The sequence below is a fragment of the Syngnathus typhle genome, linkage group LG1 (genome assembly GCF_033458585.1).
Source record: "Syngnathus typhle isolate RoL2023-S1 ecotype Sweden linkage group LG1, RoL_Styp_1.0, whole genome shotgun sequence".
NCBI classification, from domain to species: Eukaryota; Metazoa; Chordata; class Actinopteri; order Syngnathiformes; family Syngnathidae; genus Syngnathus; species Syngnathus typhle.
In genome coordinates, this window is record NC_083738.1 from 9,171,667 (window position 1) to 9,450,000 (window position 278,334).

At 39.8% G+C, this 278,334-nt stretch overlaps 11 protein-coding genes and 1 long non-coding RNA gene across 23 annotated transcripts in view; 8 read left to right on the top strand and 4 right to left on the bottom strand.

Moving 5' to 3' along the window:
* myot (myotilin) overlaps nucleotides 1–6,153 on the top strand; it is a 15,666-nt gene extending 9,513 nt beyond the window's left edge. For all 4 annotated transcript variants that reach the window (XM_061279483.1, XM_061279499.1, XM_061279490.1 and 1 more), the window contains 8 exons: nucleotides 794–944; nucleotides 1,037–1,138; nucleotides 1,976–2,013; nucleotides 2,635–2,773; nucleotides 2,898–3,105; nucleotides 3,411–3,576; nucleotides 3,721–3,854; nucleotides 4,939–6,153. In XM_061279483.1, the coding sequence (XP_061135467.1) occupies nucleotides 794–944; nucleotides 1,037–1,138; nucleotides 1,976–2,013; nucleotides 2,635–2,773; nucleotides 2,898–3,105; nucleotides 3,411–3,576; nucleotides 3,721–3,854; nucleotides 4,939–5,081 (1,081 nt within the window). In that variant the 3' untranslated portion in view covers nucleotides 5,082–6,153. The remainder of the gene's footprint in view (nucleotides 1–793; nucleotides 945–1,036; nucleotides 1,139–1,975; nucleotides 2,014–2,634; nucleotides 2,774–2,897; nucleotides 3,106–3,410; nucleotides 3,577–3,720; nucleotides 3,855–4,938) is intronic.
* A 116-nt stretch (nucleotides 6,154–6,269) lies between these two features.
* Nucleotides 6,270–11,089, bottom strand: hdac3 (histone deacetylase 3). The gene is made up of 15 exons (XM_061279520.1): nucleotides 10,904–11,089; nucleotides 10,477–10,559; nucleotides 10,198–10,340; nucleotides 9,889–9,970; nucleotides 9,717–9,773; nucleotides 9,434–9,489; nucleotides 9,215–9,348; nucleotides 8,788–8,868; nucleotides 8,625–8,698; nucleotides 8,363–8,427; nucleotides 8,205–8,294; nucleotides 7,963–8,021; nucleotides 7,711–7,790; nucleotides 7,452–7,609; nucleotides 6,270–7,372 (listed from the first exon to the last, which is right to left on the bottom strand). The coding sequence occupies exons 1-15, from the start codon at nucleotides 10,956–10,958 to the stop codon at nucleotides 7,303–7,305; spliced, it is 1,287 nt and encodes a 428-aa protein (XP_061135504.1). The 5' UTR covers nucleotides 10,959–11,089; the 3' UTR covers nucleotides 6,270–7,302.
* Nucleotides 11,090–13,344: 2,255 nt separating this feature from the next.
* LOC133159034 (immunoglobulin lambda-1 light chain-like) lies at nucleotides 13,345–15,906 on the top strand. The gene is made up of 4 exons (XM_061286177.1): nucleotides 13,345–13,504; nucleotides 13,582–13,913; nucleotides 14,590–14,623; nucleotides 15,461–15,906. The coding sequence occupies exons 1-4, from the start codon at nucleotides 13,465–13,467 to the stop codon at nucleotides 15,778–15,780; spliced, it is 726 nt and encodes a 241-aa protein (XP_061142161.1). The 5' UTR covers nucleotides 13,345–13,464; the 3' UTR covers nucleotides 15,781–15,906.
* Nucleotides 15,907–19,052: 3,146 nt separating this feature from the next.
* On the top strand, nucleotides 19,053–36,214 carry si:ch211-159i8.4 (matrix-remodeling-associated protein 5). Its single transcript, XM_061288036.1, has 17 exons — nucleotides 19,053–19,348; nucleotides 20,697–20,823; nucleotides 21,026–21,162; nucleotides 24,834–24,963; nucleotides 26,283–26,521; nucleotides 26,785–26,936; nucleotides 27,607–30,540; nucleotides 30,672–30,892; nucleotides 31,100–31,370; nucleotides 31,441–31,584; nucleotides 31,761–32,279; nucleotides 32,372–32,543; nucleotides 32,642–32,902; nucleotides 33,035–33,161; nucleotides 33,335–33,415; nucleotides 33,514–34,660; nucleotides 34,744–36,214. Exons 2-17 carry the CDS (start codon nucleotides 20,734–20,736, stop codon nucleotides 35,295–35,297), a joined length of 7,179 nt encoding a protein of 2,392 aa, XP_061144020.1. The 5' UTR covers nucleotides 19,053–19,348; nucleotides 20,697–20,733; the 3' UTR covers nucleotides 35,298–36,214.
* Nucleotides 36,215–39,119: 2,905 nt separating this feature from the next.
* rab33a (RAB33A, member RAS oncogene family) lies at nucleotides 39,120–44,645 on the top strand. The gene is made up of 4 exons (XM_061276488.1): nucleotides 39,120–39,574; nucleotides 41,814–41,954; nucleotides 42,697–42,777; nucleotides 42,975–44,645. The coding sequence occupies exons 1-4, from the start codon at nucleotides 39,215–39,217 to the stop codon at nucleotides 43,197–43,199; spliced, it is 807 nt and encodes a 268-aa protein (XP_061132472.1). The 5' UTR covers nucleotides 39,120–39,214; the 3' UTR covers nucleotides 43,200–44,645.
* Nucleotides 39,940–46,726, bottom strand: LOC133152679 (uncharacterized). The gene is made up of 3 exons (XR_009714176.1): nucleotides 46,598–46,726; nucleotides 42,966–43,035; nucleotides 39,940–41,936 (listed from the first exon to the last, which is right to left on the bottom strand). It is a non-coding gene; the product is annotated as an uncharacterized LOC133152679 (long non-coding RNA).
* Nucleotides 45,951–60,414, top strand: fmr1 (fragile X messenger ribonucleoprotein 1). The gene is made up of 15 exons (XM_061276477.1): nucleotides 45,951–46,376; nucleotides 48,569–48,621; nucleotides 48,824–48,917; nucleotides 49,080–49,151; nucleotides 50,136–50,284; nucleotides 51,434–51,527; nucleotides 51,689–51,805; nucleotides 51,933–52,103; nucleotides 52,463–52,541; nucleotides 53,200–53,345; nucleotides 53,600–53,686; nucleotides 53,834–54,059; nucleotides 54,200–54,392; nucleotides 54,903–54,984; nucleotides 56,449–60,414. Exons 1-15 carry the CDS (start codon nucleotides 46,326–46,328, stop codon nucleotides 56,632–56,634), a joined length of 1,800 nt encoding a protein of 599 aa, XP_061132461.1. The 5' UTR covers nucleotides 45,951–46,325; the 3' UTR covers nucleotides 56,635–60,414.
* Nucleotides 60,415–64,440: 4,026 nt separating this feature from the next.
* On the top strand, nucleotides 64,441–178,349 carry aff2 (AF4/FMR2 family, member 2). Of its 4 annotated transcripts, none has more exons than XM_061287507.1 (26): nucleotides 64,441–64,678; nucleotides 105,494–105,614; nucleotides 110,189–110,837; nucleotides 111,826–112,214; nucleotides 133,284–133,328; nucleotides 136,678–136,764; nucleotides 137,306–137,342; nucleotides 138,421–138,481; nucleotides 140,529–140,583; nucleotides 147,239–147,276; nucleotides 156,539–156,656; nucleotides 157,703–157,808; nucleotides 157,914–158,064; nucleotides 158,235–158,453; nucleotides 160,013–160,217; nucleotides 161,725–162,786; nucleotides 163,203–163,318; nucleotides 166,074–166,290; nucleotides 167,461–167,570; nucleotides 167,929–167,992; nucleotides 168,413–168,549; nucleotides 169,410–169,481; nucleotides 170,354–170,447; nucleotides 172,451–172,506; nucleotides 173,905–174,122; nucleotides 175,721–178,349. In XM_061287507.1, the coding sequence occupies exons 1-26, from the start codon at nucleotides 64,626–64,628 to the stop codon at nucleotides 175,840–175,842; spliced, it is 4,602 nt and encodes a 1,533-aa protein (XP_061143491.1). In that variant the 5' UTR covers nucleotides 64,441–64,625; the 3' UTR covers nucleotides 175,843–178,349. The 4 variants fall into 4 exon arrangements, with proteins under 4 accessions (XP_061143491.1, XP_061143509.1, XP_061143500.1 ...); XM_061287525.1 differs by having other exon boundaries at nucleotides 172,454–172,506; XM_061287516.1 differs by having other exon boundaries at nucleotides 160,016–160,217.
* Nucleotides 178,350–184,048: 5,699 nt separating this feature from the next.
* On the bottom strand, nucleotides 184,049–191,571 carry ids (iduronate 2-sulfatase). The gene is made up of 13 exons (XM_061290072.1): nucleotides 191,271–191,571; nucleotides 190,855–190,991; nucleotides 190,599–190,776; nucleotides 190,382–190,470; nucleotides 189,704–189,904; nucleotides 188,659–188,829; nucleotides 188,453–188,579; nucleotides 187,755–187,925; nucleotides 187,409–187,515; nucleotides 185,741–185,854; nucleotides 184,573–184,683; nucleotides 184,326–184,448; nucleotides 184,049–184,245 (listed from the first exon to the last, which is right to left on the bottom strand). Exons 1-13 carry the CDS (start codon nucleotides 191,368–191,370, stop codon nucleotides 184,177–184,179), a joined length of 1,698 nt encoding a protein of 565 aa, XP_061146056.1. The 5' UTR covers nucleotides 191,371–191,571; the 3' UTR covers nucleotides 184,049–184,176.
* Nucleotides 191,572–191,884: 313 nt separating this feature from the next.
* On the top strand, nucleotides 191,885–193,896 carry dcps (decapping enzyme, scavenger). The gene is made up of 6 exons (XM_061279939.1): nucleotides 191,885–192,132; nucleotides 192,498–192,648; nucleotides 192,725–192,870; nucleotides 192,941–193,054; nucleotides 193,205–193,315; nucleotides 193,376–193,896. The coding sequence occupies exons 1-6, from the start codon at nucleotides 191,929–191,931 to the stop codon at nucleotides 193,640–193,642; spliced, it is 993 nt and encodes a 330-aa protein (XP_061135923.1). The 5' UTR covers nucleotides 191,885–191,928; the 3' UTR covers nucleotides 193,643–193,896.
* Nucleotides 193,897–197,996: 4,100 nt separating this feature from the next.
* On the top strand, nucleotides 197,997–237,284 carry zgc:66433 (uncharacterized protein LOC321250 homolog). 6 transcript variants are annotated; one of them, XM_061275730.1, is made up of 17 exons: nucleotides 198,016–198,117; nucleotides 213,588–213,637; nucleotides 216,505–216,587; nucleotides 221,334–221,496; nucleotides 222,426–222,552; nucleotides 224,037–224,177; nucleotides 224,263–224,322; nucleotides 226,909–227,055; nucleotides 227,856–227,955; nucleotides 228,031–228,244; nucleotides 228,329–228,797; nucleotides 228,903–230,241; nucleotides 230,677–230,774; nucleotides 231,433–231,586; nucleotides 231,685–231,803; nucleotides 231,965–232,058; nucleotides 235,487–237,284. In XM_061275730.1, the coding sequence occupies exons 2-17, from the start codon at nucleotides 213,588–213,590 to the stop codon at nucleotides 235,984–235,986; spliced, it is 3,858 nt and encodes a 1,285-aa protein (XP_061131714.1). In that variant the 5' UTR covers nucleotides 198,016–198,117; the 3' UTR covers nucleotides 235,987–237,284. The 6 variants fall into 6 exon arrangements, with proteins under 6 accessions (XP_061131694.1, XP_061131714.1, XP_061131721.1 ...); XM_061275737.1 differs by having other exon boundaries at nucleotides 198,023–198,117; nucleotides 213,484–213,637; XM_061275702.1 differs by lacking the exon at nucleotides 198,016–198,117 and adding an exon at nucleotides 207,783–208,325.
* A 29,113-nt stretch (nucleotides 237,285–266,397) lies between these two features.
* The window catches only part of apln (apelin), a 21,316-nt gene continuing 9,379 nt past the window's right edge, over nucleotides 266,398–278,334 (bottom strand). Inside the window, exons 2-3 of the mRNA XM_061284429.1 lie at nucleotides 270,339–270,511; nucleotides 266,398–267,761 (exon numbers count right to left, since the gene is read on the bottom strand). Of these exons, the coding sequence (XP_061140413.1) occupies nucleotides 270,345–270,511 (167 nt within the window). The 3' untranslated portion in view covers nucleotides 266,398–267,761; nucleotides 270,339–270,344. The remainder of the gene's footprint in view (nucleotides 267,762–270,338; nucleotides 270,512–278,334) is intronic.

Below are 278,334 nucleotides of genomic sequence, written 5' to 3' on the forward strand. Positions count from 1 at the left end.
AACATGAGCAAATTAAATTCTACTATATGTACTGTATTTTATATTTTGGCTAGAATGGGTAGCATTTTGCCAACCTGTGGTACAAATATTGCAATATTTCTCATTAACATTGTAAATTGTAGTTCAAACTGGCTGTCTGTTTTTTTTTTTGCAGTTTCAGTGTTTTTGTCTTTTCTGTTTGCTCGCATTCAAAGTATTTTTATTTTACGTTAAAGAACCATAAGTAATTGTTTTTCTTTTTTCTTAAACTGTCACATTCATTATTTTAAATGTGTATCACAGTTAAGGTGTAAAAATTTTTTTTGGGGGGGAGAATTCAAATTTTCTTCATGAGCCCGTTGTATTTGTTATACTTGCCATTTCTTAAATTCCTTTATTTAAATCAGCAGTGACATGTACAGGAGTGAAAAAGTAGAATTATTGGTTCACGAAGCAAATTTGAAGCATCATGTTACCATTCCTATAAATTGAGGTTGACCTCCAAGGGTCAACTATATTTCAAAATCTTTGTCTGCTAGCATTCTAGTTGGGGTCTGAATTTCTTGTGCCCCCCTTTGGGGACTGCCAAATGAGAAGGTCCTATGCCTCCATTGCTTCACGACCTAGCAACTACAAATCCTGTCTATCGAAGTTAGAGCACACAAATTCCACGGAATTAAATAAATCAAACAGATTAACAATGCATAAAATGTTACTTGATGTTTTCTTGGGACTGACTGGGAGCCCTGATGACTGGTTTATCAAAAAACATATCATCTTATTCACAAACTTTCAATTTTTTTGTCTATCCCAGTCTTCCTAAGCCTGTTCCCAAGAAAGCTGTAGCTTCTCGGCCGTCTTCCTCTCGCTCCACAGATGAAGAGATCCAGGGGTCCAAAGATGCTCTCATCCAGGATCTGGAAAAGAAGCTACGGTCAAAAGAAGTGAAGAGAAGAAATAGCCAGGTATGTGCCCGTGTTATTTTTCTCCCAAAAGTAAATAAATAAACTGAATGCACATCAACATAGTATCAATTCATGTATGATTATTTGGACAGAAACTTTCTTATGAGGAGCGCATGGCTCGAAGGCTGCTGGGCCCAGACAATGCAAACTCCGTGTTTGACCAAGACAGTCTTTCAGACTCGCAACTTGACCAGGTGATGTCAACCTTTCTTAAAAGGTTTAAATTGCACAGTGTAGTGCAGCAGTTATGGGAAGACAAAAAAGGTCTGATAAAAATTAATAATCACTTATCAACTACAATATTGAAAGCACAATTAATAATAATAATAATAATAATAATAATAATAATAATAATAATAATAATAATAATAATTATTATTATTATTATTATTATTATTATTATTATTATTATTATATAGTATTTGAAGGAATAAAATTGTGGAACTTGATGAGAATTTTCTATTCGCCATTCAGTACAATTTCCAATTCACTGCTAGAATTATCACTGGCAATGTTACTAAAAGAAAACATGTATTTGAATCTCAGACATGTTTCTATTCGAAACTCCTATCTGAGCTATTGTACCATATAGGATAGTAAGGTAGAACCAAATGAAGCATTATTTCACGAAAGACTTGCATACAATGATGTGGTGTCTTTTAAGCTTTCACCATACAAGTGCTTCAAGTAAATGTTTTCTTTTCTATTATAAAGCTTATGATATTGTGAGAAGCCAATATCGACATCACAATTACATTTTGATAAATTGCTCAATGTTAATGTACACGATATTCAAACCCCCATCAGCTTTCATTGTGCCAGTAAGCGGCTGATTGATGAGCTGGTTTCAGTTTACCTCTCCTGGCCTCCTGCATGCTACATATTCTCTGAAAATAGCACCATGGTGACAACAAGAGTGTTTTTTTTTTCAGATTATGTGCACATACAAACAAATCACGCTCTTGCCTTGTTGGTTTTCATTTTTATAAAAGCCTGCACTGAACTGATCTGTTTTGTTCTATTTATTACAGCCAGATTCACCAGAAGGAAGACACACTGGTGGGCTATGGTAAATATATGTATTGTAAAATAAATGTTTGGAAACTATTTTTGTTTGTTTTGGGATAAGATGGGATCGAATGATGGATTCAGTTCAGTTGCGTATGACAAGGGCACAGAGAAAGTTAAGGGCAAAGTATATTGAGCTAAAAAACTCCCGAGAAATGGCAAGACACTGAAAAGATTGGCAATGGTTCTTTTTGGGCCAAGTCGCAGCTCAAGAGTGAATGTGAATAGCAATGGTAGTGTTGAGCTCAATTAAAGGTCAGCCATGTGATAATGAATGAATGAATTTCATTCTTGGATATTTTTTAAGGCACACACGCACGCACGCACACACATTGGTAGAAGGCGACATAGGGCTTTTGAATTTGCAAAATAGGGTCAGCTGGATGAATCATCTGATGTGGTATGTGTGGCACGTGAACTAACAAAATGAAACTCTTATGAATCCAACTTTTTTTTTTTTCCCTAACAAACAATAACAAACTTTTGGGTGTATAATTTCCAGAGCGAGAAGTGTTACAAATGAGGGCACGGTTGTGTGTTGTGAGTCGTAGACAGGTAAAATCTACTTACTGTGTGTTGAATCACAGCGGGAATAAATAAATGTTCAGTCGCTCTCTTGCAGGGGGAAGCACCACTGTGGGACAGATGAACGAGGGAATGAGGGATCAGCTATCCAGGAGAAATGTTATGCCCCTCGCTTCATGCAGGTCCCTCAAGACCTCACTGTGGAGGAGGGCCGCTTCTGCAGAATTGACTTCAAGGTGAGACACGCAAACACAAAATGGGGCATACTGGACAGATATGTCTGTCAATTAAAGGTTGAGAGATGTTTTCTTTTAAGCTGCAGATATATTCCGACTTAAAATGGTCTTCACTTGCATTCAGGTTGGAGGACTCCCTACACCAGATATCTGCTGGTATTTGGATGGGAAAGCCATACGTCCAGACGACTACCACAAGATGCTGGTTTGTGAGAAAGGGATGCACTCATTCATCATAGAGATTATCACGGTGCACCATGCTGGCGTGTACGAGTGTGTTGCCAGAAACCGGGCAGGAGAAAGCCGATTTACCCTGAGGCTTGATGTCATAGGTAATCATATTATTCATGGCAAAGTCAACACTGATTAAAAAAATAAATAAAATAAAACGATATTCCTGATCCAAAGACTGAGAAACATCCAGAAAATAACATTGATATGTTCTGTTGATTGGGGGGTTCAAAAGAAATATTATGCATTTGTTCATGGTATTATTGTATATTTGTTTCCGTGGAATTTGTTTTGTACCCTCTGACTCTTTCGCTGACTGAAAGTTATTGATTAAAACTGCTCATGTCTACCATCTTGCCTTAAAGCAACGTGTAGTAATGTTATGTCAATTATTTTCCCTCTGCAGCCCAGGAAGCTCTCCGCCCACCCACTTTTGTTCAAAAGATGTCAAACTTCAGAGCTCTTGAAGGCGACACCGTGAGGTTAGAGTGCAAAGTGGATGCGTCACCTCCCCCTCAACTCTTTTGGAAGAAAGATAAAGAAATGCTACGCATAGATCCAACAAAAATGAGGTGAGCTGAGTCACTACCAATTCTCGCTAGAGTTCAAACCAGATACAAACTTTCCTAGTAGACGTATTGTTTCAAATCAATCTCGGTGTTTGCACGTTCATCTATGTAACGTTTACTACTATGTCCTCTTGTCCATTGCTGCAGCCTGTACCAAGACGGCTCTGGCAGGCAGTGCTTGTTGATAGACAGGGTGTCCAAGTCCGACGCAGGGTGGTACACGCTCTCGGCTATCAATGAGGCTGGCATGTCGACATGCAACGCCAGACTGGATATAAGCTGTAAGTCCACCAAGCCTTCTTCCTCTCTCAGTTCTCCACCGGAGAACCCCAGTAGACGGTGAAATCTAACAACCGATGGCGGCTGTCCAGCACTTAACGCCAGACTAAACCCAATTCTAGAGCCTGAAAGGCATCAAATAAGTGTATTAAGTACCGTATTTTACGGACTATAAGGCACACCTAAAAACCTAAGATCTTCTCAAAAGCCGACAGTGCGCCTTATATATGGACTAAATCCCTAAATTCAAACTGGCCCGAAGCATTGTGTCATGAAATCAAGCATAAGTGGCCTGCTGAAGACTATGAATCATGAATCAAAAAGACTATGGATCATGATTTTGTGATTATAAAGTAATTTGTTGCATCTGAAGTCGAAATAAAAAAGATAAAATGGAGAATGATTTGATTTGGATTAAAAATCTGACATGATGCATTAATGGTGCGCCTTATAGTCCGGTGCGCCTTTATATATGGACAAAGTTTTAAAATGGGCCATTCATTGAAGGTGCGCCTTATAGTCCGGAAAATACGGTAATATCATTCCACCATCAAACAGAAACCTGATGAGCATGTGAGCTGTTGCTCTGTATCACAACCAGCTGCATGTGGACCACAAATGCATACGATTAGGAGAGAGGCTGCTCACTGGACAAAATTTGGGGGTTGACGTCCTCTTTAATCATACTGGTCTCGTGTTGTTAATGAGTATGAGAAGTATTAAAGTTTTGCCATGTCTAGTTATGTCAGTGGCTTTGGTGTTTGTATATATGTAAATACTTTATTTGGCAGTAGTAAAAGGAAAGCTGCAGTACTCAGTCATCATAAATTACGTTTAATATTTTCAGGCCGTATTGTGTGCATACTGTACGTGTCCATGTAAGTGACAGTGGAGGCATGTTGTGGAGGACAAGTTATTTTCAGGCACCTGGCATGAAGGGAATGTTAACCCCTTCACTGAAGGACTACTTATCTGTTGGTTGCACTTGAATTTTTTTTTTAATCTTGTTTTTAAATGACTAGAGTCTTCATGTTAAGAGAATTCCAATTGATGTGTTTAGTCCTTCTTTTTTAATGTCCTTTCCAGGCCGACCAGTTCAACCCATGAAGACGGCCCCTCCTGGCTCCAAGGCGTTGAAAGTGCTGTCCTCTCTGAGCCACGTGCCGGCAGTGACAGTAGATCCCCACGCCCAGCACACTGCCCCCCTGTATGAGAGCGAGGAACTGTAGATGCTTCCAAAACACATACATACACACACACTCATGCACTCACAAGCATGCACGCACATACACACAACCACATACACACACACACACAACTCAGAACTGTCAAACCACTCGCGCAGTATTTTAGAAACGTATGTATCGAAGTAAACCAAAGATTGTTTAGCTAACATGCGTGCTCGTCCTCACTTCGCTGACTCTTTAAAATCTTCAGTCTTTGTTGTTTATGTTGACTGCATTTACGGTTTCAGGCAACAGAGGTAATGTTGGAAGGAAGCATGTAATCCGCCGCCCTAGCTGTCATGGCATCTTTCAGTAAGGTGCGTTGAGGTCGGTCGCTTACTGAGTGTATTAATAGTTGTGTAGTGACAATTGCCTCATTTGTCCTAGTAGCTCAACAAACACAAAGTGTACCCGGAAACCCGGTCTCATAAGTCAGCATGGTATCATGAAGCACATATTGCATGGAATGTCTTGAAATGTTGACGTCAGTCCTTTGTCAAGCTTAAAGATATCCTCTGTCAGAAATGTGAACTTTGGACTCACTCACTACAGGAGCTACCCCTCAGTTCAACATCAATGGAAGAGAATACAGTACTGCACTTTAGTCCTCCCACCAGTCTTGTGACTGACTCAACCCCCTGTTGCACGCACCACCATCCAACATACAGTATTGTTTGTGTTTAAAGTTGAGTGCTAATATGGAGTGCATGTGAATGACTTCATTTTAAGATATTAATTATCTACGTATGTTGCATCTATTGCCCTGCTATCAAACATTGTGATATTCATTCTCATTGAGTCAACACAGGTAACTTGAGCTAACAATTAGACGTTCCCTATTTGGAAGCTCAAAAGGCCATATGCCCAACACCTTTTTAATAAAGTGGAGGTAAATTTTCCATTACAATAAGACTTGTCGCTATATAACTCTTGATTTGAATCCTGTATGTTTTGCATTTGAACAGCAATTAATGAAATGTTAGGCTGCAAGGTATTTGCTTCAAACCCTGTTTGTTGTGTCAGTTGTTTAAGCATACTAATGGAAGAATGTGGAATAAACACAATATCAACTCGGCTTTGCGTCCTCTGTTGTCAACTGTTATGTTGGGCTGATGCCCTCCATCAGGAAGTAATTGGCGTAAGGTGGAGTGGTGCCAGGCCCATCCTTAGATTTGATGAAAATCAAGACGATTGATCATGTTCCGTTTATTTTAAAAAATGTTGCAAAAATATCAAAAGCACAAGAACCTGACTAAAAACATTAGATTACATTAGCCAACCAAATTACACAGTATACAAACATCGGATCACTGATTTATTTAAACTGCTGTAAATCTGCAGTCCTTCCATATACAGCACAGGTGTCAAACTGCAGTCCTCGGGGCCGCATTCCAACATGTTTTCCAAGATTCCCCCGTTAAGTGCACCTGTGTCAAAAGTTAGGCTCCGGCAGAACGTGAAAATGAACTCAACTTTTCACGCAGGTGTGGTTAACGAGGGTAACTTGGAAAACATTGGAACGCGGCCCCCGTTCCCTCATTAAGTGCACCTGTGGGAAAAGTTAGGCTCCTGCAGAACGTGAAATTGAACTCAACTTTTCACGCAGGTGTGCATAACGAGGGTAACTTGGAAAACATATTGGAACACCCTCATGAAGTGCATCTGCGTGAAAAGGACTGGAGTTCGACACCCCTGATATACAGTATACTATAATAGTATATTATACAATGACAAACATACATGTTCACTTGTACAACAGTGAATAATCCAGAAAGAAATGGAAATTTATGTACAACCAATTTGAACCGAAAGGCAAATGCAAAATGTTTCTTTCAAAGGCTATTGACAGTCGAATGGGTTTGGATTACAAATGCAGTTCACATACTAAAACGTGCTTTGAACAGCATCTTGTGCATGAACCGTCAGATGAACTAACATTTTCATCGGCAACTGCTCATTGTGAAGGTTGTGGAAATAAAAAAAAAAAAAGAAGCATGTCAGGTAGGTGACTATCACTAATATTGTACCAACATTTAATAAAATACTATGAGCAAACTGCAGATGACTTCTTGTAAACAAACGCACACATAACATTTCGACCAGGAATATTGTTTTGAAATGTCCAGATGCTCTGTGTGTCCATCATAATTGTCAGTGACCTAATAAAAAGAAAAGGGCAGGAAGCCAACAGCTCGTTCGAAATTGTTCAAGTCCTTCTAGCAGGTCAAATTTCCACATCGCTTTCTTTATCGTTGTCATGATCACCGTCGTAGAACTCGTTGGTTGCTTCCGGCCTGTGAAAAGGAATTAAACTTCAAACGGCTAGCTGATGGATATTTGTCATTGTCGTAATTGAATTATGTGTAATCGAACCTTGTGTAGTTTTCTTCGCCGCCTCTCTCATCCGGATCTGGTTCATCAGTGCGTTCGTAGCTCAGCATGTCCGAGGGCACGTCGTGGATCTGAACACTGGGTGCGTGGTTCAGCATCTTCAAGTTTTCAAACACCGTCTGACGGATCTGCTCCAAATACTGCACCCGTCAACACATCCAAAGGAATGTGGTTACATGTGAAAGGTGTGCTTTGAGATGGTCATCAACACCAGAACACAGCAACTACACTGGATTTTTACCTGTCGCGAGTTCTGGTTTTCTATTCTGGTGCTGACATCAGGATGCAGCGTGAAGTCTGGAGCAAAGTACTCAAAATACTCTGGAAGGATACAAGGCAATGTTTGACATGATGTAAAAGTACAGTACTGTACAATGATCCACAAGTGCTGACTACAAAATGTATTGTCCACTAGATGGCGTCCAAGATTCAAGAATACCGTCAACATGCATTGCCGTTGTAATTTTAGAGAAAGGAGGTTGGAGTAACTCACCACTGTAAGGCAGCTCGTCGCTGATAGACTCATCCAATAACAGAGACGTCTCAAAGGTCCTATAATGCAATAACGCAAAGCAAGTCTAAGCAAACTTAAAACTGCTTTGTAAGGTGTCTAAGAAGTATTGTGTATTATTATTATTATTATTATTATAACAGCATATCATGGTATTCTCCAAAAAAGCAGGTAAATATTTTGGGGGGCATGGTGCCAAGAGTGTGGATGCGCATGCAATTTACCAGCATCGAGCCACATTCCGGACTGTGTATCCGCCTCCTCCCAGGACCAACAGAGGAATTTTGAAGCTCTTGACAAACTCGACGCACTCGCTGCACAAGGAGACAAAACTTCAAGAATATAACGATATGCAATGGGGTCAAAAAACAAGACTACAAACCCGTGTCCTCGTATGCTGAGGTTGAAGCAGCCCAACCTGTCACAGCCCAGAGAGTCTGCTCCACACTGAAAGATAGAACGTGTCCGTGTTGCTTGCGCTTCAGCAAATGTAACACAATTTGGGCACTAGTACATAAACTTGATGTTTTCATCAACTGTCTTAGTGATGACGGACTTAAATTAAGGGTTAAGTGTATTATTATTTTTTTTTTAGAATACTAGATTTTGGTAACGTTGAGCGATGCTAACAAATGTTTGCGTACCTGTAGAACAATGCAAGTAGGCTGATAGAAATCCACCACCTGCTTAATAACTGGCTGGAATAGCTGCCTGTAACCTAACACACACACACACACACACACACACAGTCAGAGTGCACGTGTAAAACAGTCAGTGATTTACACTGCGGGACTGCGCCTAACTCACTCTGGTCATCAATGCCGTCCCTGAGAGGGACATTGAGGCAGTAGTAGCGGCCGCTCTCCGCTCCGACCTCATACATGTCACCTTCAGCAACACACACATAAAGGCCATTAATGCTCGCTTGTAGAGAGAGACGAGCTAACGGTCTCAAAGCAGCGTATTGACCTTGTGATGACTTTTTTCCATTTGTCCAGTCACACAAATTTGAGAGAAATATGGAGTCTTCTCATTCTAAATATGGGCTTTGAATGAAATATTTCAATAAACAGATGTAAATAGATTGACTTAAAGCTTTTTCCAAGTGGTTCAGAAGGTTGTAGAGTGTCTTTTAACTCATCAGGGACAAAACGGTCCTGCTAACACCCGCCCCCCACCACGCCATGGACAATGCATTTAATCATTTCTCAGAACGCTTAAAAGGAGCGCTCACCTGTGCCAGGGAAAAAGTAATTGCCATATTTGTGGAAGGACACGGTCATGACACGGTCGGTAAGGTAGAAGGCTTCTTGCACGCCGTCGCCGTGGTGAATGTCTATGTCGATGTACAGAACCCTGGGGTGGTATCTAATACGCACACGCACGAGTCAAAGAGTGTATGTCGATTGCTCTGGTGGAGCCATAGGTAAGATCTCGTTGTGCGTCATCTTACTTGAGAAGCTCCAGTATACTGATGACTATGTCGTTGACGTAACAAAATCCCGACGCCTGCAAACAACACAAAACAACTTTGCACTGTAATCAGCCACTACATGACTAAGAAACAATAAAAACAACTAAGGAAAACACAAGAGCATTAAAGAAATTCTGTCGATACATTGTCATATTAATTCCATAATACCAATAACTATGTTTTGTGAATTGAATGACTCTCTGCTAGTGGCGGTGAAAAAGCAGAATGCCAGACCAGCTTTTATGCGAACGTGTATTCTCACCTCAAACTTTTTGGCGTGGTGTAATCCTCCAGCCCAGTTGATGGCAATGTCACAAATCTGCAAGAAAACGAAGGACGACTATCAATAAATACAATCGAACGACATAGATAAATGCCCAAATAATGTATATTTATAAATTTCATTGAAGACAAAATGTGTCAGTATGTGTTACCTTGTGATTGAGTTGTGTGGCGCCCTGTAACGAGGCTCCCGTATATCTGGAGCAGAACTCAAAAAGACCTGGAAAGACCGGACTGAGACACACAAACTTTTTATGAAAATAATTATGAAAATAATTATCGATGCATAGTACAGCAGTCACCCAAATTCCAAAAAACATGCATGATAGGCCAATTGTCCACCCCCAATTGTTCATAGGCACGATTGTGAGGAAGAATGCCTGTATAGCAATATATTTGAATGATTTGTCCTTCATGTGAAATGCTCAAGAAAGTGAATGGACAGCTATGCGAAGACTCACCAGTCATCTCCTACATTGAAAGTATTGAGGCTCTTGGTGAAGCCCTGCATGTTGTTGGGGCTGACCTTCTGCAGGAAGTCAATGTAGTCTTCAGAATGGAAGCGACACATGTCGTGCTGTGATGCTTTGTATGGTTTAAACACCTGCAAAAATATCAAGAATGCTGTCACTCATGAACTGCATGCAGTTATATAATCAAGTTATCCACAGTTGACATATAGTGTCAACATTGTGACGAGGTGCATTTTATGTTGTGGCTTGTTATTGTGTTGACCTCACCATCATTTTCTTATAGAGTCCATAGTGCAGTACCAAGCTGTGAGTCAGGGACAATCGGTGAGGCTTCATAGGATGACCAGCACCTAAGTTCACAAAACACGCTAACATTATTTCCATCGTATTGTATGTATATATGTAACCGGGGTTAGGGATTTGATTCTACCTTTGTAAACAGATGCACATTTTTCAAAATTCTAATTCAACTTGGCAGATAGAGTGCCAAATATGAAGCATTGATACCTTACATTATTGCAAATACGCCTCAGTGGAAAAAGCGAATGTCGAGCTTCACATTTAAATAGACGAATTAATAACTACAGAAACGTTCCCTGTAGTATATACTAAAGTGTTGTTGGTTTTATATGATAAAGAATATCAGCGTTTGGATTCTGTAGGCCCAATTGCGAACACACATTTCGTTACTTACCGTAATGGAAGTTCCCTACGTCAGGGTCATAGAAATACGACGTCCTGTTCGTCATTGTGAGAGATGTGTTGTTTCACTGGATTTGTAGCCGCTGAAACTGCTATAAAAACGACATTTTGTCTTTCAGTTAGCAGAGGTAGCCGCTGCCATGGTAAAACCGGAATCGGAAACGTCATCAGACAGCGACAGTCATGGCAGAGAAGGGCGGGGGGAGTCTGGAGAGCGAATGTAGGAAATGTTGATTTTAGTATAATAATAATAATAATAATAATAATAATAATAATAATAATAATAATAATAATAATAATAATAATAATAATAATAATAATAATAATAATAATAATAATAATAATAATAATATTAAAAGGAGCTACACACAAAATAATTTCCCTTTGGTTAAATTGTACTGTGCTTGTACTGAGAAGAAAAATGATCACTGGACCTGTCATCAATGCCATTCATATGATATATACACTACCGTTCAAAAGTTTGGGGTCACAAAATTGTTTGGGTGACCCGAAACTTTTGAACGGTAGTGTAAATATTATTATAATAAAATATTATGAATTAAATATTATAAATGATATCTTATATTTGTATAAGATTATATATAATCTATGAATATAAGTATACATATATATTATAAGATTTTTTACACAGAAGATTATATATATAATCTATAAATAATTATCTAAATAAACATATACTGTTCAAAAGTTGGGGGTCACCCAAACAATTTTGTGACCCCAAACTTTTGAACGGTAGTGTATCTCCATCCATTTTCTGCATGTACCGTTTGTCCCCACACGGATCGTGGGCGTGCTATCCCAGCAGTCATTGGGCTGTAGGCGGGGGACACCATGAACCGGTTGCCAGCTAATATGATAATATACTATGATAACAGCTATGTATGATAATATTAAAAATAATATTAAAAATAATTTCTCACAATAATCACTTTTAATCAACATTCACACAGAAACGTGTTTGAAATGTTCATATATTTTCGGTATTTTTAAAGTGTGCTGGACATTATGATTAAACACACTGTTTTTGGTGTGCGCAAATCATTGTCAAGGCAAAATTCTATCTTCCCTCTACTGTGCAAAAAATAAGAATGTTTGTAACATGAGGACCACAATTAGTGTTGGTATTATTCTTTTAATAGTTTCTAGAATGTTTGGAAAAGTCACTAAATTAAAAGACAAGTCGCTGATTTTGCTCGCTTGCGCTGCCGACACATGAACATCAGAATACATGCGGCAAATATTTGGCTCTTCATTTTGTGTTCATAAAGGCCATAAAGACCACTCGTGTGACTGATGGTTGATAAAAATGAGCAGAAAATAACAACTTCGTGCTCATTCCAGAACCAGACCAAAATTGATAGGTCCTGTCTTCTGTAGTTATATATCTAACGTCAATAAGTTGTAAACTAAATAATGGTTTATAGTTTAAAATAATAAAAAACATAAAATAGAATAATCTCCACAGGTAAAGAAAGAAGAAAGTGAAAGATGCCACTGCTGTCCAATCTAATGTTTTTTTTTTAATTTTGTTTCTGTGTGTGGATTTTAATCACATCTAAGTTTTGAGATAAGATGAAAGACGTCACCGAAACTGAGGCTCTGCGCTTGGCTAATGAAGCATCCACGCTCTTCTGCCCCAGGATGCACCTGCAGGACCTTTTCCTCTCTCTGCACATTGGCTCCATGCAAATGAGGCAGGGCAAGTTTCACTTTACTCAAATCACATACCTAGCCCAGGGACAAGTAGTAACGTAACTCACCAGAGAATATTCTGGTGAGCAGATGAGGACAGAGAAGATGCAATGTGTCTATGAACAAACATCCATACATGTAAAGTCAGTTTAAGATGGGCATATCAGCAAGATACTTGCTATAAAATGGGCAAATAATCATTGAAAGTTTTAAGAAGGTTGTTTGGGGAAGGGGCGACCTCAAAAACAACACACACCCTTGAACAAAGGTTCTTGCTTGGAATGGACAATTACTTTTATGTCATTACTATGATTTTTCAAAATAAAATGTTGACGTATTAGTGTACGTGTGATTTAGCTACCTCAAACATCTCTCCGGACAAATAGGAATCTTGTTTTGACAATTTACCGATACCTATACTAAATCACTGGGATGGTTGAGTATTTAGAAACAAATGTATGATTTTATTCTACAAGAAACTTAAATACCTAAGTAATGGGATTCTTTTTTTTTTAACAAATCAGAATCACTGTCAGTCACTTTGCACAAGCAAAACATGCCTGTAGCGGTCTGCCCTCATTAACACCTTTAAATTTCTGCATTCTGCTGTGAATTCATTTTTTAACTTTTTAAATGTTAAGAGGTAGATAAGGTCCAAAACGTCCCCACTGAGGGCCCACATTCTAAATGAGTAGCCTAGCTGTCTCTGGATGAATGATCACTGACGCATAAAGCTCCCTAGCACTTCCTCCCTGGTGCATTTAAAAGCTGCAGGCCCCTTCGACTAGCCTTGCTTCGTCGACTCGCTTGCCTGACATTTCCCCGCTGCTCACAGACACCATGTTGGGGACCCTCTGCCTTCTCGTCAGCGCTCTGACTTGTGAGACCCTCTCTGGCGATTCTCCTCTAATTTCAAGTCAGGTGACAGCACCTTGATGATTTTCTTCCTTTTGACAGATGGTGATGCAGCCATTGTGGTTACCCAGACACCGGCGGTCCTGACAGTGTCTGAAGGACAACAAGTTCTTTTTGACTGCAACTTTCAGAGGGATGACGGCTATAATGTCTATTTTTATAAACAAATACCTGGCAACGCTCCAGAGTTTATTCTGTATTATTACCGTACGCACTCCTCGCCTACCTTTGGAGCACAATTCCAATCTTCCTCAAGTCGCTTTGATGTTAAAGTGTCCTCTCCTGTAAACTACCAGTTCATCATTAAGCAGGCAAAGTCAGGAGACTCTGCTGAGTATTATTGTAACACATTGGACAAAACTGCTCAGGGACTTGTAGCACAGTGATTTATTGAGTGTCAGAAACTGCTCATTCTTACTTCTGCTTTTTGTCTAGCCAACATGCTCCGGATCTGCCTCACTTGTTGGATTATTACGCTCATGGTTCTGGGCCTGTTGGTCTTGAGTTAGCAACAAGGTCTGCATTCCAGGGTGTTCTCTGCTTCCATGAGGAGCAGGATTCAGGCCCAGTTCATCCATGACGCTAATGAAGACAAACGCTATAGAAATGGACGAATGGATGGCTGAACGCTCCATTTCAAAGAGACACCTGTTGAGTATGTCCAAAAACAATGTATCTTAATCATATCTCTTTTACCTCAAAAGCTGGACGAATTTATCCAGATCCAATCCAGGTGGAGATTTTAAACAGAACATGGAAATCTTATGTTCAGAGCCTCAAAGTGTTGTTGTTTCTACATGGCCAAGATGCTGCTCTTCCAAGATTCACCTTCCTCTTGACAGACGTCTCTGTCACCATGATCATTTTGACTAATATGTTGATTTCCACCACCATTGGAAAGGAGATGAGAGACAAATGAGTGAATATGGCCATCCAGAAGTATTCGAAATTAAAGGCCAATGTCATGAAAAGGCCTGGTGGGAACATTGCAGACGAGTCTTCAGCGTCATCAGTTTTTGTACGACTGCGAGCACAATCGAAATCGCTGTGGTATTCGGAGGAGGAACCAAGGTGTTTGTGACAAGTAAGTCTTTTAAATTCATCTTATTTCCCAATCTACTCAAATTCCCCGTTGAGTACATTTTCAAAATATTTTTTTTATTTTATCTTTGCACTTTTGCTATTTATTCCAGTATTTGTCAGTGATACACACCAAGTCTTGTGAGACTGATAGTAAAGCACAGTTTTTCTTTCAAAATCATTTTTGGTTTATGTTTAAATTTATCTTTTGGATAGTCTATATCTTTTATTTATTTATTTATTTTGTTTGGTCACTTTTGAAGTACACAAATGTGTTGATTCTTTTCAGTTTATCTTTTACTGACAGTAAGCACAGTTTTTTGATCAAAATCAAACTTAATTTATTTTTAAATTGATCTTTTTAATAGTCTATATCTTCTTTTTTTTTGTTTGGTCGCTTTTGAGGTATGTATTGATATTTTTTCAGTTGATGTTTTACTTTGACAATTTTCATTTTAGTTTTCAATTTTCATTTAGATAGACAGACCGACCGACAGATATATTTATGACTAAATGTCAGTAGGATTATTATGATTATTACGTCAATATGATTCAGAGCGCCTCTGCAACACTGCCAACTGTTCCGATTAAGATTTTAGCAACTAAAATTCAGCATGAATTAATACAAGCTTTTTTTTTTTTTTTTTTTGCTGTTCAGTTCAGTTTACAATTGCAGTAAATTAGCGCAAGGGATCACAAATGTTAGGTCGGGGGATGTTTCTTGTAGTAAATTAATATGTTGTGTTATTCTCCGTTAATTCAAAATATACAGTATGTGTTGTCTAGAATTCGAGTATGTGTGGGCAAAGCTAACCCAAGCAAATGGATTTTTACTCTTCAGGCGATGACCTCCCTGCCCCCGTGGTGACAGTCTTTCCCCCGGCCAGCGCCGAGCTCCAGTCCGAAAAGGCCACCCTGGTCTGTGTGTCTACACAGTCGTCCCCATATGCAGACGTCACATGGCTGACTCGCGGCCTTCCGGTGAGCGGCGCCGTCAAGACCGGCCCCGCCATGCGACAAGCGGACCAAACTTACACAATCAGCAGTTATTTGACGGTGGAGACATCCAACTGGAATGCGGATGCCACTTACACCTGTAAAGTGTCTTTGGGCTCCAAGTCTGCTGAAAACACCATCAGAAAGTCAACGTGTGCGACCTAGATGGTCCACATTTACGTTGTGTGGGCTAATCATGCCATAGCAATCATGTATTTGCATGCTTGGAGGGTTTTCTTTCAACTTTATACTTGCTAGCTTAGAATTCTTCAATAAAAAATTGTCATCAAAGTTTTTTGGCCTGGTAATTACATTTGAATTTCAGTACTTATTAATTCTTCCCCTCGCTGCTGTGTGTCAAAATTGTTGTGTCGTGTAGTTTCAATGGGTGGTAGAATCATGGATCTTCAAGTGAGCACTCATGAGAAGAAGAGTTTGTGGCTGGGGATGGAAGTCCTCATACATAAACTAGTTAAGACAGAATAACATGACTGTGCACTGAACTTCCAGTGAACAGAATCACAATAAACACATGACATTGCCATACAGTACAATGTCAAAACAAAAATATTTGCAGATGGATGATGTGGGATAAGATGCCATTGGCACACACTGTTTCAGAATGCACATACGTGCTCAGATTACAGCTGTAGTGAACATTGTCAAAACAGGATGCACAATCTTGTCATCACTTCAAATGACTGTACATACAGTTCACTTGAAAATTCAAATGTGGAGATATAGCATCTGACTCTGTTTTTGTGCAGTTATGGTAAAATCTAGTGTTTTGCGTCATTGTGGGTGTGATCAAAACTGACTTGATTCACCTTTTGATTCACCACGGCTCCTCTCGTTCCCTTAAAATTGACATGTGAGAGGCGCAGTCGTTGACATGGTGGAAGAAGAAGCTTATTTATTTATTTATTTATTTATTTATTTATTTATTTATTTATTTATTTATTTATTTATTTATTTATTTATTTATTTATTTATTTATTTGTTTGTTTGTTTGTTTGTTTGTTTGTTTGGTTGTTTGTTTGTTTGTTTGTTTGTTTGTTTGTTTATTTATTTATTTATTTATTTATTTATTTATTTATTTATTTATTTATTTATTTATTTGTTTATTTATTTATTTATTTATGAAATGACATTATGTTTTTCAGGTATTCAAATTTGGCAGTTTTATAAATAACATTCTTCAAGGTGGTGTCAGATTTAGAAGACATTTATTTTCAATTACACAGGGACAATGAGCATGTGGTGCATTGCACACTCGCTTATTATTCACACTTGCGACACCACACCAGCACATCCTTTATACTTCTTTTGCACAGGCATTTTTAGATTTACATTTGTTTCTGTTAGGCAAAATCAGTTTACAAAGAATGTATTAAGAGGCTTTGCAATTGGCAGCGTTCATGGTTATTATTATGGTGAGATGACAACTGACATGCATGTATGCCTGTCTTTATGCCCTCTGTGTGTGCGTGTGTGTGTGTGTCTGTGCACGTGCGTGTGTATACAAGGCAGGTGTGGACAGAGAGTGTTGAGTGATGTACAGTTGTCTTCTGTTTAATATAGACCTGAGGATTAAAAGAATTATTAATGAAAGAATTCAAGAAAGGGCGGCTCGGTGGCGCACTTGGGTAGCACGTCCGCCTCACAGTTAGGAGGGTGCGGGTTCGATTCCACCTCCCTGTGTGGAGTTTGCATGTTCTCCCCCGGGCCCGCGTGGGTTTTCTCCGGGCACTCCGGTTTCCTCCCACATCCCAAAAACATGCTTGGTAGGCTGATTGAACACTCCAAATTGTCCCTAGGTGTGAGTGCGAGTGCAAATGGTTATTTGTCTCTGTGTGCCCTGCGATTGGCAACCGGTTCAGGGTGTCCCCCGCCTACTGCCCGATGACGGCTGGGATAGGCTCCAGCACGCCCGCGACCCCAGTGGGGACTAAGCGGTACAGAAAATGGATGGATGGATAATTCAAGAAATCTGGCATACATATAATGAAATAGGCCATTTCTCAACAATGTGCTTGTGTTTTCATGATGTTTGGTATCGGTGAGTGAATAAGAGCGTGCATTATTAAAGTACCGAGTATGTGCTGCAATGCATTTTCAACATCAACTGTAAACATTTTTTTTAATCTAAATATAACTTGATGTCCCTATAAGTGAAAACATCAAATACTGATGATCAGACGAAATTTTAATATTTCTACTCAAAATCGATCTGAGTCACTATTCTGGATCTTTTTACAGTATGAAATTTTTTACCCAGCAAAATTACCCCAGTTATTTTGAAGCAAATCATGGAATGGGGTTTAAAACCTTGCAGAATAGTAAATGGTATCTTTTTTAATACACTGTAGTTAGTTGGAGCAAAGTTTCAATTTTAAGTGAATCAACAGGCTTCCAGATAATGTTTTGAGAGCTTTAACCAGTGTTGGTGTCCAGTGTGGTCTTTCCCCTCCAAAAGTGAAATGGTTGCAGACAAAAGGCCTATTCAGATTTGTTTGGAGCTTGACAAATAAACAGGTCAGCAGCTTACGTAAGTGTTTCCATATGGTGCTAACAAGATCAAACGCTATGATTTGAGCCTGCATTTATTTAATGCCAGCAACCTTGCTATGGAGAGAGCCGTTCCTTTGGATTTTTATGAGATGCAACTAGCCAAACCCAGGTATTCATTATGCAGTAGCGGAGCTACACTGCAAACTACCTAGTGGGATCAAATCCAACAGTTGAAAAAAAGAAATAAACTATCAACCACAATAATAAAAATATTGCTGAATGAATACACTACCTCAAAACAAAGCATTATTATGGTATCATGAAGTCAACATCATTTTTGGGGATTTGTTTGGCAATTGGTTGTCCTCAGGATCTGTCCCACAGCACCAGCTCAGCTATACTCTTCTTTATCACCACGTAGGACCTCTCCAATAGTGGGGGAAGAGAGGAGAAGTGGCAGTAAAATAGGCTCAAATCCAGACGTCATGCTTTGAGGCAGGGCAAGAGAATAGTTGTGACGAGGTTTAACCAAATGCGAGAGTGTAAAACAAATCTTGGGGATTAATGAAAGCCAAAAATGTGATACATGTGATGTTGTGGCTTGTGTGCAATATTGTAAGATTTTGTTAACCTGACTCTCCTCATTAATAAGTTTTGGCCAGGCATCGTTAATCACAAAAATAAACTTTGCATATTGGAAATGATTCTGGGAGCAAGGGAAAATATTTTCATGAGAAACAATGTCTGAGATTCCAACAGTTGGCCAACAACAAGCTGGGAGAGTAAAAAGAAAGAAAAAAAAGAATGGAAAATAATGCCCTAATGTTTCCAGCAGACTGATGTGGAGAGAAGAAGGGGAGTTTTGGGGAGGTGGAGGAAAGGAGCGTAGGTGTAGGAGGGGATGGAGAAGTGCAGCATTCCTGTCTGAACACACCAAATGGGACCAGAAAGGAGGAAAGAAACTAATCTCAAATCCAGATGCTTTGAGGACCAACAGAGGGTCAAACTAATCCAAACACACTCACAGAGCTCCATCCCTTCTTGTGTTCTCTGAGGTTTTTCTCAGACTGCAACAAGTCAGCAGAGCGGACTAACTCATCAACTGGATATTTTATGCTTGCTTGCGTCTTGCGAAACTTTCAAAGACGCAGTCAAAGCTCCAGGACTTTGTTTCGGGTCTCCATTTGAAATAGCCTGCGCTGTCCAGTAGAGGAATTTACAAGTGAGTGTGTATTCAACCTGATTTTATTCATCCATATAATTTAATAATGCAATCATAGAAACCTTTGAATTGTCACTTGTTTTCTATATGAGAAAAAAAAATACTAAATTGGTTCTGAAAAGGATTTAGAAGCACAATTTTGTGTACCCATTTTATAATAATTGGTTTGTGATGGAATATCGGAATATCTGAATTTACATTCTCGTAAAGGTGATTCTTGCTCAGACAGGTTTATGAGGACTTATGAGATCATTTCAACATAAGATGTAATGTAAACTAGCATTGTCATGTTTGAAATCACAGCGTGCCGGCCTCACCTTAAATATTCAGGCAACATAACTTTTTTTGTATAAATATTTGATCAGACCAGGACTTAGACCAGGATTTTGGAGTGTAGGCTTCCCTATTTTTGACTCTCCTGGGATTCCTCATGGTCGCCCTCAGCTCCCTGGAAGCATAAAACTGGTCCACAAATGAGCTCAGCTCAGTCTCTACAGTCAGCTGCACCCTGTGTGGCCCTGTTAACACCTACCAGGAAGTACCAGGCTGAAGTGGGTGCACTGCACAGGAATGTAAATGTGTCAGTATCAATAATCATCAAGATGGGGGTCATTTCTAAAGCATTTCTATATATTCCATTCCTAAAGATTTTACGTAATTCCAGCAGATATCTAAGATTTTGTTTCACCTACAATACGCCTGTGAGCAATAACACTCAGGTGAGAAAGTTAAAATCAAATGGATCCATGTTAATTGTCAATGCTCGACCAGTCATGTTCCTTGTAAACACATGTACGTTGTGTTTACTGTTACAAAGGAGTGAATGTTTTTGAAATCTTGATTTCTGAAAATCTTAGTGTCCGGTCGAATTGCGCAAGAATCTTCTCACCTGTTGTTTTTGTGTATCCTTTTACTTTTTATTTCAACATGGCCATCATATCTGATCACATTTTGTTCTGTCCAAACTGGCAACCTGTATCCTGCACTCTGTTTTTACTGTCTTCTGCGACTTCCGTCCTCTCCCACTGTCTCCAACCTGGTGAAGTCATTAGTGAGGGAGACCATGTAGAAATGTAGCTTTGACCTCGTAAGACAATTCCAGACCACTTTATAGTGGAGACAAGTTGGATTTTTTTATTGCTCTTTAAAGTTACGGTAGTATCAAAATTGTCCTAGAAGTATTTGAGGTGAGGTTGAAGACGGTGAAGTTTCACCTTGTCAAATACGGAGTAAGCAGAAGCAATTTTGTTGTAAATGCTGATATTGAAGACTTTAATAATACATGTTTGGATTGTGTACAGAACTGTTATTAAGGATAATGTTAATCAATTACACATTTTTTTTGCAGATGCATTAATGGCGTGAGCATCCTCAGTGATTCAGTTATGGCGTTGTGGTGGTGCATAAAGATCTTCTGTAGGTTGGCTGCAGTGTGCTTTCTTCCCCTTCTCCTCTCATCACTACTATGCCTCATGGTAAATAGCTTAATTACATAAACTGTTTCAATAAAGTTCAACTTGCTTGATGTTCAATTAAAATTAACAGTCAGGCACCGAGACTGAAGTTTTCATAAATGCATGTCCTTTTACATTGCCAAGCTCATTTGACGCTTGTTCTATGATTTAACTTTTGGTGTATTGATGGACAATGTGAGCTGTCATGTCTCCCCTATTGCAGACCTCCCCTGCACATGCTGAACTCTCCTGTCCTCAGACTTGTAGCTGTCCAAGCGTTAAAGATGTTCACTGTACATTCAGACATCTCACAGCTGTACCCAAAACATTTCCCAAGGACACAGAGAGACTCAACCTGGGGTAAGACTTGGACATTAAAAATTTTCTCTTCTGGGAAATCTAAACAGGGCAACTGAAATACTTTGGAATCTGCAGTGGGTTATATCAAAGAAACTATCATTACATTTATGACATTTATTTAATGAAGATGCCTTTTTTGGGTGTATGTAAAAATTTAAATGGTGTATGTACGTGTCTCAACATGTGAGACCATAAAACATTACAGTTTCTCTATTCTTATTAAAGTTCGTGGCATTTTTAAACCCTCATTATATTTGACATATAATCAGGAAGATAATCAAACCACAACTCACTGTGCATTTAATATGCAAACTTTTGTTTGAAAGCCAGGAGCTAAAGGTTTAGCACCAGCATGTGCTTCCAAACTGACTCTGAAGTGGGGAAAGCGCCTAATCACTTCCATGTGGGTCTTTGCGTAGTGGATGAAGGTTTCAGCACAGTGGTCTCATACAGTAGACAAATAATACTGTTTCAAAGTTTCAGCACAATGGTCTCATACAGTAGATAAATAACCCTGTAATTAGAAGCCGTACAAATATAAAAGACCAAAACCTCTATCAAACACCGTATGTTGACTAAAAACAATTACCATGAAAAACGACAAGGCTAAAAATCCTGTCATGCATCATGTTTTTGTTGGTTTAAACATCTGTTAGTGAGCTGCTCTCTGGTTGATGGAGAGTAGTATCGTTCATAAAATGGCCAGGAGCTAAAAAGAGAGAACAATCTCCCTCTTGGAGATATCAATCCAGGCACACTCATGGTATGTGAGTGATTCAAATGATCAGGATCATTATCCAGCTTCTGCAGATCTTGATGATTATCATTCTGATTAGAGGTGTTGCACCAGGGAGACATAGAAAATATGCACCGGACCCTAGGGACCGGAATCAGTGTCTATGGGGTGTAAATTGTTAGCTTTAGCTTCCAAAAGAAAATTCCTTAGGGTCTTCATAACATGTGGGGACTATAGTGATGAACTGAGGTCCTTGGGTAGAGAATGAAATAACGTATCCCAAGGACCAGTTAATATGGGGGTTATGTAAGTTCCGCCAAATAAAATGAGATTGTAGTTCATGGTGTTAAAAATAATTCACTCAGAAATGCTAATGTTGGGAGAGATTGTGTGTCCCATAATAACTGCTGTCCACTGCATTAACTTTATTTTCTGCATTCACTGAAACATTTCTAAAGTAAACTTGCCTCATGACGATAGACCTTATAAAAATCATAACTAGAATCAGAATCATTAATATGGAAAGTACAATTAGAAAAAGCCTATCTTTGGGTAAAACATGGGCAGGATTTTCCATTCTCAAGTTCTGACATGCCACCACTCACTCTGTGGACAGAACTTGCCGTGACCAACAGTACAGTTACTCTATGGGCCAAGGTGTCTGCAAAAGAAGCATGACATTCCTCTGGAGGAGATTTCAGTTCTGCACAGTTGCATAGGGTCCTCAGCAGTAGCAACAACAGGTGGCAGCAGCTGCTCCGCCATTGGTTGGTACACAATGGGGAATTGCTGTCCATCTAGTGACCCGCTCTCCCTCTCCTTCCATCCCCCCTCCCCTCTCTCTCAACAGCTAGGGTTTAGTAAAATGGAAGGCAGTCAGTAATGGCAACAGTATCAAAATAATGATGGAAAAAACTGATGACGAGAGAATGAGACAAGGTTTATTACCCGATGTAATCGTGAATGTCAAGGAACAGGTGTGCGGAGGCACAATGGAGGCAGGTGAGCACAAGAAAGAGGGGAGGGCAGGACACGCACGTGGGCAAGGCAAGTTCATTTGTAGAGCACGGTTCGTACATAAGTGCTTTACAGCTTTGTAAAATTACAAGAGGGAAAAATCCTTTATCACATCGTTTAATAGCAATGAGTGAAAATAAAACTTCTAAATAAATAAATAAAAGTCCTATCTGCAAGAGATAACTCCTTGAGGTTTTCAGAAGCCGAGATGGTTCTGATCTGATCTGACAGGGAGAATAAACTGGCTCATGTTCACCTGCCAACAGTGACACATACTATATGTGTGTCATATGTAAAGTTGTGGTAGCTGTAAACTGCATATTAATTGGCCTAAAATTGTACAGACTGAACAACAGAGGACTCAGGATAGATCCCTGGGCAACGACACAAGTTATGGCCAATTGGTCTGACTTGGTTACAGTTCGACATTTATACCAATCATATTATTTTTAGACAGGAGAAAGTCAGTAAGTTGTTGCTATACAACTTTGCCTTAAGTATGGCAGGTTTAAGATGATATTTGAGTACTATGGCATAGAAAACTGCTCTTCTCTTTTAAGGCCTTTGAAATGTTTCATTCTCAAGAGGCATATTGATGAGTTTTACAAGCAAACTGCTCAGCACACACTAGAAATGTGGTACATAACTCATCGAGGCAGAACGTCGTTTGATTCACACTGCAAATGACTCAAACTGTACTTTTACTGAAGGAGTCATGTAAGGAGATAACACTTGCAACAAATATAAAGAGATATGGAGAGGCCCTAAGTTTCTCATGCTAGCAAAGCTGAGGTTCCCTCAGGTTCATTTACCAGTGAATGACTCTCATGTTAAGTAAGTATTTCATGGTAATTGTATGTCATTAATTTGTGCTGTGTGCGTGTTTACGTGGTGCAGAGTACAATTCTACAGGAATCATGAGAGCACATCAGCAGACCAGACATTTGGAGGGAGACCAGACCTTCAGGGAACTGACATAATGGAGTTTTCAAAACACCAGACCACCCACTTATCCATAGTTCAAACGCACAGCTTTGGTATACATTCATACGAGGCATATTCTGTGGGTTGTATTTACATTGTTGGACGGTTTTGTTTACTTTTATTATAGTTGCACTTTGTTATAGAAATACATCAATAAATAAATTCAGCTTTTAATATTTATCCTCCCACTTAATAATGTTGAGGCTCTTATAGAGAGCAGCCGTAATAATAACAACATAGGACCAAATACGTTATTTTCAGTGTGTCAGGAATTAACTGTGAATTTGGCCCAGAAACTACATGGGTTATCCTATTTACTTTACTCTTTCGGTACTTTTTGTCATTAATAATGTTGGTAAAAGTGTCAAACCTCCGTTTGCTTGCAGCATATCTTTGTGAGAGCAACAGAGATACAGTATTTACCTGCAAGAAAAGGGAATTGTAGACGTGTCCGGGAGGCAGTATTGCTGTCTCCATTGAACGGGAGGGAGCAAGCCATCTCCTGTTTCTCGTTTAAAAATTGGCAATTACATAGTAGTAAACTTACTGGACAGTATCATTTCTTCTCAGTACACTCAAAGTTCTTCTTCTTTGATTTGGGGGTGTTGTTCTGTGTTGTATTCAGCATGACTCTTGGAAAGATATACTTATTTTAATGTGCTGAAAGTTGGAGAATACACAGGTTTTTCAATAGCTCTTTGTATTTGAATTGTTGGTATGATTATGAGTCAAAGATTTATTCACACGTACTCCTGCTGCTTTACAGCATATTACCGTCATTAACATGAGGCACAACAGGCCAACATAGAAATGGTTTTCACTATTTGTAGTGGCGAATATCTATGGTGGTAAAGTGGATGGCCATATGCGGCCCACACTCGGAGTGCCCCTTCTATCCTACCAACAGGTAAACATTTTGCTCTCTTGCTTACAGATATAATAGCTTGACTGAGGTGGAGGCATCAGACTTCAGGACTCTATGGCAACTAGAAATGCTCTTGATGCATGGTAACGACATAAGCGTAGTCCACTCAGGAGCATTTTACAGCTTGCGGTCACTACAGGTGCTGTATATATGAGTGTGTTACACCATTACTCTTGTTATCAGAAACCACCCATTGTACCGTATTTTCCGCACTATAAGGCGCACCGGATTATAAGGCGCACCTTCAATGAATGGCCCATTTTAAAACTTTGTTCATATATAAGGCGCACCGGATTATAAGGCACATAGAATAAATAACCCAACCTTGCTCAAACGTTAATGCAATCACAATATAGTAACACTCGAAAGAGTGAAAACAATAACAATATAATAATAATAATAATAATAATAAATTATATTTATAACGCACTTTACATTTGGGGTAATCTCAAAGTGCTACATGGCAGATAAAAAACAAGAAAACAAAACAAGGACAAGTTTAGAACAACTGGACGACAACCAAGATATGAGAGAAATTACGGAAATGCTAGGGTAAAGAGGTGAGTTTTAAGTCCAGTTTTGAAAGAGTCAGTGGATTGGGGTGCTCTTAGGTGGTCGGGGAGGGAGTTCCATAGTGTAGGGGCTGTATGGCAGAAGGCCCGGTCGCCCATGGTGCGCAGCTTGGTTTTAGGAACGTGGAGAAGGTGTGAATTGGATGAGCGGAGGCTTCGGGTGGCAGGTTTTGGGGCAAGGAGTTCTTTGAGATATGGGGGAGCATGTCCAAGGATACAATGGTGAGTGAGGAGGGCGATCTTATAATCAATTCGGAATTTGATGGGGAGCCAGTGCAGAGAACGGAGGATGGGTGTGATGTGATTGCTTTTCCGCACCCCCATCAGGATCCTAGCAGCGCTGTTTTGAATGTACTGAAGCCTATGGAGGCTCTTGCTAGGGATCCCGATGAGGAGTGCGTTACAATAGTCTATCCTTGAGGAGACAAAGGCGTGGACAAGTTATATATCAGCAACTCAACGTTGCTCAAACGTTAATATCACACAACACACAAAATAAACACGTAAAGCTTACTTTAATAAGTTAGTCCTCATCCACGAATCCATATTGGTCCCATATATAAGGCGCAATGTCGGCTTTTGAGAAAATTGGAGGTTTTTAGGTGCGCCTTATAGTGCGGAAAATACGGTAATTGATAATAACGTCAAGGAGTAATATATATATATGTATAGGTACACCTAGATCTCGATTTTACTCGCTTCGACACACATGCAAACGCACGCACGCACACACACACGCATGCACGCACACACACACGCACACACACAGACACACACACAAGCAAAGTTTATCCAGAGATTAAATTGAAATAAGACTGTCTGAACATTTTGTGAACTTTGTTTAATGGAGTACTTTTTGAGTAACATGAATTTTGTATTTTTTCAGATATTGAAACTGAGTTATAACAAGCTAACAATAGTGAAACCTGGACTGTTTGAGGGTCTAGTGGGTCTGGTTCGCCTGCATCTGGACCACAACCTCATCAGCTTTATCGAGCCATATTCTTTTACGGGTTTGACTTCACTCAAACTACTACAACTGGAAGGGAATCTTCTCAAAGAGATCCATCCTCATACTTTCATTACAGTGTCACTTCTAGGAAACTTTTGGACCTCTGGCCTCAAGTAAGTAAACAAAAACAGACAATACCTGCGCTTGGTGTGTTTTTGTTTTTGAAGGTACAATATCAAAATGTCTCTTTATTGGTATTAAGTAATCCCTATAGTTCATGTCAAGCAATTACAAAATGTATTTTGTTAGCGTCACTATGGTTTTTTTACACACAAATATTTGAAACAAGGAAACTTGTGCCAAACACAGTTTCCGGCCACTTTGCATTTCCATGGCCTTTAAAGTTCTTGCCTGTTTTCATTTATTTTTGTCTCAGGCATTTACACCTTTCAGATAATATGTTGGAACAGCTCCCTGCGACTGTACTGTACACATCGCCTAGACTGGAAATTCTCTCTCTTCATGGTAACCCCTGGACCTGTGATTGTCAACTTCACTGGTTGATACAGTGGAGCGCAACACACAAAGGTATCGTATAAAAAGATATTCACAACCCTCATTGGACTCGCATTGGACTGAAATAGCTCAGCCTGCAAGTTTTTGTATTTCAACACAAAACATTATAGGTGACTATGAAGTTATTTTGATGAACTTGTTTACGCTTACATACATGAATCACAAATCGACTGAATTAAACTGACCCAAACTTGAGTAAATATTCAATTGCCCACTGATTTTTAACTATATTACTGAATATGAAGCAGAAATATGTCAGCAACCACTAACAACAAAAAATAATTTAAAAACAAACAAAAAGAATTTGTTTTTCACACATGATTGAGTAGATTAAAATATTAGTTGCACTACATTTTAGGGGGAAAATGCCACTATTAGTCTGGAGTTCTGTTTACCAAAAGTACTAAATTCACAAAACCAAAGCTTGATAAAGGTTGCAAGAGCAACAATGCAAAAATATTGGAACCCAAGAATCTTGAAAGTACAACCTGCATAAGTTGTTTCATCCCTCACCTTTGTTTTGAAACTAATTTAATTATTACTCATAATTGTTGTTGGATTAATTGTGGATGGATGGATGGATGGACGGACGGACGGACGGACAGACCTATTTTCCTCCATTACATTTAACAATAATAGATACTTTAAAAAGTTAATTGATCTCACCTCTTCTTGTTTCCAGGTGTCATAAAGTGTAAAAAGGACCGTGAGACAAGCACAACAGAGGTTTGTCTTCAGTGTTTCTCTCCCCAATCCCTGAACGGCACCATGTTGCTTGGATTAAGTGAAGATCAGCTTGCCTGTGAAAGACCAGCTCTTCGCTCTTCTCTCAAACTGTGGGACAACCCTGTGTGGGCTGAATCTGACACAGAGCCTGACCTCCCATATACCCGAGACTTTGAAAAGCCCTTAGGCCACCTAAGTTTCGTTCTCTCAGATATTCATGGAAATAATGCTCATGTGGACTGTGATATGCGCCACCCAGGAGACAGTTCTCATATAAACTGGACAGTGAATCCACGATCAGTTCAAGACCTTACTGTCAATGTATCATTAGCAACCATCCTGGAGTGTGAGATTGATCGGGAAAAATTGCAAAATCTTTGGCAACTGGTTGCGTATTACTATGAAAGTCCTGCTATCTTGGAACGAGGGCAAGAAAGAGCGAACACTAGCAGAAAAACATATCAATATGCTCAAGTTGCAAATGAAAATTCTCCTTATTTCACAGACTTAAAAGGATATTTGGTGGCAGAACCAGCATGGCTGCTTCAACACAGTGTCACATTAAAGCTTAATAGACAACAAACAACAACCAAGAAACTGGTTATGGATTTTACAACCATAATCACCCAAAATATCAGCAGCCAGAGAGGGCAGCAGGATGCCACTGACCTTTCTTCCTCTTGGGCAATGATTCACCGTGGTACTGCATGGCGGGTCAATTCTGTTCTTGAAGGGTCAAAGGTTAATTTAAAATGTAGTGTTGTCACTCCAGGACAGGAGGTAAAAGTGGACTGGATGCTTCCAGATTTGTCCATTGTGGAAGGTGTGTCTGAAAAACTCAAAATTGATGAGAAAGGGGATCTTCTGATCATGAATACATCACAATCTGACTCTGGTCTCTATCACTGTATGATCAGAACAAAAGCAGGGGTGGATTTGGTGTCTTTGAGGCTTACTGTTAAAGAACGATCACCAAGCCCTACCACTTTCAATGGACAGAAAATTACTGTTGGAAAGGGAGGTTCGATCTCGCTCCCATGTGAGGTGACATCAGCACAGCCCAGTCAAACTGTGTGGTACATGCCCACAAACAAAGTACTTCTTCCCACACAAAAGACAAGAAAAGCAGCAGTCATGGAAAATGGTACTTTGGTGGTGAGGAAGTTGATGGAAGAAGATTCAGGGGAATACAGTTGTTTGGCCTCAAATCTCTATGGAGTTGACATGCTGTCACACGTGGTGGAAGTGACAGGGGAAAAGGTCTCTGAAAACTCTGAAGTACAGACAGAAACAGAGCAGCTAATCTTAAACGCTGAAACAGAAGAGGGTTCGGCGGGAGATTACCAAGAAATTACTCGCCCTTTTGCGACACAGGTTTCTACGGTCGGAACCCAGCGAAGGAATCCTGGTTTGTTTCCAAACAAAGGCCCAAAGAAAGATTTTAAACGAAAACCCACTATTGTTGCGAAGACATTGGATCCAAATTACTGGGCACAAGTTTTGGCTCAAGCCAATGCTAAATTACCCATTGCACAGGCCTCAGAATTGGCGCTACCATATTCTACCACTGTGATTGCCCCAGCCAGTTTTCCCAACCCTGCAGCAACTGTTTCTTCCTACACAACTGCGAACAATGAACCAATTACAACTATTTCTGCGTATGCAGCAAAAGAAACACAACCCAGAACTTCACAGACTCCATTTGACAGAAGTACAGTGACGTCCCTTAACCATGTAAGTAGAATTACAAAAAAAACCAATGGAGAAACTTCAGTCATCAGAACGCAAGTTGAAAAAGTAGAAAACCGGCAACATGGATTAGGTAACAGGAAATATGTTCCTGGTCACTCAAACCGAAGAAGACCACCTTTTAGACGAAGAAAACCACCTATGAGAAGAATTCGTCCTGACGCCAAATCATTTTTTCATTCATCTACTATGCTCAAATCTACTTTTATCCCACCAACGGCCACAATTATTACTACCACCACCTCTAGTTGGACAATACCCGAAGAAACTATTGTCAACAGTTACAATCAGACAGAGAAAGTTAGCGGTAATGAGCACGGTAGAAGCACGCACAAAAGAAAAGAATCCAACTCTGAAAGTCATCTTACAGTTCTGGATCATTCAGCTTCTCAATTATTAAAAGACATAGAAGCCAAATTAGAGAATTTGTCAGAAACACATGTTTTACCTCATCCAAAAACAACTATTCCTCCAAAGATAGAAGCCATTTCTCTTCACAATGAAAGGACTGATGTGAAAATAGAGCAAGTGAATGCAAATCAAAATATATCAGCAGGGAGGGATGTGGAAGTTATGAGAGGAAAAAGTGAGATGGAGAGAGGGTTAAAACCAATTAGAGAACAAGAAACCCAAACAATAAACACAGAGCTTCAGATGGTGAGGGAATCATCTAAGAACGAGTTGGTCACAAAGAGTTACGATACATGGCATAACATACTTTCAACATCCCAGACACCAAAGCCAACCATTCAACCATCCATGGAACAAAATACACAAACCCATGTCTCTTCAATCAAAGAGACCTTCAAAACGTTTCACTTCAACAGAGAAAATACCAAAGATGACAACATTCATACGGACACTGAAGAGGTGGATAAAGCAGGAGCAAAGCCTGAAAAGCCTTATATTCCCACCGCTCCAATTCACCCCTGGTTACACTGGCACAACCAAAGAAAAGAGCAACCAAACTCTGCTCAGGTGCCACAAATACATCAAGACAGAAATCCAGAAAAGCTGGGAGATATCAGTCGGCCACCACTGCCTCCCCGCATTCCACCAACTTCCTACTGGCCTTCAAACCATCACTACCCTATCTATCCTCGTTGGCAGAGGCCAGAGTCTTTTCCACCTCCCAAGCAAGGTAGGTAAACATGTTTGTGATTGACCATACAGTAAATGTTTTAATGTAAGTCATGCCAATTTAACTGGATCATACATATCGTACTGGATTGGTGGTACGTGTCTAGGCCACAGGTTTTCTCTCTCTTCCAGATGCTGTGCCCACACGTGAAACCAGGCTTTTCCCACGTGGAAGGGCTCAAAGCCCAGTTAGCACCAACAATCCAGATATCACAGCTAAAACAGTGGAACCCACAAGCAACATTATCAAGCCAACAATGATTAATTCTTCCCAACAAAAAAATCCTTTTGATGTCAGGACGCAAGTCAGAGATCAACTGTTACTATCAAAGCTGAGAAACAGATACAGACAGGTAGGCTACAAGTGTGGTGGTTAGCGGGTGTAAAAATGATTGCTTAGTCCCATGCATAAAATAATTAGCATGCATATTACATCACGTCTCATCATCATTCTCACTATTGCGGCAACAACAAATACAATGGTACTTTGGCACAGTGATCACAATGAAGCATAAATCCCAGGGTTTTACTAATTGTTCTGTCCATGTACATTTTTTCAGGCATATATTGATCGTCTTTCTCAGCTAGGAAAATTAGTGACACTCAAACCGCTCATAAACCACAACAATCCTCAGAACCCCATTCAACCCAGTGCCATACCCCTCACCAGACCTTTCCACCTCAGACCAGTTCCGACACGCTCCTCTGCCCAACTAAGTACAAACCTAGCCAAATCAACAGCATCTTCCGCCTCTGGTTTTAATCTGACCCCACACTCTCCCCATCCTACCACCTCAGGATTACAACATGGGGATCAGTGGCATGTTCGAGGTATGCATCTAAATTTTCTTCATTATATTGAACAATGTATCAAGTATTTTAATTGAAGTGATGCTGTTAGGAGCTGGTGCTGGTGGGGCCAAATCCCGTATCACTACAGTGAACAAAGCCAGTGTGTCAGTCCTGGCAGAGGGTGATGCTGTCCTACATTGTAAAGCAACAGGGAATCCCGAGCCAAGCATCACATGGACAAAAGTATCCACAGGTAGAATTAGGAAATGATAAAGAAATGAGTACAGCAGCATAATTTGAAGTAATTTGCAATCTCCTAAATTTGAGAATGTTGACATTTTATGCAACTTTAAATTAATGTGAACAATGGGCTCTTCTCCATGTGGTCCACTCGTTGATTTCCTTCCTTTATTTGTTTTCTCTCCGCAGGTGCCACCATTCCAGCCAACACCAAGCATGGTTCTCGGTTTGAAGTCTTCCAAGATGGAACTTTTGTAATTAAAACAGTCCAGCTACAGGATAGAGGCCAGTATCTCTGCACTGCCCAGAATAAGTTTGGATCAGATCGCATGGTTATTACCTTAGCAGTTCAAACTGAGGCCCCCAAGATCCAACCTCCCAGGTCGACAGAGATACCAAATTATTTAGGAAAAACTGTGACACTTGACTGCCTTGCTTCTGGAAAACCCCCAGCTCAAATTTCCTGGATTCTACCGGATGGAACTTTTGTTCGAGAAATTGGGACCATTCATACTCCTATCTCTCATATGTCTCTACTTGAGAATGGGACACTGCAAATACGGTCAACCAATTTCTCCAGTAAAGGAGACTATAAATGCATTGCAAGTAATGCAGCTGGTGCGGATACAATTACTTATCATCTTCATGTTGCAGCTTTGCCTCCAAGCATCAGTGAAGCTGCAAGTGACACTGTGATCATTCCGACAGGTATTGCATGCAAAACAAATGTCCTATCACTTGTAGCTTGGTGAGTAGAAAATATTCTATATACAATTTATCATCTAATTATATCTGCCTAGGGAGGAATGTATATGTTCATTGCTCCACGAAGGGAGAACCTTTGCCCACTTTGAAGTGGACACTGCCATCAGGGATCCATGTCAAACCATCACAGTTTTTGGGACATAAGCTCTTTGTCTTTCCTAATGGGACACTATATTTCAAGAATGTCTCACCATCTGATGCAGGGAGGTATGGGATGGATGTATTTCTTAGTAGACATACTGTACAAATTATGTCAAGACATTTATATATTCATCATGTTATTGTCCGTTTTGCCCTCCAACCAGGTACGAGTGTTTGGCCACAAACACGGTGGGCATTGCAAAAAGAACCGTCCGTCTTGAAGTGCGGGCAGATTCCTCCTCACATATCCGTTATCCTCCTCTTCCTTTCCCTGCTACTCATCATCATGCAGTGCCATCTCGCCAGCACTCGGTTTCTGCTATGTATGGTTCTGCTGTCTACTTACACTGTCCAGAATCAATTGGCTCCCCAAGGGGGACCTTCTGGCAGCTGCCCTCTAAAACTATCATGGAGCATCACTACAGGTTAAAAAAATACCTAGTGGGAAACCTGATGAATCAATACGAGAGCGTTAAAATCATAACATTTTTAAATGCTATTAGACTTGAGTAAATTTTGTAATCTTTAGATAATTTCTTCTTTCCATCTGCCTCCAGTCCAGAGAGACCTATTAAAGCTTTCCGGAATGGGACTCTGAGGATACTTCAGCTAACAGAGCTGGATGGTGGAAATTATCTGTGCTTCTTTCAGCGACCGAATGGAGAGGACATGGAGGTCTTTCGGGTATGATTAGGACAGAGATTATATCTACTAAAACTGTGTCGTGTATTTGTTGGTAATTACCTGTATTTTTCCTATATCCACTCAACAATCAAACATGTATCAGCGGCAGTAGACAATGTGAAGAAAAAAATTAGATCTCATCACTCTTTCATTCATTACATATGTATGTATAGGTGGATGTCTTGATGACCCCGCCTAGAATTGAGCATGTGAGAACAACGCAACCGAGAGTAAACTTTGGAGAAAAAGTCCAGGTACTATCTAGATGGAACAGGTTGTCGTACTGTGGTTGAGGAGCATCAAGGGAAAATAACGAATGAATATTCAAATATGTGTGTTGTGTCTCTCTTAGGTTGATTGTGTTGCAACTGGCCTCCCAGATCCAGAAGTCTCCTGGAGTCTACCTGATGGAACGCTTATCAACAATGCCCTTCAGTCTGATGACAGTGGCGATAACAACCATCGCTATGTTATTTTTGGCAATGGAACATTACTTCTTCAGCAGATGGACAAAAAAGATGAGGGTGACTACACTTGCTTTGCCAAGAATAAACTAGGTAAAGATGAGAGAAAAGTTAGTGTCAAGGTTGGCCCGAATCCCCCAAGAATTAGTTTCAAATTTCAATCTCTGGTCACAGTGAAGTATGGAGCAGTAGCTCAACTAAGTTGTCAAGCTACTGGTGAACCTACACCACAAATCATTTGGATCTCACCGCAGAATGATGCGATTCCAATGTCATCAAACAAATTTGAGGTCATGCAAAATGGCATGTTAATAGTTAAAAAAGTAACACTAGCTGATGAAGGGAAATATGCCTGTGTGGCACGAAATTTTGCCGGTGACGACATAAAAAATGTGATTCTTGAGGTTGAATCCAGGGAACCTTTTATCAATGGCAACGAAGGCAAGAGTGCCAAAAAGGTGGTAGGCATTTCTTATCAAACTGTATTATTAGATTGCAAGGTTGAAGGGAAACCTGAGCCAAGGGTTTGGTGGGTTACTCCTTACGGCCAATCACTACAACTTTCCTATCTCAGTGGTCGCTTTCAAGTACATCAAAATGGTAGTTTGGAAGTGAGAGGAGTGAGAAAAACAGATGAAGGACAATACATGTGTCTGGCCAAAAACCATCTCGGTGAAGCATCCCTATCAGTTGAATTGGACGTGGCATCAATAGCCGAGAAACCAAGTTTTGCTGTTCCTAATATTGAACTCCTATCAATTAAACATAATGGTGGAGAATTGCAACTGCAGTGCACTGCCCGTGGAAAACCAAGCCCAGAGTATGTATGGTTGCTACCTAATGGGACGATACTTATGCCTGGTGTTAGACTACAACGCTTTGCCCATCATCATAATAATGGGACTTTGTGGATCTCGCAACTGGCTGCAAGTGATAAGGGAGTTTACAGGTGCTTAGCAAAGAATGTGGCTGGTCAAGCAGAGAAGCGTTATGCACTGGAAGCAGGAAGGAAGCCAGTGATCAGAGGGTCAACAGGTAGGTACAGCATATTTTTCACTTTTTATTCATTATCTTTGGGTCAGATGTTCTTGTAGTGCTGTTGTATTTTCATTTTACAGGAAGAATAAAAATCACCTATGGCCAAACTCTCAACTTACATTGTACTGTTGATGGCTGGCCGCAGGCTTCGATCACATGGACCCTGCCCAATGGCTTCACTTTGGATAAACCTCAGTCTATTGGTCGAGTTACATTTCTTGCCAATGGGACCCTCCAAATGAGACAGATTGCAACTTTCGACAAAGGGACATACATCTGCAAAGCCTCCAACGCTTTTGGCACATCAGCGTTATCGTACCCTATCACAGTAATGGTTCATCCACCACGGATCACTAGTATGCTGTCCTCCATTACCAGAGTGAACAGAGGATCACCTGTTAAGTTAAATTGTATTGCTACAGGTGTACCCAAGCCAGAAATCTCCTGGACTTTACCTGGCCGTACTACGCTGGTTCCACATAACCGCTACATAGTTCAAGGAGGGATCCACATGACAGAGGAGGGTAGCTTGGTCATACAGAATCCAGTGCTCATGAACTCTGGTATTTACAAATGCAATGCCAAAAATGCTCTTGGAACAGATTTTAAATCTACATACCTACAAGTGATCTGAGGGACATGTTGACACATTTCCTATTCCGGAAACATGGGGTTAAGAAATGCTCTTAATAGTCAAAGCTGGATAAGGATTTGTCCATAAGTTACTGTCCTATACTATACATATAAAGATGGCCTAGAGACAAGCCACTGTAACGAGGCAGCTTCATTCTTGATATTTTTTTCCTCAAGTCATTATGGCTTTGTACACCTACAAATGCATCTTGATTCACAAGGCAACTTCTCAGTTTTGGTTACATGTTCTAGATTTGCATCTGTTTTTTTTTTCCAACAAAATTCATTTTAAGTGAAAGCTGTATTGTAAGAATGGACACGCCTTGTAAGAACAGGGACCCGTTTGATGTAACAGAAGTGGGGAAAATTCTGAGCTCTTTTGTAAATGAAGAAAATAAAAAACTTATATATAGTGGCATAAAAAGTATTTGCCCACATTTAAATTTTTTAATACGTTGTGGGATAGTTTTGCTGCTTTCATAAAGTGTCATGATCTGTTTTGATTTAGAATTTAGTTTTCATTGAATCCTTTTGGGTCGGTGTCTCTGTCACCTAGTCTGTGATCCCATGTGTAACCCGACTAGCTCCTCCAACCTTTTGTGTCTTGTCCAGATGCTCCTTGTGGTCTTGTCAGCTTGTATTGAGTTCCTCATTTCCTTTCAGTCCTTGTGGGTTCATTGCTGTGCTGTGTTTTACTACTTTGAGTTTTGTTTTCATCACTACTTTGCTCGTGTTTATTTTAAATAAATGTTGTTTGATCTACCTTGCTCTTTCTGCTTCCCTGCATTTGGGTCCTCGTAATCATGCACCCCTGATATAAACTGTCTATGTTTAATTTGAATATCATTGTCAGATGTTTGCCTTTGCTTGGTGATTTTAAACATTAATGTGGAAAAACTATTAAAAAAAAGTTGAGAAGAGGGCAAATTTTTTACATCCCTAAAGCACTCACACAAACACACACACACACACAAACCCTTTAAATCATCAATATTCTCCTCAAAGACAGTGGCAGCACAAAGTTACAGTAGTAGCTTTGCATGTGTGTTTAAATTATCTATCTATATTTTAATGAAGAATAACCGAATAACCCTTTTACAAAGCAGAACTCTGAATGAAAGTGCAAAACTTAAGAGGAGCATCATATTTGTGTTTATTTCTCCATTGGTAGTTAGCAAGCTACTTCCTGGTTTACGGACTGTGCGATCATGAATCTGGAGCATGAGCCATTCCCTTAAGGCATAGGTGTCAAACTCAAGGCCCTGGGCCAGGTACGGCCTGCCAAATCATTTTATGTGGCCCGCAAAGACAAATTGCGCATCGACTTTATGTGTCAATACTAAATTAAAAACTGAGTTCACTTTTAAAATTTTTTAGATATTACTATCATTTTTTATTACCATTTATTACCCTCTGAGTGTGGGGGGGGGGGGGGATACCAGGCGGATGCGTGTGACCCCAGGGAACATATTTATTAGGATACAATGTTATGCTGGGGCGTACTTATTACATTTTTAGAGACAAATGATACTATTTTTAGTCACTGAGGAGAATTGGGGGGTGGGGGGGGACATGAAATGTTTTGTTCTTCCTGGGGAGGCATAACAGGAAATAATTGAGAAGCACTGCCTTCTGTCTTTCTGTCGCATACTACCTTAAATGGTAAAAATAAATCCCTACGCATTATTCATGTACTGGGTTCATACATTGTGCATACTCAATTAAAAAAAAAATCTTTCATTTTTTTCAATTTTGTGCTTTTTCTTACTGACTTGTTATGTATTTGCTTGTAGATGATAAATGTCTGTTACTCATCAGCAATACAGTCGTACGCATGTCTTATCTTTTCCTTTAGCACCACTTAGAGGTTAATGTTTGTAGTTCAACCAAAATAATTTCTTCTTGTTTACTGACCACATAGTCCACATATTTGATTAAATAATTGTATTACCACACTGACTTTGTGTTTATTAGTATCTAGAAGTGTAATTATATATAATTCCTATGAAAGTATTTGTATATATAAGTATAAGAAAGTATATATATATATATATATATATAATATATATATACCAACTAAGTGTTTCAATAAATAAGAGCAAAATAAATCAAAGTGATGTGTTGTGCCCAATGTGTGTTCAATTTAACTGTTAGTTTTGACCAGAATGTGAATGTCTCCCACTGTCTCATTTTCAGACAAATAAGTCTTTGACCAAGGAAGAAGGGAGCTTTGTCAGACAAAAATGTTAGGCCTGTTCTTCACAGCTTGTGTGTGTGTGCATGTGTGTGCGCGCGTGTGTGTGTGTGCGTGTGTGTTACTGGGAGATTATGTTTGTCGCTTTGAGAAAGAACGAGTCTGTGCAAAAGAGACTGTGTCTGTCTGAGGGATTGTTCACAAATCGTGTGTGTGTGTATATATAATAAAGACAGCGCCATCTCAACAAAAAAGGAGGCACAGTATTTGGTAGTGTGTTTTTGCTATTAAATCCAAGTGTCTGTCAGAATGGAGGCAAAGCGGCTTAAATGTCTGCCAACATTTTTTTAGGCCTACATTTTTGTAAATGCTGAGTGACAGATTTTCTGTCTTATATTGATACAGCATTTGCTTTCAAATTGTAGTCTACATCCTTGTCCTTTTTTTTAATATGTGATGTATGCATAACATGGAAGATATAATCAGATATACGTACGATAAATGTCTAGAGGTCATCATTAAATCAGTAATCTAATACTGAGAACCTGGAATTCAATTGATATAGGCAATTATTTTTCACATTGATACCTGTCTAAAAGGAGCCTAAATGACATAAAAGTAAGGTTCAATGAATTTGTACCTCCTCCAGTTTTTGGTAGCACTTTGAGGCACAGACTGGTTAGTGTGTATCACCAATGGCTCAGTTTATCTCAAAGAGAAGCAAACAATTTTAATATAACCTTTGACCAGACAGCTCCTGTGCAGTTTTGATAATCTGTATAGGGAGTGTTACTGAATTAGAAAGCGCTTTGTCTTAATCAGGTCTGGAATGTGACGAAATAGCACTCTTAAGCATTAAGGCTTAAGGTTGCTTCATGGAATGTGATGATATAGGCAGCTAACGGATCACATGAGAATAGTGTGAAAACTGTTTTTGCACATTCACAATCTTTTATGTCTACTTGGCCAGAGAGTCAAAATTATATCATCAATAATATAATTGCATAGTGCCTATTGCTTGATTTGATAATTCACAAAAGGAAAACACATAGGGCACTACACTCACTGGACAATATATTAAGAGCTACACAATTAAATAGTTTATCCAATTATGCGCAGTTAGTTTGAATTTTTTTGGTAGTTTTCTGTATAATGTGTTTTATCTAACATTTGGTTAGCTGCATGAAGAAGTAGAAGAGCGCTGCGATAAAGTGTAGTTCTGCACCACACAGAAACATCAATATTTCAAATTTGGTTTGTTTGTGTGATTATTATCTTTGTAAATGATGTAAAAGCCCACAAGTAGCAGCTCCTGCAGGCTGCATGATCTCGTCTGATAGTGCAGATGTTCCTAATAATGGGATCAATAAACACATGAGTTCATTATTATTATTATTATTATTATTATTATTATTATTATTATTATTATTATTATTATTATTATTATTATTATTATTATTATTATTATTATTATTATTATTATTATTATTGTTATATTGTAAAATGCTGTATTCCGCTCATGTTTTATTCCATAAGATCTTATTTATGAGCTCGTGTGTTTTTAAATGTTTCCCAGCTGACAGAGAATCTCCAGAGAAGTCTCCTCCTTCTTTGCTCCGTTCTCTTCCGTTCTTTCTCCTCCCTTCACACAGACCAGTCACCCATTTGTCCATCTCTACTCTACACTCACGCATCCCGATTATCGCATCGCCGCCTCCGTCATAATGACCAACGATTCCCCGGAGGAGGAGAGCCGAGGAAGGAGGGTGACTCGGCCGAGCCGAGCAGACGACAATGTCACCATCCTGACATCATCCATGGATGTTTACAGAAGCCGGAGCCGAGCCAGCAGCAGCAACGACGCTGTCGCCAGCTTCACATCCTCCGCGGACCTGAGCACCTCCTCCCTGGAACTGAGCATCCAGACGCGAATCTTTAAGATAATCGTTATTGGGGACTCCAACGTAGGGAAGACGTGCCTCACCTTTCGCTTCACTGGCGGAAGCTTTCCTGACCAGACTGAGGCCACAATCGGCGTGGACTTCAGGGAGAAGGCAGTGGAAATTGAAGGAGAGACGATCAAGGTAACATTTTAAGCTTGTCTGCATGTGAATCGGAGGTGTTTCCTTGTCCCCTCCCCCTCATCCACAACCGTACTGATTTTATAGCATCACTGACGCTTTTCCCCAGATGTCTTCTCTGTTGTCAAAGGCAACAATGACTATTTGTTTCCGTCAAAATTGGTATTATAAATCGGCACAAATTTGCCATTTTTGTCATTGGTTAATAAATAAGACAGTATAAATTATCGGGGAAGCTTTAAGAGGTGAGGTCACTAGATAGAGTAGATTGTAAATCCCATTGAGTATGACAGATCAAGATTAACAACACAATCTCAGGCTGAGGTTTCGATCATCAGGGTGTCCTGTGGGAAATCATCAAATTCCACTTTATTTGTCCAAAAAATATGTAATATTTATTAATATGTCTTTCATAATTTTTCTATGCGAGTGTCGTGTGATTACAGGAAGAACGATTCCATTCGATAGCAGGCCCAATAAATCTTTGTATTGATATTCTCTTATAGTCATGTACAACAGAATAAGTTATGATTTACTGCAAGTATATCGGCTTTGTGTTCAATTTGACAAAGATTGCACAATTAGTGAGTAAGTGAGTGAGTGAGTGAGTGAGTGAGTGAGTGAGTGAGTGAGTGAGTGAGTGAGTGAGTGAGTGAGTGAGTGAGTGAGTGAGTGAGTGAGTGAGTGAGTGAGTGAGTGAGTACATTTTGATGAGATTAGCATTATTTTAGTATTTATAAAATCATGACAATTTTTGTGCTAATACAAAAATGGATGACTTGGCTCAAGAAAAGTTAGCAATCACACCTCTAGGGAACAGAACTATTATTTATCATCACATAAAACAAGACTTTTGGGAAAACCTCAGTGGATATAAAAAGCTGTAGATCGAGAAAAGTAGATGTACAAGGACTGTACAAAATGTCGTGGAAGAATGGTGACATTTTCCTCAATCCCTCAATGTAGTATACAGTCAACAAATAATAGAGTCAGCGGTGTCAAACTCATTTTTACCACGGGCAGCTTCTCAGAGGACCGTTACCATGGTGACACCAAATAAATGTATTATTATCCACCAGTATTATTACATATACATACATAACAAAGTGAAGGATTACTAGTTTTGCAATTAGACATATAGTATGTTCAATTACTGTAAAAAAGGTAACAAATTATTTATTATACATGCCAAGATTTAGGTCGTTTTTAGCAAGGATTGTGGAAGTTGACATAATTTTATTTTCTCGGGCCACATACAATGGTATGGTGGGACGGATCTGGCCCCTGGGCTTGGGACCTGACATGGGCATCAATTTTTTCTATATATAGTGCACTTGAGTGATTAAACCTAAGCTACAGACTCAATAACACCTCTGCCAATGTTGGTAGCCTCAATGCTGATGTTTTCACTATGTTGTGAGACTTCATAGGATTTATTTTGAAGATCCAGAATTCTAGATTATACCATACGCACTGACTGCATTGCAGGGGCTAACTTGAACATTATGTTTTATGTCTGGATCTCGTAAGGAATGTCTTCACAACTCATATGTCAATATACTTTATTTATAATAGAAACCTATTGGAGGAGCGGCACGGTGACACACTGATTAGCATGTCCGCCCCACAGTTCAGAGGGTGCGGGTTCGATTCCATGTCCGGCCCTCCCTGTGTGGAGTTTGCATGTTCTCCCCGTGCCTGTGTGGGTTTTCTCCAGGCACTCCGGTTTCCTCCCACATCCCCAAAACATCCATGGTAGGCTGACTGAGCATCCCAGCTTGCCCCTTTGTGTGAGTGTGAGTGCGAATGGTTGTTCGTCTGGCAACCGGTTCAGGGTGTCCCCCGCCTACTGCCCGATGACTGATGGGATAGGCTCCAGCACCCCAGTGGTGTCAAGTGGTACAGAAAATGGATGGATGGATGGATGGATGGATGGATGGATGGATGGATGGATGGATGGATGGATGGATGGATGGATGGATGGATGGATGGATGGATGGATGGATGGATGGATGGATGGATGGATGGACCTATTGGAGGGACTAACACCCTTTTTTGTTTTGATGACGGTATTCACTAACACATCAGTGTACTAAGATGGAGTGGTCAGAATCAGAATTGTCACTCCTATACTTGTCAGTTTTGTCTATATAAAACATAACAATATAATAATAATCTGACAACCACACATTTGTCACCTAACATATTCATCAGAAAAAAAGACTTACTATCTAATCTTCAGGTGCAGGTATGGGACACAGCTGGCCAGGAGCGATTTCGGAAATCCATGGTGGAACACTACTACCGTAATGTCCATGCAGTCGTGTTTGTTTATGATGTCACAAAAATGGCTTCCTTCCGCAACCTGCAAACATGGATAGAGGTGAGTTAAATATCCATCTATCCGTCTGTCCATCCATCCATCTGTGCGTCCGTCTGTCCATCTGTCCATCAGAACAGTTTATCAATTAATATAATTTGTTTAGCCAAATCTCCTCATCTGTCCATCTGTTTCCATCATTTCCATCTCTACTCGGATGTACAGGGTTGCTTACTCATTGTTGTTGACATGCTAATAATTCAAACAACTAGTGTGAGTTTTCCAACTAAAATACAACAGATGTCATTATGATGTGGTAGAAGGGAGTGGTGGCGGGTCTGTTTTTTGAATGTGTCATAGCAAATCTGTTTTGAACTGTTTGACATTGTTTTCTCTCTCTACATCCTACTGGAAAATAGTTGACAGAATATGACCATGGTAGCTTTTTAACTCTCTAGAAGATCCATAATTTTCACCTCGTTTTGATGCCAGAAAAATAATCCAAATATGTTAATAAATTCATGAAATAGTCAATTCATGAAAAACTTTCTACTAAACACAATATGTTATCAATATTTTCACAATTTCAAGGTTTATTTCATGCTGCGGGTTTACTGATCATATCATTATTGTTATTTAATTCCACTGATATATGTATTTTAGTCAATTTCCTCACTGATACACAACTATATAGTTGGTGACCAAACTTTGTGAAACATTGATAACAAATAAAAGTGTTTTCTGATTAATGCTTGCTAAATCCTAGAATTTGTTTGGATATTCAAAGTGTTTCCTTTTACTGCAGGAGTGTAACGGTCATCGAGTTTCAGCATCAGTACCTCGAGTCCTAGTGGGGAACAAGTGTGACTTAGTGGACCAAGTACAGGTCAGTAGACTTAATCATTCTGTACAACAGAGGGCTTAATAATAGATAAAAATCTGAATCGTTAAAAGTAATTGTTACAGATTCTGACTGACTGTTGATTGGTCACAATCGCAATGAAGGCAACATAGAATGCTCGGGAAGTACATATTGAGAACAAGCGATATGAGATAATGAGTCATAATAATTACTTTCTCCAGGTGCCATCCAACATGGCGTTGAAGTTTGCCGACTCCCACAACATGCTGCTGTTTGAGACATCTGCAAAGGACCCAAGAGAGAGTCAGAATGTGGACTCAATTTTCATGTCACTGGCCTGTCGACTGAAAGCCCAAAAATCTCTCCTCTACAGAGATGTGGAACGAGAGGACGGGAGAGTACGACTCACACAGGAGACTGAGACAAAGAGCAATTGTCTTTGTTGAGGACAAGAGCAACTGGTAGAAGTAATGGAATGGAATGGAACATCTAAACAACGGTGCATGTCGAGGCGAGTGAGGAGAGTGATGACGGGCGTGTAGTCTTCATGTGTTTTTAGTGGTTCAGGAGCAAGATGATGCTTATGGCTTAGACTGAAAGCAACATATCTGATGGAAGAGGAGGAAAGGCTCTGGGCTTTAGCACACGATTAGAGGGAAAATGTGCTCATGACGGATCGAAGGAAAGACGAACAGTTATTATGAGTTCTGAAATCAGTCTGCTTTGTTTTACTGTATGAGTAATTGTAAGGTTACGGAACTTCCTCAACCAGTGGCCCTCTCTGCTCGAGATGGTGCCTAGTTGTGAAGTTAGTCGAGGGGTTTAAAAAAAAAAAATGCTAGAGAAAGGAATTGCAGAATGTAAAAATAAATAAATAATAATGATTTGATGTCTGCTGAGAAGGCATAAGCGCACTTCACTGAAGAGACATGAAAAAAGTTAGTAAGGAATTGGAAATAGCTTTTCGGACTGCTTTTATTCCACACAAGGCAGTAATATATAGAAAAATATAATATAAAATATATAACATATGTATACAGTATTGTAATGCAGTCTTTTAATCAAATATAATTATGTGTGAAATCATAAAATTGTACAAGAGGAATAATGAAAAACATTTGTACAAGTAAAGGCCTCCTCCAAATCACAACCTTACCCTTAATCAACTTCTGCTCTGAAATTGAGTAATTAAACTGCTGGTCACCCACTATAAGAGCAAGTATGGACTAGTCCAGATCACTTGATAAAAGGCTCTTTACTGGCTCTTTACATATCCTTATCAAATTAGTGTTCTCTAAATTGTTTTGACCTAAAAATCAGAGTTTGCCCTTTTCTTCATACTACCTTTGCCTTAACAATGCATCTTGGAGTTTGATGAACCAGTCAACAGACAGACACTTGCGGAGCTAGAGGGTGAACTGAGGGGACAGCCCCCCCCCCCTCCACCTCGGATGGAACTGCCGCCCCCCATTTTTTCCAATTTTTCCAGAAATTTCCACCTGGGTACAATAGTCATTTTTTACCAGCATTTTTTGATGAATATTTTGGGGTTTGAAAAAAAAACGTTAGTACCCCTGAGATACCCTTGACCCTTCCGTGACCCACCCCCTCCCCTCGAGGAGAAAATTCCTAGCTCCGCCAGTAATGACAGAAGCTACAGGGTGAATTTAATTCTGGTCTTTTAAAAATATGACTTGTGTAGAATCACTGTGAACTCATTATTAAAAGGGAAACATCACACATTATTGACAGTTAATGTGTGTAACACTAGAAAAAAAACATTAGTAGAATTGTCACCGCATAACCATGAGGGAAATGTGTTCTGTATTCTGTTAAGGATGATGTACGGTATATATACTGTTTAATAAATATCCTTCTAGTGCTCTTCCTAAGTACTGTGGCTTATCCCCTTTTGCCTTCACCCAATGAAACGAGAGGACAGGAATTCTTGCATTTTCATCCCATTCTCTATTAAAGTGTATGCAATCTACACTTGTTTCATTTCCCCCATTTACCCAAAGGACAGCTGAAAATTGTACAGACAAGATTACAGAAATGATGATCACTATTTATTGCCCAAACACATGTAATATGCTTGACATTGAGATAGCTGCCACATTGAGTTATGGGTCAAGAGACACGATGTAGTTCATATGGAGATCATTCAGATCAATGAGTGTTTGTGCGAGTCCTTCAAGATGGTAGTCAGGATTTATTATAAACGGAGTGAGTCACAGCAGCACTGACTTCTGCTACCTTCATATTTGTTGCTCTTCAGTTTACTGTTAACATGCACATCCATCATTTAGCTGCACATAAGTAAGACAAATCCGACTTGAGAAGTTACCTCCAAGCAATGTAGAACATAATATAATTGTATTCTCATTGCATTGAATCGACCCCTCTAGCTGAATTGTTGGTGTGGAAATCCAGGTAGATTATTTATCCTCTAAGGTAGATAAACAACCAAGCCAATGATGCCAAAAATGGCTGTGTCTTGGCTTTCAAGGTGCCTTCAAAAACATTGTCACAAGTTGAATCCATACCAACTCTGCGTGAACTGCTACAGTGACAGCCAGAACAGTCCAGTCCAATTTATTCAATGCACTTCAAATACTGAATGATTATTTCAGAATTGTATTGGTAATGATTGCTGGCATTCAGTATCTGATATGTAATAAAGAATTATAGTACTGTTTACCACACAATGCATCTGTAATTCAACTAATCATTTAATTAGCTGACTGAATATTTTACATTTTACCTGGTTCCAATACATATTTCTAAAAATCCCCAAATTCAATGTTCAGCCCATCTGCCAACCTTGGGTGAAAGAACCTGCTCAGAATCCACAACTGAGGACCAGGTGGATTGGAAAACACTTTAAAGGCCATTTGATTTTTCTTCAATTAGACTTTAAAGCTGACATCATAATGTTTACTCACATATTTAAATGTATTTATACTGTGATCAGTTCCTTCTGTGACTCCCACCAAGACATTAATAGGCAGCTATTAATGGCACCATAATCTCTTATCAATGAGTGAGACTGATAGACAGCCCCATAAATAAATAAATTATATATATATATATATATATGTTTATTTATTTATTTATTTTTTAGGGGGGTGGATCGGGCATTAGTAGGGGTAACCTAAGGACAGCAGCATCAGCCTTTCCTGAATGTGAGCAGCCTAGGAGATCAGTAGAGGAAGAAACCAGAGACGTCACAGAGAAGCAAGCAGCAGTAGCTAGCTGCCTGATCACTAATCACACATAAACTACCTACTACGAGCTAACCCTGCTGCGTTCTACATGCTTCATCTTTGATTTAGCGAAAATTCAAATTTGTATACCAGACTTCAACCGAATAGCGATTTAACAAACTGGGTGCACGAGGGATCGTTTTACGGTTCCGAATATTTGTTGCACCCCTCGTCTTGCATCCTGCTGGCAGCCTATTTTAGCTAGCAAGAACACTCTACCTTGGCTAGCGTTAAGCTAGCCAGCTAGCTAGCTACTCCTGTCGCTAACGGTGGTTAGCTAGCTAGCGAGCTGTGCTAACTTGCGTCATGGATGAACTACTAGTGGAAGTGAGGGGAACAAGTGGTGCCTTTTATAAGGTAGGTTGTTTCCCCTAACACCCCCCCCCCCTTCTTCTCTCTCCATCTCTATTCAAGTCAACATACTTACACGGCAACTATACAAGCCAAGCTAGCCATTCATATTGGACTCGCGTTGATTGAGGTACCTGCTCTGGCCTCCGCTGGCCGGGATGTAGACGCAGAAAAATTGTAAACAAAGCTAAAACTGTGACGATTTGAGATCTCATGCTGGATCATACCTTGGCAGAACTGAAGTAGGAACAGCGGCATTGTTGAATTGAATGTAATGAATATCAGCGAAGCAGTCGTTGATCGGCCCGTTCATTACTATCATTCTTATTTGGGTTGGTCTTCATCTTAAGTTATTTGGCATTCGTTTTATGTCGGAATTCCCAAGGTTGCTATTGTGTTTGGTTGAAAGTGGTACCTGGTAATATGGTGACATCTGTTGAGTGGTACTATGACCAGGTGGTTGCTTCCATACTGTATTGTGATTGCTGGGAATTAATTCATACCAAAGCAAACAAGTTACAATGTCGTCCCTGGAATGGATCTTTCTAGCTTTTTCAATGTACACAAATGGCCAATTGTGAACACCATTGGCTGTCTTAGGTAACACTTATAATTTACAATAGTAATAAACAGTGGTTATAGTACATCTCCCTCACAAGTGGATTTCTTGTTTCACAAATATCTCATGTAGAGTTTGTACATTTGTATACATAATTGTTGGTATCCTCTGTCAATGGAAAATGTAACCGCAGAAATAACTAAGATCTGACTAAATAAAAGCTGAGAATTGAATGAAAATTTCCCAATTAAAGTCAGACATTGAAATGTGATCGAATTGTGGTTCGATAGAATACACTCACTCACTCACTCACTCACTCACTCACTCACTCACTCACTCACTCACTCACTCACTCACTCACTCACTCACTCACTCCTTTTTATCAGTTGCTGCCACACACGTACTAGGATTTAGATCAGAGGTCATCAAAGGCTACTTCAGGATAGTCCACTGTTTTCCATTCTTGGGCTGTCTTCTTTTCTTGGTATGCTTAATTTATGTGTTTCTGATCATAAAGCAGATGTGTCTTGCCCAAAAAGTCACATTTTTGTCTTGTCTGCACATTGGAAATTCTCCCGGAAGCTTTGTGGGTTGTCAGCATGCTGTTTGGTAAATTCCAATCTCATATTTGATTGTTCATTTATGATTTATTTTCAACAGCGATGTCCTCTTAGGGTATCTTCCATGAAGTCCACTCTGGCTCAGACGACAACGGATTGTGCAACCTGACTCGGTCCCTTCACCCTTTGAGTTCACCTTCACAAGTTTTATGCAGTTGTTCTGGCCTGTTTTGTTATAAATTTTCAATTTGTCAAGTTTTCTCTTGTGGCCATGACTTAAATTTCCAAATAGTATCTGTAGTTGTTCGCACAGGGACTTCAAGCTGCTTAGTGATGGGCGTATATCCTTTACCTTTGACTGCATTGTCTGAAGTTATTTCTAATATACTGAGACAACGGTTTCTTTCACTTTCTCTGGGATATTTTTAGTGTAGTCAGCAAATATTACAAGTTCCTGACACCCTGTAAATAGTGGAACTGATATATGGGGGGGGGGGGGGGTGGCGCTGGGAAATAATCATTTTTGTCCAGGTCTGTTTCATGAGTGTTTTTATATATATAATTCTGTTGAACCACAATTAAAAACAAATGTCAGATTTTCATCGGTGAGTTTTTTTTGTATTTTTGTTCACAATTACTTTTGACAAATTATTTCTATGACCACTATGGCTTTTTTCTTTTTTTAACAGAGGGGCACTAACAGTTTTGTACATGCGTTTACTTGACCATTTAATAGACTAGGTCAAGGAAAATACTTTCTGCCCATTGGCAATTTTAGATTGCTCCCCTTTCGCCTTTATGTTTGGCTACCTTGCATTTGTTAGTCACAGTTTGTTAGGCTTGTGCCATCCTGCAGCAAGCCAAGTTTTTCTGGTGTCCTTCAGGGCATGACATGCAGTCCTACTTTGAACATTTGATAGGTACAGTACAAAACCATAGGATTTACAGTTTAAGAGTGAGCTGAACTGCCCAAACAGATTTAATCGGTTTTGGGGCACACAAAACATTTTAGTCTAATGTTTGCCATCAGAATGTTAACATTTTGTGTTTCTTATTGTTTTTGTACTTGCTTCTTTTAGGCATTTGTGAAGGATGTCCATGAAGGTTCAATTACAGTTGCATTTGAAAACAAGTAAGTTATACAATGTTTATTTCCAATCGTGCTTTCACAACAGCTGTCGCTGTAAAAAAGCGCTTTACAAAACCATATAACATAAAATAACAATACAACGGAACACATCGCATACAAAACATATCAGCTTTGCCACATTATAGACTAGCTACAATACAGCACCTATTGATGACATTAATGGTGTGCTGTGCTTCCATACCAGTTGGCAGCCAGAGCGCCAGATCCCATTCCAGGATGTGCGATTTCCTCCTCCAACAGGGTTCTGTAAAGAGATAAATGAGAGTGATGAGGTTGAGGTGGGATTCTTTTAATTTCATGTTTCCTAAACATCTGACAAAAAGAAAAAAAAACTTGAACAATGATGGCATGTTTCAGTTTTTTTCAGTTGCACTTACATTTTATATTTATATTTTGTTCATGTTTCTGCTGAGTAAAATTTGCTGTGTGGGTTTTGGCAGGTGTATTCCAGGGCGAATGACAAGGAGCCATGTGGATGGTGGCTGGCCAAAGTTCGCATGGTCAAAGGAGAGGTAGGACTCAGTCCAAACCGTTTCACTTTTGTTTCTGTGTTTCTGCTTAGGTTTCCATTTACAGTATGCCGTTTGAGCTGTTGAGTGGGTGGGACTTGCCTATACCTTTTGTTTTTCATGAATTATTAAGAGAAACTTTGTTTATCGACAGGCAGTTCACCTTTTATTTCAACTGTGAAGTTTTATAGTGAATCACAAATGATCTATCATATCTATTCTTTTATAACTTTAAAAAAGAATGATCAGTAGCTTAGCTATAGTCGTAATAGTTTGTGCTGGGGTTGTTCCCTGGGAATCTACTGAATCTACCGGTGCCTTGTTTACCATGTAACAATAAAAAGATATGCTCTAATCTTTTAATTGCACACATCGCCAATTGCAGCCAATTGTGGCACTAACCAATGTTGACAGCTACGGTTGTTTTGAACTGACTGGACACTATTTTCTGTCCGTGAAATCTGGAGTCCATTGGTTCCAAATCTGTTAAATCAAAGTTCCGCGATAGCAAATGTCCTGGTAGTCACTTTGTGTGGTAGTAATCGGTCATTGATCACTCAGTCTGAGTAGTTTACTGCACTCAGAACGGCAATGTAAAATTTTCAGCACGTGAGGTTTGATTTGAGTAGATCTTTCAAATGACCATGAAAACACACACCAATTTCATAGGAATTTTCGAAATCTGATTATTTCCTTTCCAAATTCATTCTCATTCCCTGACGGAGGGTCTATGCATTGTAAACTTGCAGCCACGTGGAGGTGTACAAGATCTGCTAGATACTCATTTTGAATCTTGAATTACAATCTGAAAACCTTTTTACGCATACTAAGTCATTGTAATGTGTTTCCATTGATTCACCCCAATGTGTTTTATCAGGATGATTCACAATTATAAAAAAACAACTTAAATGCACTTTTGATGGATGTTTCAATGCCGTTCATTTGTACTTGTTGATTTATGTTTTTTGTTGTTTTGTGTGTCTGAAGTTTTATGTTATAGAGTATGCTGCTTGTGACGCGACATTAAACGAGATTGTCACGCTGGAGCGGTTACGACCGATCAATCCCAACAAACCAGCCACCAAAACTACCTTCCTCAAGATCAGACTCGACGTCCCTGATGATCTACGACAGATGTAAGTGTCCCAATGGCTTCCATGGACAGAATGGTGTCTCAAATGATCTGTCATACTTTTGGTAGCAATGCATTCAAATCCTGCCTCATCCACATAGTTTGAGACTTCAATCACAGGCAAAAGAGCAACTGTATTTGTCATGTGACTTAAAGTACTACACGCATCGACCCAGGGTTTTACTCTGGGTTTGACACGAGCCGACGCATCATGGTTGACAGCGCCATCACTACTGCAGTCCAAATACACATGTGAAAAAGTGTGAACCTTCCCAGTAGCTTTCACCTGTTTCGCCAATCAAAAGTATTCCTATACTATAGCGCAGCAGCTTATTCTGGAGATCAAAAACAGAACGACATACAAGAATTGCAGTCTAGCTGGTTTTCGTTAGGACACAGGCCAAAATTGTGATTGTTTATTTATTTATTTATTTATTTGATTCTTGAATTTTTGCCCATGGCAAGGCTTCCTTAATAATAATAATAATTCATTAGATTTGTATAGCGCTTTTAAAGAACCCAAAGACGCTTACAGGGAACAAGGCAAAGACATACATGAGGGGGGGGGGGGGAGGAAACAATCGGATAAACTTAAGAAGAGGAAACCAGTTATGGGTAGGGGAGGTCATAAGCTTGGGAGAAGAGGTAAGTTTTTAGACGGGACTTAAATATGGAGAGTGTGGGTGAGTCACAGACAGACTGGGGGAGAGCGTTCCAGAGTCGGGGTGATGTGTAGGAGAAGACTCTGTCACTGAAGGATTTGAGTTTGACCTTTGGGACTGTCAGACGTGAAGTATTGGAGGATCGGAGGGGACGGTTGGGGCAGTAGGGGACAAGGAGGTCGGATAGGTTATTGGGAGCCAGGTGGTGAAGGGCTTTGAAGGTGAGGAGTATCTTGAAGATGATACGCTCCTTCATGGGGAGCCAGTGAAGAGAGTGGAGAACTGGAGTGATGTGTTCACGGGACCGAGTGTGGGTAAGGAGGCGGGCAGCAGAGTTTTGGACTAGTTGAGGTCTATGGAGTGAGTGAGCAGTGATGATAATGATTGTGCCCAAAACAATTTAATTGTGATTGGTAAAACACACATTTTCCTTGGATTTTTAAAGAAAGCAGAATGGTCTAATAATATGATTGTTGACTCCTTGATATCAGGTGCTCTAAGGAATCGGCGCACAAAGATTTCAAGAAGGCTGTGGGAGCGTTCAGTGTCACCTATGACTCTGAGAAGAAGCAGCTGGTCATCTTGGTTCGTGTTGCTTTTTCAAGATTGTAGATACAATATTTTTATTATACTTGTTTAGCAACAATCAGTATGCACTGCAAGAGTGGAAACTTTTTATTTGACTACATTCAACTTGTCTGCACCTACCCCACTGATGTAAGATGAACTTTGAATCGTTTTAACAGTCGGTGAATGAGGTCACAGCGAAGCGGGCCAACATGATGAGTGACATGCACTTCAGGAGCCTCCGCACCAAACTGTCTCTCATGCTGAGAAATGAAGAGGCCAGCAGGCAACTGGAGGTACGCACGCACATACACCACACACATACACAAGAGTCCAAGAGTTAATATTCCAACAATAATTTAATTATTTCTGTCCATCAAAAGTACAAGTCCAACCCATTCACTGTGATTGTGTTGCTTGCAGAGTTCCCGACAACTGGCATCACGGTTCCATGAACAATTTGTAGTGCGTGATGATTTAATGGGACTCGCCATTGGGACTCATGGGGCCAATATTCAGCAAGCGCGTAAAGTCCCTGGAGTCACTAATATAGACCTGGATGAAGAGACATGCACCTTCCATATTTATGGAGAGGTATGATAGCCCAACTGTTCCCAATGACCTCGCAATAGATAGCTGCAGCTACCCTAGTTTGGTATTTATTCACGTTTAATACATCTCAAATCTTTCTACTGTATTTTATTATATTGTTACTTGACATAACCAGACAATCCCCTAAAAGCCTGATGATATATCATATGTTTACATTATTTCTCTTGAGGTTTAGCCACTAGTCTGCAGAACAAGTTTCATACCTCCGTCTGCCAATAAAAAAATGTGCAGGGAGAGAAAGGTTTTTGGGGGCCTTGTTATTCTGTTGTTCCAAAATAGTTCCTCATATACTACTTTAGAAGTTCCAAAGAACATATTGACATATTTGGTGTTTATTCAAGGACCAAGAAGCTGTCCGTATTGCTCGCAGTTTCCTGGAGTTTTCCGAAGATATCATCAAAGTTCCCCGGAACTTAGTAGGTGAGTAATCCACTCCACCAATAAGACTGTGGGGCCTGTGGAAGTGTTTTTTTTTTTTTTTTTTTTTTAATTGTTGGCGATGAGTATTTTGGATTCTTTTTTGTGTATAGAAGAATGAGTAATTGTGCTTAAATTGACTCACAATCAAGTGCAGAACTCTAAACTCTGCAGCTCAGCAACGATTATGAAACGATCAGGAAGCAGCTTCACTTTAAATAACTTAAGTAGATTGCGTACCAATTTCTTATACAGTTTTTTTTTTTTGCTATCTGCGTAAGTGAGTAACCAAATTCTGACACAGACAGTGGCGATCCACCAAAAAGTTTTCTATTTTTCTATACAGTACAGTAAAGCTGCAAAACTCTACTTATGCCGGAGTGAAACGTTTCAGCTCACCTTAATATACAGTGGATCCCTGCATGCTCACAGTTTGGCACAAGAGAATAATTAACCAAAACCACTGTGCATAGATGAATGGAAAAAAGTGGTGTGTTCCTAGTGTCAAGCCCCTCGTGGACCACAGGCAATGTCAGAAGTGTCTCTACTAAGAAAAAAAGAACTGGACAGTTGCTCAGTGGTGCAAAGTTCACAGTAAATTATACATTTGAGATGCAGTTTTATAGATTCTCTTTTGTAATAATAATATTTTTCCCTTTAGGCAAAGTGATTGGGAAGAGTGGTAAACTGATCCAAGAAGTGGTTGATAAGTCTGGTGTGGTGCGGGTTCGTATTGAACCAGAAAATGACAAAAAGCCTTCGGTGGCATCCTCATCAGCGGCAGCGGCAGTCTCCGCAACGGATGATGTAAGTCAGAACGAATATGTCTACTGTAAATAGGTCAATGTTTAAGACAATTATTGCTAAAGTTATAGTTTATTAAATATGGGGCTTTGTGATTGATAAGAAACACAAATGAACCGAGGGCAGACATATGCTACTATGGGGAAATGCACTTGTCTTTTCTGTAGGCATACTCAAGCCTGACAAAGTAAGCCTTAAGGTTGTGTACAGTTTTGAGAAATGCTTGAATAGTTCTATTTTGCATCTGTTTGTCATAGGGAATGGTGCCCTTTGTATTTGTGGGGACCAAGGAAAGCATCTCAAATGCAACGGTATTGCTGGACTATCACCTCAACTACCTTAAGGTACATGAGAAATTGCATACTCAAGTGTTTGCGGTACAGTTATTCAGTACACCAATCTCACATGAGGTGACACCCTTGCAAAGTCGTGTTGTTCTGCAAATATGACATGGTTATTCAATGTTGCAACATTGCTCTCAATCACTGTAGGAGGTGGACCAACTTCGTTTGGAGCGTCTCCAGATTGACGAACAGCTGAGACAGATAGGAGGCGGCGGCGGTGCAGGAGGAACGGGGCCACGAAATCTTAAAGACAAAAGCTACGTGTTTGATAATGGCACGGGCCTTGGAAGAGGAACAGGAGGAGGGAAACCTTATGGGGGAGGAGGAAGAGGTGCTCGAGGGCGAAGAGGCGGCGGTGCCGCTTTTGCCTCAGGTGCGGCTTCATGCGTGTGCGTGTCATCTGCAAAAGTCACATAATTCAGCACTATACTGGAAGCATTGCATATGTCGTTCATCCACGATATGAATATTTTTTAGTCCTAATAATAACCCTTGTGGCATTGCTCACTCTAGGAACGAACTCAGAGGCATCCAATGCTTCAGAAACTGAGTCAGACCACCGGGACGAGCTCAGCGATTGGTCCCTGGCTCCCACAGAAGAGCTAATGACAGGAGGTGGGACATTACCGAGAAGGACAGATGGAAGGAGGAGACCGGGTGGGGCAGGACTTCGAGGGCGAGGTGGAAGAGGAAGAGGAGCATATAAAGGAAAGTAGTTTAAATTTAGCTGAAAACATAACGGTCGAAAAAAGCAATACAATAAATAACAGCGATGGATCACGTCTTAAGGTGCAACACAAGCCTTGTTTTATGGCCTCGCATTGCCTGTCAACCAAGATGGAGCGAAAGCTTGCGTACGAGTCAAGCACGGACAGTTTGCCATTCGGAAGAGAGTTCCACATTGATGGGCAGCAAAGTTGAACGCTCCTTTCCCTTGTTCAGTCCGGACACGTGGAACATTTAGGTGAATGATATTGGAGCGCAAGGCATAGCAGCTTTTAGTTCTTTGCAGGAGAACATTTAAGAAGAGCCTTATAAACCAGAGACAGCCAGTGCATGTACCTGCGGGTACTCATGAGCAGATCCATTCAAAATCGAGTGACTCCGCTCTGACATGGGTGCTAGCAATGTGATTGGTACATCGCTAAGGACATTCTTCAATGTTGGCATATATAGGTAATAAGTGTCTATGAGAATAACTTGAACTGTCCCATTTAGGTGACGATGTGCAGTGGAGCGACCCAAGGCCTCGTCATATTAGAGAGCCCAAGACAAGAGCACAGGAAGACACCTTACAGGTACTGTCCTTTATACATACCAAGGGTGTGCTGACTGCACTGTAGTATAAGTAGATGATGTGGTTTTTAAGAAATGAAAACTCTAAATTGCCCAAATATGTCATGATTGACTTTTGGTCACAGGGTTTACCCTACTTCTATTTCTAAATCTGCTGGAATAACAGGTTAGTTGCTTGAAAAATGTTGAATAAAATTACGCTATGAAATGCATATTAGGTAGTTCTGTTAGTGTTGAGAAGACTTATTTATTGACCATGTCTTGGTTTAATGACCCAAAACATCTATTTGTTTTAATGCATTTTTTGTGCGAATAGAAAGTCAGGTATTCACCGCGTTATTGTTACACTAATAACAGAACTATCTACCTGTAAAGAATGCTCAGCTAAGCCTTCCAATTCATTTCTAATTCATTGACCAGCACTTGTATAGCTGGAGCTTGAGAGAAAATCAGTCGTTTCTGCATCATACAAGAAGGTTACGTTTGCTCCCCTTTTTGTTACTACAAAAATATTATTCAACAAAACCTACCCCACAAATTTTCACTCAACAGTACTGGTGCAGTATGGGCTACAAAAGAATCCATTAAATTATTGACTGGAGTAAGAATAGTTGGCTTTCTGTGGAGCCATTCTAACACCATGTAAATGAGATGCAATATATTTGTGCTGGTGATTAAAGGGATGTCATTTCTTTTCCAGGTTCCAGGTAAATTAATTCATTATGGCTTAGCCTTCATTGGTTTTTATTTCATTTGAATGCATACTAAAAGCTCATTAACTACACGTTTCTTTGGAGTCCCTCCTCCACGTGGTCCAGGTAGGCATATTTGGAGAGATATCACTGCTTGGGATTGAGAAGTATGTGAAAAAACAAAATGCGATGATTAAATAACAGATAGCAAATCATTTACATTATGGGATGCGGCGGCCATTCAAAGCAACAAAGACACCTGAAGTCTACCGCCAAAGATTTTTATGCGGTAAGGCCTTCCGGGCAAAATATGTGCTAACAATACAAAACATGCGTCTTTGACTTTTTTTTTTTTTTTTACACATCCACAAAGATGGCAACTCTTCAGCCGTCCGCACTTTAATGTCCCTGTGTGCATGTACCTATGGTAATGACGATAAAGCCACTCGGTTTCCAGAAGTCCCGGCTTAATTAATTTAAATAATGAAGTTCTAAGGGCGTTCATCCTTGATAAATGAATTTAAACAGATTTTTCCAGACCATTTCTTGAATTCTTGATTTAATGGATTGGTAGGCAGAGTCTGGCTGCTTTAGTCTTCAAAATAAAAGGCCTTGTTTAATTAACACCTGCAATAATGTATGCCTATCAAGTTGGAAACTACCAGAAAGTTTTTTTTTGTTTGTTTTTTTTTTAGGGGGAGAAATGAACATGGATCAAAATGTCACACTCATTAGTTGCTGTGTGACACTCTACTTGCTTCTCTGACCCCACAGATTCGCGTGGATGGGAACAACGAACGTAGTGTGCAGCATGGAGGGAGAGGTGGAGGGCCTTCATCACAGGGTGGGCACAGTGCCGGCGGCGACGGCCCACTACGCCACCAGCAGCGGCCCGTTAGAGACCGAGGAATGAAGAAAGAGAAGCAGGACGCTCCCCCTCTGGTGAATGGAGTGTCGTAGATTCATCACTGGAGGACCTTCTCACATTCAGAAATGAACCCACACTCTACTCTTCATACACAAATAACCGCTCATTAACTATCCACAGATTTTCCTTTCTCGCTCCCCCCCTCCCCCTTTTCCGTTTTTGCCAATTGCTACATTAGACAGGAGCTTCCATCAGCATGCAACTCTGTAGGGTGTAATTGTAGTGTGAAGGGCGCTGCCAGTGTGCTACGTCTGTGTACCCCTCAGTGTAGTACAGCGAGCTGGCCTGGGACCGAAAGGATGTACAGTATAGTAAGAAAGCAAGTTTCAAGTTTCTTAATGTAAAAGAAGGCTCTTGTCCAGCAAATTCATACTTCAATCTCAAAACGCATCCGACGTTCAATTACATGTATCACTTTTCTCCATTAGCTTGCAAAGCAACTTGGATGCTGCACATGCTATCCTTCACTTTATACCGTGAGGTTTCATACTTAACCTTCAACTTGCTCCGTTTGTGTTTTGAAACTGCTCCTTTAACCAACATGGTTAGGGTACAGTGAGTTCAAGTCGTGACAGGAGTGCTGGTAGCACTCTGGCCCAAACAATGTGTAGTCCATAACCCTAGAAATGGCAAGATGACAAAGCATGTGTGCAAAGTCACCAGCTAGGGCAAGGTGACACGGGTGGGCAACACCATACATGACATCAATACCATTTTGTCAACAAATAATAATAATAATGAGGCGCACTCAGTTTAAACCCTAACCCAAGTACTTTATATAAAAGAAAAAACTAATTGAATTAAAGGAGACGTTCTTTACTATTTAATGTATAGCAAATTCAACAAAAACGATTGTACATTTGTAGTCATGACCCAACGCTTACAGCTTTTAAGGACCATGGTTCTCCCAGTAAGTTTTTATGGAAGAAAATGGTGCCTGTAATGCAGTGCTACTTCTCTGGCTGGCTGGCTGGCTGACTGACTGATCACATTCAACTTTCAGTCATTCTGTTCCTGTGATATCTTTTATAAATCATGTCCTGTTCTGGAATCATGCAGCCTACAATTTTGCTTCTTGGTGTGTTTTGGTGACTCAAGTGGAGCTCCATTACTTGCATTTACAAAGAAAAAGAAACAAAAAACTTTCGTACCTGTCACTGAAAGAGTAACCTAATGGATTTAAGGCAGAGCATAAAATTCATGTGGCTCATCGTGTTGAGTCAAATCTACAACCCCTCTGAGGCTGATTCTTTCTGGCCTTTTTTTTTTTTTAATGAACCCCTGACTGATTTGTAATTTTGTTTCCGCTTTTTAGGTCTGTGCAACACACTTGTGTGCCACACTAAATATATACAAATCGCGCACTCACAACTTAGTTTCTGAGGCCAGTAGTCCTTTCAATTGTGCTTGCTTTTACACAAGTGTGAATTAATTATGATTCTTTTTCACTAACCTTTAGATGTCACATTGCAGCCAGGCTGCGTTTGTAAAGTTAGCATTTCCTACAATACATCAACAACGTGGTTTGAGTACAATTAACCGTTTTACTTTCCATAAACATCAACAGAATGAAGTTTTGTGTTAAAAAAATAAAATAAATGAGAGGGTGGCATACTGTATATAATGATGTGATAATTTGTTTGGAGGAAGGAATTGTACTGTTTCAAATGTGCACTTATCGTTATTTTCTTTCTTTTGTTGCCGTTTGATATCAGTTAAATGCTAGCTCTCCTGTTAATAAACTTGCTGTCAAAAAAGTATGCTCCATAGCACATTAATAGTGAGTGACATTGATAGTGAATGTCCATAGCACTGCTACAGAAGTCCAAAACTAGTGTTATTACACAGAGGAAGAATTTCATGTGAAATAATCAGTACGTAATTGTTGTATACTGTAGTGTCTCAAGGAAGAAAACTATTACTGCAGTCCAATTGCCATTTTCCATAATACAGTGCCCTAAAATTAGATTGACTTGCAATTGTCACAGTGTTTTAGGTGTACAGTAGGTTTTTCATTTAAAATAAATGAAGGGCTTAACGTTTTCGGCGATAGTCGAGGAGAAAAAAAAAAAACATCGAACCTGCTTTCAATTTTTAACCTTTGACAAATGAGACCAGTTTGCGTTCCTGAATTTAATCTTGTTATACACATGAAATCCTTTCATTTGTAATTGTTCTCATATGCACAAAATCCTTGGTGTATCATTTAAGATAGCTAATGGAGAAATTACAAATCTTGACCAATTAAAAAAAAACAAAAATAAACACTTTTACTAAATGTTGAGCCCGAATCAAATAATTGTGAAAGTGTTTCTCTTCTTTTCTGGTTGTTCCAGTGTAGAAACCTCAAGTATCTGTCTATTTTGTCATTTATCAACCAGGAGAATATTATAGTTCATTCTAACAAAACAATTTTTTATTGTTTTTATATACATATATATTATACACCCCCCAGGAGTAGTAAAAGGGAGGATTAGGCTGAGATGCTATTAGTGTTAAATTGGATACGAGTTCCAGTTTAGAAAAATAAAATGAACCAGTTTAAAAGTTGAAGTCAACCTTTCAACAACAAGGACTTGTGTGCATTGTAGTGTTAATAGCGGTTAATACTAACAAATCGTGTTGCAAAAATCCAAGTTTGTACTATAATAGAAAATGTGCATTGAGGAGCTGGGGAAACTGTTGCATGCTGCCCATGTGGAATCGATGCGATGGAATTAACTGTGCTGATGAACGTGTCATCATTCTAACACAAGAAACAGACAAAATAGAAACAAAACTGTTGAGATGAGTTCATGTGACCATGGCCAACTGAAAGAATTTTTAGAAAGGAATGCTAACAATCACAACTCAATTTTACAAAAAGTTTGGTTCGTGTGTTGATTGAGTAGACTCTGTGAAATCAGTACTAAAACACGACTTCAAAAGCTGTTTGGATTGAACCCTTTGAAGGCTTTCCCCGCTGAAATGTGTTATTTACAGAATGAATGTTGTACGTACGTAATTTTTTCCTATATGACTAATACCTCTCCTTCAGTGACAGCTTGGATCATGTTCTGGCTGTCCCCTTCTAATAAAACGAATGCGAATATTTTCACTGGACTATTAACTTGATGTGACTTTTATCATGGGGGAAATGTTGGTGCTAGATTTTCCATGAATGTTAAATTGAGTTGATGGTCTAAACAGGATTGAACATGGTCGTTTAAAACCTTTAATAATTTTTATGCGTGTAGGTGATGTCTACCCGCTAGCTGTGTCTCCTAATCGGAACATTCTGAGGAGTGCCATTTTCCCCCATGCCACACAATCTCAGAAGATGAATGTTAGTTACGGTTTTAGGAACTAAATATACAAATATCTATGATTTAAATGTGTGATTTTGCTCATTTTAAAATGACAGTATAACAGATAAGAACCTGACTTGCATCCCTCACTCAGAATTTCAATCCATTTGGGATTGCAACATGTTTTCAACCCAAGATGACCAACTTTGACTTTTTCTTGATTGCCACTCCGCGGCAAATGTTTCTTCTCTTATTCCAGAACAAATGTTAACGTGACACAGTGTTGGCAGAAAGGCAAGATGCAAAGAAAAAATCTGTACATACTTAAAAACCAGGGTATAGTCTAAAAAGCTGTAAATCTTGTGAGCACTTTTGAGCGTTGTTTTTTTTTTTTTTCTCTCTCTCTCTTCCTTTGTAAATACTACTTACTAGCATTTAAAGTGTCCGGGTTTACATGTCTGGTTATAGTGCAATATATTTTGTATGCAAGCAGTTTCAATAAACAAAAAAATGATCTTCTGATAAGTCTTGTCTCATATTTTTAAGTGTGATCTGTAGATTTGCATTTTCAACAATACGTTCTTGGTTTTTTTTCTTTTTACTTGCCAGTCCATTCGCTGAGCTGTGGTCGTGTTGGTTGCTAAAAATGTTATATTGGCTGACAGTTCAACAGCTGTAAACAAATCACTCGCCACCTTCCTCGCTCTCTGTTCTCCTTTTTTGTCTCGGTCTCAGTCAGTAAAGGATAGAACGAGAAGCAGCCTGTCTTCAGGATCTTAAAAAGTCCTCTTGATCAGATGAATATATTGCAGATAATGCTGAGTCAAAACTACCAGAAGTAAAAAAAAACAAAAACAAAGCCTAATTGTCTGACTAAAAGTAACAACTATTTAATGTAACACAAGATTAACTTTTGATTATATATCAATAAAAACACCTTGAATAATGTCCCTTTTTAATGAGGAATGTGGCCTATTGGTAATGTGTAAATGCTGAAGAGTCAATGGCTCCAAAATGTCCATCTCGATTTCGGCCCACTTGAACTTCTGAAAACGATTCCCTTTTCCATAGATGAATTAAAATGCCAAGAAATGAGCAGCCTACGTGCAGCTAAGGTGCAGGTTCTGTCATGAAACGGGAGTCTGTCATTGACTGATTGACAAGGTCAATCAGTACTGACCTGCCAAGTGACAATTCCGGCGATGGACAAAAACCCGCTTTTGTTGATGCTTAGTACGTCAGTTTCTTGAAGTTGTCCATCTTTTGCCACTGTGTCAGACTGTCAAATTGTCAGCACCTCTGTTTATTGACCTCAGCTGACCTCTGGTGGGACGGTGCACATTGTTGTGTCACAGCACAGCACTAGTAATGTTCTGGACACCGTTTTCTATATACTTGAACCTCGTAAGGATAAGTAGTTCGGATGATGGATGGATTGATATACTTGAACAATGTATTGAGTTGAAAGGTTTTCTCATAAGGTTTGTTGCAAAATTACGCTCCCTCCCCAAATATTTTCTAATGCGTGCTGAACGCATTCATTTAAAAACAATTTCAGTGTCACACTGCTATGAATAAAAAAAAAAAAAAACTGCAGTATTGAGTAGAAACCACATGGGGGACTCGTGGTGCTGTCTCTTCATGTCTTCTGTCTCCATTTGAAACTTTCACGTCCTAATATTTATTATTGCTGCATTACCTCTATATTGCTATAAATAATAGTCGGTAAAATTATGAAAACCTGCAATGATTGTGTTGGGATTAGTTAAATTGAAATCGAGAGTTTTAATCATACCCTTGTCATAATGATATCTTATCTCAATGTCTTTCAGACCCGTTTTATCATTTTATGCACCAGTAACTCATCCCTGCAATTTCTACATTAAAATCTCATCTCATTGCTTCTCTCTCTCTCTCTCTCTCTCTCTCTCTCTCTCTCTCTCTCTCTCTCTCTCTCTCTCTCTCTCTCTCTCTCTCTCTCTCTCTCTCTCTCTCTCTCTCTCTCTCTCTCTCTCTCTCTCTCTCTCTCTCTCTCTCTCTCTCTCTCTCTCTCTCTCTCTCTCTCCACTCTGTCTTTCAAGGTCTGACCTAGTTTTGGACAGCCACCACATCATTCACACACACACACACACACACACACACACACACACACACACACACACACACACACACACGCACACACACACACAAACACGCACGCACACACGTACACACACACACACATTTTATGCGTAAAACACAATGGGGGTGATATAAGTGTGTGTAACATGTGTAATCTAAATTATATTTGATATCAATGAACTGACTGTATTGTATCAAGGTGATGGCCACAATGCTTATGGTCATTCCCATGGCACTCTGAGGTTAAATGACACAATTCATCTGAATATAGAGGACAAAGCAGCAGAGATCTGAATTCCTAAATTCCGCCGTGTTAAATAAGATATTGTTGTCTCCCCTCATCCTCTCTGTTGGAGCCTGCTGTTTGTACTTGCAGAGTGTGATGCAGAGTAGTGCTGGCATGTTGCCCTAGACCACATACACACACACACACACACACACACACACAGACACACAGACACACAGACACACAGACACACACATTCTCTCCCTTTTTGGATGTACGCACACAGTGTTCGCCGCACTGCCTGCAGGCTGCAGCACTTCCTCAAATGTTATTTTGTGCTCCATTTTGACGTGTGTGTGTTGATCTGTTGTCGTCTTAAAATCATGCAAGCTTTTGCGTGGGAGACAGTGATGTCACACAAAGAAGCCACAGTTAGCGCGCCCGCCACCACACATGCTGAGTGAGACGTTTGGACCATCTGGTCAATCATTTCTCAAGGCAAGGCGTAAACAGTAAAACGTGCTGCTGGGCACGTGTCGTGGCAAGTGCATGATGGCAGTGGAGTCGAGATGGTCATCCACAAACATTTAATGACACACTTGTTTTTGGCCTGCTCTGAGATGAAGGGGAACTTACAAGCTTGTAGACATGGAAAAATGAGCAGAGTTGTCGAAGAGAGCTAATGGCATTCAGTATAGGAGTAAATGTGCAAAAGGCGGACAAATTCAATGGCAGCTCAGTGGGACGTGAGAAGCTCATCAACCTACAGTTCAGTGGTCTTGACTTTATATTATATCATAGATTATTATTATATCACGTTATAGGCTTCTCATTTCCCGATTAATATGATGTAAAAGTTTGAATGAGGCTTAATCAGAGCAGACACAGGACATTAAAAGCATTCACGTTATGGATACAGATATGACGAGCTCCGGCTATATCAAGAAAAAAAATGCTTTTACAAAGAAAAGAATACCTTTTTTTATGACAAATAATCAGAAAGGAATGTGTTTATTTTGGGGTCTACATTTTAACAAACTTAAATCATGCCATGAATAGACTAGCACAGTTTTCCCTTTTCTTCACATTGAGAGTCAGCAATTTTCCCAGTGGTTGACCTTTCACTCAGTGTAACCTGGCTCTCCATGAGCATGCTTTATTTGGACCTCCAGGGAGCCACCATGACCTCCACTTGCAGCAGCCACAGAGGGAGCCTGCTGCTCTCGTTACTCTCGGGGGCCCTCTGGTGGCCAAAGTTTCCCGAGCTTGGAGGAGCTTGCCGTTTTGCTCCAACTCAACTTCCGTGGTGCCCCTTCTGGCCGGAGGTGGCAAAGTATTCACACATGGCGCAAGTACAGGAACCTGTCAAAGGAAATACTTCACTTTAAAATAAATTTGTTCAAATCTCCCATGGCTAAGCTAATGCTGTGCAAAGACTGTCTCTTTCAGACGAAGAAGTATATTTTGACAAAGTAAGAAGTTGAAAGTACAGATCTTTATTCAAATGTAGGGAAAACATGTTGAACACCTGAAACTATCTGGAAAAACAAACAAACAAACAAACAAACAAACAAACAAACAAACAAACGTAACCACATATTGACCACATTATATGGATCATTATTATGTTGGCATATTTCAACAGGCTGGTTTGAATTAAAATAATTCATATCATGAACCGAACTTCTACACAGAATCAAACAAATCATAAGATGTAGAAAATATCTTAGAGGGTGTCTGTTTGAAGTGTGGTAGTCGTGAGGGGTTCTGGGACTCCGATTTTTAAAATGCTCATTGTGACTGCCACTGAGTTGAGCAGGACGAACAAAGCATCTTCTCATTTCCCTCGATAGGCTTTTATACTTAGTGTCACTACTTTGAATCTGAAAGCTTCATTTACTTTTCCTCCCAACGTGGTGACTATCTACAAAAAAAAAAAAAAAAATCACCTTTTATGAATGTGTGTAAATATGAGGTGACTCATCAGAGTATTAGGGTGTAATCCTCACAGTTAATAACAGTGCGTCCAGATAAAGGTACAACAATTTAATTGTTTTTTATTAAACCTTCTGTTCATGAGTCTTTAAAAAGGAGACGTTTTTGTTGTCTTTTTTTTGCAGTTTGAGTCAGGGCTCGCGTGTGTGTGCGCGCGCGCGTCTCCTCTCCCCTCCCCTCCCCTCCCTCCTCTGCCTTGCTGTCAGCTTGCCTCGACCACGTAGCAGATTCCTGGCAGAGGCAGTGCTTGGGTCTACTCTCCTTCTCACTCCCTCTCTCGCTGGCTGTGTCTCACGCACACACGCGTACACCGCGTGTGTCACTTGCCCATGTAGAACCACGTAGCACCAGCATTGGATTCTGATCAGCCTCACAAAGCCAGCAGGAGCCTGTCATGGATCTTTTCGAACTGGACTTTTTCCGAGACTGGGAGCTTGAACAACCATGGTGAGTTATATCGTCAGTCCCCCCCCCCCCCCCTGTCTGTATGCCTTTGGATTTAAATTTGCACACGAAAGCGCCTCAATGTAAGACTTGCAATTTTACGAGTGATGGAGATGAAGCCAAAAGTAGGCTCCGCTTAGCTTAGTCTCTTCCTTTGTGTCACTGATACAATTGCATGCGTTCCAACACGCGTGCAACACCGGCTTTTGGAGTCTTCTTGTGCAATGATGGAATGTTGGATATGGTGACATTATGGCCAGCACAGATTATTAACACAATCACGCGCACGGATTGTTAACAGGTAACAAGAAGTTCCACAGTGTGTGCTTGCTGTGGCATCACACTGTTGACAGAGTTGGAAGCGCGTCTGGGTGTACATTCATGCAGGCGGACCGAAACAGTCAAGTTGCAATGGAAGGATGAATGGGCATCGTTTGTGGTCTGAGTTGCTGTAGCCTTGAGCGTCCAGCGAGTTGTACAGCGGGGTTGGAAATAATCCATTATGCTCGAGAAGTAATTGCAACTATAATGCAAAGATTTCAGATTTATCAGCACGTGAATATTTGCAGTGTGAGAATATTACGCTAGACTCTCATCGGACATCACATGTATCAAATGTATCACCCCCCCCCCCCCCCCCCAAAAAAATATATACATACATATCCATCCATCCGTTTTCTGAACCGCTTAGTCCCCACGGGGGTCGCGGGAGTGCTGGAGCCTATCCCTGCCGTCATCGGGCAGTAGGCGGTGGACACCCTGAACCGGTTGCCAGCCAATCGCAGGGCACACAGAGACAAACAACCATTTGCACTCGCACTCACACCTAGGGACAATTTGGAGTCCCAAGCATGGTTTTTGGGATGTGGGAGAAAACCGGAGTGCCCGGAGAAAACCCACGCGGGCCCGGGGAGAACATACAAACTCCACACAGGGAGGGCCGGAGGTGGAATCGAACCCGCACCCTCCTAACTGTGGGGCAGACGTGCTCTCTCTCTCTCTCTCTCTCTCTCTCTCTCTCTCTCTCTCTCTCTCTCTCTCTCTCTCTCTCTCTCTCTCTCTCTCTCTCTCTCTCTCTCTCTCTCTCTCTCTCTCTCTCTTCATGTTATATATTATATTTATTTTATTTTACTCACCATACATAGTAAATGATTATTTTTTACAAAAGGCAAAAAATAGAATTTTTGATACAGCTATTGAATTGGATCATTTGTCGTGGACTAAGCTACTAAACGTTGTGCCTTTTGTGTTCATGGTCATAAATCCTAGAGTGTTTGACGAAACAAAAAATCTGATCATATCAACAAACAAGCAATTAGAATTTACTGTTTTTTTTCCTCTGAAATTTTGCTTACATTAATTAATAGATAATCTATTACACGTGATGCAATAGCACATTGTCTGACATGATTTCTCCGTGTTTTTTGTAGACTGTAGAACGAATAATTTAGTGTGATCAAAACTTGTATAGGCTCCTGCTAGGACAGTATTACATTCTAGACAACAACCGGTCTTGGTTGTTGTTGGACAAGAAAAAACCCAAAAAGCAGTTTAGCATGGCAAGACCAAGTCTAGGCAGTGATTTAAGTGTATGCATGCTCAGCAAACGCTAAGAAATGAAATACATTTTTTTTTTTAAAGAATATCACTCAGCTGGATTTGTGCCCGTAAAATGTGTTAAGGAATATTTCCCACTCCCTAAATAGAAATTTTTTTTTGGGCAAACTTAAAACATTGCACATCAGGTTCAAGGGCTTTAATATCGGCTCTCACTTGCTCCAAATCAATATCTTTTAGTTCCGCCTCTCCGTTTGCACATGAATATAGCAAAAGACATAAGGAAACGGTTAACAATGACATCCAAAATTGGGCAAGCTCAAAAAGTAGTGGCTTGGCTGTAGTTTTTGATAGCAAATTTTTTTATCGGTTAGTCAAGAGCTTCGTGGAAGGAGCATCATATTCTAAATCAGCACATCTCAGGTCAGCCATGTGTTACAGCGGGGGCCGGGGCCACAATAACTTGGCAACAGTGGTGCTGTTTTGGCGTTGTGTTCTATAGCTGGAAAATCTCAGCAGGGTAAAATGACATGCATACACATAGTGCCATGGAAGGCCCTGGAGCAAGGTACTTAACCCCCCACTGCTGGAGCGGAGCAGCTCAGGGCTGAACAACAAGCTCAGGGTGTCTACATGTTGCCCTCGCTCTGCCACCAGTCCATCACACAGTGGCTGACAGCTGCTCCTGATGGGGAAACGGGGCTGGCACAGACAACGGCTTTATTCTTGGAAAGAGAATATGGAAATGTGCACAAATGAGCGGTCTGAATAATGAACCCCGCTCGGGTGTTAACGTGTGGGTTAAAGTGTGTCAATCACAAGCGCACGATTGCTTGTGCACCGTGTGACATGACAGTATGGACAGATCACAGTCATGAGTCACCGTTTCTGCATGGTACTCCATTGAAATGTCCTTGCCAGAGAAGAGCAGGAAATGAAATTCAAAGCATAGTACAAGTCTCTTTAAAACAGTGTATTTATGAAGCTTTATTTCACCAGTTAAGCCAATTGAAAATCTAACACTAGCTGGTGTTTACATACTGCACACAGATGATTTAGCCACAAAGTTTATTTTTTTTCAATGCACCTCCAGCTGCGGAATGGGGTTGCCCCAATGGAAGTGGACTGAAACGTTGGAAGTTAAAAGTGGTAGTTTGCATGGATATAGAGTGGCACTGCTTTATACGTACCGATACAGTTCTGCCTTGACTTATGAGTATAGATCATGACCATGCTTGAAACTCAAACTTGTGTATCATTAATTAATGTTACCTGTTGAAATGAATGGGGATGTCATTAATCCCTTCCAGCCCCCCCACCACAAAAAAACAACAACATATAAGCGATGATAGGTTGAAGTACCACTGTAATTTGTTTGCCTTGTTTTACATTGTCATGACATGTTTCAAACTCAAGGCCCGGGGGCCAGATACGGCCCGCCACATCATTTTATGTGGCCCGTGAAGACAAATTGTGCATCAAATTTGTGTGTCATTACTAGAATTGCAAATTGTCTTCACTTTTAATTATATATATTTTTAAATATTTGACCAGTTTTTACAGGTCTGATTTGAAAACGAGTTATTTGTCAGGATGTTTTGTAGCTTTTACTGTATATAATATGAGCTGCTCATACATTTATTTGGGTTGACAGTCATAATGGCCCTCCGAAAGAAGCTATGACTACAATGCGGCCTGCAAAAAAAATGAGTTTGTATATAAAAGACTGGTGGACTTCATTGGTAAATGTGTGAACTGTATCTCACTTTTGCCTATTACGAACAGACATTTAAATGAAAGTAAGTGCCTTTAACATCAACAGAAGACTTACAAGATTTCACACCTAATTGTTGCAGCAAAGCATTCGGAGTATGAATCAATAGACGTGAGTAAAACACATCAGAATTATTTGATGCTTGCCTGCTGTGCGAGACACGACACTCTCCTGAGATGGGATGGTAAGGGTTACAAAGCATTAAAGGTTCAGATGACAATGATGTTCATCAAAACATCCCGGCCATAGGCAGTAATGTGTTTGATCATGGGGCAAAAAAAAAACAGCACAAAGAGGATGATGATAGCTATTCTTTGTTTTACCTGATGCTGCTGTCACAACAGCCATGGTGGTTTTGTCACCTGAAGCGTCAAGTTTAGTATCCGCATTTTGCAACCACTCAGCTGAATGAAACACAAATCACATCAGTTCAATTGAAAGCACGAGCCAGTTATAAACAGTTAATTTGAATCGGTCATGATAAAAGTGCCCCGGTTTCCATTGATGCAATTAACTTTTTGCCAGTCAAGGCTGAAGACTGAATGATGGAAGCATATCGTTGCTGTCCAATAAACTGGAATGCATCTCCTCCATGATCTGTTCAAGTTGAAGTTATTTATTTTTATTTTACCGGGGGAAAAAGTACAATCTATGAATGTTGCTATTGCCCTTTATTGATGGGGGCAGTAATTCATGGACTGATCAGGTTGGCAGAGCACTACATTACCACAATGACTGACATTACCTGCTAATGTGGTATGCACAATGCATGCATATAAACACAAACAATGCATGGATATAATCGCCTGTAATGTATGTAGCTCTAATTGATTACAGACACTCGCTTAGCTGTTTACGCTCTTGACACATTAGAAGTGTCCGGGGTTAAAGAAACAATTTACCAGAGCTGCAGTTCCCACATTAATGATGTGAAAATTATGGAACTCAGGGAAATACAAATGAGCGCAGAATGTTTCTTGGCAACCTTGTCAACTATCAATGAGCACCATTATGAGCACTGTATTCTGATTAAAATAATCGTATTGGATTTATTAAAAAGTGAAAGCAAAATTACACGCTCCATCAAAGTAGCCTGTAGATGAGTCTTACACATGCCGGTAATCACGTCTACTGCCTCTTTGGTGCCACAACTTGAAAGTCCGCAAGAAGGATGTGTAAGAAATTGACTCAAGCGCAAACGAGATAATATGCCCCATAGCAGCAAACCGTATTTAATTGTCTAGAGACATTTTCAATGGGGCAATTTCAAACACAAAAATATCAGTTATCAAATGCACAAGTCATTTAGAAAAGCCTTTGTGCAACTAGCGCTTTAGCATGCGACATTATACAGTTCAAACTAAAATGAAGACATCTCCAGAGGCAACAAATATGTCTTTCATTAGATATTCATTTTGACATTTCACCAAAACCCTCTTCTGTTTGGGTGCATGGCCCATTTCAGTCCACTTTTGTGTTTTTCCATCCATGACTCAAAACGGAGCCACTTACAGTACTCCAGTGGCCATATGTCACACAGTGCCTAGAGCCTACACTGAGCAAGACTTACAACCACCCTATGTGAAGCTTTTCATCACCAAGCGGTGAGTATAAAAGCAGCCGGAATGGTCAACTCTATTAAATGTTGATTCATGTTTTCATCAATTACAGTGAAAGTCTTTGGATCAATTATTCCCCAACCTCTATTGAGCCGAGGCACATTTTTTAAGCTCGGAAAATCTCACGACACAAAATCGTCACAAAACGTCTGTAACATTACCGCTATATTTTGCTAGTTGCTCTGTCAGACTATAAACTGCCTTAATAGACAGATAGGCACATAGACAGATTACTTATGAGTAAACCATTTTTCTGACCAGTTAAATCAAATTTTATAAGTGAAAAATAAAATTGCACCGCGCAGTAAATCAATTGACCAGCATGATGGAACCAATGGAGTTCAGCATAAAAGTTCCATCGTGTGTACATTAGTACAGGTCAGCATTTAAGACTACATGGGATTATAATTCACAAACTGGTTCAATTTAGAATAAATATAGACATTGTTCAGTGTTCATTATTTTGATCACTATCCAAACCAATGATTGTAAATTGAGCTGCTTCTTACTGAGCCTAGCCTTGAGTAATGTCTTTTACCTCGTTCAGTATTAAAAGGAAAGACTGAGATGAGAAAGTGTTTCCCAATTACTTGATTTCTGTGGAAAGAAGTCAGTATAACTTTGTTGTTCGTGATCCCCTCCCCTCATCTCACTCCTTGTTTTATTGTCTTGCAATGGGATCCGAAAGCTTTGTATGATTGCGAGAGGACTTCCATTTTATGTAACCTGCTGCTGACATTATGTATCTGGCTAATTTTAGCACGGGAATCGGGCGGAGGGGGCAAAGGATGCTAATTGATGCTGGTTGGGATGGTCTGTGCAAAAGAAGTAGGTAATTAGAGAATTGATGTCATATCAACTCGCTATGAATTCCCAGCTGGGCATTTCACAGCCTAAACGTGTATATCTGCATGAAAACACCCTGATTACTGTTATTATTATTGCTTGATTGAATTATTTGCCTCATCTTTTGCACATTTATTAGTGAGAGTCGAAAAACATATTTTACTGTCTACAGCCCTAAAAGTGAAGCGATAAAGCTATACTACTTCAACACGGAGTTCATTTAGAATGCATGTATTCAGTGTTCAGCCTCACATTCCTACATTCAATCTGCCTTTCGACACTCCCGAGCTCTCAATCAGCACAGTCACACGTGCAAGCTTCAAATCATTCATCACATTGAGATCTGCACCCCCGCTTCGTGATCACTCTCCGTTTGCCAAAACAGCTCCACTTGATGCTACTTCACACTCACATCTACAGCGACTCAGAGGCTGTGAAAGGAAGCTGTGCCTCATCCCGTAACTGCCAAGGATCCCAAGACAAGACCAAAAGAAAGTTCTTTTAGGAAGGAAAAAAAAAATGGTCTCATACATATGGCCTCGCATCACCTGGAGTCCATCTGGAACGAAAATGTGAAAACCACATAGTTTTATGAATACACCCCTGTGGACAAAAATACTATATGCACACATGATATCTGCAGAAATGATGGCTGACAATTCCAACTTTATGCTACCAAGCATCCATTCTTTACAAACGTTTTCCTTCCAAATTTGGGGGATTGGAGTCCATTCATGAAGTCAAAATCGTCGCTAAATTTGAGTGAGAGGCTCACAAGATATGCACAGGTTCATCCCACACGTGTTCAATGGGGTTAAAGTAAGGCTTCCTCGCACTTTCTTACACGTCAAACTCCAACTCTGCCACAATGCCACTGCCAGAAAAACAACTGTCCGTTCACTTTAGAGGACTTCTGTCCACATAGAGCACAACTCACCTGCCTGATTAATACAGGAGTCAGATCTCAAGGATAAAGGAAGTGTATGGACACATAATAAGAGCCTTTCTCAGCATGTTGCCATCTCTGAGGGCCTCTTTACTGGCACGAGGCAAATTTGAACTGAATGTTAATGCCGGCATGCGAGCATAATTGCAATGAAAAGGCTAACAAAGTGCTGATATGGATGAACCGTGAACTCGTGATGCCAACAGAAATGTCACATCATTTATAGTTTTGAAGGCATTTATTTGGATGTAGTATGTTAATTTTGACCGTTTTATATCTGTAAGAGTCCCTGTATTGTTTTCAAGAAACACTTTGTTGTATGAATACAGCACAGGATCCATGTACCGTAATTTTCGGACTATAAGTCGCAGTTTTTTTCATAGTTTGGGTGGGGGGGCGACTTATACTCAGGAGCGACTTATATACATATATATGTTTTTTTTCACTTTTTTTGGGCATTTTATGGCTGGTGCGACTTATACTCCGGTGCGACTTATAGTCCGAAAATTACGGTATATTATTTACCAATATTGCATTTCATTTTCATGAATTAATTGCCTGGCCCAGCCAATCAGAATTACTGAGAAGACGGCACCATTTGTCTCTCCCAATGAAAAGCGCTGTAGTATCGGCGCTCGCATAGCACCTGCACACACAGATTTCCTGTCCCCAAAATGTCTCTGCTTATGCCTGTCCTCCATTATGGCCTGCTATTGTCTGCCTTTAGGTCATCTTAATTCCATTCTGGCCACATGACAAATACAGTTGTTACTGCAGCATTTGGAAAATACTAGGCAAAGCGTCAACCACAATAACAATGCAACATTTTTCCTGTCTCAAAAACAGACCTCATAACTCAACGCCATTCATCTACGTTTAATATTGTAAAACAACAACAACATGTCATACACTTAGCAGGATTAAAAAAAAAAACAGTTCCACAAAACTGCTCGAGTGGTGCATGAGACTAAATAGAAGGGGAAATGTCAGAATTTGAAAAAGGTGTTGCTATATTTATCTTTTTGTTCGTTCGTTCTTTTTTTTTTCTTTCCTTTGTTTGTAATTTCATTCATTCATTCAACCGTTTAGCTAAATTAAACCACAAAAAAATCACAATAGTGCAGCATAACTAAAACAACAAGTAATAATAGTGGCCTAACAACGGATGATTCAAAATAGAAGTATTTTGCACAGTATTGGCCAAAATTGACTTCAATTAGCAGTGTGCAATGTCATTTCAATTAGCAGAGTGCAATGTCGTCATCGTCATCATTTACACCTCAGCAGGAAAGACCATCATGTTTTGTGTCTCATGTTCTGAGAACAAGCGTGTCTCCCTGAAGGAATTCACACACTGTTAGTTGCACAATAGCGTCAAAGCACAGCGATAGGCGAAGTAGATCTGTAGACCTGTAGCTTTTGGAGTGTTACCATTTAAACTGCTTTATTTTTCTATTTGGAACATTTACTCTTCGACTGTTGTGAGATAAACATGAATAATGCATTCTCAGAATGATTATGATCAGTAAGTAACAGTTAAGGAAGGAACAATGCAGGTTATTGACTGTAATTAGAATAAATCAAGTGACTCCAGTAATCATGTATTTATAGTTTGCTAAAGTACCATCACAATTGGATTTTATTGTATTCCAATGTTCTTTCAAATAAATAGAGAAAAAAAAAGCATCTTATTCACCATAACAGCAAATTAGTACCTTTGCCTGACTGCTGGTCGAGTGATGGTCTAAATGGCTGTCTGTCTATATGTGCCCTGCGACTCACTGGTGATCAGTCCACGGTGTAGTCTGCCTTTCACCCAGAGTCACCTGGGACAGCCTCCAGCTCTCTGCAGCCGTGAACAGGATAAGACGTTTAGACAATGAATGAATAATTCAACATAACTCATCGTGAGACTGCACAGTGGCTTAGTGAGTTACCTTTAAAATGATCCCAACTAATGATGTGGAACACTCTGATGAACAAAGGATAAGGACCTGTTTAAATCATTTGTACAGACTGACATAGTATATTTGTTGATGTAAAAAAATGTATTTGCGTTTTTAACTGACGGGACTTGAGGTCTTGTATTTGTGGCAAACAACACATAGTACGAACATCATAACTTTTGGAGTCACTGTTTTTCACAGCTAGTTTTATTTTAGTGTGTAATTACTGCTCCACCATTTTGATAGCTTTGGAGTAGACACAAAGTGCCATTGGGAGAGCTCATAATTTGACCCACATTCACATGCCTCAAAGAGGGAAAATCAAAGTGTAAGGACCAAGTAAGAAGCTCCGATGGACAAAACACACAATGAGCACAATATTAAAGAAAACACCCTCCTAATGGCTTATCTTAAATTAGGGACGAAGGTGACTTTGCCATAAACACGTGGGTGAATTAAAAATGATCAAATTCTGTTTATCAGCAATCTTCTGATTAGTTCATTCTTTAAGATTAAGTTTGCACTCATGTCATCTGTATGTCTTTTATATACCCACTCTGCGGTATGAATGCTGCTGGAAAACTGAATTTCCTCCTACCTACCTACCTACCTACCTACCTACCTACCTACCTACCTACCTACCTACCTACCTACCTACCTACCTACCTACCTGCCTACCTGCCTACCTGCCTACCTGCCTACCTGCCTACCTGCCTACCTACCTACCTACCTACCTACCTACCTACCTACCTACCTACCTACCTACCTACCTACCTACCTACCTACCTACCTACCTACCTACCTACCTACCTACCTACTCTAATCAGATCATTGCTTATAAACACAATTTGTTTTGTGGCATCAACCTAATAGAGCATATTTATATATTTTGCAAAGTATTTATAGGGTTTGTAAATCATTTGATGCAAATAATTGAGTGTTGAAATGAAATTGGAAATACACATTGTGACTTGAATTGAATAACTGTAGTCTGTAATTATTTGCTTCACTTCTGCTTTAGTCTCTGAAATAAAGTGGTTGCTTTTCAAAAGTAAGATCATCCACATGTGTCTTTGTCATACACTTTGTCATACACAAAATTTATGACATTTTTCAGGGAGGGCGGAATGTTGGATGCTTCCTGTCACCATATGAATAAAAAGTACAGACTTCTTGATCAATTTCCTACAAATGTAGCATGATTGTTAAACCAGAAAATGAGTATAATTGTGTGTAAGAGATAAAAATACAGTTGTGATATGTAGAATTTAGATCAACTAGCCAAAATTATAGTATTGGGCAGAGGACTTGGACCTGAATTTAGCCCAAATCCTGCACAAAACCAGAATGTTGTGGATATTTTGGAAATTCTGGTAATTCATCTTTGATAGTCTTTCAAATTGGTCTTTTAAACTGTAATTGTTGTAAAATGAGAATGCAACTAAAACGGTAAATCCCTACTATAATATTCATTGATTTCCATCCAAATATTATCCAGGTATTTTTAGAGGCAGCATAATAATATTTAGCGTTCAGATTTGCTTTTTTAGGCTCGCTTACGACTGTTTGTGCTTTGCAATCCTAACAAAGTGGACACACAGTGTTGCGATTAGTATTCTGACTGTGAGGCCCTTCTAATTCAATCTCCTCATTATGAGCCTTGATAAGGACTCATTGGATGAGGAAATAACAGTGTGCCTGTTCTGTCGGAGGTGCTCCCACTATTTAGGGTGGCCAACCCACTCGTAATGTTTGCCCATGGACAAAAACTGTTCTAGATTTCCAAAATTTGGCTATTGAAGATCAAATTTAAAGTTATTGCTGAAAATCTGGCAAACGTACAAGACGCTGGATACAAAATGAACTCAGAACAAGAGAGTTGTTAGTGTGCGTGTCAAACAAATCCAATCAAAAAGCAGATCACTCACAAATACAAAAGTCTCCTACTGTACTGTTTGACTCCACCACTTTAGAAGAAACACACAGGGAGCTCGAGAGCCCCACAAGACTAAACAGCGCGCTTCAAATTAAACCAAAATAATAAAAGTGAATGTGAATGCGGCAAGACAGCAAAAGAAAAGCGGCAGTGACACAGAGATGGCGAGAGGCTAATGACGTAGCTTTTCTAGATGGAGCCAATTTACTGTGAGGTTTCCAAAGGTCATCTCCTACACGGAGGCCTGTCTGTGACAAATTACATTATTTACACCGGCTAGAAAGAGTCGGAGAAAGACGGAGAGTCTGAGAGGAGAGGGCTGCAGGGGATGGGGGTGATATTTGACACTAATTGTTTCACACGGTTAACATAAGAGCCCTCAAGACATTGGTCAGAATTCTCCTAATGATGCTTCTAACAAACACCAGAGCCACATTTCTGACAATGGATCACAGTGTCCTACACACTGCCAAGATGTTGCCATTCTAGAATCCAACATTTAAATTCTGGACTGCACTTTATTGCACTCCAAACTTTTTCTATTGCAAGGACCTTATTAAAACTTTGTTATTCACCGCTAGATATTTTCTCTGGGGAATACACACTGACCTGAGGGACTTAATGATTCCCAATAATTCAGACTAAAGACAAGAGGAAGGGTCTAATTAGTATACATAGAAAAAGAAACACGCTTAAGCCTCGAAAAGTCAAACTCTACAGAGACGAGAATCTAATTAAATGATGCGCATTGTTTGATTGACAGATGCTCTTTGCTAGCGTAACACAGAGACTGCTTGATTGATTGACAGATGATCCCTGACAGCGTAAAACAAAGTTGGAAGAGAAAATGAACCGAACCAATACTTGTATTTGGGCAAGCTTTGGTGTTTGTTTTACATTATATTTTGTGTTGCAACATCACACATTGTTGTTTACATTTTTTTTGCTTTATTTGTTTCAAAATGTATGGCTAGAAAGGATCAAATGAAATCTTTTTTACTCCCTTGAAGGTGCGAACCCGCATCCCTGAAGACCAGCTATATACAGTGTGTATTAGTGCACGCGAGTGTGTGTGCGTGCGTATGTGTGTGTCCTGTGGGCTATGCAGAGAAGGAAGAGCTAAAGGGATTAGTTGTTAAATGGTTTGGGATTGTGGGTTTTACAGAAATATTAATATTTTGGAAAGTCCCGAATGAATACAGCATGATATTGTATTAACATCCTCCTGTAGTGCCTTGAACAGAAACACAATTTGCGAACAAATATATAAAGCATCATGAACAGCATTTCTTAGAAGGTGTATGATGCATTTGTATATATTTTTTGTGACAGTGTAAAATAGTTCATAAATGTTATTGCATCATCAATGTGCTAATGATGAAATGCAGCAGCTCCCATCATCATCAGAAACTCTGCAGCTAAACTAACTCGTGACGTCTTCATTCTGCTTGTACAACTTTGGGCAGCCACTCAAGACACCTAACTATTTGTATACAACCATTGAAAATGAAAATTTCCATGATATGTACCTTTCGTTTATATAATTACATATTGGTCGGACTGCTTTGTGAATGAAATATAATCCGTGACCATGATAAAAAGGTTGAAAAACATAAGCAAATTTTAAATGAAATATAATGTTATTGCCCGTTATTCTATTGGCATATTTATGATTGTTGTGCTGTGCTATTATTCTCTCTTAAGCGCTCATATTTATGCGCTCATGAATATTTTCTATCAACCGTGTAAAAAGAGGCAATCGACTGTGAAAGTGAAAGGAAACACTAATGGTTCAACTCTAGTTGCTTCACCCTTTTTCTTTCCGTCCACGTTTTCCCATCCTAGTCTTTATTGGAGTTGACCTCTGAGTTTCACAAATTTAACCTAAGGAGAGATACAAACATGCATTGACATGAGAGAAAATAACAAACCATGTCTGCTTGACGATTTAAACATTTCACTTTGACATTCATTGGTCAAAGAAAAACTTATAGCAACCAATGTTTCTATAGTTACCATGAGAAAGTAACATTGTTACTTTACTCATTACTTGCTTTAAAAACTAGATTGCAAGTTAGTTTCAGCAGCCGTCGACAACCCGACATAAAAACATAAAAATGACAACTAGCTTTGCCAATACTTTATGTAATGATGACGATTTATTAAAATAAACAAAGCCTTTTTTTTTTTATCTTATATAAAAAATATTTTTTCCCTCAAAAAACGTGACTTTCTGCATTTCACTGAACATAAATGAATATAAACTTAAAACTTTTTTTTACCTGACAAATGTTTGTACTGTATACTGTTGTTTTGTCTCGGGTTTTGCTCTGTTCTTTTTTCTCTCTGTGCTCTCTAAAACACTGTCCAACATTTTCAATCTAATGATGAAGTAGAATGTTAGGGTTTAACGAATTACAAAAAAGTTTTTAGGATTGTATCATCAGAGTTTCATTGTGACAAAAATGTGGTACGTAAAATACTACCACAAGTTATAGGAGAGCGTGTCAAAATTCCCACACAGTATTAATGCATAGTCCCTAAAGACTCATTAAATGCCTATATACTACGTATGTAGCATTTGAATTTGTTAAACTATGAAACCATGAAATCATGCAGTATTTTTTCAAGCACACTACTTGTCTACTACAACTACAGTATATCCTATTATAAACGGCTTTAATTACTCTATTCTTGTAACGTTACTTCATAAGGTAATCCATCTGATCTCGTAATAGTTTGATTAATTTATTGGCTATACAGCTTTATTTCCTAGCTGCATTTACAACTTACTTCTGTTTTACTTTCATTGTGTCCCAATACTGATCTAGCGCAATTACTTAAGATTTGAGTTCAAATTGATGCATGTGACTCTTAGCCACAGCATTAATACTAATTTTGTAACGTAACTATTTGTGGCAGTAAATTGACAATCTGTCTGAGCCAAAGCTGACTGTTTATATGCAGCGGCAGAGTTTATGTTCTTCAGATGGGAATAAGTATGTGTGAATGTGCATTTTATTATCTTCTTTTCACATTTGCACTACATTACAAGCCGTATCCAGTTTCACTAGCCGCATCTATCCCAAAAGCCCCTATTGAATTCGATCCCATATTGAGTAAATAGGACGAGCACACAATAGTAATATGAGACTCATCGATCGGTCACAGCCAATCGAGCTGAAAATGAGCCAATTGTTGCCATTGCTACATCCTCCGTAAACCCATCAACGTTACAAATGTTGATTATCACACATTAAAAATGTCATGTGATTTGTCTTATTTTTGACATGGAGAAACTATTTAACAAGAATGAGTCCAGTTTGTCATCAAGCAATTCATTTGCTACTCTGATGCTTCCCATCCTCTGCCTTTTTTATTAGCATTCCATATGCTTTCTGGAAATTTGACTTCGTGGCTCCCTTTCTTTGCCTTCACATTGTGTGTCAGCGTGTCTGTGCAGGGCTTTACTGTGGTCAACATCATGATCTGAGTTTCGATTTAAATCAATTTGCGTCCATGGAAAGCTTTTTTTTTATGTTGGATTATGAATCAAAGAATTTTAAATTTATCAAATTAAATTAAACACTCACCGATCGACCAGCATACAATCAGAATTTGTAAGGTTAAAGCTATAAAGATGTCGTAATAATTTTATAATAGAAGACCTAAAGTAAAGCAAAAAATACCAAAGGAATTTACTAAATACAGAATTTTTCATGGACAATTTATTTGAACCAAAGTTATGTAACAACGGAGAATTTTTACAATAGAGAAAGTTCCCACTGAATCATCTCTGTGCTTCCTCCCTCTTACTATTGCGCTGTACACTTCAAAACAATTTCCACTTTGAATGTTTCAGATAAGGGAAAGACATCAACTGGCTCATTAAAAATCTCTGGAACCACATCCACATGGAAATGATCACTAGACACCAATACCAAGAGAAAATATGTACCACGACTGTCATTGCTGACATTTCTGACATATGTTGCTACATAATGCTCAGTTTCATCTGACATTTTCAGAGAAATAGTTCTTTAACAATATATTTATTATTGTATTATTGTTCACCATGATGCCTCTTTTGCACTGAATTTCAAGAGAATGAAGAGGAGTCAGCTGTGTTCAATCACACGACTCTTTGAAAATGGCAAAGTGCAATTAAACAGGGAGAATGGGCACAAAAATAGGGTCCCAAATGGTTAGTCTATTCAAAGCCATGAAAAATATGACTGCCCATTCACATCACTCACTGAAAAAAAAATCTTCGTCAACCACACATGTCTGTCCAGTCATACTGTATACGCACACACGCACAATATAACGTGAAAAAGTACCAAGGACCTCTGTAATCTACCCTTATTTAATTAACAAAGGCTTTAAATTCACATTTAAATAGTTAAACTGAGTATACTGTATTTTTTTTATTTTTTATTCTCTTATTATGCAGTGCATTAGCATTCCGTGTAAACCACAGTAGGCCCATGCAAATTTTATGCACGACCTTGTTAAGGCTACTTTTCAATCAGGTGTAGGTACAAAAAAGTACAAATACAAAGCAAATGCATTCTGAAAGACTTTAGGCAGTATAGACTTAATAAAACATTTGGAAAAATATTCGTGTTCGATGTCAGTGGAAATCTCAACAAACAGAACCGTGCTTATGATCAGGATGCAAGGGTGAGGATGGTGAGCTCTTTTATTTGTGGAGTTAAGACAACAGATGGACAGTATTTTTTCCCCTTGTTGTTGGTGTAAGATAAAGTGTAGCGGTTCCCAACCTTTTTTGCGCCACGGACCGGTTACATGTCAGACAATATTTTCATGGACCGGCCTTTATATAAATATATACATAAATAATACATTTATAATAAAAACAAAAATTAAGTATTTGCTCCGTAGCTTTCCGGGCTCGACTGGGGAAACATGTTACGTCAGGGGTCCCCAACCCCCGGTCCGGGGACCGGTACTGGTCCGTGGGTCACTTGGTATCGGGCCGCCAAGCCGCACCGAAAAACAATTTCTTTTTTTTTTATTGACGATCAATTAATTCAGGTCAAGACGCTCGTCCCGGTCACTTGACGTTTCCCCAGTCGGGCCCGCAAAGCTAGCAAAAATGAGTAAGAATTTATTTTGAAAAATATAGAAATAAATTGCCGATTCTATCCCAATTACATCCGTCGGTACAGGTCAAGACACTCGTCTCGGTCACGTGACATGTCACCCCAGTCGAGCCCGAGAAGCAAGCAAATATGAGCAAGAAACAGAGATGTTTGGAAAGCTTCTTCGGAAAGGGAAAAAAGCCCAAAGAGGAGACGGAAGAAGAAGAGGCTACGACTTCTAAGAAAGCAAAAGCTGCATTTAAAAGAACATTTCTGGAGTCCTACTTCAAATATGGATTTATTGCTACAGGTGACTCTGATGCTCCAAGCCCACTCTGCATAATATGTGATGACAGGCTAGCTAACGAGGCAATGAAGCCTTCAAAACTGCTTCGGCACATGGAGAACAAGCATCCTGTATTAAAAGACAAACGTTAACCACTTCGGGTGTCATTGTCTCCAATTACGCCTAGATGGGACCAGCTCGTTTCTAAGAATTAAGCTCAGTGCGCCCACCAATTCAACGTAATGGTGACTTTTATTTTTATGTCGTTTATACTTCTTTTTATGCCAGTTGTATCATTTTATTTTATTGTATTTATATATTTATTATAAATGTATTATTTATTTATATACATGTATTATTTATTTATATAAAGGCCGGTCCGCGAAAATATTTCTGACACGTAACCGGTCCGTGGCGCAAAAAAAGTTGGGGACCACTGTGTTACGTGACCGGGACGAGCGTCTTGACCTGAATTACCGGTCCGCGGCGCGGTGGTTGGGGACCTCTGCTGTAGGGGATGCATGTGCTTGATAAGTGTAATCCTTGTTGCTCTGCAGCTAAGTAAGTAAACAAAAAACAAATCTTAGTTGTGCCTCATTAAGCAGCAGATGGATGACTGTGGTTTGGGGAGGATTGGCTGTAACCTGTAAGACTTCACATCAAGCTTGCTCAGAAAATGGCAAACAGAGGGCTCGATCAATATGCTAAGTGTGTGTGTGTATGTCTGTGTGTGTGTGTGTGAGTGTGCACACTTGGATTATGTGTGTCTGTGCATCTTTAACCTCACGCGTTGTGTGTACACAGTATATATCGATCCTGAGGTGCTGTCTTGTGTATCTGATGGTCGGCTGTTTTCTACTTTCATTAACTTTGCCTCGGACCCTCTAACGATGACAGATGACTGAAGTGTGATTCATCAGCGCCTTTTTTTTTCCCCCCACAAGGACATTTTTCACCTGTCTTGACATTTTGAGCAACGTGCAGATATTCTTCCTTCTCGTTTCAACTATCTGCAGTACGTAGAGAGCACATTTAAGAGAGGGCTCGATTTTTGTGGAGAGTTGTGTAAAAACATGTGCAACATGATTTTCGTGCCAGAACATGTCCAGTTTACTGTATTTGTGGAGCATCTGGTGTAACATGATTTTGGTGAATTTGGACAAGGTGCAGGCAGACCTCTGCGCTCTGCAGACAGGTGCGGTGAATCTCATCGTATTTCGTTCATAAATCCTGACAACAGCGTACCTCAAACCCTTTGTATTATTTTAGAAATAAATTCACCAGACACATCTTTTTTATCACGGCATTTCAATAGTAAAATAAACCAGGAAACAAGTAAAAGACGATCACTGAAATGTAATTGCATGCGCTATGTCATGATGATTGTCAGCTGCTCAAAACTGGTCAAACTAGGGCTGCGTATGGTATGTCTTTGCTTTGATTATTGTTTTGATAATTTTAATACTTAATCGTCTTTTTTGGGGGGGAATCAGATGCCATTGATATTTGCACTGTTAAAGTTCATACACACTCCCTAATCGAATGAAGGACAGTGAATATTCAGTGGTGTGTTGCTTTAAAGGGAATGAGAGGAGCCGTTTCTATTGGCCAGATAACAAGCTGGCTGTGTTCACCCCCACAATGGCGCAGACGTTCCAGTCTACCTGCGCCCTATACGAAAACTACCAAGAGATAAAAAAACTCCACCCATGCACACATTTAGAAGGCACTCTGTGCTAGATTTGCACCGGACGTAAAAATAGAGCCCATATATTCATTGCAGGTGAGCATGCAGTACATCCATCCAGATAGTGCATCCAGTGCACACAGAGTTCATTTAAAGATGCTTTCCTTCTCTATGATGTTGCGCGATGTTTCTCTCAATTGATCTCAGTTCTCATCCAAATAAAGAATATCTTTGTTTGTCTTTACCTCACTCGTTTCGCATCGCCTCCCGAAATAATTAAGCTGTGTGATCGATGGTTTGTCACACTCAGCCTCACGAAATGACAAACTCTTTGCTGCTCATCGACTGATTCCCTCTAACAAGGAATGGCAATATTGTGTGTTTGTGCCAATCAATGCCAGCAACAAATGCACTTAGATTGCTTGGTGTTAGATCTGTTGTCATGCTTAGTTTGGATTAACTGAGAGCTGGTTTTGCTCTTTTTCTCTCATCTGTAGCAAAAAAAAAAATCTACAGTACCGAGAGACTATATGAGGACACCTTACAGAATGATACACACACACACACACAGATATAATAAGCGCGTTAGATTAATTGAAGACTAAATTATCCAGCAATGTGGAAAATGGATGGATGAAGTAGTTTTCTCTTTTTATCTAACATATGGTGCATTTTGCAGCTACCAGAAGCTTCTTGTGAATTTTCCAGCCTAAAGATTCAAGAGAGTTGCGTTGACCTAACGTAATATTTATAGCACTGTCATTAGAATAATCAGAATAAAATTAGTTTTACGTCATTTGCACATCATTAGATGCGTAACAGACACCTCCTGGTCCTCAAGGGAAAATTGCCAAACAGCAGGAGGTAAATACAAAGTAAAATGGATAATAAATGTCGAGACAAACGATAGTCTAACTCTTTCGGGGCTTGAACCTCAGAAGGAAAGTAAACCAGGTCATCTTGTTAATGTTACTGTAAATAGCATTAAAGATAAACAGAAAGCCCAACTTACATCTCCCACATGTTTACTGAACAGAATGTTTTCCATTGACTTTCCATTGTGTTTTCTCTGCTCCTTTCTTCTCCTCAAAGTCAGTCCCACATAGTGTACTTAATCACAAGATGAAATGCTCGTTCTCCGAGTAAGTCATTGAACAGAAGTCGTCTGGCCTGACTAGTATAAATATAATTTCCTCATTCACCTTTGGCAGAGCTATGCTGTTTTTACTAAGCTTGTGTCCTTGGTGTTGTAATGAATCAATCTTGTTTTGTTTAGCTTGCCTTAAATTCTGGAGCTTTATAGACATTCATTGCCTATTCACACTGTAAAATCCTGTGCACAAGTGTCAAAGCAATAAAATATTAATAGTTTTCTACTCATTCATATTTGTAAGGAATCCAAAAGGTATGATAATCAGAAACAAATCCAACCTCTGCTATGAACACATTATGACCTTGTTTATTTTTCTTTTTTCCATTCAAAAAGTGAAGTCAAAAAAACTATATCTGCAATGAGGTTTTAATCCTTGGAGCAAGGTTGGCTCTTTTTCGTCTTGATGCATTGCGAACCTCCTCACAAATGGGAGGCCAATGCCTGCCTGGTGTATTGACCGGCTGCCTCAGTCCGACTAAACGCTAGCAGTGTTATTTCACTGTGGAGGCGAGTGTGTCAGAGTGTAAACGCCACATCACCACGAGACAGCCTGGGCCTGCGAGGGGATGACAGCTGAAAACCTATTCCCGGTCACATCTGACGTTTTCACTCTGCCAGACCAAGAGGACTGCATGAATCAGCTGAAGAAAATCATTCTTTCCCAAGTGTAAAGAGCTGGAGTTTGTGTGTGGGGCCTTGATGCCTTGCCATGTGGGGAAAACTGGCCTTGAAAACATAGGCTGCCCTCTCCTCGAGCTCTAATTCTTAGATGCAGCAAAGACAGAAAAAGCATCAAAGAACAAGAACATACACTTATGTGTAATCTGATGGGATCCATCAAGTTCTTGTTTGCATGACTTAAGCCACATTACTGTGTCTGGCTTTGTTTAAACTGTTCACTCCATTTTTTTTACTTCATATTTATGGATGAAATATATATTACACCAGGTAAAGAAATTCGTTTTTGATAACTAGTGGGTGCTAATTGCTATGAAGGCTTCCCATGTTATTCACATTGTTCAATGCTTTATTTAGAAATTGAAATGTGGTATTTAAATCGTATGCTCAGCTAACATGAAGTAATTAGATATCTTAAAGGAAAACATACTGATATTATGCTTCTCTATATATTAAAACAATAACCAGGTGCTTTAATAACCCATCAGTGAAATTCTTTCAAAATAAATTTGTTTCACTCACACTTGATGCTGGGCCAGGCACATGACTATTTGTACAAAAGAAGGTCAATTTTCCATAATAAAATATGTCCCATTTGAGATTTTCTAAATGAACAATTATGCAAAGTATTCTCTTCTAAAATTAGTCAATAGATGGTACCTTGTTTGCTTATCTGGAACTAGCATATGAGCATGGTATATGCACCAAAAATGTCCAGCTGTTGGCTAGCAAACAGTGCAGTGTCTCTAATTTCTCCTGTACTTTCTGGTTCCACCACCAAGTCTCCTTCTTCCCTTTCCTACCAGAAGACATTGCAAGTACTCTCTTGCCTGTCTCTCAGATCATCTTGGCTTTAGATGTCCAGTCTTCTGGAGGCTGCTCCTGCCAACGGAGAGAATGTCTCACCACTTCCTGAAAACTCACACAACACTCCTTTCTCAGCTTCCACCACATGTTTCTCTGCTTTGTCTTTGTCTTACTCACCCCCACCCACCCAAAAGAGTTATTTTACACATCACCATCCTATGCTGTCTAGCTACCTCCCCCTTAAAGTCCAGACAAGATGTAATCCACATGTGTGCTTCTACCTCTGCTCTTGTAGGTCACCCGATGTTCCAGCCTCTTCTGGAAGAAAATGTTCATTACAGCTTTTTCCACCCTTCTGGCCAAGTCCACCTCCATCTGTCACTCAGTTAATGTTCTTTATACCAGATTTGGCCATCACATTTTTATGATCCCCTTGTTACCTTCACATACATGCCCATTACAAAAAGTTTCTCCTCCAGGACCTACACAGTTTACATTTGACCTTCTGAGCAAAACCACTAATTACATAGAACACAACACCCTCAATTTTTACTCTCATCATTTGATTGGACACTTTTCCCCTCCAGGACATTCTTAATCAACTCTTCCTTTAAGAAATAAAAACGACTCTGGTTCTCTTTCTATATAGTACACCTTTTCAAAGCAATTTGATCCCTGCCCCATCATGTCAACTTCCTCATTTATTCTGTCAGAGTCCCAACTTTCAAACTCTGTGCTTTCCTCTTCTCATTCAAACCTTGATCCCGCTGTTTGACTGAAGATATTCTACTTCATAATACACCACAACAAAGAGAATGTAATTATTTCTTCCGTGAACGTAATTTACGCCAACACTTGTCCTAATGGCCTCTCGCCTTCAGCGTTTCGTAATCACAGATGAACTCCCCTGTCACGTTTGCTGGCAGTTCCACAAAGTCTATAAGCACTTTTGTTTTGGATGCTTTCGCACAGAGGTGATTGCTTTTCCTCCAGGAGCCAGAGCTCAGGCGCCTCATAAGGCGTCCAGGATTACGATGTCGTTCGAGTGTTGGAGAGAGAACGTAGCTGTCATATGTATGCATGGTAAACAGCCCCACTGATGTAAGTGAGCCCAGAGGAGTTTTGGGGGAGCTAGATCTCATTGTGGTCTACCGTTTAGAGCGCTCATTGTAACTGACCTGGTGTTAGGGTAGAAGCGATGCCCTGGACGATCTGATGCTTAATATTCATTTGCTGCTGTTTGTGCTACATAACCTGAAAAAAATGTGGTGATGCACCACTAACACACACCTTCGCTTGCTCAAAGCCACCGGCTTTGTGTCACAGCCTCTCTAAGAAGGTCATCACTGCAGATGTCGATGCCATCAGGCCACATTGCTCTTGTCAGGGATCAGATTAATGACTGGTGATATTCATGCACCTGTAAGTGGTGATGAGAGTGCATACAAAGATCTCTGATGGCTGTTGACAGTTCTGACACTTTCCAAAAGCCTAGAAGCTTTTGCAGTGCAGTCATGCGTGCTCTTTTAGGAAAGGTTAACCACCTGCTTGGATGCTGCCGTCTCGAGCCAAAAGAACCCGGCTGATTACTGATATGAATGTGTAGAGTCCTTCCCAAAATTTGACCAAATCCATTCTACTACTGAAGGTTAGAAAGCATTTTAGAATAGAACAGAGGAATACAATGACCTTTATTGTCATTTTTACTCGTATATTTTAAGACACTTACTTTGTGTATGTTTTAACGATGACACACTGTAGTGTCATTTATTTGTGTTTTTTCATCTTAGTGTTATATATGCTATTTTCAGTTCAGGCAGCTCTTTGACAGTCAGGTTTGGCATTAATCAATAACAGGCAACACATTTGCAAGACAGACACTTTTTTGTAAGTTATCACATAATTGAATCCATTCTGGCAAATTGCTTTAGCAATACAGGCGCCACTGTAACTCTGGTGAGATTTGATTCCAGTCCAAATTAATTCTGAAATTCAATTAGCAATTTGTTATGAATTTAAAAAAATAGCCAGCCAATAAGAAGAAGACAAAAGAAAGACATGAGTTAAACCTATCCATTTAAAATCTGTTTGCAGATTTTTATTTGTTGATTTGGACAAATGCTTTTTGTGCTTTTGTCTCAATGATAATTTAGAGTCTGGCTTTTTTAAGAACCTGAATCACTCCTATATGACGCCAAATGATCTCAATGTGCGTCATCGTGATTTTACTTGTGGACGCAAGGAGAAACCAGCAGCAACCAAAACAAAAAAAAAGAGCACTCAATGAAAGCGTATAGTACATCCTCCAAGGAATTTGTCACCATCGATATTAATGAGTCAACGACTGCAGCTTTGGGGCTGCTTTTCAGTCTTGGTTTGACTGTTCCACTGCAGTCGTGGAAGCTGTAAACTTTTTCCAAACTGCCAAACAAATATAAAAGAAAATAATAGGTCAGCTTACAGGGCCCCTAACTTTTTTTCTAGGACCACAGTGGCCCCTAACCTGAAATCTTTGAGACGCGAGTACCGTAATGTTTGGACTATAAGTCGCGTTTTTTTTCATAGTTTGGGTGGGGGGGCGACTTATACTCAGGAGCGACTTATATACATATATATGTTTTTTTTTTACTTTTCGGGGCATTTTATGGCTGGTGCGATTTATACTCCGGTGCGATTTATAGTCCGAAAATTACGGTAGATAATCTAAGGAGACACACTATTACCGTATTCTCCGGACTATAAGGCGCCCCTAAAAACCTAAAATCTTCTCAAAAGTCGACAGTGCGCCTTATATATGGACTAAATTCCTAAATTCAAACTGGCCCGAAGCATTGTGTCATGAAATCAAGCATAAGTGGCCAGCTGAAGACTATGAATCATGAATCAAAAAGACTATGGATCATTATTTTGTGATTATAAAGTCATTTGTTGCATCTGAAGTTGAAATAAAAAAGATAAAATGGAGAATGATTTGATTTGGATTAAAAATCTGACAAGATGCATTAATGGTGCGCCTTATAGTCCGGTGCGCCTTATATAAGGATTAAGTTTTAAAATGGGCCATTCATTGAAGGTGCGCCTTATAAGGCGGAAAATACGGTACTAAATGTTTCCACCAGTTTTCACAATATTACTGCTGTGCGTCGCAGAGGTTTGTCAGCAACAAAAAACATTCAAGTATAAAAGAAATCCCAAAATCTGCAAATGTACACACATGCGAAAATGTAGGAGACAGAAAATGTACTTAACCCAGTGCTTCTCAAATAGTGGGGCGCGCCCCCCAAGGGGGGCACGGTGCTATTCCTGGGGGGGCGCGTGTGACCCTGGGGAACAGGCTTTTTTTTTGGCAGTACTAGAATAAAGTGTAATTGCGCGTTTACTACAGCAGGGGGCAGTGGCGCTCTCATTGTTACTTCTGTCACGTTTGCGACAGTGCAACATTTTACGACTTACAAGACAAGTTAGGATAGTCACGGTGGGGAGGGGGGGCGCGAATAGTTTTCTTCTTGCTAGGGGGGGGCGTAACAGAAAATAATTGAGAAGCACTGACTTAACCCATCTCATCAAATTGCCACCATTTAGGGGTCATGTCAACTCATCAACAAATGACAGTTTGCATTTTCAAAATGATTAACACAATTATAAAGTATAAAGAATGATAGAAAAGAAAGATGTTTGTAAAGCCAGATACAGCAGGACTGGATCCTTGTCTGCAATAATGAGCTCTATGCTTGTATGTCTATGGTCCGTTTTTGCACCACTTATCCATTTCACATCAAGCGATATTTCGCTTAACCTTATTAGATGAGTGTTATGTAATTTCCCTGCCAAATAAAAGATGCTACTTTAAATCATGTCATAACATAAACACTTTTATTGCCGCATTTCAGTCTTCACATGAGTGTTAAGGCATTCTGTGCCTATAGAAACCTTGCCGTGACTTTAAGAACCACCACTAAAACCCACATTATTGTCACTTGCTACATTGTTACTCACAATATGTCACATCGCTACCATGTAATGTGTGCATTCGCGTATTTCTGTGCGTCCATGAGTGCGTGTTGAGACGTTGCTAAAGCAATTTGCCACAATGGTTACAATAACAGAATACTATTTCACATACTGTGCATACATGCAATGCAAAAGAACGGCGATTATAGCCAAGACCAAATGGCTTGAGGTAAATTCTCTTTGCTACAGATAGCACATTATTAACCCTTCATGTGTCACCAGTGGATAATTGGCTGAAAAAGCCTTTGTGTGAGGGCGAGAGAAGAGAAATTGGTGGTGATATAAGCATGTTTGCTGTGTGTGTGTGTGCGTGCGTGCGTGTGTGTGTGTGTGTAATGTGTGTGTGTCCTTAGGGGACTCTCTATCCATCTTTCTTGCTCTCACTCTCTGGTCCAGAGCTTGTTACTATGGCAACATAGAAGAAGAGGTAATACCGGAGTCCCAAAAATTGTATTATCTTTTTCCGACATACTACATGCACATGAAGACACACACATGTATCAGCCTGCCAGTTTGTGTGAGTGCAAGATAGACAGAGAAGTGTGTGTGTGCGTGTGTCAGTGTTTTTATCCGGTTGTGCCCAGCACAGTTTGTTCATGCTGCCAGGCAGGAGCAATCAGAGAGAGAAAGAGGGAGAGTTTGATAGAAAAGCAGGACGAGTGGAATTTTGAAGCAGAGGAGACAAGGTCATGTTCAAACTGCTGGATGGGTTATTTATGCCAGTTTTGAAGGATGGTTGCATTTATAGGGGGTTGTTTAGCGCAACAGATAATTAAGGCACTCCAAGATGCCATCAAATGGCTGCAAAGCATAGTTAAGGCTGCTTATGAATTGGCTTTCCATTGGTGTATGGATGTGTGTGTGTATGGGTGAAAGTGAGTTATTCTAAAGCACATTGGGCACCATGTGGTGTAGAGAAAGTGCTATGTAAGCGTAGCATTTACCATTTGATGAATCCAATTGGTTAGTGGACAATCGCATGGGTAGTACCTTGTATAGGCCGACCCCACTTCCTTACCACATTCCAAAAATATGCATTAGATTCATTTGAAGAATCTAAAGTGTCCATAGGTGCAACTGTGTACATGGGCGTTTGTCAACAAGATATCTGACATGGGCTGGCGTCGTGTACATCCTGTACTCTCACCAAAATACAGACAGCGGGATGATTGGTAGAAAATGAACAGATGATTTGTTTCTCTGTCAATAGTGATGCGGTTGTGTTGTTGAATTCTAACTTTCCGTTCATGTTTTGCTTGAAAACATTGGTTCGCGAGTGAATTGGAGACTATCCCAGCTGACTTTGCGTGGGAGTTACGCTACACCCTGAATTGGTTCCCAGTATGGGATCCATTAAATTTGCATCATCCAATTTAATTCATAGTATTATCATTTCAATGTGGATGGAAGACTAAATGATTTTGTCTGGAATGTTAGTGACCCAACTTTATGCCAAATGCAATGTTTTGTGTCTGTAACTGCTCCATGAGTATCACAGTATCACGTCTTTGACATTCTTGATTGTATGTATTGTACATGGCCACGCACATGCATGTATGTAAATGAGTTCGATTATAGCGTGAGGATTACACGACTGTCACTTCAATTACATTATCAGAATCACGTAATTCCGTCACTGTGGATAACAGAGGAAGCTCAAGAAGAATTGTGCATGGGATAATGTGGCAAGATGCCAGCGGCTCTGACAAGCATGTGACACCACTGCAAATTTGTCTGAGGCAAAGATCAAAAGTGTGATAATGGGCATGATTATAGCAGTGTAGCTACAGTGTATTGTATGTCAGATGACACCTCTGATTAACATATCTTTGAAACATCTATAATTATAAATGCATAATCTATATGTACATGGGAACAATTATGAACTGTAATGCAGACACCAGGATGCAATACGATAATTTGCATTAGCATATACACGCAAATGCACACGTGCGCACGCACGCACGCGCACACACACAGACACACACACACACACACACAGGTGTCTAATCTTTCTCTGTCTCATCCTGCCCTTATGATAAACTGCCTGTCTAACATTGTTTTTCTTATCAACCGTGCGTGCGTTTGTGCATCTGTGTGTATTTGTGTGTCAGCCAGACCACGACTCACAAACATTAACATCTCCATACGCCTTCTTCGTCTGACTCCCCCCCCCCCCCCCCGCTCCTCTTGCTCCTTCTTCACTCTCTCCATCTTTTGTCCTTCCCTCTCTAACCTGTTATCTGATCACTTGGCTGTGTCCCTCCTTCTCCAGTTTTTAATTCGCAGCATACAGGATGTAGTTAAGTGTGTTCATTCATTACCTAATGAATCAATTTACCATGCACTAATTCTTTCTCATCAGCTAATAGCATATTAAGTGTGATGGTGGGTGTCTGTAAGAGGAAGGGGGGGGGCTGTAGGATTTCTTTTTGAGTGTACGTTAAATTATTAACCCTAATTATTATCGGGTGAAAGTCAGGAACCAAAGAAAGCCTCCATCACTGATCTGGCAAATCAGAGTACAACCACTATTCCTTTCAAACTGCAACGATGAGCAATCAGTAATTTGTGCGCATCATCATCCCTGATTTGCCTTTGTTTGTTGTGCGTTCAACACACATTCTCTCCCAATCAGCCACATGATGACATATTTTCGGAGCAATTACATTGTGACATCCTGCGCTTGCAGACCTGAAAGTAGCATCAAAAGCAGAAATTAATCTTCAGATCCCATGGCAGTGCCAAAATACTATAGTGCAAAAAATGGCACTGACACTTGCAGTCTTTGCTGATTACAACTGGTATTTTCTAATGCGGGGAACATTTATCATTTCGGGACAGCCGTGAACAAATGCAAGAATGGCGCCTGTGTTCGTGCGGGGCCCCCAAGTTCGATTTCCCAGTGCTGAGAGCTGCCCATTGCTCCAGTGTGTCACTAATGGGATTTTCTAGCTGTGTTCACTACTTTGATGGGTTCAATACAATCTTTGGCAATGAATGCAAAATGTGCTCATCTGAGATAAAAGTCTTAACACTCTGCATGTGCTTGATGGATGCATAGAAACAAATGTTTTAAAATATATAAATATTTATTTGTAATAATAAATAAAATATGAATAATATTTATAATAGTGTTATTTCATTTGCAGAATGAAAACCACATATCCTGAACATCATGTTGATTTTGAATTTATATTATATACTGCAAAGGCCAAACACAATCCCTTTTCCTGATAATCTGCTTGGATATTATGAAAAAAACAAAAACAAAAAACAATAGAAAGTAATCCGTTTCACTATTGCAGTCAAAACCATACTTACGGTATATGTTAATATAACATAGCTGCCAAATATTCCGCCTCGTCCTTAATTTGTGCGGGAAATCTTTGATTATGACCTTGGTGTTCTGGAAATTTAAAAAAAGCCAGTTGCGCTTATGACGTAGCACCCAGCAGGAGAAGTGGTAGCACTAGAGTTTTCGAGTTATAGGTCATAGATGTAAAGTCATATACTTTGTGCTTAATGTTCATAGTATAAAAAGGTAATCACGGAGGAATGAGTCAGAGTTGGGGAAATGTCTCCCAGCTGAATCCTTGTCTCCATTCCTTTGACCCCAGGCTGAACCACTTAGACTGCTTCCCTAATATACGTGTGAGTTGTTTATTCATATTCCCCTACCCTCAGTATGAACTCATTGCAACATAGTTCAACACAAATATCAAGATAACATTATTATTTTGGGAATCATTGCCATAAAACTTGACTTAATGACTTTGAGTGTGAGATTTTGAATGTTGTTCCAAAATGGAAATACACAGGCGATTGAAATCATCTTTGGGAGCTTGCAGTTATTTTTCAATGTAATTATTCAATGTGTTCATTTAGTTTTTGTTGCATCATTAGATATTTAAATGGTACACAAATTTTAATCACACATGCTTCTGCTTACATAAGCTTTTACCCTGTCGGCTGCAGCTCTGCAGGCGCTGCTTTGTTGTACAGCCGACACTTTCCAACAGTGATTTCTTTTTTCCGTCCTGCCATTAACTGTGATCAACAAAGTTATTCTCCGAGATTCAAATTAAAATCTCATTACTAATTCAAGAAGAGATCTAAAATGCAGAGGAAGAAACTCTATAATGAGGTAGTTTGCACTGATGCCCACGAACCAAACCACTTACTTGGAGTTCAGGTTATGAACTTGACTTCCAATTGTTATTTTAATCACACACACTAATAATATTGTAAAAAATAATATTGAATAAAGTTAAGACAAGACTTCCAAAACGCTGCCATTACTGTATTTTCTGGACTATAAGGCGCACCTTCAATGCATCATGTCAGATTTTTAATCCAAATCAAACCATTCTCCATTTTATATTTTTCATTTCAACTTCAGACGCAACAAATTCCTTTACAATCACAAAATAATGATCCATAGTCTTTTTGATTATTGATTCATAGTCTTCAGCGGGCCACTTATGATTTACTTTATGACACAATGCTTCGGGCCGGTTTAAATTGAGGAATTTGGTCTATATATAAGGCGCACTGGACTAAAAGGCGCACTGTAGGCTTTTGAGAAAATCTTTGGTTTTTAGGTGCGCCTTATAGTTCGGAAAATACGGTAGTTGCACTCTTTGTGCAACCATGTTGTTACCGGAGATTTTGTTTTTTGGGGCGGTCTTTGAGTGTCGCCATTTATGCTCAAACTCAGTGGCAGCACATGTACAGTGTTCACTTCCCTACTGCAGTAACACCCTGGGCAATTTTGGCCAAGATGGTGGCCTTTTGGTGAGAGCGAGCAATCAGCTCTTACTGACCAAACAAAACTTCTTGGTGTCTTTTTGACCCACTACTCCCAGGTGGCATGAGTCACTGACAGCAATAACTTTTTCTTATACTTGTGAATGTCAATGAAATCTGTGGAGCACACTTTAAATTTGAAAACACCTTATATTCAAAAGGAGAGTACACATTTGGAGGTCATCAGTAAAAAATGAGGACTTCCTACTGTGCTGTTGAATATTGAAATCAATTAGCTTCAACTGTCACAAATAAATATGGTAACACACATAATGAGTTGAATTTTACTGAATAAGCATTTGTCTGCTTTGCTAGTGGCCAAAGTAGAGTCCAATTGAAGCATGAGTGCACTTTAAATTTATCAAATGTAATAAAGTAATGATGTCTAAAATTATTTTTAATTTCCAAGATGTAGAGGTGGAGGTGATGGTTCAGTGTCTCAAAAGGCACCATGCAGCTTTGTTTAGTTAGGGAATGCGAAAGGGTTCTCTTCATCTTGGCCAAAATTGCAAAAGATGTCATTGTTGTCGGGAAGAGTACAAGTACCGCCGCTGAGCTGAAGGATGAATGACTTCAGCATGAGACTTACGGACTGCCATGAAAAACAATATTTCTGCGTACCACCGGCAGGCACAACTTGCCTCGAAAAAGGGACCGGATGGGCCCGAAGCTTAATTTGTCTGCACTGGAGGAAGATGTGACATCCATCCACTCTATACAGTCAATGTATAGAGACGGCCATCTTTTATCTGAATGTATCACTTAAGTCTTAAGTCAATTCAGTCATTATGTGTCAGCTACTTCATTTGTTCTGGCTGCCGCTCAGCTGCACCTTACACAATCAATAATCAGACATACATTCTTCATAAAAACTGAGAATTTCCACACCTTATCTGTGAATATTCACACGTCCGTCACAATCCTTTTTTCACATTTAGGAAAAAGAGAGTGAAGTCATCTTCATTAGTTGTGATGTTGAGGATTATTTCCAAGAAAATTTAAAGAAAAAATAAGTTTAAAAAAAATGATAATTATAATTCTTGAATATCCTATTGTTGGCCCATTTTAAGAGGTTAGTCTAGCATCATATTTTGTCTTTCTATAAAAAGTAGTGAGAGGCCTTTCATGCATTTACAATGAAGTCAGGGACGTGGTGTGACGTCCTTTAGAGACACCAGAGTCCGTGTTTGCTCTGACAACGATTCTGCTCAAAAGTGTTTGCTCTCGGAAATGTGTCTGAGTGGCCTGTTTTCATTGTGTCACACACACTCGAGAATCTCGCCCTTCTGATCTCTCATTCTTATCGTTCTTTCCATTCCTTTTATTCCAGTGGTCCCTAAAAGCCATTACTGGATGTCTGAGTACTCACAATAAAGCAGGCCCACCATTAAATATGGGCACCACACTCATTTAACACACATGCAGTCGTGTGCACGTACTACACTCACGCACGTACGCACGTGCGCATGCACACACACACACATGCACGGACGCACGCACGCACACACACACACATACACACACATCGGCCAAGGGTTTTAGTGCTATTTTGAAAAATATTCTCAAATGTATTTGAGTGACATTAGCCATAATTGTGTAGCATGTGAAATGTTTGTACATACGTATAACATATAAATGTGAGTAAAAAATAAATTTAACGGAAAAAAAATATTTTATGGGCAAACCATGATTTGTGAAGTGACTTAATATTTTTCAAGTGCCTTGAAACTGATGAAGGTGATTTCATAAAGATTTTTCACCTACCCTTTTTTTGCACACTGCTTATGCTCATTGGCAGCTGACTTTGGGATAATCGGGATACACCCTGGACTGGGACTACTCCCAGAACACCCACTCGGGCATGTAGAGAACATGCAAATGTTAATTACGAGTGTAGTTTTTGAGCACCCAGATGCATTGTGCTGCCCATTACAGTAATTTGTACATAGATTACAATCCAGTAAATGTGACCTCTGGAAGTAACCTTGTCGTGAACACAGCAAGCACATATAATTGGTGACTTGTGGGAGTTGGCAGCTTTATATTGCCTGAGGAGCAGTTGCAGTGCCTTGCACAAGGGCGCCTCAGCCATGTGTGTGAGGGCAGGGGGTACGGCGGTACGATTTCAGACCATCTGGGAGCACAATCTACCACCTGACTCATGGGGGCAACTCTGTGCAAGCAGATGGGACAGTTGACTTCAATCCAAACTATTTTGGAGTTCAGAATAATTGACCAGCTTTGTGTTAGTTGTGTGCCAAATATCTTAACTATAATCACAGTTGCTTTTTAGACAATGTTTGACACTCACTAGCATACAGCAGCACACAAATAAGTACAAATTCATACAACCTTCTTAGATCATATTAGGTCACATTAGGTAACAGGAGTACTATCAATAATCAACGAAAGAACATTCACAATATAAACAGCAATGGTCTTTATTACATTGAGTTTTTTTTGTCATGTCTGGTTCAGGAAAAGCTGGACTAACATTCTCTGGACTAACATTCATGCGGTATCCATTAATTGTCCTCGCGAGCTGAGCTGGAGCCCATTCCATCTCACGTTGGGCATAAGGCCGGGTGCACCCTAGACTGGTCGGTAGCCAACAGCTGCTCACAAACGTTTAGAGTTGTCGATAAACTGAAAACTTTTTTTTTTAATGTAGGAGGCAAGGCTATTTTAGCCAATGAAAACTAACAAAATAATTGATTTTGTTTTTGTTGATGAAATAAAAATGAAAATGTTTTTTAAAAATTAAAACAAACTGAAACTACATCTTTCTTTTACAAAATTAATGGAAACTAAATAAACGTATTGCAAAAATGCCCTATGTTTTCATTAGTTCAGTACATGAGCCTTTGGGATTGCTTTTAAATGTATTTACTTTGGTATTACTACTAGAAAGGTCAAACAGTCGTCGAGGAGTTCTAGTGCTTTTAATATGTGTCGCCTAGAAGCAATGTCATCTAACGGCAGCCAATAAGAAGCGTAACAGCGCTTGCAGCTTGCGTGTTTGGAACGACTTCCCTGCTTTTGTCATTCAGCCGGAGGCGCAATGCTTGATAACATGTGTTCATCTTGTATTGGGTCATATTTAAAAAATATACTATGTATATATATATATACATATACCAAAAAAAAAAAAGATGCCGTCAAGCACTCGTGGAATGTCTCGCTAAGTTTCTTTAGAGATCTGAAAGATTTTGTGAATTTGAATACTGATAATTTTCTTAGCACACAAAAAAAAAAGGAAATGAATATGATGCGATGTGATCTGATGCAAAAGTGAAAACCATAAGGTGGTGTTCCTCCTTTTTCTGGCCTTGCTCTTGGTCTGTTTATCCATCCATCAGTGTCACCCACACGCCTTTGTGTGATGAGCATGAAAACAAAGGCAAAAGGTAAAAATGTGTTTGAAGCCCTTGTCTCATTATAATGCCCGCTGTGACGTGTAACACATAGATAGCCACCGGGACGCTATTGTGAGATTTTTGACGTTATTCATCTTTACAATGAAAAACGTACAAGCTGTATATATCCACGTTGATAGCATTCTGGCTCATCTTCTTCTCTGTGGGTCCAGGGATGCCTGCTGATATTTCCTCTGATGTCTAATGCCTTCAGAATGAACACACAAACCAGAGAAAATACACACAAACACACGCTGACAAAAATGTGTCGTTGAAGTGACACTTCAAACAAAGCTTTTGTCTGCAGCCTGACAGCTATTCCTCTTTCCTTCCCCCTCTCCTCCCCCTCTCATTATCCCCCTCACTCCTCCCTGTCATTCCAAAGCACTCCTACGAGCTGCGCAGACACCCACCCCTTTCCCCCACTACATGAACACACACAGTGAGAACATTCAAGGGTTTATACTTAATTGAGCCGCTCGGCTTAATGCAGGCTAAATAAAATGCAAAGACTCAAAGTGTATGAAGGGCTTTGCATAACACTACTTGAGACAAAGGTGTTAATCAGGAGCTTTTCATCTGTTGAAGATGGATTCATTAAATAATTTTCTCCAAACGATGTTCCGAATTATTCATTACAAGCCACAATGCATGCACGAACAAAGCTTCATTGTCTTTACGGACTACTGAGTTTTTTTTTTTGTGGTCATCGTTTACTCTTCGGTTCAATACACTTGGACTTTTGTTCGATAAAATGTGAACACATAAATGAACACATAAAGGATTGTCACGTACCGTATTTTCTGGACTATAAGTCGCACCGGAGTACATTTTTGGGGGGACTTTATTTGACAAAATCCAACACCTAGAGCAGACATGAATAGGCAACAACAGGCTAAACAATACAGTATGCTAATGTTACGTAAACAAATGAGGAACTGAGAACGTGCCTGAAGTAACATATTAACAGTTATTCAAATAACTATAACATAAATAACAGATTTATCAAACCATCCGTGTCACTCCAAATCAATAAATCCATCGAAATCTTCGTCCTCTGTGTAAACAACGCCGCTGCTGACGTCAGACTCATCGTCAGTTACGGTTCCAGTTATCCCACAGGACTAACTATATATATTATATTTAGAATGCATGTACTGTACGTTTTGTTAACATTTGCATGAGTGTTAAGAGCTACCAGTGCATCAAACACTCCTACTATAATAGAAAACATGTTATATACAGTATAATCGTTACTCTAGGCTAAAGTTAAATCTCTTATATGACGCACATCGACGGACCTATTTATATTACCGTAGCGATTTCCAACGAGTAGTAATTTCTCCAATGCAGAAGTTCTGACGCTGAAAATGACAAATAGGAAGTCTGTTTTATCCACGAATGCTGCTCTTGCTGTTTTCTGTTGCTCTCTGCTCTGTTATGCAACTTGAAGTTCATGCTTGTGTGAGTGTGACAAAACGGCGGTATTGGCTTCTGTGCGGAGTACCGATACCTTGAAATAATACTGGTATACGTTGGCCGATACCTGGTCCCGATTCCTAATATATAGACCCGTTTTAAACCGGTTGTGTACTAATAATATTCTATATGATGTGTTCATTATAAGTATTTATAATACTAAAATGTTTTATGTCTACAGTATTTTATTTATGTATTTTAATGAGTTTTAGATAATTTATGAATGCTGGAAAGCTGATTCCCAAAATGCACAATTGCTTGCAGCGTGCCACAGTCAAAAACGTCTGGCTTCCGTGTGGTGTTTGGATGTTTTTCCCACGCTTCCTCCCACATTTGAAAAAAACACACGTTAGGGTACCTAAAAACTAAATTGTTCGTAGGTGTGAATGTGAATAGTTGTCCTTTACTCAGCTGGCAGGCTCCAGCTCATTTGTGACTCTAATGGGGACACAATATAATAAGCCGTGTAGAAAATGGATTGATGAATAAGTACAACACTTGTTCAGTGTTTAATGTGTGAACAGCCAGAGGGTTACATGATCCCAGTGCCAATGTACTGTCATGACATGAGGGAGAAATTGACAGGAAACCTGTCGGACTCATCAGGTCCTCCTCCTGGCAATTGACCTTGTCATATGTGACCCCCTGTCCTACAGTATGTGAATCATAATGATTACCTGTTCAAGATGGCAAGTTGTGCCGCAGAAACTCAATAGCAATTTGGAAAAGGGTGGACAGAATGTGAGCTAGACCTAAATCATGAAATGAAAAGAAGTCATGCTAGGGTCCAATGGTGGTAAATGAAAGTTACTGTGGGAGTGTAGAAATGTTTGGGTTGAGAGATGCCTGACATTTCTGACCACTGACTTTTGGAAGTGCATGGGAATGTCTCTTGAACACAGGCAAAGTAAATGTAGGCTACTGCAATTTTAGCCAAGACAGAGAAATCCTGATTATAATAATTTAGCATATTTTGCAGTGTATTTATATCACAATGATCTTGTTTATTCCATTGCAGTTTTGCATGTATCTTTACAATACTTGTCCTCCCTCTCTTATGCCACGCCCCCACATTTTCAACAATCCACAGGGCTTATATTTGGCTTTATGGGAGTAATGTGTTTCCACTGGTCACAGTAAATGTATGTCGTTGGGGACTTGCATGCATACGATTACAGCCCTCTGCTCCACAACTCTTATTTTGATTGGGACATAATGGTTTTTACAAACTCAAATGTTTTAGCTTTTCATCTCCAAACCACCAAGTGGGCAAAAATTTCCTTGGTCAGGAAATGACACCATACGTATCTGAATGCAGTTATTACCTTAAATTGTAAAACCGCATGAAAACTTTGGTTTGTCCATGAGGAGTTCCTGTGTTTCTGAACTACAAGACCATTTGCAATATTAATATATCCACATGCTGAGGGATCACAGCCAATCAGTAGTGGATGATTGTCATTCAGAACGTCAATTTACTGCGTGATCATTGACTAAAACACCAACCAGTGACAAAATATCCAGAAGGTAAAACAGGAAAATTAATCACAGAATACATGACATCTGGTCCTATGATTGCAATGGAGTGTTTATAGATAATGTCCGCAGACAGCACTGCCCCATATCACATTTCTCTAGTTAGTTTAATTAATTGGAGTGACATGCTGTCCTGCTGCTATAATAACTACTGCCAAAGTGGTTATGTACTTTAGCTGAGGCTGCAATGGCCAAAACGAAAAGACAATGGTGATCAGGGGATACCAATCTGCACGGAATTGTGCGAGACTGTGCCACTTGATGAGAGCAGGGCTTTAAAACCAGCAATATGCTCTACTACAAAATCTACCAGGATCTACAGAAATGTCCCCAGGGGATGGCATTGTTTTTGTTTCTCTAATGCAAGGAACATGTGTCTGTCTGAAGGCTGTATTCCATCATGTTGCTGCAGGTTCTGGTGACTACCAGAACACAGTGGGAAGCCTGAATGGAAAACAGCCCCCATTAATGGCTTCACTAACACCTGTGCCTTTCCTACTGTGTCGTATCATCCAATCTGGGCTGAAAAGAGCTCATCAGAACTGTGGGAAGCATTTAAACATAAAAGCCCCATTTGCATGTTTTCTCATTTAAATGAGCAGAGCCGCTGCGTGCTGTCACTGTTCCATGTTATGAATGTTTTGCTTCAAAGTGATCCGATAATTTGGCTCTCTTTTGCGAAATTATAAAGTGTGCATTTACAAAACATAGTTTCAGATGCGACATAAATGGTGATATGTTCACTTGAGCTGAAACAAATGCTTTTCATCTTCAAGGGAACACTTTAATCCAGTAAGTGTGCAAAATGTGTGCACGGGTTTATTGCGCTCAGATGGCAAAGAAAAACTTTGCTCCGAATGTCTGGATGGCTTTAAATTAGTTGAAACATATTTCAAGTGGTTGCCTTGAACTGTTCTGACAGTTCTTCCCAGAAGACACAAATACTGCATGAGTGCTCACAGTGATGTGGACCCACAAACTCTCAGCGACACACGCAGGCCGCTGCCTTCTTTCTAAATAACGACAGAACACACCGAAATATCATGGAGCTCAAACGTTTCAATGTTTATACTGTCAAGTGTTTCACAAGCATTTAACTGTGGCTTTTATGTTGTGTGCTCTTGGCCAAAAGATGGGGCCAAATTCATATTGAAAGTTCTTTCCTTAAAACATTTTTGTTTGTGTGTTTACATTAAAGGTGTTGATTTTCATCCCAATACAAATCATTTTACGTATTCGATGACAACATGTATCCATTCCACAGGTGACTAGGTTAATTGGAAATATGTGAAAGTCCTGATTGGGTTTACAAGGAGCGTCCTCCAAAAGCTCAGTTGCTCAAGTTTCATCACCTTGTGAACAACTGTGTGAGTAAATAATCTAGCACATTAAAAATAATAATAAAATTGCCCAAAATGTAAGGATTTTTTTTCATTAACGGGACATGATGTCATCAAAAAGACTCAAAGCGTCTGGGGAAATCTCTGCATGTAAGCGGCAAGACCCAAAAGCAACATTGAATGGCCGAGACCAATGCTTCGGGCAGCACTGCATTAAAAACCGGCATGGTTGTGTGTTTAAACTTTAATATTTTCTTTTTGTATTGTTTTGAAGACATTTTCAAATCATTGTATTCTGTTTTTATTGATGGAAAAAATGCAATCTGACTCAATGGCCATACCTTATACAAGTCCAATATTGTTGGTTGAAACACCTGAAAATGTGCAAGAGAAGGCAACAAGGCAGCCTGCATGCATGTGTGTGTTTGCGCATGGGTTAGTGAGTGTGTGTGTGTGTGTGGGTAAGTGAATGAAAAGAGTGTGTGAATAGTTCTCAGGGGAGACCAGCATAGCTCTGTTGAGATTAAATTCCCAGAGTGTACTCTGGCTTTCAGCATTACTTCAAGATACGTACATACACACGCACGCACGCATGCACACACCCAACACGCACACACAAACACACACACTCACAAATGAAGCATGGCAAGCATACATAAGAATAAGAAAACTATTTGCAGATTTCTCTTATTATGCATTAACATATCACATCACAAAACATAGTATGCGTGATTTGAACAGATCCAGCAAAGGGGAAAAAAGGTACTTGAAATGTTTCTTTTAATAAATAGTAATATTAATAATAATAAATGATTGCATGGCTGTAAACTTGTCAAGTTAATTGCATTTCTGTCTGTGATTAGGCTTTTGAAGAAACTGTAAAGGAAGGCCAATAAAATGTTTCAATATCTTTTTGAATTTACAGTTTACCTCTGGGTTGTGTGTGTCTGTGCGTGTGTGTGTGTTTTACCAAGACAATTTAATAACAAAGCGATTTTCCTGAAATCTTGTATTGCTGTATAATTCTTCCTTTAATGACAAACACTAAAAATAACACATTTGCAGAAATTCCCAACACACAAAGAAGCATTTCGTAAGACTTTAAAGACGATGTCATTTTTTATTCCAGTGAAAAAGTGTGTTTAGCGCAATTGACTCCTTTGTCAGCAATCATTTGGAATTAGATGTAGTTTCATGCAGGGACTCTATGATTCTAAGTTGACACTATAACCACCATCATGTTGCTGAGAATAGAAGAAAAAGTTTAGTCGTTTAAAGTCCTGGTAAAAATGAAAGATCTGATTGGCGTCTGATGTAAAGAGCTGCACTGTAAAGTGTGTCAAGTGGAGTCAGACAACGATCCAGCAGGCCCAGGAATATGTTGAATGTGTTAGGCATGGGGAAAAATAAACAATAAACAACGATGCATCTTCATAACTGCCTAAGATGCAATGGTCCCAAATTAAATCATTATGTCAAAGTGTGTGTCACACAACACGCAGAACACATAATGGTCTGCGTCTCCCGCTTCTTCAGATTACAGCTATTAACTCCTGAATGAAATCCACAATATTTGTACACCTGTATCTCTTTCATGTCAAATTATATCGTATATATAAATTAAAGTGAATCACTGGAGGCGTGTCAAGATCTCAACTTGTCAATGATGGACATGTACACATCTCTTGTGTGCGTGGAGCTTGTGCTGCATATTTGTGTCATGTGACTTACTGAGCTGTCACCTATCTCTGTGTACAGACAGATGATGAACGCTCTCCTCTGACGCAGTCACACACCCACACAAACACACACGCACACAGACTTGTCAATCATTTTACAGGAATTCCCATTGCTCTGGTACTTTTTGCTCATGCCTTCATCTCCTCCTACTTTTCTGTCCTCTTCCTTCTACTCAGTCTTTCATCATTATCTTATTTTCTTTCCTTTTAAAAAACAGTCGGTTACCCTGCGAGGATTTCTTTTTTGTTCCCATGGGCCTCTATGACCCAAAGCTCTCCCTCCCCTTCTTCTGGTCGCCCCTCTCCATTCTTCCTACCTCCCACCTACATCTTACTGGGAGATTCGATGTCAGAGGAGAGGTCTGGCGCAGGAAAAGAGAATGTCTCCTTTAATTGTGTTGATGGCTAATTAGGCCCTCCGTCTACTCTGTGCAGCATGTTGGCTGAAACAAGATGCCCTTTCCTGGGTCAATAGGCCACAGGCGTGCACGTAGCGTGTGCTTGTTCACAGACACTTTAAACCTCTAAGAGCCGCTTGTCAATTTCTCTATGGACTGATCGCTAGACCACAGCTGAGTGAAAAGCTTTGGGTTAGCATAATAAAACGTAGCCTTTGCTTAAAAATAGACGGTATAATGTGGGAAACAATCTACACCATTATTACGCTCCACAGATCACTTGTTTCAATTAATGCTTCCAGCTGCGTTACACAGGAAACATTCATGAATCATATACCTAGCAGCACTCATGGGTGAGGTATAAGCCAAGAAAGTACTTCCCAGAACGACTGATTAAAAGCTCACTTAATTCAGATTTGATCAATGACACCAAGAGAGGACATGAAGGGAATGTGGCATAGCTCAGTAGGTACATTATGTCATCAACACCACACTACCTAACTCCCACGCAGGCCACTAAAGTTATAACAAAGGAATGAAAGTGACCATTTGCCTTTGGGATCTTTGGGAGTAGAGGAAGAATAATTATGCCCATTTTTATATTATAGCGTTTTATTATTTTGTTTTATCTGAAATGTCTGCCCTTCTGGATCACAAACAATTTGCGATAAAAAGCCTTTGTGACATTTTCATCCTCAGACCTGCTGGCTGACAAGCACTGAGGAGAGTTGAAAGAGGCACATGCATATATGCTGTAGGAGCTGGAGGAGAGCAAAAAAGAAGAAGAGAAGTGCATGGCTACTCTGTGGAGCAGCAGTTCATATCGTATTTAGCAAACGGTTGACACTTGCGGAGAAATCTTGTTTGAGCTCTGCGGAGCCACTGAGACACCCTTTAAGATGAGAACTGCTTCAAGAATAATCAATAAAATGTCAACATGCAATGCAATATATATTTCAAGAGAATATCAATCATTTATTAATGAAAAATCTTCAGGTGTGCAGTGTACTGTACTTAAAAAAGAAAAATACATTGATATCTTTATTCTGTTAATTGATTGGAAAAAATCCATCGGATAATCGATTCTAAAAGAGATGTGAATTTAGACTGATCGAATAAAATTACATTCTTCTCTCAGTAAGCACAATAATTGCAAGTTGTATTTGGAGACGTTTTTTAATGCAAAACCTCATGCATGTGTTGGAAGTTACACTCCAAGAGTTGGATTTTCATAATGAGAGGTACAATTATTATTAGCAACCTATGTACAGTTAGCCCATTTCGTGGTATAAATCAAAGTCTCAATTTCCTGTCATTTCTTTCCCACGTCATAGCGATGTGGAAAATAATATTCTATTCTCTACCCAAATAAATCAAATAATACTACATGAATGACAATTTGTTTTTCTTTGAGGTTTCATATTCATTAGAATTCTAATGTAAACAATTTTATTTAATTAGTAAATTACCCATGATTGCATCTTGTAATCAACTTCCACCAATGATACAGCCATATCTTTAATTTAATACATCTTGTATTCTGGGAATTAAGTGATCCATTGTTTTTCTTTCCTTTTTTTTAAGTCAGAAATGGGTGGTTGGGGAATTGTGTATCAGCTATCATGCTTTTCTTTGCCATTGTTAATGCTTGATATTGTCCACATGTCTGACGTAAAAAGACAGTAATGTCTGCCAGTGGATTGTTCTCAGTGGGCAACATTAACGAGTTTTTCTCTCGGTTTTCCTTTAGCCATTTGGAGTCGGAGCGCAGTGTCCTCAAAAGGAGAGAATGGGAGAGGAGGACCCAGGAGGTCCAACAGGATGAAGATTTGTTCTTGACTGGATTCAACCTGTTTGGTGAACCTTACAAAGTAAGTAAAAGTGACTGACGGTACTGAATTTATAAGATAATAAAGTATAGGATTATAAAATACAAGAGAGGTATCACAGTTTGTGAGAGATTTAATGGGGTTTCTTAACAAGGGGTGGTGCGAGAGTGAAATATTCTTCAAAATTGGACTGTTATCTCAAGCATAAAAATGAGATTAGGCAAAAATGTGTTGTGGTTGTAAATTGTAATCACTCAGTAATTAAACCATATTTAGGAATTACATCAAATCAAAAGACTGTTGCAAATTTACAGGCATTTGCATTTCATTTAGTATTTTTTATACAATTCAAAATAACTTTATTTACGTATATAGTGCATTTTACAACAGCTGGAACTATAACAAAGCACTTTACATATGACAATTGGACAACCACAAAGACAGTAAACTGTAAAACAATAAAACAGTCAATTAAACCACTAATTAATATATAGTAGTCGAAAGCCAAATAATAAAAATGGGCCTTCAAAAGGGCCTTTAAAGCTGGACAGAAAGGGGGCTTGCCTAAAATTTGAGGGGAGGTCATTCCAGAGGGAAGGACTGGCAACATAAAAGGCTCAATCCCCTCTGAGGCTCCGCTTAGTCCTCTGCACCTTTAGTAGCGTCTGGTCTGCGGAGGTGTGTAGGGCTACATTAGTGTTTCTAAATGCTGTTGAAAAAGGAAGGTTTTCAATTTAGCCATTTTCCTAAGATGGAAGAAGCCGGATTTAACAACGGCACGGATCTGGCAGTCCAATTTACAATTACTGTTCAATTTAAAACCCGAGTTCAAGACTGTTGTCTTTCGATAAGATGCCAGTCAACAGGGTGGGATGTACAAGGGTCACTATAACCAAAAAACATAGTTTCTGTTCTCTTCCCATTAAAATTTAAAACATTGAGTGATACCCAGCTTTGATTTACTCTAGGAAAGACAAGAGTGGTCTTAAGGAGAATGCATCCTTTTTGCAAAGCATGACAGATCTGAAAGTCATTCGCAGAGCATAATAGATGAATGAATGAATGGATGAATGGATGAATGGATGAATGGATGAATGGATGAATGAATGAATGAACGAACGAACGAACGAACGAACGAACGAATGAATGAATGAACGAATGAATGAATGAATGAATGAATGAATGAATGAATGAATGAATGAATGAATGAACGAACGAATAAGTCCAGGTGCCACGTTCAATGAACAAGGAAAAAATAAATAACCAAACGATGAATGAATCAGAGTCAACGTTGAACGTGACATCTAGACGCTCATTGTGGGGCTGATTATAATGAGGTCTTAAAACTATCTCACTGAGAATTATTTTTAAACATGTTGAGAAAACCTCAATTAAAATTTCAGGTATAGGACAGTGAGCATCCCCTGAGAGAATGTTAATTTGTGACACTGTTGTGTTCCTGTTAGATCATAATGTTTGATTACAAAAAGAAACTGTTATTAACAACTTTCAGTCACTGCATCAGACAAACATTTGTAAATTCAATATGCATTTCCTCCCTGAGAGTTTAAATCAAACCTGAGCTTTTGGTGCATCTCTTGGGGTGTGCAGGTCTATATGCTGTGACCATTTGGGAGAAAATATGATGGGTGGGGCATTTTGTAATCCTTCAGGCCAAAAAGCTGATTTGACCATGCACAAGGTTTATGTTTATTTGTTTCATATTCCTGCTTTCCTCCTCTATACAGTACATGCCCTTGCTACAGCTCAGCTCCTACTCCCATGACTCATGACAAATGGCTCTGGCATACTTTGTTCCTTGGCTCTGTTGATTTATTTGTCCTGCTTGAGATTCCAGTTTTTACTGAAGGCGTCACTTTACAGATACATACAATCATAGGGCCTCCTCAATCGTGCGGCCCACGCTTGCGCAGTTCTTTGAGATCTGTATCTCTTTGTTATCACCAGGGATTTATAGACAACCTTCATCTCAATCTTTTTTTTTTTTTTTTCCATTCATTCTGCCTCCATATCATTTGGGTGTCTGTCACTGTCTGACTTTCTCATTTACTTTGACTCTGTCACCTATTAGCTAATCCCTCACTGAGCCTATTAGACACATACAAGAGCACACATACACACAAATGCAGGTATTAATCGCTGTCTCTGTTTTCTATATTTTCTTTGTGAATATGTTTTCACATTCTTGTCAACCACCACATTTTTATTCACAAGATGGAGATAGAGAAGGAACAAGGTAATATATTCACAGCCGACTTTAGTGCACAATGGTTTGTGTAGTGGAAGTGTGTGTATGAAAAATAATTTGTTGAGATGATTTGAATACAAATTGTGACTCGTCAAAATATAATAAACAATAGATATAATGTTATGTTCATGCTGCTTTTTTAGTGTAAAAAAAAGGACACAAACAAATACCTCAGGATTTAGTTAGACATGTTATTGTGGGCTGCTGAAATAGAATTCCAACAATAGCAAGACATTTTCTATCGCTTTTCCTGTACAGGGTTAGGGTCTTGGGCAAGTCGAGCCTTACCATCTTTGGTCAAGAGTCAGCCAATCGCCAGTCAATCACAAGGAACCTATAAACCTGTGGTCACCAATGTGATGTCATGGTAAAGCTGGGCATTTACTTTTATATGCTCCCGGCCTACCTGACAATTTGGTGACTGAAAGTACACCAAACTTTAGCTGAAACCAGGTTACACACGGACACACGTTTGGGGATGGAAAGCCGTCTCCAAGTGCCTACTTCACAGCTGCCAACACTACATCATTGGCAAGTGGGGCTCTTCTCCCAGTTCCTTCTAAACGTTGCTCACGTTGATCTTCTGTATGGACCCCAGCAAATGCATTTATTTTTCTGCTATGTAGACCATGTGCCTCTCCAGTACTGAATTTAAAAGGAATGAGATGTGCCGCCTCCATTTGCCGAGAAGTTGGCGGTGTTCATTCCCACAACTGGCTGCGTGCGTCTGGGATAATATTCAAAGAAAGAAAACTCTACCCATGCTCACAGTTAGAGTTATTTACTATATATCATCAGAACATCTGAGCTTGGCAAAATACGGCCCAGGGCCCAAATCCAGCCGACCTACACTCTCTGACTGGTCCTCACAGTGACTATAAAGTGTAAGTAAAATATAAAATGTACAATTTTTTCACTTTGAAACTTGCTTTTTATGTGTACACGTGCAGGCGTTAGTAACGCGCTTGATAACCAGCAAGCGCAATGACCACCTTCAGTGACTTAATCTCAAATATGTTTTTCTAATTACACAAAACATAATAAAGACAAGGTTGAGGTTAGCATGTTGGCTTTGCAAAAGGGTTCGGGTTACCCACCACTACACTACATTCAGATTCTTCCTCTATGTGATGTCTTCTGTCAGCTGTAAAACAATGTTGTTAGCAATTTATTAGGCTCGTTTGCTTATTGATTTATTTTAAACTCACACATTTACTTTTTATTTGCTCCATACATCACTTTAACTGACATAGGGTGCACTGGAGATGTTAAAAATTTAAGGAGTTGGACAGAATTGGCTATTTGAAAGTCTGATCTCGCTGTGTCGTTTAATGGGCAATGAATTGACAAAGTAAATGAAGTAATGCAGAAAATATTTTGCGAGATAACCAATGTGTAGATAACCGTTGGTTTGGTGATCCATGAATTTTTGCATAAACAAAACCATCCCTGACGCTGAAAGGGTAGCAGTAATAGTAATTGTCATCCACTAATTAAACTGTATTCAGTAGAAGCAAATCAATGGTGAGCATAATCTTCAAGCCTGCACACTTCATATAGCACACTCTTGCAGAATTCCCTGCTCAGCAATAAGATCTTTGAGTGGATCATTGCCTATTATTACACTGTTTGATTGTTGACGAAAATAAAATTGATAAACACACACAAAAGCGCAATTCTCGTGAATTGTTTTTGCACGTACGTTACAGTGTGTGGTTCAACTTGTTGAGCAACCTAAAGACTGACAGAGCATTGTTCCATTTTGAATTACTTTTCTGTTTGTTTGTTATCTGGCATTTGTTGTCTTCATCAAATTATTAACAGGTACCCTGGATATATTCAGTAATATTTGCAACACGAAAAGACACGAGAGTATTAGGGAACAACTCGTCTTTGCCTTTCTGAAAAGATCTCGGGCTGAAACGACGGATGATGAAATGGTGTGGTTTCATCATTAAAGAACCTGTCAAAGACTCTTAACTATTCCGGGGAACATCTTAGCATGAGCACGTAACAGCTGAAGGGGCCTTTGGATCATAAATCAGTAGAAGCGAGACTGTCCTCCTCGCGATGATTGCTTGAGAACCTGAGGTCAGGCTAATAATGATTCCTGCTCCATTAGTTTTACTGCTCCAGGCTGGACTGGACCCTCTTAAGGATGGGATGTGTTTAATTAATCATCTTGTCCTGGTGCCTGATCAGTGGTCAACCAATTCGTCTCTTCCTGTTCCTCTCCGAATGAGTAAAGAGGGCTTTTCATCAAGTGCTTAGAAATAAAACAGAAAGATGGCAAGTTAATTAATAATCCTGTCTGTCACTTTTCTCTCTTCTACCTTTCCTCTTTCAGACTAATAAAGGTGATGCGTTGGCGAGTCGGGTCCAGAACACGCTTGGCTCCTATGAAGAGATGAAAGACCTGTTAACCACCCATTCAAACCAGAGCCACTTAGTGGGTATCCCCAAAGGCAGCAGTGCCAACAACAACAACACCATGCAACAACCACCAACCACTTCAGTGACTGAGAGAGCTACAATGGAGTCCCAGCTATTCAGTGAGACCATGAATGGAGGCACAGGAACTGAGGGGGGAGGAGTAGAGCGGGGTGGGGAAAAAAGGATCGCAAGTGCGTCACTGGCATCCTCAAATTCCATGCAACCGACTGCGTCAACAATGACAGCGTCATCAAGTGTTCAGTCATTGTCCCATCACAATTCCAAAAAGTCCAGGAGCTCCACTGAGTGGACAAAGGGAGGCCATGCGCAGAGCACCCCGGCAACAGGCCAAGGTCAGGCTCCAGGAGCTGCAAATGGAAGGGGGAAAATCTCAATGTTTGAAGAGCAGGAACTCCCAAGGCATGATGAGCTTTTTAGCTCTCTGAAAGATGAATTAGGTCTAAAACGAGATTCAAGCCCTTCTTCGTCATCTTCATCCTCTTCCTCCGCCTCCTCTGGAAGACGGCATTCTTCACATCCCACTAAAACTCTTCCTGTTCCAGGTATGCCCGACAGTAGGTCACCCAAAAAGTTGTTTGCTAATAATCTATGTCTGCCTACATGTTGAGCAAGCTAATTCCTAAAATAAGAAGTAACCACCTCGCAACTAAGCAACATTACAAGTGATGTGTCACCATAATAATCAATGCCTTCCTTAGCACCTATCAGAGTGCAGCATTTAATTGGTTGACTTGTTGGCTGCACAATTCATTGCATGAACCTTAATGCCACTTTTTCATGACCTCAAAACAGCACTACATCACATCAGGCGTGCGGAGGGATGGGAGTGGGGTCAAGTGAACTGTAAAAGCTTGGGCTGCAACATGTAACATTTCACAAGCGGCGGGTCATGACCTCTCTTTTGGGGGCGGCTCGAATATGAACTGTTGTTGCATGACGTTCAAAAGTACACCCCAGTAAATGCACATGCTTTCTCATATAAATGGAAAAACGCCTCGTCATTCTCACTATGCGGCAACCAATAAAGTTGAGGGTACGTGGACAGCTTATATTTGGTCTGCTAACAATATTTGGAAAAGTTTGACATTTTTTGGAAATCTTAATACATATGTATTCCCAACCATTCCTTCTTTGATGTTCAAAGAGAAGATTGCCGTCACCCTGTATTGAGTTTCAACACCAGTTTGATTGGCACAGCTTAGCCTGAAGACTGAAACAAGGGGTAAGCCGCAACCGTGGCAGTCAAAACTTCCCCAAAAAGTTTGTGCCACTGAACATTTGGCTTGGGTTTTTCATTTATTTAAACTCTCAGGAGAGGACTAAGTGTCCTTTAGTTTTCATTTTGTTCATAAGTGAACGGGAAAAAAAGCAATTACTCTTTTGTTGTCATCTTAAATACTTGTGTGTGTGATGATTAATTATTCAATTTCAGTAAGATGCGTTAGATGTCAGATTAATTTAGTCAACACATAACAGCCAAATCATCCAGAGGGTAATTTTTTTGTTTTGTCTTCTCTTACACACACATAGATGGTGGAAATTTTCGCTCTTTGACTATGGATGCTGGTCATTGCAAATCGTCTGGCTCCCCGTTAGAAACTGAACCAAGCTCTCACCTCTCGACATCGTCCTCCCCACTGGCTTCCACGTCACTTTTGTCAGCACCTGTACCTGGCCTAACCACTCCCACATCTACGTTCCCACTCGGTGGCCTATCAGGGAAGCCGATTGCGGTGCAGCAGAAACCAACAGCGTACGTTCGCCCAATGGATGGCCAGGACCAGGCGCCCATCGACTCTCCTCAATTAAAACCTCTTCCCGTGGCCCCAGAGGGGTTCAACTGTGGTCAAACATATGGGGGAAACTCTGGCAACATGAAGAATAAACTGCCTAAACTGAGTCTGAGCCACCCTGCGGAGGTAAGGCAACAACAATCATTTCATTTTATTGTCGTACAAAGATACATTTAGCAGATGCATTTCTCCAAAGTGATCAATGACATAAATAGTCAATGGTTCTAAATGAAATGTGCATCATCAGCTAAAGGCTTCAACAAGAATCAGGTGGCCTTGCTTGAAGGTCTTCAATTTTCCATCCTTTTTTCTTCACTGCCGATGATGATCAGGTTTAGCGAGGTAACAGGTTTAGCATGGTAACAGTTAGCGACAGAAAAAAAAAGCCAAAAAATGAAATTGTCATCCTCATTAGACGTGCTGGTTCTTTCAAGCAAACCAGGCCTAATATTCTGAATGGATATACTTTACCGTATTTTTGGGCATAGACTGGGAAATGGGCCCGTGCTAGCGGCATAGAAGTCATCAATGGCTAAATGACCAATGGTCTCTATTTTATTAGGATTTTATATCACTCGTAGTGCATTGAATACTAATGAATGGTCAAGGTATTAGAGGTGGGACAAAATAGGAATTCAGTTTGTGTCTGCTACTATCCAGCAATGATCAAATATTAGAATTGTTGCTGTCTAACAAATGAAGAAGAAAAAATGCAAATCTATAACTGCTCACATATTTAGTCAACAGTGAATATGTTCCAAAAGTGTTTTTGCTTTGATAATTGGGCATATCCTCAGTTGGTATTTTAGAAGAGTAGTTCCTTCTCTCCCTTTTCCGAGATTTTGAGTGTTGCTTAATAACTGTGTTGTGATATTATCTATGTTGTTGTTGCAATATTGTGATACTATCAAATTCTGGATTCCTCTGTAATTCACACTCCTGCAAGGGGTGTTTGATGTCTATCTGATGGTAGGAAATGGTGCAGGTTTGCAGATGAGCTTACTACCATTGATGAGTGTTGCTCAACCTTTACCAATTTTCACGAATTTTACATGAGGAATATTCAGGCCCAACATCAGCAACAAAATTTAAATAATAATGATCCGGTCCCAATTTACTCACAAACCCATTTACTCTGAGTGAAACTCTTACTCTTTTTTGTGAATAGCAAAACGTGGATACACACATCAGAGTCAGAGTCAGAGTCAGCTTTATTTTATTTGATTTATTTTATTTTATTTATTTTATCCTCTGCCATTTTTTTCCTCTGTTTGTCAAGTCACCTGCATACATATATACGTGAACAAGAAATGTAACATTTTTGTGCAAATTAAGTGGAATATTTATTAAATAGCAATAATTACTAGCCTATGGAACATATGGAAACCATCTTCCATAGCACCCCGATTGAAGATCACAGCATGACATCACACCTGAAATGTCTTATTTCTTAATATATATTCTTGAGATATATCTTAATAACGTGAAATCCAGTATACCATTGATAAAAAAATACATATATATTTATATTATTTATATCCTATTAGATGACCACTTAGGGTGTTTAGCTGCTTGTCAATGATTTCCTTGATTTGATTTGAATGGCCAAACCAAATAATTTCATAAAACAACCTGAGGTGTATTCGCTATAGTCCACCACTGACTCTCTCAGCGCACAACCCATGCAGCTCTTGTTCTTGTCCAAATTGAGTTGTACTTCTGGTACTTAGACATGGCGGGTACAGATTAAATATAATTGAACACAATTGTATTGTCAAATAAATTGGACCATATCAAACTCCTTCCGATCTGCCCTCTCTGCTCTTACTTCAGCCCACGCTCCATCTTTAGCTCCTTCACTTGCTTTTTCAAAACAGCATGAAACATCCAGCTCGGTGGCATGCATGCATGCGTGCGTGTGTACTATGTGACGGGAGAGTAGTCATCCCTATCGAATGGAGCAGCTGTTCCTTTGCTTTGATGGAGCTGGTGTGTGTGTGCGTTGCTTTCCAAATGAGCCCGAGTTGGAGCTTGGAGCATATGGCGCTGAGAAGGAGAAAGGCACTCAGATGTGGGGGGGACAGAGGAATTAAAATATACTTTATCCTCAAGACTTTATTACAGTGGAGTATAACGGCAGCAACTGAAACCAATCAAACACAACATGCTTCTTTTACAGTTTTTCACCTAGTACCTCAGTGTGTGCTGTTAAGACTGAAGCTGTTTAAATTTCTCTCTACCAAAAGAATAAAAAAGGTTTGAGGAGGCAAACTATAGCCATAGCAACAATTTAATCAAAAACCCAGAAGCTTATGATTTGTAGTTGTCGTTGTTTTCCCCTAAAACATTGATGTCCAGACAGAAAATCTCCTGGAGAGTGGTTGGTAATTATTTTTTTTTAAACAAAATTTTATATTGTTATTTATATATATTCAGAGACTGGAGCGCATTTCAGCTGACTACGAGAAAGATAGAGTCCGCGTTGAGACTGATTATTCACATGGCACGAGGAGAAAGATCAACCATTCTGATTCACAAAGTCATTGAGCGACAATTAAAGTGAATCACTACACTATTGATGACTTTCAACATGTTTTATGTGCGTTTCAGTCATGCGCGGCAAGGCCTGAATAAGCAGAAGAATGCCAAGTATAACAGCATGCTATAAACAGGCTTTCACTTGTGTAACACTTTCCTACCTTCAAGGCACTCAAAGCGCTTTTAACACTCTCCTCATTCACCTACTGATGGTGTAGCAGTGGGGGTTCACTATCTTGCTCTAGGACCGTTCAGGATTAGAACCAGAACCTGTTGATTGGGAGATGACCACTCGCTCACTTGAGCCATTCCATCGCTATAACTACACGACACAGTGTAATGGTCAAAAAGGTTTCTTATTGTGTGGTTGAATTTGCCATAGTGTGACTTCCTGTCACCTATAATCTACACATGACGTAAACCTTACGTCTGTCCATTCCCATTTACATTTTAAGGAGCTTTTTGTCTATTCATGCTGACAGATATTTCAAACATCTGTTTCTCCCTTCATGTACACACATAATGCAAACATCCGTCTCAAGGGAAAACAATTAAGTCCAGTGTCAGACATCGGCAATGTCAAAATTGGCTTAAACCATAAACACCTGCACCAATGTCATGAGTATAAAACCAACAAAATAACCCCTAAGGACTACAAGAACCGACCAGTAAATCACCATCATTGATTTTACATTAACAGTTTCCAAATTACTTCAGGTGCCATGAAATAGTTTAAGATAACCAATGGTCAAGCAGCTCAGTACATGTGTGCGTGTGCGTGCATGTAAGCCTTTAAACTGCTGTGGCAGCTTTCTGTTGGCACTATAGAAATATCGATTTGTGCCTTTTATTCCCTCGGGTGTGTGTGCGTGCGTATCTTTGCGTGCATATGTGCACATAAGAGAGAGTAGACTGATGACATTATTGATCCTTTCCTCACATGGTTACAGTAGACTTAGACCTACTCCCAGACACACACGTACAATGCACAAACGCACACCCTTGCACGCACATTTGGTCAGCAACATGAACTGCTGCTTAGAGTTTGAATCTGAACATGGCTATAATTTTGATAGTACAGTATTAATTCATTCACACTATTTCATGTACATATTGGCAAAAGATTAAATAGTATTAATGTAAATACTGTACCAGAAAGGAAATTGTCAGTGTAATCAATGCAGGTGGACATTGTGATGACTTTGTCACAATGTCCATATATTAATAATCAGAAATGATTTGGCCTTATTTACAGGTCAGATATAGTCATATATTTTCAAGATAGGAATTAGGCAGTAAACAATGCTGTGACTCTCATTCTTTTACTCTCAGCTTTTTATACCGTATTTTCTGGACTATAAGCCGCACCAGCTAAAATTAGGGGGAAATCCTGTTTTGTTCCTATATGACACGCTCTGGACAATAAGCTGAAGGTGTTTAAACGTTTAATTTCCACATATAAGAATATATGTACAAAACTTACAATATCCTAAAAATCGTGAAAATGCACAGATAAGCCGTGCTGGACAATAAACCACAGGGTTCAAAGCTTGTGCAAAAAGTAACAGTTTATAGTCTAGGAAATACGTGACTAGGGAACACAAATACTGTATGCAATTTTGTAGTACAGGGTGGAAATAGCAGCTTTTCTATTTTCTTTTGTATTTAAAGCAAATGTGTAAGCACACAGAAGGGTACCAGTTCCTTCAGAAGGCACAAAGCAACATAATGTTCATGTTAGTCAATTCTGCATCCGCCTGGTGGATATAAGAGCTGATTTGGTTTCCACCATCTCCTGAGGGAAATATCTGGATTTAATTGCTCCGTGGCTCGCTCCTACCACTGTCTTCCGTGCGAGGCTGATGGGAGCGGGAGCAAACAAAGCATGAAGAAACGGTTGTTAAATGGAATCAATGAGCTGAAAGATCTAAAAATGCTTTGAGTAAGTTGGGAAGTATACAGTCAATTCCTTTTTTTTTTTTTGCCAAAGATTACCACTGTACCATGTCTGTTATGGCTATTGACTAAATGTAAACTTGGTAAAGACACAAGGAAAATATTTACATTTACGTGTAACGTAAAACTTTCAATTGCAAGGCGTAACCTTGGTTAAGGCTTGGTTAGGGTAGCATAAATATTAAAAAACTCCCAAGACTAGGGAATTTAAATAATGACGCAGAGCTGTTCTTTTCTCCCATCCCACCAGCACCACCACACACATACAAACACCATTTTATGGAGCCCACAAAAGCAAATTTCTTGATGTTTTTTGCTGAAATACCAATCGTGCGAATTGTCTTCACTTTTTGAGAATGCTAAGATATTGCAAACATTTTTGGATACCAACCCCCCTTTTAAAATAAATGGCCTCTTTACTGGCCTCTGACGTTTAAACTAGTTAGTTATCAATCTTTTGTGAATATGTAATATGAAGTGATCATGTATTCATTTAGGTTCACAGATGGTTCGATAAACTTGTTAGCATATTAATTATGCTATAGTTATTTGAATAACTCTTAATATGTTACATCGTCCCTCCAAAGTAAACCATAACTATGAAGTTTCTTGCAAAAAAAAATTAGTTTTACGAAAAAAGAATCATATCTGGTTTTTGAGCTAAGAAGGGAGAAAAGATTGTGAGAAATTAAACAAAACTCCTTGCTGGCCCCGGTAATGTGATGCCTGCAAGAAACTGAGACCTTCATACAGCATTGTGTAAGAAGACTTTCCAAAAAATCCTTCTGATCATTAATTTCAAATTAGCAAAGAAAGGCGATATCGCTCAGGGGAGATGAAAGAGGCTGTCAAGAACATTGATGCTTCATTGAAACACTTAATGTGAGGTCACTGCTCTGTTACTGATGTTTGTCTGAAATACACACGTAAACAACACTCGAGCATGTTTAGGCATGTGAGTGAGGTGGCAAGAAGGTAAACTCTGATCTGACAGGTGACATTTCCAGCAGTGCTGTGACAGCTTTCATTTCAAAGTAGTTCAAAGAATGGGGCTGATGTAATTTCACACTGATTTGAAGACCCGCTGTGGCATTTCTGTCGGTCATGTGTAAAAGCACATACGGCGCCTCGCCACTAATGTAGCGGTAAATAAGAAGCAGGATAGACTTGGACCTCTAGTCAGTAATCAGGAAGGCCACAGCAACAAAATATATTCTGCTCAGACTCAGCTTCTATTTATGCCTTTTTGCTTCAGAAAATAAACTTAATATGACACGTTAGTCTTATAAAAGAAAATGGACGATGATAAAAAACGACATGAGTATTAAAAGCTTGGTTAAATTTCCATCATGTAAATGACTTGGCTTCTTTACATTTTACTTGCTATTTCCAAAACACACCTTTGGGCAGAATCATTCTTTCGTTTCAGTGTTTAGCCCTAATATCACACACCCACGCATGCATGCGCACACACACGCACGCACACACACACACACGAAGATGATAGACAATAATATAATTTGATAATATTTTTAACAAATAGAGGCCATGCATGAGTGCGGGATGTAAAGAGAAACAATTAAGTTAGCAAATCAGGACATGTACATTGAAGAGGACATCCAGTCAAAGGCTAGTCTTCTTATTTCTTTATTTTTGCAGGTCTTTTTTTTTGGGTGGCAAGTAATTTAATTCTCAACTGAAAAGGCTGACCTATTGATTGCTGTTGAAAGAGTGAAAGTCAAGATATAATCTTGGGGTGTGAAGTCATTATTACATTTCACGTTTTTGAAAGAATAACATTAAGGGCAAAATGTCGTAGGGACATGCTGAGGATGTCAAAGCAACAGCTAGCAGTGTTATTAAATGAAATATCCTTTCAGAAATGTACGTAGGCATTGTAATCACAATATGGGTTTATTTATTGACATTAAAGTAACTAAGGCAACTTTAGGTTCAATATATAAGTGACATAATCAATGTTTTTTAGAACTGTCATCTTAAAAAAAACACAGTTTTTTTAATAGTTTGGCCGGGGGTGCGACTTATACTCAGAAGCGACTTGTGTGAAATTATTAACACATTATATCATTTCACATATTATTAAACACCAAACCGCAAGAGGGCGCTCTACGCCTGTGGAATAATTGGAACTGCAACTGACGATGAGACTGACATAAGCGACATAGAAGAGTCTTCTACTTCCGGGGTTAGGGGAGTTGTTTATAAGTGACACAGAGGATGAAGATTTCATTGGATTTAATGATTTGGAGTGACACAGATGGTTCGATAAACTTGTTAGCATATTATTTATGCTATAGTTATTTGAATAACTCTTAATATGTTACATCAGGCACGTTCTTAGTTCCTTGTTTATGTATTTATGTAACGTTAGCATACCGTATAAATATTCAACCTGTTGTTGCCTCTATTTAATTTTAATTTTAAATTGCCTTTCAAGATGACATGCCTGTTTTTGGTGTTGGATTTTATCAAATAAATTTCCCCCAAAAAGTGACTTGTACTCCGGTGCGACATATATATCATTTTCTTCTTTATTATGCATTTTATGGCTGGTGCGACTTCTACTCCGGAGCGACTTATAGTCCGGTAAATACTGTCTATATTTTGTACAAGCATGTTGAGGCAACAATTCATCAGCATGCTCTGATTTACTGACAAAGATTATCTTCCTTCATTAAAGTGATTACTATGGCTTGTGGCCACAATGATGAAATCGCAGATGTTAGTTTTTTCTTCCTCTCACTAACAGTCTGCTCACTAGAGTGATCAATATTTTTATGTTAGCGATGGATCAAATGAGTTTGTGTAATGTGAAAGAGGTCACTTAGAGAGGCCAGTCTACTGAGAGTTATCATCCACACTCGGCAGCTCCACAAAATGTTTTATCCTCTGCCAGCTGACTGTTCTGTGGGCCACAACTTTACTGTTTTAATTCACTTCGCCACTCTTATCTTTGAAAAGCTCAGATAAACTCACCTCGCTCTTAAAAACCTCACCAGCGAGGCTGCATCTCTTCCTGTCCACTGAGGTCATAATTCCTTTTAAGTGGCGATGGTGTTAGCGGCAGGAAATAAATGTACTATAACTTTCTCTCCCAAAACATCATACAATCAATTATGATGGCATTAATTATCCAATAACAAAAGTGTTTTGATGTGAAGAAGAAGAAGATGAAGTTTCCATATAAATAAAATGAATGATGAGACAGTGTCTCTCTCATACCAATATACCGACCTCTCTATTTATGTAGCTGTTAAGAATGTAAATTTGTGGCTTTTGGTTAAATAATTAAGTTTGGAAGAAAAACCTTTATGGTTCATAATTTCTTGTCATTAATTTTACGTATCAGTTAAAAATGTGTTGAACACGAAGACAAACTAAACAGAGCAGAAATGAGGATGATCAGATGGATGTGTGGTGTGTCAATGAGGGAGGAAAAGACCAGTGCAGAGCTGAGAAAGAAGATGGGAGTGGATGCGGTGAGGAGAGGCAGACTGCGATGGTACGGACATGTAGTGAGGAAGGACGAGAACGACTGGGTGAAGAAAGTTATGTCGTATAACGTAGAGGGAACAAGAGCCAGTGGCCAACCTAAAAAGACCTGGCAGACGACCGTGGCAGCCGACATGAAGGCACTCGGCATTAACCACAAGATGGCCATGGAGCGTTCCCGGTGGAAGAAAGCCATATCGAGAACCCAGTCCAACCCAGCGGCGCCTGGAAAGCGGACTTTAAACCGATGATGATGATGTCCAAAACTCTTTCGCACTTATGTCATGTTCACAATAACAGTCCTGGTGTGGCCAACATTTCAGGTATAGTATGTGCTTTTGCACAAGACTGAATGCTTGCTAAATTCACTGTGATTTGTATATAACAAAGATATCATTTATAATGTTTTGGATAAACATACCAACTGCTTCAATGACTGCAGAGATATTATGGTATTATTATTATCATTATTATTATTATTACTACAACTGCTACTACTTCTACTACTCAAGAAACTAAACATATGGATCAGGGATATCCTCTGTCAGGAGGACATCTTAAACTGAAGCTTTTACTGTTCATTACTGCAACAATACAAGTGGAACAACTCTTGGAAATATAGAGAAGCCTAGGTATGAATATGACAGTATTTTGGGGTGCCTTCACTGAATAGGCGATGCATTGCAACATGGGGGCATGGTATTCTGTCAATGCAGCAGTGTCTACCAGTGCACCAAACAGCTGGCCTCATTTGCATAATATCTCTCTGGCTGTCAAGTCACGACCAAGACATGCACACAAATATACATGCACACGTGAAACGATTCATAATAGCGCCACTTCTATCATTTAAATAGGCACCACAGTTGCATATCATCTGGATTTTAGGGGAATCTAGGGTAAGATATGCCTCAAAAAGCGTACACTCCAGAATGGACTTGTGTTGAAACAAACAATAATGCAATTGAGTGAATGGACACCTCAGTGGGTTTTTGAAGTGGTACCATTCAAATTTAAACAGCTCACGTCCTATTCTGGTTTTACCCGGAGAGCGCTTGCTGCTCCCGTAAAACACAACAGTTAGTACTGTGTCATGTATTGTAGAGATGCACAAGCAGCATGAATGGAGGCAGCATGTCACAAATGTCTCACTTTATTTCTCTTTACATGGATGTTTCATGAACTGTTTAGCATACTGTGCACTATGACTAACTGTTCTGTTTACCCCTGGGGATTAGCATTACAGCAATGGATTAGCTGCAATGATCAGCATTGATTTTTACCATCACCGCCAGTCTGAAGGTGTGTATTATTGAGCCACAGGGAGTTCCCATTCCAACTAAAACTCCATTTCATTTCCTCTGGTTTGGACACCCTCAAGAGGCTGGTCAGATAAAGCGACTGTTATCACACTGCTGAATAGGAGGTCATTGGTTCAAGAAGAGGCAGGGCAGAGCACTCGACACGCTGCCGCTCCCGGTGATGGTGGTCTTAGGGGTCACAGTAGTAATTCCGTGCACTTTCACTGCAAGTTTCCTTGATATACTTGATGGAATGCTTGGACAGAGAGATGCGCTGGAGGAAGCACTCACGTGCTCCATATAATTGTTTAGCCCAATGTAGTGGGGCATTTAGATGGAATATTTCACATTGTGTTGCTAAATATTTTTGTTTGTCCCCTTCTTTGTAAGTTAGAAGGCTATTACCTTGTAGATAATGAGGGTTAGGAAGCCTTCACCAGAATACACAACGTCAGTGTGTGAGTTACCATTCCATTCTGGAGGATTGTATCCATGATCCTGCTCCAATCTCAGTTTTAAGGCCAAGTGGAAGAGTTGAATTTGTATTTTGTCGAGGCTTTTTGCACCAACCTCTTGTTCTGTGGATAGATCGAAAGTGTGCTCATATTCTGTCCCACGTGGGGTTTGAAATGGAGGATGTGAGAGCTCACGTGTTAGCACCCCTACTAATGTGTGGGTTTCTACATTGTTGCATCATTTTGCTCCATTCCCTCCATTGGATTTTGACATTAATTAATTATTAGTATTCTCAATTTTGCATTCCATTCTTCAGGATATAGTATTTTGAAAGATGTGCTGCGTTCATCAAATTGCCGATAACTGATTGACATTATAAGAGATTAGGCATTTTCCATCTATTAATATTAATTCCCCCGGATATGAAGGTAGTAAAGCAACACATTTGATCGTCTTGACTGGTCAAATATGATACATTACAAGGCAACTTCATTTGAGACAATAAAACCTAGACCAAACGGCTTGTAAAATATCAGACTATTTCATAACAGCTTATGTCTGGTGCCCATAAAAACATGGTTATAAAAATCTTTATTGCGCTTGGCATTACAGGACAATTCATGGAGAACCCCTGCTGCTAGCGCACTCATATTATTCATTAGGTTCTGATACAGACCAGTGGCTGCTCCCGACTTTGTGTACGGGGTAGGGCCTCTTAAAAATTACGCACCGCTGGACTCGGCATTGCCAGTTTGCCAATCAGAGCATAGCTGTGATATGCAAATCACGTACACACCCGCAAACACACACACACACACGGATAGAAATACGCACGCAGAGAAAAAGCTTTCTCACACACATGCACGCACACACACACACACAGTGGGGGAAAGAGTGTTTTGATCTAGCAGGGCTATTACAGACATTTTAAAATCCTATGAATATAAAAGAGAGAGAGAGGGAGAAGGAGGGAAGTTAAGAGAAGGGAGATGAGAAAGATGAGAACGATGAAGTGAAGAAAGAAAAGGGAGAAGGGAATGCATGTCAATCAAGGCAACGACCCATTGTTTTACTTTTGCGACGAATAAACTAAATCGGTGGAAAGGCAGATTGACTGGATTGCTTCTATTCTAATTTGTGATTTCAGATATATGCTTATTTCTAATTACATTTCATATCATAGTGCCATGGTGCATGCTGCTGCCTATCCTGAAAATGGTATGGGTTTGATTCCTGACTAGTGCACCCTGGCATCGGTGCTAGTGCCACACTGTGTCAAGAAAGGCATCTGCCTTCAAACCTATGCCAGACAATCTTCCGATCCCTAACAAATGGGTTTATGTCTGCTTTTTTTAAGATGATGCAAATCTAATAATAGGCTGGAGGTTGTGTTTTTGTCCGCATTCGTAAATGTACTTTACTTTTATGATGGATGCGAATTGTTTCATCCTACAACTCAATTCTAATACAGTCTCCATAATAGCATTTTTTACTCTAAAATAAACACTCCCCGGACTCTCAGAAAATTGAAGTGTACATTGAAGGCGGAAAACGTTTGCTAACATTATAAAAGAAAAGCTGAGGCAGCTAATGGGGCGATTAAGAGGGAGGAGAGTTGCTATTGAAAAAAAAGACTTGTGTTGGATTATTTTCTTCTTTTGAGTACCAACTAGTGGTTTACACCTCAGCTCCTAACACCCTCAAATCCCCAGATGTAGAATTCATAATGCATGTACAGAGGAAGATCAGTGGGAAAATGGAGAGAATAAAAAATTTAAGAATGAAGAAAAATACAATCCAGCAATATAATAAATTACATGACCTGGATACAGATTGGTATTCTATTGTGATTGTTGTGTTTCTTATTGTTGAGTTTTCCATCATATGTACAGTATTTTACAATGTTACTCGCCAAAGCATTTCCATAAAAACAATTGCCCTCAGGTAATGTTACATTCAAATAGTAGCGAGCCATAATATTTAGGAGCATTTGTACTTTTTACAACCCACATTGGATATTTTGGGAGGTGCAGATGATGGCAGATTGAACAAACAAACTGCTCCAGCGGTTCAAGCGATTCGGAAAAGAAATGTGAGAATGTGTGACGAGCTCATTCCCATTTTGTGGTCCTGTGATAATGTCTATGTATAAAGTACAACATTAGCGCTTTGGGTTTCAATTTAAACACTCCCCCAGCGCACATGTGAAGTCCCGCTGTCCTCACAGCTCTGAGCTTATTGCCAGTGTCCTGCCTGAGTGCTTTGCTAGCACATCTGACACTACTGCTCGCACACCTACAGATGTTGAGTGCTTGTTTTAACCATTTTACTTTGTTTCTGTAACGCAATATCAAGGAGGACTACGTTTTTTGATTCACGTTAAAAGGGTCAGTGATTCTAATGAATGATAATGTCCGTTTTTCATTGAATGATTATAGCCAATCTGTTCTTGCTGCACTCACACGGCAGCTATTCAATAAGTATTGGATTTTTATCCACATTTGAAAAAGGACTGAATAACTGATGATACCGTATTATGTTTTTCGTTACGCTTCCGTGGCACGTATCCGATTTGTTTCACTTGGCAGCGGAAATCAATTTAAGAGTTACATCCAACTGTGACTCCGCCCTTGAGTTGAGACTGAGGCTTTCGATGCCTTGCTCAAGGGCACCTTGCAATTGTAAGGATACAGACTAGAATGCAATATCTCCATAAAATCTATCTACATACATAATGGAGCATTGGAAATCACGTGAGAAAAGCCCCATAAGTTTCGGTTTTCTTTAAAAACAAAAAATGGGGGGGGATAATTTCATATTATCTGGAAACATTATGCAAGTCTCCTACTTTGATTATATACTTTGATAATTGATTATAATCGCACATGTACAATAAGTCATATCCAAACCTACAAATGAAATATGTGATCCTTGTTGGAGAATTTCTTCAAAAAGAAATAACCACTGATCCTTACCTCATCTATACAACTGCACTTGGCTACTGTTACACGCACACACGTATGCATGCACCCACATATGTTAAGTCCATGGTGAATAAATTATTTTCTAATAATTGATTGAAATGCACCCTGTGTTGCAGTGAGAACTATTTGAAGTCAGAGTTGATGAATGTGAGTGAATAAACAAACACTAACCGGTGTCCTGTTGTATTGCTGACGACCCTTCATCACCCACCCGCTGTCCCCCTTTCAAGAAGCACTTATTTAGTTGGTAAAAAGGCATCATGCTGAGAACCACACACAGAGAGACCACACACGAACGCAAGTTCTGCTAACAGAACAAAAAAAAATACGTCGTATTTTCCTGCCAACAGAGTAAATCATATATACTCAGCTTGAATGTTGCTGTGCACACACAAACACTAATCTGTCAGTCATTGCCTATTCACTGCTCTCAATTTCAATGCCATCGGGATGCTTTCTGCATGTGTCCTTTATACTGCTTTTCTTTTTTATGCCAACCAAAAATAGAGGCACCTTTGTGAAACTACAGAAAACGTTCATGCTCATGTTAGTGAATTGAAAGGGATGTCCGTACTTGACTAGAAGGTTTTGAATGACTTAAAGGTTTTGTTTGATCATTATGTGATGAAATTTGAGCTGAAGTTGAATAAAGGCAGCATTGATATTTTTCACTTAACATCACTGCCATGTTCCTTAGCATCATTTCTGAGGTACAGCTGACATGAATCTTTTAAGACAATGACTGTAATTGAACTGAAGTCCAGTGGGCTTTGTGGACAGCCTTATAAAGCACTGCTTTAATAATAATAAGCGGTTTCACATCACAGTGTGTGGGTCAACATTTCTATTTTGCACCTCATTAATAGCAAAACTGGGAATCAAACGCAGAGACAACTGAATGGATGGTTACTAGTACGCCTAAGCATGCCACAGAGTCATTTCTAAGTCAGTACTCATTCCCTGTGTGGTGGCAAATAAGCTACATTTCTGACAAGTGTCAGCACTTATTTTTTCCACTTAAAGCAATGGACAATTTGCCATCTTGAATTACCTAAGAAGCACTTTGGGGTAAATGCAACCGAAAGCTCGGATACACAGAGGAAAATTTCAGGTGCTATAGCAGCAGTCAGCAGGTACAAAAATACATAGCAGGAAACGTGTATAGAGTGACTATTTGAATGGATTATTTTTTTCCTTTTTTTTAGCTACAGACAAAAACACAACAGCAGCAGTTTGAGGGCAATTATAATGGAAAGTAGAACAGGCTCTTTCATTCATTTTCTCTTTCTGATTCTGATCCATAATACAAATGATTCACTCTGGAGTGGTAAGCAAAGCAAAATAACTTCAACACGATAAATGTATACGTTTGTTGGGGTCACATTTAAACAGACTGAATTATATGGTGTAGTTAACTTGTTCTGGGCTGTTATTCACCACAAAACAAGGCTAATTAATGTATTCAACCTCAGTCCAATCTTGGTGCAATTATATGGTCCAATGGCATTGATCACATCTTCTCTTCACTTTGTCCTCCTCGCTTCTTTGCTCATATGCATTTAACAGCCAACTAATGTTGAGGATTAGATCAAGAATTCATGAGACCGCTTTCCGATTGAATAATTAAAATCACACTTTAAGGACACAAATAATATTTCCTTTTTGAAACTAAATAAAACCAGTTTTAGCATCATAATAATGTGTATGACATGCATTTGTTAAAATGCCCCAAGAATCAATAATTAAAAAGCATTTGTCACCTTCTTTTTTTACTCAGATTAGCCTGTTCTAATGGTCAGGCCTGCCCCATGCAAATGACCCCACAGTTCAACCTGCACACTGTGATGTGGGGCCAATGGCGAGCATGTCTTTTGTCGCCATGACGACTAAGGGCAGCACTCCGTGGAGGCCACTTGTTATATATTGAAGTGAGTCCGAACTGTGAGGCGCACAGAAGTGGCCACCGAGACAGCATTGAGTGCGCTTTAGCAGTACTTTAAATAGCGAACTGTCAAAGTACACTTGTTTTTCAGTTTGAACTAGTTACCTAACAAAAGATATACTTGCTTGTATAATATCTCTCCAGAGAGAGAAATATTTGCAAGAAATGAAAAAGGTAATTTTCTGCAAAATGCTTCCTTTAAAAGTCCTTTTCAGATTTTCAGGATTTTTCTCATTGAACGTATTGACAAGATGATTCCAATAAAGGACAAGTGCCGGATATGCACATATTAAATTCTATGGCTGCTGCCAGGTGGAACGTTCTCATCCCCAAACCCATCACTTTTCAGGAAAACAAAAAATGCTTGTTGAGCCAATTACATTACATCACCAAAGAGAACAAGCCATTTTTAACAGTTTGGGCCCCTAAACAGTTGTGAAACAGGCTAGCATTGTGTTTTGAACATCTAAAGTTGTAACGAATGAAGAAAGAAAGTCAACTGTTGCCCAGGTTTTGATTTATTGATCTTATATGTCAAAATAAGCAAAAGGTATATCTGAACACTATAGTACAGCTGGAGGTTTGAATGATAGAAAAAGAGCTGTATTATACCAACGCACTAAAATAACCACACATGGAACTCGCTCTGAACTTAAAATGAACTCTTTTTTCTTTTAGCGCAGACTTACACATTAGCGCTCACGCATACACACAATACTTTGCCTACGCTCTAGTGCTTGCATATAGTAGATCAATTCCAATCAGTACAGGGCTAAAATGACAGACTTATTTGAAGCAATGTTTCAATGTCTACATTTAATTGGATGGTACCTCAACCGCTTATCTGCCTCTTTGCAGCTTGGAAAGGGAAAAGCAAGATGAAGGACAAGAGAGAATGGAGGGAGAGAGAAAGCTAAATAAATGAGTGGGGTGGCAGGAAGTAGGTAAGAGAAAAACAAATGAAATGAAAGGAGAAAGGAGGGGAGAAATTTGGTGCACAGTACTCTGAGAAAGTAGAATTCATTCAGTGGATGTCAGTGTCTGTGTGGTTTTGGATATGTCACATTCAGCCACAAATCATTCATAGCCTTGCCATAACGTGAGTGATGAATGTATAAACCTGGTTGAAATGAAATGCTAAATGATTCATGGAAGTGGTTGACTGTAAGCTGCAGTGGTAATAAAAAAACAAAAAACACTTACATGTGGATGACCTCCATGAGCCATTCATCTTTTTGTGGTGGTGTTTTTCTGTGACACTGATCCAAGGAGCTAAGTTGCCTTGGCTATCCGCCTAGCAGGGTTGACCATGGCAAACAGGTCCTAGGTGAGGAACCATACAAAGCACCTGGAGGTATGGGCTTAATGGCTCTTGGTGACCAGGCCTGCACCCATGGGCTCGCCACGTGTGAGAGGGGCCAAAATGGTCACTGGGTGGTGGCTCGAGGCAGGAAGCTTGGCAGTCTGATCCTCGCCTACAGAAGCTGTCTGTAGGGATGTGGAATATCACCTCTCTGGCAGGGAAGGAGCCCAAGCTGGTATGTGAGGTTGAAAAGTTCCAAATAAATATGGTCGGACTCACCTCCACACATAGCCTGAGCTCTAGTACCAGTCCTTGTAAGGTATGTCCCACCAGGAGGAGACCCAGGACATGTTGGAGAGACTCCTGGCTAGACTGGGAAAATATTGGGATTCCCCCGGAAAAGCTGGATGACGTGGCTAGGGAGACAGGAGTTTGGACTCCCCTGCCCACAGTTATTAGCCATCCCCATATAACCAGAAGGAAATTGTCTAATTTACAGTATTCAATTAGGTTTGGACATTGTTTGAAATTGGAATGGGAAAAAAAGAGGGAGTTTGAACCTGTCATTTACTTGAATTCTATGGAATGGTGGAATGTTTGCATTGTTGAAATTCCACAAGTCTCCTAAAATGTTGTGAAAATGGGCCGAATGATAATGAAAATGAAAATTATTTGGTACCAGACATTTAAAAATGACTGTTTTAGAGAATATGACAGTATAGATGTGCAAAAAGGCTGTCAGAGAGGGTTTTTCCAGGACAGTCTGCAGGATTTTAGACACACCAGTTCATGCAGACATCCTCAGATAACACAAACATGCTCACTTGCTTGCTCACACACATGAATGCATACACATACAGTCACAAAGACACACACACACACTCACATACACACCATGAGTCAAGCTTTTGATCTATCTCACATGCTGGTAATCCCAGTGATGGCGGTCAGTGCAGCTCTGTAAACAGCTGAAATATGGATGATAACAGGAGCACATGAAACTGAATAAACAAATAGTCTGTGAACAAAAAATATCCTTGAAGATTTTCCAAACCCGGCGGACCCCAGTCTTCAAAAACTTCAATAGCACCAACTGTATGACTGACAGTTTCACTTTGACGGCACCCTTTTTGTTTCCATGACATTGTGGCAAGTTTGTCTGTGTGTCACACTTTGACCTCTCCCACCGTTGACAGTGTTCTCTTTCTTGATGTAATCACTGAAGCAATATGAGCCTTTTCCTTGTCAGCGCCTGAATAGAAATCCCGTGAAGTTACTTTGAGATGTAACAGGAAGTGGAGCGGGTGAGTTCACAGTTCTCCAAGGATACGCAAGGAAGAAATGTTTGCATGCATTAAATTTTGCCTCGGTTTTTTTTTCCTCTTCTCCTGATCATTTGACTTATGCCATTTATTCTTTGCTCAGCCTCTCTCAACACAGACACAAAAGAAAGTTGTTTTTTTCTAGTACGCATGACTATAATTGACTGCATTACAAAAGAAACAAGACACCATGGAATGGGTCTAATCACTTGAATAAATGAGTAATATGAAATCTCAGATTTATATGACAAATGGGGGATTAAATATTACCATTTTAGAATGACGTGACAGACAATAAAGTATATAATATTTGAGACACATCACAAATATATATTTATATTTATAATATTATACATATAAATATTTATAAATATTTACACCAGAAAATAACAGCTATAATTTTGTTACTTTTCGTTTTTCACTTTGCACAAACAGCATTGTCTCCATCAGTTAAACATTCCAAGTATCTTTGTTCATTTTATTTGTAATCACAATTAGCTGACAGTATGGCTCCAGTGGAAGCGAAAATAAAGTGGGTTTTTTTTTTACCTCAATGTTTAATTTGGTTTGGCAAAATCAATGATATGTGCTGTTGTAGTAATAAAGTAATAATAATCATTGTATTATCATTTTTTATACCTTGATTCTTAGTGGATGCAGCAGGGGAAGCAAGGTCGGGAACCCCTCCCATCAGAAAAATCCATTGGCTAGCGATGGCTTGATTCTACCAGTCCCAGTCACGGAGTTTTAACCCAGAGAGATTAAAAGTATGTCCGGGGTAAACCTTTGGCATTGGTACGAGAGGTTGCTGCTGATAGTGTTAGAGAGGCTTTGTGATCTAATGTTTACCTATAGTAACTCATGAGCCCTTTCTTCCTGCATTAAATAAAAATCCAAGTGTCACGGTGAGTCAAAAGCCGTTTCGTAAAAACGTGTTTTAAAGATGGACAGAGAGGGGGCTTGCTTCTGGAAACATCAATCCAAAATGAGCAACAGAAAATCTTGATCCATTCTGAGGCTCCGCTTAGTTCTCGGGACCTCCATAGCATGTGGCCCACTGATCCGAGGCACCGGGCATGTACGTAGAGGTGGAGTTGTGCAGACCATCTAAAAAGAAAAAGAATCTTCAAGTGAAATTTAAAACATACAGGGAGGCCAGAATTGGAGTTACTGTTCTCCCTCCTACGAGCACGCAACAGCATTTTGGACCAGCTGGAGAAGCTTGAGGGAGGACTGGATGATTCCAAAATAAAGTGCATCACAGAAATCAAATTGAGATGTAATTACTTACTATATCAAAGTAATGTTGTACTGGCGTATCCAGATGAGCGCAACACAACCCCAGACATACTAGACTAGACATACACTGGCACAATAAAGAGGTTACACCCTTTTTTACGCCGAGGCCAAAGAAATCTTTTGTTTGTATTTGTCTATGTAGCCGTCAGTTTACTGGCGACCAGTACAAGGTATGCCAGATCAATCCATTTCCCAAAGTACTTATCCTAACAAGCGTTGCAAGTCGGAGCCTATCCCTGATGACTTTGGGGGAGGAATCAGGGAAACACCCCGATTGATCACGAGCCAATTCACATGTCCACCTATGGACAATCTAGAGATTTGAGTCAACCTAAAATGCATCTTCTTTAATGTAGCTGGAGAAAACCTCGGCAAGCATGGAGAGACCCTGAAAACTGAAAACACAAGAAGCTCGGAGCCAAGATTCAAAGCCCAAACCTCAGAACAGTGAGACATGCTAATCACTAGCCCACCATTCTGATATCACTAAATAAAAAAAACATTTCAGATTCTCACAAAGAGGTGACTTCACTATGAGTAGTCCTTTTTCAGGGCTAAAACTGGCAAGCAAAACTTGACTGTTTCGTAATTTTTGTATTTTGATTTCACAATTATTCCTCCAATATTTTGGCTTTATTCCTGTGATAAAATGATTGCGTGCGTGAGTGCATGCGTGTACGTGTGCGAAAAGTAGTGAGAGGGCGAGAGACCTATTGTTGGTGTGTTCATGTGTACAGACGTCTATCATCTAAGAAGCTATTTCAGACAGAAAAGGATTTCTGCTTCAGTAATTGCCTTGGTTATATTTTCCACCCAACTCACTTCTTACTCTTCTCTCTTGTTCTTGTCATCCTTTCTCTGCTTCTTTTCCAGCAGAGACTTCATTTCTGGGGGTTTTTTCAAAAAAAAAAAATATTTCAGCCTTATACTGCAACCATTTCTCATCTCAAGTTACAAACCCACTCATAAACACACACTGCAACGCTCACATATCCATTCAAATGTATTACAGGCTGGCTGCTATTCACAGAGCCTGGAGGCTGTTGTGTCTTTTATTGCAATACATTTTGTATGCCAGCCTGTCTGGAGGTGCATGTAGCCAAGTGTTGTTCTGTTCTAAGTCAAATCAAGTCTGCTTACTACCAAGTCAAAGTCAAGCTGAGTCTTTTATAAATCGCAAGCCCTAAAATTTTGGACTCGTGTTTGACTCAAGTCATGTCATGTGACTCAAATCGTGACACCACAGCGATGCTTTTTCCTCAAGTCTTCTTGACTGAACCAATTTTACATTGAGGATTTCTCTTGCTAAACTCTAATCATGTTAGTATAATGCTGTAGTTAAGAATGACATGTAAATAATTCATTAATTCTTTGAAACCTTACTCTTTATAAACTGTTATTTGTTTTCAGACTAACATACTGCTTTCTAAGTAGTGAGTCTATCCCTCTAGAATCACCTGGTTACCCATTGCTATAAGTGCTCGTGCCCTATTATTGAAGAGAGATTGGCAATATGTTTTTTCACTTTTAATGGTCAAGTCATTTTTTGTTACATAACACATGCCAGTGTCCCTTGTAGTTTTATTAGCTGTAATTCAGAATGAGGATGATGTCATGGTCATTATCGCGGGCACTAAATGTTTCCTGATGCTCGTGTTGGTGCAGTTAGTGATGTTGTGCGACAGAGGTTATGGTTATGGAGGGATTTGCGCTCTTCCCCTCCAGCTGCTCCTTTATCCCCTCACTCCTTTTTTTATTGAGCCTGTCAGGGAGAACCAAGCCAGGAACTAGTCCATCATACTGTTTTATTTTGTTTTCAAATGCTTTTTGGAAACACTCATTTGGCAGTGGCATTTATACTTGTGTGGGGTACGTTTAGTTAACAATGCAGTGTGCGTATCCAGCAGAGACAATAATGATTTGTTTCCAATAATGGAAGAAGTACAACATGCACTTTGGCTGAACTGACACAGCAAAGAGTAGCTGCTCCAAGAAAGCCATTTGTTTGGCTTATGCTTTCATTTTTATAGGAGACATTTCATTGTTTACTTGGATTTTGTTTTGATCACAACTAAAACTCGAGCATTTGGTCAGTTGTGCTACCTTTCCAAATCAATAGCGTATCTGTAGTCCTTTTGGGAACCGTACCTGGTATTCACAAAATCTGTTTAATACTATTGTCTCTGACATGGAAAACATGGACTGAAAAGCACAGTCTATGTTTCTTTTGGCTGTTAATTGCATGTATCATTTCATTTTGATGATGTTATAAGATTCTTTCTTCTACATTCAATTAAGAATCAGTTTCGTTTACCTCCACTGAACTGCCAGAAACCTTTATGGAAAAGACAACATGAAAACAATGAAGAATTGAGGGAATTGGAATCATTAATTCAAAGTGATCAAGGAGTGAGTTAATTCTAAATACCGTAAACATTAAAGCCCCGTGAAGCAATATGGAAAATATGAATGGGTGTTTGGAATGGCATTCCTCAAGCGCGTGTAACACACAGTGTTATGTTGTCACTAATGTTTTGTCTTAAAAGTGACAGTTTCTTTGTCTTCCATTTGTTTTCTACAGGTCAACCTTCCAAATGACTCCGGTTGTGTCGAAGAGATTTTGCGGGTATGTTGCACTCGTACACACGTACACAAGCACAGTCATTGCCAGGCTCATCAGCTGTTTTAAGTTTGCTTGCAAATTTGTTCTCTCTGGAAGTAGACCGATTATAGCCAGGAAGGACTGAATGGAGAGAAGATAAATGCATGTAATGGGAGTTCTGTTCGGTTAACAATGAACCAGCGTTTGGACAATTCTCCAGTCACGTCATGCAGAAATATCACATTCCTTCTACCCTAGTTTCTCATCTACATGTAATGAGATAATTTAATCACAAACTCTCAACCCCCTTTTGAAATTTCTGTTTGGTTGGTTGCTTTTTCCCAAAGTGAGGTGAGAGTCGAGTCATCACAGCACCAAGCAAGATAGTTGCAAAGGTCGTCAAGACAGCACATGAGATAATGTGATAACTTATGGCTCACCCATGATTGTCTCCATCCTGCCTCTTGTGATGCTCTCTTTGTGGGCCTGTTCATCGCTCCCTGCCCTCTGTCATTCATCTCCCCTTCTCACAAATCAATAAGCTGGTCAACTGCCTGTGTGACAGATCGCGACCTGTGAGGCGCATGAGGAGCCTTAGGTCAATAAAATGGGTGCGCTTAAAACTACAGATTGAATTCGATAAATTCAATCTGTACTTTGAAACCGTGTCAAATGGAAAGATCAGCAAGTTCAAAATGTAAAGTGTGGCACGTCAAAGCAGATGACCGCAGCTGTTTTCCCTTTTCTGTCACAACACGGCAATAGGTCAGATGCAAACGTTGATGTGGGTGTTAACCATTTATTTTCTAAATGCTCGTCCTAATTAGGGTTGAGCTGGGTCTTTCTGGTCGTTCCAGGGTGTCACCGCTCAAATGGATGCTTGCAACCACAACGACACTCTGAAACATATATTTACCAGTTTTGGTCAATGTACTTGATATATAAAATCTAAGTGTTGCTTAAAAAAAGAGATTATTTGATGAACTTCTGCATGCTCTTATTTTGCAACATGCCCATCATGAAGTATGGCTAACCCAGCTGACTTCGGGCTTGTGACAGGCATGCACCCTGGCCCAATCATCAACTGGGCGTTGTTGCATACATCTATTCCACATACAAAATCCACAGAAGTAATGAGAGGAATACCTTTGTACTTACCTTTGTACTTGTGTGGAAAAGCACAAGTATTCTACGGCCATTTTGATTATCCATTGCGGTCATAATAATAATAATAATAATAATAATAATAATAATAATAATAATACCGTTTTTTCCACGCTCCATACGAATACAATGCTCTCGTATCAGACGCTTGCTCGATCACCTGCTCGTTTGCTGTCACAATGTACACTACACAAATCCGAAACATTTCTTCGCTATCGAGTTTGCTAGCGCATGCGCAGTGATACTGACCGGCAGAATAACATGCGGTTGTTCCCAAAGATGATCTTTTTTCTGAAATAATTTTACGTTTACGGACTTAAGTAGGAGTCAAAATTTGGGTGCGTATTATACATGGGTACAGGCTTTTTTCCAGCATCGACATGCCATTTTTAGGGTGCGTATTATACATAGGGGCGCATTATACATGGAAAAAACGGTAATAATAATAATAATAATAATAATAATAATAATAATAATAATAATAATAATAATAATAATAATAATAATAATAATAATAATAATAATAATAATAATAATATAGTGAGGATAAGCTGTCTGTCTGTCTGTCTGTCTGTCTGAATGAATGAATGAATGAATGAATGAATGAATGAATGAATGAATGAATGAATGAATGAATGAATGAATGAATGATCATTGCCATCCTAAGATACAGATATATCTGTACTGATTGGAGATATTGTAATCATATAAACCCCAATAATCCTTAACTAAATGACAATGAGACGAAATCACTTTGATATACAGGTCTGTGTGTGCATGAGGGAGCGAGGGAGGATTTGTGACTCACTGAGGTAATCACTCACATTAACATTTATAGAGGCTAATAGACATTATTAAAATACACATACATGCATAATCAGGACTGCTGTCTGTTAAAACTTAGCCATTCTTCGAGCATGCACATTTCAGAAACACAAGCGACATCGGACTTGCAGTCACACACGTGCGTACTACACTGGCACGGTGTATGCTATGAAGTCCCTGGGTAAATCGATTAAACATTACAGCCCACCCACATACAAATACTCTGGTATAACCATGACTCATCCAATGAGTCATCCACATCGCTGAGAAGAGTCTTGATGATGAAGCTGTGACGTCAATCATCTTGTAGAGACCCTTCGCACGGTGACCTGTGTGTGGCAGATGTTTTAATCAAAGTACGATACGATAACTACTTCCGAAAACAAAATCGGTGTTCCTTGAGTCACCGTCTAGCTGAGTAATGGACTGCAATGAGTTACGTATATTGTATTTTATTTATATAAAAAAGGATTTACATGTATAGCCAGTGGATAGGATCCATCTGTAGTTCTTTAGCAGGTTGATGTAACAATTTAAGTAGAAATACAGTAAATGTAGGTTAACAAAAGACACATCCAATATGCACAACAAGTACAAAGATCATTCATTATCCGGTAGTAGGCGACCAACAGAGAGAGTGTGCAACACAAAACATTCCAGCCCATGAAAGTAGAGCAACGCCACATAACATGGCTGTAAATGTTCAATTACAGATGAGATATTTTGGTAGAAAGAATTAAATTACATTTTACTTTGCTACGTGAGCCAATTTTTCAACATACTGTAGGACTCAACTTCCTTTACACTGTTATGCCTCGGAGACTGAATGGTATTGCAAAACTAACGCACACACATTCACACACACGTTCAAACACAAAGGCAGGCATACATCAGATGATTATTCCGTTAACTAATTGAAACTCCCACATATTGAAGCTGGAATTGAACTGAGAGAGACTGCGTGATTAGCAATTAAATCACAATGCTGCTGCAGTGCTGCCGTTTAGCTTTTAATGCAACCAGCTGAAGTCAGCTTTTAGTTTGGACACGGAACACTCTGCACTTAGTTCATGCTCAGATCCCCGAGTGTGCTGCCAACTCCCAATCCACTTCTCACTTTATATTGCGAGTTATAACACAGTTCACTTGGATGCGTGTGAGTCTACAAAACCATAAATGAATGCTAACTCTGCTCCCCTACATCCAAGTGCACAAATAAATCCCTCACATCAAAAATTGTCTTCATAATTGTTTTCACTCAATTCATAAAGAGTTATAGCTCTGGTTTGCTTGGACCACAAGAGTAAACTGGATTATTTGTAATTGTCAAGTGCCCTTAATAATGTGTGTTTGTTTCTGTTTGCTTATATGTATTTAAATATAGGAGATGACTCACTCCTGGCCACCCCCTCTCACAGCCATTCACACTCCTGGAAAAGCTGATCAAACAAAGTTCCCCATTCCAAGCAAGGTTAGTAAGGTACATGTTATTATTTATACAACAGTATAAACCACGGCTTCCTGTGAGTGTGTCAGGCTTTTGTAAATTAAAGAGGCCTGAATTACAATTTGCGAATACATTGACATTAAGACAATAATTTCATGTTTTTGTCTCATTTTTGTTTGATGGTATGGTGTGATATTTTTCTATTGTAAAATAGATACCTTGGCTCAGTAAAGGTTTGGGCTCACTGCATGAAGGTAGATTAACGGCTAATATATGTTCTTGCTTGACACGATCAGGCCACAGGTTTAAGTCTGCCATGGAGCTGTGTAAAGAACAATATACAATACGTTATAATACACAAGAAGAACCACCTGCTCTGTAAAATACATGCCTTTCTTTTGTGGAGAAATATCAAAAGCACTGTTACTACAGCTGCATTTTGATGTAGCGAGATCTAAATGAGTGGACTGAAATATATTTAATACTGTGATATCAATAATAACCTTTGATGGTTCATTCCTTGAACACATTGGCCGCTGCTTTCATCCATTTTCTCTCACCCTAGGAGTCGCAGCATGTGACCTCGAGCTACAACACCCAGAGTAAGTCTCCCCTAATCAAAGTTACCATGCTAGCTGCGGGGATCATCCACATTCACTGGTGTTAATCTGAAAAGGCAGTACCGGAATAAATATGTTACAAAGTGCTATGTTAAACTAGTGAAGAAATGTTCAAATGGAGGGATTCATTGATTGACACGGATGGATGGATGGATGGATGGATGGATGGATGGATGGATGGATGGATGGATGGATGGATGGATGGATGGATGGATGGATGGATGGATGGATGCAGAGAAAACTGTTTTAATTGACATTGTCAGGGAAACATTATTTTAACAATATCTATTGCAGGTAGCAATGATGTAAGAAGTGCATTACATCACATGGTGGGAAATGTGTCAGTATGATGCAATGCAGGTCTACAATAATCTGGCAAACTTAAAGCACAACAAAAGATACATTGTTTAGGGCAGAAAAGACAACAGATTGATATTTGATTAACCTGTCATGATCCTCGCTTCTCTAAATCAAGTATTTGTTGAGAACCAAGTATTGATACACAAAATAGCAGATTTTGTCTGTGAGTCACAACAAACTATGTCTCTGAGGCACGGAAGAAGGGAATTGACTCATGTGGATGCCACAGTCAGCAAAGGAAATGTTTTGTTGTAACCTGGGGGAACAAAAGTAGCTGGCAAAAGCAATAACCAGAAAGAAGAAGAAATTACACAATAAAGAAAAGAAACACTAGGGAGTAAATTCACTACGGATATCAACTAGTGGAAAGAATACATTTTTATTTTGTTCTTTGAAAATCATGGCAGTTATTCTAAAAATAGTTCTTGGGATAAACATTAGATAATATCTGGAATTTTTTTGCTTTCTTCATTCATTTTTCTATTCATCCTATTCTCATTTCATTATTATTATTATTTTATTTTTTTTCATTTCTTTTAGAGATGCAAAACAAACATGCACCTAAATAGTGAATTGGCATCTTTACCATTGTGATAGGCATAGAAAATGACACAAGTCTGGTTATTTGTCAAACACATATCACCGAGCAAAACAAACAAACAAACGTTGAATGCTTATAATAACCTTTATTGTGTTACAGAGCGATGTACTGTATCAGCCAGCAAGTCAGCTGTGAAACCACCAAGTGCACCACAAAAGTCGTAAGTATGCCATATCTTGCTAGACACACACACGCACACACACAAACACAATTTCGGACCCAATGTTATGTTTCCCTCAAGGTAAAATTAAGTTTGACTCTTGGATGAAATTCAGAGCTGGTAGGAGAGGGGGGAAAAGATTACGTGGATTAGAGCGGGAAAGTGCAGCTACATTAATTTAACGTGAGCCGGGGGCATATTGCAACATCTCAGGCTGCAGCCCACTCCACTTCACTCGCATAGCAACACAGCAGGATTCATGGCTGGGTGGGATTAGAAAGGCAGGGATTGCTGCCTGTAAATATGACACACAGGCATAATGATTTTGTTTTACAAAATTAATGTTATACTCAATCCACCAAACAGAACATGTCCAACTTCATCTTTGGAATAGTAACAGTATCAGAAGCTGATTACTGTTCCAATTTTTTGCAAGATAAGGTGGAAAAAATTGTGAATCACCACTAAAAGGATGTCACATAATATATTTCTTCTAGCGCAGCAAAAATAAGTTTTCCTTTTTATATGCATGTGCATGTGAGGGATTCATTTGACAGCTTTTTCAGTTCATCAAACAATCTATAAGAAAACATTTCTTAACCATACAGCCTAGATTCTAATATACCTAACGACTACAAAGGTTTGTATACTTGAGGAAGTAGGTCATTTAAATCATTGAAAGACTCTTAAATGTTATGATAAATGAGAGGGTTTTAAAAGTCATATGCTATATGTAGTTATAAACACGTCTGTGATTTGCTGGCCACCAGTTCAGGGTGTCCCCCATCTACTGTCCAAGTCAGCTCGGATAGGCTCCAGCGGACCCGCGACCCTCGCCAGGAGAAGTGATTCAGATAACGTGTAAAAAATAAGTTTACCACTGTAAAGCACTAAAATCTCACTCTATCTTTGATCAATGAACCAATTCCACCTGTAAATGAGTAAGATTACATCCAGATAATTTTTTTGATAACCCTTGTCTTTTTTTTATGTTGCCCCTAGGTGTGAGTGCGAATGGTTAGTCCAATAATAGTCCAACACACACACACATTCAACAGGCAGTTGTTAACTACAGTGTAATATGCTCTTTCTACATTTGCTCCTTCATGCTGCCTTTTATTTCATTTTCCTTGTTTCCATCCTTCTTCCAGCATTCACTCTCCTGGGTCCCCGCCTTCCACTTCCTCCGTCATTATCATCTCCGTCTTACCTCCTTATCTTTCGCTAGCCATCTGTGCCTTCTTATGAAATAATGTATGACTCCATTTTTCATTCATCCAAATATATCTATCATCGCCTATGTGCTGCACTGCACCCTTATCTGTGAAGCGCTTCTCATTGCGCTTCACTCATTCACGACTCGCGCGGTCCCGTCTGAAAACACCACAACACCGGGGAGTGTTTTTTAGCGGGGAGAGCAGTGAAGAGAGCAGTTCGCGAAGCAGTAAAAACCCCTTTAGGGGATTCTCCTGTCATAACAATAGCAGTGCTATCTTAAAATAACAGTAGCATGCGTGGATGGTTTATATAAAGCAATAAAACATGGGAACTTGCCAATGCACAGCACATAAATACAGAATAATTTGCTACCAGGGAGGTCATCGAACACACCAACACAAGTACATGTTGTGTTTTTATCATTCATATATTTATGGTCCTGCAAATGGAGTGTAAAAGCAACTTCTACCGATTAGAAATGAATTTGAATTCAGTGGGGTCTCTCCTCTCAGAATACCCTCTTGTTACCAAAGAATTCTTGGCAGCAGGTCAGCGCTTGTCATCACAGAACGTTTCCAGGTGAAAAAACAATCTGGCTTCTACCTCCAAACTCAACATCTGGTTGCTTTTCCGCACCGCTATGCCTCATTCACCGTTCTCGTCGTCATTCCCTAACAAAAGCCAGCGCTACTTTGCTTATGCAATGACTCCATTTGCTAGGACAGCTTGGTAAAGTTAATGGCAGTTAACAGTGCGCTGTATTTCATCTCATTCGAGCAGATGCTGAGGTCAGGGCTGCGATTAAACATATTATTTTGTGTTTGCGCAGAATGCTGGAGGATGACCTAAAGATCAGCAGTGATGAGGAGGAGGCCGAGCAACAGGTGAGTTGTCCCTCGTCGGCATTTATCGGTACTGTCCGTCATCTTGGCCTGACGCCATTTGTCTTTCATTCAATTACGACCAGTTCTTCTTTGGGACTGATTTGTTCATCAGTCTCAACATCTGTTTAATTAGTTGAACTGAAAGCATTCATCCACAATTCATTTTAATTTCCTTTCTCATGTCATCGGTTGACTCATGCATACCTTTGCAATCAGCGTTTTAATTCGCTAACATTTACGAGTATTGGCTGCGCAGTGTCAAGTATGCCCTTGGATTCCTCTCCTTTCATCCAGAGGTCACTGATGTTAAACAAGATGGCCTGGCCCATAATCTCTGATTATAAAATTTATTAATGGGGTTCAGATTCTGAAATTCTTCCACACCAAATTCCACCAACCATGCCTTAATGGCCATCACTGGGACAAAGTCATGCTTGGACAGAAAAATACCTTTTTCTAAATTGTTACCACAAAGTTGGAGGAATTGTTTTGGACAGGCACAAAATGTAGTGCTTACCCTGATGGATTCTTTAATAAATCACGAATCACTTTTGTTTCGACAACGTATATGTATCTGTGTGCATTTTAACAAGTCAAGTTATGACAGTTATAAAACGTGTTAGACTACATTTGCACCTTAAAAAGGATTAAAACGCAAGTGGTAGATTGTGAATTCTTGTGATAAAGATTGAATGTGCAAATTCTAATATGTTGTGTTTACACAGTGACATAGTGGACACAATGTCGCAATTGACCCAGGCACACGGGTCAAAAGATGAGGGTCAAAGAAAAAGTCAGATTTGTATTCATGCAGATAAATAAAAGGCTCAGGCGCTCATTTGTGGAGTCTGGATGTTCTCCCTCCGCTCTCCATTAATACACCTCCGGCTTCTTTGACACAGGTCGTGATAAATGTCATTTTTAGTTGAGTTATTTTAGGGTCTTGCACATTAATTCAAAAATAACCTGCCGTAACACAAAAATTAAGCTGATTATGTATGAGAAGTGTCATAAAGGCTCCGTCTGCGCTAATCATGATCTTTGTGCACTCGCGACGCCAGTGGGGGGGGGGGGGGGGGGCTCAAGCCTCTGTCAGAGTCCATGAAATGCTAATGAAACTGTACCAATTCCTCTCGTTCTCTTTTAACCCTCACACTGATTGAATAATTATGGGATGATGGAGACTATAATTCTAAATGCAGGCAGGTTGTATTTAGTGGTTTTACTTTTTGTAATCATGTTGAAAGTGGATCTTTTAATTATAGATTTGTGGCAAGGGGCTTCCCAATCATGTCATCTATAAATGCTTGATTACAGTGGAGCTCAAGTGCACTTAAGAAGTTTTAATGAGCATTCTTGCGCCGCATTTGTTAAAATAGTTTGGCTCAATGTATATAACTCAGGAGGTTGCCTACCATAGGTTTTATCAGGCCGTGAGTCAATGCTGTTGGGAAGATTGAATGGTATTTGTATTTTCTGAACTCGAGGTGTTTGATAGATCTCCTCCCACTTTGCAGCTTCACATATAACCCACCGACATTATATGCAAAGCACTTCCTGGCTCACCCTGAGAAATAAAGTGAATATCTCCAAAGTTGTTGAACTATTGCTATAAGCCTGCAGCGTGACAGTGCAAGATGGATATGGAAAGAATAAACAGAATAGAAGGTAAAAAGAAGAACCGGAGAGACAAAGACGGAGCAGACATACCGATAACAGTGCAGACAGGAGGAGATGAAGAGAGGGAAGGATGCTAAGACGTGAGAGAGAGGCTGACATGAATCCAATGGCATTTTTCTGTGCATGCACTTAATAGGCTTATAGCAAATGAGTGCATGGTGTATTATCAAGCTTTTATAGCCTGGAGTAAAGCACAACACACATACATTCATAATCAACACAGATGCTTGTGTGTTGTGCAAATGTTGGCAGCCTCTCACACGCAGACACACTGTCATTAGTATTCCGTGGCGCGGCACTGTGAGGGCAGCAGAGGAGTATGATGAATATGTTTTTGCACTGAGCAAAGACACGAAGGAGGGCAGGGAATTGAAAGAAGCAGCGGAGGAAAGAGGGGTTGATAGAAGGAGAGGAGAGTGAGCAGAGCAAAAGAAGGGAAGGAGAGAGATGTTCCTGGTGACTTTAAAAGCTAAAAGAAAAACACCAACCCAATTACTACCACTGCACGAATGTCCTTTGTCTCGAGCTGCCTGCACATTTCTCTCTGTGATGACAAATCACCTTGGTCAAAGCAAGGTCACACTAAAACGCTCTGGCTTTCTATAAAAGGTGAATTGCAGCTGGTAAAAGTGTCCATGACTCGGGCAAATTCCACATCAAAGCTACCCTGTAATAATAATCATAATTCATTCAGTTTATATGCAAAATAATTAGGCATAGAGCCCACATAGGGTCATGTTGTTTAACGTAATGTGGTGGTTTGGGGTCACTTTTTCTGATAAATCCCTTTCAGCTCATTGTTTTGGTTCTATGGCTCAAATGAACCATATTATCACTGTTTCTGATGGTTAAGTAGCACAGTTAATGACTGGAGCAGCAATAAAGCTTTTGTTTACATTTTAGAACTAGCAAGAAATTAGTCTGCTTCCAAGCAATGACATATTTCCTAGTGGCACACAGTCGCACATAACATTTAATGTGTGTACTATTCCCTTTATTCACCTCCCGCTCCTACGAGAACCAACGATTTAACAATATCAGCTTAAATTAATCATTGGATACTACATTGACTTGCACTAACTTGCTAGCTGCAGTAGTGCTTTGGGTCACATAGTTTATTTTTATTCGACTGCTGTGGGATCCATTCACTTTTCAATGACCTATTCAGAGTCAACCTGCGATTGAGCGGCATCCAGGATCCATTACAGGATAAGTGTTATAGAAATTGATGGATTGGACTGGAAAGAAAATAGTCCCTAAAAATGTTTTTTGTGGTCTACAGTTTTGGTGGACCAGCTCGACCAATGGTCTGATTTTGTGTCAACCTGGGTTCAGTGCTGATGTCACTGTAAAAAGCCGGGCTGTCTGTGAATTAAACTATCATTTGATGTGTTATCATTTGAAGGTATGATGTTGTCTTTTTCTTTAGAAGAAAATAAATGCAAGTTTTTGCTGGATTTGTATTTAGTATATTTTTCACCATTAGAAAAGCATTTTGTGTGCCAATGCCACCCAATGTAAATATGATATAGACTTGCACCTTGAGAAGAATTTTGAAATGGAGATGAGTGCGTCTTTAGTTTAATTTTGAAGGAGGGATAACTTTATAAAGGATTCTCGAACCAAGCTTGATGATCAGCTCATACTACAGCAAACATGAGTAACCAACGAGTTCATTGGGTTGAAGTCCAAATAGCCTGTAAAAATGACTTGCTGGGCCTCCAAAAAGGTGTTCCTTTTCTTGGTAGATCATAGGCAATAAATATCAACCACTACTGTTGCTTAAGTCAGAGACCAACACCAGCCCTTTGTTTTGATTACCTTCCTCACAGCTGTCATTTTGACAAAAAGAAAAGATGGGGCAATTATTAGAGTTGCATTGCATTTAATTTCTGAGGTATATTTTCTGGAAAAATGCACCTTGATAATCACATAAAACATTTCAGGTGATGCAAGACTGCAGAAGATTTTTTAAACTTTAGTGCAATAACAAATCAAAGGAGTAACCCTGAATTTTCAGGCACGTCCGAGCCTCATTGTGTCTACTTGGGGATTTGTTTCATCTCTCTTCGCCATGCTAGGCGTGCCGGTGTCTGAAGGTGCGGTCTAGCGCATCTGACATATTGGTAGCAGAAAGTATTCAACATTTCACACCATATTTGAGTTTTGGCACACGTAATCTAACGCGATGTTAGTCAATTTTATCCTGGCACGTGCTGACAGATTCTTCGCTCCGCAGACATGTGCGGTACCACAGTAGGTGCCATATACCATTCATAAATATGATGACGTGTGTCAAACCCTCTGAATGGGAGTGGTGAGATTCCCATACTTTCCCTGGCCAACTTGGAAAATAATGTTCAAATACAGCACCTTAACCAGGTTAACATTTATTATGACGTTGGCATTCTCTTCTCTCATCTGTCATGCATAGTTGAATACTCATTGCAGCAGTTAGTTTGACTTTTTTCCCTAACAGTGTACACAAAATAAACATAGAAACAAACGGGTGTCAAAGGCATTTCTTTTAACTGAGGTACTCAAATTACTCAAGGACCTGTATCTATCTATCTATCTATCTATCTATCTATCTATCTATCTATCTATCTATCTATCTATCTATCTATCTATCTATCTATCTATCTATCTATCTATCTATCTATCTATCTATCTATCTATCTATCTATCTATCTATCTATCTATCTATCTATCTATCTATCTATCTATCTATCTATCTATCTATCTATCTATCTATCTATCTATCTATCTATCTATCTATCTATCTATCTATCTATCTATCTATCTATCTATCTATCTATCTATCTATCTATCTATCTATCTATCTATCTATCTATCTATCTATCTATCTATCTATCTATCTATTTATTTTATGTTATTTTATTTATTTGTTTGTTTGTTTGTTTGTTTGTTTGTTTGTTTGTTTATCGCTGAAGATGCTGATTGGCAAGAAAAATATCCCGAGTATCTCCATTGTCTCTCTGAAACCACCAATTCCCCTGTTGGAATTTTCCACATTTTCCACTTGTCGTGAGCCTGCCATGGGGGAGCAATCGCACGCTTCATTCACCGCAAGTCTGGTGTTGTGGTGTTGCACCGTGGCGGTACATACACAATGAAAGGGTTGGTTATGGTTTACAGAACTTTTGTCTATCCTTTTGCTGTAATTTAGATTTACAATTTCTGAGTTCTTTCATTGTGTTCCTACTTTAGTAATTGATTTTTTCTTTTAGATAGTAAGGTCCGTTGATGGGGTTTAGGAAATATAACGTAGGCATTTACACTGCGGTTGCACCCGCAAATATCCATATATATTGGATTTTGATTCCAATCTTCTATTAACGATAACGAAATTGTGCCTCTTGAGAGCAAATATCTGCAATAGACTGACTTGTCATCCATGCCACAGCCATGTTTAGTGGATTAAGTGAATAATTGCAGCCCGTGTTGTTCTTTAAAGCCCTGCGGGATATATTCCCACACAGATCCTCTTCATGAACCCTGCAAATCTCCCTGAGCCACAGAGCTGACAAGCTTTATTATTCAAGACTGTAGCTCAACTTCAAGCTATCAAAACCACAAAACCACCGGTGCCGTTAATCACCTCATTCCTTGAGAGACAGAAAAGGGGCTAAATATGAATTTATTTTAATTAACAAATGGAGATGAATAAATTGTAAAACTGAATCAACTAATTTTGTTTTGTTATTGTAATTGAAGCAGCCATGTACAAAATTGACTAATGGAGATGATCTAGCTTTATGAAGGAAAAGTTTAACTGAAACATTTGATGATTATTTCACTCAAATTACGTGTACTATTACTGTATTATTAATTTACCTGATTGCACTTGGTAAATTCGAGTCTATTTTTAAAGCAATTACTTGACAATCATTCATTCATCCATCTTTCAAACCGCTCAAGTTTTTTCTTTGTGTGCAAATCACTTCAACACAAGTGTTTAAGTCAATGTTTCAATCACAGAAACCCACACACACGCACACAACCACCCACAGAAGCTCCTAGGGACATTCTCTCATGTGCTCAAGTCAGAGAAGATGCGTTGCTGTGCATGTTTTGAGCTACGCAGATTCTCCCCTCAACTTCAGTGTGCCACTTACGCACATTCATGAAATGTACGCACTGAGTGGGGTGACCTTGACATCATTGCATGACCCTGACAAATCTGTCAGTGTGTGCCATTCTCTCCTAGACTTAAGCGTCTTTTGTTTTCCATGCTCCAGAGGCTGTAGCGCCTCTTGATGGCAAACCATCATATTGCACGTTTTGAGTCATTTCACAGTCGCTGACAGCGAGTGATGACTATCACCGGCCGGCATGGCTGATTTGTACTGACATGCGGACGGAAGGAGGGCAGAGATGGCACACCTCAGGTTCCATTTTTGCTCACCTGCATCTGTATCTCTATTACATTACAATGACGGCTGGACGTCGACGTTATATCATTAATTGGCAAAATGATGAGTCACCGTGGACTTTTTCCGTGAATACCGTGAATTTCCATACGCTGATGGGTGGAAGCGCTGATCACAAACAAGAAAATCATCCTAATAATGGGCCATGAGTTATGGATTTCTGGGGGTATTGTGCGTTGCTTGGTAAGCTTGTCAACTCTCAGTTTCCACAGTCTCCTAAGCATTCCGTGATGAGAACTGTATACGGATTAAATTGCTTGTATTGGATTTATTAAAAAGAAAATGCAAAAACACGCTCCTTCAAAGTAGGCTGTTGATGAGCTGCATACGTCAGTAGCGATAACCCCCGGATCCGCAACCCAAGTTATTTCCCAATCACATTGTGGGAGAACATGCCCTCTAGTACACAGCTACAAGCTTTCATAAAGTCATTCTACACTTTGGTAAATCTATGCATGCTAATATTGATATGCTATTAACATGCAGAGCATTTTAACATGCATGTCTGCGTTTGCTGACAGGTATCCGACAAGCCCAAAGCCCGAACGACAGCCCTGAGGTAGGACACACACACTCTGTTTTCAGTAATGTTACATCACATTCACTTTTTACAACTAGGAGTGTTTCAAGGTTATTGTGCACGTAATCGCCATCAGGCAATCTGGAACCACAGTGCCTGTAATTATCTGAAACATCTGCAATGCCGCGTGCTCTGCGAACTTCAGTCACCAACACAAACATTCCTCACAAGGCAGCAGGTGTCACTATTTGTTGGTTCATGCATAAACCACTGCACATCTGTCTGCATGTACCCCATTAGTTTCTGTTGCTATTTGGATTTTCGTCGGTTTCATTATTGTCTGAATGCCTTTGACTATAATGAACTCTTAAACACTTTCTGCTCAACTTCACTCGTTAGAGTACCTCGAAGAGTAGTTCAGTTCATGTTAAGCACATGTCATTAGTTTTATGGAACTCATTGGTGTAACAAAAAAAAAAAAAAAAAAAAATCTAATCAAAGGATTTCCTTTTTAATTATATGACTTACCTTATCCCCCAGTATCCTTGTAACTCTGTAAGCAGCAAATGTTTGGCCAGTATTGAACTTTTTTTTAATCATCGTATTGGCATTAAGACTACAGTCTGCAGTGCATTGGCATTAGTTTTTGTCATGTGTTTTGATATAGATGTGTATATTTTGGTATGACTCAAGATTGATTTAAAAATAATTTCATCTATTATAGATTATAGATAGACTAATGTGCTTAGAGAAATGCATTCTGCCTGTCATTAAAAAGTCAAGCACCAATTGTGCTGCATAAGAATGTCAAACTCTTTCACAAATTAGGCTTGTGTTCTCTGTCTGCGTGAGTGTTAATGTGTGTGCACATATCCACGTGTCTATAAGCGTGTGCGATAAAAAGAGAATGTGCCATGTTTCTGTGTGTGCCCCAGGCCATGTGTTACTTTTGCTGCAGCTAATGAGCCCGAGCAGAGCGGGCATACACACAGACATGTATCCACAGGGATGCTGCAACTGAAGTTGCTACAAGCAATCCACGGGCTATATCCGAAAGAAACACACACACAGACACACGCACACGGTCTAAATATACATATTTATACTGCATATCCAGGTATTGTTTTAATCATGTTCTGGCAACTTCACTTCTATACTAATTGTATTTTTCTGCCGCCATCCACAACATCACCATTCCCAGACATCACATCACATCACAGTACACAAAGTAAATCTGCTTCTCATATTTTTCATCATGCATCATCAAATGGTTGAGCTTGTGAGCGTGACAGTGGCGTACTGGTCCGCCTCACAGTTAGGAGGGTGCGGGTTCAATTCCACCTCCAGCCCTCTCTCTGTGGAGTTTGCTTGTTCTCCTCGTGCCTGCGTGGGTTTTCGCCGGGACCTCCGGTTTCCTCCCACGTCCCAAAAACATGCTTGGTAGGCTGATTGAACATCCCAAATTGCCCAAAGGTGTGAGTGTGTGTGCAGATGGTTGTTTGTCTCTGCGTGCCCTGCAATTGGCTGGCAACCAGTTCAGGGTGTCCCCCGCCTACCGCCCAATGAGTGCTGGGATAGGCTCCAGTACACCCGCGACCCCTGTGGGGACAAGCGGTACAGATGATGGACGGATGGACGGACAGACAGACGGATGGGTTCAGCTTGTATTAGGACAAGTAATGAAGCACATTTAGTCAAATAATGAAGTAAAATGGGTAACTATAGTGACAAGAATTAGCACGAGTACTGTACAATCCTTCAATATAAATTAACTTTTTGCGCAAACACTGATCAGTATACGGTAAGCAGTGTAGGGGTGGTGATGGTGAAGTGTACTACTGCAGAGATTTTGGACTTTCTCATCTTGAGATGACCATATTAGAAACTTCGAAGGTTTTTGAAACAATTCATTTATACGCCACTCCCAACAAAAACCACCACAATATTTTACATGTTATTACCCCTCTGGCAGTGTCACTCAAAATCAAATTTTAATGTGGCTGGGGACGCAAAAGCAGGGTGCAAGGCAGGAGTGTAGGCTATATCCAAAAACAAAAGCAATTTATTTCTCCCAAACCAACGCTACCAAAACACATGGAATCAGAAGTACTCAATTAACATAAGTTCAAAAAGCAAGAGACAAAGTCAAGTAATATAGCAAAACTGCCATCGGTCACACTACAACAGGCAACATAATGAGACAAGGACACAAATAGAAGCAATGATCAGACAAATACCAAACAGAATGGAAAAAAACTGACGAGACAATGAGGAAGACCTGGAAAAGACATGAGTGGCTGAGGGAGGTGATTGGCAGACACAGACGAGAGTAGGTGGACAAAAACCCAACCAGACAAACCACACATAAAAAGGGACAGGGGCGATGCATGACAAAACTAAAACCACCCAAAACCACATCAATAAAAACATCAGTCCAAGTATAATCAGCCTGAGCTTTAACCCAGAATACGATAGGTGGTGTAGGAAATGTAGACGTACTATGTTCAATTGAAACATTTAAATTAACCTCTGTAGTCTGTATTTAAATTTGATTCTTTGTTCTTTTTAATGGTTGCCCTCATAATTATTAGTAGGATCCACATTTTGGCAGAGGGGTTACACAGATGCTACTTTGCATGTCAGTCAAGGCTGTCAAGTGTGAGATGACTTCTTAAGCGTACTGTCTCTGAGCTATTACCACACACGTACAAATGGAAACCTATATTACAGCCTATATTACCCCAGGCACTTTAGCTTAGACTATGATGAGCAAACAAAATTGGAAATTAACATCGTACAAACAATCATCTCCACTAGTTGCTTACAGAATAGCAAGATTATCAATAGGGATCTTTGATAATGGAGCAAACAGTTTATGTATTGCAGGTACATTCATGTGTTAAAAGATCATACCGGCCACTGGTTTAATCAATTTGCTCAGATCTCAAATGGTGGCGAAAATACACATGATTTGCACAAGTGTGTGAGAGTGATTTAAAGAGAGGAAGATTGTAGAGCCAGCTGTGCAGGGAGAAGCTCTGCCAAGTGGAAGATGAGTTCATGACAGATGAACTGAGTCCAGATGGCGTCCACATCTTCACTCAAATGTACCAAAATACCACCATGACTCTTCTACTTTCACATAGCTCTTCTACATAGCTGTATGTTTGCCTGTAAGTCACTCAGTTCATTGATGTCAGAAGCTAATCGATTTAGTCGCTTGTTGAGGTGATTGGCGGAAGGAAGAAAACTATTGACTGTTGACTGTCTTTTGTATCTTCTATTCCTGCTGCTTAATTGACACAACGCAAATACAATCATGCACTGTAACGCACAATTAGCCTCTGGGCTTTAATCATTTCCTGAAGGAATAACTACAGGTAGCTATTATTAGGTCTGTACTGAAATCGTTTATTTAAAACTGTTTATGTACCGTATTTTCCGGACTATAAGGCGCACCGGACGATAAGGCTTCAATGAATGGCCCATTTTAAAACTTTGTCCTTATATAGAAACAAAAAGGTATATTATCCATAATTAGTACTACACCATTATAAAATCTTTCAATTATATTTCTTCAGTCCATTCATGTCAACACAATGTAAAGTTCTGTCAGTTCACATACATATGTACACATGTCAGGATTTAGGGTTTTGATGGTGATTGACAGGACCCTAAAGAATTTCTTTTCCAAAACAAAAAAAGCAAATTAGCCACAGGGACCAATCAAAATGCTAAATGAACAAAGCCCAACAATTAAAAATTCAAAGAAACAAAAACAGAGAATGACATAAAAGACTATGAGATAAGTGACAGCAACATCACCCGAAACAATAAACTGACAGAAGGAAGCAAATGCAAGTAAGATGATGACACAATGTCGCCAGAGACTGAGGGAGCTGATTGGTCGAACAAGCGACTGAGTTGACAAGAACAGACGTGAACCAAAACCTACCAAGAGGGCATGAACATGGAATACAAGATTACACGTGTCATGTAGTAACTGCATCTTTATTAATTCATGTCTGTTCATTCATATGCTGAACACACTAAAAATAAACAACCATTTGTCAAATCCATCTTGCTCACAGAAATACTCGGTAGGTCTGGTTGGGATCACCCTCTAAAAACAGCAAAAAGAAGTTAAACAAACCAACCATTGCACAAACATAGCTCGTGACAAATAGCTGCCAAAATCAAGAATTTCATCAAAGCCTTTAAAAACTTGACAGAATCAAACTTCAAATGAAATCCTTGTTTATGACCGTTATACTTCAACATATGAGTCATCTTGTAAATCAACATTATTTGTAATTCCATTTGAAAATGGAATGAATGTCACTTTTGAAGTCATCAACATTTAATCACATAAGCTTTTGAACGGCTTTATGGTGTGTTGAATTCAAGACAGCCGATTTAAATTCCTCTGAAATTAATTAAGATGACATGAAGGACGTTGAAATGGGGCAGAGCGTAACAAGCAGGAAATTATTTGAAAGCACATCAGCAGCTGAAATGAGTGGTTACATTATAATCACGTTTACAGAGTTATGTTTTTCTTAGTAATACAAATCAGCAATTTCTTCTAGGTGGGTTTTTAATTAGTTACCTTCTGGAAACCTACAGCTGCTCCCACATTACAAACAGCAATTTAAAAACAAAAGCATCGTCCTCCAATTTACCCACTTCTGTTCAAAGCTCACTTTCTTTTCATGTCATAAAAAACAACACTTTCACCTTACTTACACAAGAAAAAGGATGGCAGGTATGGTATATATCTTTGTAGGTTCCAGTCTCCTATTTGCGGTGTTTTCACTCGTTTAACGGCCGCCTTTGAGGATGACGGGGTTCTTGTGAGGCCCATTGGGCATATCAGGCCAACGGCTCACTTTGTCAAGGCTGTGAGGCTTTCATTTCCCCTGTTGCGGATGACTTTATCATGCAAACTAACAGGCGCATACCAAAGGCTTGGCTCCACTCTGAGAATCTGACAAAGGCTATTCTTTTTTCTTATGCAGCGCAAAGACAGAAAGTTCTGTGCTGTAAATCATTTCCTACTGATAGCAAGAATAATCTATTTGGAAACACTGAAGAAATGTTCTGATATATATTTTATTCTGAGGTCATCACATTGTTTTTTTGAGTCTATTTTTTTATGTAGGCTACATCATAATATTCAAATGGGATTGCCTCTATATTACCCATACATGCAGAGTGATGAAAGAAAGACATCAGTAGTCGTTGTTAATGCATGTTAGCACATAACAAGCTCCAGATGTCATCCGATTGGCTGTAAGGGCAATGATATTCGGATTATTCCATGATATTGCTTTTATGTGTCACTCTTATAGTGCTTTTCCTCATTGCGTCGCGAGAGACTTTGGGCAAAAGGCAGCGCACGTCCTGAACTGGTAGCGAGCTATACATAGACAAACTACTAGTCTCACTCACGATTCTGTTCCCAGGGTTAAACACATGTTTTGGAAATCTGGGACAAATCCATCATGCCCAAAGAAAGCAGAATCTTGCAATAATCATAACAAAATAACACATAGTTACAGGTTTCAACCTAAAGTTGTTAAAAATGTTGACTAAAAGGATATTACAATATGAGTGTGATGTGAAAAATTCCTTTTTATCATGTGCTTGGAAAACTGTTGGGAAAACGGCTTGTCAGAATCCACAGCCTGATTGTTTCACAAAAAAGAACAATAGCCAAATAGGAAGTGGCCTGACCATTTTTGTAAAAACGAGAAGGAAAAGACTGCCAATGTAATGTTATCTCCTACATCAACGTCTCCTCTGTCTTCTTCTTTGCGTTTTTATGGCTGCCTGGATGTCCTGTGGCATCATGTTGCCTTTCATAGGTCAATCTTGGTACTACAACATCTATCCTTGAAAAAGGACATACACTTTAGTATGTGATTTGCTGTCGGCCACCACACACCATAGCCTTCCATTTTTTTCCCTAATATTTTTCCTTAATACCCGAAAAATCCACATTTGTGTAACCATCTTCAACAGTAGAAATCTGAAATGCTCATCAGAAAATAGGACACAACGCTGCAAAGTGATCCAACCGCTTCTGGGTGAACTGTAGAGTGTATCTTCATTTAAGACCTGACATCATAGAGATGTATTTAAGGTGTCCAGTGAAATGCTTGCCTTTCAGATTGAACCAGCTGGTGCCGCATTTCAATTTGGCACAGACAACGGTGCTAAATTATGTTTGACGGCTGATGCCTGGCTGATTCCTGAGGAGAGTAGAGGGAAGCGGGCCAGATGTAATACTTTCACACATGTATTTAGCTCCTTTTATCTTGTTCCTGCAACACTCTTGTTTATGGTGCCAGAATAAAACAGGCTGGAGAGTGCTCGACTGAATGTCTCATTGAGCAGCAAACACCTTTCCTTCAACTTCACATGATGCTATTTATACAACACATCAGCATTCAGTATACAGCATTTACTGTGTTCAAAAACATAAATAGAGCGAAACGACCATTTATTGGAATATTTTAACACGGACAAGTTAGTCGTGCTTCCTCTCTAAAGCAATCCCCCTTTTACATAACTGATTGGCTCATTTGCAGCAGTGGTTTGTTTCACGTAAGTGCTGCACTTACTCACATTGCAATTGAGATGTCACCAAATTAGTATGAGAGAATTGGCACCTCACTTCGAATTCACTTTGGAAAAAGAATATGACCTCCTTGCCTTTCTTTGGTTGACTTGTGGCATTCATGTGATAAGATGGTTGCAGCTCAATTGGATATTGGCTGCCCACAACATTATGACCACTTGCGTCACATAGTATGATATAATGGACTGTATCGACAAATTTTGTCTCGTGAAAATTTAAAACACAAATTGCAAATGCATTCATCTGGAAGGTATGCACATTAGTTTCATTGGCTCACTCACTTCTGCAACACTTTTTCTTCCTTTGGAGCGAGTAGAATGTTCAATCATCGCTGTGTGTCTTTTGCTCATATTTTAAACCATCAATCCCAGATTGAAATATAGCTATGGTTAAATGTATTTCTTACATCCTCGAGTTTAGTCATTTTAAATAGGTCTTGACTCTCAAAGAAACATCACTTCTAAATTAATTATGAAGCTCATACGTTGAATTGTTACTTTATATTGCAAATAACTATTCACACAGGAGCCAAATACAAACTGAAATTTAATGCGCACATAGCCATTTTGTTTAGCTTTTTTGCAGACAATAAATTCCATTTAGGTTCGATATGCTGAGCTTGAATCAAATCTGAAATAAGAAAAGATTGGTGTAAAATTCATCAGCTGAGAACAATACAACTGTGGAGGAGTTAAACGCTATGCGATGCTTAAAGTGAAAACAGAGAGGAAAATGTATTAAAATTGAAAGAGAAAGACAGGAGCGAGAGAAGACGGGAGGAGATGAGAAATGATAGAAGAAATCGCAATCCCTGCATGCGTGCATATATGTGTGTGTGCGCGTGTGTGTTGCCTGAGGAACAGTTGATGGATTTGCTGCTTGACTGCTCACACAGATTGGTGCCTGCTGTGACGCCAGCCTTGGACTGAAATATACACACACACATGCACACAGATATACACACGTCTGCTATTTCTGCGCGTGTGCGTGTGTGTTCTCAAGTTGTGTCAGCGGTTGCGTTGCCTCTAGGAGACCATTTCAAAGGATTGTGGAAGGACGGATGAACCAGCATAAGCACGAGAAAGAGATAATTGAACTGGTTCAAAAGACTGCATTTCAGCAATTATCACTAGATATGCGATTATATTTTCTATTAATGCTTAATGGTGGCTGAGGCGCCCACTGTAAGAAGGGGATATCATCCTACTTCAGTCTTTCTCCATTGACGATTTTAGAAAAGTGAGATTGGTTATATTTTCAACAAATTTTAAAAAGAGTTAACTAGAATAAAAAAAAAATCTTGGCTGGGTTTTGTCAAATGTTTTTTCATACGATCCCCACTGGTTTGTGGAAGCATTAAAAACAATGTAATAATTATTCATGCCATTCTTATAATCCATATCCATTGGTGTCAAACTCAAGGCCCAGGGGCCAGATATGGCCCACCATATCATTTTTTGTGGCCCGCGAAGACAAATTTTGCATCGACTTTGTGTCATTACTAAAACTACAGATTGTCTTCACTTATGACCATGATGCAGCCCGTGACAAAAAATGAGTTTGACACCCCCGCTGTACACAGTTTGTAGCACTACATTTAGCATCCTGATGGCCACGGCAGCCCTGTTTGCCTGAAAGGTAATGTGCCATTGGATGTTTGCCATTTTTTTACTATAGTCAGGTTCTGCTATGTTTTCACACACTCTACCATTGTGTCTGTGATGGGCCATGAGGGTGGGGGGGCATGCTAAACACAATGGTTTGACCCGTGCATTACCCCGAATGCCAGCTCATTCCCTCTCAGCCCGTCACCTTCTGTCTGGGTCCCTCAAGTATGTCACATTCTTTCGACATATATTTTTAGCTTTTCAAGCCATAAACTCAACAATTAGAGGCAAAATAATTCTCATATTTCAGATTCAGTTCAAACAAATAGAGACAGTACTAGTAGTTTGTGTCCCTATTCTCTTTTTAAGAACTGTGCTAATGATCTAGCTGTCATGTCATCACTTTTGGGAGTACAGACAAAATAACATCACGTTCCCACATTATGAAGTGTATGGGAGATATCCCGTCACATTTTCTACGCCACCACAACTTGTCACATATTCAATCAGCTTTCATTTTGCTACAAGCCTCTTGTCAGCCACTTCAACCACGTTGCTTCTGGTTCAAATCAATGTCGAGTTCTCTTTAATGTCAAGGTTCTGCCACAGTATGATTACAACATGTTTCCTGACTGAGACCTTTCAACTATTAAAATGATTTAAAATTAGTTTGAATGAAATTGGTAATATGCTATTTCAACCTTGAAAATACCGTATAAGTAATATGTTGTGGATAAGTCGGTGGCTTCTAAATTTTATTATCATGGCAGTAGAAAAGATGACGCCAATTGACTGAGTCAGCTTTAGTGTACGAAGCATTGTGTGAATGACGTAAACACGCATCAAAACTTACAAGCAGGGGGTTTATTGCAAATAGACAACGCACTGGAGAGAGCGAGTGAATTTGTGAGTCATGATGTAACCCTGTTAGCGATGGAAGATGACACGAATGAGCTTTGCTCGTGTCAAGTGAGTCAAGCGCTGTCTATTGTTTTGCTACTTTGTGACATGTAGATTAAATCTCTGTCTACTTACTCTCCGTCCTCTAAAGCGGTGCATCGGGGAGCAGCAGTGAATCTGAGAGCAGCTCCGAGTCGGACACAGACGAATCAGAAAGCAGTTCCACTGACAGCGAGTATAACCAGACCGCCCGCGCCGCATCCCCTGAGGTACCATGACAAGCATGTGTGTGTTAACAAAGGGCCGCCGAATACACAACAACACATATTGACAGGCATTGTTCCAGGTGCAAATCTGGGACCATGGGTGGGTTATATATTAGCTGTGGCCTTTTCTTTTCTTGTCCTATTTGCAAGTGAATGAATGGGAATGTCCATTTTATTCTAAACACAGGAGTTTAGTTGGCCTACCTTTCTGCATTAAACCACACTCATGACTCAAGGAACATTCAGTATTCAATAATGCAATCTACAATTGCTATGATAAATATATCGTAGAATAATATACATTAGCTGAACGATGTAAATGTAAGCATAGTACAAACACTTAATGCCTCACAAGAAATATTGAAAATCTATTTGGTGTAACGACTAGGAACAGATAGTCGTCATGTCGGCTTTTTTCATATCACATTGTGTTATAATTCATCACTGTATCATTCTACATGTTGCTACGTTATACACTATAGTTTCCAATTAACTTCGATACACAGATATTGTATTGATACTGTAAAATAATCAAAGTTTTATAGTACCAGCATGCCACATCTTAATCTTTTGTTTCTTTCTATCATCCTGAGCAAAAATGTAAACACAACACGTGTGTTTTTGCTCTCATTTATTTTACAAATGGAACTCAAATTTCAGACTTTTTTTTCCCTCCCAAGTGGTGGTCAGACAGATGCTGCATTTTTTATGAGAATAATCCTGGGAAAATGGGATGGTGAATTAATTTTTTCTTTCCTCAAGTGGTTGCATGAAATAAGATCATTTGGATCCAGATACATTTTTATGAGTACTCTACTACTCTACCTAAAAAAAGTATTTTTGTTTTATTTCGTGCAACCACTCGATGAGTTAAAACTGAATAAATTCAACACACCTTAATTTTCAGTGAATCTAGCCTGATTCATTATCATTGCACACAAGGTACGAACTTTTAAATGTCTCTGTCTACAATTTCTTTCTAATTATTTGCGCCTGTACAAAGATGCTAATGTGCTGCTATATGTGAAATATTTATTGCTACCCTATAGCCTGAGCCATCCTCAAGTAACAAATGGCAGCTGGACAGCTGGTTGAACAAGGTCCAAGCTCAAACTAAACCTCTGGTGGCGCCACAGCAAGATCATCATGGCACAGGTTGGCGAATGTACAGACAAAAGTAGTAGAAGTGACAATGGGGATAGGAAAGCTTGAATTCCCTTAGTGTAATCTGGAAATCCTGTGCTCTAATGGTCTGCTCAGGTTCTGTCACCCAGAGTCAGGAAACATTTTCACAGCGCAGCGAAGCAGCAGGAGTGGGTGCCGCAGCCAAGACCAAACCCTGTGGCTCCAACGTTCCTTCACTTCCCACAGCGCCAGCAGTGGAGCACAAAGATGCCAGGGGAACATTTTGGTATGAACTGCATCTACTTGTTTGAAAACGTCAAATACGTGACTTATATATTTGTAAAATGGATTGCATTGAAGGTTTAGTGACAAAAGAGATAAGACTTGTCATGTGTTCTTAAATGTTCTACCCATAAGAAAAATGAGAGAAAAATCAATCATGTTTGTGTCTCACAGCCCAAGCAGGGAGAAAACGAAGGCCAAACTCAGCCAGAAGGCATCGGGGGAAAGTCAGAGGTCAAAGATGAGGCTGTCGCCAGGACTGATGTCCGGACCAGAGGTCGCCACACCGAGGAGAACCACTACAGGGAAGAAACAGCCCAGACGGACAGAGAGGTCGAACAGTATGGAGGATAATCAGAGTCAGACATGGAGCAGCAGATCAAACCAACAAAGGTGAGGGACGAAGAACGCCACACTAACATTGAGGAAAAACTTCAACGTGTGTTATATAGATAAGGATGGAATGTATTGTATTTGATTATAATATATTACTATTACTTTTTTTCTGACATCTGTTTTGTGATGACTTTCACAATTAATTACTTTTAACTGAATATTTTCCAAGTACTCCAAGTATTCTGATTCCTATAAGCTCTTCAAGCATAATATTAGGCGTACCTACACCCACGATACATCTAATTGTACACAATCCTCCCATAATTCTCAGTAATAGTAGGTATTTATTTGACGTAGTGGCTTGCTCCCTTCAGGTCGCCACAGCAAATCACTCACGTTATTTGTTTGCTACGATTTTACAATTGGTTTATTGTTTTAGATAATGGTCATGTAGCTAAATTAATAGTATTAAACAGCATGGGGCAATAAAAACTAGACTCTCACCATTAAAAATATATATATATATTCATACTTGCAGTAAATACTATGAATACATATTGTTAAAGCTGCACTCTGCAGGATTTTGAGTCTGGAGGGCATGCTAAGCAGCCGTCTATTCTAAGCAGATGTCGAAAAAAATAATAGCTTCTTTTCGTAACTCTGTGAAAGAAAAATCTAACATTAGAACGCGCATGAGAGCGCACGGGACATCTGAAACTGATTCCAGTCCGAAAATTATTTTCCAGAGCCTTGCCCATTGTGAACAGCCAAAGTGTTAATTTACTATTTATAAGATGGGTGGTTCATAAATGAAAATGAAATGAGAAAAACATTATAAAGACATTTTGTGGCCCAGTCCCTTGAAGTGGAGCTTTAACTTTGTGAAAGCATAATCTTTGGTACTATTAAAACTAATTAACTTTCCTTTGAGAGTACATTCCCATCTTAGGCATTAAACACTCTTTACATGCCAATCAGCATCTTCAGTGGGGGGAAAAAAATGTCACTGAAAAAAATATATATACTTAGACATACTTAAAAAACACTCAAATTTGTTACAATCTCTAAATTTCTCCCAAATTATATTTATGATTTATTTCAAATATTTGATTTGATCCCTTATCCATTCCTTCCTTCCTTCCTTCCTTCCTTCCTTCCTTCCTTCCTTCCTTCCTTCCTTCCTTCCTTCCTTCCTTCCTTCCTTCCTTCCTTCCTTCCTTCCTTCCTTCCTTCCTTCCATCCTTCCTTCCTTCCTTCCTTCCTTCCTTCCTTCCTTCCTTCCTTCCTTCCTTCCTTCCTTCCTTCCTTCCTTCCTTCCTTCCTTCCTTCCTTCCTTCCTTCCTTCCTTCCTTCCTTCCTTCCTTCCTTCCTTCCTGTCTGTTAAATTGTTTTCCATCCTACCGCTAACTATAAATGATCACATAAACACCTTTACTTCTTAAAATATGATATGATGATTGATGATTAAAATATGATGATCGACTTCTTACCTTTTCAAAGAGACTCAATGCAAGCAATGAACGTCATTATTGTAATCAACTAGAAAGTGATCCACAAACGACCCAGTATAACGTCACATGGTCATTTATCACCAAAAACAAATGCTGTCTCGTCAGTAGCCCTGCAGTGAGGGAAAAGGACCTGTACCCTCCTTCCTCCCTGGAGCATCAGAACACGTCCAGACCAAGAACCAAGCCCGCCAGTGGGAAAGCAGCTCCTAGGAAAGAACCTCGGAGTTCCACCAACTCAAACAACACAGTTGCACAACCAGTAGCACTACAGCAAACCACTGTGCCAATACCTACTGTCAGTGTAAACCAGGTTAGTGCAGTACGTGTTCATGTGCACGTGTATTTGGGTATCATCATATTATAGCTCTGATCGCAACCATCACAGAGACAAGTGGTTCACAGTATCCAATGATCACTTTATCTACATAGCACCTGGATAGCGTTAGAAGTATTCTGGATCAATATCTCGGTTTTGTAGTGCAATTGAAGATAGCGTGACAATGAAATAGATGAAAAAATCGAAATGTTATTCAGGCAGATCTCAAATTTATAGCACTTTCAGTAGAATTGTGTACAATGAGTACTATTCTTTTCGAAATGGTTTTTGTTGTTGTTTTTAGACAAATCATCGCAAGTAAAGTAGTTGAGATTATATTTTATATCCTCTGGGTTGAGTTGTGATTTGGTGCAAAGCAAAAATCTGGAGCATCTAACAATCAAGTCATAAAAACTCACAAATGTGACGAAACCCCTCAAGTAATTGTGACTCATCAAAGATCAATACAAGCACCTTTAAAAGAACACAGGAAGTAACGATCGCTTTACGCATCGCTGACAGTGTGTTGTAGACAAGCTTACCTTTTGGCATTGCTTTTGTTGCCTTTGAAAGAGAACAGGAGAAGACACGAGAGAAATGCAAACAAAAACAGGCAGAATTTAACAGCAAATCAAATCATATGAACTCAGCAACAAGAAAACAGCAACTAGTCTGTCATGCAGAAAAGGCATGACCTTGACATCTTCTACTTTTTCTGAAAAGTTTGATTCAGTTAAGCAGTCAGAGGTTCAAACCACAAACCTATTAGTGTTCTCCAATAATAGCAGTTCTCAAGGGAACAAACCAAGTTCAATAAATTATTTTTATTTATTTCATCAAAGGCTTGCCCTGAGTTAATGAGCATAGCTTAATTGGTTAAGGTTAGAAAGCATGTGCAATGTCTACGTAGGAGTAGAAGTGGGTCAACATTTCTTAGGGAGTTTTGCAGATGGTATTTTCCACTGATTCAATTTTTGTAAAGTCTGTCAACTGGTATCACTGAATCCTAATTTGCATGTGATAGACATCATCTTGCATGTGCTCAATTGCGCAGCATGTGTGCTGTGAATATCATTGACATTCAAACACTAGCAAGCCGAAACATGTTTCGTTTCACTGATCAGTAAAACACGTCTGTCTTATTTACACTATATCATCATTATTGAAAGCGGTAAAACTATACTGTACATTTTGTTTTGTTTTTTTGGCAGGTTGTACAACAGATGGCATACTACACTTTATTGATACAAACTGAGAGAAACACAAGAGCAGCATTATTTTGTGTGCTAGAATTAATTGGGTTTGCAAATTGGATGGTACAGTAGATGACCAACATAAGTCAATAAAAGTAATAAACTCACATAACTGTGGGCTCATCATCTATTCCTCCATGATATTTAATATCTTATTTGGTACCCAGTTGTTGAATTCTGCAGACTATTTTAGCAACAAGAATGATAAATCCTGATTTTTTTTTTTCATGTTATTTGTCAAATAACAGGACAAGCGAAAGCACAGAGGCCCAAGTAGCAAAATCACACCCAAGTCCAGAGAGTTTGTCGAAACAGATTCTTCCTCCTCTTCTTCGGAATGCCAGTCGGATTCAGAAGAAGTCATGAAAATCCCTGCTTTGCCACTTCAAACGACACGTGCCGCTATTAACGCACAGCCTCAGTCCAACTCGCACACTCCCCCTCTTCCCTGTTTTGGCTCGGCCAGCGGAATGGGAAGTCTGGGAGTCTTTGGAGGCAAGGGACTTTGTGTTCGAGATGGTGGCAGTGTGACTGCCAATATGAATAGTACCACTGGTAGCATCAGCAGCAGCAATGGCACTGGGAGTAGTAGTAGCTATAACACGCAAAACATTAACAACATAAGTGGTTCATTTAGTACCTCTGTTCCTGACCCTGGCGGGTTAGGTGGACCGTGCAAGAACCTGGAGTCTATGTCACCACACTTCAACATGGGACAAGATATGCCGACTCTTTCCCCACTTACGGAATACCAGGAGACACAGAGTCTATGGGTGAAAATTGACCTAAGTTTGCTAAACAGGGTGCCAGGGAAGGATTTTGGTCAAATATCTCGGGTAGGGATAATAGAACAGGATGGCATTGAAGGAAGAGGGTGCGAGCGACCAGCGGAAAGGGTCATGGTGTCAGAGAGAGAGAGACAAAAACAGGGTGACAGAGAGTGGCAAGGGCTCAGGGAAAGACCCAAGTTACCAAAAGGGGAGCAGCAGAATGAAGAAAATGAAACATTAGGGCACGACGCAGAGAGGCAGTGTGGTACCAATAGATTAACAGAGAGGGACAGGCAGGCGGATAGAGAGGAGAGGGAAAGGTTCAACTTGGGAGAGAGAGACAAGGTGATGGAAAGAAGAGAAAAGGGATGTCAGGGGCTCAGGGTCACGGGCAACCCTCCTGTGCAAGAAAAGAGTCTTCCAAGGCTACCTGGGAGGACGGAGAGAGGAGAGAGTGGAGGAAAACACAGGAGGCAAGCTACCGGCGGCTTGGTGCCCCAGACAGAGAAGCACACCAGCAAGAGCAAGAGAAAACACAAGGTTAAAATTGTTTGTCTTGTACACCTTCCTAATTTTATTTGCTCATCCTATAAGCAATGTTTTTTTAATGAAAACATACAAATGAGGCACCAACCACTGTGAGCTAAATTTTTTTTTTGCAATATTGCTCTCTGATTATCTGTAATTTATTTAATCTATAGCGCCACCTAGTGGAAAATAATCTCTTTTTCTAACACATTGGACTGTTAGTCATTTATTTATTTGTTTATTTATTTATTTAGCCTTCACAGAGAATTATATTATGATGGCCATGTGAGGTGGGGCGGTGCCCTAACACCATGACCAGCCACCATGACCAGCCACCACTAACCTTGGCTATAAATGTACCTTCTGTTGCTAGTGCACAATCCCTGTCGCCCTTTTAAACTAATTTTTGGTCTTCTTTCTATTGGCAGTTGGACCACATGGAGCCATCCGGCAACAACAATAAAAAGCTACAATTGGGCAAAGACTGTCAGCTCCTTCCACCTTGTATTTCTCCAATACACAACCACAAAAACAACTCTGTGGAGTAAGTACAGTACTGTGCTGTAACGTCAGTGAGTCAGTATATTCCATATGTACAGTATGTTGAACAATGAAGAGGCATGCATCTGGGTAGATTTAGAGAAGGCTTTGCAAAAGTTGCAGCTGTCACAACCTCCATTCTCCTTGCCCCAAAGCACCATTCAAACCCATGCCAAGTGCTTACACCCAACTCATCGCTAAAGACGATGAAGGCTTAAAGAGGATTCAAATTGAAAATGTCCTCAAAACTATAAACTACAGAGATTTCAATTACCGTATTTTGCGCCCTATAAGGCGCATCTTCAATGAACAGCCCATTTTAAAACTTTGTCCATATATAAGGCGCACCGGGCTATAAGGCGCATAAAATAGAAGCTTTACTGCAACAAACTGAGGTTGACTAGGGTTGCAGTATGCATCCACTAGCCAATAACCAACGAGCCCTCTGTAAACAATCGCGTTTCTCAAACGATCTCCTATAAAATGATTGGAACTGACTAAAGTTCGATCTAACGCATTGGTACTACTTACCTATGTTTCCCTTCCATATCGATCCGTAGATTTACTCGAAAGATTAACAGAGCAGCCTATTTTGACATGAAATAGCCTCGCGCGTAGAGCAGCTATCGTTATAGCATTAGCCATCCGCAAAAACCCATCACCCTCAGCTGGCAATCTCCCATGAGCCTCAGCAAAGTGTAAACAATCGCGTTTCTCAAACGATCTCCTATAAAATGATCAGAACTGACTAAAGTTCGATCTAACGCATTGGTACTACTTACCTATGTTTCCCTTCCATATCGATCCGTAGATTTACTCGAAACATTAACGGAGCAGCCTATTTTGAAATGAAATAGCCTCGCGGGTACAACAGCTATTCGGTGACGCCCCCTGACTACAGTTACCATAATGTTGGGAAGCGATGCGACCTTGTAATTTACTAGTCGTACTAAAACGTACTAAAACATTTTGGCAGAGCACTGTGTACAACCAGTATGGATCAACAAATTCATCAATTGATCCAAATATAAGGCGCACCGGACTATAAGGCGCACTGTCGACTTTTGATAAAATGTTGGTTTTTAGGTGCGCCTTGTAGGGCGGAAAGTACAGTAATGTTAAATAAAGCAATAGAAACTTCAGTGTGACACTACTGACATGCAAAATGCCCTCTTTGTGAATTTCTGAAAACCGATGCAGCCGACAGTCTCATTGCATAAACGTCAATGTGGCGTCTACTGAGATTTACCAAGCATCTCATCACAAACACAGATTATATGGCAAGGGAGAAGGGAGGGAAAGTTGGGGTGACCTGGAGTTGAACCTTCAACATTGGGCACCAGACGTCTCAGTGTGTAGATCGTCTGTATTTCACCCAAGAGGCTTTTTATAGTAGCAGTAAACTGGCTGATGTGATTACCCGACTCAGAGCCTTTCACCATTTTCTAATCTGAGACTTGACAGATTATCACCGCTCAGTCGGTGAAATCATAACGCTATAAATTAATGACTGAAAACGAGAGTTTCGCAAAAGCGGCTTTGCAATTTCAAGTAACGTTCCATAAACTGCAGAAGAATATTTGGCAGATATCATGTGGTCATTTTGTGCTTTAACATTGGTAGTTGTCACCCTAAAATATGCAGAAATGCCATGGAAAACACACACATACCAGCATTCATTTAGAAACAACACACAAACATGCATATTAGCATATTCATGCACATTGTTAGCATCCATTATTCGGTACACACACACACAAACACACACAGCCATAACACACGGGCAAACACACTCAGCCACTAATTAGTTTTGTCTCCCAGGTTTTGTATATTATCACTAATGTCTAGGCCTGCGGTGCTGTTGTGTAAGCTCAGCAACTTTTGCATTGCATCAACACCCCCCCCCCTCCCCGAAGCTTGAGGGAAGAGGAAAAACATCCAAAATATTATCTATGATGTTGCAAACAATATGAGTCACAGGAGCTTCAAAAAGGCAATTGAGGGATTAATCATCCGTGTTCCATCAAGAAAGAACAAGAAAGGACCACTTTTCACTTTCAACTACACATGAAGTCTGTCGACACTTGACATAATACGGTCGATGGCACAGCACAGCACAGAAAATATTTAGGAAGTTGGTCTTGCTGTCCATGTTTTGAATAGATTTGTAGGACAAAATGTTGTCAAAATTGCCATTAGTGAAATCAATCACAAGTATATTTATTCAAACATTGTGTTTGTTCACAAACATTGGTAAATGCTCCCACCTGGCAACGAGGCTAGGCAGAGTGTGGCAAACAGATCGAGAAATTCAACCACGTTAAACTTCATCATATGGAGCTTGGAACTCCTCGTTTCCAATATGTATGCTTGCATTTATTCTTGTCAATTGAATGTTTCCAATTACATGTAATTTATGCAATGCATGTACTGAATCAGATCAACATCACTGGAAAATCCGCGGTAAGTTGATTTTGGGTGAAGTTGTGCACATGGGAACACAACAATGTTCGTGGTGATGCTTGTGTTGATTTGACAAAAAAAAAAAAAAAATTGAATGACTCATACTCATTCCCGGCTGGTTACCTGAGTCAACACCTATCGCGCAAAACCAGAAATGTGTACTTTCTGAAATTAAATTGACATCAAGGCATTATGTGCAGAGAGCATATTTTGATGCAAAAAGCTCAAACGTTAGGGCAGGCTTGACTGGTACTATTGCATTTTTAAGTGTGTGTACATGTGTGTGCGTTATTTAGATCTCTAAACAGGAAACAGTCCCGGCGGCAAGATGAGAAGCTCCTTCCTCCACTACTATCCCCCCTTTCTGAAGAACCCCCTCATAAACGTATTTGTGAGAACAGTTCATCTCTCAGCCAGGATGGCGGCGCTACTTGCCCCGTGTCCTCCTCCACGCATCGGCACAGGAGAGGAGATAGCAGAGGATTATCACATGCCAGAAATGTTGCAACTAGTGTAAGTCCTAAAATGTGTCCAACTGCTAACATCCTATTAGTTATTTATGACACGTAATTGAACGGATCATGAACAATGAATGATAAAAATGTGGAAGACGACATGTCATGAATGGGGCAGGGCAACCAAGTGCAAGAGCAGGACTAAGCTCATGGTTGGGGACAGGCAGAAGGTCGGGCCAGAGTCCAGAGCAGATCAGAAAAACCGTCAACATCAATGGAATATTTTTGATTCTGTGATTCTAGTTTTAATTTTTTTTTTCATTGATTCGAAGTAACTCCTAATTCCTTAAATTCATTTAATGTGTTGAAGAGCTATAAATTATAGCTTTAAATAGTATTATATTCATATAGTATGATAGCCGATGATGTACGTATATTTGATATATTTTAACTCGGAGTGGGAATTTCACAATACCTCACAATCCATCATTATTTGTGATAGTTCACCAAAAGCGATGAGTGATGATTATAAAACAAAGAAAGAAAAAGAGGGCGACGCAGCAGTGTTGACAGTCTTCTTGGTCTGGCCACCTCCTCAATACAACACAGCACTTTCTTGGTCGGATTCTGACAAATCTGAGTCGTTCTTGAAATTTTCCAGGGTTAATGCTGAATAGATAAATATATCCGACATCTCAATGTCAAATGAAGAAGTGGGTGGGGCTGACACGCTTGCTTTTGGCCTGCCTTTTTCTCAAGTTTTTATTTTGGTTCATTTTTTGTTGTGTTTTTAAGGGTCGCATTGAGGTAAAAACAAACAAGATAGATTTCCATCCACAGGCAAGCCATCTGGCATATCACTAAATAGCACTTGGTAGGTACAAGGTCAATGACTTGACGGTACATCACTTCCCAACATGGCGCCGGCTTTTAAAATAAACCAGGGCTATGATTTTGGCAAATTCTAGACTGGCCAAAAATGTGGGCCATCTGAAGCTTTAACCTTTAGGTCGTGAAATATTTTGGAATCAGACTTTTGCTTGCAAAAGCATACAATATCAATATTAATACTGTATGTGAGAATGAGCAGCATCTGTCCACTATGTTGTTGACAAGTTTATTCACTAATGGCAGCTTCAAATAAGTTACAGTATGTTCACTCTTGTGTTTTTTGATTGTGTAATTTTGTGCTAATATATACATAAAAGCTGATCTTCCACTTCTACAGCTAACAGATCATCATAACAAGAAGCCCTGCCAGTCCAACTCGGATGCGTGGCCAGAAACACTGACAGAACCTGCAGAACCTCCCAGACCAAGACTGTCCTTTACTGACACGTATGTATAAGCATAGTGCCTTTTACAGTAGACAACCCTAACACACTAATTACATTAACATAATTACATTTAGTTGTTTTTTTTTTAAATCCTGGACTCTTCTGTTTCCCTTTGTTACCATTGAAATTTCTGTAGTAGGTGACACAGGATTAAATTGCAATGCTTAGTCTGTTCGAAACTAAAATAAATAAGTCAAGTCATGTAGAACAGAGCAGATACTCCACAGAAAGCTTAACCAGCTATGTAGGCTTTTTTTTTTTACTTCAACATGAAAGACAGTTTATTTTTAGGGCGAATGACTTTGTCTACCCACACATACTATTTATTCCTCTTTATATGTCCTGTGTGCTCTATCCAGTGTCCATAGTGCAGACTACTATATGCAGGAAGCTAAAAGGCTCAAGCACAAGGCTGATGCTTTGGTAAGTTTATCTCCAATCACTACTGGATAGAAATCTTACAGACACACACACACAATAACACTTACACAAACTGCTGTATGCTGGAAGATAGCACGGAAAAGATGGAACGGAAATTATTTAAGCGCACACAAAATGTGCTGACTACCGGTAATAATGAGAGTACTAGCTTGGTTTTGTGTATTGTTGCTTCAAGGACTGTAATGTACAATTTAATTGCTCTATTATATAGCCATGTGATCGTTGCACTCAAGGACTGATGATGCCTGCTACATTATCCGAATAATTACCTGATTGGTGTAAACAATGATGTGACCTGTTATTTACCTTAAATTTATGCACGGTTTCCTCAGCTTTATCTGCGGATTTGTGTCGGCAGGCGTCTTATTGTATTTTTCTCCTACGTGCTTTCTCTGTGTGTAGATGGACAAATTTGGTAAAGCAGTCAACTACGCAGACGGCGCCCTCTCTTTCATTGAGTGTGGAAATGCTATGGAGCGTGATCCTCTTGAGGCCAAATCTCCATACACAATGTATTCCGAAACCGTCGAGTTAATCAGGTATGGATGATACGTCGTGTTAATAAGTAAAGTTGATTAAAAGAAACACAGAATGGGTTGCTGTATTTTTTTCAACCTTTAATAACTGCCAGCGTATGAAGTCATTGAGACTTCCCAGACAGCAGATAAGTTGAACACGGAGACTCTTAACTGAAGGACTCGAGTTCAAGCTCATCCATCCTACAGAAGTGTCCTTGGGCAAGACACTTCAGGGCTGCGACTGTGCACCTTTGGTCTCCGAGTGGAGGGAATCGGAGGAAGGACGCACATTTTCCTCAAGATCAATAAAGCATAAATAGCCAAGTCGTTTTCCTTGATTCCCCTGTCATTGCTGAGTTTCATAAGACTGATTAACCACTTCAGAAAATGATGGTCCAGAGCTGATTAGGTCACTGAGGGCAAAAGGCAAAATATGACGCTTGTAGCTCTGTTTTTGGGGAAAAAATACCAATAGCCAAATGTGGCCTTTGAAATATATCCTTCTACAGTGTAAAAACCGTCTGTGTCCGAATTTGTATCAAACCTGGAGGAATGGTGTGGTACTGCACATTTACTAAGGAGCAGCACGGGAGGTCAGGTTTTAAATCACAATTCACGGCAATGCTTATTCTGCTCATGCCTTTCCTTTGACTTTCGAAAAAAAGCATGCATGTTTGGTTAATTTGACTGTTCAGGGGGGTGAATGGTTGGGTGTGTGCCTGTGTGTGTGAGTCCTGCGATTAACAAGTGTGTACCCTCTCCCTAAATTCTGGCATAGGCTTCCTCGCGACCCTAATGAGGAAAGACTTGATAAAAAAATGATCAATAGATATTTACTTCTCTCTCTCTCTGTGTTTATCCCCCTTACACTCTTTCTTTAGGTATGCCATGAGGTTGAAGAACTTCACCAGCCACTCAGCCACCATAGCTGAGAAGAAACTTGCCGTGTTATGGTATAATTACATTTGGTTTTTTTTATGATGGAACTGTGCAACCTTGATGTTAGTTCAATAAAACAATCATATGTTATTGTTTTAGCAAACAAGTGGTTAGTGGTTTACTCAACCGTCTTTGGTGCAGATAGTTTTGGTTTTGGCAGCTCGGATAGACTCCATGACCAATACTTAGGGGACACAGTGCGATGCCTGTGGTGGTGGTGGTGGTGGGGTGGACAAGTTAATCGGTATACAACCCTATGCAGAGGTGTACTTACAATTTCAATTGTATACACAAACTAGTTGTAGTCACTGATGAGAGTTGGAGGGGTATGGAAGAGTTTCTTTCTCCTTAGGGATCGTAACAGAAAATAATTGAGATGCCCATGCAAAGCAAAAATCTGTGAATAATCTGAAGCACATTTTAAATGCATGAAGGGGAAAAATACTACATACCCTCTAATAATTATTTCCCATGACTGCAGTTTTCTCTCTCAGTTTCTCTCACTGAGTTCTCCTGAGTCTGTTTTTCAAGGGCCCACAATGGAAGCTTGCCAGATGGATATTTGAAATTACAAATGTGCATTTTGCAAGTCTATTAGCTTTACAAGGTTATGTCCTTGTATGTTTGTTTTTTCACCTCTGGTCTTCTTTCTTGCTCTTTCTGTTCGGGAAAAAACATGAAGGATGATCAGAAAAACACATTTTGAGTTTTTGCCTTTGATGTACTTAATAGGTGCTCATCAGACTATGTGAGGACATGTCTAAAATATCTGACTGTATTTCCTTTTTTTTTAATGACATGAAGATAATGCAGTATTGAAGATGAGGCTTTTATGGTGCATTTGTGGGGAGGATTCATCTGTCTTCTAATGGTTTTGTTTCCATAGTAACCGCTGTCTGTCGCTGCTGTATCTGCGGATGTTCCATTTGAAGAAAGACCATGCTGTCAAGTACTCCCGTTCGCTGATGGAGTATTTTAAGGTAAAACACACGCAAGGGCACACACACACACACTAAAATGGTGACTTTACTTTCTCACTCAATGGGTGTAAAACATGCAAAGCCAATTACAACACATTCCATATTCGTTTTCTTGGTGCTGTGCATTAATTTTGCATGGCATTATTAAAGTCCATGCTTTCTCTTTGATATTAACGCATTAATTAGCTCCATCAATCATCAGAGAGGATTGTTGAGTTTAATGTACTTGTGTTGATTAATTATGTGTAGTTTAATTAATTACTGAGGATGTCATTATCACAGCGCCGCAGTGATGGGATTGGATTTCTGTGAGGAAACGCAATGGGAATTTGTGGGAGCTGTGTGTGTGTGTGTGCGTGTGCATGCATGTGGTACTCCGACTATGTCGATACACATTACGTTTTGAAGAGATGAACCAACCAATCAAATCACAGTGTAACGCAGGGGTGTCAAACTCATTTTTGTCGCGGGCCGCATCGTAGTCATAGTTTCCTTTGGAGGGCCATTATGACTGTCAGCCCAAATAAATGTATGAACACCTCATATTATATATAATATAGAACTGGTTTTGAAATCAGAGACTAGTAAGAACTCTTCAGATTTTTAAAAAGATGAAATGGAAATAAAACTTGCCAGAAATCTCTCTTTTTTTTTTTTTTAAGTGAAGACAATTTGCAATTTTAGTATCGACACAAAGTCGATGCACAGTTTGTCTTTAAGGGCTAAATACAAATACACTGCGAGCCAAAGTTTGACACCCCTGGTGTAACAGATGAAAACAGTTTTACTACTGATGTATTCTATATTTTAAATGGACACTGGGTGTGTCAAATGAAACTGCTGAACAGGTTGCAAACTTGGATGAGATTAAATGAAACAGTCCTAACATGGTTGAGGTCCTTCTTAGAAAAAATAAATTACTTTGTGACCTTTGGAAGTTTGGGATCTAATCAAATAGACATGAGTTGTGGGGTCCCTCAAGGGTCAGTTCTTGGAACCCTTTTGTTAAGGCTGTACTTGTTAACTTTGGATCAAATGCTTCAGATTGCCAATGTTAGTTATCATGGCTATGTGGATGACACACAGTGTCCTCAATTGACAACAGTTCGATTAGCGTGTTGTGTCTGTGTCTAGAGCAAATTAACAAGTGCATGAACCAACAATTTCTTCAGCTATAGTAAAAAAATAGAGGTAATTATTAGTTTTCAGCATTAAAGAAAAGAGGATTGCTGTTAGAAAACACCTTCAGACTTCATCTGAAATCTTGGGATGCTAATAGACATGGCAAGTCAATCAGCAAAACTGCTTTTTAAGATGAAAAACTTATCTGGATTAATGGATTGCATGCTCCAAATCTTTTGCCTGGACTCCTTCAAAAGAGCATCAGCTCGTTCAGAACACTGCAGCTTGTGTTCTGACCAGAACAAAGAAATCAGAGCATCTCCAATCCTAAAGGCTTTTTTACACTGGCTCCCAATCAGCTGTTGAATATATTTTAAAAATTTTGCTACTAGTCGATAGATCACTGAATAGTTTGGGTCCTGATTGCATTAAAGAAATGCTGATTGAATATAAAACCAGTATAGCTCTGAGATTTGCAGACTTGGGTCAATTAATAGAGAAGAACATTTAGTCAGAGTGTAAATTCTTTTAAATCTAGGCTAAAAACATTTTCCCATACCGTTGATTATAAAGAAAATTGGTTACAAATAAAACAGGTGTATTAAATATGGAAAGATCGCTCTCACACACCCTCATACTGCTCACTCCAAGCACAATATGGCACCTCGTGGCAAAGAACTAGATAACTAACTAGAGAACAAAGATAACCTTACTGTGCTACTACTCAAGGTCTTAAAACTAAACTTCCATTTAGCTTTTCCTCATAGCAAAGAACTTTGAGCATCTGGAAAACAATTGAAAAGATAACATTACTGTGCTACTACTCAAGGTCTTAAAAGTAAACTTCCATTTAACTTTTCCTGTCTCTCTTCTTGTAAAAGCAGAACTCGACCAAGAGCTCCCATCAAGCACCCTCTCCCTGGAGGACAAATGGAAAGTGAGTACCTGCTTGCTCTCACATACAATAGATAATTTTGAATTCACTAGAGCTTCGCTGCAAAATACCCTAGCGTCTTTAGCAATCTTGTAGACAAACAAACCCCTCAGGAAGGAAAGAAAGAGATTGATTTGCTGTAGATGTGAGCAGGAGAAGACTAGAGGGGCTGTCGAGTGCTGGCTGAGGTGAGATGGAGTGGGTGGTGATAGATCGAGGGGAGGTATGGCGCCGCTGTGGATGTGAAACTAATGAGTTTGAACAGCTCTGACGCTGCATAACAGCAGGACTGGCCTTCAACATGTGTGCAGGGATGTGCGCGCAGCTCAGAAGGTGCAAGTCTGTGGATTAGCGAGGCCCATAATCGTCGTCACTGTCAGAACCACGCAGCCACTGTGGGAGATTTTTTTAATTTGTTAATGTTGCTTTGCTTTACAAGCAACACACCATCTTACTTTTTTATGTGTATTAATGGAGTACTTGTTACTAGAGATGGGAAAGACATTCCAGTAGATTAGGGAGGGGAATTCAGACACAGTGGGACTCATTTTTCAAAAAAGGACTAAAGACCTACCTTTTTACTCTGGCCTATAGCTAAATATTTGCTATTGTTTTATGTATTTTGACTAGTCTCTGATTGTTTTAAAGTCTTACTTTGAGATTTGGGGCCAAACGTAAACTGCGTTATAAATTGAATTATTATTATTATTATTATTATTATTATTATTATTATTATTATTATTATTATTATTATTATTATTATTATTATTATTATTATTATTATTATTATTATTATTATTATTATTATTATTATTATTATCAGCTTTGGAATTTCATGTCTCAGACCAGCCCACTTTACTTCACAACATTTTGTGAACTACTAACAAAAGTGGCCTGACTGACCGCAGTACAGTAAGTGGACCTAAGAGTCAAAGAAACAAAAACAAATAGATGCAGCCCTTTCAGATATGTATTTCAATACCTCTCTTTTAAATTGTCCATATCTGCAAACGTAACGGTGAATTTTTGTGTGTCTAGAGCCAGGAGTGTGTGGTATGGGTACCACTACTGGTGCAAGGACAGTAGCAGTAGCAAAAGAAAAACTGAATTTAATGTTCAAACTGTGAAACTTATACCACTGTGTATGTCAATTGTGACACGCTGCGTTTTTCCCAAATGTGATTGGTAGGTTTGAGGCCTGGGTTCTGTGCAAGTTCTTCCACACCTAAACATTCCAAGATAACTCTAGGCGCTTTGCTTTCAGGCTAGGCTACAAAATCGCCTTCCTCATTAAACAGCATGTAGCATTTGCTTGACAGACAGAATTACGCACGTTAAGATTCTCGTTTCAGTTCATTACATTTAAGTCTCACGGGCTTACACACTCTCTGTTTATTCTAGGATCAACGGAACTCCGTCTCCACTCTCTCTCAGCCTCTCCCCAGCCAGCGGCGGTATTGGAGGAGGAATATCGGGAGGGGCAACAAATTCGTCTGGCAGCATAGCTATTCCGCAACGCATCCACCACATGGCGGCCAGTCATGTAAACATCACCAACAACATCCTACGCAGCTATGAGCACTGGGAGACTGCAGACAGATTGGCCACTGGTAGTCAAGGTAGGGAAATGAAATCATATCATCATCATTGTAAGGTCTGTTTTGTTTTAATGCAATTACTTAATCTTGTATCATGTTGGCGCCCACTGGGTTATTCTAAAATATTGGGACATTGTGATTTCCCGGGACTGTTATAGAATTCATTGTTTGAAAAAGAAAACACTTGCAGAAAGTGTTAATGTTTATTACCTTGGTATATGCCTATGTATTTGCCAGTCAATTTTTTTTTTCGCGTTGGCAAATCCACGTTTCCGTATTTTATGAAATTGTGTGTCTGAAAATGAATAAGAAAAGAGCGTGTTCTGCCTCACACAACTCAAAAGTTGCGTGAGAGCGTCTGAATAACTTTCAGATCGCACCCAAAGCTTTTGACAACAGTTTAAACAATTTGGTTTGCAAATCAGTTCGCGTGTGTCTCGCCGATTCACAAGCACTCGCAAAACTTTTTCTCCTTCATTATTGAAGCGTGGGTGAGTATACTAGCGCTAATGATAGACAGGAAGGTGACGCGGATGGTTGTGCTGGCTCACAGCTATCATCTTCTATTCTATTTTTATACTGTTTCATTCCTTGTTTATGACAAACATTCACTATGCCCACCAGGAACTTAAACAGACTGGCGAACGCACCGGATATCGGTTTTGAGTGTGAGAATTGTTGATAAGCCAGATACGTAACTAGTTGTTTGTGTTGTGTATGCATTTACTGAAGTACATTTTTTTCACAGCTTATTATTTATATAAGAAATTAGATTCTACATTTCAATGTTCAAGTGTTCCATATTTTTGTTAATTGAAAGATAATTGCTCTTAGTTCTAATCAAATTCTCATCAATGGCATAAAAGACAAACTTTATTATGGTTTGGCGTGACAATTTCATAATTTCTTTTTTATGTTGGTCTCCTCCTCTTCCTTCTTACAATGAGCCAAGGCAGGGCTTTCTTTTGCGACAATAAAACGTACTTATTTATCTTGTCAAGGCGCGGCCTCGTCCAAACCAAGGGAAAAATTCTCTGTTTTTACTTTCTGGTCCATCTAAACCGGGGGCGCCATTGTTATTCCATGCTGTCGTTCCATGCTGCCATTCCATGCTGCCATTCCCTGCAACGTGAAAAGGACTTTACAATTGACAGTTGCCACAAGATGATTTAAGTCTGAATGAAGCTCCAAAAATCACTTCAACAGAATTCATTGGTACCAAGATGCCACGAGATGTGCAACTTTCGTCTAAACGATGCATCTTAAATCACTTCAACGTCGTTCATTAGCACCAAGTTGCCTCGAGATGGCCTTCAAACCAAATCAGCAAACTAATAAGTCATGGGTTCCAAATCTTAAAATAGGTGCATTTGCGAATGTGATTAAACGGGTGTGGACTGTATCGCCAATATACATTATGGGGTTTTTTTATGTTTTGTTTCCCATGAGATGTTGCAGGTGCATAATCCCTTCACCTGTAGGTTTCACAGACATCAGCCCCATTTTTGCTAACGGTCTCAGTGCTCTTGTGTTGTTTGCTAATCTTCTCAGCTGTAGCAGTGAAGAACCTCAAGTGTATTTGAATGTTTCAACTGGAGTGTCTCCTTGTCTCCCTGCAGAGTTCTTCCAGGAGCTTGACTCTGCGATAGAGCCTTTGAGTCAGCAGAGCGGCATGACCGAGCTGGTCCGTTACATCAGACAGGGACTGCACTGGCTTCGCATCGAGGCTCACCTGCTGTAAGCGCTGGACCGGAGCCAGCTATAAAAAGGGAAAATCATAAAATGCGCCTGGGAGCTAGAACTGGGATCAGTGAGATGACACATACAATGACGCTTTTGTCCCTGGTGGGGTCCTTCATATGACACAACATGCAATCATAATATAATGGCATTGATTTGCTGGATTAATTGGGCCAAAAATCAATCTGCATTTAGGAATTAAAAGTAACTCCATCCTTTGAATGTGACTCACTGAGTGCATATTAGCATAATTAAAATTGTGAGCGTCTTTGGAGAGACAACAATTATACTCGGTTTAAATTCCTCCCTGAATAGGAATATAAGTTAGATGTATTTTTAACAAGATGGGGTTGTTTTTAAAAGGGAAATGTTCAACCTGATTTTAATTTAAGAGGATGACTCTTGGAAGGAAGCTCTATAGAGGCTCCAAGAAACATGCTGTCTGATATTGATCCAGCTGTTAAAGTACTTGTCTGGTACACCAATTAGACAAGGAGCATGCAGGTAATGGCAGGCTCTCTTATAAACATTACAAATAATTTATTAACAGAAGAACACAAGACTAACACCTGTCACCTTAACGTGCCATTCTTGTTAAGATCTAAATTCTCCTGTGGCTATTTATTGTTCATGGTGTGATTGTGTCCTTTACTTTTTATTTTGTTATATTCAAAATTAAAGAAATCTGGTTGCATTTTCAGCAATTTAAGTGACCATTGCTGCTGTTCTATACACAGTTAATCTGCAGCTTTATTTGGGCACTTTAATGATTTACTTACAATTGTACTAAAAATACAGTATTTGAAGCTGACAGTGTTTTTTTTTTTTTTGCCACTGTCTGAGTAGATTGCATTTTTGCATACTTATATTTACTATGTCGATTGCCTTTGCACTAAATCCTGACCATAATCGTTTGGTGGCAATGCCTCTTAATTTTGTTTTCTCATTTCTTTTAGTAATTTACGTCATTATCGTTCCTAAATGCTAAGCATTTTTTTGTTGTAGTGCTGGAAAACTCAATACATGAACCAAAAACTCAATCTAACCAGTGGAGATAATCAGTATTTGCTTGGGACCTTTCTGTCATTGTTCTTAGTCAGGGGTTTTCAACTGGTTTTGTCCAAGGGACCACCATTATAATCAAGAAGCAACTCGGGGACCACTGCTTTGGTGGAATATTATTTTATTTTTCACCCAAGGAGTATAGACCTATACAGGTTATTTATTTTGTCTATTTTGGCAATCTCAGATACATTTGACATAATTTGGATGGGTGAATGAATAAAAAAATTAGCTGGAAAATGAATCAAGTCAAAATAATGAATCAAGTTTATTTTTTTTAAATTATTTTCTATTTCCAAGCCATGAACCGGCGGACCACCGGTTGACAATCCCTGTTCTAAGTGAAATATTTCACCAAAGAATAATCAGACTACCAATCCCAGCACACAAAGAATGTCACATTTTGGTATCCCTTGAGTTCCTTCTAGGCCTTACCAGTTCTTTTCAGAGACGTTGGCTCAGTTCTGGCTCCCACGGTAACCCAGCAACCTAGCTAACTGTCCAAGGTTGGCTATAAAATACAAGACCTTTCCAATCCCACTAAAAGACTGTGCAACAATGGCAACCTTGCACAATATTGAATCCGATCAACTCGCCACAGGACATTTTGGTCTTTTGTTGTGTGTTGTTGTGCGTATACGTGTACAGCTGATTGTGTCGAGTCTTTGAAAAATGACTGGACAACAGTGACAACAGTGTTTGTGCTCCACAATATAGGGACAGTGACTCCTGCAAACAGTGATGTTGTTGTGTTATTGTTGTTGTGGTTGTTTATGTCAGTTCCAAGTGACCAGATGATTGAATGATGTGAAACAAGATATTGAACATCTATACTCTGTCATGCGTGTGTGTGTGTGTGTGGTTTTGGGTGTGTGAGTGAGAGAAGTGTGACTTTGTTTACGGTCGCATTCGCACAGCAACAAGTCCTCCACATGAGAACTTAAAAAAAAAACATGGACACTTTCCTCCTGTGCTGATTCTTTTACATTGATTTTCATCGTATTTATTTTTAGTCGTCGTGGTCTCCCTAAATCCGGCTCATCAAGAATGAGTGCTTTGGTTTTCAATCATGTAACCACTGCTGAATGTGTATGGAAGACAATGCAGATGTGGAAAAAACATTTGACAAAAAAGGAAAAAAACTTAAGTGCCTCTATTCGTGTCCAGTGGGAATTGCTCTATTTATTTAAGAACAAATAAAGAATCTAAATGATTTTCCATACCATATTGGTACAAATATGAGATTGTTTTTTGTAAAATCAAATGTTTCCATAAGCTTTTTACTAGCATTTACTGTATGATGACAGCGGGGGTTGGTTCGGCTTTAAGGAAAATATGTGATTCCAAGTGTCAAGTTTCCATTGTTCTTTTTTTTCTTGATGTTTTGAGGGTTCGTCTCAAATGCCTGATATGAAAAACGTTGCATGCAATAAATGGTAGCGTCAGACCAACAAAGACTTGTGTCCTGTGTCTCAAAGAAAAACGACTCTTTTATTTTTTTTGTTTGATCACACTTGATATACTTAAAAACCAAAGCCACGCATTCACTTAATTGAAAACTATCAACTAAAGGAGAGCTTACGCCTTTTGGCAACCCGCGTCAAGAAGGGTTTTTCTTTTTAGTTTGAATGACTTACTTTAACCAGGATTCCTTGATACCATGGCCAAAGGTAGAACATTTGGAGTGTTTGCCAGTAAGTTCTTGTCAGAGGCACAGCCTTCTTTAAAACTGCCCACATCCAGAAACTACTCAAAGTCAAAATGGCGCCTTGTATACAAATAGTTCTATGGTTAGAGTATATTGTCCAACCATCCAGTGTAATAAAACAACCAAGTATTTTTTTTATGTTGTTTTTTTCTAAAAATCTGCCTGTGAGTGGGCTCCTACACTTTTAGCCCACGGACCTATAACAATGGTCTGACTTGATCAGTTTGAAAGAAAGCAGAAACACCCGCGTACCAAATGGATGTGACACCCCTAATCTCATGTCAAAGCCAAAAGGTAAGCAGAGCTGCATTATGATTGCAAGTAGAAGTCGCTTGCTGCTGCACTATATACTTATCTTATTTCATATTTATATAGAAATGTCACTTTTTATTCAGCCGAAATATCATTTCATTGTTGAGAGCCGTATGCAACGAAATTTCGTTTTGTGTGCACCAAGTGTTTACAAAATGACAATAAAGTCTGTCTAAGTCTAAGTGCTTGTCAGATTTGAGTCCATTAATGTGAATCGTTTGTAAATTAATCCTGTTGCAATTGCAATCTTGTATTTTATCGAGGAAATTTGCCCGCTTGTAACCGTAAGAAATGGAAGAATTTGATCGGTCATTCACACATGTTGCATTTATTTTTACATGATGTTTAAAAAATTTTTTATACACAGTCAAGTTTAAGAAGTGGAGAAGATGTGACTTTGAAAGTTATAAAACTTATTAGGCCCTCCTTTTTTGGGTGATGCCAAAAGCAATGTGGTGTCTTGGATTGATGCACGGTGACACACTGGTTAGCTCGCCGCCTGATGACTGCTGGGATGGGCTCCAGCACGACAAGCGGTCCGGCAAATGGATGGATGGTTCAGAGCATTTTAGTAGTTCATAAACTAGTAGTAGTTTATAAACGCTGATCGCTCATATTACTTTTTGTTTCAGTTTCTTCCCAGCACTTTTATATATGTTATATACGTATATGGATCCATCCATTGCTCGTCCTTAGGTGGGTTGCAAGGGTGCTGGAGCCTATCCCAACTGACTATGGGCAGTAGGGGGACATCCTAAACTGGTTGCCAGTTGCAGGGCACAGACAAACAACCATTCGCACTCGTACTTTAGAGTGTTCAATCAGTCTACCGTGTTTTTGGCATATAGGAGCAACCCAGAGTTCCCGGAAGAAACCAACGTAGCCACGGGGGGAACATGCAAACTCCACACAGAAAGGCTGGAGTCATACTCAAACGGGCAACATCTAACACTGCGAGACTGACATGCTAACTAACCAGTGTGCCTCTGTATATATTAGTATGTATATATACACACCATAGTAATTTTTGCTATTATCAAAATACTACTATTATTGTCTATAGATGGCAGCCCCCCAAAAATCAACAAAATATTTATGTATTTATTTAAGGCTCTAATTATGTCATATAAAACCTTGACATTTTGTTTTCTTTTTTCAAATGTGGATACAGAATAGATCGTTTTTCTTTATTGTGCATTTTTGGACCTTTACTGCCCATTTGGAAGAAAAAGAAAAAATAAATATGTATGGATAGGACTGATGACAACATTTTGAGTTGTTGAAAGTAAAAAAAACTATTCATAAATGACTGAGTTATCACCTTTCAAATGCAGTGACATTTGCTGGCCAAAATTAAATGAAATTAACACCCATGGGCCTAATGGTCTAGTGACAGTCAGTAGCCTAATTTTAAGATAAATGAGCATGCCTTTTCACTAGAAAAGTGAAGGCAGCAAGACCTGGCAACAAGCAGCAACTACCAAGATTCGGTTTAAAACGAAAAAATAATTAATGTAGTGGAGAAAATGAGTATGGAAGGAAAGTTAATGTAAAACACAAATTGAAACCTTGAACTCTCACAACGCACTAGCATAAATGGAATTTACAGCTACCAGTGTATTCACTGTCATTAAATAAAAAATAAACATCAATGTACTCACAATGAGAACATTTCTAATGAATAAAAGCTCACAGGTGCACTCAGCAAGGTCTGTTTGTTATAGAGACGCCTTCCATTAAAACACGGCTGTTTTAATCCTACACCCGTGTTTTATCCTCTTCAAGCTAATGGATATCTTTTTTTCTTTTTACATTTATTCAATGTTTAGCCTCCTTTCCAGTGAATGTTCAATTCATTAGATTTATCACGTGTCATCAATAGAATGTATTTCAGAATGAAAATAAGAAGCCCATATATGGAGAAGGAAAGGAAAGCCAAGAAAGAAAACCCAATATAAGAGGGACTCGATATATTCAAAGCCATGAATTTTAACTTGTGAAGCATATTCGTAAAGTTTACATGTATCATTGTGAGCATTTGCTCACCCCAATGATTTGCAATCTCATATCCAATCAACAGATCAAGCATGTCTCATGAGGACTGTGTGGTTGTTGAATTTTATGCAGAGATCCACTTCTTTCCCTTTGTGATCATTAAACTTTCAGGATTTATGTTTCAATGCAAATTTTTAAGATTTGTGCAGACTTCTTTAATGACTTTTGTGTCTTGTCTGTGCCCTTAAACGGAGCCAATGTATTTTTGAATCATATTACTAATTGTTTTACTGACTGGTTAAGAGACGAGATACAGCCTGGACATAGTATGCATACATTATATTTGTGAAATGTTCCCTTTGATTCAACACAGAAAATAAATCTGCTTCTATGGAGGACAACAGAAATGTGGGAAGAATTATGTGTTGAGAGGGGGGAAACACTGTGGATGTGTATATTTTCAAATGAAACAAGGTCTTTAAAGGATTAATTGATTCTCAATAATTAGAGTAATATGATTATGCAATTAATCGAACCTCAAACACGCAGACGGGCTTTTCATCTTAACAGTGGGTTCTTTCTGGGACGACAGCCATAAATGTTTATATAAAATAAATCCAGTAATTGTGTGATATATTCAGTTAATTTATTATTTGTTTATACAGAAACTCTCCTCAGTCTGATGAATAGTTCATTAAATATTGCACAATAAAAAGCTCTGACTCATTCCACTAAGGTGGAATTAATAGTTTACGGAGGAAAGCAATTAGAAAGCAAAAGTAGAAGATTTAAAATGTATTGGAGATTTTCCAAGACAACAAAACACTGAAGTTTTCTGGGACTTGTATGGAAAATTAGCTTGCGGTTCTCAATTCTCACACACAGATGCACATACACAGTTGAGACCAACCTCAGGCCCGAGACAGCTGAGCTAAGCTTTTTCACACACACTCCATCCCTCTAATGTAATTGTGTATGTCACTAATGTTAACAGAAAGGCAGGGTGACCTGTCAGGCTATGGGCCCATGGTGGTAATGTGATTAGCAGTGTATGAATCATAATGAGAGTATGACAAAGACAGAGTGGCTGGAGGAGAAGAGGCAGCGACATGTCACACAGAATAAAAAGGAGGCAGCAGGTAAACACTAACGTAATTGTCATTACATCAATGTGATCTTGGTAAGAGATCACTGCTTGGGATGATAAATATTGATTGGATATAACCGCCGACACATTTACAGGATGACACAAGACAGGCACAACCGCAGCGACCCGTTGCTTTATATTCAGACAATTCTATGAAACTGAAGCCGAACTGCTGAAATGAAAACCCCAAATTTACGAGGCAAGATGCTCCTAAAATGTGAGGATCAATCTGGATCTGGCTGTGACTGCAGTCTTGTACAGCATGGATTCTAGTTTTCCTTATGGAGGTAGCACAAAGCTGCAAAATTACATTTGTCAAATAATTGTGAACATGCAAAAATACAGCAGAGACATCGCTAAGCATAATTATGACCCCAACCATGTTGACATTTCCAAACAAACACCTTTTGTCGGAAGCTAATGTTACCTCGACATAATCTGCACATCCCACAATACTTAAGTTCCGCTGCTTACATTTTGGGCTTTGATGTCATGTTCTTGCACTTTGTGTTTTTTTTTTGTAATCATATGTCCAGACTGCAAATGATTTAAACCTAATTCTAATGTAATCCTTTTGAGCATTTGGAATGATAGGCAAGACAAAGAGTTGAATATTAAAAATGTCTCAAATAAATTCTTGCACTTGTTCAGCAGTTTTGTGTCATCTTGCATATTATGCTTTCCACTAAAAAAGAAAAATACACTAGTTATTTTGTTGTTTGTGTCTAACCCCTTGTTGCTGGATTAAGGCAATGGACCTTTAGTGCTTACTTTGAGAAATGTATTATGGAAATTTATTTTGTCCATATTTAAAATAGCACTTTCAAATTAGCAAGTTTTCACAGTTTCAGCTCAGGCCATCCAGTGTGGAGTTTGCTTGATTTAACTGAGTTTTCCTGCTTCCAACCACATTCCAAAACAGTCATGATAGGTTAAGTGAAGCACACAATGGTGTCTGTGTGCCTTCACTGCCTTACGTTTTGACCACTCCAGGGTGTAGCCCACCATCTAAAGTTAGCTGGAATAGCTCACCCGTGACCTGGTGAGTGAGTGCAAGACACGTGGGAAAGTGGCTGCTTGGAAATTTTTGCTTTTTAAATTGTCATTGTGTATAGATTGGCAAAACATCTAAACTTAAAGCCTATGTGGGATGATTGATCACAAAGTAGGATCTATGCAAGTCGCAATCATGTTCATTTTAAGACAATTTGATTAGATGACTTTAAAGCAGGGGCGTTCAAACCAGTTTTTATTGGCCCACAGCAAACTCTGAAAACATAATTGAATATGGCCCTCACAAGTAGCCTGAGCTCAACTCTGTTGCACTTCTCAGTTCCAATACTAGATGGAGCCCACCACACAAATGAAATCAAGCGAAGAAAAACTTTTACCGCGAGTCCGCAGAAATGATAAAGTTTTAAAATGGGCCGTTAATTGAAGGTGCGCCTAACGGTGCGGAAAATACGGTAGTTAAAAAATGTCTGAAAAAACTATTGGCCCCCGGACCTCATTGCAAAAAGTTTGGTCACCCCTGCTTTTAAGTGTTAAATGAGCACTTGCATATTAAACTTCCTCTTGACATGTACTATGTGGCAGTAGCATGGATGACATGAACTATCTTTGCACCACTCTGTATAAAACCCACTGCGACCATGCTGTTTATGTAGCCAGAGTTTACATCTGTTCACCTGAATATTATTCTTCAAAAATGGTTGAACCACTCCGTGGTGCCACGCCCTAAATTTACACTTCCTGCTTAGAAACATCAGAACAGAACTTGTTTCTTCAGTCATGACAACCTTCTTTCATAATAAAATAAGCTTGCTAATGTGGTGACCCACAAGGGAGAGGCATTCACCATCGGTGTGTTCCTTGTGGCTTAGTTCAAAGGGATAATAGACTTGAAAGGTTTGAAGGAGACTTGCTGCTTGTTCAGTAAACAATCAGCTTTGTGCTAAGCGTAACACACAACTCACCATCTCATTCAGTTACTTCACACATTTATTTCTTTGCTGGACAATTATCTAACCATCCATATGAATTGAGTATTTAAATAAATATATTTATAAATGTTTCCCTTTTATTGCACTTGTGCCCTTAACACCCCATCATCATGCTTTTTTTCCGTTTGTCTTTAGTCCTGCTGTGAGATAGAGGAGCTGCAGCTTCATCCTTGTAAACTGGACAAAAAAAAAAGAAACAAATGAGTCACATCAATAAGCATCTAAATTAATGGGGGGGGGGGGGGGAACAAACTTACCAGAGGCATGTTCTTCATCTTCATCATGCTGTGCGGTCCATGGTCATCATAGATGTTATTGTCCTCACCGGGGTCATCTGCTATCACGTACAGCTCTCCACCATGGACATCAGACGTATTGATCTTTAGGGATGGACGATGTGACAAATGTCAACCACATAAGACAGACGATCAGTCATTCTCCAGATGAGCTTTAAGAAAAATTGAGTTAATGTTGTGTGGTTATATGCGACGAGTGAACTCCTACTTGATAGGTTTTGGGGTCAAAGCCGAGCCACATGGTGAATCGGAAGTTATAGGTGCGCACAGAGTAGCCCATCACCTTTATGTCTTTGAGGTCAGGGAGGTCCGAGTTCTCCTAATAGATGACATTACACAAGCAGACATCTGTACAGTGGACATTTCAGGCCAAGCATCAGCAATAGCAGAATCACATCGATCCAGTTTATGGTGCTGCATTGTACGGGAACAGACAGCAGCTTGATTGTCAGACAAAACAGGGGATGCATATATACGTGCGCACACACACACACACATACACTGAAAAGAGCAGTTTGCAGGGCACACAGAGCAATCATACCTACAGGCAATTTGGTGAGGTCAATTGGCCTACCATGCAAGTTTTTGGGATATGGGAGGAAATTAGAGTAGCCGGAATTATCCACACAGGCACGAGGAGAAGATGCAAACTCCAGACAAAATGGCCCGAGAATGGAACGAACCTGCAACCTTCGCACCATGAGGCTGACAAGCTAACAATTCAACCACCATGCTGCCCCATATTGATTAAGAATTTTGCAGTCTGATGAGATGTGTGATTTCACCTAAACTGCTGTTTTGTTTATATGGTAAGGTTCACGCTAGTCCTCTGACCGTTACAGACCAACTTGTGAGGGAAATGGCAGTTGAGGCAAAAAACTGTTTCCTACTAAGAAATCCTACTTTGTAATCATTTATTGCGGAGTCTTTCACGCAGTAACGACAGCCATCAAAGGGAATTTCATCACTTGCTGGATGCTGTCAGAGCAGGCAAAGTTGCAGTTACCTTTGCATTAACTAGGAAATTGAACCAGCGAACAGATTTGAAATTGGACCAATAATCCGTCCAGAAAATGAAATGATGGTTGGAAGACCACCCTGGGATCCGTTGCTGGGCAGTGTATGGCGAGGAGAGATTAAAGTGTACCGCCGGAGATCCCAAATTGAGGTCTTGATGGTACATTATATGGTAACCAGTGGGATTATTTTGGCAAAAATATAACCCTCATCAGCAAGCTCTGTACAAACATGATGGCATCCTGATCATTTCAATCAGGTGTGTTAAGAGGAACACATCTAAAACACTGGACAGGTGCCCTAAAGAACCAGAGTTGGTGACTCCTGGTTTAAAGCAACAATGATATTCATGATCGTACCTGTGGTGTATCAGCAGGCCGTGGATACTGGCTGAAAGCCACAGAATCTGGATCGATTTTTTTTTCACGTTCAAAGTCATCTGCCAAGTTCCTTCCATCTGTACACAGCCTATCCTGAAAAAAGGAGAAACGTCAAGGCGAACAATATCTTATTCATATTAGGCATGTTTGCATCTTATTTTTGGGGGGGGGATCATTCTTAAACCCCTTATGATTAAACTACACCCACATGGTAGGGTAAGAGGTTGGGCTGCACCATCGATTGATCAATTGGAAATAAGGCAGCCAACCATTCACATTTACAAGAGTCCACTGTGCCTCCCCTGATGCACAACAATGTTCAGCCAAACTAAACAGTTTTGAGAGGTCATTAGGGTGACTCTTCATCCTTAAAACCCTTCCTACCTCACTGATCTACGACAAACCCCGCCCCTTGCCTTTGCACAGGAAGCTTCTGTTCCTTTATTTGAAGCCTACATTCCTGACCACGCAGAACCATATACAGAGGTTACTAAGTGATAAAGTCCTATATCATTGCGCCCCATGCCTCTGGATCACACATTGCAACGCATCCACAATTGCACAGATCTAGACACCTTTAGAATCACTGTTCAAAACCCAAGACTTTCCTTCAAATGCCATTTACCATTTTATACATCACTTTATTTACAGTTTCCCATGCTATGAAAAGTATAGTTTAGCATTTTAAAGAGATAATGTGTGTTTATAATTATTGGAGTGCTTAACCTAAAGACTCCTGCAGTTGGACAAATTTCTACAGGAAGCCAGGGACACTGTGCCCATTCTATGTAGTGCGAGAATATAAAGACTTCTTCATTAGGTTCAGAATGGACAAGCAGAACTGTACTGTGTTTAAAAAGCTCTAGCACAGAAGTGTTGGGTGTTGCTAAGCAGCTTTGTAAGGCACTTAGGTGCAGGGTGCCCAAACCATCCAGCTGGTCACATCAGAAATCTTGAAATCTTTTTCAGACAATCTACTTCTCTGCAGGTGCATTGCCAATTTTCACTACACGACCAAGAATAAACGGGTTTGGTTGTTGTTGTTTTTAAATGAACCTTCAACATTGGACAGCTGTCTGTCGTACAATGCTACAATTAGGATTGTTTGGCTTAGATTCTTATTTTAACAATTAATGCAACTAATCAGTTTCACAGGAAGCACCGTTACACTACAGCACTTGTGTATTTAACAATATTTGGAATCTGAATTAACAGCAACAATAAAAAGACTGTTATGGCTGACTTCCATACATACTGGATTGTTTTATTCTAATTCAAGAGATCTTTAATTTGCTATGTTTGAGCATGCCAAACAAGGAATTTGACTTCGGTAAACCACAGCCTCTGTTCATCATTTAGGTGACTAACATTAAGAACATGTGAAAAATGGCAAATATGCTCAAACATCTTTTAATGTTATGAAGTTTGTTGATAGTACGATTATTGTTGTAGTTTGTGTTTATGTCCATAATTTATGAAATTGGGGAATGATCTCAGGACAATTAATTTAAGAGTGCAAGATCAATGTAGCAAACTAAAGGATTTTTTTCCCTTCATCTAGCTATACTCACATGGCACTTTGTTTTAATTGTTTTGTAGGGTAAAAAAAATAAAAATGTTTGGAATTATTTAAAACATGATAAATACCTGGTGATCAACTTCAGGACAGGGGTCAGGCATTTTCAGGCCAGCCAAGTGGCACACTGTTGGAAAAACAGCCACCAACTCGGCCACATTTTCCACAACTTTATCATCTTGAAAAGACACAAGTCAATAAGTTTCAGGAATTTCAAATCGAGGAAGCTATTTCTAAAAATAGATACCACTTAAGATAAAAAAATATTAAAACAATTCTGACAGTGCTATAATCTAAAACTAAGAGTTATATAAAGACAGATTTTTTTTTTTTTATGTGGCTTGTATATTAGTCCCATTAGAAGGGGTCCATATATTGTCAATCTAATTTGAAATTCAAAGTAAAGTGAGTTCTTACTCTTAAAGATCCACTCTGGTTGGCTAAAGACATCCAAAAATGGAAAAGTAGGTTCTTTCAGCCCACTTTGAGATTCAGGAGGCTCAAGGTCATAAATTATAAGAGGGACATTCGTTGCCACGCCAAAATTGGAGTATTTTGCCCATTCACCATGCTCGCCTAGTGACCAGCCTGAAACAAAATGGCAAAGAGAACAAGGTATCTAAGAAAGAAATTGTCCCATCTTAGCAGGTTATAATGAATGTGAATAGTATTATTGGCTGTATTTTATGCACCAACCTAGCTTAAAACTAGGTTAAACTAAAATAGCATCATTACTGTTACAACACTGCCCTCTGGTGGCTTTTAGTCAATTGAGGTACCTAAATAATTCAGACAAGCCAACATGCAAAATGATTGATTCCTAATTAGCAACCATGTTGAGAAGGTTGATGTATAAAAGGAGTAGGGGGGGGGGGGAACAAACAATAGCTTCTTCCTTGTTTTTTGAACATGTCGATTTATGTGCCTTATTAGCATAATATGAAATTATGTGAAAAAAATGATTTTTGTTTGGTCGATCTTATGTTCAAAAATAAATTTCACTTCACTGCTGAATACTCACAAAAAACAAATCTCCAGCAAAACCAATGATCCCAGCATGTTTTAACTACAACAGCCCACACAAACCATTTCGCAAAACACTAGTCATGGCTAACCATGATCGGAGGTGAAAACCACTATTGTGCTCTGAGCCAGCCCCAGGGCATCAAGGGCACTGAGCAGCCGTCCAACCTGGGCATCCATGTAAGACACAGCAGCATAGTAGTGCTGGCGGATACGGAGCTAGAAGACAATGACATCTTGTTTAGAAAGAGCCACAAGATCATGTTCAATTATCATTATTAAGTTCACAGATACATACTTGGAAGTCTTTAGGAATTGGTCCATACGGGAAGCTAATATTGAGTTTTTGGACATCGTCTCGCTTCCTAATGTCTGTCCAAGGGTTATAGGCCACAGGAGGGAGGCGTTTTGGAACATCTGTGTCAGGGGCCAAAGTCATCTTTTTTATGGGATAGAGCTGCAGATACTCCTGGAATAAAAACCAGTACAGAATGTTTTCATTAGGTTACAATTACATTTTAGTCAAATCTTCACCAACAAAAAAAATCTATCAGTACAACCCGTAAATGTTTTTATTCTTTGGCTTTTGCTATCATGGTATGACACCTTGCCATCAGCAGAGTGTGTGATTTCACATTACAGTACTAGTTAGACTTACGAAAGCAGACACTTTTTTTTGCATCTACTTACGAACCAATTTTCGACATCTGAAACGACGCACACGCATTGATAGGCGGAAGCCATTGCCGTGCAGCAGACAGTACCAGCTTGTTTTCAATAAAATCCAGAAACACACTTTTGTGTTTGTCAATTTCCATCTTTAGAAGCTAGGTTCCTTCTCTTTTATTGTTTAAGTTCTCACTCTCGTTCTGCGCGAGGTGCATTCAATGACCTCTCATAGTCGGAAAACCCATGATTTGCACCAACAAGCAATGACGAGTATGTGAACACATTGCAGGGATTATGTGAAACCATATAATGATTTATTAGTCTGGCTTTTGTGTATTCTTGGGGGTATTTTTAGCAAGTGTATTAAATTAGAACGGGTTCATCCCTTCCCAAGTAAAGTTATGAGGTCAAGAATAATGTGACTTTTTTTTTTCCCTGTGCGTGTTAAACAAAGTAATAAGGCAAAAAGTAAGATTTTTGGGATAGTCCGGCAAACACTATTTGCTTCCTATGGAAACCGTTGCCTCTACAGGTGCCACCCACACATTTAGGTTTTTGATCTGTGACAAGAAAATGACCTCTGTTGCAAGACTTTCGGAGGAGAGTCTAATAGTACTAAAAACATTGTGTGGTTGAAATCCCCAACAGTGGAACAACTTCATAGCATGCAGTACCTGCGGTATGCGGAAGGGAATGTGGGGTTTGTGAAAGCCCACAGCCAGGAAGAAAGGATCGCCATCTGTGGCTCGAGTCTTCAACAGTCTCACCGCCTCTTCTACACTCTCCATGTCAGGCAGTGTTCCTCCAGGCTGCTCTGTGACATTCACTGCACACAGCAGGTTGGCATGGAGGCGACCGTCTTCTCCTTTACACATCTGAAAGCAAAGTTAAGTGTCAATTTAATGTATGTACACTTTTTGCATTCTGTAAGACTGGTCAATCTCTGCTTTGTTTGGCCTGCAAACAAGTTGTAAAAAACTCACTTCCGACAGCTGTATTCATACATGTAATAAGATTGCTAGGTTTTCTGCATTGGACTAGGTGGAATTTACCACACACTTTGCTACTTGGTTTGATCAAAAGGAATTGCAAGTCAGCAGGAGCTGAAAACCCGACGAATGCCTTCGATAGCATGATTACCCTCACTTAAACTTTTGTAACTAATTTGCACACTATTACATCAGAAAATGTATACGACAGATGTGGGGCTAATGTCTGGAGGAGACAGAGTCAAAGTGGTTTGAACCACGTTTTAAAGCGCTATTGTGAAAGTGCTGTATGGTCTCAGCCAGGACAGTGTTATAATTGCACACGTCTAGTAGTTTACTATAAATCTTCCTTCTTGGTTGTACCTTTTGTTTCTCAAATTTGAATGAAGCAGGGTGGTATGCAGGGATGGACCAGCTGTAAGGATAGTCATCAGTGTAGTTTGAGGAGATGCCTGCAATCAAATACAGCAGCCATTGTTCTCAATATTCGATCAGAAATCTGAATGACAAAGCAGGTTGTTCAAAAATGCAGAAATGACAAGAAAATGGGAAAATGCAGTTTGCTAGAAATTCAATTTACCTGGGTGAAATACTTTTCCCACAGACATGGTAACATAACCATGTGATTTAAAATACTGTGGGAGAGTAGTGTAATTTCCAGCATGCACTCTCCAGTATGATTTAAAATCATACAGCCTGGTTGTATCGGGTCTGCGACTTGTCAACATGGACGTTCGACTCGGTGCACAAACGGCTTGCTGCAAACACAAAAGCATTCAAATAGGCAAGCAAACATCTACAGTAGGCTATAGTCTAATATTTGGAAGTCAGCTAACCTGTGCAAATGCATTGAGGAAAACATGGCTTTTTGATGCCAGTTGGTCAATGTTTGGCGATTTTACTGTTAAGTCCCCATAACAGCCCAAAGATGTTCTCAGGTCGTCAGCAATGATGAAAAGAACATTTCGCCGGTCTATGCAAAGAACAAACATTGTTTAAACTAAAAGTGAATTATTTCGAAGGTTGGTCTTTTGACGTAATGAGGAAGCGCGAACAAAGTGGACTCGGAACAAACGCTGGTTATTTTACAACTTAGTCCAGCGACAAAGTGGATAACAAGCATCTAATTATCATGAATCACTGCAAAATTAGATCAAATACTTCACTCGAAGTTAAACAAATCAAATAGTCTAAGCCTTTTCGTTGCCGTTAACATTATTTGCAAGATAACTTGACAAACTTTGATGGTTACCTTGTCTCCCAACGACAAAAATCACATGAAGGAATACGATGAGACATTTAAGCGCAGTAATGCACATGTTGCTATGACGTCCGAATGACACCTTAGACATCTACATGAAGTTCACGTCAAGTATTTAGAACCCCGAATACACCGCATCAGTCGCTACCGAACGTCAGTGAACCTTCTTCTTTTTGGTTTGTCCGTCGGATGGTCACCTAACAGAGCATTACCACTCAACCTCATTACAGGAACATTCGATAAACATATATATACTCTTCGCTTCCGATTAGCGTCTGAATGCTGTATTTTAATTGGACCAATCCAAAGTAACCCCGCCCATAAATTTAGACGATTGGCTACGTATTCTGTTGGCTCAATAAAATGTCAATCACATTAGCCATGTGCAGCTGCCAAGAAATTCAGCAACCCCCTCCATGAATAAATCATTGCAATCTGAATTGTATATATTTCTGGGTGAGCAATAATACTTAACATCTTGTAATGACAGATTTCCAATTGATTTAAAAACGCACTAGTAATTACAAAGAGACCGTGCACGCGCGCTATTTCCGCTCGTACGCACGATTCTTCCAGTTTTGTTATTAGTTCGAAGTGAGCGATCTTTCCGTTATTGACTATCTTTGGTGGTGCGGAAGTAGCGTCAAACATGGCGGACATTTCAACTAACCGTGAAAATAATCCCGAAGCATTCGATGAATTTACTCAAAGAACCAAAAAGACAAAAACAAACCACGGAGATGAGCAAGGAGAGAATGGAAGGGAATCGGGAAAAAATGTCCTGTCAGGTTTTCAAACTACTACCGTGTTGAGTGATTCTGCCAGAGAGAAAACCATCTTCGTCCACGGAAAGGTAGATAATTAAACATCCATCCATTCATTTTCTGTAACATATTTATTTAATTTAATATATAGCTACTGAATTGGAATAGAAAGCGGTCATTCTTAACGTGTGGTTATGGTTTTATTTGTAATCGAACGAGAGTGAGACGTTTTGGCTTTAATTTCTAGTTTTGGTAGTTTACTAGTTACGTGTTTAAGCAGGGTGTTTAAGGGCGAGATTTTAAACAGTTATCTAATTTTTTAAATTTTTGCAATGTAAGACGGGAGATTTTATGACTTAGAGTCAACCTGACGTGGCAACCTGACATCTAGTTGTTTAAGGGGAAAAGTATTCTTTCCTCATATTGATGTTTGGGTTGTTCACTTGATCATCAGCTTGCCGACCAGAATGCTGTAGTCATCCTGGAGAAGACTCCCATCAGAGAAGGTGCTCTGTCTGAAATATTTGCTGCTTCCACCCTGGAGTTAGATATGAGGAATGACATCTACTGCACCTACCGTCTCCGGTCTCCACCTCACCTTAACGGTACTGCTATGACAAATTTATAAATATCTGTGGAGACGAATGACAGCTGAACGACTTTTTGATGTGTGCCTTTTAGAGATGAAGGCGACTGTGGTGTGTCCAGCCACTGAGAAGCATGTGCAGAAATACCAGCGTCAGGAGAGTTTCTTGGTGGAGGAGACAACGGATGACTACCAGTCCATCACTCTTCCCTTCATCCAAAAGCAGAGTTTTAGTGTGCAGGTTCGTGAGCCAGAAAAAGATAACATTTAAATCCAGTGGTGATGTTCTTCACATCACATTCACTCCCTAGTGGGTATACAACATCCTGGAGAAGAAGGCTGAGTCTGAGCGCATAGTGTTTGAAGATCCAGACCCAAAGCTTGGGTTTGTCCTCCTCCCGGATTTCAAATGGGATCAAAAACAGGTGAAACACGCATGATGCATCCTTTATCCAAATGAGTTGGTGTTCATCCATTCCCTCTTCTTTGCAACCCCAGCCAGTGATCCAGACACATTATGAAAAGAATTAGCTGGTTGTGCCACATAATGAGTTGTTGTTGTGTCCTTTTTTCAGACTGATAATTTGTACCTGATTGCCATCACACATCAGAGAAACATCAAAAGTCTGAGGGATCTGACATCAGAGCACATCCCACTCCTTCAAAACATTTTCCAGAAAGGAAAGGTGAGACACCACACCAACTTTATTGATGCACTTCAGCCATCTAATCATGTGGCATTTTAGGAGGCCATCCAGCAGCATTACAGCCTTCCAGGCAGCAAGCTGAGAGTCTACTTGCACTACCAACCATCTTACTACCACCTTCATGTCCACTTCACCAAACTTGGCTACGATGCGCCGGGTTGTGGTGTGGAGCGAGCCCACCTCCTCACAGATGTCATCCAGAACCTTCACTCAGACCCACACTACTACAAAACCAGAACACTCTCGTTCCCCCTCCGGGCAGATGATGGATTGCTCGCTCAGTTTAAGGAAGCCGGGAAGTTATAATGTTCCAGCTGCAGATGGAAAAAGGTGCTTTTGAGTCAATTTTTGTACATTGGTCGTTTGGTTTGATTACGGCGAGACTCCTTCCAAACTCTTGACAGCAGTTGTGATTACATTCTGTTAGTTCATACGTTAGTGTGTAGCTTTTAGCTGAAAACATTTGTTTTAATGTAGGAATTTTAGGGTGGATGGATCATGTGGTACAACCTAAATCATTGAATAAACAAACGGCTTTTGTGCCTGTTTTTTTATACACAGTCTTTGTAGATGTGTATTGTATACATTTATACTGATGCTGATTGCTGGTTATTTTTGGCACACAAATTCAAGCTTCATTCATGTATCTTTCTTTCATATACTGTATGCTCTGAAGATTGGAAATATGTATTCATTGAGAGCAAGTTTAATTACCGTATTTTCCGCACTATTAGGCGCACCTAAAAACTTAGATTTTACTAAAAAAAACACAGTGCGCCTTATAATGCAGAGCGCCTTTTCTTATATATGGATCAATTGATGAATTTGTTGATCCATACTGGTTGTACACAGTGCTCTGCCAAAATGTTTCAGTACGTTTTAGTACGACTAGTAAATTACAAGGTCGCATCACTTCCCAACATTACGGCAACTGTAGTCGGGGGCGTCACCGAATAGCTGATGTACCCGCGAGGCTATTTCATTTCAAAATAGGCTGCTCCGTTAATGTTTCGATTAAGTTTACGGATTGATAAGGAAGAGAAACATAGGTAAGCGGTACCAACGTGTTTAGTCAGTTTCGATCATTTTATCGGAGATCGTTTGAGAAACGCGATTGTTTACACTTTGCTGAGGCTCATGGGAGATTGCGAGCTGAGGCTCATGGGAATTTGCGGAAGGCTAATGCTATAACGATAGCTGCTATACGCACCAGGCTATTTCATGTCAAAATAGGCTGCTCCGTTAATGTTTCGAGTAAATCTACGGATCGATATGGAAGGGAAACATAGGTAAGTAGTACCAATGTGTTAGATCGAACTTTAGTCAGTTCAGATCATTTTATAGGAGATCGTTTGAGAAACGCGATTGTTTACAGAGGGCTCGTTGGTTATTGGCTAGTGGATGCATACCGCAATCCTAGTCAACCTCAGTTTGTTGCAGTATAGCTTCTATTTTATGCGCCTTATAATCCGGTGCGCCTAATAGTGCGGAAAATACAGTATTTTCTTTTCAGAAGTGTCAAAGCAGACTCACTGAAATCTCTCTGATTTTCTTTGTTAAATTACTGACATAAGAGCCACATGTTAAAAAAAATACATATATATATATATATATATATATATAAGTGCCTTGAGAATTTGCGGATTTAAGTAAGAGTCAAAATTTGGGTGTGTATTATACATGGGTACAGGCTTTTTTCCAGCATCGACATGCCATTTTTAGGGTGCGTATTATGCATGAGGGCGTATTATACATGGAAAATTACGGTAATTGCACGTTCTGTACACTAATAGTTGCCCAATAATTATGCACACACAGGTTATCTCCTTAGAAATCCAAAACCTAGATTTTACTTTATGAAATGATCAAATTTAAGTTTATTAAGATTTTGGATTAACTGCAGTCACTGTAGTTGTTCAATGATAAAGTGAATCCTCAAAAGCCTCCTAATAACTGTGCACACGGTGTATTAAGTTATACGGAAGAGGATCCTGTCAACCCCCTCCACCCTCCGTTTTTCTACACTAGCCCTAATCATCTTCCGTCAAGTTATGTTGGATTCAACCAAAGCATAATAAATGCAATTCTGTCTGTCTGCACCTGACATACAAAAAAATGGGCATTTCCCGGGATCAATAAAGTTTCAATTAATCAATAGAATAAATTGAATAAATGCTCACCGACACAGGTGCAACGCAGTGCGAGGGAAATCAAGAACCAGGCGGCGAATGACTGAATCATGTTCGGGATGTGAGGACCCGGTCATGGACCCACAGCTCCTCCCATGTCACCTCCCCCTACTCACGCACGCACGCATGCACGCACACGCTCACACACGCACCACGCCACAAAGGATGCCGAGATGATGCTCTTCGCGCTTTACATGTCCTTATACAAGTTTAGTACACTATGTGCCCTCTCTGCATCCATTGCAGCCTGATCATTCTGGGAGGGGGATCCTCCTATCTGTGGTATCTTCAACCTCTTCTTTCTCAATGGGTATTGTTTGTCGGTCATATGTGAAAATGTGTGTTGCTGTGACAATAAAATTATGTGAATCTTGAAGATTTGAGTCAAGTAAATTGTGCTCCCAATAATCAACACTGGGTGGCAGTGTTTCAGTCCAAATTAATTTAACAGCGCATAGTGCAAATTAATTCAATACAGTCGGTGTATTTTATAATTATTCATTTGATCAACAACAGGAGAATAAAGAAATTGCACGTGAAGGCTGAGAGGCAGGCGGCAAGGTGGGGGCACTGGTTAGCACGTCTGCCTCACAGTTCAGAGGGTGCGGGTTCGATTCCACCTGAGCTGTTCCACCTACCTGTGTGGAGTTTGCATGTTTTCCCCGTGCCCGTGGGGATGCGGATGATTGTTCGTTTCTGTGGGCCCTGTGATTGGCTGGCAACTGGTTCAGAGTGTCTCCCGATGACTGCTGGGCTAGGCTCCAACACCCCAGTGGGGTCAAGTGGTACAGAAGATGGATGGATGGATGGATGGATGGATGGATGGATGGATGGATGGATGGATGGATGGATGGATGGATGGATGGATGGATGGATGACAGGCTGGATGAAAACTTGTGGAATGATATTGATATGATATTGTGAAATAACAACGAAAGACATACAATAACTGGGAATGAGCTGAACATGTTGAAGTTGTAATGAGTAATTAGTCAAAAATGTAGAAATTCCATAAGAAAAATAATGTAATCTCTTGAGGGTGTTGTAATGGAGAAAATGTTTGAAAGTCAGAATTTGTGGTAATCGGTAGGTATGAACTGAAAAGTTTCAAATTAAAACGGTTTGAATCAGTTACAAAATGTAGACATTAGAGGGGGTATTTTAATAGGGGAAAATGGGGAATTTGTCTTATAGTGTATACAGAGCGCTATAATAATGCGTCATATCCCGTCCTTTTAATGTTACGTGGGTGACACCCAGTGTTTAAATATGAAAAGTAAAGTTGAAAACTGGTCAAACAGTCACGAATCCAAATGTTCCTTGAAACTCTCTTATTATTATATTGTCCTTCTCCTACAACTTTGTATTATACGTATACTTAATGAAATCACTGATTAAATTATTAATTTCATATGCATTCTTAAGCAGGAGGAACGGGAATGTTACCCTTTTGAACCCAAATGAAATTCCATTCTGATTTGCCCTGTGAAGAGTATTTTTATACCATTTGATTTCATTCTAATTGGAATACAAGGCTCTATGTCAGTCTGATTGGTGATTATTTTATTTCTAATCCGTATCAGACATTTTCAAACAGGTGCTTCTACGAGGCATATTTCCCCTCGATTTTCTGACATGTTACAAACCAACGCATTAACTTTGTTTGTGCATTTTCTGCACTCCATTTGAAGCCTTGTCCTGTCCTTGAAAAATAAATTGTTAAATAATTGAAAGAAAAATTCTAACAAATTATTTAAGAAAAAATGGTAGTCGTAGCTCAAAACTGAAAATTTTACACCGAAGCCACGTGATCGCGATTGGATCGGTATATCCAGCGAATCACACTCCTGGACAATCGGTATCGGTAGCACAAAATACTGATCGGAACATCCCTAGGAGGGTTATCAGACTTCAGAAAATGATAGATTTCCAACTGAATTTTTTTAAATTTATTTTAAATCAAGCTAAAACAGCCATCCATCATTTTGCCGTACCACTTATTCTTACTATTTTCAGTTTTAAAGTAATTTGCTCTATGACCTGCCTTGTGACGACGTGTGTGCCTTCAATGCCTTTAAGTGTCGCTGTGGACCCCAATGGTCAAGCTGTCAATTGAATTTTTAGAGCGTGTCATCAATTGAATCTTTGGAACACCGTAAATATTTTTTTTAGACTCAGAAACTCACAAGTGCAAAATATAGTGCAATTTGATTGCCATAGCCATACTGCATGCACTAAAGTGACAAAATACAATTTTTGTTGTGCCATGTCCAACCTTTATTTAAAATGTACCTTTGTTACTGACGATTTGGAAATGTTAATTAATCATACCGCGTTCAATATCTTTTCAAGCAGTTTTGGAGAGATAATGTGCTCATACTATAACGTCGTAAATGTACTTAGAAACGTCATTTACTTTTTAGTATTTGCAATTTTCCGAGGTGGCTTTGAACGCATCGTGTTAGAGCCGAGGAAGCTGGGCAGGACTGAGACAAATAATCCAATCATTAGTCCACGAACAGCGCTGATGTCTTGGTTTCACTCCCTGAGAGATGACTTAACTCTGAGGCCGTTTGAGATCCAGGAAACACCGTAAGTGCTTTTTGCTTTCATAAACCTGTATCACACCAACTTTGGCTCATATGTGCGAGAGCAACTTTGACTTTGCTTGTGGCGCAGATGACGAGTTTGTTGGCTGCGGGAGGTAGTGATCGGTGATCGATATATGCGGTCCATAAATTTGTTGAAATTAGTATTTCAGTCTGGGACTGTGCCATTTCGTCCAAAGCCACTTGTGTTTATAATGCTCCTCTGCAGATCATTCATTTTCACTTTTAAGCGTTTTTGTTCTATGAACATTCCCAATTAACAGTGCATGATTTATTTAATGGCTGGTTTGCAGGGTAGTAGTTTAGATTTACTTGGCTCCGTGCGAGATAGAATTCTAATCTGTCAATTTTGTGACGGCATCTTGTCACATAGTTTAATTCTGTTTCTCCATGGCACAACATTAAGAGAGTACGGTGCCCGTGTTTGACAAAGAGACAAATCAAGGGCGCTGCAGATTAACCAGTTATCTTTAACTGCGATGGAACGACTGTAATCCTAAACACATAGGGAGAGATTCTTGTGCACACGCTTGTTGCTTTCTGTGCGTGCGCGTGCACGTGGATATGTGCGTACGTGCATGGGCGTGAACTACACCGTAGAGATCTTGGCCCATATAAGGAAATAAGAATTTAATTCGATCTCCCACTAGTACGCTTTTTCTCCGTATACTAGTACAATTTACCACACTAATAGACGATGACTGGGGTGCACTAGTTAAACGACTTGGACTTACTGTTAACTTTCCCCCATTACTGATTTCCATTTCTGCGTACCAATAGGATGGTACACTGGAGTGGCAAAACTAGTAATTGACATCTGCACACTTCAAGTAGCTACTACTAGTGAAGCTCAAGATGAACTAGTTGGAGTTTATTTCACTATAGTTCTGGTAGCATGTGGTTGTTGACTAGTTTTTCTCCACTTGTAACGTGGAGTCAGTCTTCAGTGTAACCAAATAATTCGACCTGCACTATTGCGCAACTGGTAGACATATTTTTGCTCCTGCTAGCGAGCGAAGCGGTCTCACTTGTAATAACAAAGCCGATGCTTGTAGGTGAACCATTTAGTACACCAGTCGTATGTTTAATGAATTCTTCAATCGCTTATTGTAGGCCCTTCAATTAATTGTGAGATTGAGTATGGCCCAGAGTTCTAAATTGATTTCTGGGCCAGATACCTCACTCAAAAACTGGTCCACATCTCGATTGCCAGAGTCAAGACAGTGCCCGCTTTGCCACTCTTGGGTCATGTTCTGTTCACATGCCTTATGGCAGTGCCGACTGAATGCCATCTGTGCCAGCTTCATGCCAAATATGGGCCAAATGTATTTGCTATGTGGGATGTGTTTAACTATTTTGGCTAGGTTATGTCCATTTAAGCTTCAGAGCTGGTAATCTAACTGATAGGCTTGGTGTGCAAAAGTACGTGTGTGTGTTTGGATGTTTGTGCGTGTGTGGGTGTTTGTTTGTGCCCGCACGTGCCACTCTCAGGAATCCTGATTAGAGAAGCCTGATCAGGTCATCCCTCACTAGGTCATCAGACAAACCATGTGAGAGTGTGTACAAAGATGTCATGTTCAGTTCTCTATCGTGATAGTACTTCAGTAGACAATCCAATGCTTGTGGTAACTCACTGTGACAGGTACACCATGTCGCCATGGAAAAGCTAATTAGTTTCACCATTGATTGTCCCTCCATGATCACACGGTTAGAGCTGCGCACACATACAATAATTGTTTTTTGAAACAAAAGGCATCTGTTTATACAAAGCAATTTAGCAACACATGAGACATGAGTCATAGGCCTCAGATGGACGATCAATGTAAATCAATTTACAAAGTTTGTGTGTATATTTGGTAGCTGTGCCACACAGTGGGATGATTTTAAAAATATAACCCAATATATATAGTTTGGTGTCACATACAGTATTTATGAATGAAATGCGCCACGTTTAAGACCAACCGGCAACCAACATGAAGCTCATGGGCATCAGGCCCTCTATTGGTTTGTGGTGGTATTGCAAGGCGTCCGGAAAATTGGAAATGGAAAATAATTTTAAAACCTTTTTAAAAATGAAATTGATTTATTGTATAGACTTGATTTATTTTCTAGCTACTTTTGTGGATCATTTACTCATCCGAATTATGTCAAATGTTGCTGAGATTCCCAAGATAGACATAGAGATGCAAATAAATAGTCTCTATAGGTCTAGCTTCCTTTGGTGGGAAATAAAATAATATTTCGCCAAAACAGTGGTCCCTGAGTTGCTTCTCGGTTATAATGGTGGTCACTTGGACCATGACAGAAAAAAATATATAATTTAGTTCCAGGTAACAATTTATACAGATACATTTGATTTTATGTAGATTTTAATCCAAAAATGGCAATCATTAAAAAAAGGAACAAGAAGAAAAAACTAATTGTACTCATCAGATAATTCAACTTCACATGGGACCTCAAAGCCAGGAATGTAAAGTTGTCAAGTATTTTTTTGTTGTTGTTTTTTTTACACGAGCATCATACAAACCCTTTTAAGGGGAAAGTATGTTGGTAAATTTTGCGTAACAACAGTGCTGTGAACGGTTAGTCTACAAATGTTAGTCAAAAAAGATTTTTGTTGAGCTACATGAACGTGATCCAAATTATAGAAATCCTAATGGAGAAGATGTCGAATTCCACCGCATGCATAGACACAAACACGCGTACACACACCATCTTGATGTAGAATTAATGAAGATTGTTGTGGTTTTAGCACAGCATAAATCTCAGCTTGGGATGGCGAAGAAGAAAAAGATGCTCTTAGGTAGGGGAGTGTTTTCTATGTGAAAACAGACTCGCACAGCATGGAGGGTGGCAAACTGAGGGCAGGAGTATGATTATAGGGTTATTTACATTACAGCAACGAGCTACACCAAAAATCAGTGAGTGTTTGACTAAGCGAGAGAGAGAGAGAGAGAAGATGGCTTCCAGATGTGAAGTGGAATTCAGGGCGCCAGAGAGCAGCGACGGCGGCGGCGACTCCTCCGCACATGAAGAAGATACAGAATGAGATCTGGAGAGAGGATGGTTGGAGAGAAGCCACACAGTAAATAAGGAAGAGATGATGTCAAAAATGCAGCATGGAAAATCTTCCATGGAAGCTTTCTAACAAAGCTGTTGCAAAAGATTTACTCCAAAATTTACCTAGTTGGGTCGGTCAGGCAAGGCCAAACTGAATGCCACAGCTTCCAGATTTGCATACATGAGTCATTTAAATAATAATAATATAAATATATAATATAAATAATGATATTAATTTGTCAATAATGTCAGGCCAGCGTATATCCACACAGACCTCCACATTGACATAATTATTCCCGGCAACAATCTGCTCAGTGTGACACTGGCAATCAATAAGAATAGAAACAAAAAATAGTTTGCCTCATAGCTCCAGGTTCCATGGTTTGAATGTCAGCCTTTGTAAATTTAGCATGTTTTCCCTGTACTTGTGTGACATTGCTGTACTGTGTGGTTGCTCTCAGAGGGATGTTATGATCGCTCAAATGTTTCATTATTCTACATGCTGAACAACAAATTGATTTGCTTTTGCAGTGCACAAAATAAATAAATAAATAAATATAGCAAACCAGATATGGACCTTTGACTTGACACCTCTGCTCTCGAAACTATCCATAGGTGTGAGCGCGAGTATGAAGAGTTGGTTGCAGTTGGCCGGTGACCTGTCTGATGTGTTCCTTGTCCCACCAAGCTCACCCGCGTCTCTCTAAGGACAAGCAGTAATATGGATACATGGGAAATGACAAATAATACATTTGATAAAGTTTGAACGTGTATGATAAACAAATAGATTTGGAAGGACATTCAATACATGAGGGATTGAGACAGCTGAGTATTGTCAAAGCGCACACACACACACACACACACACACACATTTTCAGGATGGTAACTTTAGTGTACAGTGTAGTATTATAAATTGCATTTTTGCAATTCATCAAGTGTACAGTTGAAAGCAGCGCATCCCTCTACGACAAATACAATGATAAACATAAAGCTTCCCTGAAACTCTCTCTAAGTCAGGCCTACAGGAGCCTAATTTCAACTTTGTTCATTAATGCTTTAATAAATCATGAGAAGAAATCCAAAGTGGGGAATTCCAATACTTCTAACTGGTGGTCTCTGCAAAACAGGGCTTCTTACAGAAGATGAGATGAAGGTCTTAATAGTTTGACAGCAAGACTTGCCTTGTTGAAAAAGTCCAAGGAGACAAAGTGGGTGTTCTCCAGGCTCATTCAGGAAATACCAATATCTGTGTTTTTTTTCTTCTTCCAAGGGAAACTCACTTGACCCACGGTCTTCTTGGCTGTGTAAACACATAGTCACATAATTGATAAATATGTATCCTCACACTTATTTTGGGAGGGACAAGCCCTTCTGCTCTTGGTTGAGCTTTGACACTTGCACATTAAAGACTTTCAATTCACGTGTTTTTTAAACACTCTGAGAACATCCTCATCTGATGATCCTACACATTTTTTTTTTTCCATAGGATCGGAGTGTTTCTTTCAGACTACTCATTCTGTGGAAGTTTTATATATAAGCAGCATTTAGCAAAAGAGCATCACATTTCCCTCACAAACCAGCTTGGGACTTGTGAGACTTTATGGCATTATGGCATGGGCTGCAGCCTTAGTGGTGCAGGAAGTATTACATCGATTTTCTTAATGGAAATACTGTCAATATCTCCCACTTAACATGGCGCAGAGTTTCACCAATGTAGCTCAAATATGTGTACAAAGACAAAAATAAATATGATCCACAGCCATTTTATCTACACTAGATAGACACAATCACAGTTTGTTCCATGGTTATGGTTAGCCGTTTATATTTAGATTTTTTTCCCCCTATTTTGTACGACTTAAGATGTGGATTTGACCCAAATTCCTCTTGGTTGGAGACTCCACTGGCATTGACTTGTTACTGTGGAAGTTTTGGTTTTATTCACTCAGTTATGTAAGAACGTGATTTTGGCGGCTGTTATTCCAAGTTTAATCAAGTAAAACTACAAAGTTAAAACTTTTGAGGGCACTAAATGACTACTAATGGCACCAGTCTGTCTTTGGTGTGTTGCTGTGTTTAACCTGCGCATTATTGTGCACTCCATTTTCTGGCAGCCAAGCGCTAACAACACACACTGTGACCTACTTTCCTTCTTTTAAGTAACTGAAGCCAGGCTTGAATGTGGTTTACATTTTATTTGAAATATTTTGGGACAAAAAAGCATGTGTTGTTTCAGTTAGAGATCGCATGTATGTACAGTTGGTTATTAGACGAGGAAGAGGTCTTCTTTTTACGTGGTGCCCCTCTGGTATGGTATAAGGTTCCATCTGGAGTCAATCAAGTCAGAAAAAAACATCCAAGACACAGCCAAAGCAGTGTAAAATGTGTAAAACATTTTTCAGACATTGTGTGAATACACAACTGCAAACTATTACACACTACTTTTCACCATTTAAACGTTTAATTTAATTACCGTATTTTCCAGATTACAAGCCGCTACTTTTTGCACGAGCTTCGAACCCTGCAGCTCATTGTCCAGTGCGACTTATGTCTGATTTTTTTCATGATTTTGATGATATTGTATAATTTGTGCGTATTCTTTTACATATGGAATTGAATGTTAAAACACGTGCGTTTTATAATCCAGTTCGGTTTATATATGAACAAAACAGGATTATCCCCAAATTTTAGCTGGTGCGGTTTATATTCAGGTGCATTTTATAGTCTAGAAATTATGGTAGATTTTTTTTTTTAACTCTAATAATGAATACATTTAAAGGGGCTTTCTAGGTTGATGATTACGCAAGAATGTTTGCATAAAATAATGACTGTACAGATGTAAATTTTATCAGTCCTATAAAATATTGATTTAGATATACTACATTATACAATAGAAAATTAGGAACATGTTCCGAGGAAACAAGATGAAAGTTGTGACAACATAGAGCTCATGGACATAAAAGCGATGATGAATGAATGAATTATTCCATGCTATTGCCGAAAGCGTTTTAGCGCTGCCCAATCATGTTGTTCCAATGTTTTCCCGCTTATTTGTGTGTATTATGCTTTTTACTTTCTTTCTTTCTTTCTTTCTTTCTTTCTTTCTTTCTTTCTTTCTTTCTTTCTTTCTTTCTTTCTTTCTTTCTTTCTTTCTTTCTTTCTTTCTTTCTTTCTTTCTTTCTTTCTTTCTTTCTTTCTTTCTTTCTTTCTTTCTTTCTTTCTTTCTTTCTTTCTTTCTTTCTTTCTTTCTTTCTTTCTTTCTTTCTTTCTTTCTTTCTTTCTTTCTTTCTTTCTTTCTTTCTTTCTTTCTTTCTTTCTTTCGAAAATTGTCCTTGTCACCATCACGTTTCTTCGGTAAACACATGCCATTTCTAATGGAAAATTAGAACTTTTCTTTTTGGGTGTGTTACGATGCACCCACCTTGGGACATTACATTATTGAACCACAGACACATGTTCAAGGAATGACGCACAGATGACTAAGTCAGAGCATGTTAGAATTGAGAAATTTACTCTCTGTTAGTGATACTCATGTTGTTCCAATTTCCCCTCCTTTTTCACATCCAGCACATTATTTTTGTGACTAGATGTGCTGTGAGTCAACGCAGCTTTATTCCATGATCTTTTTTTTTTTTTTTTTTTTGAAAGCTCGCTAATTCTCCACCAATTTTCACCAAGTTGAAGTCTGCCTCTTCTCAAAAATCACCACATAATAAATTCAATAAAATTTCCCTCTGAGAGGATCCACCCTGGGAGGATTGAGCAACGGTCCAGCTCAAAATCAAGCCTCATGTCACCTCGTGGCAACACATAAACGCACAGATAAGCCTGTGGAGCTGAACTTGCAGTCCGTATTTACAATAAGCTCCCTACTTACTGTGATCAGCTGCGACAGGCCGTTTGCAGTCTCTTGCCCCCGAGCTTACATCAAATGAGTAACATAAGGCCCGTCAAGCATCCCTTGTCTGTGTTAAATCGAACAATGATGACCACAATACACCTCCGGCTCATCCCTTTTGTTGTTCACTTTCTGGTAGTGGTGAGGCATATAGTGGCTGCAAAATGAATGGAAGACCCATCACAGACATTTAGTCATCAATACAAGCCGCAATATTGATTTTTGTGCACAATGGAAACTCATTTTTTGGAAGTGGAGCATGACAATGTAGCAGGTTGTAACGGTTAAATCCGGTTCAATATGCACCAGCAGGCAACAACATTATGACTACGTGCACATTATAAAGATATCCAAAGACTACATGCACATTATAAAGATATCCAATGCCAATGGAAGATCAGAATTAGAACAAAAAAAATGTATATTTGTAAAGACAGGTTCATAACTGGTCAGCGTTTCTATATTTTATGTACATACAACACAATGTGCTATATGTAATATGCTGATATGAAGTCCAATTTCAAAGCAGTAATATAAGACAACAGTTGCTGAATTATTTGCACAAAATTATCTGGTATCTATTTGTGAGGCTTAAAATGTTGGAAGCAACAATAAATATAATGCAGTGTCATATAGTACATGTGCGCACAGTTTCAAGCTTTCGTGTCTAAATGTGTGACATTGCTCTTAGATTGGGTTATAGTGTGCATGTCCCATCAATGTTGTAAACACAAACAGTGAGTGTGTGTGCTCAATGGGCCACTGGCGAATTGCTGAAAATCATTCTACAGTACTATATCCGAGGATAACTACTACAATGCAGTGCAAACATGGCAACACAAAGACGAGAAATGATGGTTGTGAGCTAAATATCACTTAATGCAGGGATGGGCAATTGGTGTACCCTTAATTCATTAAAAATAAAAAAATGGTAAAAAATTGTTTCTTTTTATACAAATCCAAATAATTCTTCAAAAAAAATGAAAAACATTCACTATATCTTTCCATAAATTGTGGGGGGTAAATGGGGAAATAAAAACAAAAACAACAAAACAAATACTGACAAACAAATGTTGAAAAAATACAATATGCCAATTTGCTGGTGCTAAACTGCAAATAAGCATCAACGGTAGTTTTAAGTTGTAATACCACCATTCACCACTAGGTGGCAGCCGTGCCTTGGTTGTGCTGCATACTACTTCCAATGTACTGTAGTAGTAGTAGTAGTAGTAACAGTACTGTAGTACTCCTGCCCGATACAAGAAGATGAGTAGGTCTAATATTTTTTTGTGAGTTTGGAATGACATTCAGGACAAACGTAGTCCCCCAATACTATTAACCTTTTGAGTGAGTTGAAAAATTAGGTCTTGTGCTTGATGTTGGCTTGCTGTTCAGCAGTTTAGTGCCGTCCTTGAATGGTAAAATTTGATGCGAGAGTCCTTTGCACTGCCAAATATATTTGTGTTATTTTCTAGTTTGCTTCAAAATATTTGTTGTTGGTTTAGAATAATGAATATTTTATCGACGATTTCATCACTGGCTTCACCAGACTGTTGCATTCTTTATTTGAAATGATTTTCCAGGTCTTTGCTTTCCGTTATTTGTTTCTTGAGGTTTTTCTATTCAGTCTCTTCTTCAGAAGGTAAAATGCAGGCTCTATTGAGTTAAGGTATGTTTTGGGTCATTATCTTGTTGCATGATGAAGCTTCTCAGATTTAGTTTGGAGGCATTTTTCTGTAAACTCTCAGACAAAATAGATTTCAGAATTCATTCTTTTGTGACCGTCATGAGGTACATCATCAATAAAGCTGCAGCTGTAAAAAAAAAAAAAAGCGCTTTACATATAATTTAATGGTACAACTCCAAAAACACAAATTAATATACATTAGTGGTAAGAAATATATGAAGTAAACACCAATGGAACATTAGCAACAAAGTCAGTCAAAAGGCAAAGAATAAAAATGCTTCTTCAAACAAGTTTTAAAGCTGTACAGAGAGGGGGCAAACATTTAAGGGGAGGTCATTCCAGAGGGAAGGACCAGCAACAGAAAGGGCCTGCTTTGTCTTCTGCACTTCCAGTAGACTCTAGTCTGCGGACCTGATGGTCCCTCATTAGAGCCTGAATTTTAGCTCTCGAAGTGGAGAGTGAAGGGAGAAACTATCTAGATGTACGTAAATACCATAAATATTAAATAAAGCTAGTGCAGAGAGAGAAAAAATGCAGTGTTCAGAATTCGATCCAGTATAGAGATGCAAGCATCAATGTTTAAAGTGCTCTGCTAATATTAATGCTTCTAACTTGCGCGACGTGAGCTGCCGTGCAGATGGATAACGACCATAGACACAGCTCTAAAATGGCTCTGACGGATCATCAATATACCTTAGGTCTAAAGAAGTATAGTATATTTTACACACCTTAACACTTGTCTCGCTGACATTTGCCAGATGAATATATAATATGCCGTGCAACATAGCATGCATCATATGGGCCAATAGCAGATTTTGCATTTGTTACCATTAAAGATGTCCCAAGATTTTTGGACTTCTTTCTACAAACTCAACTATATGCTTAAGAATTTGCAATATGCACAATTTAAGAAGACAGAAGAGTAGAGTCCAGGAAGTTGAGTGGGCAGTCTCGCCCTCCTCCCTCCCGCGCACCTCCCGCTGCCCTCCTCCCTCCGCAGCATTACCATCCATGGTGACCGGGACAAGAGGAGCGAGGCATGCAGCAGTCAGCCACTTTGTCATGTAGTCCATTGTTTCGCCTTAAGTTAAACATTGCACTGTAGCTCTCAGAGGATCGCTTGCAAACTACTGAAGGAAAAAAAAACTGTTTTTGAAGACGCACAAAATCCGGACTCATCTGAAAAGAATGATGGTTTTGTGGTATTGTGCATTCAAATCCTGGAACGGTAAAGTTTGCCTTGCTTTCCTGCCTTCCTTTTTTTTTCCTTTGGCCAACATTTGGTTAAAGGGAATTCTGTATGTAATCTGACTACAGTGAAGCTCCATAAGTGGGAGGAACTTCAGAGGATAGTTTGACTGGGACGAGAGTAATCATCTCACACTGAGAAACAAATTTAAGACCGAAAGAGGTCCTTGCTTCTGCGTTTCATGCAACAGTTTCTGCAGTTGGACAGACATACGCGAGGAAGATCCAATTGATTATTACAACCAAGATTTGAGTCCTTCTACGGCACCGCCGGAATGTATGGATGCTTCAAGATCAAAAAGTAAGTTTCCTCTGTCATTGTACGTATGTCTAGCAAGCAGAACAAGATGTTTGATATTTTTTAAAGGCTGCCAAGCCATTTTCATCCACATTCCGTGGTGAGTGGATATTGATAAGCTGAGTGATTATAAATTTGCACTCTGCGGGTTAAATTCCAAGTGTGCTGGTTTTAACTTGTATGTCATGCTGTCACCCCACAGAGTTGAATCAGTGTTTTGTTTTGTGAATGCCAGCTAATGATGCTTTTGTTTGTCTTTGTTTGTTGAGACAGTTGATGACTTGTAGTTGCCACTGACGGTCAGCTGGATGACTCAGAGCTGATGGACTGATTTTTTTTTGTTAGTTTCTTTTTCACACTGTGAGTAAATCATTGGTTACACAATTTCAAAAATGAGCCTGCTTTTTGTTGGTGGTTGTTATGCAGGAGAATCAGCATCGGTCATATTCTTGCTCAGTTGATGGCTTGCTTTGGATCTTGCTGAAGTCCCCGCGTGATTTACTGTTGGTGCTTTGAATTGGTTACACGGTATATATAGAACTTTACTGGGCTTGGCAGTGTGATTGGAGCACAGACGTTTGGTGTAATAAGCGCTTTTAGCTACAGTCAAGCATAATTTTTGTACTAGATGTGGTGTGCACCAATTGCCATTTGACCTTTTTTAAAAAATGTGAGCTTTTAAGCTTAACTTGGTAGATATGAGAGACAAACATTTGCTTTGTTTATGTGGCACGTTGATAGAAAGTGTGCTCATGTATACTATAGGTGGTCAGTTCAACTCTGAGACAGGCACATAGCTTGCTTGAAAGAATTATCTTTATAGTTTTCATTTATTATCATTTTAACTGTCTGAAAATACAGTTTTAAAGTTGACTGTGCTTCCAGTAGTCGCACGTTAAATGGGTTACATACATAATTTAATTAAAACTCCTGAATACTTCAATATATCAAGATTTTTGTGTCATGAGTATCTTTCCTTGGGAAAATAATTCTGAACAAGGCAACATTGTCACATTAAATGGCATCATGCTGCCGAGAGAAGAATGTTGTTGCTGTACAACTGCTTCAGCCAGCAAACGACAAATGTGCCTGATGGTCAGACCCTTGTTCATGGAAACAGAAGGATATTTATTTTTGAGCTCTCTGTTTCATCCCAGACACAAAGAAGTTGGGTACTCCGGTAGTGCCGGATCAATGTGTTCCTAAAATGGACCACAAAAATCAGCTTAAAGTAGATGGCCCATAGAATTCTGCAATTAATGGGGCAAAGCTGCTTAATATTGTTTTGTTTGTTTTTCAGTGTATTTTTACATCCAGGTAGGCTCCGTCTGTAATACGTAAAGAATAAGAATGGCGTTTAATTTCACAATATTACATGGAGAAGTTTTTACTGTACAAGCAGAAGCCCACTAGTGCAGCAGTTGGCCGCGTTTGTTTAGCAGGAATGGTGATGTGAATGAATGTAGCACAGACGGGGGCAGAATGACTGATGGCAATGTTTGGTCAGGTTCTGTCTGGAGTCCTTGTAAGGTCCGTTGCTAAGAAAACAGTTGCATTTCAAGCAGGAGAGTGTGTGTGATGGTGGGGGTAAGGGTGGTTTGCAAATGTGTGCGTTTGAGCATCCCAAGTTGTAAGTATTTACAAGTATGCTGCTGTACACCATCCTCCAGATAAGAGAAGTTCTGTTCTAACCAATGAGATGAGTAACAACGGTCCTAATGAAATTTATTCCAGATGTATACTGTATACTCTTACAAAGTACTGCACTGTGTCAAGCATATTGTAAAAGCTTGTGTAATTGTCCCAGTGAGCAGTAGAACACGGTTCAGGATATCCTCTTTGACAAATTCCTCAAATTTCCAATTGAGTGATTTCCCCGCAGCTATTCAGGCCTTGACTAGTTCACTTTGTTACAGGCCTTTTTATTTGAAAGACTCGACTCGTGGCCAAGCTGCCTTGTGACTGACTGTTGGATTACTTGCGTGCAAAACAGCATTGAAATCAAAATTCTAGAATCAAAAACACTCAATCGGACCACTCTGATCTTTCAGAGCACCTTGAGCTGACTATTTTTGATAATGTCTCATAAAACTAGAATGACACAGACACACACCATCTTGCCGCTTTAAGAAAAATATTTCGAACATGTATAAAACAATAAAAATTCTATTCGAAGTACAAGAAAACAAAACAATTCAAACAAACATACACACAACTACTAATCATCAAATGAGAGTTGCAAGAGAAAAATCAAGACAGTACGAGTATTTTAGACATGCAGTACATCTTTGAAGGAGTGTCTGCTCATCTGTCTTTCATAGTAGGAAAATCTTTTGCCGACATGTTTCCTCTTGAGAGGTTCTTTTGGTATTTAATCAGTCCTCCTGCCATTCTCATTTTGATATCATACAACCAGAGTTTTAGTGACGTACGAATGTTGCAATAGCGCGAGTCATGGAAAAGCAACAAAGTGTGTTGGATGGATAGATGGATATAGATAGTGGACGTATTGATCCCAGGGGGGAAATTCAGTGTTCCAGCAGCATTCATACCGTAGAGTGGAAGTTTACAGAAGGCCAATTTATTTTCCCTTTAAAAGTTGTCGTGGATTTAGGTAGAAATTCAATCAGCATTTAATATAGTGTACCATCTCAATCACATATATCATCTTCGGGATGAAGCTTCACTCTTGTCACTTTCCACTGCATCTCTTCGCCATCCTTTGCGTATGACGCCTAGTGCTACTGCTCATATATTCTCATAGCCTTCTTTCCAGATTCCCTTTTGCATTTCCGCCTCTCTCTGTAAATTGAAGGCCTGTGGCTCATCATCAAGTCACCAACGTCACATTACCAAACTCAATCCATCTGCACTCTACACTAAGGAATCATGTGCTCACAATATGTGCGAATGTGTGGGATATTTTTATAATTAAGTTTAATGTTTGCCTGGTACAAAACTGAACTCAATTCAATACCACAATAGTGTTTTTTTATTTTTTCCTGCAGGAGCTTGTTGAGAAATTCCAACTCCGATATTACTATTAAAAAAAACATCCAGTCAAGTGGGATATTACTACAACAGTGACCTTTTATACCATGACTACTGCATTTAAATAAAAGTGCATGACAACTTTACACTCTTTCCTAGCATTGCTTACATACGGGAGCCATCATACCTCATTTACGGCTCAAATATATCTCAATGTGTCATCATCCCTTCATTCAATGTCAGGACTGAAAAGAGAGAAAACTAAGTTTGGAAAAATATGTGGCAAAATAATCAGGGTAAAGCGAGTGAAAACCTGTCCTGCCGATATTTTAAACACTAATATTGAATTTCAGAAAGGTTTTCCTGAATTGCATAAGAAGTGAGGGAGATACTATCACGATAACCTCGCTGAATTCTGCAGTAGTGTGCCTTAGTTGTAAAGCCTTTTTTTAAATTCAGATTTAGAAAGAATGAAATACATTTTTATGTTCCAGGTTTGAGAAGATGTTCTTGTCAGCAGTCATCTTATTTAGCCTGGATGTTGTTCATTAACAAGTGCTGTGCGCCTGTAGTGCAGTGAGTCTGGTGACACTGGTTTCATTTAGGAATTAAGGCGAATTAGACTGGATTTTTGTTGCGTCATTCAGGCAGTGGCCATAAGAATAAGCTTCACCAATTTGACTGTTCGCTTGCACACATCCCTCACTTCTGCAGGAATTCGGAATGCACGTCTAACCTCGGCAGACATTTTGATTGTCTCATTTGTACCCACTGCTTCGACGCAAGTCTTTATACTGCGTGTTTAGATGTGAAACTGATGTTATTTTATCTGCCTAATAAAGGCAGGCATTTATGTGCTAATCCATTATGTAAGAATTCTGGCACGCACACGCACACGCACACGCACACACACACACACACACACACACACACACACACATAGACACACACACACACACGCACGTGCTTGCCTCGTCGAGGGCTATTGGGTTCCAGCTCAGTAATACCGTGTTGACACTATTGTGGTTTTAAGAGATTTTTTTATTTTTTTAATTACCGTATATTTTGCCCTATTAGGCACACCGGGGTATAAGGCGCACCGTCAATGAACGGCCCATTTTAAAACTTTTTCCATATATAAGGCGCACCGGACTATGAGGCGCATAAAATAGAAGCTTTACTGCAACAAACTGAGGTTGACTAGGGTTGCGGTATGCACCCACTAGCCAATAACCAACGAGCCCTCTGTAAACAATCGCGTTTCTCAAACGACCCTAACCCTATAAAATTATTGGAACTGACTAAAGTACAATCTAACGCATTGGTACTACTTACCTATGTTTCCCTTCCATATCGATCCGTGGAAAGAAAGAGAACAATCAGATGCCTGCATTTGTTCGGCAAAATAAAGCACTTAAGGCCTGAATGTGGCATTTGAGGTTTTGCATGTTCAGACCTCCAGAATGATGAAGCTTGTTTTTATAGGTGAACTTAAACTTAAATGTTTCAACAGAATAATACAGGTTTCAGAGTTTAGTTATGTGTAAAACTATATTTTGGTTTGCCCCTGGTCCCCATTTTTCAATTGTACTAACAGAATGTTTATATTCAGCCCAAATTTATTTCTAGCAATACAAGAAGGAACTTCCTACTCAAGCTGGTGCACAATAATTTCTGTTTTGTAAACATACTTTTGTATCTAAAACACTCTTCAGAAATACTTTATATATTTGTAGTGTCTGTGGGAATGTTTGTCTATGGCGTTCAGAAAAACTTTAGTAAGAGGTCACTAATGTTGGGCCAGCAAGGTCTTGTCTGTTCTGTTCTTCCACACCAAACCCATCGAAGTACGTTAGCCTAAAATGAACTGCCAACTAGCTCATTGTTAGGTGCTTCTTTAAATGGTCATAGTGCTGATGCGTGATCAATTGAATGTCAGGGTGTAACAGTGGGCTTTTTGCCATGTTTAGTTCAAAAGGACACCGGTGCTTTCTGCTGGAAGGGCTCTTCTGTTTACTGTAAGTTTGCTTTCCTGCTCCTCTTCCCGATCATTCGTTTATCTAACTGCTTTTTCTTTCTCTTCATGTTGCTCTTTCCCACAACCCCATCTGTGACTCCCTCTGCTCTTGCGATCTTTCTCCCTTATTTGTCCCCACTGTTTTCTCATAAGCTCCCCCTCCGTCATTTCCTTTGCTCTTCATGAATGACCTCATCGTGACTGCTCATCTTTTCTCTTCCTTCATTCTTCTTTTTCGTCCCCCATCTTTCTCATAGATGAAGCGGAGGATGTCACCGTGGGGAGCCGGCTTTGGAAGTGGGCGAAGGTCAGTCATTTAGACCCCCAGCTCCCTGACACCGAAAATAAGGCTATGAAACCTTGTGGATTTCTTAAAGTGGACAATACTAAGGACATTTGGTGTGCAAACCTTCATTTGTCTTTTAGGAACACACAAAAACTGGCACTGTACAATGTTGGCAGATGACCGATAATAAAGGCCCAAGCTCAAATGCTTCATGGGCTTGATCACATGAATGATCCTAACCTTTTGCGTGAATGGGGGTGGAGGGTAATTATTGGGGTATAATTTTAACATGAAAATCGGTGCAGGTTTAGCCCTTCCTTTAACATGAATATTGTTTTAGAGCCTGAAAAATCATTTTTAGAGAAGCTTTTAAAAGAATAAGCATTGTCATTTCCGATGCAGTGCTGAAAGTGGCGTTTAGTCTCGGCAGGTCTAAATCGTGTTGAAGTGTTTCAAAGATCAACTTTTGCACAACAGAAAGGTAAACTATTTCAATATTTTATTTCATAGTAGCATTTAAGTTTCCCGCAAAACATCTCTCGAATACCCAAATCATCTAAGCAGGACTGAACATTTTCAGTTGCAATAGATGTATTGGGTAATGCCCCTCAAGTGGCAGAGAATTTGGATCCGGCTGCAATGTCTGATCTAAACCGAGACGATGGGGGGTCTTGCCTACACCAGATGATCTTTTCAATGAATATCATGAGTACTTTAAAGATTAGCAGCTGCTACTTTATCTCATCTTCCAGCAATCTTTAATATCTCTTTTTAGCCAATTGAAGGCCTGGACGTCCTCTCTCTGCCTCTCACAACAAAAAAGTGCATGTGGTCTGTTACGCTTGTATTTTACCTGCTTGCAGCCTTATTTGGACCTTAACTGTTGTTGCAGCATACATTTTATGAGCAAAGAAACATTGGCAAACAGTCATACAATTGTGTGATTTCATTTGGAAGAAATTTGTTGCCTCGTGTTTATTTGTGCCTCTCCACATATGTGAAATTCTGGCACGGAAGTGTGTAGGTCTGTTGCTGCTGCCATTTGTAGCATTCACAAGTCACAGATGGTTAGACTTCCTGATTCGTTTTAAAACCAGACAATAGTTCATAATGTGGATTGCCGCCATCTTCAAAAGTGAAGTACAACAGCAATGATCCAAGCAGTAAAGTCATGACGTTCCTTCGTTTGGCAATCATTAGCTTGGACTTTCCCTGACAGGTCATTTGCAAGCGTGACTTTAAATGGATCACTTTTAAAACAGTACGCCATACACTCCCTTTTAGTCGAAAGGAATAGGAAGAGCTCAACGCCAGAACTGAAGTAGATTGCGGTTGCCAGATGGAGAGCAAAAACTGAATCATATGATGTGGTCCATCAAAGAAAATTGCCTGCGAGCCACGAGTACACATTCAGTCTTTTTCCAAAAAGTTAAAAAGGGCAGGCTGATCTGATTGGTTTGATTGTTGAATTTTCTGACTCCAAGGTTTAAATTAATTGTTGGTTTGGTCACAAAGCACTAAACTCCAATTCCGTTTGTCAGTCTCACTACTGAACCCACAACAAACGCACGCACGCGCATGCACATATACTGAAAACACAAGGTTTACACAACCTAATAACAAAAGACCAACACTGGCACTTGTGATACTGAGGGTCCATAATAGTCTTTCCTGAGAACCGTATTGTTTTCTGTGTTCAGATCTGGGAGGAAGTGATTCCATCACTACTTTTGAGAATATTACTGACTTAATGTCTGTGTGTTGGGGTAAAATGCTGTTCTTCTTCTTTCCGTTCTGCAGAATGGAGAATTAGGAAAGCTTTGTGCAAAAGGGGGTTGGTTATATTTGTTGTTGTATAAATGCCATCAGCATGTGATAAACTCCGGAATGTTCCATTTGCTACAATTTTATAATCTAAACACAGATGACAAGAAGCTTGTAGGCTACTTCCTTAATGTAAAAAGAGGACAAAACAGAAACAAGCATAATGGTGAGCGTTGTCGACTTGTAAACCTAAAACTATTTTTTTTTAAAACGCCAGCACAACAAAAATTACTAGTAGACCGTTTAAATAATAATAAAAATAATAATAATAATATAAAATAAAAGCTGGGCTTGCTTCATAATGTGAGAATTTACATTCAGAAGTGATTGAACTGATAATTAATAAAATTATAATAAAATAAAATGAAATACTAATAAAAAATTGATAAAATAATTGTGTTGCACGGAATTCTTTGTATTCCCAGCAGTGTGACTAATACTGAAAGAACATACTGTAATTCTAACACATCCTTAGACCCCTTTGATTAAGTATTTTATTAATGATCACCTTTCCAAACACAAAATAGCAGGCAAATGCTAAAATTCAAGTACAAGGAAAAAACTAAAAACTAAAGTCGTCAAACTAAAAAAGAATTGCTCAGCATCCAAATATTCCATCATTTGACAATTTTGGGGCTGTACCCTTATTGACTCAAACTTTCTGGTGTCCAATGAAATATTAACGTTTAACGAGAAACTGCAGGTACTTTCAATATGAAAACACTTCACCATGTCTGGCTGAGTGACAGGACATGGGCATCAGCAGCAAGCGATGGTAAATATAGCTCAGACGCCCCCGTGGGATTATTTGAACTTGATTGTGCAGTTTGTTTGAGGTTCTTGGATTGTAGTAAAAATAGAAATGCCTTTATTAACTGAAAATAGTTTTGTCCTACCCAGCTATTACGAGACACAACTTTAACTTGAATTACACTTGAATCACATCGTCATCATGTGAGTTCAATCTCCTTGCAAGTGGACAACAGTCACATTTATTAAAAAGAAAAAAGAAAAAATCCCTTCTGGAGGGTAGAGGCGGCTCACCATGCTCATTTCTTTTGCAGCAGTGACCCTGCAGCCATGGCATCAGGACCCCCAGATGTGATGGCCAACCAGGAGCCTGTTGAGGTTGTGGAAGAGTGCTCAGGTATATTCATTTACTGAATACAACGTAATGTAAGTTATATTATTCTAAATTTCTGGATTTACTTTTAGGCAATGTTATACTTATACAAAATTCAATGGCTGTATTGTCTGTTTTATTCAGAATTTTTATATTTTATAATAATTTCACAGTTTTAGAATTTAGAGGTTGCACGACAGATTAAGAGAAAAGATACATAGAGATACTTGCAGAAGGATATTATTTTGAAAGAAAATGATGTTTTATCAGCGTACCATGCAGCAGATATTTCCAGGCCACTGGAGATATTTCTCTGGTCTTACTGAAGGTGCTAGCAGGAAATGAAGCAGAGATACACCTAAAATTGTCTCACATGCCCAAGCACATCACACTGTCTGTCACGCAGATAAATAACACGTGATGATGTTATGATTGTAACAAGGAGGCAGTGTTGTGTACGGCTCTCACACCATGTCCTGTTGTTCTCAACTTGATTCCAGTGATAGTACTGAACAGATGACTCATCTCCCTTTCGGGTCTCGTAGATTGTTTTGTGCTTTGATTGAATCCGTAGAATGAGATTCCTTGGAGCTGTCTGTCCATCAGCCCACATTTAGTACTGACAGTTAATTGTAAAAATAAAAATTGCATTAAATCTTACTTTTAAGAAATGTGTGTTTATTTAAAACCCATAAATCCGTGATAGGCTTTTCTCCTGCTGCTTGTTTATTCTTTTAGTTCTTCCAGTTAGTACTTGAAAGTCATAACGCCAACTGCTCTGAGAGACAGCATGACCTCATACTTTCATTCCTAACACATGCCGATGCAATGTCAGTCTCAATGTGCTTCACCTCTTTCTTTTTTCTTCCATGTCAAAGGTCACAGTTTTCCCGTGGTGTGTGTTGTTGGTCGATTCCCTTAGCAGCATATGATAACATATATGTGTGCAAGTAATAATAGTGAACAAAAGTGTATCGAATAAAATATATTTTTTTCCAAAAGTTACTCAGGCTGACCTTCCTTTACCTTAGCAGTGTATTGCACCTGAAGTGGCAAAATAAAAGTACCTGATAGTGTTTCAACCTGACTTTCACGTTTGTATTGCAAAGGCCCCTGAAGACTCATCAAGAGCATGCTGGAAGCTCTTCAAGTACAGCTAAAGCTGTTCACTTTGTGAAATGAGAATTAGTTGCCAACATCCCCGCAAACGCACAAAAAAATGACTGGGAAAAACACGGTCCTTCATGTTTGACATAAAGGTAGCTAATCTGGGTAAATGAGGCATTTTCAGGCAAAATGTGCACTTGTCCTCAGATTCCAAACATATTTCCAACTGTAATTTAGTTTAATCGAGACTAGAAGGAATGCTGAAGTATTCTTTCATACATGACTCAGACAAGTAAAATGAGATTCATGGCAAATGTTTTAAAACACTAACATAATAAGCTCTTCAAGCAATGTTTTTATGTCTCCCTGACGCAATATAGCTGATCTAATGATCAGGATGCTTATACAGCTTCTGCAGATTGATGGATTATTTGATGAGTTGATTTAGCTGTGTTGCACCAGGGAGACATCGAAAACATGTAAGACTTGACCCCAAGAACCAGGATTGTTGAACCCTGCCCTAAACTGTATGTTTGGGTGTTTCTTTTCCTCATCTCAGTATTGTGCTAAAGCGCTGAATTGGTCTTTTTAGTTTTTTCAAATAACTAGATAATGCAGGTTAGGATTAGGCTGGGAGGTAGACTGTCTTTCACCTAATGTACACTCAGTCCTGCATTTTTTTTTTTTTGCTGTAGCTGTTGTATTGGAACAAAGAGACTTAAATTAGAGTGAAGTGAAAAAAGGCTTGATTTGTTGCAATCGCTTGTATCGAGCATGTGACCCATCGGCATCAGAAAATGGGCTTTCATGACAGCCTCTCTTGTTTACTTTTGATTGTATCTTCAGTTTCCTCTTCAGCATTAAAATGCATACGCTTTAGAGTCAAAGATGTATGGGCCAGCCCCAGAAGAACCCAAATCATGACTGTAATTCACAGATGAGTGTGTATGTTTGGGATCAGGTTCTTTTTTTGCTCCAAATTGTCCATTACTTGGGTAAAGGTTAAGCTTTGTGTGGTCAGGCCGTAAATCTATTTCTCGTAGAATATAAGACTTCGCTTCTGCGCTCTTGCAGTTTGTTAATATCACTTTTTTCTAAGGTGTATTTACAGCTCTCAAAATCTTAGGTCTGCATCAACTCCTGTCTTTGGGCTACTTGCTGGATGTCTGTTTCTTAATCCACCAGTGGTTTCTTCCGATGTTAGGACAGTCCAAACCGTGTCAAACCAGCTATTGCCAATGTTTGTGTCTAGACTCTCTTCGTTCCTACCTGCAGATAGCTCTTGGGTTTTCATCTTGGTTTCATTTCAGAGTAGTTTTTAATTGTTAGTTATTAAATGTAGTTTTCAGGTAAATCTAAAACTGCACATTTTTGTTTTTTTGCAAGAGAAGTAAAATATTGGTCTTACTCTTATTGTGGAGCCATTAACCTCTGGCATGAATAAGTTGAACCAGTTAGAATTATGTTATACCGTTTTTTTCCGTGTATAGTGCGCAAAATTTTACTAATTTATTGTCCTAAAATCCGGGGTGCGCATTATACATGGGTACAAAAAAAAAAAAAAAAAATCTTTTTTTTTTAATTTTTTTTTTTTTTTTTTTTTTTTTTTTTTAAGTCCCAATGATCGTCACACACGCAGGGAGGCAATGGGTCCCATTTTTATAGTCTTTGGTATGGTCTTAACTAGGCTGGATGTAATTTTTTTTGTTGGCGTTGATTTCTCCGACTGCCCGTAAACGCACCACCGCGCTTCGTGCGCGCACGGGACAGCAAACGAGCAGGTGATCGAGCAAGCGTCTGATACGAGAGCATTGCGGTTGCATGGAGCGTGTTTGAAGTGAACAGCAGAGAAGAAAGGAACAAGGCAAAGTGTTGTGAAATAAAATGCACAGAACGGATGCGCAAGACACGTCAGCTATATAAAGAGCGAGAGTTGTTTTCTTCCTATTAGTTTCAATTCACAGTTTAATGAGCAGTTTCAATCAGCAAATAACAAAATGCGTATTACAGGTAATATTGTATTTCACAACACTTTGCCTTGTTCCTTTGGTCTCTGCTATTCATCCTAAAACACAAAGGCGCTCTTTAAGCAATGCGACAGTGAGCGCCCGGCGCGCTGCACCAAATTAAGCTCCCTGCGCAGTGCGCACTGAGGTCCACTTAAATTTTAGAAAGTACATCAGGACTTTAAAAATATCTTCTAAATTTCAGCGACGGCTCTGTCACAATAATCGGCCAGCCCGGTGCAGTTGGGCGGTCGGCGGCGCGCTACGGTTGAGCGTTCTCTCGCACGCTCTCTCTCTCGCTCTCCCTCGCTCTCGCACACACGCAAACCGGATATCATACGGAGGCCGCCATTACAGATGCGCAGAACGGATGAGCAAGACACGTCAGCTATATAAAGAGCGAGAGTTCAGTTCTCTACCTAAATCCGTATTACAGGTAAACAGGCACGGAGCGCGGTGGTGCGTTTATGGGCAGTCGGAGAAATCAACGCCAACAAAAAAAATTACATCCAGCCTAGTTAAGACTATACCAAAGACTATAAAAATGGGACCCATTGCCTCCCTGCGTGTGTGACGATCATTGGGACTTAAAAAAAAAAAAAAAAAAAATTACATTTTTTTTTTAAAAAAATTCATAAAAATTCGGTGCGTATTATACATGGGTACAAGCTTTTTTCCAGCATCAGCATGCCATTTTTAGGGGTGCGTACTATACATGGGGGCGCACTATACACGGAAAAAAACGGTACATATAATTACTAGCTATAGCTGAACCTTGATTTTACACGCTTTGATTCTACGCGACTTTCCGTCAAATGCGGTTTGGCCATGAACCCCAATTTCCTTCGTCATAAATAGATTTTCTTTTGAACTGTGAGCATTAACCTTAAAACATTTGGAAAACAACACAACCGTATGTATGACTGCTTATGCTTATGCTACATGATCGCTACCATGATTGGTAATATAATAATTTGTCATAATTATATCGTATTAATTTTCATCTAGAGCAATGATGTCATTCCCCAAATGCAAACACATAGTACGTATTTCCCTACTGCAATTTCCTGTGGCTACACTTCCAAGACTATTTGGGGTTCCCAAATTCTGGACCTCAAAGTCGGCGTATAATCGAGGTTCAGCTGTATTTTGAAAATCATTAGATAATAAAAGATTTCATTTCTATTCAGTCAGTGAAAGGGTAGAAAATTTGCTCTATGTCTTGAAATCAGTCTCATAACCTTACACTTAATCATTCTCAACCCCCCAACTTCCCCACTTCTGTGACGTTCTCACTAAAAGCACTCTAGCTGTTTAAAAGCTTATGAAAGAGTTGTTGGGTTTTCTGCTCCAGTGCTAATGGAGCCGCAGTCACTTGGGCACCCTTTACCAGCATGCGTGTTGTGTTTATGTGCTTATCTGTGTAAACACTCATACGCGTGGTTTTTCCCTCATGTGCCTACCTGAGCTATTAAAGCCAACAGGCAAATTGCGGGAACTGCACTTCATATTTTGGCAGTGTATAAAAATGCTGTGTGCGTAATTGCCTCATTAGCGTACCACCGCGGTTTGTTTGAATGAGTCAGAACACGACCAACCGGAGAGCAAAAAATCTGCTAGCGTATTTCAAACATGGTTCTCTCATGTATCCCTTCAGGAAAGAAGAAGTCCAAGTTCCAGACTTTTAAAAACTTCTTTGTGAGGAAGAAGAAAAAGGAGTCGTCAGGAGATCATGCAGAGCTTAAAGGCAGCCAGTCGAGTGATAACATCAGCAAAACATCCGAAAACAATACTCTCAGTCGGTCGGAGAAGGGGAAAGGGTAAGATCATGCACATGCTCTTTGGAAAAAGTCTAATGTCTGTTAAATAGGGACCCAAAGTTTCTTTTTTATATTTAAATGATAATTGTATTACTTAATTTTACTCAGAATGTTAACAAGGAGAGCAACACAATGGCCAGATGTCTTTCTCACAGTGTTGAGATTCGGGGTTTGAATCTCGGCTCCATCACTACAATGTGGTGATTGCATGTTCTTGCCATGGGTTTGATCTTTGTACTCTAACTTTCCTCACACATTCCAAAAGAATCCATTTTTGGTAATTGAATTGATTTTCTTGGTGTCTATCAGTGCCCTCCAAAAAGATTTGCCAAATGCCCAATGCAGAGTCACTAACCATCAGTGTGTCAATTGACCTTTGCTTTTACATGCAACACGGTTAACATGCATGCGACACATTTCTAGTTTACTCAATACTATTTTGTACTGTACATGCTGCTAAAAAAACAGCCACTGTTAATCGGTCTGGGATTCCTTTACGATTGTTCTGTTTATATGACCGATCCATGCTCAAGGGTACATGTATTATGGTTCTGAGGAAGAACATGCAAAAAAGAATAAACACAGCGTTTGTCAAGTGAAGTGTTATTTTCCTAAATATGACTTGACTAAACATTAATTGTGATCCTAAGTGTTTATCTCCTGATCCTCCAGTCTCTGGAATGCAGGACTGCTTTTTCCCGTGTTTGTTTAAAAAGTGGAGCATCTCTTCCTTGGAATAGTACTAATTTCCTTTCCTTAAAGAAAAGGTTTTACTGCCTCTTCCTGTTGTGGCTCAGTAGACAAATATACCCCACTTTTAAAATGAAAGAACATGCCATACTAGGATGAAATGTTACTCTATTACACATGGAAGTAAAGGAGGAAAATAGTTTGGTGGCCTAACCCCCCCTATTTCCTGTTTTCTAAAGGTCAAAGATTAGCCTGGGCAGCAAGGCCTTGTCACACGACTCCGTCTTTGTCTCGGACTCATCGGAGGCCAACGAGGCTCTGGGGGCATCTCAGGACAGCATTCATGGAAAAGTGAAATCGCTTCAGGTACTCTAGTTGTAACTATCATCGCAACAGAAATTGATCACAAACTGAGCCAATCATTTGATCTCTCCAGCCATAAACAAATAATTGTAGCCAATCCAATACATAGAAAAAATTATTGTAGCTCAGAGTTGAAACTCTGGGATGGAAACGTAACCAAAGCGAGTTTTTATTGTGGTATCATCTTGATGTGCTTAATCGTAATGTAAATTCCAGGCAGTCAGAGTTAAAACTAATGATGGGAAAGAGAGCAGACTGACAGATCAATCTGCGTCACAACAAGTGACTAAAAATGGACGATGTAAGTCTGACCCGCAGTTAAACCGCTCCTCTAAGCTGTCTATACAATGAAACTCCCTTAAGCAGATTTGACACTCGGGAAACTTTTGCTAGTTTCTCATGGTCACATTATTTACAGTGTAACAGAATTCTAAAGAATGACTTGTTCATGTGTAAAATATTTTTGGCTTCAAAATATACACTTTTGAAGAACTTGATTATGAAATCTTGGCCGTCAACTCTGAACCGGCCTGTCATTTTGATATGCGAGGAGTCAGATTCTGTGTAAACATATTATGTAACAAGCAAGCTGCACATGGGATAAAGATTGCACGTTTTGCCACCCACATTGTGGCCTTGTTTCTGAATGTTTGCCCTCCATCCCACCACATGATCCAGGTCAAAGTATTATTTTTATGTGTGTGGTTCCAAGAGTATCACGATACAGGCCACAACGTGTATCAGCTGAAAATTTTCGGACATTTTTATTTATGATGAATGATTGAGCTATTGATGATGGAAACATATGTGAGTGTAAGTGTCATGTACTCGGATCTAAATCCTGTTAACATTACCCCTCAAGGTATTCTGTTATTATCCCTCCAGTAAAAGTGATTTAAAAAAGAAAGGAACATACAGTGTTTATTTTGCACCTTGATAAATGAGTCACTGATTGACAATACCAGTGTAACATGCAGCAAACCGATAAAGTATGTCAGTTTTAGTTTCTGTGATACTTCACGGCAAACAGACGCACTTTCAAAATTAAACACTCACCCCTCTGTGGTGACTGTATGAGCAAGTCATTGTCTGTTAATCATACTCTACATCAGTGAGACTGTAAACACGGGAAGACACTCTCAAAGAGCCGTCTGTGGCCTCTTACAATGACAACATTTTTATAAAGGCCTCTAATTCCACCTACTGCATCCACTCTAGTGAAACATTAATAAAAATACTGTCAAGTCTATCACTTTTGGGAAGATAGCATCACGTAACGGGATCCAATACAAAATTCTGTGTTGACATAATACACGGCATAGTGAGTGAGGTCAGAAACAAGGCCAGTTTGTTTTGGATTTAGCGTCTGAACCGGACTTGTGGTTTACTATAGCTAAGTGTTGACATTTGGTATTTGTGTGTTGGATTGTACTGTTCAATAAGATCCATCAGCAACTGTTGCATGTGCCTTTTACACGGAATTGCAGCTTCAGCTGAAGCAGGCCATCAGGCTGGGCTCTCCTCCATCGCTGATGTGTGTCAAGAGGACGGAAGATGCCGGAACTATGTCGGAGGATGACGGTCTGCCCTGCAGTCCCCCCGAGTACACGTCTTCTCAAGCAGCCAGGGTAACATGCACACTACTGTCACGCCACCTAATTGCCACATCTTTTCAAACATGTTTCCTTGTTTCTTTCCACCTGTGTCTTTCAGAATCACGCTGAGAGGAACAATTCACTCAACCTTGCGGGGGGCGATACTGACGAAGACCAGGTAATTGTAGAGATCGAGCCACACAATCGGCTTGTAGAATCTTCTATACGGGTGTCTTTGGGTTTAGGACAGTTCTAATATATACACTATCAAGGCATGAGCTCTGTTTGATAAACTGGTTAGTGTGGTGACATAAGATTAAATGTTAAGATTTCTAGAAAAGAAAAGTAATGTTTTGCAGAATGTAGGCCAGGAAAGCCACCTTGGTAAAATACTTGATGTGATTTATGAAAGCCGCGAGGACACTTTAGGCTGTGCAGCAGAGCTTTGTATTATTGAGATATTTCCCATGTGACTACGTCGGGATAAAAAAAAAATCACTTGTGGTTACTCTAAAAACCTTCAGGTGTTTTGATCTCCTTCTTCAGCTCCATCTCACCACCTTGTTCAGACCCTTAAAAGTGTGTTTCTCTTGATCCGCACTCTTTATACTTCACTTGCAAACCTCTTGACCTTCTGTTTAGCACAAGCCAGATGGGCTAAACAGGCATATTTTTACATCTATGGTAAAGAAGCTGACAAGTTTTCTGCCTTTAAATGTGCACAAAAAATGCAGTCAGTAAAAGTTCGATTATTTAAGTAAACCTGGGCTTTCCGTGCTAAAAACAACCCAAAATGATGAGCACCAAAAATATGTGGGGGGAAAAAAAGAGTTTAAATATTCCTTTTACAGTTGTGAATATGGTGAAAAGACCACAGTAAACTAATGCAGCTGTGAGGGACATATTCCAGAACGTTTTAGGGCGTACTCACACTTGGCCATCTGAACCATGTCAGACTTGTGCGGGGATTCCGCTCTTCTTCTGCCTCCTGCCGTGCGTGTTTATGACCATTAGTTCCAGATTTGGCCCACCAGGATGTCTACCAGACTTGAGTATGCATCAGAGCCAAACTGGACTACAGGTGTCAAATACGCTCACAGACACAGATTGCAAATATGGCCTCAGCCATTAAACGTCACTAAGGGCCGAGGAACATACTCAAGAAGACATGTTGCTGTTGCTTCAACTAAGGTGCAAATATGAATGCACATAGGATGGATAAAGAGGATAGATGGAGATAGATTGAGGAGGGTTCATTTGTATCTAAAAGCTAAAATGTGTTTGTACATTTGGAATTACCGTATTTTCCGGACTATAAGGCGCACCTAAAAACCTAAAATGTTCTCAAAAGCCAACAGTGCGCCTTTATATATGGACCAAATTCCTAAATTTAAAGTGGCCTGAAGCATTGTGTCATGAAATCAATCATAAGTGGCCTGCTGAAGACTATGAATCATGAATAAAAAAGACTTTGGATCATTATTTTGTGATTATAAAGTAACTTGTTGCGTCTGAAGTTGAAGTAAAATAGATAAAATGGAGAATGATTTGATTTGGATTAAAAATCTGACATGATGCATTAATGGTGCGCCTTATAGTCCGGTGCGCCTTATATAAGGACAAAGTTTTAAAATGGGCCATTCATTGAAGGTGCGCCTTATAGTCCGGAAAATACGGTAGGCTACAACAAGAGAAATTGGGTGAGAAAGGGAAAAGGTTGAATCCAACACTTAAAACTCAACTGGGAAAGTGAGTTCTCTTTGTCATCCTTTAGTTTTTCTTGAAACTTTTCCAAGTTTGAAATCTTTTCTCGATGGAGCAAAGCACAAGACTCTGCTCTACTGTATAATCAACACCATAAGTGTTTAAAGCACAGCTAATATTTAGACAGCTGGATGTAGTCACACACAGTCGTGCTCTATTTCCTTTTTGGTTTCCTATCTGCAGACTTCATCATTCAAGGAAGAATTGTAACCTTTCAACACCAATTGACCATCAGTTCATGGTGTGCAGTTTCCTTCTCAAATCCACAACAAGTCAGTGACTCATGTGTGATGTGACTTGCGCTGTCTGGAACTAATCTCTCCAAACAATGGCAGACAAGGTTGTGGTTACAGTTGGTACATATTTGGGTTTCATTTCTCAAACGTAATCCTTAAGTCTTGTTTTTTTAACGGAACATCTTCCTTCGAGTGGTTCGCATGTCTACTCAGATGAGAAGCTTCAGGTTTGAATTATCTTCTCAACGTGCTTGCATGGGTTTTACTCTCTGGTTTCCTAAAAAATGTACATGTTTGGTTTAATGAAGACTCTAAATCACAGGTGTCAAACTTGAGGTCCGGGGGCCAGATCTTGCCCTCCACATCCTTTTATGTGGCCCGCAAAGGCATATGTCAACTATGTAAATTGTCTTATCTTTTAATAAAAAGTGACGTATTGCAACATTTTTTAAAACCCCACTTTCAAAATAAATTAGAAATTGTTTTGTTTAATGCTGCTGTGTGTATACGATAATATATGATAGTACTAATGGCCCCACAAGGGAAACCATAACTACGATATGGCCCGCAACAAAAATGGGTTTGACACCCCTGCTGAGTCTAATTTGTCCAAAGGCATAAGTTTGAGTGTTTACAGTTATGTTGCTAAACAATACCCTGTGATTGGCTGGCAATCAGTCCAGGGTCTACCTTAAGAAGATGGATGGCAATGTAAATGAAGTGAAAAATGTAAGTAAAACCTTCTTTCTCTGTTCTCTCCCCAGTTGTCCAGGAGAGCAGTGAGCCCCCTGGTGACGGTTCCGGGGGATTTCAGTCAGCCGGCAAGCCCTTTTGGCTGTCTGGATAATTCTGCTGCCAAGCACAAGCTGGGCCTAAGACACAAAGCCTGTAACCGGAGGAAAGCTGCCAATGTAAGAACACAAATATGTGCGGTGTATTGCTCTTACTGTTGAAAAGTGGTCCCGCCCTCTGAAGCAAACTGTTGTCGCATCGACATGCTGAAAATGATGCAACATTTTTACTGTGACAATCAGCTCTCCAACTTTCTGTCCCCCATTTTAGTTGTTAACACCAACCCTACAGAATAGTATTGCTTTGGAAGAAAAAAGGCTCTATGTTGTATATGTATAAGATGCTGTACATTATGTAGACAAACTTAGTGAACTCAACAAAACTATATAATAATGATAAGTATATCTTGTCTCATCGGTTAGCTGGTCACCAATATACAAAATTATGATTTTGCACAAAATTATTGGGTAATTTATTGGTTCCTATAGCTTCACTTATCTAGTTTTAGTTTCTCTTCAACACACTAAAACAATTCATTCCTTTTTTGATGGACTCCAAGTGTTAGTTATTTCCATTTTAAAATTCTATTTTGCTTAACTGCAGATCCTCATCATGCTCAAAATATGATGTAACCTTTATGTTAAAGTTAGACCTTTGGAAAAAGCCTATCAAATCTTTGCACAGAACGTTGGAGGAAATGTTTCTCTCATTTTCTGTGTGTGTGATTTGCACATCTTGTAAACGTCGAAGTTAAGAACATTTTAATTATTATTGTGGTTTAAGCGCTTCTCGAAACTGTCGCTGTGTATGGGAACGTTGATAGTTTTGACCTGCATCTTGCTTCTTTCCTTACTCTCTGAACCAATATTTTCCTTGTGTAGTGCTGATGTTTCTAGTACTTTGTGTTTGGTCCATGCAGAGGCTTGAGATTAAATCAGAGGAACACAATGGCATGGATGGATCGTTGAACATTTCCTTCCCGGACACTTTAGAGGCACCAGAGGAAGAGGAGAAACGAGGTTAGTGCTCCCTTCCCCTCCCCCTTCTTATTCCAATGTGTTGTTTCCTTCATCTGTTTCTGCTTATTGATGCAGATGCAAGCGACGATGTGATGAAACAAAAGCCAAAAGAGGAGAAAGAAGCTCAGGAGAAAGAGCAGCCATTGTTGCACGAATCAGCGGAAGAGGATGATTTGGACGTTTCTCTTGATCAGGACACTTCCTGTCACTCGGGGGTGGGAGCAGCTGACACTCAGCCTTCGCCCTCCCCCGAACTCAGTAACGGAGGCTCTTCTCTGGACAGTCCCATGTGCGTAAACATCATTTTCTAATTGGATTGTTTTTATTGCGGTGGGCTCTCCTACTAATAAGACCTCATCATTTCTGCTTTCAGAGCCACACCGGAACCCCCTGCTGGCCACCAAGATTTCTGGGACCATTCTCTTGTGAATGGAAAAGAGAAGGGCATGGATGGACTAGATCTGGGAGAAGAAGATGGACTTGGAGAAGGTGTGGAGGGTGACGGCTCCTTCTTACAGGAAGTGCTCAGCTCCCTGAAGACGCCCCTACCTTCTTGCACTCCATGTGTGGCCTCTGAGGATGTTGTCCTGGATCTGAATGACGAGAACAAGGAACAGGAAAATGAAGAGGAGGTGATGGATGAGCCTGCATTTCCTCAAATTGCTCCATGTGATACCCTATTGGATCAGTCTAGCGAGGAAGAGGAGGAGGAGGAGGAGGAGGTAGCTGCTTTGACTAGTCCTTTCCTACATGTGGATGAGGAAGAAGAAAGTGAAGATGATGATGAAAAAGAAGAAGAGGAGGAGGAGGAACTTGTTGTGGAAAGATTCAGTCAGCCTTGTGTAAGTATTTTTTATTATTAATCACGTGTCATCAATGCATCCATTTACCGAAAAGTTATTTACAGAGTCTTTTGACTTCATGACTTCATTTGTTTCTTCTTTCAGATCCGTTTAGAGGATGAGCATCACGACTTGCCACAAGAAGTCAAACCTGAAGAACAGCACGACATGTACAAAACAGAATCGAACCACAGGGAAGAACTGGAAACTGAAGAAAGTGCGGAAGATCAGAAATTAATCGATCTTCAAGTGGAGGGAGAAGGTCATAAGGTGAGGGCGGATGTGGAGGAAGAGGAAAAACAACAGTGGACGGAAGTGGCAGAAGACGAAGCGTGGGAAATGCTTCCCGTTGAAACATGCCAAGAGGTTTGCAATGTGACGTTATTGCCGGAGCAAAGGGAAACTTCACATGTTGATACCATGGGTAACTCACAATGCACACATGAAGTTGAAACACTTCAGTCATGTGATCTGGTAACCAACCACGAGAGCCAAATATTTCCCAATGAAAATGATCGTGAAAGTAAAGCAAGAGAGGAGGATGAAGACTTCGAGCACACAGAGCTCCATTCAGGAGAAGATGAGGGGAAGGATAGAGATGTGGAGCAGGAAGAATTGCTGGAGATGGAAGAAGAAACAGAAACAAAGCAAACAATATCATTTAGAGTGTCTTCTTCTTCACACTTTGAATCGCCTTCACAAGACACTGAGACCTTGGGTCTGAGCACACCAAGCACTCCCGGTGAGACTGACCCTCCCGCCGAGACCATCACTCCCATCGTTCCCTGTGAGACTGTTACTCTTGAAGAGACCACCATTTGCACCGAGAGCCTCCCTGCCAGTGAGACCTTCCCTCATGCTGAGGTCAACATTCCCATCGAGACCTTCTCCAACTACCAACCTCCAAACACTCCAGTCCACACAAACCTGGTCTCTCCGTGCTTAGAGTCGGGCACATTCGCCTTTCAGTTGTCTCCATCTGACGAAGATCCTAAAGTTGCGGCATCCTATACAATAACAGAGCAACATGTTGATGAAGAGATCACTGACACTGGAATGGAAGTCAAAGAAGAGCCGGTGACTCCGATTTCTGATACAGATGTTGTAGATGAAGCCACGCCTCTACCTGAGGAGGAAGTAGTCAACCAGTTACCGGAACGTCCCAATAAGAGCAAAGTTCGCTTCACAATCATCCCTGCCTGGCAGAGATCCCTCTCTGGTGGGGAGCCCAAAGAAATCCCGCCCCCTTCATCAGCCCCAACCCCCAGCCAAGAGCCTGGAGATGAGGATGTGGAGGAGACCACCAAGAAGGACCCACAGTTGGAGGCCCAGATGGAGAAATGTGTCAAAACAACAATAGCTGGCGGGACTGCTGTCAAAGCCTTCAATGATACGGTCCAGGACCCAGTGACAGCGCAAACCTCAGCTGCTGCAACTAAAGAAGGTGAGCAAACATAATGAATGAGCAGACAGGCACTTCAGCAGAAGTGTGTGTACAGACACCTAATTTTTGCAGTTTGGCTTTCATGAATTCACCCATTTGTTGATTTTTTTTTTTCTCTCCCCTTGAACTATTCTGTTGTTTACTGAAATTCTCCCCAATTTACCTTTAGTGCACAAGTCAAAGAATGAATTTGCTGGCATCTTGATTTTGAGTAAACATGTTCAATTTAGTTGTTTTATTTTAAAAAACAGTCCTCTGCTGCCATCTTCTGGCATCTTTTAGTCCATCTTTTTACGCCTAGAACAGAAAGAAACGACTAAAGGCTTGGCCATTTATACAAATTGTGTTAAAAAATAATAATTAAAAAAAAAAGTTAATTTAAAGGAGTCGTATCTTCCACACCTAGTTTGGTTTATCCTGCACTTCTATGTACAGAGAGCACTGTGGCGATGGAGGGAAACAATCCCTTTGGAATTCGGCTGAGGAAGACTGTAGTGCTGCATCGCTTTGGTTCGGAAGAGGAAAACACAGAGGTGAAAACCAATCCTTTATTAATTAATTTATTTATCCTTTTGCGGTTCATTCTTTTATTATTAAGATAGGGTAGAATGTTCTGGATTGATTAATAATACTGTAATTGGCAACAGGTTGTTTGTGCCTATTGCCACCTAGTGAAATATTGATTTGTTTGTCTGTCTTACGGACAGATAAATGAAACATTATTTATGGTAAAAAAATATTTTCATGGAAATTATGATTTTTGTTTGTTTTGAAAGTGAAATTGGGCGATTTCCTGTGGTAATGTGCACTGGTGTAAGCCACCCGCACCATCATTTTTTCTCCCACCACCAAAGGAAGCCTGGTGTTTGTAAAGCAAAACGCCACAAGAACAAACAATATACCGATTTTTTTTTGCCAGTTTCATGTCGGTCTTGCCACATTTCAAAGCATAGATGACATTTAATTGTAAAATCTTTAACAAAGAAATTAGTATTTGCAATGGAGGTTGGGGGCAACTGTTAAATATGTTTAATAGGTTTTTACAATTTATTTAGGACTATAAACAGATCCCAAAGCAACAATTGTGGGGCCCACTGCAACGTTTCCAGTGTTTGTCTGGTGGCTCGTAGTGGTTTAGACAGACCATGCAGCTATGAACGTGTTACTGCATTTGATGTGCTCTCTTTTTAGGCACCCGTTGAGCCTCCGGCGCAGCCTGTTACTTGTAAAGTTGAAATGAGCAGTTTTAAAGCGTCCATAAGTCCACCAGTTTTCACCAAACCTGCCCTTCCCAAGAAACCAGATGTCCACGGGGAGACTGGAGTGAAAAGCAAACGTGTCTCAGGTGCATACGAACACAAATGCACTCTTGGGAACACGGAGCCAATCTAACATTGGCATGGTTATTAAGTTCCCATAAAATTAACCCCGTGACTCATTTAGAACCTGCTGCAGCTCGTGGTGTCCCCGCTGAATCTGAGCGTCCCAGCTGGATCTCCATGGCCAGACAAAAACAGAAGATCTATAAAGAAAATTCACTGGACGAGATGACCGTCAAGAAGGTTAGTTAATTTTTGATCTAAAAACACAAATCCGAGTGAGATTGCATTTGTTCATCCTGTTTTTTTGTTTCCCCTCTCGTTGCATTTGCATACATAAAAGACATCAACATACAGTTTGAGCTGCTTCAACTAATGAATGTGGTTCTCTCTTTTGTCATCAGGAGGACCAAGACAGTAACTCTTCGTTGCCTTCGTATGTCAGCCAAACATTAAAAAAGGAACTCTGCACCAAAACATCCGACTTCTTCGGAAAAGGTCTGAACACACACGCACACACAGACACAACATCAAGAAAGGAACACACACGGAAACGTACACACACACACGTACCACAGCCAACTTTATCCTTGTGAATTATGCTTGCGCTTAGAGAACCAACTTTGTCTGAGAAATAATATAAACATGCAGTGTTCAACATCAATGAGTGTGCTCCATTTTGTAAATTGAGCTTTTTTTTTTTTAACCCTCATTTTTCAGTGAGCACAAGAACATTTGAGAATTTTGATGCTGAATGGACTCACGTGGTTGAATTAAAAAAAAAAATTGATTTGCTTGACTTTTATTGAGGTGCAGATTTTTCAACCGTATGTATGAATATGTAAAAAAAAAAATACTTTTTATGAATTTTGTACTTCAGTCCAAATACATAAACTTTCAAAGTAAAAAAAAAGTCAGTCTGCTTTATTGTCAATCTCTTCACACAAAGAAACTGAAATTACGTTTCCTCTATCCCACGGTGACGAGACACAGCACACGATAGACATACAAGTAAACGACACAAAATAAAAACAAGAAGGCACAAACAATAAATAATAAGAGTGATGAATAAATAATAAACCAAACAAATAACCGAATAAATAAGAGGAGAAATAACGGAGCAAGTGTGCATACAGCAGACAGTACGCATAGCGCAAAGGTACAGGACACTACGCAGAAAGGGGGAGAGAGTTCAGGATCCTAACAGCCTGGAGTATGAAGCTGTTGGTGAGTCTGGTGGTGCGGGAGCGCAGGTTCCTGTACCTCTTCCCAGAGGGCAAAAGATTGAACAAAGAGTGAGCGGGGTGACTCACATCACTCACAATCGCGGTCGCCTTGCGGGTGAGGTGGGAGGTGTAAATGTCCTTCAAGGAGGGGAGTGAAGCACCAATAATCTTACCAGCCGTGTTCACTATGCGCTGCAGGGCCTTCAAGTTGTAGTCAGTGCAGCTGCCACCCCAAACAGCAATACAGCTGGAGAGGATGCTCTCAATGGTGCCACAGTAAAACGTAGTCATGACGGCCGGAGGAGCGCTCGCTCGCCTGAGTTTCCGCAGGAAGTACAGGCGGCGCTGGGCCTTCTTCGCTTCTTCTTCGTTGTCCCTGCACCACGTGGTCAGAAGGTCAACCTCCAACCTGTATTGAGTCTCGTCTCCCTTGGTGATAAGACCCACCAGAGTCGTGTCGTCAGCAAACTTCACAATGCGGTTGTCGCTGTAGGTTGCAGTGCAGTCATGAGTCAGTAGGGTGAAGAGCAGCGGACTGAGCACACAGCCTTGGGGGGCCCCTGTGCTCAGCGTGATGCTGGTGGAGATTTTGTCGCCAACACGTACCACCTGTGGCCTCTGACAGAGGAAGTCCAGTAGCCAGTTGCAGAGGTAGGTACTGAGGCCCAGCTTGTCGAGTTTGCAGATGAGACGTTGTGGCACAATGGTGTTGAAGGCTGAACTGAAGTCCACAAACAGCAATCGCACATACGAGTCCCTTCTCTCCAGGTGGGTGAGGGCCGAGTGGAGGGCAGAGCAGATGGCATCCTCAGAGGACCGTTTGGCTCGGTACGCAAACTGGAAGGGGTCTATGGTGGGGGGGAGAACGGATCAGATGTGCTCCATGACAAGCCGCTCAAAGCACTTCATGATGATGGGCGTAAGAGCCACGGGGCGGTAGTCATTGAAGCAGGACGGAGCAGGTTTCTTTGGCACAGGTACGATGGTGGCAGCCTTGAAACACGGCGGGACGATGGCCTGCTGCAGGGAAATGTTAAAGATGTCCGTGAAGACACCCATCAGCTCCCCAGCGCAGTCCTTCAGCGCTCGACCTGGGATGTTGTCAGGGCCCGCCGCCTTATGGATGTTGATAGCGGCAAGCGCCCTCCTCACGCTGTCGGCAGAGAGGCACAGGGGCTGCTCGTGTGAAGGGGGAGTGGCCTTCAGCGGGCAAATGCTGTTCTGAGCGTCGAAGCGAGCAAAGAAGCGGTTAAGATCATTTAGCAGACGGACGTCCCCTTCACAGCTCTGCGGCGCGGGCTTGTAGTCCGTGATGGTTTGAATACCCTGCCAAAGGCTCCGTGCGTCCCTGCTGTCCTTGAAGTGGGCGGTAATTTTGCAAGAGAACGCCCTCTTCGCTTCTTTGATGCCCCGGGACAGGTCGGCCCTCGAGGTCCTCAAGCCAGCCTCATCCCCCGCTCTAAATGCTTTGTCCCTGGCCCTCAGCAGCCTGAAGACAGCCCCTGTCAGCCATGGCTTCCGGTTAGCCCGAGTGACAATGGATTTTGAGTGAGTCACATCATCAATGCACTTCGTGATGTAGGAGGAAACAGAGTCAGTATACTCCTCAATGTCTGTCAGATCGTCACAAGTGGCAGCCCGCCTAAACATGTCCCAGTCAGTAGTGCCAAAGCAGTCACGAAGCGCATCAGAGGCACCCTCAGGCCACACCCGTACCCGCTTGCGAACCGGTCTGTTCTATGTCAGGAAATGTTGATTCTAGATGGAAACCAGAGGTTTTTTTTTTTTATTTATTAACAAATCAGTTTAGTTGTGTGTACTTGTTTACTCTAGTATGTTAAGCGTTGTATAATGTCCTCAACATGCGATAACACAAACTAATGGACAACTAATTTTAAACTTGCTGTGTATTATTTCTTTTTAACTTTACTTGAGTATTTTTTTCTCAACAGCATTTTAACATTTACTACCTGCATTTGAAAGCAGATATCTGTACTTTGGTCTTCTAACAGTTAAGAGAAAAAAACAAGGACAATAACAACATGAAGGAATGTGAAAGGAGACATTAGAATGGAAGCTAATTCAGAGTAGCAAAATATATCTTATCTCGCCTTAAGAGATTTTACAATACTGGTTTATTAGACTTCGGCCAGAACAAAGACACCTCGCTAAAAGGCAGTGGATGCGTGGAGTTCCTTCGCCGAACCAGCAAACAAAATCAATGGACATGTCATTATTGTCATGTATGGCGACGTCTATATTATATATATATCGAGTGACAGGTTTTTTCCTACCGCGAAAATAAGTCCTATAGGTACGACAGTAATTTTTGAATGTATCTGTTTAGAATTTCTAAATAATTCACTTGACTCCTATCATTTGATTGGATGCCTTCTTCACTAAGGACAGATCGTTTGAGTCAGTAATTGTCAAAGTGTGGTAGACAGGCTCCTTCTAGTGGTAGAGTAGTATTTTCTGGACAGTGATTTATAGCAGTGTTATGGTCAAATTGTGCTTAACGCTACAGTGAAAATATCAATTTTATAATTAGAAACTCTGGCTTGCTTTTGGTGACCACTCAAGCCTTCTATTATTGTATTGCTGGTGTTATTGGTGGGCGGAGTGTTTTCTAGCATGATTTGGATAATTTATGATGCACTTCTCAATAAATGCTCACAATTAAATTATTTTTTCCTTTAGTGAGTTCTTCAGAGATCAGTAAGTCTCCATCAACTACCGAAAACGAGACCAAGAAGCAACTCTCCCCTGTTACTCCAGTGCCACCTCAGCTTCCCAAATGTCAGCCACTCCCTTGCCCTGTCACCCCCAAATCCACTCTTCCCTCAGTCACCTCCAAACCCGCACCGCAGGCCTCCTCCTTTCAACGATCCCTATCCCCTCCTACTCCTGTTCCAGTTCCCGTAAAAGCTCCTTCTAGCTCCAACCCGCCCGCTGTGTCCAAACCCCCCCTAGAACCCAAGCCAGCGCAGAGCCCAAGCACGACACTCACTTCGCCCCCTTTTCCATCAAGAATCAACCCTCCGCTGACTGCTTCAAGAGTTCCTGTACTTTCTGGTCCGCCGACGGAGTCTCAGCGTGGTCTCCCATCTCCATCTTTGCCCCAGGATGAGCCACCGTGGATGGCTCTGGCCAAGAAGAAGGCCAAAGCCTGGAGCGAGATGCCCCAGATAGTTCAGTGACGAACAGGGACGCTTCGGTACTCTGGCTCACATTTGATTATTTGACTCTACAGAGAGTCTGAATGGACCAGAATGCATTTGCACATTACTGAAATCTTATTATTGTTGACTCTTGCTTTCTTGTTTCTCAGCATGACTCACACAAATTCTTTATTTCCATATTGCGTACAGCGATGTTGCATGAATGGCAGGGTAAGTAGCTCCAAAATATATATGTAGCTCTAACTTGAAAGGTTTATCCACACGTCTGCACTTTTAGTTTATAATAAAGTGCCTGTTTGTGATAAGAAATAATAACATTGGGATATTATGAGTGACTATCATGGTCAAACAAAACAATGTAAAAAGTAAAAAACCCAAGGAAAGAGTCTTAAAGTCACATCAATGATCTCAGAGTGCTATTATTACAAGACTAAAGTTATAATTTGTCAGGGGAAAGAGAATAGTTTACAGGTGAATGGAAAAAAATATATACCATACAACATAAACACAGCCATCTAAGAACTCCTACTTTATATATAAATCGGGTAATGTCTACACTTTTAGTTCGATAAGATGTTTCGCCTGAATACACTAATATGAATGATCCTTCTTGAGGGGAAGGTTTTCTGAAAAGCCAAGACTTGATTGTAGTAAATTGCATTTTTCCCCCCTCATATTACAACTGACTTGTTATATGTATTTTTTTCAAACCTAACTTTTTTTTCTCCCTCCTAATTTCATATTGTTAAGGTTTACTGTCCTAACACAATTAACAAAAGCCAAGAGAGACAAAGTCCAAGCCTAAAAGAGTGTGCTTATTTTAGAATCTAATACCAAGCCACATTTTGGAGGAATCTCATCCGATTGGAGCAAAATCTACATGAACTGACCAAAGTTGTGCTGGTGTTTCACCAAAGTGATCTAATCTGCATTTCCTTAAGGGGCCACTATTACTTTTCGGTGGCCAATGTAGTATTTTTAAGTCTTCATCATCATACAGGAACATGATCTTAGAATGCTTATTACATGGATTTAAATATTTTTAGTTTTTGTTTCATCTTGGCAGCCATATATGGGCTGTTTAATTTCTTAATCACTACCAAATGTACAGATAACGATTCAGATAATCTACAGACGCAGTCAGTAGCCGTTTGGAGATTGTTATTCATCAAAATCATCAAGGAAGGCGAGAGAGCTTGCATTGGTATCAGATTGAATGAGATTGATTATCTCACTATGAGTTGTTTGTTTTATTTTGTATTGCCTTTTGAGTATTTTTTGTGTACATATATGGTGCAGTAAATAACAAATGAGAATTTTTTTTCTTCTGTACTTTTGTTTTGTCTCATCACTACTGTCTTTTACAATGATGAAAAAAAAGAAAGACTTGATGCAATTCAGAAAAAAAAGAAAGACTTGATGCAATTCACATCATACTGATAAAAATAATTACCCTGATGCAATATTATCACCTGCAAGTATTAGCTGGTAATCCATGGTACTTTTGCTACTTTAAATTCAAGAAGAAATGGGTACCGCAAAAAGAAAAAAACACACACACACACACACACAAAGAAAATCCTAAAGCAGCACACTGTAGTGGTTCATTCTTCTGGTATCTGGCAGCATGGGTTCAGTTACCGCCATGAGACTAATGGTTGTCTTTTTGTGGCCCGTGATTGATTGGGGACTTGTTCAGGGTGCACTCTCCTTTTTGCCTGATGCCATTTGGGATAGTCTCCAATTTCCTTACCTATTTGTAGTGTTTCAATGGGGACGTGTGGGGAGCGACTGAGGCTGCTCCTCTAAATTTCAAAATAAACAACAGTAGATAGTACATTTTAGATATGAAATGAGCACATTTTGTGAGTCCGCTGGTAGAAACGGCTGCATTTTGTGCAACCTACCTATCTTCTACAGTTTTTTTTTTTGAAAGGAATCTATTATTTCAATTGGTAGACTGAGTATTCAAAGTTCAAAGTATACTATATGTAGTATGATTATTGTACAAAATACACCCTGAACCAGCAGATTGCTGGGTGCATTGTTTACTAACCTGTACCACTCAAAAATTAGGAACATGAGCAAGGAAGCAGAGTAGAAAAGCAGAGTGGTACAGATGATGTGTGCTCAGCCCTTGACACAGATGCTCTGTTATCCAAGCGTCTTTCTGATGTGGAAATAATTACAAAAATAAATATATAATTATTCAATTGAATATCGATTTATTTTTATATATTTTTAAATTTTTTAAATATTTGTTTGTATTTTTACTTTTATTTTTTGATTTGACACTTTTGTCCTGTAAAGAAAACCAAAAACGTTGGTGACAGACTTGTAGTGGAAAATCATGTAACAGAGGCGTCAGAAATTATAACTCATTCATTGTTTGGAGAAGCAAACATTCAACCAGCAGGGGGAGACATTGTACAAGATAAAGACGCTCGGCAGCCAACTGAACAATATGCACAAAGGTGATTTCAAATAAAAATGGAAGAAATAAAGAAAAGTCAAATACAATCGTGGAGCAGAAAACTGGCAACCACAACACGGAGACAATACATCTTGTCCTTAGTGTAGAAAATACAACTGAAATGTACATTCAGTGGGAGCGAAAGTACCAATCTGCTTCAGAAAACCCTTCCCTGCACTATTAAAATTGGTATAAATGTTGTTCCCCATGCAATGCCACTGAATCAAAACAAGTCCAAGTCTGGCATAAACATCTACTGCAACCCGCAGGATGTAACTCTTGTGTCTAACACAGATTCAGGCAACACTTGTGCAGCATAAGATTTATTCTTTTATAGTTCATACCAGGGGTGTCAAACTCATTTTTGTCGCAGGCCGCATCATAGTTTCCTCCGGAGGCTTATTATTATTATTATTACAACCCAAATAAATGTAAGAACGTCTAATATTATATACAGCAGGGGTGCCTACGTTTGACCCTCAAGACCCCCAATCCGGCCTGTTTTAGGCGGAGCCCTACTACAGCACACCTGATTCAAATGATCAGTTTATCAGCGAGATTTGAAAAAGTCTGAAAATGATAATGTGAAGCAGATGTGCTGCAGTAGGGATACATCGAAATCAGGCTGGATAGGGGCTCTTGAGGACCACACTTGGACGCCCCTGATATACAGTACAGCCTACACAAGACTGATGAATAACTACTGAAATCAGAGGTGAGTAAAAACTGTTCATTTAAAAAAAAAAAGAATGGTAATAAAACTTGCTAGCAACATCTCTATTAGTGAAGACCATTTGTAATTTTAGTATTGACACATCAAATTTGTCTTGGTGGGCCAAATATAATTACAGTATGGGCCAAATTTGGCCCATGGGCCAGAGTTTGACACCCCTGCTTTATAATATATTTTTATACTTCTTTTTTCATATTGTCAATTATTTCTCATTGTTTAGTTTATTTCTATTGCCCAAGGTGGCTGCTTATCATGAATAACTTGAAAACAATCAAGCACTCACACAATCAAAACGTCCCAGATTTTAGGTGTCAAGTGAGTCCAAGCACAACATGGACTGCCTTGTAGTTGCATGTTGCTAGCAGAATAGACTGCAGGAAGTAGCTCTATGAAGGCAGATATTTCCTAAGTTGTGAGCAGAAGAGAGTAGCTCTACCTGATAGGAAGTATTTTGAAATAATGCCTCAACTGATAAATAGGTTTGTGTTTTGCAGTGTGTGTGCTTTATTGAATGCTATTAAATTAGTGGCCCACGGGCCACATGCGGCCCAGAACCAACTCCGAAGTGGCCAATCTTGTGGCCCAGCCTGCCTGACTTGAGTTATATTCAATAGATGCAGAAGGTATCTCTGTTTGCAAGATTCCAACATGTTTCATACCGTGACTGCAAAACTCACATTGCCTCACCACATTGGTGATGGTAGTAAAACAGTAGTGGGAAAAAAACATTTAAACTTGACAATTAAAAAAAAAACTAGTATCTTGGCTTGTGTAGAATTTCATATTATCATCCAACTTCCTAAAAAAGGTATTTCTCCTTGTCTTAAACAAATCCAGCATCATGTTCATCCCCTCACTCCACGTGTGGGCATGTATGTGTCTGAAAGTGAGTAATTACAGCAATCTCACAAGTTGAGCAATTAGCTATGGCGGCCAGATGGTGATCATGCAGCTGTGCAGGTCGTCTTTCAGTGAGATCATGTGAGGAGAGGAAGACTCAGTCCCTTCTCGCTGTCTGATGACAGCGAGCCTACCAACCTGGCAACCTCATTTCCTCACAAACACATACAGACTCTTCCATTGCCTTTGGCATGGCGTCTGGTGACTACACGGTGGTGTGTGTGTGTACATAACATGTGTGCAACCCATTTGGGGACTCCTTTATTACATACAGTTGTGCACCAGGGGGCTGATTCCATCACAGTGTTTGTTTGGCCATGCAACGATACAGACCTGAGGCATCCATCACACAAGAGACCATCCAGACCTGAGAGGTGGTCCTTGAGATGCACGCCACACTAATGAGAACCAACCTGATTTGTTTAAGCAACAACGGGTAGACTACTGATGGACGTGAAGGTCCGCTGCTTAAGTTGCCGTCTGGTTCAAAGTCTGCTTGATTTCCTGGCCTCCCCCTCGCATAAGGGTTTATTTCCATTCTTTTATGAGAGGAAGTGTTCAGTCAGTGTATGTGTGTGCAGTGAAAAAAAATTAATAAGAGAGGACATCAAGCATGAAAAATCCCAAAGTCCTTAACATCTTCTGTTGAAAGAGAGCGCAGAGTCAACATGCCAGTTAGCGGGAAGTCATTCACTGTCTTCGCTCTGCTGTCACTCAACTCTTGTTAACTCCCTCACAGCCACACATGGCCATTTTTTTTCAGGATTAAGTCAGGTTTAAAGGCTGGTGGCAGAAGCAAAGAATGAGATGTAAGGCTATTTTGGGATGCTTCTACCATTGGCATCAGGGCCTGAATAGTAGGTCTATGTCAAGATGATTGATTCCAGCATTTTTATCTTTATAATCTGAAAAGCTGCAGCATACAAAGTAACTTGAAATGGCACCTAAGACTTGAAAGTAAAACATCTCAATCTTGAATATCTGCTGGCATTGCATCTCATATCTTTATAATGTTTATTTTGTTAGTTTATTCTCGCTATGTCTATTCTTGACCAAATCAGTAGGTTCTAAGGCCAAATTAGGTGAGGTAGCAGTGATACCTTGGGTCATCGATTGTAGATGTGCTGTGTAAGCCTGTTCTTTGTATCTGAAATGTGAAATGATCCCAAACTTTGGACATTATCTGTCTTTTACACACTCTTTCTCCTGGCCCGTTGCCATGCGCAGGCTCATTTCTAATTGGAGTAGTGCACAAGGCTCAGTGTACACACGCCCTTAAGGATATTTGAATGTACTTTTATGGGGGGAGCGCAAAAAAAAATCCACAGATGGAGTTCTGGATGAGGCAGCAGGACGGGTTTGGGTTAAACTGGAAGGTTAAAGCTTATTAATTTGCTCATATTACCCACATTATACAGTGTTTATACAAAGTGTCTCCACACGCAATGACCTTCATTACCATCTTCCCCTTGAGAGGCTCAGGTGTTAAAAAAATGGCTTGTAGAACTCGTCGAGGCCATGCTTGATTGATAATGTCACATACATCTTGGTATAATTAGATGAGAATATATTAGGACACTGTGGTCCAATTGTTAAAGATGAACTGGAGATGGATGCTCATCATGATGTCTGGAGGTTTCCATTTCAACATAAACATTGGGCCAAGACACTTTACTGATGCGTTGGTCCTATGTGATTAATGCTGATCACATCGTGACCTCACCTACCGTTCTAATTACAATTAAAAATCAGTCAGAAACCATGACATTAAAAAAAGGGTAACCCCATCTCAGCTGAAATGAAAACAGAGTCTACCTTGGGGTGTGTCATGGAAGGCTTTGCTCTGTTTTAAAAGTGTCCATTAGAATTATGGGCGGTGTAAAGATGGTGGTGTGATTTCATTTCGATTATAATTAACTTTACTTTGTGATACAAATTCTTTCCATGTGACGAAATCTTCCACTGCACATGATCCGGAATTGTAAGTTTATTTACAGTGCCATTTACAGTACTCTTGATGTTTTTTCTTTTTTTTTTTTATAGTTATTTGCAGTCATGTGTTCAATATATGGCATAGCTTTGCTAATGTAAAAGACAGACCTCAAATTCAGTTAGGGAACTGGGGTTCAATTGATCCAAAAAGAGACTTCAAGATTTTTATTGTCACTCCCAGTAGAGGTTAAACTAACCACAAAGGAAAGAAAATTACCCCTGGATGTAAAACAAGTCAAGACGCATAGCTTTGCTTTAATGAAGTCATACTGAATAATCTACATCCTCTATGGCTAATATTACTGCATCTTACTAGATCACAGTAGCAACCAAATAAGAAGCACAGTGGAATCTCAGAGTTTGAACAACTTGCAAATTGGTCAAATCGACCTTTGACCTTAAAACTTGAGTGAAAAACATCTCTGAGTTCAGACCTAATTCTTGGAACCCGAACGCATGTTAGCCAAGGCAGGCCAAGCGATGCCAAATGCACACGTGATGGTGGTGAGACAATTTTGAGTCAGTGTCAACACTCACCCGGCGGGGCTCCATCCATCCAGTGATACCAGTAGCACACAGCAAAATGAAAGTCAAGATATATTTTTAAATACTTTACAGGGTGTACATGTTATTCCATAAATAGACATTTACATGGCGGTGGAGAACTGATTAAACTCATTTACATTAGTATCAATGGGAACAAATGTTTTGGAGGTTGAACAAATCAGACTTGGAACACTTTACAAGAATGAAATATTCATCATATTTTCTGCATGATAATATGTATCATATTGCTGTTGCCAAACTTTTTGTTTCATATAAAGACAATTTGTTATTCGGGTCATTGCTGTTGTAGAAGTTTACTGGATTATGCAGTTGTTCCTAATGAAGTCTCCAGTGAGTGGAAATGAAAACTTGAAGATCAGTCAAGGATGTTTAGTGATTAAAACAGGAATTTCTTAACCTCCTGTGTTGTTCCGTCTTATCGTGTTGACATCACTATTGACATGTTTTCTTCAGACAAAGGCAAAAGGCATCATCGCAAAACTAACAGCAAACATCTTCGTGTGATGCCTTTTCCTGTGAGATACTCCTTCCATCCTTCAGTTGAACTTTTTTTAACCGTCTGCCAAGCTGGTATGTGGAATGCCATCATTTAGTATGCATTTCCTCAATGACCGTTTGACCGAATGCTGGACCCACAGGGTCCCCACCCTGTCCGTGCCAGGCTTGAGAGCCTCTAAGCCCCTAATTAGAATGGGTGCTGGGCCTCTGTCAGCATTTGTCCAAGCTTTCCCGTTAAAATCATCCCCTCCCACTCATTTTTTCCCCACATTTTTAGCTTCACCAGACTTCAAAACAAAGTGTCTGAAAGTAAGTGACAGAAAGACGCTCTGATAGCGCCAACTCTCTTTTTTTTTATATCCATCGGTCCTTTTCTTTATTTCCTGGATGTTTTGTCATCCGTGGTGAAAATGGTGAATACTAAATAGAAGCCTGGTGGAAACAGTGCTTGTTTATTCTCCTCGTGTCTGCACAGCAGACCTTAATGACCCTCGAGGTACCATTACTGGACGCCTTATCAGCCGTGAACGCATCTCATATACTGCCAGGATCTTCTTCTCACTGTTAATGTGCATCACATTACTGTTCGCAATAGCAGTATAATCACTGGGTTGTTCGTATATGAGCAACAGGTAGCTCTTATCTGAAGACGTTTATGTTGCACTCATCCTGCGATTTAAAAGCCGCTGCTACTGCCGCTGCAATAAATCTCCAGTGTTATGAATAATGGGGTGTAATGAGAATTGAGTACATGCAATGTTATAGGGTCATGTTTTTTTCACTTCACAGTGCTTTTTTAGCTAGATAGTAATGGATATAAAAAGTCTACACACCCTTTTTCAAATGTCATTTTTTTTATGATATGAAAAACTGAGAGTAAGATAAATCATTAAAAACAAAAATCCTACTTTGGCGTAAATTGTGACCCGTATGACATCACGAAGAAAAAAACATTTTTTTTAAAAAGTGAAAACTGAGGTAATTTGGTTGCATAAATGTACACACCCTCTTATAACGGAGGATTAAGAATTAATCACATTCCAACTCATGTTTAATGGGGGTCTGCACGGACCGGACACCATTTAAATTGTCTCTAATTTAACACCAGATAAAGTTCAGCTGTAAGAAGGCTCTCCCCAAGATTTTTTTACCTTCACATAAAGCAGTTCAAAAAATGGTTGGATGGATGGATTTTACAGCACAAGCCACCTTCCACAGAGAGCTTCTGTAACATCTGAGGGATCTGGCAAGTGGTTGCTAAATCCAATTCAATTTAAATGTGATTGGTTAGTTCTGAACACAGCCAAATCCCACTTGTAAGAGAGGGGGCACACTAGTGTAACAGTAAACACTAATTGATGTGTTTTACCAAAACTATTTACTTTGGTCTCATCTTCTCACAGAGCATTCTCCTAGGAAAAAAAAATATTATAACGAGTAAGTATTTGAATATTTTTTTATTTGTCTGTATGATCTTCTTCTGACAAAAGCCACTTTTGCACTCTGTGTCTACAGGTGATCTTGAATCTGTTTGGAAGTGGATCGAGATTCATCATACATTTTTTGAGCAATTCTCCCTTCTAATCATTCAGCAGTTTTTCTCTTGCGGTTGGTTTCAGTGCCATGGGCTGTGACTTCTTGATGATGTTCCTGACAGTAGACACAGGGACACCCGTTACCCTTGAGATTGGCTATTCTTTTCTGCAATTTTGTTTTTCAAGTGCTGTGGTAATTATTTTAGGAGGAATAGTAATAGTATAAGATTATTATTTTGCGTGTGTGTAATTTGGTCCAAACTGTTTCTAAATGAATACAATCGTATGCTACTCATGAAAAAAATATTGACAAGGGTACCAAGCCTGTTAATACGGAAGAGGATTAGGGCCAGTGAAGAAAAAAGAACGAGGGGTGACAGGATGCTGACTTTTTTTTCTCAGAATTCGACATTATTCTCAGAATTCTGAATTCCCACCTTCTTACTTTAAAGTCAGAATTCTGAGAATAAAGTCAGTAATTCTGAGAATAAAGTCAGTATTCTGACTTAAAAGTCAGACTTTTTTTTTTTTTACTGATAGTCCTTTAAAATAGCACCGGAAACCTGGTTAAAACAACGACGGAGTGACAAACTGATGACTGATGGATTGGCGTGCGAGTCGCTGATGAATGACTAATGACCGACTGGCAAAATTTACTACTACGCCCACCACCCAAATAAACATGTGAATGCCAAAGAATCTGTAATTGCAACAACTTTCTGGGACAAGTTGTGCATTATCTGACCAAAGCACAGGGGTGCCACTGTTGGATACAATACGTACCTAAGTTGCAAGAGTCCATATGTTCAAATGAACTCCTCTTTCATTTTTTTGTAGCTAAGCCCTTTTTGGCTTTGGTTTCAAGCATCTGATTGCACTTTGGATTTAACCTGAATAAATCAAATGTTCCTAGAGATCCTCAGCATGATTTCTTTTGTGGATTTGGGATTTGCGAGCCACTGGGCTTCAGGCTTTATCCTTGCTATAAAACTATGCAAGGAGTGGTGTGATTAATGGCTAGTGATCCCTCTTGCATTTATCTTTGTGAGATTTGAACTTTCCTTAGCCATTAATGAGCTCTGCGGCTTGTTAGCACTACCGTAAAGAGGATGGTAATGTATCAAATGAGATTAGCACACAGCCAGTGAACTTGCAGTTATGTGTGTGTAATCGCTTGAATTTCTGGTACTGTACTGGGTGGCTTGTTTAATTGTTCTGACGTGAAATATGGTTGACTTGAGAGGAAATCTGAAGTTTGGGTTTTTTGTGCCAAAACGCTGAATAATGAACATTGAAGAGAAGATCTAAAAGATTTCATCATCTCAGCAATGTTCTACGCACAGCATTAATCTGTCTAATGAGACTTCGTGTGAGTGCTGTGCCAGAAAATGAACCCTTTACAAAGACAGAAAAGAGTGTCTATAAAAACTGACTTTTTTAGCTTCTTTTATAAAACAATGGACTATTCCAAAGACCTTTGCGTGCCATTGTTCGTGACCTTAGCACTAAGTTATTCTGTGCCCCCCATCACGAGTTCCTTGACAAGTGAGAAAAATGCGCATTAACCCTTCAAAGGTGCTCGGTGACACTGAGTGGCCCGAGGCAGCACTGTGGCACCTCCTGCTTCTTGAAGCCGGACAACTTGATTTCAATGCGCACACTTTCAAAGGCCAGTCATGGATCAGCGCCTCCGCAGCGCCATGGCCTTTTCATGCCTTTAGTTAGCCTTGACGGTTCCTGTAGAAAAGCGTGGTGAAAGCTTGGGGGGGGGGGCAGGAAAAAAAACTGACAAACAGCAACAAACAAAAGAAATTGTGAGGGTCCCTTTGGAGAACATTTAGTGTCGGACTGAACGTTTTCCCCATGACTTCACTTGATGCTTTGCTTGTGCAGAAGGGAAACTATTTCAAACAATGAATGTAGTGAACACAGCATGCCATTAATATCACATGTGGAGGAAGGCCTTTGCTCCGATGGCAGCTCAGGTCTATCAATTATGACACCCAAGCCGCTTGTATCAGTCCAAACATCTTCAGCAAGTGGCGAGGGAATGCGATTGAAGGCCCCAGGTAACGCAATACAAGGTCAGCCTGTCGCCTAAACGTAGGTATCGCCAAAATAATCGTGTGCCTTCGGGTTCACCTAGGCAAATAAACACTCGTCCTTGCCGAGCACTGAGGTCGTTTATTAAAAATGTCGGCCTGTGACAAGCGGGCCGCTGTTAAGAAAGCAAATAAATACGAGAGGACGGGAGGTGGAATGGAGGAAGAAAATAAGAAGAGTAAAAATATACAAAGGAAAGTATCTCCTAACAAATTATACATTGTGGGGGCCTCCCTTGAGGCAGGGCTGGCGCACCAAAGAGGAAGAAGGAAGTGGGCATCCCTCTATTTTTTACAATAGCTCCGCCCCCAATACACCCTTAGTGTGGGAGCATCATTCTTTCAACTGGAGAATGCAATTTCTGTTGACGTTTGCTTGTCAATGCTGACCTGAAATGCTAGGGAATAAGTTGTATTGTTCCAATGTAGAATGAGGCTTAAAATACTAGTTGTTAATTTGGGAATTTTATTGAGAGAAGTGGGAATTTTGGAAGTTTGAATGGTGTGCATTTGTGGAAATATGATGGAAAGATAAAAAACATCTCATTCACTTATTTTCTTGAGGAAAGCTTTGATTTGTGGGAAAACCTACTATGTAAACTATTTTATAAGGCATAAAATTGCAGATGGCGTCGGTGTGGAACCTCCAAAGTGCCTCCGTCACATCATCACTATAGCTGTTTCTCCCCCTTACCCACCCAGGCCATACATCTTATATCTACAGTCCCACTTGGCCGCTATAACCGAGAGGCTGCTGACAGCCATGACCTCACATTTACCCCATCATTCCCTCAGTGTTCAATCCCAAAGCAGGTGCCAGGACCCGCCCATGGCTGCTGCCCCTTTGGTGTCCCCGGACTACAAGTGCTGATAAAAACTCTCTGGCTTTGTAGAGTCAGGAGAGAGGTTCTACCCTGATGAAAACAGGTTTCACCCAGTGTGGTCAATTACAATGGAGCCACCTTTTTAGAAACTCTTCCCAGGTCATTCTTGCCGATAAGGGCCGTAACATTTGATTGGCCGACAGATTTAGGTGTTCACGCCCAGAATGACATTGACTAGGAATTAAGTTACCTGGACCGCTACCTGACCGAACCATTTAGATTCTAGGTCCAGGGACACTGTTCTATATATATGGAGCCATAAGTAAATACAAAATTCCCAATGCGCATTTTTAAATCATATTTTCACCACAGTGCATGGCTGGGTGCCCAGTCCTGTTCTGTTAACTCCTCAACAATCAACTTATACCTCTCCCTCTTTTTTTTTTTTTCACAAGGTAGAAAGTAATGAAAGTTTTTCTCATCTGCGCCTGAGCGTTCACAGGGGTGGAAGTAGTTAGAATTCAATAGGGAGCTTAAGCAAAATGGATGCAGGCCTTACAGTATTTATTCAAAGTGTAGATAGTTTAGTGTCAGCTTGGGGCTTACATACATCCAGCTATTTACCGCAGTGGATTCTTGGCAGAAGGTGTTTTGTGCTTCTTGGCCACCAGTGAATTTAAATCTCACATTGACTTCCATCTTGTCAGTAAATAAATTGATTGTTCTCTACTTTTACTCAGCGTACTAGAGGCTGTCATCATCAAGTGGAGAAAATATGGCACAACAGTGATGTTACTAATAGGTAAACGTCCCTCCAAAATTGATGAAAAGAAAGCTGGCCAGGGAGGCTGCCAAGAGGCCGACAGCAACATGGAAGAAGTTGCGGGATTTTCAGTCCTGACATTTTAGTGACAACAATCTCCCGTTTTCTTCACACAGATATCTGGGCTATGTGGTTGGGTGGCAAGATGGACACATTGTCTTGAAGAGAAAACAAACAACTTGCAATCTCCCAATGGCAAAAGGGAAAGTGTTTTTTATGGTCCGATGACATCCAGAATTTTTAGTCCAGAATTTTCAGTCCAGAATCCCAAAAGGCATATTTGATTCAAACACATCACCAAAAGAACATCATAGCTACAGTGAAGCATGGCGGTGGCATCACAATTTTTTTCTTCAGCTGGAACAGGGGCCTAAGACAAGGTGGAGGGTATTATGAATAATTCCAAATACTGACTACTTAAACACTTAAATCATTAGGAAGGTCATGCACTCAGTAATGCTTCCTCTCTCATAAAACGGAGCTACTTGAAAGCCCCTATTAGCATCTATTGACTTATTTGAGCTTGTGACCCATTTCTTTTCCTGCTGTGCTCAGAGCCAAGAGTTCTGTCGGACTTCCGAGCACTCCAAATTTTGGCTCAGACTTTATTTAGAAAAAAATAAACAGCACGTGTCACAATTTATGTCGGCCGTAGTAGCCTGGAGGAAGGACTGCTTTAGAATTTGCTGCAAACGACCAAAACATTTTCTCCTCCATAGTCAGTCATTCACCCCCAACCCCCAGATGCATCAAGAATTTGCGCCTGCTTCCTGTCAAACTGATGTGACGGGCAAGTAAAAACATTTTCCAAGTCTGTAAGTTTTTCAAATTATATTATATAATTACATTTTCAATGTAAGCTCTGAATTAATTCACCTATACACTTTTGAAATGGATTCCATTTTGTGTTAATTGTGTGAACCATTTATAATGTCATTATCCACACTTGGTATTTTAAGTGTGTTTTCACAGTGGAAGAAACTGTGAGCAGCAGCACCATGTAGTTTCTCGAAGTCAGTCAGCTGATAAAAATAATGTCTTGAATGAAAAGTGTATTCTGAGCTACTATGATATTTTATTAGCAACTATGACATTATATTGCTACACTCGTCTGTCTCTGTCTATTGGTGAGAGAAGTGAGAAGTGTATTGCTGTATAATTAATATATATTCCTTCGTTGATTTTAGAATAAATTTATTCGATTGATCAAATCCCTATCCACCACCACATTCCTTCCCCACCAAAGATGAATAGTGTAGTCACCAAGCCAGACTATAATGACAGTCTCATACACTATTATGCCACTTTCTTTTGTCCTTTACAGCTAAAGGATAGACATCATCATAAAGATTCACTTGAACTCATGAGAACCTGTCAATACAGCATCAAGTCCCCTGAGGCCTCCTTTAAGTGAGCATTCAACGGAAGGTGGAGCGTTCCGCCATGTTTGCGTCCAAGTAGAACTCCATACACGGCTACCTTGTGCCGCTTCGCCGGAGGAGCTGTCATCCTGGCCGATGTTTTACAGCTTACTTTGCAGACAAAACACCTCAGCGGCAAATCCCCTCAACGACATCTGCTGCCAATTTAGCTGAAGCATTCCTGCAGCCTGCTTAATATTCACAGGGGTTAAGATCTGCCTGGATGGGAATGGTGGTGGTGGCGGCGGAGGGGGGATTCCGGGGTCCGAGCGGCCAGACAGGGTGAAAAATGAGGGGTTAGCAAAGAGTGATCTGGAGCAGGGGCGGCTTGAGGCAGGGACTAATTTGCTGGGATAATAATAGTGTTCATGGCAGGCCAGACTGTGCAACCACACAGGAAGTTTACAACATGGCCTCACCTAATCAAAACGCATTTAATCATCATGCAAGGAGGGATCTGGGGTTGAAGACTCCTTTTTGGAAAATGACAGAATGGCCGATCTGAACCCCTTAAGAATTGAGCATGGATTTTAATACAAATGTAAAGGCGCAACTGCTCCTGCATTTACGTACTTGTAGCCTTGAGCATTTGGCTAACCATCTTCATATGAAGCATTAAACTGCCTGTAAACCTGGATGCATTTTGACATCACTAGGGAAAAAAAACACTATTTTTAAGGAGCACATGTGTGCATTTAAGTAGGAAAAACAAGCTAATGAATTGATAATTAAACCAAAGCCTTTTTTAATAGGGTCCCACAATGCCCTCATGGATTGTTGAGAAACACTAGATCCTAGGTTAGCAACAAAGGAAGCACATTTGTTTGCAGGCGTGTTTATGAGAAATGTATTTTATGGCACATGGCGTGTTTGTTTAACCCAGAAGAAAATAAAATACCTAAACTCATAAAATCTCTTAAGACAGGTATGGTTAAATTGCTTTTCTACGGGATGCTCTTCTCAATCGTGGGAAAATTAATCCCCAAACGTCAATAACTAGCAATTCATAAAAAACAAATTGAGTTTATCTAATTTATACCTTTTATATAAACAATTGGGTGTATATTTGACATGACGCATCCTTATTCCCACACAACCTGTTTGAGCAATTGACCCATTCGCTTGGCAATTCTCCTGAGAGAAATGCTTCTACCGCACCCTGTTTCCATGGCGACCGCATAAACATGTGTGAAATAATACGTGGCTATCATTTATTTATAACCCATGTGCGTTGTGTGCCAGGTGACAAGTCGCGCCATAATTGATATTCATACCAAGTCCTGTTCTTTATCGTGTTGCGTGCGTAAAAATAGGAAGAAAAGCCGATGTCTACCAATGCAACAAGAAAGTGTGCTAATTTCATCCAAGTACCCCATAGATCAAGAATTTTAGTACACCTCCTTTAGCCTATTTTGAAAGGGTGGTCCTATTTCATGCAGATTAGCCACTGCTCACCCCGACCCCCTCCTGTATGGCCAATGTCAAGGACCCCCCTCCCTCCTTTTTTTTCTTTTTAAACCATTCTGATCTGACCAAGGACTTCATTCCAATCTCCCCAATTATAGTTTTCATTTAGTGTGCGGATCCATGAGTTTGCCGCCAGCAGCAAACATATCAACAAACACCAGAGGTGGGAAGAGTTTTTACTCTGGTAATAGCGCTGTCACCTTAGAATAATATGAATCTCGTGAGAGTAAAAAGTAATCCTCCAAATAAGAACTATTCAGTGAAAAAAAGTACTAAAAAGTATTGAGTAACTGGGGAGTAAAATCTGATTTTTTTTTCATGAAAATGTGAAAACAAACTAGGCAAAATTATCGGGGGAGTATGCAAATTAAGATTAATATTGCCAACCAATGTCACTTCAAGTGTTTTCAAATCTTTTAAAATAACATACATTAAGCCAAACTCTGCCTGAATTTTTTTTGTTCACATTCAGGGAAAATAAGATCACCTTGATGAGCACAGTCAATCATTTCTATTGTCTTTTTCAGGGTTCACAAAAATGAGTCACGTTGAAAGTCTAATCTTTGAAGTCTGGAGTGAGCTGCGGTTGAAATCTGCATAGTGGCGGGTTAGACCAAGTGTTGGTATCTTCACAAATAATGGTGGACATAAAGAAAGGGAACACAGTCAACTTGAATTATTGCTGGTGGAATTGACTCTTCTCATTCCCTTTTAGCACAGCATGCGAGTGCACTCTTTTAAGTTTAAGAACTATAAAATAAGTGCCAATAATTGCATCATTGTCCTTTAAACAGAAACAAACGTCTTCACTGTGATGATGCGTGACATCATCATACACCAAAAGTGACATGCAGTGAATGCTTTTTAACTTACAGTCACAATATCCATAAATAATACCAATGTGCTTTCTAAAGACTGTTGCTCCTTCTTTGTGGGTGTAGATTAGTCATTGAGATCCTGGTACTCCAGAACGTTTAAATCAAGACAGATGGACCTTCTGTGTTCATTCAATTTTGTTGTTATTTCTTAAAGAAAAGCTAAAAATTACTGAGCAATTATGCTATTACGTCAACAATATGCAAGCGTCTATTTAGCGACACGCTACATCAGTGTGTGTGCATTAAGGAAGCCTCTGGCTCACTAGATAATGTGCATTTGAAACATCCAAGGAAGTATGGGAAGGAAACAGTCTATCTAGAGGAGCTCACGTGCTGCTTTTGAACCCATGATGACGGGAACACATGGAGTTGGCTTCCAGCCACACACACACGCACATGCACACGCATGATTTATCTCTCAACTTAAGTTAAGAATGTGCTACTGAATTTCTCTGTCTATTGCTGGTAAGCTCCATGTGTGAGACCTGTACATATTTGGGGATTTAACCAAGCGGTCTGGTTTTACAAAACGTAACCCTTTTGTTGATCTAACGAAAGTCCACGTACGCTTCTCCTGTGATGGTCGCTGGTGATTGGATTTAATGTTGTGTCATTGCAACGTCAATATTTGGGTGCGAGCAGACGCTCACAGGGCTGATCACCAGTAAAAGCCTTATCAGTCAGAATGGCTGCAGGTTAGTCTTTCGCCTCGCTGTTCTGTCTCCTTATTGGCTGGCTGGCAGAGGCCTGACATAGGCCATCTGCCGCCACTGTTTACTTCTTGCACAAGCAATTATTTGAATGCATTAGACCGAGGGTCTTCATTCCAAGTCCTTGGGGGTCAGTTCCCTCCATGTTCTGTATACCTCTCTGCTGATTCAAATGATCAGGATTGTTATATGGCTTCTGCAGACCTTGCTGATCATTTCAATCGGGGGTGTTGCTGCATTCAAGGAAGGAGTGAAATCGAAATTATCCTATTCGGATGTTCCTAGTTCCAACCTCAAAGTGTTTGAGGTGAACGTAAACAACAAAGATGGCTGATCCCGAGAGATTGTTTGTTGTTCTCATTTATCACAACATATTTTGATCTCTCTCAAATCTTCATATTTCCATCATTTACAAATCACGTTTTTAAAGTAATTTAAAAAAAACAAATAAAGATAAAAATATGTTTAAAATCTTATAAATTGTTTTGCCATTCACTGACTGTGCCTCCATGCGGTCACCATCGTCTCACTGTAGTTGGTCGGTGAACTCTGGGTTCTTTTATTTCTTCAGGACTCAGACCTGCCTGTTCTACTGCATGTTTCCTAGTAGAAAGTCACAAAGGTCCAACATCCCACTTTCCTCAAATGCAGCAAACATGAAAAATCCAGGAAACCAGCCAATAACCAGGGTTGAAGACCCCTGCGTTTGCTCTTCCTAAATTAGACATGTTTCAGACTAGTACAAACCCCAATCCCGATAGTTACTGTATTATGTGAAATATAAATTAAAACCAAATACAATGATTTTTTAACTCTTTTCAACCAATATATAGTCCGCTAAATTTGACAAGATGTTTAAAGTAATGAACTGATTTTCATCTAGTAAACTTTTGAGCTAATCCTAAATATGTTTAAAAAAAGAAGTGAATCAGAAAAGTGCAGTTTTGCACAAAGTAACCCGCAGACGATGAATGAGACTCTTAAGTAAAGCACCTTGTTTAACCCTCTACACGCCTGACTCCTCTCCGCTCTGGCCTCCCGTGGGCAGTGGGCTGCCTGTACCTGATGCATACTGCTGATGTGTGTGCACGCACTATTATCCAGAGATGTCACCTACTCCACCCACATCCACACACTCAAACATATGCACAAACGGTTGCCAGGGAGGAAATCAGCCGTTATTGTTTGAAAAACAACCCTGTGCAGTTAATTAGCTGATAAGGCGCCGCTTTGATTTACTGCGGGGACTATTGCCTGCGAGCACAGTCTCCCCTCGATTAGCATAATGTTGAATTTTTAATCAATTAACATCCTGAAGGAGAAATGGGAAAGTGTTGAGGCGCTCCAGCGGGAATGTGTAGCCAAGGACAATTCTGTGGTATTTGCATATGGCTCTTGTTTGCCCTCTTGTGTACATTTCCACCGTGAACACCGGCAAAATTCCTCTAATTCTGCTCGTCTGGAGTAATTCCACATGGTGTCTGAATTGCTTCTGAAAACCTACAATGGGCACTGACTGAATGTTTCAAGCCTTTCCACACATGTTCAATTGGGTCTTCAGAACAACCTGACGTGTTGTTCACAAAGTAGCCCAACAGCCCCAGAACAACTAAACTGAGACCAAGCTTTCTGACTGGGGGCAGCACAAATTGTTCCAGAATGTTTTGGCAGTCTTGAGATTTTCATTGTAGGGTTTCAAGAGACCCCGGGGCATGTAGACTCATCAACTTTTGTTGAAAAGCAAAATCACAGCCACTGAATTCTTTTAACAGCATAGACGTAATAATCATCCAATCTGCAGGTCAGAGTATGTAACTCAAGACAGATGTATTGTGTTTATGTTGCCTTGAGATATGAGTGTAATTAGTAGCCACCATGCTCGAAATTTAAAACACCAACCTATATGAAATTGTCGTTCCCAATTGATGAAGGGAAATGCCAATACATTTGAGACTCCAACCAAAAAATATTTTGTTTTGAGTAAGGGAAATTGTGGTGACTGGTCGGTGACTCGTCGTTTCTCGCTGTATCGGTTGTTATAGAGTTCATTGTGTCATAAACCTGATACCATAATGTATCAGTTGCTATGTAGTTGCCGTTTCCCTTATATGATTTGTCCTGTTATGTCAACCTTTATTCTGTCATATAGAACTAAGATTGTCAGCTTTTTTCCGGGTAGATCCTCTTTTCTTGTTTTTTTGAGTGCCCAGCCTTGTTTTCTGTTACTACTTGATAAAGACTTTTTCAACTTCTGTCATCTCTGCTTCTGGGTCCATATCCGGCTCCATACGTGGCAGAAATTATATTCTATAATATTGTGCTGCATTGTATACAGTAATGAGATGAATGTTTTTTTTCCCCTGTGTTCAATGGACATGTGTTGTAACCTTGTTAAAGCTGCAAGCTGCATGGTGCCTTGTATTACAGACATGCAAGGAGACGATCACAGCTCCGCAGTGATATTAGTCTTTCTTTGCAAAGGATAAAGAATTTATCCCTGTGCGTTTTGTAATATTATCTGTCTACACGTGTTGTTGGACTGTGTTTACACAGCCATTACTTCTAACAACACAACCTCCTCAAAAGATTTGACAGAATGGCTACGGAAAACTAACTCAAGTCACCCATATCTCAAGACCACTGTACTTCAGCTGTGCGTCTTTTTCATAGCATTGTTAAAACAACAAATCTAATGGTGAATTTTATATCACTCTGGATGTTGCTCCAAATCGATTGTATTTTCATTTTTTCAACGGTCTCAAATGCACCTACCTATTTATGACCACTCAGATGGTCGGCTGAGTAACTGCGCTGCTGCAAGCTTGGCAGTGGGCTCACGTGTGCTTCTCAGCTGTGCGAGCTGATAAGGAAGTCATCAGAGGCAGAGCTGCTGATTCGGGCTTTTATTCCGAGCAGCTGGAGGTCGGCAAGCTTGACCTGCATTAAAGACTTCGCAAACTGCCTGATGGCTAATAGCAACACTTTTGCAGAGCATCCTCAGATGCCTATTAAACAGTGGAGTTTGGCTAGTGATTTAAAGGAAATCTGCTATTATGTTTAGAGTTTGGCTAATCCGGACTGGCACATTATTCATTCACGGCTGGATGCAGCCCAAATGCTTTCCAGTTAACTTTTCTCCAAATGCATGTTTGATTTAGACACACTCAAATGTTTTCTTGGGCAGCCATGATCCTGCGGTTGAAAATTCATGCATGTTCATTTTCCTCAACCGTCCTAGACATTAAGAGCTGATGTGCCCTCTAGCAAGGAACTAAATTCCTCCAATTGCACATATGCTGCCCACCTGATTTAGTGCATCACAAATTACGTTTTCATGTTGTGATCATTAAAGGGTGGCCACACACATCTTGCCATGCTTGTAAAATGGAGATCAATCGTTATTATTATTATTTTTTTTAATGTATTCATACATTCATCTTCCTAACCGCTTATCGTCACATTTCATCACGTGCAACCGATGCACATCTTTGATTTAAGTAAATCCTAAAGATTCCTTCAGTGAAGTAATCCAGAAATATTTCTTCAGTGTACAAGAACAATTTTTGTATGCTGTCTAATATACTAATAAAATGTAATCTTTATCTTAACTGTTTAGTTGTCATTATTTTTATTAATTGTTACTTGTTATTTGTATGAAACTATTTTCATGTTCTTAATTAACGTAACAATACTTGCTGTTAGAAAGAACAAAATGCAACATAATTTTGAAACAAAATTAAAATACAAATAATTTTTACTGCCTACTTCCAGATATTCAGTTGACGAAAGTTATCTTTCTATTCCAGGATTACTTCACCTACTTGAAGCACCCTTATGTGTTTCTACCATCACTCGTCCTTCACTTGAATTTCATTTTTCCCAGCTTCTGCTGCTGATTGGAGAATCACTTTGATTTGGAGTGGGTTGCATCTGACAGCCATTTGGTGATCCGGCGCAATTGCACGACTGCCCTCATCCCCCCTTTAGGGCCATGGGGCTCTCAGAGTGGCGGCCAATCACTGGCCCTGTGTGTAATTAAAGGTCAGCCACGGTCATCCGTTGTCGTCTGTTTCCATGTTTGTCTTTTGGCTCCTCATGTAATCAGTTGGCAGCTTCTCATTCTTGCTTCAAGTGCGATTTCCATGTACACGCGGGGAGTGAATGTTTTAATGAGGAAGCAAAAGTGTGTTACTTATTCTACTAATATACTGCCATAAATACGCTTTTGTAATGACATATTTTACATATATTAATTATTGTCCTATTTATGTACATCACTTTCTTACAGTTGCATTTGTTGTGCAGTGTTCTGCACTAAAATCCAAGGGGTGAGATAGTGGTAGTCTGGAAACTACACCTGAACCTCGATTTGACGCAGACTTTGGGCTCTGAAATTTGGGAATTGCGTTACCCCCATAAGCACGTTGTATAGAAAGTCTTGTTTGTTTTAGAAAGGCATGTTATTATGCTGCAGGACTTTGTAGTTGCATGTTATGTTGTTGGGCAGCCGAAGGGGTCCGTCTGCCGTCCATCAATTTGAATGCTCCCCACACTGTTGACATTTTATTAAAAGGGAAGCAATAGGCAGATGACGATATCAGGCGGATTGAGTAAGTGTGTCATTTTGATGCTATGTGAATTGTTTGGAAGAGAGAAGAAAGAAGCCACATATTCTCCTACTGTGTCTGGCTACAGTCTTTGACTTGTGAGTGACTGTGTGGATGAGGTGCTTCCACGAATTTCCCCAAAAATGGTCCTAGCTATCTGTAATACTGTAATAAATCAATCATAAAGATCATACAGCCTGACTTCTTATCTAATGCCTTTAAATTGGTCACAGAAATTAATTCATTTTTATGGCAAAACAAAATTGGGGCTCATGACCAAACTGCGTTAGACAGAAAGGCGCGTAGGATCGAAGAGAGAGTAAAATCGAGATTTAGGTGTACGTGTTGAAGTCCCTTGTTGTGTACAATCTTGGTTGCAAGCTCTGACAAAAACAGATCAGTGTAGCTGTCTGTCTGAGACTGTTAATGCCTTTGCGGTTCAACGGCAATTGGAGAAAAGTGAGTTTGGCAAAAGACAACTAAGCGGATCCTGAGGAAAACGATAGAATGCCTTGGTAGGCTTTGGATAAAGGTGTTGCTTTGGTTGGGCATAGGCCTCTAAAGTCTTGTTTCAATCAAGCAGGTCTCTGTACAGAGATAGTATGAAGAAGCACTTAATAAATAGGGGTTGTTGTTTTATTCATTGCATCGCTCATTGATGTAAGACCTTTGGAAAAAATGTCTGGGTAGATGACGTAACAGGCATCTGCTTCTTTGAGGTAATAAAGCCTTTTTGTATGATCGGGAGCTCGGCTTGAGCGCAAACTTAATGTGGATGGCTGGTGCTAGCAGAGTATTCGTATTTAAATAAATGACAGCGTAGTATATTAAATATCAGGTACACACTTTTCACCATTTCCAAGCAATTCAGTTTGCATTGTGGATCTTTCGAATAAGTACATTTTATATCGGTTGCCTTTATAGGCTATAGGGTTCAGTTTAGTTTTGTAAAATGGGCATTCAGATATAAAACGTATTTCCATCTTCCAGTGGAATGGAAAGAATAATTTAATACATTAATACATGCTCTTCCCAAAACACAAGCTAGGGGTTTTATCTTCACCATATTGTCATAACCCATCTGAACTTTATCACTCTGAGCTGGATAGATAGCTTACAGTTTTTGTGTCTCTCAGTTTAAATCCTCCGGGCTTTGCTTGTTTCCTTCAAATTTGTAAAAAAAAATAAAAAAGCGGCTCGTGTTTCCTCATCCATACGTCTCCTTGGAGACTCGTGTAACCATAGTCCGCCACTAATGTTTCCGTGTTTAATAGGAAAGGAAGTTCCCAATAAGAGGACATGACTTGGGGCTCAAGGCACATTTTGAGCTTTACGGCCTGAGTCTGTCTGTCAACAGGGTGTATCGTTGTCAAGACGGCAAAAATATGAGGCTGATTGAGTTAGCCTTCAGCCCCACCGAAGCATTTTCTTCTGAGGTGCTGTTCATCTTCTACTTCCTAAGCCCTTAAATAGCTGATATTCAAACACAAACGACACACCAATAAATATATTAAAATTCTTCATTATTACTTTTTTTCCATATTATTTATTTTTTATTTTGCTGAGAGTTGAGACACCTGATAAGATGTGCATCCTTTTTAGCATTAGGTGTCATTCACTCATTGGAGAGCTGCTTGCCATAAATTGGGCTTCAGGGGTGAGAATTACTTTCCATCCAACCACTTTCAACAACGCTTCCTGTTGAGGTTTGCAGGGGATGCTGGAGCCTATCCCAGCTGATATCTCGAACTGGTCGCCAGCCAGTCACAGGGCACAAACAGAGACAACCAGTCACACTCGCATGCACACTGCCACAGAGTGGGACTCAATTCCATGCTCACTGCGCCTTGTCTCCATGGCAAAGAACCTTTGTACAACCTTTGTCTGTTTATATTACTTATTTTGCTTGCTTGTTTATATACAATAGAAAGTTGACATGCGGCAAGAGTAAGTTATAAATGTAGAGAATATGGTCAGTTTCAAATTAAAATATTTTGAGCCACGGTTAATAAATAAACTTGAAGTTCTGCAAGGTTTTCTTTATTTGTGCGGCCGACCCTGGCCATTTGATTGATGCAAAGTGCGAATAAACAGTTTTATTCATTCTCATTATATTGAATTATTAATGCTATTTTTTTAATTAAAAACACATTAGGAAAATGTTGGGATCTTTGTGATCTAACGGTACACTGAAATCATTTTCATGAATTATTTTCTAATGGTGTGTCGTCCCCCCTCAGTTATTAATCCAGATGTCAAATTAGTAAGAGCATAAATAAAAACATTCCAGTGCCTTTTTAATAGTTGCTGTGTTATTTTGAAATATTTCAATAATTAATGGTAAGCAACCAATGCCAAAGTATTTATATATTTAAAGGGAATGGAATAACTGCGGACTGGATAAATTTAGATGCCACATGGCAGCTTGCAATGTTTTTTTCCACTACAACATCAAGATGACATTAATAGATACAATGAGAGAACTGTGCTTAACACCTGTTCGTTATGGGTTTGATCTTTGCTTGCCTCGTGAACTTTCACTACGCAGGTGCTTAATGTCCATTGTTGTTTTTTTTAGGGTACCATGGGTGAGCCAACAACACAATTTTTTTTTACGATGTGGCAGGAGTTGATTCCGGGAGTCATTGCCAAGAGCCATCCAGATGTTTCTCCTTGCATCTGTTTCAGCAATACACACATGCGCGAGCACACACACACACACACACACACACACACACACACACACACACACACACACACACACACAGACCGTATGGAAGCAGCGACATTTTAAATTTTGAATCCTAGCGAAGCACCGATCGCTTAACAGGGGAACACAGATGAGTAATTCACAGCTTCCTAAAAGGGGTAGCAGTTTTGCTTTTGCACTGAGGCATTGTGCTGACTTCCGGTCAGTAGGGTAATGCTAGCGCTAAGAATGACACATCAAACTCTTTAAAATATACTCGCTGGTGTTACATCAAGCTAGTGTAAATGACTGATCCCTTTCTAATTTCTGAAGGTAATCGAGACAGTGCTGACTTGTTAAAGTTAGTGCATAAAGAATGTTGCAATGTCTCATGGCAATCATTACACCGGAACTTTGTCCTATTATCTACGCTGTAGAGCTCTGTTTTATTTTCGTCTTAGCGTCAACCAAACATGGGCCGCTGAACCACCCCTCCCCTCAGCAAGTCTAGTGGCTGACTGGCAGCGACAAGTATTCCAACAGTGACAGTGAACAGGACCCGAGTCACAATGCCAGTTGGACCTTGAACTCTTTCAAGGAACGTTTGGCCCCGCAGCAATGCCCCCCTTCCCCCATAACACCCCACACCCATCCCGTCCCTTGACCACAAACTGTAACCCTATATCTTTGTTGTCACGCTCCATATCCTCCCGCTGACCCCGGGCACAGTTATACAGCTGACCCAGGCTCGATGATATAACCTTGGGTGTCTTTTGGGGACTGCTGGGGATCAAGGGGGTCCACCTCTTGTCTATCATGACGTGTCGGCTCTGCGAGTGCGTTAACCAGACACTTCCCTGAGTGGTCCCATTGGGGGTTAAGGGGAGGAATAGTGGCTCCAATGCGAGCCCCGCATTGTTACGACATATTCCCATAAAGACCATTTCAGCTATGTTTACATGGAAAAAAAATATTTTAGCCAATCAGGGTTCATATTAAAATTATGATCGGCTGCACTGTTTTCATGGACACTAAAAATATTGATCGATTAGGACCTGCTTGTTCATGAATCACACTTTCAATCAATCAGAACTAATTATTTTGACTTAATATACCAGATATGGTAGTAGCAGAAAAAAATACTCAGACTTCCATGTCAAGAAAATATCGCTCCGTTCATTTCTACTTTAAACGTTAGCGTTATTTCGCATGTATGCATTTCTATCCCCTCAAAGCTAGAGCCTACTCTTATAATCATGAACTTTTTCTGTGGCCTATGCTTGCTTGCCTGTATGGAGTAATAGTAAAAATTAACTTTTTGCATCAACCATAGGGATTTATATTTCAGACCAAATTTAGTTTTGGCTTTGCTTTCATTTTGTTATTGATGGTTGCGTCATGATACAGACCTATTTTTTAAATAGCACTCAGGGTGAAACTTTATGAGAACATTTTAAATCACGATACCGTAAAGACAGAAAATAAAGTGGAAATGCCACGGAGTAATCAATGTATTCAAATTAGGTTGGCTTAGGTCATGGCGACGTAAGAATGCTGGTGGTGACTTCACTACTTTAAAGAGACCTTGGTAGTCAATATTTTTGTCTGTGGTTGGTATGTCTGACGAAAAGACAAATTTCCTTAATTTGTTATGCTGCATGAATTCATGTTTTATGTATTAGCAGGGTTGACTATTTCTAATATCTGCCAGCAAGCAACCTTATGCCAAATGTTTTATGTTAATTGCTTTGGATGAGCCCCACCACTAATATGATTGCAATTCAAGAAACAAATACGCAGAGAAAAGAATATATTACACCTATACATTTAACTCATACTTACTGAATAAGATATAGTCCAGTCAGTGGTGCCTTGGTGACCAAACTCATGAGCTGCTGCTTCTTCAAAGAGGCTTCAAGCTGCTTATTGCCTCTCTTGGCTTAAAATAACTGTCAGGCTTAATTTAAGACAAACAGAATTGCATATATCTTGCATGTATATTTCTTTGCAGTCAGCACTGTAAGAGATGGTTTTGTCTGTACATTGTACTGTATGAGATGCATGAGTGCTTGCTTAGCGGCCGCCGTTCATGAGGAAGGTGCAGCTTAGTATGCTTAATATGCGCTATAGGCACTGCACCAGCTACTCTACCTGTTTTAACAGGATGCAGTCCTGACCAGCCTAGCAGTTCATTTACATTTCCAAAAAGTAGGGAGTGAATTCTAATGCACAGGATCTTAGCTGGCGAAGAAAGGGCACATTTTCTTTTATAGTTTGACTCAATCTAAATGTTCGAGTGCATACTTCCACCTATTGTTCAATAACACTCTCACGTTGTTTTCTCCTTGGTCCAAGATGACTCGTCCTTGTATTAAACTTTGTAGACGAGTGTGTTATTTGATGTAATCTTATTTGCGAATTGTCAATTCACAAATTTACATTTAGCTTTTTTTCTGCTCTTTCTATAAAAAAAAACTAAGATGGCATCAAAGGCCCTAGCTAATAGTACGAATATGACTCTGTGGGCACACTTTTATACCGACAACCTGACACAGTTGCATTTCCTGCTGATCAACCAACCAGGCTCACTCAAAGGCACTCCTTTAGATAGCGGGCATCATCGTTGCTGTGGTTCTGATGTCACTTTGTTCCTTTGCTGTTTCCAGAGAAGAAAACAGTTTGCTGCGACGCATAGTTTAAATTTAAGTAAAAAATCTTGTGTAAAAATTCATGAGGAATTGATTTTCTCTTCTGTATTCATAATTCTGCATATTTGATCGCTGCAGTCATATTATTATGATTATGATTATTATTATTTGTATTGACTAAACCCTATGTAGTCAATTCAATAGGTCGAAAACTGTTGGCTTTGTGTCAGTCCCTGCCATGTTTTTCACAACGGGTTTTCATATGCTTCCCAGTACAATGCATGACAAAGCATGAGAGTCCCTCTAGTGACATGGAGGTAAACAACAACAATACACAAATAATGCAATAGGAAAGGTGTTCAAGTATTTGAGATAACGCAATAGTAATATTCCCAATTGGAAGTAAAAAAAATATGCAATTACAAACCATTTTAGTAGTTACTGAAAAGGATTAGGGCCAGTGAAGAAAAATAAAGGGGGGTGACAGGATTCGACTTTTTTTCTCAGAATTCTGACTTTAAAGTGAGAATACCCACTTGCTGACTTTAGAGTCGACTTAATTCTCAGAATTCTGACTTTAAAGGGGGAATTCTGACTTTATTCTCAGAATTCTGACTTTAAAGTGGGATTTATCACTTTAAAGGGGGGATTCTGAGAGAAAAAAAGTCAGAATCCTGTCACCCCCCCTTTTTTTATTCCTTCACTGTCCCTAATCCTCCTCCGTAAGTAGTCTTATTTATTTCAGTGCATTTATCAATATGTAAGCTATTCAGTTAACCACTTTATTAAACAATATTTCTTTTTGTACTGTGTCAGGAATAAAAGCTATTTATCAACCAGGCAGGAATCTATTGCTTTTTTTAATTTTTTTTATATGAAACCTTTTAGAGTTTAGACTGTCATCACCAGGTAGTAATTCAGTTCCAGTTTTTTAACTTACTGGTATGCTAGCATTCCAACAGGAGACAGTGTTCATGGGGAACTTACTGTATTAATCGCTCAGAACCTGCAATAAAGGGACCATGTCATGTTAGTTAGTTTTTTTCCTGGCCAAAAATGACTCCAAAGCGTGTTTTCTTAAAATAAGATTTTTAATATTACTTATTATCATAAAGATATATTTACACACTTTACAGAAATAGAAAATAAAAACACAAAGCTACACGTGAAAGGGAAAATAAGTACTCCAAGAGCTAAAGCTTATATTTTATAAATTAGAAACCAAAAGTTCAAATATGTACACAGTATTTCAACCATTTCTGATACACTTGTTTTATTTTATTTATGTCATTTATTTTTGCCCAGTTCAACATCAAAACAGAGACAGGGGACTGTACATTTGGCCTGGTGAGTAATATTGAGCACACACCTTAAAACTGAATGTAGGAATAATACATTTTCTTTCCGCTTGGGACCTCATAACACTGTTATGCCAGCCCGCAAGTCTCCCCGCGTGGTGCGCATGATGCTTTTCACGTGGATGGAGAATGTTTGCAAAATCAGGGCAGGAGGGGGGCCTGTGTGCTATTCTAGGTGTAGGCAGTCTCATTTGCCAAGCGCCGAGATAATATCAGATCATAGTCGTTTCCCACAGGAGGAAAAAAAAACCCGAGTCATCCTTTGGGTGGCCCAGATGATTGGAATACACAGAAGGCTGACATGATGCATTTTGGGAAAATGTTGGACTCGCCCGTACCAATCTTCTGTCTCTGATTTTGCTTCATTTTGTAAGTCAAAGTATAAAATGATACTGGGATTTAAGCAGATCTTGTTTTGCGAAATGTGTGTCTTCACCCGTAACACACCTACTGTAAATTTTTACACCCAGTCAAATGGATATGGACCAAAACAAAAACAAACAAACGTGGGGGCAAGGTGTCAGAACAAACATTTTCTTGAACATGCTAACAAGTGCATAGAAACATTACTCAGGCCTTGTGATGGTCAGAGAGAAGAAGAACCGGAGAGGAAACATTGAGAGGCAAAAAATGGTTTCTCTTGCTGCAAAAGACCATTTGGGCAAATGGTTAAACTCTTCGAGCATAATGTATTGGTTTACCGTTTCAGCCTGAGCCTAAACATGCTTGTCCTTCCACACCACAAGGCCCATTAACCTGATGTGCTCTGGGCTACGATCTACACAAAAAAAAAAAAAAAAAAGGGATGCCTGAAAGCTTTCACGTGTCCACGACATATTGTGCTGCAGACTACTTTTCTATTTTGTTACATCCACAAAAGATACAACGTTTCAGACTGTAGTCAAAAAGGTAAGCTTTGGACAACCAGCTAGACAAAGAAAAAAAAAAAAAAACCTAAATGGACAAGATAGAATTGTCACAACACACTGGAAAACCTTTTCAAACCAAGAGACTCTTGTTTTCAGGGCATATTTTTCCAGCAGCATAATGTAATTGCAAAAGTGCAGCCTGGCGAACCCATGCAGAGAGGCCTTGGAGCAAAGCCACGCTTATTTGTTGAGATTACTTCAAACCAGATACTTGGGACCTGCGGGATATTTGTCTTTGAATTTTTTATTCAGCAAGATTCCGTGTGGGGTTGACGTTGGTTTGCTCTGGTCTCTTGAAGGGCAGCACGGCTGGTGCAGATGGTGAGGATACATTCATGAAGAAGAATGCGGATACAGACGTTCGGCTCCAGTTATAATAACTTCTGAGATGGGGCGTGGGGTGGTGGATATCAATATGAACCCCTCGTCGTGACGCAGTCGACTTGCGACGTCAAAACTTCTGTCCCCTGACTATCTTCCCCCATCATAGTCAACCTCACACCCGAGTAGCGTTAATAAAATCTACATTTCTGTCTGGCAGGATAGGAAAAAAACAACAACAGTAGAACTGGAATTATTACGCTTCACAGTGCTCGAGGATTTATTCAATTTTTAATCAAGGTATAATCTTGGCAGTGTTGACTACCACTGGGATTTTTAATGCGCTCTTCATAAAGGCTCGGAAGCCTTACACGCCTATTTGTTTGATTAAAATATTTGCATGAGATGCAGCAACAAAGAGACTTGGGGTATAAGTTAAGTCACAGTTTGTGCTTTGGTCCTCAAGCCTAACAAATGGCGGTGAAAGGTCTTAGTGACATGGTTATACACTGAACCAGGCTTGCTATGAAGTGACGGAGGGCATTGAGGGGATGGGGGTCGAGGCTGAGGTTCCAGTCTAAGCCAATTTAACCAACGAGCTCAGTCTACGTGGCCCCGGTCAGCCTCGGGGAGATCCATCTGAGAAAGATTAACTCAGCATTTTAATGAGGGTACGGATCAAAGCCTCAACCACCTGTGCTGTGGAAGAGCTGGCGGACTGGCAAGGCAACTGTACCCAACTCAATGTAGGCAAAAGATCACCACCGGAAAGGGTCACGACATGGTTACATGGTTATATTGTACTACACGCAATGAGAGTAATGATGTTTACGAAAATATGCTGATATAAGCTTTAAATGTTGCAAACTCTATGTTTGTTTTATATGATAGACTGATTTAGTACAAGCCTCTACGCAAGCACCCTGAGGAAAAATAAAGACTTAAACACAGAGATCATAGATAAACAGTGATGTATTCCAGTATGATGCAAAGGCATATCGTTTGGTCAAAGGTTTAAAGTCACTATAGGATTAGACAGCAGGACCATTCGTGATCTTGATTTGGGGCATGAGCCAAGGTAAAAGTGGGTGTGCCTCCTGCGAGGTTTCTCATTTGCGACACTTTCTTCTAAGTAATGCAGGGGAATAAATCCAGGCATCAAGAAGATGCCCATCCTTGAAGGTGTATCATTCAGATAATCCCAAACTGGGAGTATTTAGCCAAGGGTGAAGTGCCATTTGAGGTTTAGTAATTGAAATGGTATGATCCAATGTTGATTCACCCCTAACTTCAAATGCGTGTCAGTATTTCAAGACTTTAACAGAGGCAATTTCTTCACACCCTGGCAGCATTTAGAGTGGTTTCATCATTTGGCACTTCATTAAAAGGCAAGGCAAGCCTGTAAGTGGGACAGACTGCCAATGCCAGTTAACAGTCGTGTGGCAGAAAGGTGGTAGGGTAACGACTGAAAATGAAATTTGGAGTTTAAGACTCATTTGAGTTGACACATGCTGCTACAGAGACCTCGAGTGCAGTTCCGAACACCAAACTAGCTTCAGATTCCAGAATCTCCCAAATATAGTAGTTCTGCCACTTAAGTCGATTATTTGGACATGTGTGCAATTGTTTCTGTCAAAAATGAAATGTGGATGGCATTAGAAAATGCAAAGCACAGTCAAATGCAACACTCCTGCCTTGCTAATTGCTCATTCAACTGTCGACTCCTTTGAGCAGTAGAAATAGACTAGCAAATAATATATTAATAATAATAATATTTGACCAATTAACTGTTGTGTGATTAGCTCCTTCTTCCTTTGCAAAAACCATTAAGCTGCTACACAGTGACACAATTGGGGGCCAACCTTAGATTCCATTGACAGGAAAATTACACGAGAGAAGTGACAGATGCTCTTAGAGAGTCTGAACCATGTCATGCTAAGTGTGTACGACTCTCAAGGAGACTGCTATGATTGGTGTCTAAAAAGCAAATGATACGTAAAGAAAAACAACATTTGGGAGAAGACAGAGATAGATCAAGTCATTTAGGGTGACAGAGGATTAGAATCAGATGGCTAGGGGCTCAGTAACTCTCCACCCCCCCATCACTTCCCTCCCTCGTTCCTCCTTAGAGCTAAGGGTTGAGCGGCTTGTCCTGATTTTTTTTTTTTTTCTTGTGGACAGAGTTGCTTGAAGAACCAGCAGGTGCTATGGACATCACTCTTCAGGCTGGGCAAGCATAGGCCCTTAGCAGCAAGGCCCCCCATGGCAAAGGAAGAGCATAGAAATCAGAACCTGGGGGATGGCGCTTAAAGCAGTGCCTGAAAAAGAGAAACACAGAAGTGTCATCAGAATGTGTGTTCATGAGTCATGTTTTAAATTTCCTGTTTGATAAGTGTGGGCCACATCGAACAGAGCCTCCTGTGTGTGGCATCGCATATTATCTTGCATTTGAAGAAAGAGTGATGGAGAGCTTTATCCAGACATGTCTCAACCAGATTTCATGGGTCTTTGATTGAAAGAGTTCTACAGTATATGTGTCATGTACAACACAAACTCATCCTTATTCTACACTCTGGGCACAGGATCAGTACTTGTCCAAAGGGATATCTGTTATCTTTATTTGGCGTTTTATCTTCGATCCATTCTGTGATCATTTCCAGAGATTCCCCTTAGGTTTGAGCTCTGCTGCAAGAAAACAAGTTGCCTTAACTGATAAGGGCCCATTCTTGTTTCAAGTTGGCATAGTTCTGCAGTCATGTCATGCCCAGTGAATTGACATGCGTGTATCTGATATGCACTGAGTTGTATACACTATCTGTTTTGTTTGCTGGGTCCTCAGAATGATCTCACTACAACTGTTTGAGGTCATACCCCTCATCCTCAAAGGAGGAGTCATTCTTTTTCAATGGAAAAATCATTGTAGGACTCCAGCTCTAAGCTTTCTCACATCGGCCTTCAAAAATCTCCCGTGGCTTCAAAATGTGTAATATCCTGTCGTCTCTTTGTCGTTTAGTGGTTGGCTTTTATAATATTGGCCTGGCGGAATGTTTGAATGTTAGAGCTTGCGATCAAGAGTCTTTCATCTCACATCTGGAATGTGTCAAGAGGAAACTTTCACATCGCCTGTGGTGTTTTGAAGAATAAAAGATGATCTGTCCAATATTCCTCGGACATTAGGATGGTGAGATGCTATTAAATGACACAGCTGGTAGATTGGTACCACCATCTACCGTAATCACCTCAACTTAGAGGCATTGTTTTTTTATTCGGCTGTAGTTTTAGATGCATTTTGGATTGTGCAGTAGTACTGAATGAGTTGTGTAGTGTTGTAGCTCATCATCTAGTTGTATCATTCGTATCAGTCCGATTTGTTGGTGGATTCAGACCACCGTTCCAATGAGCCACACTCTTTCAACCAAACATACCCTGGGTTAATTCTGGAATGCAGCAAATATATTTGCTTATTTTCCTTAAATTGAGAGATACTCAGTGATGACTTGACATCCAGAGTAGATGAGCTTGTCTCTTTTGAACTCCTTTTTACAACTAATTTACTGATGCTACGAGTCTACCTGTGCAACGGATGCCAGCTTGAGCTGCGCGTAGTAAAACTTCACTTCCCGTAGCCTCGTATAGAGTGCTGACTGCTAAGCCTCTTAACTGCATAGCCAACTTACTTTTCCTATAAGTCTTTAAATGAACAGACTTTGAACCGGAGAGGGGTGTTAAATGATGTTTGCAGAGACAGCGTCGTAATTTATGAACCATTCAGTTTTTAGAGCCACTTCCTTATTGTGTTGGACACACTGAACACTCACAAGTCTTTGAGGGTTCCCTCTTTCATTATTGTTTGACCAAAAAGACCGGGTGACCAATGTTCTGTCAAATGCGTGTTACTTCTGAATGATTGTTTACTATTGTTCTGCGCCCTTGAGCGTCCTGAATGGAACGCACAACATTAAGGAAGTTTTACAAAAAATAAATAGAAAAACGCAACAAAGATCATAATTCTCTGTGGATTGTAAAATGTTTGTCTCGCTGTCCACATTGTAAGACTTTTTTTCTTTCAACCATGCCTTGATGTCCGCGGGTTGCAGCCTCATCTCACTTCGGTTTGAATTTATGACGGCCCTTTGCAGGTCGGTGTTGTCTGCATGGCACCCCCTGAGGAGGAAATGGTGTCTGAGAGAGTTCCCCTGTCTCTTAAAATATTCCCTAATGGGTCTTGTGTTTCTGTATGCATACATACGTATATGTTGCTGTTGCTTTGTGCAATGTGCAAACATTGGCGAGTGCATAGGCCAAGCATATGTATACACTGTACATTTGATCATGTTGCCTTAGCATGTTTTAGTTTCTCAGTGACGCCTCATCTGTTTTCTTTTGAAATAAAGGCAGCTTGCTTTGGGTCAGCTCAGAAAATCAAACTGCGAATAGGTGAGAAGTAAAATATTGTCTCAGATTTTTGATAAAAGATTATTCGCACGACGGGTTGTTTGACTTGACAGCAAAGTTAAACATTCTTTTAAGCGCTGGAGGTTAAGACGAGAAACCAAACTCTTGAAAGTGTTATCTTTGTTTAAGGGTTTTAATTGACTTAACCAAATGAACAGAACATATTTATTCTAGTGGAATGAACCCAAAGGTCAGGTTTCTAACAATATCAATCTCCTGTATGATTAAATGAATGACATTGCTGCAGGACCCACCTTTGTTGTACAATGAAGGCATGTAAATTCATTAATCTGTCAACAAAGTCAACAATGGCATTCTTGTGTTGAATACAGACATCCTGGTACTATTGTAAGAGTTTCAGTATTTAGACTCTTTCATCAGCAGAAACACTCAAAGTGACTGAATGCTGTCTAAGAAATGTTATGAGCCTTGAACCTCACCTTGCTCTAGAACGGCATTGGCCCCTTGTGGGAAAGGCGGGGCCGTGGGCGTCTCCGCTTCCATCCGGCTGGTCTGTGGCTCTGACCGCTCCTCAAAGGGCTTTGCTGCACCAGCTTTCTCAGTGGAGCTGCTTCCTCCAGCTCTTTGCCATGTTCCGTGAAGGCCATTGGACCTGTGGGAGCCATACACAGACATAAATAAACAAACCAATAATTCCAATACACTCGTATAAATATCACGTTTTGATGATGGTCTATTATGTGTGGAAGAAAAGACTAATGGATAATGCCCCATGAGACATGTATGTGTGTACGGAGAGCCCAACAAGCATAATTTTCCATCAAGTGTGTGTGTGGTGGTAGCTAATGCAGAGCAAATTTACATCAAGTGAGCCACACCTCGTGTTTCATATCTCTGTCACTCTGCCTGTAGGTTGATAATAAACATCTCACAGTGACAGAACCAAATCGCTTTGTTTGTCACAAGATTAGAGATGATTCTGTGTGTGTGTGAGTGCGTACGTGCATCTGCGTGTGTGAAAGTAGGCGTGTTCGAGAGTAATTCCAGATGTTCTCATCCATTGGCAAGTCTGGCCTGGGTCATGTAAGAGCCTTTGGCCGAAAGGCCTAGGTCCACCCCTGGTGCGTCTCAGTGTGCTCAAACTGCCATAAACTGAATGATCCAAAGCACCCTCATTTGTAATGGGATATTTATGGTAATCATTGACTTCATATCAAATTTGTATAACTCCATGGAATACATATAGTACCTGATGCATGGAGCTGAGGATGAATTGTTGTAATGATTCTGATCGTCTTATTGGAAACCAATTCAGTCCTCTCTCTTTCCTTGATTCAATTTGAGTTCATCAATCTTCTCTGCCCTCCTAAGACTTCTTTCGAACAAAAAGAGGGGGAACACTAATTCCCACTGGGCACAGTCAAAAGTTGATTGAAACTACTGACATGGGGTCATGACATTCCAGTTTGCTCACAGACACTGGCACCATTTTTAGAGTTCCCTAAAGAGTGACCTTTGGAACCTTTACAAGGGCTTGCTTGAGGACACAGCTTGAGATAAGTCACAGGGTGGACCGCAGAGGTGAGGTTGGAAGGGAAACAGCAGCTCAAGTCACTACAAAAGGTTGGCATTAAGTTACTAAAAACAATTTTAGTACAACTGACATTGTTGAAGGTTAAGCAGCTGGGACTGTTGTTATTTTTTAACCAAACCTCGGTGTCAACCTTTCAATACTAGGTATGTATTCTACCAATGATACTTTGGCAACATAGTGATAATTCTCCTTAAGAGCCTAGGAATGGGATGGCAACCTCAGTGATAGAGGGGGCCACATAGGTCTTCAAACTAGATGTATGACTAAAATGCCATCCTAAATATAAACAAAATATGTGCACATGGCTGTGTTGGAATCAAACCAATGTATTGAACCAAGCTGTAGATTGAATTTGAGGGTGAAAAACCCCACACACAGCCTTCCTACTATAATGTAAGTGGAAACTGCATACAGCACTCTAAACAACCTTCTCCAAGGTCCCCAAGGTTGATTTTATGTGTGGTTCAAAGCCTTTTGAATCATTTCCTATGATTCACAACCTTCAGCTATACCATACTGTAAGAATTGCCAAAAGAACAACTGAAAGCATTTGAATGGCATTCGTCAACTGTGTCAGTAAGCTAGTTCATTGAGTGTTTTCTACGTGTTATCCCTGAAATGCCAGACATCTCGAGTTCCATTTCCTCAATAATCCCCCTTAGCAAGCACATTACACGCTATATTTGTGGCAGAACACTAGGCTAATTCATAGACCAAGGGGAAAAAAAATCTGTTGCATATTTCCGCATTTAAAGCCCATCTTTGCCGCAAGGCGCTTTAATCCGCACATTATCCTTTTGTTATTCCTCGATGTAGTGAAAGATTCACAGATTCTTGAAATATTCTGGTAATTTTTTTCCAATCCTTAAGGCTGAACGCTAATACGCGTGTTGTTTAGGTAGGTTTTATGGCAAATTGAAGCATCCAGGAAGGATTTATACTTTTCTCTGTCAATTGGACTCAGAACTAGTTGAAATAGTTCAGGTCTCACTTTTAATCACATGGACAACATGCTTTCACCACTTGAAATTATAAAGGTGCATATTCGTGCCTCAAAGACAAATGAAAAAACAATTGGCCTAATAATAATATTGAACGAAAGCTCTCTCTCTAATGGTGGCTTCTTATGGGATGGTTTTGGTGACATTGGAAAGGTTATCACAGATTTAGGTGACTTCGGAATAAGGCTATTTTGGACTAGTTCCTCCTTCTTGACAATTGACCATCACTTAAACATTTGGTTTTGCACATACACTACCGTTCAAAAGTTTGGGGTCACATAATTGTTTAGGTGACCCCAAACCTTTGAACGGTAGTGTATATATTTATTTAGATAATTATTTATAGATTATATATATAATCTTCTGTGTAAAAAATCTCATACAAATATAAAATATAATTTATAATATTTAATTCATAATATTTTATTATAATAGAATTTACACTACCGTTTAAAAGTTTGGGGTCACCCAAACAATTTTGTTACCCCAAACTTTTGAACGGTAGTGTATACCTGCAGTCACACCTTAATGTATAGTGGATCTGCGAAATGACTGTGTGACCTACATAATCATAGCGCCAAAAGTCATCTCCTGTCCCAGATGCTGATATTGTCTCACGCCAGGGCCGCAATGAGACAATTTAGATGTCCACTGCCACAGCAGCCTGTCAAGTAATTGCTGTGCACTGGAAGCAACGATTGTCCAATCTCAATCAATCCACTGCGTCAAAACACACAGAAACGTGTAATGAAAGCTGCTAAAATATCCTGTGGCCGGTGATATGACTGGTAGTATAGATTACTCGTGCAGCCACTAAGAAAAGTTGTGATGTGACTTATAACAGCCAGCAAAACACATATATATATATATATATATATATATATATATATATACACAGTATATTTATATATTTCTTTGTGTGTGTGAGTGTGTGTGTGTGTGCGTATCCACTGCATATTCCATCTCCATAAACAAGGATATGTCATCTGTTTTATTGGCCTGAAATTGGAAGCAGACCCTGTAGTATCTTCTTTAATCTTTTCCCAGGAGAGATACTCGTGTTTCTCCTGAGCTGGTAAAGCACAAAACTAACTGGATAACATATGTCTGACAATAGTAAACCTCTTAGCTCTTTTCTCTGATGACCTTGGACCCCTCTTCTGTCTTTGCACCAAATCGGAACTCTTATCTTCCTGTTGCTAATTCTCAAATTAAAGTTTAATATATTCGGAAATTTAAGAATGACTGGATGTTACGTACTTCTGCATAGATGGATGCTAGAGTTGAAAGCAAATTAAGCTTGAGTAGGTTGGGGAATAGTTGTCACTGTCAAGATGAGCTGTTTGATTCGCCGCCCTGGTTTCCAAACACATCCTGAGGCGATACGTTGCCTCTCATCAAATGCCGCGCTGTCCTTCTTATCACGGCCTAGTGCAAAGAGGAATATTGACAGCTCCTCTGTATTGTTACTGCAACAGTCCATCATCAAAACCGCAGCCTTTCGGGATATAAAATATAACTTCCAGGGAAGAAAAATGCCCATTCTTTGGTTTAAAGCCGAGTTCATCAGCTGCCCTCATGGCAGGCGAGAACAAAGTGCACATCACAGTGCTGCCAATGGGCCAGAGCTGCTTATGAATAGTCGTAAAGCTGATTTGTGTGAACCGACTGCCAAAACAACCTCATAACAAATGTCTGCGCTTGTAAATGGAGCGACAACACACATTTTTCTGTCATTAGTGCAGCGCAGATTAATTTACACAAGACTGCGAGAGAAACGATTGCAGCGAGCACACAGAGGCGCTGTGTTCAGAGTTGAGGTCGCGGTAAATGTATGTATACAAACACTGTTTGCAGTGGCCATCGACATTTAATCCACATTCAATATTCTCTGATTGATCGTCTCTTGGATCTTAATGGCCGTTTGTTTAACCATCTTGCCTGCCATCTACGTCGCGTCAATGGTGAATCAGCCGTGTCACAATCGCATGACGAGACCCTGACGAGCATTTAATCTGTCCGCCATGTTCCCTTTACTCTGCTTGCAGCGCTTATCTGACATCTCTGTGACACACGCTGTAGATTGTTCTGGAGATATCCGGAAACAAACAACTAGCAGAAGAAGGAAGGTTGTTATCGGAGTGAATTTTACTTTACAGTATGTCCAAGTCTTAGCCACTTCCAGAAACGGAAAAACTTTTCAACCAAATCTTTGACGATATGGTGTGGCTATTAGTGTGATTTGGCGCTTTGGCATATTAATCAGGAAATAAATTCCCATCCATTTTCTGTACACCTTAGACTGTTCACTAGTCAGTTGTATAAAAGTATTCAGTAGGAACTAAAGTCAACTGTGTGTACCACTTTACTATCACGTTTGAACCCAACTGAAGTGTAAGCTTGACCCAACTCACTCCACAGTAATCATCACGTTTGCAAACAGTGAGCAATTCTTCAAAGAAAGAGACAACCCTAACCCTTTCACTTCCAGTTGAAGTTTATGGTCAAAGTAAATCTAAAACTAGTAGAAATACATGTGGTGAATTTCAAACAAACACAAGGTTTAGTCTTTAGTCTGCTAGCTAATGGAAAACAAATATATAAACAACCCTTTAAGCATCATATTTGAAAACAAATAATGTTTAGACATTGAATATAACAGTAGCTCATAATTTTTGTGCTTGAATACATTTTTGTTTAAAGCACATTGGAGATTTTCTTAAGAAATGTTTTAGATGTGGGTCTTTTTATTTTGCAGATTTTCACCTATTGTATGTAGGTCAGGTACATTTCCACCTTTGATAAAAGTAGTGGTTCACTAAACAGCGCTGTAAACTGGTCCTACCTGTAATGGTGAAGTGGGTTTCACAATTCCCGCGGAATTTGTATTTGCAATGCTTTCACTGACAATAATGACGAAGACAGAAATGAGTTGACACTGATTATTAAAGATGAGAGCCATCACCACATAACATGGAACGATGCCGGCTTGGTTTGGAGCAACATAGAAAGGATATTGCTTTTGTGTCCCTGAGTGCCTTTAGCACTTTTGCAGAAAATTCACTAATTCAGACATTGTTAAATCTTTGGACTGGAGAAAATTATAGTTCACGCCTCCCAACATTGAGTTATTTGATTGAATTCTAATGATCCCTTTGAACGAAGGATAAAATTGAGCAGTAAAAAGAGTCTATTTTGGTCACACAATAGAATTACATGTCAATGATTGTCTCTCTGCAACCGCACAATTACATTATGTTCCTACAATTATTGCGAATAATAAAAAGGGTACTAAAAAAGAGAATAACATGCTTTGTGGTTGCAGCCTATTATACGGACAATGTGCAAACCTCCTGGGTAAGCAAACATCAATTGGCTTTGCTGTGGAGAGGAAGAATGAGTTCCCTGGAGGGTGTAGCCATGGTTATCGTGTGACGTCGGAGGAGCAGAGACCCGCTGTCTCAACCCTGCTTCTCCCCTTCTTCATTAACTTAGAGGCGACGAGTGGCATTAGCCGGTGAATCCACATCGTTACCAAAGACACGCTAACCCACACAGCCAGACGAAGCAGAGATGCTTGCCACGGCGTAAGCACATTAGCGGATCAGGATTATTTATCCGGGATGAAGTGTTAATTGTGCTAGAACAATACAAACATTCTCTTAGCGTTAAATAAACGCTCGCGCTGTCACAGCCTCAAAGAGAGGGATTTGTCATCCCTCGCCACACACGTCCGCCCTACACGTAGTAGAATATGTCCAAACAGGTAGGCAGTTGATGCTCATCGCAGACGCCACCCGAAGTAATTTTGGCCATTGGCAGAAAGTGGTACCAATTGCTGAGTTTCAGACCACCATACCATGGCAGCCACCATGAAGCCGCTCAGTTCGGAGCTAGATCAATCATCTTAAATTATAATCTAGGGCGGTCCAAACGACAATCCGGGGGACATTTGCATTGCCCTGTGAGATTTCTGACAGACAGTAACGATATTTAAAACTATAAAGAATAATATCCTCACTTACGGTGATTGATTAGTTTAAGCGTGTTAAAAGTCAAGAATGTTGAGACTCTTTCAGCCTTAATTTATTTTACCTTGAGTAAAAAGGTTAGACACCCCTGTTCCAAAGTCAGATTTCATCAACGTACCAGCATATGGTACAGTTAGAATCAATGATCGTTTTATCTGTGATGTTAAACCTCCTCTGCAGTCTCAGGAGCATTTGTCTTGTGTCGTCTTTGATTTGGGCTGGGGGCTGTTTGATATGCAGCATTGTTGCGCTATGATAATGCTGCGCTTGTGGCCGAGCTGAAGGCCGTCTTTGTCCATTAGGAAAGCAAAGTGCATGAAAAGTTTCTCCCGTTTAATGCAGCTTTCGATTGCAACCCCTCACCGTACCCTCAGTGTGAAGGTTCAGAGAAAATTAAGATAAAAAACAAGCAGCCCACTACTTTCTGCAGATGTCCCTGTGAGTCAGCCTGCCTGCCTTGTGCCCAAAGTAGCGAGCGTATGAAATGATGAGGTGTGAGATGGCGTGCTCGCTGATGATCAGAGCGCTACCGGTTCAAAGTGCTGCCGGCAGCAGCACTGAGCCGGCTAATGAAGCTCTCGACTCCCCTCGCTACTTGACTGCCTGTCGCTTTATTTGCAGTCACACTTCTAGTTGGAGGGGTGAATTTGTGGCTACAAGGTTACTACAAGTTGGGGGCTTCTGTACTCCAGCAGCCAAACTAAATAAGTCCTCAAACTTTTCCCTGGTGAAGAACAAAATTTGAGTTTCCCGGCCCTGCTGCCAGTCCAAACATGATAAGCAGTTGTGGAAGATGGTTCCAGTTGAAGTCTATAGTGTCAGTGCATCAATAGTTTAATATAAATGTGTCACAATCTAAACACTCATATTATTTAAAATAAATGACTTATAGATTATTACTTGAAAACATGTGGCAGGACTCTCCTCTAAAAACACAGGCTAAATTTACCTCCTCCCCAACGTACAAAAATCTTAGTCTCTCAGTCCAGATGTATCACCTCACAATACTTCTCGACATCAATTACTACTTTCTTACTATTGGCCAGGGCTATGGCATCAGATATATGTGATCTGTCAGGGCGTAATTGAAGGAGCACCACAGGCATGCAAACAAACATAAAGAAAAGAAAAATAGTTCTTCTTCTACAACTATAACCGAAAAACAACTGGTGACCCAGGAAGATGCTGTAATATTATTCATTAATCATAGTGAAAGAAAATTTTTTGTTACTATTGCCAATTTGTCTTATTAGCTGTCTAAATGTGTTGCTCCACCGTTTGTGTCCAAATATTGACGGCAATCCGTGCAAACCATCAGCATGTCAACAATGTTTTCCGTTGTTTGTTAGCAATAAGGTAAGCATACTTTGCTAAAGAATAACTGTGTTGTTTTCAATACGCAATGGGTTAATGTTGCTTTTGTGTTTAATTATGCAGTAAACCTCAACTGGGAGTGCCACTAAAAGCTTGAAGCCTTTTATTAATGAATTGTTCACTATTTGCCCAACTGGTACTTTTGTGAACTGCAGTGGCTTGAATTGAGTACCTCGCCACCATACAGCTGAAGTTTGACCACCAATGTGCAGTAGTCTTATATCTTGAGGAACGGTACTGAAGTCGGCTACATCCACATTTGTGATGCTGACTGAGAGTATCCTTAAAGACGGCATGTCAAGGACAAAGCAAAACACAACCCCGCTCTCTCCTGTGTCATCATCATCCCACCTCCTCTTGGGCTGTGAACCTGCCTACTGCCATTTGACAGGTTGGAGGAGGAGAAACAGGAGGGAAATGTCACTATGCAGGGGCCTTTCTCTCCCCACAGTACACTGTATATACACTTGTGATG

Coding starts and splice junctions, on each gene's coding strand:
- LOC133159034 (XM_061286177.1), top strand. CDS start 13,465: ATGTTGGGGACCCTCTGCCTTCTCGTCAGCGCTCTGACTT. Junction 13,505..13,581: donor TCTCGTCAGCGCTCTGACTT/GTGAGACCCTCT, acceptor TCCTTTTGACAG/ATGGTGATGCAGCCATTGTG. Junction 14,624..15,460: donor AACCAAGGTGTTTGTGACAA/GTAAGTCTTTTA, acceptor TTTACTCTTCAG/GCGATGACCTCCCTGCCCCC.
- fmr1 (XM_061276477.1), top strand. CDS start 46,326: ATGGATGAACTACTAGTGGAAGTGAGGGGAACAAGTGGTGCCTTTTAT. Junction 48,918..49,079: donor ATGAGAGTGATGAGGTTGAG/GTGGGATTCTTT, acceptor GGGTTTTGGCAG/GTGTATTCCAGGGCGAATGA. Junction 49,152..50,135: donor TTCGCATGGTCAAAGGAGAG/GTAGGACTCAGT, acceptor GTGTGTCTGAAG/TTTTATGTTATAGAGTATGC.
- si:ch211-159i8.4 (XM_061288036.1), top strand. CDS start 20,734: ATGGCGTTGTGGTGGTGCATAAAGATCTTCTGTAGGTTGGCTGCAGTG. Junction 31,585..31,760: donor ATGGACAAAAGTATCCACAG/GTAGAATTAGGA, acceptor TTCTCTCCGCAG/GTGCCACCATTCCAGCCAAC. Junction 32,903..33,034: donor ATCATGGAGCATCACTACAG/GTTAAAAAAATA, acceptor ATCTGCCTCCAG/TCCAGAGAGACCTATTAAAG.
- aff2 (XM_061287507.1), top strand. CDS start 64,626: ATGGATCTTTTCGAACTGGACTTTTTCCGAGACTGGGAGCTTGAACAA. Junction 136,765..137,305: donor AGTTCCCCATTCCAAGCAAG/GTTAGTAAGGTA, acceptor CTCTCACCCTAG/GAGTCGCAGCATGTGACCTC. Junction 158,454..160,012: donor AGCAGATCAAACCAACAAAG/GTGAGGGACGAA, acceptor CTGTCTCGTCAG/TAGCCCTGCAGTGAGGGAAA.
- dcps (XM_061279939.1), top strand. CDS start 191,929: ATGGCGGACATTTCAACTAACCGTGAAAATAATCCCGAAGCATTCGAT. Junction 192,133..192,497: donor CCATCTTCGTCCACGGAAAG/GTAGATAATTAA, acceptor CTTGATCATCAG/CTTGCCGACCAGAATGCTGT. Junction 192,649..192,724: donor GTCTCCACCTCACCTTAACG/GTACTGCTATGA, acceptor TGTGCCTTTTAG/AGATGAAGGCGACTGTGGTG.
- zgc:66433 (XM_061275702.1), top strand. Junction 228,245..228,328: donor TCTTCTCTGGACAGTCCCAT/GTGCGTAAACAT, acceptor TTCTGCTTTCAG/AGCCACACCGGAACCCCCTG. Junction 231,804..231,964: donor ACGAGATGACCGTCAAGAAG/GTTAGTTAATTT, acceptor TTTTGTCATCAG/GAGGACCAAGACAGTAACTC.
- rab33a (XM_061276488.1), top strand. CDS start 39,215: ATGACCAACGATTCCCCGGAGGAGGAGAGCCGAGGAAGGAGGGTGACT. Junction 39,575..41,813: donor TTGAAGGAGAGACGATCAAG/GTAACATTTTAA, acceptor TCTAATCTTCAG/GTGCAGGTATGGGACACAGC. Junction 41,955..42,696: donor ACCTGCAAACATGGATAGAG/GTGAGTTAAATA, acceptor CTTTTACTGCAG/GAGTGTAACGGTCATCGAGT.
- hdac3 (XM_061279520.1), bottom strand. CDS start 10,958: ATGACGAACAGGACGTCGTATTTCTATGACCCTGACGTAGGGAACTTC. Junction 9,490..9,716: donor ACCACGCCAAAAAGTTTGAG/GTGAGAATACAC, acceptor TGTTGTTTGCAG/GCGTCGGGATTTTGTTACGT. Junction 7,791..7,962: donor CGACGAGCTGCCTTACAGTG/GTGAGTTACTCC, acceptor GTATCCTTCCAG/AGTATTTTGAGTACTTTGCT.
- ids (XM_061290072.1), bottom strand. CDS start 191,370: ATGTCTAAGGTGTCATTCGGACGTCATAGCAACATGTGCATTACTGCG. Junction 188,580..188,658: donor CAATTCCTAAAGACTTCCAA/GTATGTATCTGT, acceptor ATTGTCTTCTAG/CTCCGTATCCGCCAGCACTA. Junction 184,246..184,325: donor AGATGAAGAACATGCCTCTG/GTAAGTTTGTTC, acceptor TTTTTTGTCCAG/TTTACAAGGATGAAGCTGCA.